The 288,358-nt window shown below is 37.4% G+C and overlaps 2 protein-coding genes, 1 long non-coding RNA gene, 1 other non-coding gene and 1 pseudogene across 23 annotated transcripts in view; 2 read left to right on the top strand and 3 right to left on the bottom strand.

The window, feature by feature from the left end:
• The window catches only part of LOC112640875 (uncharacterized), a 93,148-nt gene extending 72,287 nt beyond the window's left edge, over positions 1–20,861 (bottom strand). For 5 of the 8 annotated variants that reach the window (XR_007411493.1, XR_007411490.1, XR_003124315.3 and 2 more), the window contains exons 1-4: positions 20,712–20,861; positions 19,960–20,014; positions 18,037–18,077; positions 16,006–16,067 (exon numbers count right to left, since the gene is read on the bottom strand). This is a non-coding gene — a long non-coding RNA (uncharacterized LOC112640875). Of the gene's footprint in view, positions 1–8,770; positions 8,873–11,225; positions 11,324–16,005; positions 16,068–16,103; positions 17,161–18,036; positions 18,078–19,959; positions 20,015–20,711 lie in introns of those variants that run through there. The other 3 variants (XR_003124314.3, XR_007411492.1, XR_003124313.3) reach the window with 3 other exon arrangements.
• LOC118355059 (protein CFAP276-like) lies at positions 4,169–4,662 on the top strand (annotated as a pseudogene).
• Positions 20,862–26,174: 5,313 nt separating the features above from the next.
• On the top strand, positions 26,175–26,281 carry LOC112641147 (U6 spliceosomal RNA). Its single transcript, XR_003124533.1, has one exon. It is a non-coding gene; the product is annotated as a U6 spliceosomal RNA (small nuclear RNA).
• A 25,703-nt stretch (positions 26,282–51,984) lies between these two features.
• Positions 51,985–63,375, bottom strand: GFI1 (growth factor independent 1 transcriptional repressor). Of its 3 annotated transcripts, none has more exons than XM_035718035.2 (7): positions 63,215–63,375; positions 60,725–60,913; positions 60,240–60,422; positions 57,946–58,433; positions 57,704–57,841; positions 56,317–56,482; positions 51,985–53,368 (listed from the first exon to the last, which is right to left on the bottom strand). In XM_035718035.2, the coding sequence occupies exons 2-7, from the start codon at positions 60,837–60,839 to the stop codon at positions 53,190–53,192; spliced, it is 1,269 nt and encodes a 422-aa protein (XP_035573928.1). In that variant the 5' UTR covers positions 60,840–60,913; positions 63,215–63,375; the 3' UTR covers positions 51,985–53,189. The 3 variants fall into 3 exon arrangements, with proteins under 3 accessions (XP_035573928.1, XP_035573930.1, XP_035573929.1); XM_035718037.2 differs by lacking the exon at positions 63,215–63,375 and adding an exon at positions 61,732–61,818; XM_035718036.2 differs by lacking the exon at positions 63,215–63,375 and adding an exon at positions 61,065–61,134.
• Positions 63,376–86,129: 22,754 nt separating this feature from the next.
• On the bottom strand, positions 86,130–281,012 carry EVI5 (ecotropic viral integration site 5). Of its 11 annotated transcripts, XM_035718024.2 has the most exons (21): positions 280,280–280,467; positions 259,532–259,605; positions 233,887–234,116; positions 217,454–217,643; positions 216,576–216,800; positions 215,734–215,808; positions 209,804–209,929; positions 207,741–207,884; positions 206,545–206,634; positions 206,340–206,437; positions 198,157–198,217; positions 189,558–189,611; positions 187,694–187,726; positions 186,988–187,134; positions 166,309–166,443; positions 163,307–163,447; positions 162,055–162,213; positions 152,555–152,701; positions 144,644–144,739; positions 115,259–115,354; positions 86,130–90,363 (listed from the first exon to the last, which is right to left on the bottom strand). In XM_035718024.2, the coding sequence occupies exons 3-21, from the start codon at positions 234,033–234,035 to the stop codon at positions 90,052–90,054; spliced, it is 2,478 nt and encodes an 825-aa protein (XP_035573917.1). In that variant the 5' UTR covers positions 234,036–234,116; positions 259,532–259,605; positions 280,280–280,467; the 3' UTR covers positions 86,130–90,051. The 11 variants fall into 11 exon arrangements, with proteins under 11 accessions (XP_035573917.1, XP_035573915.1, XP_035573916.1 ...); XM_035718022.2 differs by lacking the exon at positions 259,532–259,605; XM_035718023.2 differs by lacking the exons at positions 259,532–259,605; positions 280,280–280,467 and adding an exon at positions 236,586–236,925.
• Positions 281,013–288,358: the final 7,346 nt, after the last annotated feature.

The raw sequence follows: 288,358 nt of genomic DNA, 5'->3' as shown, positions 1-288,358 counted from the left end.
ACTTCTCCTGTGGAATTGTCTTGGGCATTAAATGAGATGGTATATTTAAGGAGCCCACACCACAGCTGGCACCCAACAGCACTCTCAAGCAAGAGCACTCCTTTCTTCTCTCAACTGGATAGGGCAACCATTATTGGGCCCACTTGTCAGATGAGCAAACTGAGGTGCCAAGAGATTGAGCCTACAGCTAATAAAGTACAGCCAGGATCAGTGTCCTCACATGCCTCTGTGTTTCAAGACCATTACTCTCCTCTAGTCTAACTTTTTTGGGGCTCATGTTATCTAACTACATCAGCTTCCCTGCATTTGTCTCCCACCCTCCATAAAATGAGGAGGCTCTTTCCACTACTTTTTTTCCCCTCTTTCTTTCTGGCTTCTCAAAAGCAAAACCAGGTCATTCTCCCCCAAATTGGTTATTTTGTCTTGAATATGTAACTATCTGGGCCTTCCTCCTCTTCTCTTTCTTCCCTTCTCTAAAATTCTTAATCTTACCAGTCTCTTTAACACACAAATCAGACTGATCATCATAAAGTAATACAGAGAGTCACAAGCAGAACAAGAGGTAAATATAATTTCATCCACAAGCAAGACAAGCCCTCTCTGTTGGTGCAAAATCATGACTCATTCGAAATCTTTTATGATGGCCAGATGCTGAGCACATATAAATTGCTCCAAATTGCTTCTACAGTGTATGTTAGTGGTGGGGAGGGGAACAACCAACAACTATCTGTCTATTTATATATTTATACATTTACCAGGAAATGTGTTTATATTGTTTTCCAATCAGGATTTACCACAAGCCAGGAGTTCCACACCTAAAGAACAGGCTAAACCCAGCCCACTGTCAACAAAGTCCATCACAAACATAAAAGATTTTAAATCAAAATAGATATTAGAAGAACATGATTTCTCAGGATTGTTGGGCAGCCAGAGCTATCTCTAGCAGCTGGCTGAGTGAATGATGGTTGTTTCTGGGCTCAAACTTTACTCTGTAAGCCTAGAAGCTAGGCAAGGGAGGCTTCCAAGAAAGGAAACGATCTCTTTTTGGCCTGCAACTCCACATTTAGGTTGGAAATTCCTGGTGTGGCCTCTGACCACCCACAGCCCAACCCCCACAGCCAGCAGCCTTGTACCAGTCCACCACGTCATGCTGGAGTCACAACTTGTATCTTCCCCAAGACAACCTGACCCCAGAGATCTGTGTGGACTCACCATACCTAGATGTTACATCTTGTAGACTTAAGTCACTGTTCAAAATGTAAAACTTCAGACAGCCCAGGTGGCTCAGTGGTTTAGCGCTGCCTTCAGCCCAGAGCGTGATCCTGGAGACCTGGGATCGAGTCTCATGTCTGGCTCCCTGCATGGAGCCTGTTTCTCCCTCTGCCTGTGCCTCTGTCTCTCTCATGAATACATAAATAAAATCTTTTTAAAAATTATTGGCTTATTCATTATGTAGTGATACTTTTTCTTTCTTTCTTTTTTTTTTTTTTTTAGAGAGGAAGGGAGAGAAAGAGAGTGTGTGAGCAGGGGCAGTGGGCAGAGGAAAAAGGAAACAGAGAGTCTTAAGCAGGTTCCACACCCAGCACAGAGTTCAACACAAGACTCAATCTCACAACCCTCAGATCATGACCTGAACCAAAAACAAGAGTAGAATGCTTAACTGACAGAGCCACCCAGGTGCCCCACAAATAAGGCATTTTCTGACATAGCCTCCCAACCATCTAGCCTTTCTAAGATCACTAATCCCTTGATCCCTCCTCTTTCTACCGGTCCATGTCCCCCAGACAGCCATCTTTTCTTTCCAACCAAACTTAAACTGTTCTCTTAACCACACCCTCCATGCCTATTCTTCTGCTGTCCCCCAATCCTCTGCGCCATGCTCCATTCAACTTCTGCTTTCTGCAGTAGCAGCTGAGAGCTACAAATGAAAGCACATGCCCCCACGTCCCCACAAATATACCTGCATCAGAGACTGCTGGTTGCCAATCCCAATATCCCAATCCCAATACGTCTGTTATCACCATTTTGGAATCCTGATTTGGAATAAAAATCCTTATAATCTTTAGAATTTTGATTTTGAGGGATGCCTGGGTGGCTCAGCAGTTGAGCATCTGCCTTCTGCTCAGGGTGTGATCCCGGGGTCTGAGATCAAGTCCCACATTGGGCTCCTTGGGGAGAGCCTGCTTCTCCCTCTGCCTGTCTCTGCTTGTCTCTGTCTCTCATGAAAAAATAAATAAAATATTAAAAAATTCTTTTGATCTTGAATAAAAATATTTCCTAGCATCCCTTGGAGCTAGACACGACAGTATAATTCAGTTCTGGTCAACAAGGTGAGTAGAATTACTGTGTGGCAGCATTTGGGAAACTTCCTATGATGTATCTATGATGAGCCCTTTGTCTCTTCCTCCCCTTGCTCCATCCTCCTACTGGAACATGGATGTGATGCCTGGAGTTCATCTTAGACCATAATAATGAGAGCTACAACTAAAGGATAGCAGAATATAGCTAGTAGTCTGGGACTATAGAGCCTGAATTGCCTACAATAGACTTCTTTCTTTATGTAAGAGAGAAATAAACATTATTCCATGTACTCCATTATTTTTTGTTCCTGTTACTCACAGTTGCTCATAGTGGAACAGACTCCTATTGACACAATGCCCTGAACACACAATCAATTCTTCTTCTTGTGCTTGATCTTTTTTTTTTTTTAAAGATTTTATTTAGTCATGAGAGACACACACAGAGGGAGACACAGGCAGAGGAGAACCAGGCTCCCTGAGGGGAACCTGATGTGGCACTTGAACCCAGTACTCCAGGATCACACCCTGAGCCAAAGGCAGATGCTCAACTGCTGAGCCACTCAGGCGCCCCCTTACTTTCCTAATACCCTCAGGCTCCAGGCCAACCCACTCCTGTCCCCACAGACCCCAACACATTCAATTCCCACCCATTACCCAATCTCACCATGTGACCTTACACTCTTTGGTAAGGTGGCTGACTAAAAGATAAATATCTAAAAAAAATTCTGGGTGGTCCCTGGGTGGCTCCGAGGTTTAGCGCCTGCCTTCAGCCTGGGGCATGGTCCTGGAGTCCCCGATCAAGTCCCACATCAGGCTCCAAAACATGGAGCCTGCTTCTCCCTCGCCTGTGTCTCTGCCTTTCTTTCTCTCTGCCTTTCATGAATAAATAAATCTTAAAAAAAATTTTTTTTTAATTTAAAAAATTCTAACTTTATTCTACTGACAAGCATTAGCAAAGGAAATGAGTAAAGTATTATATTTAAGCATCCAAAATCATAACACATTTAGAGATCTATTTGTAAGAAAGACACAGGGGCATCTGGTTGGCTCAGTGGTTGAACATCTGCTTTTGACTCAGGTCATGATCGCAGGGTCCTGGGATCAAGCCCCCACATCGGGCTTCCCACTGGGAGTCTGCTTCTCCCTCTGCCTATGTCTCTGCCTCTCTGTGTGTCTCTCATAAATAATTAAAATCTTTAAAAAAAAATAAGAAAGACACAGGCTTAAATGAAATAAATGTACTGGAATATACCAGATCTTGAGAGTGGAAAGTTATGCTATGTTCTTGGGGGAAAAGACCTACTAATAAGCCTCCTCAAATTAGTATGTACATTGAATTAGTTCCAGTTAGAATCCAAACAATATTTTTAATGAAATTTCATAAAATTATCTTCAAATTCATATGAAAAATAAATGGCTGAAAATAGCAAAGAAAATCATAAAAAGAACAGAGTCTTGCCTTAACATAAGGTCAAACAGAAATGGAAAATTGGTAAAACAAAATAGAAAATCCATACTTATGGATTTTTATGACCAACAGCCATATTTATGAAAAGTTAACACATGCTATATGTGAAAGTTTAATTTGGTGGGAAGAAAATGGACTATTTAATAAATGATGTTGGTACAACTGCTTATCCAGATGGGAAAAAATAAAGTGGACTCTAATCTTATATATTACACACATACAAAAAAATCCAAACAGATAAAAATATGAGAGCAAAACAGTGAAAAAAATATTGCAAGAAAACTTTAGAGACCATTCTATAAACTGATGATACGGGAGAACTTCCTAACAAAGACTGGAAAGTGGAGGCTCTAAACAAGATGAAAGACTCTCACACCAGCATCTCATTCTGCATTTTACCATGCCTTTCACCAGAGACCCTTTCCAGGGCCCTACATTGGATAATGATTCCTACTTGGGGAAAACTCTGGGCTTCCAAGAAACTACCATATAAGAACCCAACTCACTTTTCTCAGCAAAAGGAACCCTGGAGTAGTTCAGCTCAAATCAACTCCATGAGGTGATTTATTTTTTTGATCCTGAGATACCAAAGGATGACCTGGGTTTCTGCTTAGCAGCCTTGAACAACCACCACACAGGGACATTCAAGAACAAAGTGAGGTACTGTTACACCAGGAGACTATCCAGAATGCCCATGGAATCATCAAGACCCAATTCTCTAAAGTATTTTTACCCTTTCCTCTGCTATCTTCCATCAATTCCTGAGCTAACATCAGACACTGGACAAACTCTAAGAAAAAGTCTATCCACAGCATCCAGGGATCCATCGTGCCCCCTCACACCACAGCCACCAATGGAGGCTACTCCTGAAAGAATGATGATGGCTTCTTCTAACTAGTGTTGACAGACCCCTGGACTAATCACTCATAATGGAACATCCTGCCACCCACCTCAATTAAATAGATCTGTGCCAGATGAAAAAAAAAAGATGAAAGATATATTTGACTATAAACCTTACAACTATCTTGGGACTTCTGGGTAGCTCAGTGGTTGAGCATCTGCCTTTGGCATGATCCTGGAGTCCTGGGATCGAGTCCCACATCGAGCTTCCTGCATGGAGCCTGCTTCTCCCTCTGCTTATGTCTCTGCCTCTCTCTGTGTGTGTCTCTCATGAATAAATAAATAAAATCTTAAAAAAAAAAAAAAAACCTTTACAACTTTCCTACCACAAAGGCCCCAGAGAGAATATATGGGAAAATATTTACAATACAAATTTTTTTTTTAAAACGGTTTTTGCAAAGTTGTATGCAGTTACTCAAATTGAAATGTAATCTGGTGACTGAGATTTTAAAATGCCACAACAAATCCAGTTTTATTTATTTATTTATGATAGTCACAGAGAGAGAGAGAGAGAGAGAGAGAGAGAGAGAGAGAGAGAGGCAGAGACACAGGCAGAGGGAGAAGCAGGCTCCATGCACCGGGAGCCCGACGTGGGATTCGATCCCGGGTCTCCAGGATCGCGCCCTGGGCCAAAGGCAGGCGCCAAACCGCTGCGCCACCCAGGGATCCCTACAATACAAATTTTAAAAGTTAATTTTTATTAAAAAGTAGGTAAACATGATCCATAGAGTATATTAAAATGACCCCAAAGATCATGTGTGTATGTGTATGTTTGTGTTTGTGTGTGTGTGTATGCAAAGATTTTCTTGGAGCTCCAAAAGGTCCTCCATGAATAGCCTCCCTCTTTCTTGTCCAAGACCCTGAAAAAAATGTAAAGAGTAAATACGGAAGCCAAAATATTCTATTTTTAATGACTGAGGCTAAGTTCCCCAGCCTGTATTCTCACCAGACTATCACCCCTTTAAGCCTCTCCTCTATTATTTTTTAATAATAAATTTATTTTTTATTGGTGTTCAATTTGCCAACATACAGAATAACACCCAGTGCTCATCCCGTCACGTGCCCCCCTCAGTGCCCATCACCCACTTACCCCCACCGCCCGCCCTCCTCCCCTCCCACCACCGCTAGTTCATTTCCCAGAGTTAGGAGTCTTTATGTTCTGTCTCCCTTTCTGATATTTCCCACACATTTCTTCTCCCTTCCCTTATATTCCCTTTCACTATTATTTATATTCCCCAAATGAATGAGAACATATAATGTTTGTCCTTCTCCGATTGACTTACTTCACTCAGCATAATACCCTCCAGTTCCATCCACGTTGAAGCAAATGGTGGGTACTTGTCATTTCTAATGGCTGAGTAATATTCCATTGTATACATAAACCACATCTTCTTTATCCATTCATCTTTCGATGGACACCAAGGCTCCTTCCACAGTTTGGCTATTGTTGACATTGCCGCTATAAACATCAGGGTGCAGGTGTCCCGGCGTTTCATTGCATCTGTATCTTTGGGGTAAATCCCCAACAGTACAATTACTGGGTCGTAGGGCAGGTCTATTTTTAACTCTTTGAGGAACCTCCACACAGTTTTCCAGAGTGGCTGCACCAGTTCACATTCCCACCAACAGTGTAAGAGGGTTCCCTTTTCTCCGCATCCTCTCCAACACTTGTGGTTTCCTGCCTTGTTAATTTTCCCCATTCTCACTGGTGTGAGGTGGTATCTCATTGTGATTTTGATTTTGATTTCCCTGATGGCAAGTGATGCAGAGCATTTTCTCATGTGCGTGTTGGCCATGTCTAGGTCTTCCTCTGTGAGATTTCTGCTCATGTCTTTTGCCCATTTCATGATTGGATTGTTTGTTTCTTTGGTGTTGAGTTTAAGAAGTTCTTTATAGATCTTGGAAACTAGCCCTTTATCTGATACGTCATTTGCGAATATCTTCTCCCATTCTGTAGGTTGTCTTTTAGTTTTGTTGACTGTATCTTTTGCTGTGCAAAAGTTTCTTATCTTGATGAAGTCCCAATAGTTCATTTTTGCTTTTGTTTCTTTTGCCTTCGTGCATGTATCTTGCAAGAAGTTACTGTGGCCGAGTTCAAAAAGGGTGTTGCCTGTGTTCTCCTCTAGGATTTTGATGGAATCTTGTCTCACATTTAGATCGTTCATCTGCCTCTCCTCTATTAAATTCTAGGTTGCTCACACCCATATCTACATCCTTCTTCATTCCATCTCTAGAAAAGAAGGTGGCTTTTCTGGTAACTCCTGAGGCCTCTAGCTTCTCCTTGGTTCACTGTTTCTGAGTATACTCCCATACCTGAACTGATCATAGTTAATAAGTAGAATGAGAAATGATGACTGGCTTAAACAATCAGACCTTTGCCTGGAGCTAGAGAGAAGGGTGTCCATGATACAAGCTGGGAGGCTAACTATGGGGGAAGAATGAATTTCCCAAATGGGGAGTCTAAGAACTTCCTGCAAGAGAGAAAATGGAAGTGCAGAAGCCATTTGCAAAACCAGCAAATGCTCCCTACCCAGCCTTGGAGAGTCAGACAACAGGCAAGCTGATACCTAAAGAACAAAAAGGAATTAGCAGGGCATAGGAGAGGTGGAAGGCATTCCAGGCAGAGCAAATAGCATGTATAAAGCTCTGAGGATAACAGACACAGGACACAGGTAGAAACTGCTAGTATTTCAGTGTGCCTAAAGCAGAGACTCGCATCCTCACCCTCAAAGACCAAATAATACCTATGTAGTATCAGTAAACATTTATGGACTGAAGGACTAGCATCCCCTGTGAATCAGCCTCATCCCTGGATAAGCTTCTTACTTTAACAGTCCCTTAGCCTACCACTCCTGTTCTGCAGTGCCCTCCCCAACCTCAAGGAACCCACAACTACCAAAAAGCACCCAAAGCTTAGACATAAAGGGCTGGGTCCCAGCCTGCTGGGCCTCCAGAGATGTCTCTGCCCCACTACTAGATCCCAAAATGACACAGCAACTAGAGCAGACGGAGGGCTGGAGAGAAGGTAGAAAACTAAAGGGAGTCACAGCTACCTGAGGGAAATTTGGAGAAAGCTGGCTGAGTGAGACTTTCCAAAGCCTTTGCTAGCCTTCTACAGAAGCCTGGGAGACTAACTCCCTCCAGCATAAACCCTGGAGCCTTAACACCTCTTTCAAGGCAATTGGAGGTGAAAAGACCCACAGTGTCTGAAGATCTAGATGTTGGGTTTCTCACTCACCATCTCCCTAGAGGTTGAAGGCCTGTAGGTGTCCCTGTTCAGAAGCTCCCAGATACAAACCTTTCCAAACTACCCACGAAGGGTCTAGGGAAATGGCCGGTGTTAACCATACCATACCCACCTGATCACCAATGTGCAGAGTGTGTAAGAGCTTGGGCCCTGAACTCACACAGAACTAGGTTTGAACCTTGGATCTGCTACTCACTGTGTGACCTTGGGCAAGGTACTTTACTCCTGATCCTCAATTTTCTTATTTGTAAAATGGGGATGGTAGTGTTGAGAAGATTAGATATAATAACATATATGAGATGTTAAATGTGAATATTCTTCATAAGTATTAGTTCCTTTCCTTCCCTTGATGCCACCAGGCTTCTTTCCCCTATCTTGGATCCTTTCTCTTGTTCTTCAGACCTTATCTTGTCTCCTATTCTTGCTGCAAACAGACTGCTAGGAAGCTTCATAGTCCTGTCTGCTTGGAATAACTGCTTCTCAACTCAAGGAGACTCAGGCAGTAATAACAGTTACAATCACTTAGTTATGTGAATTGAACACTGCCTGGTTTGATGGCAAGTTCGGGGAATATCAAGGAGAATAAGGCACAGACTGTTCCTCAAGGATCTCTACTCCAGTGGGAGAAAACAGCACAGAAGACCTTATAACAATACGGCACAATAACTTAGATGTAAAAGGGGACATGCTCACTGAGTTTGGGGGCATCAGGAGGAGATGACAGATGAGGTAAATCTTTTTTTAATTATTTTTTTTATTGGAGTTCAATTTGCCAACATATAGCACATTACCCAGTGCTCATCCCGGCAAGTGCCCCCCTCAGGGCCCGTCACCCATCACCCCAACCCCCCCTTCCCACCTCTCTTTCCACTACCCCTTGTTCATTTCCCAGAGTTAGGAATCTCTCACGTTCTGTCACCCAGATGAGGTAAGTCTTAAAGGATGAGTCGGTGTCAGCTGGAGGAAGAAAGATGAGGAAAAAGCAGAGGTGAAAGCATGAGCAAATTAAGGAAAGGACTTCGACCCTGAAATGTGCAAAGAAATGGGCAGTTCTGGGCTTGTGGAAAATAAAGTGGCACATAGCCTTTAGGAGATGCCCAATTAGGGATCCCTGGGTGGCGCCGCGGTTTGGCGCCTGCCTTTGGCCCAGGGCGCGATCCTGGAGACCCGGGATCGAATCCCACGTCGGGCTCCCGGTGCATGGAGCCTGCTTCTCCCTCTGCCTGTGTCTCTGCGCCTCTCTCTCTCTCTGTGACTATCATAAATAATATAAAAATTTAAAAAAAAAAAAAAAGGAGATGCCCAATTATGTTTGGATAAGGATTGAAAAGAGTCTGATGGGAAATATACCAAATTGTTTTACCTACCTTGAAGTTGGAAATATGGTAGATGGGACTCTTTCAGGTTTTTTTTTTCTTTCAGGTTTTTATATCTCACTACATCATTTCAAACTGTCACAAGTGTGTGTCAATTTTATAATTTAAAAGTATATTTTTGAACATGTAAAAACAGTTCATTTTGGCTACAATACATAGAACAACTTCAAGTGTGCCAAGTCGGAAGCAGAAAGACCAGTTATAAGGCTACTGCAGGTGATGAAGTTCTAAACCAGAGAAGTGACCATGGGGATGGGGAGAAGTAGTCAAGGGTGTCAAGACTGTAGAATTGTGTAAGTGGTGGTACCTTTACTGAGACAGAGGCCATGAAGGAAAACAGATAGAGATCAAGGAATTGAGGACTCAAAAGTGACCCTGACATGCCCATCAAGATCTCTAGGTTGGGGATCCCTGGGTGGCGCAGTGGTTTGGCGCCTGCCTTTGGCCCAGGGCGCGATCCTGGAGACCCGGGATCGAGTCCCACGTTGGGCTCCCGGCATGGAGCCTGCTTCTCCCTCTGCCTGTGTCTCTGCCTCTCTCTCTCTCTCTCTGTGACTATCATGAATAAAAAGTAAAATAAAATAAAAAGATCTCTAGATTTCCTGGGAAGTGTCACTCTGAATGACCCTAGGTGGGAGAGATAGGCAATGGAGCCTCCATCCTGCTCATGGCTGTATCTGAGCCAAGATTTACCCTTTGCTTTCTAGTTTCAGCGGTGCAAGACCCAAATCTTGTCACTATTCTCTCAGCCTGGTGGGGTAACGTGTTGAGTTCTAGAAAGTCTCCTCAAATGGAAAGGGTTATTATACACCACCAGTATAAGCAAACACCTGGGCATCCTGGGAAAGGATGCATCCTGGTGCAGCCCTAACTCTCTCTCTGACCCTGAGCAACCCACACTTCCTCAGTGGGCCTCAGTTTTCCCATCAGTAACTTAGAGGACCAGAGGGAATAATTTTTAAGGTTCCCTTCCAACTCTCACATTCCATGAGCCAATAAATTACATGAAGAGATAGATGCCTATCTAGCTTTGTCTGAGCAGGAAACATTTAAAAATCTGGTTTTCTGATGTAAAAAGCTTGCTCAAAGATCATAGGCTCTGTGTGAATTAGCCATGGGTAAAAAAAACTTAAGGCATGCCTGCATAACTCCCTCACTCTGCATCCAGGTACAGGACCTACAGTTAACTAGTTTTCAAACACAATGAAGAAAAAAAAATAAAAAAAATAAAAATAAAAAATAAAAAAAAAACACAATGAAGAAAGGATATCACACTGAATAGATATGTGACTTCAGAGAAAGCTCTATTCTTTTTTTTTTTTTTTAAAGATTTTATTTATTTATTCGTGAGAGACACAGAGAGAGAAGCAGAGACACAGGTAGAGGGAGAAGGGGCCCGATGTGAGATTCAACCCTGGGATCACACCCTGAGCCGAAGGCAGAAGCTCAACCACTGAGTCACCCAGGCATCCCAAGAGAAAGCTCTATTCTTAAGCCCTTCTTTGGTGCCACGGTACAAGACCAGCTTCAAATCTTCATTATGAGCTGTGTGACCTCGGGCAAGTTATCTAACTTTTCTGTATATTGGTTTTCTCTGACATTAAATAGGGATAATAATAGTACCTACTTCATAAAATTGATATGATTAAATGAGTTTTTATATATGAAGTACATAGAACAGTACCTGGCACATAAGAATCGTAACACACAGGGCACCTGGGTGCTCAGTCGGTTAGGTGTCTGCTCATGTCATGATCCCCAGGTCCTGGGATTGAGCCCATCTGGCTCCCTGCTCAATAGGAAGTCTACTTCTCTCTCCCTCTGCCACTCGCCCTGCTTATGCACTCGCTTTCTTGCTCTCTCCCTCTCAAATAATTTAAAAAAAAAAAAAGGAAATATAACACACATGAGTATTAAATAATACTAATACATACATATACACATATGCTGATTCACTCTTTGTCTCTGTCCTTCAGAATAGCAGTTCATCTTCCGCATACAGCCCTCAGACATTTCTGGGCACCTCTTCACACTAGCAAAATGGATAAAGAATTCTACCTAAAGTCTTTACACTGTATTATGTAAAGGAAGAGAAACACGTCTCTTCTAGGAGCTGTCAGAGACTAGAAAGTTTTTCTTTTAAAAAAAAAAAAAAAAAAAAGATTTCTTCTCCTTTGCTGTAATTGGGTAATGTGGCCAGTAAAGACCTACCCCTGCAGGTGGGATTAGGTCAGTCCCACCCAAACCCATGGCTCAAGAGGAAGGCAGTGGACAGATCCCCAAAGGAAGATCAGATTTTTTTTTTTAATTTTTTTATTTATTTATGATAGTCACAGAGAGAGAGAGAGAGAGAGAGAGAGAGAGAGAGGCAGAGACATAGGCCGAGGGAGAAGCAGGTTCCATGCACCGGGAGCCTGATGTGGGATTCGATCCCGGGTCTCCAGGATCGCGCCCTGGGCCAAAGGCAGGCGCCAAACCGCTGCGCCACCCAGGGATCCCAGGAAGATCAGATTTGATTTGACAAAGGGATGAAGATATTCACTGTAAGTTTCTACTAGATGACAAGTACCAGGCTACACTCTGGGAATATAATCCTCAAAGTCACAAATCCTGTGCTCCAGGAGTTTACAGCCTAGAAAAAGGCCATTATAACACAGCACAAAGAGAGAAGCATGAACTTGATAGCACAGAGGAGGGTCACTTTACTTGGCCAGGCCAGAGGGCAAAAAGGCATAAGACAGTGAGTGGGAATGGAGGTTGTTATAGAGATTCCCAAAAGACATGAATCTTGAAAGAGAAGTAAAGCTTTATCAGGTGAAGAAAGGGAGAAGGAATTTCCCAGCACCGAGAACCAAATGATCAAAGGCAAAAAAAAATGCAAGTAGTTTAGAATGACTAACGTGTAAAGTACATGTAGGGATGGGGAGAGGAGGAAGAGTCAGGGAAGAGTGGGGAGATGTGAGATGGAAAGGCCAGGAGACCCCAACTCAGGTCAGATTTGTCTGAGATCTACATATCATTGGCATGAACTCAATAGTTGAAAACCTGAAGCAAGTTGAGAATAAGGAAAAGATCACGCAGAACAAAAAGAAACAGGAGAGAGCCTGAAAATGTGTTACCAAAGAGGTAGAAGTCTTTAATAGGAAAATATAGAATGCCAGTTGTTGCAGAGATTAGGCAGGATAGGGTCTGAGAAGACAGTGATTAGTAACTGATGTTGACCTTGACCTCTGACAGAGCAGCTTACAGTGGTGGACAAGCCAGGATTGCTTAGAAATCAGTAACCAGGAGATAAAAGTTGAAGTGATGACAGTTGCCTATTCTATCAAAGTGTTTATATTTTACAATAAAATATGTTTCCAAAAACTTAAAATATACATCCAGGAACTTCCCTGCAGAAATTTGTACTAAAGAAATAATTAGGACTATGTACAAAGATTTATTTACAAAGGTTATACTGTTATGTTAATTATAGCAAATAACTGGAAATAATCTTATGATTATGATTTAAAATGACTAACTAAATGACAGTGCATCCATACAATGGATGTATTTATTTAAAGATGTATTTATTTTATTTTAGAGAGAAAGAGCAGGGAGTAGGGGCAGAGGGAAAGGGAATCTTCAGCAGACTCTGCTCTAAGCGCAGAGCCCCACATGGGGCTCAATCTCACAACCCTGGGATCATGACCTGAGCCAAACCAAGAGTCTGACCCAGGTACTCCCATACAATGGAAATTTTAATGCAATGATTCAAAATCATGCTGGAGAAAAATATTGACACGGGAAAAGCGTCAAGTTACAGAAGAGAACATCCAGAATGCCCTTTAAGTCTAAGTTAATCTCAAAGTCTTAAAATAGATTGGAAGGATATAATACAAAATGTTAACATTCGTGGTTACCTCTAGAAGCAGGATTATGGGGGTCTTGCCTAAAGTGTAATACAGTGTAAAGACCTAAAGTCTTTACACTGTATTATGTAAAGGAAGAGAAACACATCTCTTCTAGGAGCTGTCAGAGACTAGAAAGTCTGAAACGTGTTTGATTATTTGTACTTCCCAATTTTCTACTACTATATTACTTTTGGAATTAAAAAAAAAATTAGAGCTTGCCAGTAATGAAAAAAGAACACAATCAACTTCAAGACAAATATGGTTAAAGAAGACATGAGTTTGTTTATGTGTGAAGGGAAAAGAGGAGCAAAGACTGAAGTTAGGGGAGGGAGTTAATGAAAGAGCCAGGCTCTCAGAGATAAAGGAGATCCTGGGGATGAGGTGAAGATGGCAGAGGACTGAAAAGCAGTGGGAAGGAGACCTGATCATGGATGCATGATCACCTGCCATTCAGCATGTGGAGAACAGGGAGATTAAAGGGATGGAGGAGAGTGGAAAAGGTTTACAACAGCTGCTGTGGGGAATTAGGAAGTCAATTAACAATAAGTGAAGGGATTTTAGAGAGGCTCCAAGGGAGGGCCCAGCTGTCTCTGAGGAGCAGGACTTGATCCCACTGCCAGTTAATATATTAGCGGCAACCAAAAAAAAAAAAGTGCAGCCTGGATCCAAATAATTATTGTCCAAATAATATCCAGAACCTGTGACTCAGAATAACTGCAACACTAAAGACTTTATTAATGTATTAACTCATTTAAGCCCTGCTTTTCTAGTTTGGTCTCAGGCAATCATACATCTTCACTGTAATCATTATTTTAAAAGATAAAAGAGGTGAGAACAGGTAGTAAAATGAAAAAGGATTTAGGGAAATGACTTTATCAGCCAAAATGATGAGTGTTAAAATGTCACTAATATATTGGAGCATAATACATAGCCAGCTGTTTCCAGGTGCTTGCTTCTTCATTCCCTAGATGAGTGTCTACAGAAGTCTTCCTAGCGTCTGATCATAAACAGTCTCTTTGCTTCAGCCTTGCAGGTAGGTAATTATAAAGTATTCCTGTCTCATAAATAAATGGTATCAGACTTTCCTATCTGATCAGTATAATCATTATAAATTACCTTAAAGTGGAAGTATCAGGAAATTCAAGGTTGTTAGAACAAAGCAAAATCGTTTGTGCTTACTGAAATCACTTCCTGGACTGAGGGAAAGCAGCTACCATCTGTTAAAAATCTTCTTTGATAGCCCTTTATTTTCACTATTCTCATTTAATCCTCCTGATAATTCTGCAGGGTAGATATAGTTTTCTTCATTTTACAAACAACAGAAGAAGCTCAGAGATGATAAAACAGTGAAAATGATAGCACTAACCTCCTAAGGGTAATTTGAGTATTAAATGAGATAATACATGTGAAGCATTTAAGAAAGAGCAGCACAGGGTACTCTCCTCATAAACATTAACGACAATAATGTCTATTGGCCATAAATAATATTCCAGGATTTATGCTATTGTTTGATAAAATAAGGTGGTCTTATCCACTATTTCCATTTCACAACAAATTAAACAGGTTTAGCCAAGGTTCCAGCAAGCTCTCTATAGTCAATATTTCAACTATCACTTTCACCAGGCTCTGCTGGCTACCATGCATCCGCACTAGATTCAAGTTCTTATATCTTTCCTATGTTCCCAGTCAAATAACTTTACAATCCCTTGAACACAAACCAGCAAGGGTGACGAGAACCCAGAGAAGCAGCCTAGGTTCCGACAGGAATAAGCATGGAATCTAAAAAGCACTAAAGCATAAAAATATAGAGAAAGGAAAGTCTCTTCAACAAATGGTGCTGGGAAAACTGGCTATGCACATGCAAAAGACTGAAATTGGACTTTTACCTTACACCATATACAAAAATTAACTCAAAATGGATCAAAGACCTAAATGTGAAACTTAAAACTATAAAATCCTTAGAAGAAAGTTTAGGGAAAAGCTTCATGACGTTGGATTTGGCAATGAGTTCTTGGATATGACACCAAAAGCACAAACAACAAAAGAAAAAATAAACCAGACTTTTTCAAAATTAAAACCTTTTGCGCATTAAAGGACACTATCAATAGAAAGGCACATTGCTCTACAAAATGGAAGAAAATATCTGCAAATCAAATATATGATAAGGGATTGATACTGAGAACGTATAAAACCTCTTACAACTCAACAACAAAAATAACCCAGTTGAAAAGCCGGCAAAGGATTTGATTAGCTCTTTCTCCAAAGAACACAAACAATAGCCAATAGGCCCCTGAAAAGGTGCTCAATGTCACTAATCACTGGGGAAATGCAAATCAAAACCACAATGACATGCCACTTCACACCCATTAGAATAAAGATTATATTTTTTAAATGATAAATAACAAGTGCTGGCAAAGATGCAGAGAAATTGGAACTTTTGTGCACTCCTAATAGGAATTTAAAATGGTGTTGCTGCTGTGGAAAACAGTACAGTAGGACTCAAGTAATTAAGCATAGAATTAGCATATGAACCAGCAATGCCACTTCTGGACATATATCCAAAAGAATTGAAATCAGGAACAGATATTTATACACCAGTATTCATGACAGCATTATTCACTATAACCAAAAGGTAGAAATTACCCAAATGTCCATCAATGAATAAATAAAATGTGGTACGAATTTACAATGTACTATTATTCTGCCCTAAAACAATGAAATTCTTATACATACATGCTACAACATGGCTGAACCTTAAAAATATAATACTAAGTAAAATAAGCCAAAAACAAAAGGATTAATATTGTATGATTCCACTTACATGAGGTAATAACTAGAGTAGTGAAATCCAGAGATAGCAAGTAGAATAGTGGTTACCAGGAGCTGGGGGAGAGAATATTGGGGGAATTATTGTTGACTGAAATTGAATTTGGTTTGGGATTAAAAACTTCTGGAGATGGATTAGTCATGATAGGTGCACAATAATGTGAATGTACTTAATGCCACTGAATTGTATATCTTAAAAATGTTTAAAATAACATTTTATATTACATAAGTTTTACCACAATCTACTAAAAAAGTACTGCACATAGAAAAAAGATGGGAGGGGCATGTGGGTGGCTCAGTCAGTTAAGTATCTGCCTTCAGCTGAGGCCATGGTCCCAAAGTCCTGGGATGGACCCCCACTTTCGGCTACCTGCTCAGTGGGGAGTCTGCTTGTCCCTCTCTCTCCCTGTATGCCTCCCCCTGCTCGTGCTCTCCCTCTCTCTCAAATAAATTAATTTTTTAAAATCTTAAAAACAAAAAAAAAAGATGGGAAAGAAATAAATTTAAATGTTCACGGTGGTTATCTTTAGGGTATAAGATTACAGGTTCTGTTTTCTTCTTTACACTTATTATTTTCCATATTTTCTTCAATAACCTTTTGAAATGAGAAAAAAGTTTTTTTTTTTTTTTAATGATTTTATTTATGAGACACACAGAGAGAGAGAGAGAAGCACAGAGACACAGGCAGAGGGAGAAGCAGGCTCCATGCAGGGAGCCCAACATGGGACTTGATCCCGAGACTCCAGGATCAGGCCCTGGGCTGAAGGCGGCACTAAACCACTGAGCCACCAGGGCTGCCCAGAAAAAAGTATTTCTTTAAACTGCTGTACTGCCACTGGGATAATTTTTTAAATTATAACAATTTTTTTCAGAGCAAATAATGGAGTTTATCTTAATACTATACAGAAAGGTATTCTATCAACCTAACAAGGAGGTAAACTGAGGCAAGGTCAAATTATCAGAAATTTGAGTTTATTTGGGCATAGCAGAGGAACTTCAATTTGAGAAACATGCAGTAAACAAGCTATAGGTGAGTCGTTTGAGGGTTTGAGGCAGGCTGTATTTATGAATAAGGACTGCAAAGAGGGAGAAGGCCAATCCGGGAGATTCTTGGTGGATGTTCACTGGTCAGGAGAGAAGTCTCAATCGTCTGTAAATCAGGCATTTACAAATAATCAGTCTCTCCATTAAATTCCATTCTTCTGAGGGAGCATGCATGAGCATCCATTTCATATCCTCCAGTTCAAGTTTAGATTGAAATCTTCTCACAACTTCATTAATTTATTATTTTTTTGGCCATTTCCTTATTGATGCATATCTAAATTGCCTACAATTTTTTTGCAATTACAAAAATGAAATAAAATCCCTTGAATATTTATCCTGGTACATTCCTGTAACTATTTCTGATGGAAAAAATGCTTAAAAGTGAAATTGCTGGATCGTGTCATGTACTTTTAATTTATGCTACTTAATCATACTTTCTAATCCATGTGGGCCAAACTAAATGTTTCTCAGAACAAGGTATAAACACACAGGAGGGGTATTTTACTTTCAATAGATACAAAACTAAAAGAAGGAACTTTGTGTCTTTTCAGGAAGCCCACAAAACTAGAAATGAGTGGGTCAGGAATGTTTGGTGGAGGCAGGACAGACTGAGAGATTTTACCTTATGTTCTTCACTCACCTTTTTACCTCCTTATTTAGACAATAGAAAATCATTTCGGATAACTGTCTATGGCTTGTGCCAACAAAAAGAAGGGAAGACATTCCCATAGAAGGGGTTGCCCAGCAACAGAACTTGGATCTCCTGACATAGCTTCCCACACTGGAACTGTTCAAGCTCAGGTGGAATGGTCCACAAGAGAAGCCACACAGTGTGCTAGTTACAAAAGCACAGTCCCTGGAGTCAGGATGCCTGGATTTGAATCCTGGTTCTGATTCTTAGCAGGGAGATCTTGGGCGAGTTAATTAGCCTTCTGTGCCTCAATTTCTTCATTAGTAAAATAGGAATAATAACAGTACCTACCTTACAGATCGTTATGCATCACTCTTCATGTTTAAAAATATCTTTCAAAAGAAACACAGAGGAAGTTAGCTTTCTAAGATTATATACCTTGTAGCAGTTAAAAAAAAAATTCCCCACAGAAGTTAAATCCAAAAATGATGCTGGGAGAGGGAAGAAGACCTAAGGATAAGACACTGATCAAGATTTTTGGCTTTTAATCTCCAGCACTAGGAGCACCATCATAACAAGGAGACTAATAAAACATAGGAATCAAAGAGAATATTATGAGAGAATTCAAAGTACTTTTAGGAGAGTCTCTGGAGGGAAGTAGAAAGGCATGCATCATATCCCACCAAGGTGAAGTGAAAAGAAAACCGGATGGCAATCAGGTACTGGGGTTTTAGTCCTAAATCTGAGACTGCGACCTTGGCCAACTGACTTCACCTGTTTGAGCCTCATTTTCCTTAAAACAAAATCATCTCTGCACTTTCCTCTCATCAGCTCTCAAGATCTGTGATTCTAGCAATCAGTACTCAAGTTGAAGAGATTGGATGGTCAAAGCCCTCACACTGAGACAAATGAGTCTGTAGAATGCAAAACCCCTCCATCAAGAATGCAAATCAAGAGAACCCTAGAGAGCTGGGATGTAGAATTGGGTGCATATTGAGGACCCTCTTCTGTAGGGAACAATTTGGCTTAGTTGCCTTTTTCAAAGTCATAAAACCACAGACTGCCAGGCCTGGAAAGTACCCAGTCTCATCCTCTCATTCTACAGTTAAGAGCCTCAGAAAAGCTAAGTTACTTGGCCAAGGTCACCCAGCAAGATATAACAGACTAAACATCAACCCTCTTGATAAATCAGAGTTTTTCCCACTATATCTGCTGTCTGGAAATGTGGGAGCTCAGGGCCTAGGACACAGCAAGTGATCACTTACATTTGGTTTTTACTTGAACGCATCCTGGACATAAGCGTGGCTGAGGGCTAGGGTAAGCAAAGGAGACACTAGTGCCAGGCGCAAAATGAAGGAAGAGGGATCAAAAAGTCTCAGTATTCAAAACAGTATTTTTTTTTCAAGATTGTATTTATTTATTCATGAGAGATACCAGGAGCCCCACACAGGACTTGATCCCAGGACCCCAGGATCATGCCCCAAGCCAAAGGCTGACATTTAACCACTGAGCCACCCAGGCATCCTTCAAAACAGTATTTTAATGCACTATTTAAAAATTTTAAAAATATACAAAATATAAAAACTTTAAAGACAGGGCAGCCCGGGTGGCTCAGTGGTTTAGCGCTGCCTTCAACCCAGAGCCTGATCCTGGAGACCCAGGATCGAGTCCCACGTCAGGCTCCCTGCATGGAGCCTGCTTCTCCCTCTGCCTGTGTCTCTGCCTCTCTCTCTCTCTCTCTGTGTTTCTCATGAATAAATAAAATATTAAAAAAAAAAAAACTTTAAAGACAGAATCTGAACTTGCATTGGTACAGCCTTAACTTCTCCATCTTGTTCTAATCCTGGACCCATTTCCAATAATTTTTTTTATAAAAAAAAGGTTGACAAGCCACAAGTTTGAAGATTTGATTGTTCAAAATATTGCATTAAAACATTATTTATCTTGATTTCTGAACTTTTTGATGTCCCCTTAAATTTTGTGCCCAAAACGAGTGCCTCACTTTTTTCACCCTAGTCCTGCCTGACAAGGAATGTCAGGTGCATGCCCTGAGGGCATGCTGTAGCTAAAATTCAAGGTTTCCTAACCTTGGGTCCCTGGCTCCTCCACTGTAGTCTGCAGATGGGTTCTGGAGATTCATGAATCTCCTCAGATTATAGGCAAAATACTGTGTTCACAAATCTTTTCCTGGGAAAACAGTTTTTAATTTTTAGTCTCCAAACGACTCCTAAAAGGTTAAGAACCCTGCCACAGAACGGAGCAAAACCACCTCACCTGCCATTTTCCTGTCTTCATCCCTCTTTATTATTCTTCCTCATAAAATGTGCATCTATAAGAAAAAAATTAATATATTCATTCTCACAGGGGTGCAAAGGACATGATAAGACACAAAGCCCTGGGCACTCTTGTAGCTCAAAAACCTTGAGCCTGGCAGCCCGGGGTGGCTCAGCAGTTTAGGGTGTGATCCTGGAGACCCGGGATCGAGTCCCACATCAGGCTCCCTATATCGAGCCTGTCTCTCCCTCTGCCTGTGTCTCTGCTGCTCTCTCTCTCTCTCTCGGTGTGTGTCTCTCATGAATAAATAAAATCTTAAAAAAACAAAACCAAAAACAAAAAACCTTGGGCCAACGTTGTCTCTTGGGGCACGTGGGTGGCTCAGCCGGTGGAGGGTCTGCCTTCCATTCAGGTCATGATCTTGGGTCCTGGGACGCAGCCAGGAGCCAGGCCCTCCCCATGGGGGCTACTTGCACAACCCAGGTCCGCTTCTCCCTCTTCCTGTGTGCCCCCCCACCCCCCATGAGCTCATGTGTGTGCTCTCTCTCTCTCTCTCTCAAATAAATAAAGTCTCTTAAAGTCTCGCAATTTAAGTCATAGGTACAGGCTTCAGGGGGACATCTCCCACTCCCCACTCCCACCCCCCCAAATCACGTTTCGTAGACCTCCTTACCCTCCCCCTGTGTTTCTCACCCACAACAAGCACCCTTTCGACGAGTCCGTCGTGAAGAGTAAGGAAAAACAGCACTTACTAAAAATGCAAGGATCTCTGCAAAGGCAGCAGCTCACAAACCCCACAACCCGCCTCTACCAGGCTTCGCCGGGACGACGACCGCCTGCACAGGCCTCAGAGACGCGCGGACGCCGAGCGCGCAAGACCGGAAGCGCGGGGGCGGGACCCGCGCAGGGGCTCACGGGTAGGGCGGCGGGCCGGGGTCGGAGGCGGGTCGGTGGCTGCGCGGCCCACGCTACCTCTGTTCCTGCAATCAAAGTGGCAAATATTTACTTTGGAATCTGACTGACTGAAAATATTTGGTTGGAGCCAGATGCGTCGCGTGTCTGTCCCTGGAATATTAGCTAAAGGAGTGATTTAGGAAAATAAAATGGTGGGTGGGGTGCCTGCCTGCCTGCGCTATTTACTTTGCTCCGGCTCCCGCGCAGCGTGTGGAGCCTGTAACAATCCCCGCAGGGAACGGGAACAGCTGGGAAGCAGGCCAGCCTGCGGGAGAGAGAAAGGGTCTGTTTTGCTTTGGGCGGATAGTTTTACATAAATCAGAGATGTGGAAATAGACGTCTTTTCTTAAAGGCTCTTGGTTATGTTCTCCAGTTTACCCAGAAGCAAACTGCGAAGTTTGGTTACGTCTTTAGTTCTAGAGCGCATCTAAAACAAGGGCACTTGTTTAGAGAGCCGACAATTCCTTAGAGAATTGCTGTTGCTTTCTTTTCTTTTTCTTTCTTTTTTTTTTTAGATTTTATTTATTAAAGACGGGGTGCGGGGTGCAGAGAGGCAGAGACACAGCCAGAAGGAGAAGCAGGCTCCATGCAGGGAGCCCGACGTGGGACTCGATCCTGGGTCGCCAGGGTCACGTCCCAGGCTGAAGGCGGCGCTAAGCCGCGGAGCCACCCGGGCTGCCCTGCTGCTTGCTGAGCAGCTCGTCTGTCCTCAGGTGTGGGCCAGACAAGTCCTATAGCTTGAGGTTGAGCAAGATGCTTACGATGCCCCCGGCCCCGAAATCACTATTATCGGCCCGCTGTCTAGCAGTTCTCGCAACAGAGCAACCCCAAGATGAGTTATTAGCCAACTCTATTTTCCAGAGGAGAATCAGCTTCAGAAACGTTGAATGACTTACCCAGGGATTCATGAGTGAAAGAGCTGGGATTGGAACCCAGACAGTGTGACACTCCGCTCTTTGCCTCCCCCTGAGAGTGCCAGTGATGGTGAGGGGGCATCGCTGGTCTGTAATTCTCCCGACGAGAGGGATGAGATTCACACTGCTGATTAGGGAGGTTTTCTGTGTCTGTGCCCAAGGGTGACCTCTTAGGTTGATCCCCTTTGCTATTTTACGAGGTACTGGGATATGCTGCTTCCCAGCAAAGTAGAACTAAAAATAAATGTAACTAAAATAAGCTTCAAGTAAAAAACTTAAGTGCGGCCCGGGTGGCTCAGCGGTTTGGAGCCTGCCTAGAGCCGAGGGCGTGATCCTGGAGACCCGGGGTCGAGTCCCGCGTGGGGCTCCCTGCGTGGAGCTTGTTTCTCCCTCTGCCTGTGTCTCTGCCTCTCTCTGTCTCATAAATAAATAAAATATTTTTAAAAATTAAAAAGGAGTCTATTTTATCTTTTTCAGATGTAAAGAGAATACAAAGTATATGAAAATGTGGACTCAAGTGATTTACTCTTTGTCATCCAAAGGCAGAAACAAAGAATCCAAGGAAGCAAATTGAGCACTTCATACCCATTACAGACTGTGCCCAGTTGCCCAAACTTCCTTAACCTAGTTGTAAACTAGAAGGTGTCTAATAACTTGAGGTTTTAAAAGAGGTTACATTAATCAAAAAGTTACTTTGAGAACTGCTTGTTTTTAATTGAACTAATCATGTTGTTCTAGATCTGATTCTGTGTGTTAACAGAAGCCATTTCTCAAAATATAATTTCCAGCTTCCCAGTCACTTAGCCTAGGATCCTTCAAAATATCTTAGTCCTTGCCTCACCTTTGCTAGTCACATTCTCCTTAATACTTTCAGTAGCTCCTCTCTACATTGAGATGACCACCTACTTCTAGGCATTTTCTGATCTGTCCCAGTGTAACTGGAAGCTCAATTGTGGAGCCAAGAGAGCTTGAGATGTAACTCTATCCCCACTACTGAATAACTGAAGGGATTTCCCTTTTCTGTAGGCCTTAGTACCTTCATCTGTAAAATGAGTGTGTTGGGATAAATGATTCACCGGTACTTACAATGGAGCATTCTTTGCATCTGCCCCTTAAGCCTTCTTTCCTTAGTCTTCCTTTCATGTACCATGTGCTTCAGCCCACACTATACCCAGGACCTAGCACATGCCCTGCATAGTCCTATCTCTGCCTTTCTGCCTTTATCTGGAATGTCCCTCCTCCTTCTCCAGATAACCAAATCCTTTGCTTAAAGGCTCAAATATAATGCCAACTTCTTCACGAAGCTTCCTTGATTTCCTTGTTGGGAAATCACTTATTAAGCCCAAGAATTACCTAACCTGGTGTCTTGACCCTCCTTTTGAGCACAGAACCATGTATGGATTATTTATATATCTTTAGGGCCAGGTTATTTTTGTATCCTCCCCAATGCCAGGCAAAAAGAAGGCATTTAATTAAAGAACTGCAGGGCAACCCAGGTGGCTCAGCAGTTTGGCGCTGTCTTCAGCCCAGGGCGAGATCCTGGAGACCCAGGATCGACATCGGGCTCCCTGCATGGACCCTGCTTCTCCCTCTGCCTGTGTCTCTGCCCCTCTCTCCTTTTCTCTCTCTCATTAATGAATAAATAAATAAAATCTAAAAAAAAATAAATGTGAGCTATTGTTTTTAATACCAATGTTGATAATTATAAATGTTCATTGAATGAATGGAATAAATGAAATAAACTGCAAACCAAAAAATCCTATGAAAAGATGTCACGTTTTGTTAGGCTGGGTCTCAAGACGTAAAGTAAAAGGACATACACTCCTTAGTAACATCCAGGAAACTGAGGCAATATTTGGAGTCAACTTTTCTAGTTGCATGCAAATAGACATGTTTAAAATGTAAAGAGCCACGGGAACCTTAAAGTTTTGAACAAGTAGTCAATATCAGATTTTAATCTCAGCTCTTTGAAATCCTCAGTTCTTTCTGTTGCAATAAATATCCTCACACATAAATAAATTAATTTATTTTTTATTTTTTTAAAGACTTCACTTATTTATTCGTGAGAGACACACAGAGAGAAGCAGAGATGCAGGCAGAGGGAGAAGCAGGCTCCTTACAGGGAGCCCAATGTGGGACTTGATCCCCGACTCCAGGATCATGCCCTGAGCCGAAGGCAGAAGGCAACCACTGAGCCATCCAAGGCATCCTACACTGAGTACTTTAAAAAACATTTAAGGGATGTCTGGGTAGCTCAGCGGTTGAGTATCTACCTTCCGCTCAGGGCGTGATCCTAGGGTCCAGGATGGAGCCCCCCATCGGCCCCCTTGCAAGGAGCCTGCTTCTCCCCTTGCCTATGTCTCTACCCCTCTCTCTCATAAATAAATAAATAAATAAATAAATAAATAAATAAATAAATAAATAAATCTTTTTAAAGAAATTTAAACTCTAAAATAGAAAAAATAACATGACCTCTTTGCTAATTTAACTAAAAATAATAAATAAATAAATAAATTTCAAACTTGGTGGTCAAGTATTATAGTGAGCTACCTTAAGTATTTTAATATGTAAATACCTACAGGTATATGTCCTATTGAGAACAGAGCCATTAGAAATGAATGAAAGCAATAAGCTGCTGTTGCATGTTGTGGAAGAAAATCTACAACTAGGGCAGCCCAGGTGGCTCAGCAGTTTAGCGCTGCCTTCAGCGCAGGGCGTGATCCTGGGAACCCAGGATCGAGTCTCACGTCAGTCTCCCTGAATGGAGCCTGCTTCTGTCTCTGCCCCTCTCTCTCTCATTCTCTGTCTCTCATGAATAAATAAATAAAATCTTGAAAGAAAAAAAAGAAAATCTACAGCTAGGCAAAAAAAATGTCTCTGGAGGAAAAAGCAATTGACCATTGATGCAACTCAGTACCAAAAACCTCACCTTGGCTAATGAGAGCATACAACATCAAGACCAGGGGGCCAGGGAATAGAGAAATGTTTCTCCCCAGATTCCATCCACTTCACCCCATCCCCAAATAATCATTGTTAACATTATGGCACGTGTTCCTCCATTTTTTCCCTGCATATGGTAACATTATCGTTACTATTGATTTTCCTAGAATAGGATCATAGTTTATATGCCACCCGGGGATTTGCTTTGCAACAAGTCAGATTCCTAGCATTATGATATATGAATGTGCCTGTGACTTTGCTGATGGGTTTTTCCACAGTCTTAAACCACGCTCTGGTGAACATCCTTATACACATATCCTTTTGCTGTGACACTACTTTCTGACAGGGCATCTTTAAGAGCTTTGGAGGAGGAACTTTAGTTCAGTAGTTTTTTATTGAACATAAAACAGTCAATCAGCAGGGCAATTTCAAGGTAGATTAGATAAAACCATATTTGGGAACACAAGGACTCACACCACACCCAAATTCAAAAGAACTTCCCAGGAGGCTCTCTGCCCTCCTTCAGCAGCTCTCATGCCTACCAGGCTTGTCTTTGGAAGCTGAGCCAGTTATCTTGCATACCTGAGTTCCCTCTGCAGCAAGTAGGGCTGGTGGCCATTGTATCAGAATGCATGTAAAATGCATAAAGTGTAGGCACTCGCATCTATGAATTAGAATGATGACAGGGAGATTTAAGAAGTTTAATATTCAAGACTTTCAGCTAAAAGGGGTGCATTTGAAAAGTCTTTGTGTAACTGGGGGAAAGAAGAGTGGGTTTGTTTGACAACTACATACTATCTAGCAGCCCAACTCCAGTGCATTGGTGCAGAGCTGTGAGCCTGCCAACTCTTCTGAGAGCCTCTGGAATTCCTTCCACCCTGGCTGGGAAGGGTATCTTTAATAGGTCTCCTTTGAGTGGAGGCTTTGCTTTGACTCTGCTCAGTGGCCTCCAAGTTGGTCAGGCTCTAGTATGAGCAAGAAGAGCCACTGCTTCCTATCTAATAGGGACTGAACTTATTGTGAGTACTTGTGGCAAAATGGCCACTCACCCAAATAAACCATTTCTGAACCTGTTTGTGTTTTGGGCTGAGTCAGGAGATTTCCTCTTTCTTTTGGTTAAAGAGGATTTAAAAGTATAGAACCATCCAATATGAACCTCTCCTCCAATCCTCTCCAACTCCCTCATTGTACAGGTGAGGAAACTAAGGCCAGAATGTCAAGTGACTGGCTTAAGGCTATACACCTTGTGGGTAACAGAATTTTTAACTCTTCCAGGTTACTGCTAGTCTTTTAATTAGCATTATCAACTTGTTAATATCAAGGAACTATCAGTATTAGTAGAACTTGCATGTTAGAGTGCTAGTCTTGAATGCTACAGAGAGATTTATCAGGACAGAAATAACAGTTGTGCTCACTTTGGCAGCACATATACTAAAATTGAAACGATACAGAGAAGATTAGCATATCCCCTATGCAAAAATAACACACAAAATAGAAATAACAGTTATACTAATTACTATATTATATAATAAATATAAAATGATAATATGCCAAATGCTATTCTAAATCTTCTAGATGCTATTACTCTTACTTTTTTTTTTGGTATTTCTTGCTTTGTCTTTTTTTTTTTTTTAATTTTTTATTTATTTATGATAATCACAGAGAGAGAGAGAGAGGCAGAGACACAGGCAGAGGGAGAAGCAGGCTCCATGCACCGGGAGCCTGATGTGGGATTCGATCCTGGGTCTCCAGAATCGCGCCCTGGGCCAAAGGCAGGCGCCAAACCGCTGCGCCACCCAATTCTCTTGAATTGATTTTTTTTTCTTTTTCTAATTCCATTTCTCTTTAACTGATTGGAAAGTATGTGTGCTTGTGTTTATTATTTCAGAAATTAAACTAGCTAGTTTAGCATGCTGATTTAACAAAAAGCCTAAAGCTCATATCTTACCTTACTCCTCAATAATCAAGGATCTTGGATGATTTTGATTCTAGTCTAAGCCCAGTATTTTAATTATATTTTCCCTTCAAAAATTAAGAGTATTTTGTTACATTATGTTGTTCCATAGTCAGTGTTTGCTGAGATATGCTCTCATATTTACCAAAATGTTTTTGTCCAATGTTTTTTTACATCTAAAGCTTTCAATTTTTCATTCTACTAAAGTATATCCTTTATGATTTCATATAGTGATTCTCTTTGGGTGATGCATGCTCTTAAGTTATCAAAGGAAACTTGAGGAGTTGTTTTTACTAGTTGTCTCTGTTTTGTTTGCCTGGAAACACATTGAAGAAATTCTTACATTGTATTCTCTTCCTTAGTTGCTCTTATAAAATGTACTGTCAGTCTAATTGCCCTTTTTTTCTTTTTTTTTTTCTTTTTTTTTTTTCTAATTGCCCTTTTTATAGATGGTTTTCTTTTCTCTTTGGCTGCTTTAAGATCTCTGTTTTTCTCTCTCTGTTTCTCTTTCTGTACAGCTTTTCTCCAGTTCTTCTTGCCACTACCCTTTATCAAGCAACCACTGGTTCACTTTCTATCATTATAGATTAATTTGAATTTTACACATATGAAATAATATAGTTTGGCTCCTTTTTAGGGGGTCTGATTTCCTTCACTCAACAAAATTATTATGAAGTTCATCCATGAACATTATTAGATCTATATATAGTTCATTTATTTTTACTGCTGAGTAGTACTCCATTGTATGGATATACCACAGTTTGCTTATCATGTCACTTGTCATTAGACATTTCCAGTCGTAGCTATTGCAAAGGAAGTTGCCACAAACATTCATGTACATCTTGTTATGAACATGAGCTTTCATTTTTCTCACATAAGTATTTAAGAATGAATACCAGGATTATATGGTAGGTCTATGTTTGAATTTTTAGACACTGCCAAAGAGTTTTCCAAAGTAGTTGCACTATTTTACATCAAAGAGTTTTCCAAAGTAGTTGCACTATTTTACATTCCCATCAGCAGTGAATGAGAGTTCCAATTGTCTACATCCTTGCCTTCATATGGTATTATGAGATTTTTACTTGTAGCCATTCTATTACATATGTAGTTGTATCACACTGTGGTTTTAATTAGCATTTCTCTAGTGCTTAATGATGCTGAACATCTTTTCGTGCTTATTTGCTATCTATACATCTTCTTTAGTAAAATGTCTGTTTGGATGTTTTACCTATTTTTAAATTGGGTTGTCTCCTTATTATTGAATTATAATAATTCTACATATTCTAGATATAAGAATTTTGTCAGATACATATTCTAGATATAAGAATTTTGTCAGATACATATTTTGCAAATATATTTTTCCCAGTCTGTAGTTTGTCTTTTCATTTTTTAAATTGTGTTCTTTGAAGAGCCAAAGCTTTTAATTTTGATGGAATTGAATTTATTGATGTTTTCTATTATAGTCTTGATTTTTGTCATATTTTTAAAATCTTTGACAAAGCCAAGATAAATAAGATTGTCTGGTATATTTTTATGTAGAAATTTTATAGTTTTAATTCTATGTTTTAATCAATGATAAATTATTTTTAAAATTATTTTTTAATATGGTAGGATGCAAGCCAAAGTTGATATTTTTTCATATGGCTACTCAATTTTTCTAACACTATTTGTTGAAAAGATTGTTCTCCTCCATTCCTCCCATTGAATTACATCGATACCTTTGTTGAAAATCAATTAAATTTATATGCCTGGGTCTCTTTCCTGACTCTATTATGCTATGTTCATTTGTTTGTCTAACTTTATGCCAATACCATGCTGTACTAATTGCTATAGTTTTTAAATAAGTTTTGCCATCCAGTGGTGTAAGTACTACAAGTTTATTTTTGTTTTCTGTTTTTGTTTGTCTTATTTTCAAAGTTGTTTTAGTTATTTTAGATCCTTTTCATTTTTATATAAATTTCAGAATCCATTGGTCAATTTATCCAAAAACATAGTCTATTGGGATTTTGAATGGGATTGTATTAAACCTATAAGTCAATTTGGGGAGGATTGGCATTTTAATAATCTCTGGTCTTCTCCATGAACATGATATATTTATCTCTCCATCTTTTTAGGTCTTCTTTAATTTCTTTCATCAATGTTTTACAGTCATCGTTATATAGTTATTGTTCACCTTTTATCAAATGGATTCCTATATCATATTTTTATTCTGTTGTAAATGGTATTGTTTTTGTAGTTTTAATTTCTAATTCTTCACTGCTTACTTAATTGATCCTTAACACAGGTTTGAAATGTATGTCCACTTAGAAATGAATTTTTTACATGTATGTAACTGTATTTTCTCTCCCTTATGATTTTCTTAATAACATTTTTCTTCTGTTTAACTTACTTTATTGTAAGAATCCAGTACATAATATATATAACATAAAAATATGTGTTTATCAACTGTTTACACTATTGGTAATGCTACGGGTTAACAATAGGCTATTAGTAGTTAAGTTTTGGGGGAGTCAAAATTTATACGCAATTTTTTTACTGTGTGAGGCGTTGATAACCCTAACCCCTGTGTTGTTCAAGAGTCAACTGTATATAGAACTAAAACTGGGGATCCCTGGGTGGCGCAGCGGTTTGGCGCCTGCCTTTGGCCCAGGGCGTGATACTGGAGACTCGGGATCGAATCCCACGTCGGGCTCCCGGTGCATGGAGCCTGCTTCTCCCTCTCCCTGTGTCTCTGCCTCTCTCTCTCTCTCTCTCTCTGTGACTATCATAAATAAATAAAAAAATTTAAAAAAAGAAATAAAACTGATTTTTGCACTATGATCACGAACTCTGAAAATGTGCTCAACTCACATATTAGTTCTGGTAAGTTCTTTTTGTATAGTCCTTTGGATTACCCACAAAGATAATCATGATGTCAGTAAATATAGTTTTTTCTTCCTTCTTAATCCATTTACCTTTAATTTATTTTTCTTGACTTATGCACTGGCTAGAAACTCCAATACAGTGTTGAAGAGAAGTGCTGAACCCAAACATGGTTGCTTGTTCCTACTCTCAAGGGAAAGAATTCAGTTTTTCACACTAAGCATGATATTAGCTATAGATTTTTTTTACAGATGTCCTTTATTAGGCTGAGGAAATTCTCTCTCTCTCTCTCTCTCTTTTTTTTTTTTTTAAGATTTTATGAATTTATTCATGACAGAGAGAGAGAGAGATGCAGAGGGAGAAGCAGGCTCCGTGCAGGGAGCCCGACGTGGGACTCTATCCCAGGTCTTCAGGATCACAACCCGGGCTGAAGGCGGCCCTAAACCGCTGGGCCACCAGGGCTGCCCAGGAAATTCTCTTCTATTACTAGTTTGCTTAAAGTTTTTATCAGGAATAGATGTTGAATTTGGTCAAATGCTTTTTCTGTACCTATTGAAATGAGCATATGGTTTTTCTATTTTTTAGCAGGGCAATATGATGAATTATATTAGTTAACCTCAATAATAATCTTTTTTCAAGATATATTTATGTATTTTAGAGAGAGAGAGAGAGAGAGTGCACACGTGTAGGGGGAGGAGCAGAGAGAGAAGAAAATCTTAAGTAGATCCCGTGCTGAACATAGAGCTGGGTGCTAGGCTTGATCTTATGACCCTGAGATCTGACCTGAGGTAAAGCCAAGACAGATGCTTAACCAACTGCACTACCCAGGTGCCCCTATATTAATTAACTTTAAAATGTTAAACCAAGTTTGTATTTTTGGACTAAAACTCTCCTGTTATATTATCCTTTAAAAATATTTTATTTATTTATTTGAGAAAGAGAGAGAGAGCTTGAGTGGGGAGAGGGCAGAGGGAGAGAATCAAGCAGACTTCTAGCTAAGCATGGAGCCCAAGGTGGGGCTGGTCTCACAATGCTGAGATCACGACCTGAACTGAAATCAAGAGTCAGAGCTTAAGTGACTGAGCCACCTATGCACCCCTATTATCCTTTTTATGTATTGTTGGATTTGATTGACTAAAACTTATGAATTTTTACATCTATGTTCATGAGGAATATTGGTCAGTAGTTTTCTTATAATGTCTTTCTTTGATTTGGGTATCAGGATAATGCAGGCTTCATAGAGTGTTAAGAGTATTCTCTCCTCTTCACTTGTCTGGAAGAATTTTTATCAAGTTTGTATTATTTCTTCCCTAAATGTTTGGTAGAATTTACCAGTGATGCCAGTCACAAGTAGTGTTTTCTTTTAGAAAGGCTTAAGTTCAATTTCTTAAGTAGCTATAGAGCTAATTCATCTATCTCTTGAGTGAGCTTTAGCAGTTTGTATCTTTCAAGGAATTTGTCCCCTGCTAAGTTGTTGGATTTAGTGGCATAAATTATTCATAATTTCTTGTTATCCTTTTAATATCTGTAGAATCTGTACTGATACCACCTCTCTCATTCTTGATGTGGTCACTTTTGTCTTCTTTTCATCCCTGATTAGTGGGGCTAGAAGTTTATTTTTCCTGTTTTCCATTTCACTGGTTTCTCTTATCTTTTTTATGGTCTTTATTCTGCTTACTTCAGGTATAGTTTGTACCTTTTCTAGTTTCTTAAGATAGAAGCTGAAGTTATTGATGTAAAATTTTTCTTCTTTTCTAATTAGGTATTCAGTGCTATAAATTTCCTTCTAAGCTCTGCTTTGCTGAATCCCACATATTTTGATATATTGTATTTTCATTATCAGTTAAAAATACTTTTTAACTCTCCTTTTAATTTCTCTGACTTGTGTGATACTTAGAAGTGAATTAGTTTCTAAGTACTTGGATATTTCAAGATATCTTTCTGTTACTGATTTCTAACTGATTTCCACTCTGATCAGAAATAAACTTTATATTATTTGAATTACTATAAATATATTGGTACTTCTATGTCTCAGAATATGGTCTATTTTGACAATTTTTTTTACTTTAAAAAGAATGCATATTCTGTGTGTACTTTATTATTTTTTTTAAGATTTATTTATTTATGATAGACATAGAGAGAGAGAGAGAGAGGCAGAGACACAGGCAGAGGGAGAAGCAGGCTCCATGCAGGGAGCCTGATGTGGGATTCGATCCAGGGTCTCCAGGATCACGCCCTGGGCCAAAGGCAGGCGCTAAACCGCTGCGCCACCCAGGGATCCCTGTGTGTATTTAAAAGCATATGTATTCTGCTGTTGTTGGATGGAATGTTCTATATATATCAATTGGATCAAGGTTTTTGTTAGTGTTGCTTATGTTTATTCTACCAATTATTGAGAGAGTAATGTTGAACTTTCTGCCTATAATTGTGGATTTATCTATTTTTTCCTTGCAGTTTTGTCAGTTTTGCTTCATGTATATCGAAGTTCTATTTTTAGCTGCATAATATTTTTGTGACATTTTCTTGAGAAACTGTCTCCTTTATCTCTATGAAATATCTCTCTTTATCTCTCATATTTTTGCTCTGAAATCTGTTTGGCATTAAAATAGGCATTCCAGCTTTCTTTTACTTAGTGTTATCATGGCATATCTCCTTCCATTCTTTTACTTTTAACCTATTTGGTTCTATATATATAAAATAGATTTTTAAAAATTCAGCATATAATTAGAACTTGCTTTTTCTATACACTCCGGTCATCTCTGACTTTTTTATTTACTTATTTGAGAGAGAGAGAGAGAAACCACAAGCAGGCAGAGGGGCAGAGGGAAAGAGAGAGGTATAAGCAGACTCCCCACTGAGCATGGGGCCCCAGGCAGGGCTCAATCCCAGGACCCTGAGATAATGACCTGAGCTGGTCAGACACTTAAGTAACTGAGCCACCAGGCACCCAGATAATCTCTGATTCCTAATTGGGATCTTTGATTTTGGGTTTTGTTTTGTTTTGTTTTCTTTTTTTAGAAAGAGAGCACAAATAGAGGTTGGGAGAAGGGACGGGGGAGAGGGAGAGAGAGAATCTTAAGCATGTTCCACACCCAGCTAGGAGCCTGACAAAGGGCTCTATGTCACAACCCTGAGATCATGACCTGAGCCAAATCAAGAGTCAGATGCTCAACCAACTGAGCCACCTAGGCTTACCCTAATTGGGATCTTTGGAAATGTGCTGCCCAATACAGTAGCCACCTGCTACATATGCCTATTTAAATTAACTAAAATTAATTATATAAAAATCAGTTCCAAAAAAATTAATTAAATAAATAAATAAATAAAAATCAGTTCTTCAGGCACACTAGCCAAATTTCTTTTTTTTTCTTTTTTTTTTAATTTATTTTTTATTGGTGTTCAATTTACCAACATACAGAGTAACCCCCAGTGCCCGTCACCCATTCACTCCCACCCCCCGCCCTCCTCCCCTTCTACCACCCCTAGTTCATTTCCCAGAGTTAGGAGTCTTTATGTTCTGTCTCCCTTTCTGATATTTCCCACACATTTCTTCTCCCTTCCCTTATATTCCCTTTCACTATTATTTATATTCCCCAAATGAATGAGAACATATAATGTTTGTCCTCCGATTGACTTACTTCACTCAGCATAATACCCTCCAGTTCCATCCACGTTGAAGCAAATGGTGGGTACTTGTCATTTCTAATAGCTGAGTAATATTCCATTGTATACATAAACCACATCTTCTTTATCCATTCATCTTTCGATGGACACCAAGGCTCCTTCCACAGTTTGGCTATTGTGGCCATTGCTGCTATAAACATCTGGGTGCAGGTGTCCCGGCGTTTCATTGCATCTGTATCTTTGGGGTAAATCCCCAACAGTGCAATTGCTGGGTCGTAGGGCAGATCTATTTTTAACTCTTTGAGGAACCTCCACACAGTTTTCCAGAGTGGCTGCACCAGTTCACATTCCCACCAACAGCGTAAGAGGGTTCCCTTTTCTCCGCATCCTCTCCAACATTTGTGGTTTCCTGCCTTGTTAATTTTCCCCATTCTCACTGGTGTGAGGTGGTATCTCATTGTGGTTTTGATTTGTATTTCCCTGATGGCAAGTGATGCAGAGCATTTTCTCATGTGCGTGTTGGCCATGTCTATGTCTTCCTCTGTGAGATTTCTCTTCATGTCTTTTGCCCATTTCATGATTGGATTGTTTGTTTCTTTGCTGTTGAGTTTAAGAAGTTCTTTATAGATCTTGGATACTAGCCCTTTATCTGATATGTCATTTGCAAATATCTTCTCCCATTCTGTAGGTTGTCTTTGAGTTTTGTTGACTGTATCCTTTGCTGTGCAAAAGCTTCTTATCTGGATGAAGTCCCAATAGTTCATTTTTGCTTTTGTTTCTTTTGCCTTTGTGGATGTATCTTGCAAGAAGTTACTGTGGCTGAGTTAAAAAAGGGTGTTGCCTGTGTTCTCCTCTAGGATTTTGATGGAATCTTGTCTCACATTTAGATCTTTCATCCATTTTGAGTTTATCTTTGTGTATGGTGAAAGAGAGTGGTCTAGTTTCATTCTTCTGCATGTGGATGTCCAATTTTCCCAGAACCATTTATTGAAGAGACTGTCTTTCTTCCAGTGGATAGTCTTTCCTCCTTTATCGAATATTAGTTGACCATAAAGTTGAGGGTCCACTTCTGGGTTCTCTATTCTGTTCCATTGATCTATGTGTCTGTTTTTGTGCCAGTACCACACTGTCTTGATGACCACAGCTTTGTAGTACAACCTGAAATCTGGCATTGTGATGCCCCCAGATATGGTTTTCTTTTTTAAAATTCCCCTGGCTATTCGGGGTCTTTTCTGATTCCACACAAATCTTAAAATAATTTGTTCTAACTCTCTGAAGAAAGTCCATGGTATTTTGATAGGGATTGCATTAAACGTGTATATTGCCCTGGGTAACATTGACATTTTCACAATATTAATTCTGCCAATCCATGAGCATGGAATATTTTTCCATCTCTTTGTGTCTTCCTCAATTTCTTTCAGAAGTGTTCTATAGTTTTTAGGGTATAGATCCTTTACCTCTTTGGTTAGGTTTATTCCAAGGTAGCTTATGCTTTTGGGTGCAATTGTAAATGGGATTGACTCCTTAATTTCTCTTTCTTCAGTCTCATTGTTAGTGTATAGAAATGCCACTGATTTCTGGGCATTGATTTTGTATCCTGCCACGCTACCAAATGCTGTATGAGTTCTAGCAATCTTGGGGTGGAGACTTCTGGGTTTTCTATGTAGAGTATCATGTCATCAGCAAAAAGGGAGAGTTTGACTTCTTCTTTGCCAATTTGAATGCCTTTAATGTCTTTTTGGTGTCTGATTGCTGAGGCTAGGACTTCTAGTACTATGTTGAATAGCAGTGGTGAGAGTGGACATCCCTGTCTTGTTCCTGATCTTAGGGGAAAGGCTCCCAGTGCTTCCCCATTGAGAATGATATTTGCTGTGGGCTTTTTGTAGATTAGCCAAATTTCAATAGCCACATGTGACTAGTAGTTACTGTATTGGACAACGCTGGTTTAAATCATTCTTGACCTTTACATATAAAAGAATTATTGATGTGGTTAGGTTTGATTGCTATTTGTTTTCAATTTATCCTATCTGTTCTTTGTTCTATTTCTGGAAATTCTATTTGCTTTAAAATCTGCTTGGTCCTTTTTTTTTTTTTTTTAAGATTTTATTTATTTATTCATGAGACACACAGAGAGAGGCAGAGACAGAAGCAGGCTCCATGCAGGGAGCCCAATGTGGGACTCAATCCTAGGACCATAGGATTACGCCCTGGACCAAAGGCAGATGCTCAACTGCCAAGCCACCCAGGCGTCCCTGCTTGGTCCTTCTTTATTGTCATTATTCTCTGCTCATAATTTCAAATATTCATTCAATTTCTTTAAATGTATTAAGCATAGATATTTCATATGTTTGTCAATTCCAACATCTAAAATTTTTGTGGGTCCCTATTTGCTGAAATTTGTTTCTGATAGTTCTCATTCATGGTGTCTTATTTCCATTATATATTTTGTGATTTTTTTTTTAAAGCTGTCCCCTTTCACTGGAAACCAATTCTTCTGAGATCTGAATTAAATTATTTTGAGGTAGGAATTCTTTTGAGATCTGAACTAAAGTTAAATGCCTCTCGAGAAATTTGCATTTGTTTCTATCAGTTTCCTGAGGTGCTACCAATGTGGGACTATAGTTAGATTAAAATTTCAACATAAATTCCCCATTTAAATTAAAGTGAATCCTAATAGAAAACACATGTGAGGACCTACTTGGTTTATGAATTCTCAAAGGGGAATTTTGTTCCTTCCACCAGCACCAAGGTGAGGATAGGCATTTCTTCATTATCTCCTGTGCAGTGTGATTTCTTAGTTAACCTTGCACTGAAGGTGTGATAAGGTGGCTTTCCTATCAGATTCTCTGCTTGCTCAGCCTACTTGTAACTCCTGGATCCATGCTCTGACTCATACAGGAGGAAAGACTCTCTAGAGTTTGAAAAAAGCCTTAGGGTGACAGCTGGCTTGGCATTTGTTTCCTGACCTGATTTCATACTTTCATTACTGGTTTTGAAATCAACAAATTATTTATTTTGAATGCACTTACGATTATTTTTGAATATTTTACTCAGAACTTTAGTTGCTTCAAACCGGAGGGATATTTAATCCACAAGACTACTACCACAAGAAATGGAAATTTCCAACTCTATTATTTTTCAAATTGGGTGCTAGGTGATGAATTTCAGAGCTATTGGTTAACAATAATAGCATATAACTATTATAGAGGCCTGCTCTGGGTCAGGCATTTTGCAGATACCATCTCTGATCTTCACAATAATCCTACAAATGGATATTATTCTTTCCACTTAACAGATAAAGCAACGAGGATTAAATTACTCAAAGTCACGCAACTAGTTAGCAAAGGAATTCTAACTCCTCTCTTTGCAGTCAAACCTGATCTCCTTTCCATGCTGCAGTCATTTTTCTTTTTTTTTTTCTTTTAAAGATTTTATTTATTTATTCATGAGAGACACATAGAGAGGCAGAGACATAGGCAGAGGGAAAAGCAGGCTCCATGCAGGGAGCCAGATGTGGGACTCGATCCTGGGTCTCTGGGATCACTCCCTGAATAAAGGCAGATGCTCAACCACTGAGCCACCCAGGTGTCCCCTCTTTTTATTCTTAATATTGAAAATACACTGTGGCTGTTATATTTAACAGCAGGTAGTGAAAGCAAGTTGAGCAGAGCAGAGATTTTAAAGGATAAGATTTTCCCAGTATGTAGGCTCCCATCGTTTCACTCCATATCCCTGAAACACTTCATCAGATTTAAAATGCTCTACAGGGGCAGCCCCGGTGGCTCAGCAGTTTAGCGCCGCCTTCAGTCCAGGGCGTGATCCTAGAGACCCAGGATCAAGTCCCATATTGGGCTCTCTGTGTGGAGCCTGCTTCTCCCTCAGCGTGAGTCTCTGTGTCTCTCATAAGTAAATAAGGTCTTTTAAAAAAATGCTCTACAGCAAGATGCCAGCAGAAACTCACTTTATAACATTAGAAGCCAGACCACTCAGATCTCCCTATTCAATACCCTTCTATTTCCAAAGGTCCAGGTGATCTTTATTTGTGTGAGACACAAAACCAATTCTTTCCTCTGAATTTTGTGTTAGACTCTGATATACCTAATAGGACTTTCTCATAACTGCAGCCTATAGATGTCATTTTTCTTCATTTTGGGGGTTGGTGGCTTTTGTCCTTAGCAGCTGTGGCCTTCAACTTTATCTGGGTTTGCAATCAGGAAGCTGTGATACTTCCTGAGACTGTTCAGGGTACAATTTACACAATACAAATTGAGTTCACTTTCTTCACTTTGGAGTTGCTCTGGGGTCCTGAAAGGGTTGACTGTACTTTGTCCAGTTTTCTACAGGTTGCATCCAGCAGTTGGTGAGAACCAACCTCTGTGGTTTACAACTACTTTTATTTCCTGAGCAACATACATAGAGAATTTGGAAAGAAGGCAATGATTAGGATTGGAGTCAAGAAAACCGTTAAGAAGGAGGAAGTTTATCAACTCAGTGGGAGTAAATCTCCAAACCACCTTCAGAATGCTAACACGCACACACTGCTTCTCATTGCCATGACCAATCAGCAGGTTGTTGAAGAAAACCAACCCAATACCAGAGGCAGGCAGAAGTTAGAGAAGAATCATCATTTTTAAATATTCAGATTCCTTGGCCAAAGAGAGTTGTCATGGCATTGAATCATATACAAGCTTTTTCATTTGTGAAATGTTCCCAAAGCTGTGACTGTCATTCAGTATTTAAAAATTGTTTCCCCCCCAAAAAAAAAAAAAAAATTGTTTCCCTACTAGCTACGCTTTGATACTCAGTAGTGAATCAACCTATTTTTATGTTTATTGATATATTTATACCACTTTTAAATGCTGTTAAAATTTTTTATTAATTATTCCAATGACTAAAAAGAAGGGATAATTATGTAACATGATAGAAATACTAATTATCACTACAACGGCAATCATATTACAATATATAAATGGATCAAATTAACATATTGTGCACCTCGAATTTATACAGTGTTGAATGTCAAATATGTTTAAACATCTTTGTAAGCTGATTACTGAGTTTGTGTGCCGGGAGTCTTGTTTCTGGGCTTTCCTCCTTAAGGTCCTATTTTAGTTCATTTTGGTGAGAAGACTGGGGGCGGGGGGGTAGGAGAGGGGCAAAGATACAAGTCAGAGTCTGTGTGAATAGATTTGGTAAAGAGAAATGGGTGAGCATAGGTATGGCCTGAGGTTTGGGATCATGTCTAAATTAGAGGTGTTGAGCTTTGCTGGTCTCCACAAACAAGGATGGTCCAGAACTAAATGTCTACCACTCACTGCCTGACCACCAGAAAATAGCATGGTGTTTTTGACAGCTACAGTGTCTGTCCTCTGAAATCCAAAATGTGCCTCACTGGGCCCCACAAAGTCCCTATAAAGTGAATGAGTAGTATTGGTATTACCATTTCTACAAGAGAAAGGGGTGAGGGCAGTTATCTAGGCAGAAGACTGCTGACTCTCATTAGGCTGAACTGTCTCCTCAGCCATCACATCCGCAGAAGACTAGGCTTCAAATCTTGACTCCAAAACTTAAAACCCGTGTGACCCTCGGCAGCTACCTTTCTGAGTTTTAGTTTTCTCATCTATAATACAGACATAATGAAAACTACCTAATAGGAATTTTGTATTGGGAAAATACTGGCAAAAAACTTGACACATTATCAGCTCTAAAGAAATGTATCTCTTCCCTTCCCCCACCGTTCACAGAGCCTAAGTCGTCATTGCATGTTTTCTATACTTGGAATGGAACAAAAGCATCTGAGTATCCCTGAGACTGGCATATATGCATTCAAACCACACTCTATTGAAGACATACTAAACAAGGTATTTAAGAAAGTGACCACATGGGGGAATAAAAGAGACATTTATAATGGCAACCAAAACAGAAAAAACCCACAAGGACACAATGAAAACTGAAACCACAATAATCTCTAAATAGAGAAGTAATAATTGTAGCCTATATTTAAGTGTACGGGAAGCAAGGGTTTGGGGAAGGGGGGTGCCTGCCATGGAGATAATACATATTTTTTCAAAGTCTGTGGGGAGAACTAGAGCTGATTTTTTTTAAGTCACAAAATGTTTCAGCTCTTTCTGGTCTTACCCCAAAAGCATACAAATAAAAGAAGAAATAAAGCATGATGCTGAAAGGAATGTGCTAGGGTAGGGACTATACAGGTAGAGTCAATGGTATTGATAAAATTCTAGTATTTTGGTTTTTTTTTAATTCTAGTTTTTAAGCTTGGGCTGGGATCATGGTTGCTCCATTTTATTATTATACTCACAACTTACAATTTCATTACATATATTATTTCTGTAACAAATGTTACACAATAAAAAATTTTAAAGTGAATTAGAAATTGCTCAGTGAGTTCCACAGGAATAAAAAAGAGAATAATCAATATCTGCAAGGAGATTCTATCTGCAATCAAAATGATATGTGTAGTCCCACTTCCCAAATGCTGCCAGAGACATATTTACTTTTCTGATTTTAGAATCATTAAGTTAGTGAACAAAGAGAGTATGTATAGCTTTACCTCTGGACATCAGTAAAGCTTTACCTCTGGATCAGGTGTCTCATTCAATTGTACTTATTCAGGTACACAGAGAAGTCTGGTCTCCATCAGATGGATGGAAATAACTCGGGTGATGGCATCAAAGGGCACCAGGCAGTGTAATAGTCTCAGGCTTGGGGAAGATATCTGTATATTGCAGCCCTCAGCAATGAGTGGTTAATTTCTTAAATATCTTTGCGAATTGTTTGAAAGAATAATTATACTTCTGTTAGTTGAATGTTTGTGATTTAGTAAGTAAGGTTATCAGGATTTCCAGAGTAAGAATTTGTCATGATCTAATTTATAAATAAAATGAATCAATCACATGAGCTGGCTGCAGAGAAGGGTACAAATCATCTGAGATCAGCCTTGAGAGCCAGATTGTCTGGTTGTGTCTCTCTAAACGGCCTTGATCAATATAATACCTCATAGGAATATTGTCAGGATTTTTAAAAAATATTTTGTTCATTTATTTGAGAGAGCACAAGCAGAGGGGAGGTGTAGAGGGAGAAGCAGACTCACCACTGCACAGGGAGCTTGATGTGGGATTCAATCCTAGGACCCCTGGATCGTGACCTGAGCCAAAAAGAGACACTTAACCAACTGAGTCACCCAGGTGCCCTATTGTTAGGATTAAATGAGAAATGCAGAGAATTTAGTGTTCTTAGCAGAGAGTAATTCTTTTTTTTCTAGAGAGAGACTGAGCGCGCGCGGGTGTGTGTCTCTGTGTGTGTGTGTGTGTGTGTGTGTGTGTGTATGGGGGGAGGGAAGAGGGAAGGGCAGAGAGAGAGAGAGAGAATCTTAGGCAGGCTCCATACCCAGCACGGGGCTCAATCTCATGACCCTGAGATCATGACCTGAGATGAAACCAAGAGTCGGTTGCTTAAGTGACTGAGTCACCCAGCTGCACCTGAAATTGATTTTTAATAAGTGGCACTTACTAACATTAGAACATAAAATAATGATAAAAAATGTTAATGATAGTAAGGCTATTTATTGAGGCTCTTCTCTGTACTAGGCTCTTGACATATAGATGATATTTTTTTTTCTTTTTGCTATAGATTTACCTTATAAATGTGTTTAATTTGTAAGGTGGGTGGGTGGTGAGTAAAGGAAACCAGATTTTTCAAAGAGATAATAATCACAGTGAAACTGAAAGCATAAGCTAAGGAGAGATCAATCACACCTTTTTCTCAGGGAGAAAAAGATCTTTTGGATACCTACATTGAATGTGATACACAAATTAGGAGTAAAGGTAATTCCTTTACTCCATGGGACTAAAACAAAACAAAACAAAACAAAACCAAAAACAAAAAACCACACTACACTCTCTAGTTAAAAAAAGGCTGCTCATACTCTGAAATTGGCCAGCATCTCATGTAGGTACAGTTTGGCACATACTCTACTATGATAATGTGGAGAAAGTGCAGCTCAACTGAATGCTGACAGCAGATGCTCTGTGGCCTGGAGAAACGGTACTTGTGCTCTCAATGTTAACCTTTTAGGGCCCCTGCACTTAGGTTAAACTAATCTATCATTAGCCTCTTGCTCATTATTCTGAAGTTCTTAGTGTTGATGATAGACTCAGGTAAGATTAAAATGTTACTCAGGTAAATATATGAATGTATTATTAACATACTTCCCCAAGAAATTCTATTGTCCTGAACTTAGACTAAAACTTCACCAATTTTTAAGTAATATTTATTCATTCAAAAAAACATTTACTATATGCTAGGCATTTTTATAGGTCCTGAGGTTGGAGCAGTAAATAAAGCAGACATGATCTCTGGCTTCATAGAGTGTAAAATCCAATGGGGAGTCAGGTAATAAACCAGAAAACAAATTGCAAGTCATCAGAAAATGCAGTAAAGAAGAAAACTTGTGAACATGATTACTCTGACATAGCTCAGCCTTTTGTGAAACCTCTGGGGCTGGGTGTATATAGTTTGGGCCCCTCTGGTACTCTAGAATCTTAGGGAAGAAGTGCAAGTGATTATCACTTTTCGCAGCATGAGAATTGGAAGAAGAGGAGATGAGGGGGAAGTTTCCTGGCCACATTAATATTTGCACACACACCTGGTAAAATGCGGCTGGCACCACGACCTAAGATAAGGCTACACCCTGGGAGAGGTGGTCAATTTGATCTTTGGGAATTTCAGGAAGTGAATAAACTCCTTGGTGAATAAAATCCTTGGGGGGTATCACCATTCTTCCTTCTTGGACTGTCAGAGATCCTTTCCAAGCTGGGTGTTTTCAGGGTCCAGCCAGGGCTTTAACAGGATTACAGAACATAGATGGTCAGAGCTGGAAAGTCCCTTAGAAAGCACTTTGTCCATCTTCCTCGGTTTACAAAGAAGGAAACAGGCTCAGAGAGGGGATAAGCCTAAGTTTAAAAGCTAGTTAGGGCTGTGGCACAGAATGGCTAGATGCTCACCAGTCCCATTTTCTCTTCCTTGGCACAAAGGAAGATTACATTTTCCAGCCTCCTTTGTAGTTAGATTGGGATCATGTGTTGGCATTCTGGCCAACGGAGCACAAACAAAAGTGACCTATCCCATTGTCCAGTCTGTCTTTATAAAGTCCCCATATGATCTTCTAAAAATTCTCTAGCTTCATCAGCCAGCTAAATGCAGATAATCCAACAGAGGACCCCAAGAAATCCTTAGAAGAGGGCAGCAGCATTAGACAACCACAGATAGAAGTGGAGATCTCTCAATCACCTGTGAAGGCAGCAATCTGAACACACTCAAACAAATAAATAAACTTTATTGTGTAAGCCTTTGAATTTTGGGGGGTAGTGGTAGCAACTAGTGCTCTTTACTCTGAGACATACATACACTGGCAGTTTAGAGGTTGTCATGGTTAATTTCATGTGTCAACTTAACTCGGCCACAAGGTGCCCAGACATTTGGTCAGACAGTATTGTGGATTGCCTGTGAGAGTTTTCTGGATGAGATTAACATTTGAATCAACAGACTGAGTGAAGCAGATTTTCGTTCTTAATGTATATAGGTTTCACTCAATCACCTGAAGACCAAACCAATTGAATAGAACTAAAAGACTCAAAGGGAACTTTGCCTGCCTGCCTGGTGAGCTGGGACATTGGTCTTCTGCCTTTGCACAAGAATATATACCATCACCTCTCCTCATTCTCAGGTCTTTGGAATCAGACTGGAGCTACAAGGGCTCTCCTTCCTGGGCCTCTACTTGCTGACTGCCAATCTTAGGATTCTTCAGCCTCTGTATTCCAATGAGATGATTTCTCATAATAAATAAATCTCATAATCTGTCTCTCAAAGAGAGAGAGAAAGAGAAATAGAGATGTATCTTATTAGTTCTATTTCTCTGGAGAACTATGATTTATTCAGAGTCTGTACATCAGACCTCTTGACTCCTGATTCAATGCTGTTTTTCACAACACCATATTGTTTCTCCAAGCTAATAGAAGATTTCCTAGGAAACTTCATATCCACTTCCCATACCTGGAACCTCCTCATCTTGGACCAAGAGTGACCAATGAAAAATAAATCTCCATGTGGATGCTAGGGGATCCTTAGTGAAATACAAAGTATAAGTTCATGGGTCCACTGGGATCAGCTATATCTCTGGCACGAATGTTTGGACTGTGGTGTGTCTTCCAATCTACTGTCCACTATTTCATGTAACTTATAAGAGCATATGTGCCTTGAAGTCTATCAGCTACTCTATTTTTTTTTTTTGAGAGAGAGAGAGAGAAAGAGAGGGAGACCAGGGATGAGGGGCAGAGAGAGAGAGAGAAGGAGAGAGAGAATCTTAAGCAGACTCCATGCCCAGGACAGAGCCCAATGTGGGGCTTGATCTCATGAGTCTGAGATCATGACTTGAGCTGAAATCAAGAGTCCAATGCTTAAACAACTGAGCCACCCAGGTGCCCCAAGAGAACTCTGTCTTGATCAATCTTCTACGAATCAATAATGACCTGAGGCTTGAGTTGGGAATCAAGTAAAAATTCAGTAAAGTTTAGTGTTATATGACTTTGTTATAATCTGATTTTCTTTAATGTAATAACCCATATATGGTTCATAGAATCACAGTCCATTAACACAAGCTTTTAAGCATCTATTGACTAGAATTGCTTATTCCTGTCCTCTCTGAATCACAGATGAAGAAACAGATTACCAGATGGAATAGCTAGTCACAGGATTTCCATCCTTGGTCAGTTGGCAACATGGAATAATCTGGCTCTCTTTTCCATAGCTCCCCAATGTTAACACTCCAAGAAGGGAAAGGACTTAGCTGGACACTCCTGAAATATGTCTCTCTAGTTGTCAGTTTAGATAAACCCTTAGAGAAAAAGGAAGGTCTTAAAACTAGGGAAGCTTTGGATTGGAAAAGTCTTAGAATTCACTTGATTCTATCTTTATTTTTATATTTTTATATGTTCTTTTATATAGTACCTAAACCCATGATACAACCAATGACCACGCAAAGATAAATTAGAAAGAAGGTATGCAAAAATATGATAGTGTCATGGGATTCCCTCAGCTGAGTTAAGAACTTGTTGCTCTTGCTTATTGGAGTCCCATGAACAATTTTAGTACGAGGAAAGAGGAAGTCAAGTTTGTGTGAAATCTCTGGGAATGTATGTCCAAGAGGTGAAATACGGACAAGTCTATCAAGAGATAATGAAAGATTCATTTCTGACTTCCAAAAAGTCAAAGGAGATAACTAGTCAACCTTCCTTACCCTAAAAAAATTAAGGAATTGTAATTGCAGCAAAACCTTACAGAGGCATGTCATTCGGTTCTATTTCTCAGAAAGTGCAACCTAGAAAATTGTCTAATTCATGTTAAAAGACAGAATTGAAACTACGCTTCCTATTTTACCAAAAATTTAAAAAAATTCTCAATGAAGTTCATAAAACTAACATCAAGAAGCAAATCTAACTTCCTGCTTTTGTTTCTTTTCCACAGTTACAACATATTCAGGCTTAAATAACTTTGAAAATTAGGATTTTTCCTCGAATGTCAGAAAATGAACAGGCAGAGTAAAGCTGTATCTTGTTCTTTTGGACAAAATAATTGAGTACTTTTCTCCTCCAAATGTGTGTGTGACCAAAAGGGGACACACACACACACACACAAGTGCACATACAAGTACGCACACACAAAATCAAACAGTATAGAAACCAAAGGTTGTTTTTTTTTTTGAGGTTTTATTTATTTGAAAGAAAGAGAGCACAACACAAGCAGGGGGGAAGGGGAGGGGCACAGAGAGAGGTAGAAGTAGGCTCCCTGCTGAGTAGGGAGCCCGGATGTGGAACTCAATCCCAGGACTCCAGGATCATGACCTGAACCAAAGGCAGATGCTTAACCGACTGAGCCACCCAAGCACCCTCAGAAACCAAAGATTTGATTGGAAATTATATTTTACTCATGTTTGAAAGACTTTTAAAAGGTAAGCAATATTTAGTTGATGTTTTTTACAAAGATACACACCTAAAGCATAAGGACAAAAAAGCTTCAAAATAAAAGGACAAGAAAAATACTATGTAAAAAAAACAACCAAAAGAAAGTTGACATAATTATATTATCATTGGTAATTAGGAAACATGCGTTCTTTTCAAGTACAGGTTATCTAGAAATATTGACCATGGATAAGGCTACAAAGTAAATCTCAACAAATATTAGAGAATTAATATCATGCAGGTCATGTTCTCTGATCAAATGTAATTAAATTGTAATTCACTGGTAAAAAAAATACTGGAAGAAATGATTAGAATTTGTAAATGCACTTTTAAGTACTCCCTCTGTCAAGTAAGAAATCTCATTAGATAAAATGTAAAAATAAATGACGGGAAAATGTGCTGTAAAAATCAATAAAATAGTTTGACAAAACTGGGAAGAAAAAGATAATGGCACAAATAAACAATATTACAATGAAGTACTGAACATAATTTTAGATACAGAGAGATTTTTCTGAAATCAGAGAATACTATGATTTTTATACTATTTCATACTGTTTTCATAGATTTTTAAATATAATAGCAATTAATTTGAAAACTTAAAAGAAACAGAACGTTTCCTGAGATATGTAATCTATTATAGCTGGTTTAAGAAGAAAGCAAAAATCTAAATAGACATGTTTAAAGTCTAAAATATACACTCCCCTTTCTCTTTAAACATACACACACACACACACACACACACACAGGCCCAGATGAGCTTTGTTAAACATTCAAGGAACATATAATCTCAATCTTTCACAAATTGTTCCAGAAAACAGAAAAAGAGGAAATGCTGTCCTACTCATTTTGAAATGAGTTAAACCTTGATATCAAAACCACATATGGGTAATATAAGAAAGAAAGATTAAAAGCCAACTTCAGGGCAGCCCAGGTGGCTCAGCAGTTTAGCGCTGCCTTCAGCCGAGGGCATGATCCTGGAGACCCGGGATCGAGTCCCACGTCGGGCTCCCTGCGTGGAGCCTGCTTTGCTTTCTGCCTCCCTCCCTCCCTCCCTCTCTCTCTCTCTGTGTCCCTCGTGAATAAATAAATAAAATCTTTACTAAATAAATAAAAATAAAAGCCAATTTCACCAATAAGCATAAATGTAAAAATCTTAAAGTTCAGCAAACCAAATCAGTAATGTAGGTTTTCAAAATAACCAAGTTGAGAGTTTTTTCCCCCAGTAATACAAGCATAATTTAACATTAGAAAGTCTATAAATGTCATTCGCTGTATTGACAAAGAATAAAAGCCATCAGATTTAGAAATTAAATAACACACTTAACAGATGCCCCAATATTATACAATAAAATTAAATACCCAGGCACACAATCATAAATTCTTACTAAACAGAAATAGAAATTCTTAACTTGATTTTTAAAAAGTTGTGTACCAAAACCTACCCAAAATATCACACTAACTTATAAAAAATTAAAAGCAGGGGGTCCCTGGGTGGCACACAGTGGTTTGGCACCTGCCTTTGGCCCTGGGCACCGTCCTGGAGTCCCGGGATCGAATCCCATGTCGGGCTCTCGGCATGGGGCCTGCTTCTCCCTCTGCCTGTGTCTCTGCCTCTCTCTCTCTCTCTATCTATCATGAATAAATAAATAAAATATTTTTTAAAAAATTAAAAGCATATTCCTGGAAGTTAGGAACAAGACAAGGATGCCTCTTATTCTGCCTTTGTTCAATACAGCCTTGTCTAGTGCAATGAGTCAAGAAGAGTATGTTAGAAAGGCCAAAGCTACAATTATTTGCATATGTTAGGACTATCTTACATAGAAAATCTGAAATAACCTACAACAAACTAAAAAGAAGGTCCAGAAAAGTTACAGGATACATGATCAATATACAAAAAAATTAGAATTTTGTTCCCATATACCAGCAGCAGATTGTTAGAAAATGTGGTTTTTAAAAAGAACTACGAGAGCAGTGAACAAATAAAAAAGAAAATTATGCCAAAAATTATTAAATGTTATTAAAAGACATAAAAGGAGACCTAAATAAATGAGCAATATAGCTTATTTATGGATAGGAAGAATTAATATCAAAACAATTTCCATTTCCCCCAATTAAATAATAAATGTAGTACAAATAAAAAATCCAACAGTTTTTCACAAGCAGGAGCCAAGATATTCCTGAAAAGAACAAAACAGTTCAGAGAGAAGCCTTCCTTACTAGCTCCTAAGAGTTTATCACAGGTTTAAGACACTGGGGAGAAAAAAGGATGCAATGGCTTTGGCATACAGATGGCCAATGGCCAATGAAACAGATAAGGAAGCCCAGAGGTAGAACCATACAGAAATAGAAACTTGACATATGACAGAAATGATTTACAATTAGAGGGAAAAGGATGTAGTCTGCAATAAATAATGTTGGAGTAATTGGTTACCTATGTGGGAAACATTTTTTTAATTAGATTCTATTTCATATCATACACATATAAGTAGATTAAACAGCTAATCCAGGCATCTGGGTGGCTCAGTTGGTTGAGCTTTCAACCCTTGGTTTTGACTCAGGTCATGGGTCTCTGTTGTAGGATTGAGCCCTGCGTTTTGATACCTGCTTGCAAGTCTCTTCCTCTGCCTCCTCTTCTCACCCCCCCTTCATGCAAGTGCAAGCATACTCTTTCTCATAAATAAATAAATAAATAAATAAATAAATAAATAAATAAATAAATAAATAAAATCTTTAAAAAATAAGAAGCTAATGCTATAAGCAAACATTTTAATATTTTTAGAAGAAAATAGAGGGAATGAGCTTATGACTACCTATCAGGGAAGAGAGTTTCTTAATTAGTATATAAAAAGCATAAACCATAACCTGAAGACTGATATATTTGACTACATTGACACAAAAAACAAACAAATCCTCCCTTCAACCAAAACAAAAAGGCAAGCTACAGACTGGGAGATGTGGGCAATGCATTTAACTAACGGAACAGTGAGTACTTAGAATATATTTTAAAATATTAATTGATATAGGGGTGCCTGGGTGGCTCAGTTGGTTAAGCATCTGACTTCGGCTCAGGTCATGATCCCAGAGTTCTGTGATGAAGACCCACGATGGGCTCCCTGCTCAGTGGGGAATCTGCTTCTCCCTCCTTCTGTCTCTGCTCTCTCCCGTTCTTATGGTCTCTCTCTATATATATATATAAATAAATTAAATATTTTGTAAAATATGAATTGATGTAAAGCAAACAACCCAACTGAAAATGGACAAAGTACATGAACTGGCATCTCACAGGAAAGGAAACTTATGAAAGAACACTCAACCTCATTAGGAATCAGGAAATGCAAATTACAAGAACATTTCACATCCATCTGATTGGCATTTTTGAAGTCTGACAATACTAAATGTTGGTAAGGTGCAGAGAAATAGGGATTTTCCTATACTGTTGGTAAGAATTAAATTGGTACAACCACTTTGGAAAGCAATTTTGTAATATCTGTCATTTCCACTCCCAGAAATATATCCTAAAGAATCTTGCTCACAGGAGATCCATGTGAAAGACTGCTTGCTTCAGAATTGTCTGTAATAGGGAAAATTGGAAATAACCGAAGTCTCCCAACAGAATACAAAAATAATCACCAAGTATCCATATAACAGAATTCTTTATGTAGTGGCTAAAGAAATGAACAAAACTGCACATACTAAATGGACAAATCTCAAAAACAAAGTGTTGAGTGAAATTGAAAAAAGGTTAGGTGGCGGAAGGATACATACACTACGACACCATTTATGCTGAATAGTATATACAGTATATGGTGTGATACGTGTAAGTAAAAGTATAAAAATAGTCAAAACAACAATATATACCAATTTTGGTACAGAGGATGCCTCTGAGGATAGAAGAAAGGGAAAGACCTTGGGAGGAACATATTCCACAAGATATTCAACTATGTCTATAATATTTTTAAAATAAAACTTGAAGTAAATACAGAATTATGTTTATAATATTATTTGTAATTTCTTATATGTTTGAAATGTTTTATTTAAGAAATGAATACCTCTAAAGTAAACCCAGGAAATATAATATCTTAATGATTGACAAAATCCTAATAAATACTAAAATTTCAATAAAATTTAACCATAAAGTCATCAAAATTCTCATTGTAAAATATGAATGTTTCAGTTTCAAGTATGTGTCCATTTAAAAGTAAACATGAGCTATCTAGACATAAATTGTAAATTACCCTGATAATAGGGCTTAAAAATATAGACTATAAATATACACACATGTGGGTAAAGATTGGCAAGCACCACTAAAAATAAAATAAACTTTGAAGGTAGAAAGGTTTGGGTGAAATTTCTTTAATTTTTTTATTTTTAAAATCTGGCTTAATAATAGAAATGTTTCCAAAATAAATATATGAAGTACTTTCTACAGTTTCTGCTGTAGAAATAATATAGCAGCAGAGATTTAAACAAATAGTTCTCTATTAATGCACAGCACAAAGTAGTCAAGTCCTTTCAGGCCTTCCTCTAAATTCTTTTCTTTCTGCTAAATGATCAGGTTAAACAAACAGGCACACAACAAAATGATGTGGGTCAAATCACTATCGCCACCCAAATTTCAAGGGCAATAGCAGTCAAGAATTCACCTGGGAGTGATACTTTGCTATGCCTTTAATTAAGGCGGGGCTTTTAAAACTCAATTGTTCCATTCCTGTCTCAAATCAATCAGATGAAATTCACCTTTTACGTGGCCTGAATCCTGATAGCTCGGCACACTTGATAGGTAATTTAATCATCTCTGGTGTAGATGAATGCAAACTCAAATTAGCTAGTGAAAGAGTTGGTCTTCGCTGAGATAGCTGTGCTTTTCCACTTTTATGCAAGAGCTGAGCTTCACCAACTGGCTAGCTGGAGGTGTTATTAAAAATTTAGTGAAAGAAACAAAGGTGTGCTCTGGTGTCTCTTGTTACCCTTTCTACTGTTACTCAGGCAGACAAAAGGCATAGAGCCTGCCTCATGAATAATGTGACATGGAATATTCACGATCTATTTTTAATGGAGTCAAGTAATAACATTAAGAGAGATATTTGCAATCTTCAAATTTCACACAGTAACAGGCGCAGTAATTTGTTTTGATTCTGAACTGAGGATATCCAGATGTATTTTTCCCTATGAAATCATACTGTTAACATCAAAATTACAACTTCTCATTTATAGCATAAACGAGGATTATGAAAATGGCCCAAAAAGTTCTAAATGTCATAAGAGAAGGATAGGACAGATAACTAGATTTCAATCAGTCTACTTACCTCTTCGATGCAACTTCTTTACTTTTCAAACCAGGTTGGAAATAATCAACCAGTGTGCACAGTGAATTCTGTGGGAAGGATGTTTTGTGCTCTTTATTCATTGGGAACCTTGTTTCCCAGGACACTAAGAAGAGGTTCCTGGATGCTGTAACTGTTCACTCATCAGTTCTGGAAAATTATCTTAAACTGTATTATAAACAAATTTAAATTTTGAATGACAGTAAACTGACATGGAAAGACATGGTGTTGAAAACCAGGTGAGCACAGCCAAGGACTGAGATTTGGAGACACTGGAGAAAAATAGCATCAAAGCCCCCTCACCCACAAACTCAGGAGAGTCCTGTGTGTTCAGTTGGTTTCCTGAAGTCTTACACAATTTCTCTTTTCATTGTGCTCCAGAAAGCAGAAAGTCAGGATGAAGCAGGATTTTATTTTCTTTGCTTATTTACCTATTATCTCAGCAAATACCTATTGATCTCCTATTGTGTGCTAGGCACTGTTCTGGGAGCTGAAGATTCAGCAGTGACCAAATAAAGGACAGGATACTGTGCTCACTGCTGTATCCCCACCACCTAGAACAGTGCCAGGCACATACTAGTTACTCAATCAGTATGTGTGATTTGAATTGAAATGTACAATCCACTGGTGGTCACCAGGGGCCACACTACCTCAGCTGGGAGATGCTAGAATGAGCACACAGGTAGTCAGGATCTAGGCCAGGACCTTATTCTGGTTTCATTCTTGTAAAGGACTGATTCATGCAAGAAACTCCCACAAGTGGGATAGAGCTAGAAATAACCCAAATTCCAATTTTACTGCCCCTGATGCATCTTTAGATTTAGACTTGCCTTAGGTGAGGCACCTAACCAGTATCACATACTTTCTCTCCCTTCCAGTCTCCACAGAATCAAATAGTCAGGGTTTGATTGGGATGACAGAACCATATCCACATTTTATGGTCAAGGAAACTGGAATCAGGAAGGCCAAAGAAGTTGCTAAGTCATACAACATATTGGTCATAGAGCTGTGACTAAGACTCAATTTCTAGACCTAAGGCCTGTGATTTCTTTATTCATCTGAAATCTTCTAACCTATTAAACAACAACAACAACAACAACAACAACAAACCAATCAACCAACAAAAACATCCTTGAAGTCCTCAGAAGTACCTATGTACATGTGGGACCACTAGGGACTCTATAAGGTAGGAGCTCAGTTTGGTATACCTAGTTTTTCTGTTAAGAAAGAAGGATCTTTGAAGTGTAGAAGGAAAAGGCAAATGAAAATCAGAGCAATTGGATTTTTACTTTCTTCTGAATATTGGCTTGACTGCTTAACTTTTAATATCCCACTGTAGTTTCTTTCAATGCCAACTCCCACTACACACTAAAACAAAGATCTTTCCCAAATTCCTTGCCTAAATGAGAAGCAATAGGTAAGAGTCTTAATACTTTATTAATTTAAAACATCATTCTAATAAATATGTATTAACAAACATAATGCACTCCAGATGTTCTAAAAACATTTACAAACCTCATCCAAGTAAAAATACCACTTTTTTTCTTTATAGTACACATGGAGGGTCACTCCACATGCCTGCTAGCTTAGACATCTTAAAAATATCAGCTTAACAATAAAAAACTGAATATACACACAAATCTTGGAAGTACCTGTTCAGCTATTTTTTTAATGTTTGATAAAAACCCAAACGTGTCAGAAAAGAAGGGTCAAGATTTTGTTTTGTCTTCTCTGAATTCCTCAGGAGGGGAAAAAAAAAAGATCTAGCCACTTAGAGGTGCAACTGTTAGCTTCTGAGGGGCAGGGGCATGGGCTATAACTTGAATCTCTGGCTCCCCAATACCTAGCATAGGCCTGAGACCTGGTGGTCAATACACATTTGCTGAGTGAATGGATGGCATCTTGTCCAGAGGTGTTGCTCTGTGCTTCCACCTCCTCTGGTGAAGTCTTCACAAGCTTCACAGCAGGGAGGATTCTCCTCTCACTACCAGGTCCACTTTTCTTTTGCTCCTTCTTGGAGCAGTCTGGACAGTGTATTTTGTAATTTCAAAAGTATGAAACTCCATCCCCAAATCAGTTTCTGAACCAGTCTTCAAGGGGGAGAACTGATTCCTCCAAGATTTATAGGCAGCACCCAATAGAAAGAGGTTAACAGACTCCCCGGAAAGAAAAAAAAAAAGTAACACTCACTTATCATTCTAGATAAAAACATTAGCCTGTGTCCACCTTATAAATGGTGATTACTCCTTGTCCACACAAGTATCTGGAGTAAGTCAAGAGGAGGTAAAAAACCTGAAGGACTTTTCTGTCTGTGGAGCAGGGCTGGGAATGGGAAGAGCTGCAGGGCTCAAGATTTTATCTGATCCCCTCTTGACTTTGAGTCTTCGGGTGGCAGGGAGCCTATTCGGATGTCCAAAGCCATGAGTCCTTTGGTTCCCACTCTGGGCTGAACTTTGCATAGGTAATTTATCCCTTCTTGGAGTTCCAGGAAGTAAGGTGAAGCAGCTCATCCTGCTGGGATCTTTGGACTGGAATGGAGGGCCTGAGAAGTCAGACGTGGATGGTGGCAAGTGGGGAGGTTGCCCTCTGTAGTGTTGTGTAACTGCCGCTCCAGCCAGGGCCCTCATTTGAGCCCATGCTGTGTCTCCCGGTGCCGCCTGAGGTCCACCTTCCTCTGGAAGCCCTTCCCACAGAGGTCACAGCCAAAGGGTTTGAAGCCTGTATGTTTGCGGCTGTGGGTGATGAGGTTGGAGCTCTGGCTGAATGCCTTCCCACACACCTGGCATTTGTGGGGCTTCTCACCTGCAAGGATGGAGGAGGGGGAGGGAAGTATGAGTCTATGATAAAGCTAGAGGCGACTCACTGTGACCCACATGCTCCTGGCAGCAGCTGGCTGCACCAGAGTCTAAGGCGTTCAAGCAACTTGGAGGGTGACGTGTTGCAACGCAAGTCCTGGGAAGTCATGGGTGTACCAGGTGAAAGGGAGACTTTCTGAGTGGGGGTTCCCAGCAAAAGGACTCAAACCGTTTCCTGCTAAACGGAAACAGAGCAAAGGCCACGTGCCCAGACTCACAGCTGAATCCACCCTGGCAAGACAGCCCTGGCTTTAGAAGCAGAGAGCTCCCACAGCAGATGTTCAATGTGGGGGTGGGGGCCTGTCCTTCAAACCATGTGACTCTGCTCTAATTCAGAGGAAGTTTTCAAATCTGAGTTTCCAAGTGGGTGTTGGTTTGTATGGACCAGTGAATCTGTTTTCTTTCTTGCTCTTGAAGGACAATAGAATGTATCTGAAGCATAGATACGTCTCAAAGTCTTATTTTTAAAAATCCACATTTGGGTCGCAAAGTATTCCTTAAATAACGATCCTTTTCTGTCTTGATTTTACTTTCTTTTTATAAAGATTCTTTATATCCTAGCAAGTCTTCACCATAGATTAATAAATAACAAACAGAAAAGGTTTGGCGGTACCTGGGTGGCTTAGTTGGTTGAGCTTCAAACTCTTGGTTTCAGCTCGGGTCATGATCTCAGGGTTGTGAGATCGAGCACCCTGTTGGGCTCTGTGCTCAGCACAGAGTCTGCTTGAGATTCTTTCCCTCTTCCTCCGCCCCTCCCCCTCTGCCCCTCCTGCGCTCTCTCATGTGCATGCTTTCTCTCTCAAGTAAGTAAATAAATAAATAAACATCTCACAAACAAAAGAAAAAGGTTCTGTCTTTTCCCCCAATTCAGGTGATGTTTAACATTTGGATAAATAGCATGAATTTCCAAATAGCCTTAGCATGGCATTATTGTCAGGGATTGGTCTTGGAAAACTGCACAAAATAGATGAGGTTGGTTTTTGAGGAAACTTCTCTCTTGTTCATTCCTTTCTGTCTTCATGCTTCAGATTTCCTTGATAAAGAACCACCCAACAAAACTTAGCTATTCCCTTAGGGTCAAACAAATTTGAGAAACAAATTCTAGCTATGATGTGAATGTGTGATAAAGACTCAATGTTTCATTCAGTCAAGGTCCTAGTTGCACTTTGGCAAGAGTCTTGAAAACCTTTACTCAAAAGGAGTAGGTTACCCGGAAATTTCAGTTAAGGGGTCATGATTAAAGTAAGATATTTTTCTGGGTTTTCTGATGGGGCATCGACACTGCCCCAACATATTTATAAACTCAAAGGTATGTGTTTGGAACACTGAAATCTGTTTTAAATCAGTGTTCATATTCTGGAATGAGAGAATTCTGGGTCTCTTGTACATGTCTTATTTACTATTAAAGAGACTGCTCCTGGCATTAAAACTGCCACCTATATACAATCAAAATGTTAGAGAAAGAGTCCAGAATTGGAATCCAGAGCATTCCATGGCCCCAACATGCACTCTTAGTCTGATCTTTGGTAAATCACCCTGAGTTTCATCAGGCTAAGGCTACATTATGGGGTGGCAGTAAGGATCAAAAGAAGGGATGGGGCACCTGGCTGGCTCAGTCAGTGAAGTGTCTGACTCAGGTCATGATCTCAAGATCCTGGGATCGAGCCTCATGTCCAGCTCACCACGGAGTCTGCTTGTCCCTCTCTCTCTCGCTCCGCTCCCACACACACACACTCATGCCCTCTTTGTCTCTCTCTCAAATAACTAAAATCTTAAAAAAAGCGGGGGGAGGGATGATAATTTTTTTAAGAAGGGATAGATTTGAAAGCAGTTTATAAATTATAAGGTATTATCATAGGTAAAGAATTACCATTATTATGGTATGAACTTGCTGATATTTTGAAAAGGGCAGTAAGTGAATAGAAGCTTTCTACATCTACCACCCCTCATGACTCTGAAAATAGAATACAGTAAATGGTGGTCAAGCTAATAGACAGTTGAGGTCAGGAAGATCTGAATTTAAGTCCTGGCCCTGCCACTTGCTATCAGAGCCTTGGACAGGTTACCCAACCCTTCTGTACCTCACTTTCCTCATCTCTAGAATGGGAATAAGGAATAGTCTCTACCTCCCAGAGTTCTTGTGAGCATAAAATGAGATAATGCATTTAAAAAGTGCTTAGCAGACAGCTTAGTAAAATTTACCATTGTTTTTTCTTCCTCAATCAGAATAAATTCTTAGACTGCAAAAAATGCAGCCATGAGACCACACATAAAACCTCTTGCTCCCCTGAAAGGCTGGGTGGGAGCCCTGGAGAAAGTCCTCTATCTCTGGAGCTTCGTATTTCACCCAGATCATGCAGCAGTTGGAACAGCAGCTAAATTATAAGAAAATAGTCTTTGCAAGGATAGTGAACCTGAGGTTGACCAGCTGAGTGGTACTGCAAATGCAGCCCCACCCCAAAGCCCTTCTGAGGAGAACCTTGTATGTAAACAAATCTAAGAGAATCTGCCTCCTAATTTTCTTTTCTTTTTTAAAAGATTTATTTATTTATTCATAAGAGATATATATAGAAAGAAAGGGAGAGACATAGGGAGAGGGAGAAGCAGGCTCCATGCAGGGAGCCCCATGTGGGACTTGATCCTGGGACCTCAGGATCATGCCCTGAGCCAAAGCCAAACACTCAACCTTTAAGCCACCCAGGCTTCCCATGCCTCCTTATTTTCTTGAACACATTGCAGTGATTAACTCCATCTAGAAGGCCTCATCTACCACTCATCCTGTAGCCAGGATATCACAGCAAAGGTGAATTATATTGGCCTCAGAGGGAAGAATCATGCTCCTCCACGCCAGCCTTCCCCAGGAGTTTCCCTACAAGCCAAGAGCCTTCAGCTTACCAGTGTGGATGAAGGTGTGTTTCTTCATGTCTGACTTCTGGTGGAACCTCTTGCCACAGTACTGACAAGGGTAGGGCCGGGTGTCTGAGTGGATGAGCAAGTGTGTGGACAGCGTAGATGACCTCTTGAAGCTTTTGCCACAGATCTTACAGTCAAAGCTTCGTTCCTGTAGACAGAAAGATGTGGCATTCCTATTGTAGTCACCCTAGGCTGCCATCCTCTTCACCACTAACCTGACCATAAAACCCCCAAAGCCAGGGCTCCCCCTTCCTTCAGGCTCTCCCCTTTGCCTTAGCCTGCTCCATCATCCTCTCTCCCCAGATTTATGTCCAACCTCCACCCTCCCCACCTCTTCCTCATAACAGTTTTTCTGCCCAAACAGTTCGCCCACAACCCTCCACACCCCATGGCAAAAAAGTATCCCCACCCTGCTTTTTTGACACCCATTTACAAACACTTCTCCACCCTCCTCAACAGGAGGCTTAGACCTCAGTCACTTGATGCCACTGCCCCTTCCAGCCAGTGTTGAGAGAGACGCGAGAATTTTAAGAATTGTACTCTTTTTTAGTAAATAAGTCTCTGAGTAAGCATTCGCTTGTCATAGTTGTGTACTTAATTGCTTACCAACCCCTCTGTCATTCCGTTAAACTGAAAAAATCTGTGGGGGTAGAGTAGCCTGGCGGCTCAGCGGTTGAGCATCCTTTGGCTTAGGGTGTAAGCCTGGGGTCTCAGGATCGAGTCCCACACGGGGCTCTGTGCGCGGAGCCAGCTTCTCCCTCTGCCTGTGTCTCTGCCTCTCTCTGTGTGTCTCTCATGAATAAATAAAATCTTAAAAAAAAAATTCTGTGGGGGCATCCGGTCAGGGACCTGGTGTGTTGTTACAGGATTCTGAGCAGCCTAGCACGAGGAAGTTGCACCACAGATAGGAATAAAGGAATGAATGAAAGAACAGGACAATTATGCTCTCCCATGCTCTAAATGAGGTGACATCCCTTCTTTTCAGTTGGGAGGGGTCAATACAAATGAAGTGACAGCCATTTGGTGAAAAGCGAGGCCAAAAAACCCCAGAGCTAATACATTTGATAGATCAGCAGCAAGAGTGCACAAACCCTCCTCAAACCCAAAGCAGTGATCTGGATCATCCTCTGGAGAGGCTCACAACGAGTGACGGGGAGCTCTAGGGCTGCCTGGATGCCCCAGCCGGCCACCTTTCCCTACACACCTACATGTGGGCAAAGGGACGTGCTGGGGGAGCCTGGGGGCAGTCCGGGGAAGTCCAAGGGAAAAGCTGCCAGGCGGAGAGTGGCGGGTGCCGCACTGACAGTCAGACCTTCCCCGAACTCGGGAACCTCACAGGGCCGTGCGCGGCCATGCGCCCCGCGCTTACCTGCGAGTGCACGGCTTTATGCTGCTCCAGGCTCACCGCGTGCCCGAAAGTCTTGCCGCACATCTCGCACGCAAAGGGTCTCGTGCCGCTGTGGGACCTGCGCACGTGCACCTCGAGCCCGTGCGGCGTGGAGAACACCTGCGGCGGGTGGGGCCGGGGAGAAGGCCGCTGAGAGGGGCCCGGGGGCGCGAGCCGGGGGCGCGGGCGCGGGGCCGACAGAGCCGGGCGCGCGGGAGCCTCACCTTGCTGCACTTGATGCACTTGTAGGAGCCGCCGCCCAGCAGCAGGCGGGTGCACAGCAGCTCCGACTCCACCTTGACGCCTGCGCCCTTGTCCGCGTGCAGCCCGTGGCCGCGCTCCGAGTACAGCCCTCCCGCCGCCGCCGTGGGCCGCTCGTACAGCCCTGCCGCCGCGGGCCCGAAGTCGCCGTAGAGCCCCAGGCCCGAGCCGCCGGCAGCGCCACCTCCTGCGCTTCCTCCCCCGGGCGCCCCGGCCCCCGCGCCGCCCGCAGCCCGCTCGGGGCCGTAGAGCGCCGCGGGGTGGCCAGGCTCCGGGGCGCGCTCGCAGAAGAGGCCCAGGCCGGCGCCGCGATCCAGGGCCGCGCACGGCCGGTAGCTGTGCACCAAGTGCCGAAGGTCAGAACCCGCCAGGCCTCTCCAAGAGTACGGCTTGAAGGGCAGGGGGAAGGGCTGAGCTTCGTCCAGCGACGGGCACACCGACTTCTCCGAGGCTGTGGAGGCACAAGGGGGCGTCCAGTTAGGCTGGGCCGCCGGGCGGCGTCTGCAAGTTGCCCAGCCCCGGTGCGGAAAGCCGTGCGCCCGGTGCCGCGACGCCCCCGGGATGAAACGCGGCCCCGGTCTCTGGGGCCTCGAGGATCACTGGAGGCGGCAGGGCAGCAAACGGATAATTAAAATGACAGCGGTCGAGGAGATGGGTAAATTTGGTGCCAGGGCAGCGGAAACGTTAGGACGGCACTTTCTGGCGGGATCGGAGCACCTCGCGATCCCACAGAGAAAAGCGCGCCAAGCTGTCTGTGCTGGAGAAATGTTGAGCTGAGCTAAGCCGACGAGGCGGCCCCCGTTAGGGCCTGGACAGCGCTCGTGCTCCGAAGTCCCAGGGCCAAGCTCTCCCGGCCCCTAGAGGTTCCCACTCCGTCCCTTTTCTTTCCGGGATCGGTAAGGAGCGAGGGAGAGGACCAATAAAATGCAGCCTGGCCTACCGAAAACATCTGTTGTTGTGTTTTTTTTTAAACAAACAAACAAACAAAAAACGGGAAGGTGTTAACATTCCTAACGATTATTAAATACCCAAAGGGGCAGCAGAAAGAGGGTTTGGAGCTTGAACTGCCCGCCAAATACTACCATTCTCATTCCTGTCCTAGCTTGATGGGGAAAAAAACAAATTCAAATTTCTCAGAGAATAATTTACAATTACAAGGTTTTACAATTTTTTTTTACAATAATTTACAATTTACAAGGTTTTAGCTGCCACCTGCCAGGGACATAGCTTTCCCATATTCGTGGCCTTGTGCGCCCCTGCCCAACGGGAATTTTGCTAAAACCAAATGCCCAAGGTATCCTTTCTCTATTTGCATACAGATTTATGAATCTGTTCCCACTGCATACTCCAGACTAGCCGTTTCAGTGACAGGCTGCGCCCCAAGATTCCGACAGAGAAATTCCCGGAGCACTCAGTCTTGCAGGACGTGTCCTGCATAGCCAAGAAAAATTCTCTGGTCTCAAGCTCCCAGACACACTCGCTGGAGTTAGGGCTTTAGCCAGGTCAACGAATTGAGAGTGGGGTGGGGTTCAGGCTATCTTTTAAAACTCGTAAATGCAATCTGGAAATAACAGGCTGTGGGAAGAATCGGGTTGGTTTGCGTTCTTCCCCTGGCCAGGACCCAAGACATGCCCCCACCCAACGTTTGTGCAAACCTCAATTACTGTCTGGAAATTAAGCCAACGGACCGGGCCCCAGGGCTAGGCCAACCTGGAAGAACGAAAACTGAAACAGGCCCCGGATCCGAGCCTGCGAAGACTCAGAGGAGGGCAGAGATTTTCGTCGGACCCGTCCCTCCGGCTTGGCGCCCAGCTCTGCCAGGCCCAATAACTGAGGGAGCCAGGAGGAGTTTTAGACTGCCCAGGTCTCTGTTTTTTTGAGACTCGGAGGTCTGGGTTTGGGGATCCCAGCTCTTTCTAAACGTCAACTGACCAGAAAACGAAAAGTCGAGATTGCTGTTCAGACGACTCATATATTTTCTCTCACCCACTATCTACACCAAACGAATATTAGGAACGAACAACCCGAGTCCCGCTGCCTGGGATCCAAGCAGCAGACATCGCTACCGGCTGAAGCAGTCCCAGAGAAGCCAGATCCCCCCTCCCCCCACGGGCCCCTTACCCCTTGAACAAGCGCTAGCCTTTCGGAAAGACTCTCGGCCATCCATTTAGCAGTTCTGCACCCAAAGCCAAGTCAGTGTATTCCTCACCATGGGGTCCCTGCCGCCCCGGCCTCACAGCTCCCAACGGGCTCCTACCTGGAGACACAGAGGGCGACGGGGGTCTCCAGAAGTCCTCAAACTCTGAGCTCCGGTCGCAGACGCTGCCCTCACAGCTGCCCGGGGATGCGGAGGATCTGTCAGGGGCCTCGGTCAGCTGGGACTCGGGGGACAGACGACCCCGGGGCTCCGTCTGCGCCCCGCCTGCACTCGAGGTGCCGTCTGCGGAGAGGAGGCAGGATCGGAGCTCAGGCTGGGTCTGAGTGGACCCGCTGGTTCTGAAGCGGCGCCCTCCAGGCCGTGGCACCCGGGCGTCCTCCTCTCTACCCAGACCTGGCCGGGAACCCTTCCCGGTCCGAGGGCGGGAGCAAAGAGGCTGTGGCACCCAGGCGACAGCCCCGGAAGGGACCCAGACGGTAGGAAACAGAAACGAGCAAAAGGGGCGTCAGGGTCTCCCTGCAGGGCTCCTGGGGGAGGGTGGTGTGGCGGGGCTCGGAATCTACATCCCTGGGCGCACCCCGTACCTGCTCCGCCCGGTGCCAGCACATTCTCCAGGCGGAGGGAATAGTCGGGTCCCGGGGAGCGCGGCTGGTGGTAACTGTGAGCCTTCTTACTCTTGACAAGGAACGAACGCGGCATGGTGGTCGGGCGCGCTCTCCGCTCCGCTCCCACTGTCACCCCGAGGGCGTGCTCAGCCCCAGCCAGGCGGGGACCTGCGAGAGGAGAAGAAGCGGGTGCAAACGCGGGTCAGCGCGCTCCAGGGCCCGGGACTGGGCAGCCGGGTGGAGAGAGCGAGAGCGCCGGCCGGGAGGAGGGAGGAAGGCCCGCGGGAGGAGGAGCTTGGCCCGGCTGCGCCGCGCTCACCAGGTGGCACTCGGACAGGTGGCGCGAGCCCGCCGCCGCCACAGCTGAGCGGTACAACCCGTCCCGGGGCCCCGGCTCGAGCCTCTTCCTCCTGCCCTGCCCACACCCCTTGGCCCCTCCCCTTCCCTAAAAGGGAAAACTCGCTCTGGCGACCAAGCTCTCCGGAGAGCCGATGTCCCCCAACTGGTCAGTTGCCCCAAGTCGAGCACCCACTGCCTGCCTGGCCTGTTACCGGGCTGGGGCGGAGCGCAGGGACGCGTCCATCCGTTAGGGCCGCGGGATGGGTTGGCGGCGGGGCACCTGGAAGGGGCTGGAAGCCAAGCCCTCCAGGAGCCCGCGGGGGGCGGGAGGGGCGCACGGGGCCGGCTGAGGAGCGGGGTCGGGAGGCCGCGCCAGGGGGACTGAGGGCGGCGGAGGCCGGAGAAAGAGGGCGGGAGAGAAGAGGAAGAGGAAGGTGGCGGGAGGGCGCGTGACCCCGGCCCCCGGGGGAGCTCGCACCCCGGTGGTCTCCCTCGCCCTCCCTCGCGCCGCTCGCCAGCAAGAAGGTTGGTCTGGAGACGCGAGGGCGGCGGCAGCAGCAGCAAAGTCCGGGGCAGGACGCCCCAGACTGTGGACACCTAACCTCGGAAACCAAGTCCTGGGAAAAAGCCCTTTTCGCTCTGCTCACCGAAAACCTTGTCTAGGGGAAGTGGAGCCGGATTGGCGCGCGCCGGCTGGAGTCCGCGAGGAACCGGCGGCTTAGCGGCCGCGGAGAGCCAGGGCGGCCCGCGGGGGCCGGGGCGCAGGGGTGCGGGGGGGGGGGCGCGGCGCCGCTCTCCTGAACCCCCAATCAGTTCACCTAATCCCGGGGTCGAAACCTGAGCCCGGCGGCGAGGCGGGGCAGCGCCTCCGGCTCCGCGCGGGGCTGCTCGGGGGCGGGCCCGGACCCGGACCGCGGCTAGGTCTGGGGCAAACGAATTCGCCGTCCTCTAGCTGGCGGCCGGGTTCACGCGGGGGCCGCAGGCACAGCGGCTCCCTCCGCGGTCTGGCCTCGTTCAGAAACGAGGGTGCTAGGGGACCCGGGGCCGGGACGAGGCCCCTGGCCCTGGGCCGTCGCGAGGCTTAGGCCGGCGGCGGAGAAGCTGCGCGGCTCCCGGGCAGGACGGAGGACACTGGCCCAGGCTGCCGGATGCGCCCCGAGCCCAGAACGAGTCATCGGGGTCTGGTTTGCCCTGGAGGGCTTTGCACGTCCCACTGCGTCCCCCTCCCCGGGGTGGCGCGGGGACAGGCTTGAGAGCAAGGGCGGCTGGGGACCTGAAGCAGAATCCCAGAGAGCTTTCCGGAGTCCTAGGAGCCAGGAGGCCCCTGGGAGTGGGGAGGCCACCTGCCGCCGTCGGAGTCCGCCCCTCTGGTGGGAGGCTTGGAGGCGCTCGGGCTCCCCGGGGCGCAGCTTGGCCAGCACATCTTTCCCTGGGCCTCTCTGCGTGAGCCGCCACTTCGGCCGTATAATTAGACACAACAAACGCAAAAACGAATTCTTTAGACAGCTATGAAACTCAGAGGGAACGGGAAACGGGGTGCACCGGCCTCGAGGCCCCGGCTGAGGCCTGGGTCTGCGTCGGCGCGCAGGGGGGCGGAGGGGCCGGGGGAGCCGAGCGCGCGGGCGCGGGGCCGGCGCCGGCCGGGAGCGCGCGGGAGCCCGCGGGCCGCGAGGTGCCCTCCGCTCAGGCCGGCGGCCGGTCCAGGGCGAGGGGAGCGGGCGCAGGGCGGGCGCAGGGCGGGCGCAGGGCGGGCGGGCCCAGCGCCGGGCGCGTGGGAAGGAGACCTCGCGCAGCAGCTGGCAGCGGGAGGGCGGGGCGGCCCCTGAGCGCACGCGGGCCGGGGCCTCTCTCCGCGGCCGCCCGGGAGGCGGGAGCCGAGGCGCCCGGGGGCAGCCCGCTGAGCCCAGCTGCCCCCGCCTCCCCACCAGATGTTTCCTTCCCGGACGAATCCTGCTCCCCTGCGCCACAATCCCCTGCGGATGGGTCCCGGGGCTCCCTCGCAGTGGCCAGCAGCGGGTGCGGGGGACCCCGGCAGCGCCCTCTGGTCGCCCCCGCAGTGGCGGCGCCCCGTTGGTCCCCGCGGCCGCCCCCGCCAGGGGGGCAGGCGCAGAGCAGGCGGCGCGGACCTACCTGCGGGGTCAGGGCGCGGGCACTGCGCTCCGAGAGTTTTCAAACTGAGTTGCTTTCGGGAGAGGCTGCGCTTGTCTCTCTCTCTCTTTCTCTCTCTCTCTCTCTTTTTTAATCTCCTTCCGAGCTCAGCCCCCAAAACCACAAGCTTCACTTCCTGAGCGTTGAGGAGTAGCTCTCCTAGCCCTCTCAGACCTGCCCCCCAGCCCCCAGTCGGGGCGCGCTCCCCTTGCGCAAGGGGCGAGGCCGTGGACGGGCCCCCCCGCCCCCCCGGCCCTGCCCGCCGCCCTCCCAGGACGTCCTCCGCGGGCTTGCTCCGTGGGGCTGCGGGGCTTGGAGAGCCCCGGAGGGCCCGACACCCAGACACTAGAAGTGACTCAAAAGAAAATGAACCCTTCTTGGCTCTGGGAGACTTCCGCAGCGGGAAGTCACAGATTCAGGACACAGATTGACTGGAGCGCCGCGGAGCCGGAGCGCCAGCTCGCAGGAGGCCTCCCTCCCCGCCCCTCGGGCTCGGGACACCCTCCCGGCACCCTCCCGGCACCCTCCCGGCACCCTCCCGGCCCCGCCGCCTGCCGGGGCTGTGCCGCCCCCGGGTCGCGGCCGTGAATCACCGCCGGCCTGGAGCCCGGCGAGCGGCCGCGGCGTCCGCGGAGCGAAACCTGCCCCGCGGCCCCGAAATAGCTTGTTGTGGAAACACTTCGGGATAAATACGCCCAACGAGGCTGAAAATACCTTGACACCCAATCCGAGAGGTTTGCTCATTTCCCTTCGGATTTAGGTAATGGTTAAATTTGGAAGAGGTGGGCGAGCGCCGAGCCCCCGGCGGAGAGGGCGCTGGCGGCGCGTCCCGCGGGCGCCCGGCCAGGCTGGCGCCCCCCGCCCCCCGCCCCGCCGGGTCCCCGCCGCCCGCCGCTAATTTCCGGTGGTCGGAGCTGCGAAATTAAAGACTGCGCGGGAGGGGGAGCGCGGGGCGGGGGCGGGGGCGGCGGCGGCGGCGGCGGCGGCGGCTCGGCGGACCCCACCCTGCGCGGCCAGCCCGGGAGAGCCGGGCACCTCGGGCACCTCGGGCACCTGGTCCTGACTCGAGCAGTAATACAGCGGCCGCAAAAGCACCTCCCCGATGGCTATTGAAGAGTAAATCTTCGCTGGGATGGTGTGTTCCTCGAGGGGAGGCGCGCATCTTCACTATTGTGTCCCTGGTAGGCTCTTATGAAACGTCTGTGGACTGAGTCCATGAATGAATGCAGTTAATTAATTCTATTAAGAGAACTGGGGGAAAAAAAAAAAAGAACTGGGGGGGAAAATGTAAACCTCATCCATAAATAAATGCAGCAACCTCCAACGCTGAGTGTCTGCCAGGATCCATAGAGTGTGGCCTGTTGTGTCTGCGTAAACCTAAACCCTTTCCTGACGGGGGTGGGGGTGGGGGTGGGGGTTGAGGGGGTGGACATCGCTGTTTTTAGGTTACTTTCCTAAGTGAATGGAGTTAGATTTTGATCACTACTTCGTGCGCAGTAAGTCTCCAGCGTCAGATACCGGGAAAAGGGAGTGTTGCTCCTCAGTTCTTGCAAAATAAAGTGCCATATTTTAGGTTAAACCAAAGTTGTCATGGAAAAACAGGGTCCTTGTAGCCGTTTCTCTAGAGAGAAATGTTTTTTGAAATGATTTTTAATTTGCCTTGTAAGCCCGAAGATTTGCAGAAAAATATTTGGTTACCATGGCAGTAGTTCAAGCATGCTTTAATAGATCAGATATTTTATATAGCAATGGTCCTACACCTACTGTGTGCCAAGTGCTGGGCTAGACGCACATCTTAGTGGTCTGCTTAGCTATTCTTCTTTCACTACTGTCCATTTGTTCAGCACCCCAGAGGTAAACAATTTTTTTTTTAAGATTTTATTTATTTACTGATGAGAGAGAGAGGGGCAGAGACACAGGCAGAGGGAGAAGCCGGCTCCATGCAGGGAGCCAGATGCAGGACTCGATCCCCCGACTCCAGGATCACGCCCTGAGCAGACGCTCAACCGCAGAACCACCCAGGCATCCCGAGGTAAATAATCTTAACCAGCATTACAAATATTGAATAAACTGAAGGGAAATCAAAGCACGTTACATATAAACTTTTAATTCTTATATGCTCTGTTCTGGCCTAAAGTATAAAAAATCTCAAAGCAGTCCAAAACAAATCTTTCCCTTAGTTCTCCTATCTTATGCAACAGTAGAAAAAGACAAAATGTTAAAAGAAAATTATAAATGGAACAAAAGAAAATTTATTATCAACCAAGTTCTAGAGAAATGGTTGAACCATTTCCTTTGCACAAGAGCAAGTTCAAAGTAAAAATTTCTTGAAAAGGCACTGTGACTAGTAGTTTAGTTGAGTGTTGATGTTTGAAGTCTCAGAAAAAATGAGGGAGGCTATGCAGGGGACTATACAAGCATTACTTTAGAATAAATCCCTTTCATTCAGATTAAATCTAGTCATCTTTCTTAGTTGGCCATGCAAATTCTCATCCTCTGAACTTGCAAAATAAAACTGAGGGCTGTGACAGGGACATTCAGAGAAAAGCAGGAGGGAATGAGATGGCATGGAATTTCTCTTTATAATCTTAAAAGTTTTAACCATATGGATGTATTATTGATTCAAATAAATACATATAAAATATTTGACTAGAGATATTAGGTCATTTCCCAGCTGTCTAATGTTGACTCCCACACTTGGGGGGAACAGAGGAGAAAAGTAAGAAGAGGGCACCGAGAGAGGTTAAGAAACTTGCCAAGGAGCAGCTAAGAGCCAGCCCTGGAAATGATTGATACAATGAACTTAACTTCCCGCTACTTCAAACTACCTCTCATTTACCACTAAACGGAAAATGAAGAGAATAAGACACCCCTGCCCCCAAAGTGCACATTTTCACAAGCTAGAAAGAATCCTTCCCTCAGTGGGCCCCTTTGGAACTGAAATAGATCTAATGGTAAGCGGAATTAGGCTTGGAGCATAATTTTCTATACATACTGGTTTTCAAAAAAAGGATGTAAAATTTGCTATTTTTTGTCAGTAATTTACTAATTATTATTAAATAATAATAGCGTATCTGTAGATGCCAAATAACAAATGATGCTCTTCATTATCACAAACATTTCCAAGCCCTGGCCAGTGGCCCATTTATTTCAAGTAGTATCTCATAGATCAGAATTCCTCTACAATAAAAGATTTGAGACTTTCGAAAAAAGAACATTGTAACAGGCTAATCCCAGTTTCTCGTTTATATTTTCACAAAGCTTTACAGCTACCAAATCTGTTCTATTTGGGGTAGGCATAAGAAGAGGGGGGATCTTGAAACCACAGAAACGGGCAATGCCCCCATTTCCAGCATACCTTTCTGTAATATTTGCCTCATTTGATGCTCATAGCAGTGCAACCAGGAGGGAAAAGAGTCCAGGCTTTTTGCAGACAGTCATTTGTAGAAATGAGTTTCTCTTCTGTCACTTACTAGCCCTGTGATAGGGCTCAACCCTCTCAGCCTGTTTCTCACCTGTGAAGTCAAAATAACTACTTACCTTGTAAGACCACGGAGCAACTTTTTGATTTCTGCCCTTCACAGGTTCCTCTGGACACCAAGAATGGACAACTCTCTCAGGGAGGCTGTCCTAGATTTAACCTTCTTGTTCCAAGTCCTGCTTCAATTTACTCAACTTTGCATAAGTTAACTTCATTATAGTAATGTGTAAGGGACTTGTATTTTTTTTTTTTATCAAAGGTTGGAGAAAAATGAATCAAGGAACAATTTTTTCATTTCTGGATTTCTATAGATTTATTTAGGGGAAGTTAAGTGAGTAACCGTGTCAAGACTTAGTTTGCCCATCTTTAAAACAGGAGATGCCGGGATCCCTGGGTGGCGCAGCGGTTTGGCGCCTGCCTTTGGCCCAGGGCGCGATCCTGGAGACCCGGGATCGAATCCCACATCGGGCTCCCGGTGCATGGAGCCTGCTTCTCCCTCTGCCTGTGTCTCTGCCTCTCTCTCTCTCTGTGACTATCATAAATAAATAAAAAATTAAAAAAAAAAAAAGAAATAATTTGAAAAAAAAAAAAAATAAAAAAATAAAACAGGAGATGCCTTCCATGTGTCAGAGACCATGAGCTATTGGCTGAGAATAGCTATGGAAGACATGCTGAAAGTAAAATCAGTGTTTAATAAACACAGTAAAAAAATAATCACAGGATGGGACTGAACATAAGCCAGACAAGAGATTTTGTGTATGAGAACGTAGTGGTTTGTTTTTTTAAAATAATTTTTCATGAGGTGCCTGGATGGCTCAGTTGGTTTAGCATCTGCTTTCCGCTTAGGTTGTGATGCTGGGGTCCTGGGATTAAGCCCTGCTCTCGGAGAGCCTACTTCTCCCTTTCCTCCCCACTCACGCTCTTCTCGCTATTTTCTCTGTCTCTCAAATAGGTGAATAGAATCTTTAAAAAAAAATTAAAAACTTTTTTCACTATAAATTACTATATATTTAATTTGATAAAGAAAAAACAAAAGGGGATCCCTGGGTGGCTCAGCAGTTTAGCACCGCCTTCAGCCCAAGGTGTGATCCTGGAGATCTGGGATCGAGTCCCACATCGGGCTCCCTGCATGGAGCCTGCTTCTCTCTCTGCCTGTGTCTCTGCCTCTCTCTCTCTCTCTCTCATTCTCTCTCTCTCTCTGTGTGTCTCTCATGAATAAATAAAATCTTTTTTAAAAAATCCACATAATTATAACCATATCATAGCCACAAAAGTGTATCTTTTTTTAGTGAATGTTATAATCATACTTCTTTGTACTCTCTTTATTTTTCATATTTTCTTTGATAGTAAAAATAAACTCATTTAAGTAAAAATCATAACAGTCATTTTCCTTGCTTTAATATTATCTTTTGTCATCCTCAGTTGCTAAAGTAGGGTTCTATCATCTAGTTTACTGTAATTCATGCAATCACTCCCATCTTGGGATTTAGCTTGTTTTCAGTTTTTACTATTTTAAATAATGCAATGGAAAGTTTTCCAGATATAGCTTTGCCCACATTTTAAATTGTTTCTTTAGGATATATTTTTAGAGATGGAATTTCTGGATTTAACAATGAATATTTTTAAGGCCCTTGATACATAGCAGAAAAATTGTTTTGGATAACATGTTTATGTAATGCATAAGCCAAAGAATTCATATCAATTAACAAACAGTTAACAGGTTATAAAAATCAACTATGGAAGAGTCAGACTTTGGTTAAAGACTAGACATAGAACAGGTCTTTATTTTGTAAACAAGAAGCATTTGTTAGACAGTGGTTACACCCTGTCGTATTGCCATGGTTTTTTCCTCTTGGTATTAAAAAACTATTTAATTTTTGTCTCTGGATTAGCTATTTTGGTGAGTGTAGTCAGAAACACAAGTTTTATGTATTTTCTAAATTGTATGAGTTCAAAGAAAATAAATGCAGAGTGATAATTATGTGATACCTTATTGCAAATGTTAGATATTATAATTGTCTCCCTTCTACTCTTGCGGGTGGCAGGTTATCAAAATAAAACACAAATGACACTATAAGTCAGAATAAGATAGATGGTATCATCATTTATGGAAAGTGGGTAATGCTTTTTTACCAACATACGCAAAAATTGGGAAATGGGGTAAAGGAGAAATTAGGAGATAAACAACTGAATACAAGACTTATGCTATGAGTAAGACCCAATCTCATATTATTATTTGGAACCTTTTCTAATATAAAGAAAACACTGTTTTCTTTTAATAAACATTTTGTGATTGATATATTTAAATGTGGTCACATTATAAAAATACTCCATTACTATGAAAAATTAAAATTAAACTTTTACATTAAGGATTTCAAACGGCTTAAGACATAGAGGCTCTCAGACATAGAGGTGTTCAGAGTTCAAATAAGAACGTTGTTAACCTCACCACATATATATTTTTACATTGTTCCTAAGAACAGATTGACTGAATAAAGTGTCATCTTATGTGTGGGCTGTATGAGATGACTCTTCATAGAAACATACTCGGCGTGAACTTTTATGGAAAAAAACAAAGGAGTAGATTTTACTTGGTGAATGGAAAATAAAATGAGAGAGAAAGGTAGAATTATTTTTCTTTTGAGTTTTTCATCATTTCCTCCAGGATGTTTGGTTATCATTTTACCCTACCCCAGATGAAACACTTCACTTTAAAACAGTAAAGCCTCTATTTTGTAACTTTGAAAAATCATTCACAAAACACAATTCCCCTGGGGGAATGTTTGACCCCATACCTAAAGGTAAGGTAGGAGCTGGGGATCCTGGAAACCTTAGGCCAGCTGTGAGGCTCACATGAATACCCCAGGCTCAAGTTGAGAGGCAAATCCCTGGGCAGATGGCATGAACCCGTAGTAGGCAGGTGCAGCCCACTGGGTACTCACAGCTTTGCTGTGCTGGCCTCATGGAGGAGAAGCGAAGGCTGAGAGTTCTCTGAGGCAGACGTTAAAGTCACTTGTTTCCTGCATAAGGACACCAGTGTTTAAGAAGCCCAGGTTCTGATAACTATCAGCTTTTTGAAACCCAACCAAATCTGTTGATTCCAAATCTTGTCTCTTTCTACCAAACCACGTTGAATCAGTAGATTGAGTAAAGAAGATTGCCCTCACCATTGGCTGGCTCATCCGATCTCCTGAGGGCCCTCATAGAACAGAAAGGTGGAAGGGAAGGGTGACTCCTCTCTCTCTCTCTATCTTTCTTATCTTGAGTTGGGACGTTCATCTTCTCTTGCCCTCCTGGTTCTGGGCCTCTGGGGTCCAGGTACACCAGTAGTCCTCCAGTCCTCACGTGTAACTGGAGTTACACCATCAGCTACCCTGATTTTCAGGCGTTTGGACAGAGAATAAATTATACCATTAGTCCCTTGGTTCTATAGATTGCAGATGGTGGCACTTCTTGGCTTCCATTACAGTGTGAGCCAATTCCTGTAAGAAAATTCTTCTTATATATATACTGATATACCCCATTTTTTCAAGTTTGCTTTATGCCACTTGCTTTTACAAAAGACCTAGTTAGTACCTGTTTTTGCTAACAGAATGGAATCTGAAGAGGATCTCAACTTGGGTGTATGTCTATGTAAAAATTAACCAAGCCAGAATCTTAAGATTTATGCCCTTTTACAGTAAAAGTTTATTAAGTACTTTTAATCTTTATCTACAGTAAATATTACATACAGTAGATGTTTATTAAAAAGAATAAAGCACTGAAGACTTTATTTTTAGAGCTGTTTAAGAGGATATGAAAAAAAGGCAAAAAAGTGAAAATAGTATTCAGCATATGTTTTGCATCAAGCACTTACAGAGGGAGCACATACTCTGAGCATTGAGAGTGATCCCACTAAGTTCCTTCCTCAGACACTACACTCGGCATCTCAGCATCAAGTTGCCATAGTTTAGTTTGTTTTTCTTTTAAGATTTATTTATTTATTTTAGAGAGAGAGGGCATGAGTGGGAGGGGCAGAGCAAGAGGGAGAGAGAATCTTAAGCAGACTCCCCCACTTAGCCCAGAGACCAAGCTGGGGCTCCATCTGATGACCCTGAGATCAAAACCTGAGCCAAAACCTAGAGTCGGAAGCTTAACCGACTAAACCACCCAGGTGCCCCAAGTTGCCATCGCTTTGAACTGTGTCTGTGAGCATCTGTGCTTTATCTGGACTTATTTTGTTTATCAATTAGCAAAATGTGTCCTAAGGTGTTAGAAAAGTCTAAGAGGGGTTATTTTTGAGTCTGGCAACACTCAAAAAATTTTCCATATAATTGAAGAGTAACTCCTTTTTCCTTTACACCAGTTCAGCTTACAAAAGGTTTCATATGAATGCTCTACCTTAGGAGAGTGGGGAAAACCTGTAAGTCTATACATATATATTCTATTGATCCTGCTTCTCTGAAGAACCCTGACTAATATAACCAGTTGATACCTGGCAGTTTGTGCTACAAATCTGAGACTCAAGTGATATGAAGCAGGGGTTAGGACTTGGGAGCATCAAAATATTCTACTAGTTGTAGAAGAATGTGATCTATTTTATGCACAAAGACATGTTTGCTTCTGCTCTGGGAAGCATTTTGCAGTTTAGATTGTAGAAAGGAATGGATTTTGGCATATACCATGCTACTTTTCGTACCAAAACTTAATGTTTTTGCTAGGATTCTTTGAAGAAGGAGCCAGAGAGAGGAGGTAGAAATTTCTTTTTCTTTCTTTCTTTCTTCTTTCTTCTTTCTTTCTTTCTTTCTTTCTTTCTTTCTTTCTTTCTTTCTTTCTTCTTTCTTTCTTCTTTTCTTTTTTTCTTTTCTTTCTTTTCTTTCTTCTTTTTCTTTCTTTTTCTTTCTCTTCTTTTCTCCTTTCTTTCCTTCTTCCTTTCTTTCATTGCCAAGTTGAGGTTAAGTAATACTACTATTTTTTGTGCCAAGATCAGATATGTTTTCCTCTGGGGTCCTAAAAATGATTATTGTGACAGAAATAAATAATGTTTTCAGATATCCTTAAAATAGATGCAACAAGGGATGCCTGGGTGGCTCAGCAGTTGAGTGGTTGCTTTTGATGCAGGGTGCAAGGCGTGATCCTGGGGTCTGGGATTGAGTCCCGCATCATGCTCCCTGCATGGAGCCTGCTTCTCCCTCTGCCTGTGTTTCTGTCTCTCTTTCTCTCTGTCTCTCATGAATAAGTAAATAAAATCTTTTAAAAAAATAGATGCGACAAAAGTTGCTGTGTCTCATAATACTTAATATACATTGTTGACATCATACAAAAGTACAATTTGGTAAAAATTATACTTTGGGAAACTATGGCACTGTCTAGCAAGGTACCAGCTGTCTATTGATCTGGTTTAATCCATGGATAAGTTTTAGCCTAGACCGTCTGAAAAAAATGCATAGGTTGATGTATACTTGAAATAATCTTCCCTGAAAATTGCTTCTCCCTACTGAGTTTTTAATAAATCTTCAATGACAAAATGAGATTATACTCCCATCTAAATCCTGGAATGTAGCTGTCTGAGTTGTCAAAATTCGGACACATATACCTTAATAAACAATTCATAGTAGAGTGTGCCCTATTATGAAAGCTGAGGTACTAAGGACAGCTGGCTGTTTAAAAGGCTTTTCTCACCTGCAAGGGAAAACCAAGGCAGGTGTAAGGTTTTTCAAGGAAATTGTTTTGAGTCTGCATAGCACAAAATTGAGACCCTAAAACATTACTTCCATAGAATATGGACAAAATAATATTCTTCCAATTTTATATTTTTATATAGACAAGTTTAAATGATAGTATAATGAACATCCAAATAATTTCAGCTACACTCAGCATTGATATAACCTTAATATAAAAACATCTTTTAAAAATATTAACACTGGGATGCCTGGGTGGCTCAGCGGTTGAGCATCTGCCTTTGGCTCAGGGCTTAACTCCGGGGTCCTGGGATCGAGTCTCGCATGGGGCTCCCTGCATGAGAGACACAGAGAAAGGGGCAGAGACATAGGCAGAGGAAGATGCAGGCTCTATGTTGTCTGGTCCTTATGTGCACAACGTTAGCCTGATGAACCCAGGCTTGATAGTTGTCAACCGAGCTAATAACTAATTTGTTTTGGTTGTTGACAATGAGACTGTACCTGTTCTCTCACCATATTATCTCACTGAATACAACAACCCTTGAGGTAGGCACAATTATCATTATTATTCCTATTTTATGGGTAAGGAAATTTTGCCCAAAGTCACAGTTATTTATTTATTTTTTAATTCATGAGAGACAGAAAGAGAGAGAGTCAGAGACATAGGCAGAGGGAGAAGCAGGCTTCCTGAGGGGAGCCCGATGCAGGACTCAATTCTAGGACCCTGGGATCACAACCTGAGCTGAAGGCAGACGCTTCAACCACTGAGCCACCCAGGTGCCCCCACATGATTATTTAATGGCTTTCAAACTTATGTGATTTTGACATTAAAGCCCAGACTTTTTTTTTTTTAAGATTTATTTATTCATGAGAGACACAGAGAGAGAGAGAGAGAGAGAGAGAGAGAGAGAGAAACAGGCAGAGATACAGGGCAGAGACACAGGCAGAGGGGGAGGCAGGCTCCATGCAGGGAGCCCAATGCGGGACTGGATCCTGGGTCTCCAGGATCATACCCTGGGCTGAAGGCAGTGCTAAACTGCTGAGCCACCCGGGCTGCCCAACTCTGCCCAACTTTAACTCTGGTTATGCTGTCCCCTATAGTAAGCAAACATTAAATTGTCTTTTATTCAGGCTGGCTTTATAAAAGATGAGATAAATGATGCTATGGGTATGATCATGCCTGTAGAGGCAACAAGTCAGCAATACCACTTGTTTATGAGGATCGGAGCTTATAATTCACAGCAATTCTTAAACAGCTCTAGAAATTGTGTTGGGTGCTTTATTCTCTTTTATAAACTTTTATTTTTTATTTTAAATATAATATTTTATTTATTTATTCATGAGAGACACAGAAAGAGGCAGAGACAAAGGCAGAAGGATAAGCAGGCTCCATGCAGGGAGCCCGATGTGGGACTCGATCTCGGGACTTCAGGATCACGCCCTGAGCCGAAGGCAGATGCTCAACCACTGAGCCACCCAGGTGTCCCTATAAACCTTTATTGATGTATAATTTACATACAGTAAATGTGCATAAATCTTGAGTATAGCTTGGTTAATTTTTACATAGTAATACATCCAAGTCAAGGTCTAGATGATTTCCAGCACATCAGGTGTTTTATTGAATTCATATTTTTAAAAAAGATTTATTTATTTATTTGAGAGAGAAGGATAGTGTGAGCAGGAGGAGAGACAGAGTGGAGAGAATCCCCAGCAGACTCCCCACTGAGCTTATATCCCAATGTAGGGATCCAGCCTAGGCCCTTGAGATCATGACCTGAGCTGCAATAAAGAGTCAGTTGCTTAACTGAGTGAGCCACCCAGGCACTACTGAATTCATATCTTTTAATCAATTGCTTCTAGTGGAAGACCATTACTGAGTTCCAGTTACAAACTGGCTTGTGAGCTACAAAAATCCAGGCCATTGACCATGGTTTATAGAGTTAGGTACAATGAGTTACCTCCCATGAGCCAACTCACATCTAGGATATGACTCCATCATTTTGCCTCAGAGACTGTGTTTACATTGCCAAATCTAATGGCAATTTAAATGAAATATAATGGCCTACATAATCATAGAAAAGGAGGTTTTATTGTTTTTGTATCATTTTGGTTTTTGTGGGAAATAACAAATATATACAGAGAGAGTAGTAAAATATCCCCTGTGTACTCACCATGCAGCTTCAACAGTAAATCTATGGCCATACTTGTCTTATTTATCTCCCCATCCACTGCTTCCCTTCTTCCCCTGACTATTCTGAAGTAAATCCCAAATGTCATACCATTTCTTCTGTAAATATTTCAAGATGCCTCTATAAAGAATAAGGACATTTCTTAGAAATAGCTTTTGAGGCAAGGAAAAATTACAGTAGATATCTTTACTTTTATAACATTAGGTGGTTATTCTCTTTTTGTTTTTCTTTTTTATCACTAAGCCTACTAAAATTTTCTTGTCTATCTTCTAGTCCTTGACAAATCACATCTAGGAAGGTGGTAACTTCATTTTTGGTAAAAACCGATTGTACGTTTTCTACATCCAAAGCAGTTTATTTAAATTCAGCTAATAATAATCAATGGAACAGAATAAAGAGCCCAGAAATAAACCCACAATTATATGGTCAGTTAATCTTCAACAAAGGAAGCAAGAATATGTAATGGTAAAAGGATAGTTTCTTCAACAAATGGTGCTGGAAAAACTGGACAGTTACATGCAAAAGAATGAAACTGGACCACTTTCTTATACCATACACTAAAATAAACTCAAAATTTAAGGACCTAAATGTGAGGCTTGAAACCATACAAATCCTAAAAGTAAGACCATAGGCAGTAATTTCTCTGATTTTGGCCATAGCTGCATTTTTCTAGATATATCTCCTGAGGCAAGAGAAACAAAAACAAAAATTAACTATCGGGGCTACATTGAGATAAAAAAAAAAAAACACTTCTGCACAACACAGTAAACAATCACTAAAAGACAACCTACTGAATAGGAAAATATATTTGCAAAGGACGTCTCTGATAAAGGGTTAGTCTTCAAAATATATAAAGAATTTACACAACTCAATACCACCAAAAACAGATAATCCAAAAAATGGACAGAAAACATAAACAGACACTGCCAAAGAAGACATCCAGATGGCCAACAGACACATGCAAAGATGCTCAACAGCACTCATCATCAGTGACGCACAAATCAAAACCACGAGAACCACCTCATATCTGTCAAAATGGCTAAAATAAAAAACACAAGAAACAAGAGTTGGCGAGAATGTGGAGAAAAAGAAAACTTGTGCACTCTTAGTGGGAATGCAAACTAGTGCAGCCTCTGTGGAAAACAGTATGTTGTTTCCTCAAAAAATTAAAATTAGAACTACCGTATGATCTAGTAATTTCACTACTGAGTATTTACCCAAAGAATATAAAACCACTAATTGGAAAAGATATATGCACTGCTATGTTTATTGCAGCATTATTTACAATAGTCAGATTATGTGAGCAGCCCATGTCCATGGATAGATGAATGGATAAGAATGTGGTATGCATATATACAATGGGATATTTACTCAGCCATAAAAAGAATGGAATTGGGGCACTTGGGTGGCTCAGTTGGTTAAATGTCTGACTCTGGTTCAGGTCATGATCCGAGTCCTGGGATTGAGTCCTCAGTTGGGCTCCCTGCTCAGTCGGGAGCCTGCTTCTCCCTCTACTCCTCCCCCTCTGCTTGTGATGCCTCTCTCTCTCTCTCATGCTTATGCTCTCTCTCTCTCTCAAATAAATAAAATCCTTAAAAAATTAAATCTTACTATTTGCAACAACATGGATGAGTATAATGCTATGTGAAATAAGTCAGAAAAAGACAAATACCATATGATCTCACTGATACGTAGAATTTAAGAAATAAATAAACAAAGGAAAAAAGAGACAAAAGAAAAAAGACTTTTTTTTTCAAAGTAGGCTCCATGCCCAACATGGGGCTTGAACTCACAACCCTGAGATCAAGAGTCACATGCTCTACGTACCGAGCCAGCCAGGTGCCCCACAAAAAGCAAACTATTAACTTCAGAGAACAAATTGATGGCTATCAGAGGGGAGGTAGATGGCGTGATGGGTGAAACAGATGAAAGAGATTAAGAGTATACTTATGGTGATGAGCACTGAGTAATCTGTAGAAGTGTTGAATCTCTATATTGTACATCTGAAACTAATTTAACATTGTATGTTCACTATACTAGAACTAAAATTTATTTTTTTTAAGATTTTATTTATTTATTCATAGAGACAGAGAAAGAGAGAGAGAGAGAGGCAGAGACACAGGCAGAGGGAGAAGCAGGCTCCATGCAGAGAGCTGACGTGGGACTCGATCCAGGGTCTCTAGGATCATGCCCTGGGCTGCAGGCGGCACTAAACCACTGCGCCACCGGGGCTGCCCTAGAACTAAAATTTAAAAATAAACAATAAAATTCAGCTAATGGTAAGTCACCAGGTGCTTGAAAGCTCTTGGTCACCTTACTCTTTGCAGTGCCTTTCACCTTAATCTAATGCCTTAGTATCACAGCTCTAGGACAAGGATGCTTTTAAATAAGCCAGAGGAAAGATAACTATGTGTAATCCAGAGCATTTGTTCTAAGGATGGTTAGAAGCATAATAGTGTTAATATATGTTATAACTATAGTCTATGAAGCTATTGCTCAGATTAGAGAGGAAAATTTCCGCAAAATATATTCAATCCCTACAAGTTTCCATTTATAACGAATATATCTTCAGTTTTAAATTAGCTTATCTGTTTCCAAAAGTATGTTCTATAAGGAAAATAAATATGCTTTTATATTGATAATGGAAACGTTAATTCGTGAAGGGTAACTGACATAATGTACACAAAAAAGTTTTTTTTTAAGATTTTATTTATTTATTCATGAGAGACACAGAGAGAGAGAGAGAGAGAGAGAGAGAGAGAGAGAGAGAGGCAGAGACACAGGCAGAGGGAGAAGCAGGCTCCGTGCAGGGAGCCCGATGTGGGACTCGATCCCAGGACACCAGGATCATGTCCTGGACTGAAGGCGGCGCTAAACCGCTGAGCCACCCTGCCCCACAAAAAAGTATTTAAAATATCTAGGAATTAAGTTTTTAATAATATAAGGAAATAAAGATGTGCATTATAACTTATTTTAAAAAGTTTCATGGCAATAATAGGGAACACATACTCAACAATAGAACATTAGTTAAATAAATTTAAGATTGTTTATATGATGTACAGCCATTAAAATATGTAAAAAAAAAAAAAAAGAAAGTTAAGTTAAAAAATCAATGTGAGGGATCCGTGAGTGGCTCAGCAGTTCAGCGCCTGCCTTTGGCCCAGGGTGTGATCCTGGAGTCCCGGGATGGAGTCCCATGTCAGGCTCCCTGCATGGAGCCTGCTTCTCTCTCTGCCTGTGTCTCTGCCTCTCTCTCTCTCTCTCTCTCTCCCTCTCTCTCTCTCTATCATAAATAAATAAATAAAATCTTAAAAAAATAAATCAATGTGATAATATTCCCAATTTTGGAAAATGACTAATTCAATAAGGAAAACAAGAGAGAAAAAGACAGAAAAATCAGAGGATCAATCCAGGAGCTCCAACATCTCACTAATAGAATGAAAAAGGAAATTATCACAGAAATAAACACAGTGTTTCCAAATCTGAAGGACATAAGTCTCTCTATGGAAAGGATCCAGTAAGAGCCCAACGCAATGAATGAAAAAAGCCCCCATACCCAGAGACAGCATTGTGAAAGAATCCAAAGATGCTGGGGGGACATGGGGCAGTCTCTGCCATACTGCCTAAACTGTCAATCACATAGAATAAAAACATTTTCAAGCTGGCAACATCGCAATATTTAACTCCAGGTAGCTTCCTTGGGCAGCAACTGAAGGATGTAGTATATAATTTATCTATAGTTAGGGATTGATGACAAAGATGAGAACAATTCTATCACTTCTTTTTTATTTTATTTTATTTTAAGATTTTATTTATTCATTCATGAATTTTATTTTTTTATTTTCCATTCCATCACTTCTTAGCTATATAACCTTGGGCAAGTGACTTGGGCTCTTTGTGCATTAATTTCCTCATCTGCAAAATGAATTACACTATTGTGAGAATTAAGTGACTTAACATATAAAAAGTACTTAGCTAAAAAAAAAGTACTTAGCTAAATGCAAGGTGGCATCCTGAATTGGATTCTGGAATAGAAAAAAAAGAACATTTGTAGAAAAACTGGCAGGATCTAAAAGCCTATATTTTTTTTAAGATTTTATTTAGCTTTTTTTTTTTTTTTTTTTTTTTTTTTTTTTTTTTTTTATTTACAATAGTCACAGAGAGAGAGAGAGAGAGAGGCAGAGACACAGGCAGAGGGAGAAGCAGGCTCCATGCACCGGGAGCCTGATATGGGATTCGATCCCGGGTCTCCAGGATCGTGCCCTGGGCCAAAGGCAGGCGCCAAACCGCTGCGCCACCCAGGGATCCCTAGCTTTTTTTTAAATAGAGATTTTATTTATTTATTCATGAGAGACACAGAGAAAGAGGGGCAGAGACATAGGCAGAGAGAAGCAGGCTCCATGCAGGGAGCCTGATGTGGGACTCCATCCCAAGTCTCCAGGATCATGCCCTGGGCCAAAGGCAGGTGATCAACTGCTGAGCCACCCAGGGATCCCTAAGAGCCTATAGTTTAGTTAGAACTATCATACCATTCAAAAATAAAATAAATAAAATAAAATAAAATAAAATAAAATAAAATAAAATAAAATAAAATAAAATAAAATAACTTTTATGCCATTAATAATTTCTTATTTTGACAGATATATAATATTTACTTTAGGCATTAGGTGAAGCTGGATAAAGGCTATAGGGGAACTCTGTACTATCTTTGCAACTTTTGCAAATCTGAAATTATTCCAATATAAAGGTTTATATAAAGAAACTACTTCATCCCTACCTTACACCATATACAAAATGGATCATCAAACTAAATCTAAGGGCTAACCTCTCAAACTCCTAGAAGAAAATAGAGGGACCTCAAATTAGGCAACTGTTTCTTAGATATGACATCCAAAGTACAAGCAACCAAAGGAAAGATAGACAAAATGGATTTCATCAATATTAAACACTTTTGTGCTTCAAAGGATACCATTTGGAACGTAAAAAGACAGCTTATAGTATATGGAGACAATATTTGCAAATCAAACATGATAAGGGACCTCTAGGCAGAATAAAGAATCTTACAACTCAATAACAACAACAAAAAACCCCAATCCAATTAAAAAATGCATAAAAGCTTTATTTTTTTAATTCTTATTTTATTTTATTTATTTATGATAGGCACACAGTGAGAGAGAGAGAGGCAGAGACATAGGCAGAGGGAGAAGCAGGCTCCATGCACCGGGAGCCCGACGTAGGATTCGATCCCGGGTCTCCAGGATCGCGCCCTGGGCCAAAGGCAGGCACTAAACCGCTGCGCCACCCAGGGATCCCCTGCATAAAAGCTTTAAAAAGACATTTCCAAGAAAGATATACAAAGGGTCTTTAAACACATGAAAAGACAATATCATAAGTCATCAGGGAAATGCAAATCAAAACCACAAAGAGCTACCACTTCATACCTACTAGGATGCTTATAATAAAAAGAATAGACAATTATAAGTGTTGATAAAGGTATAGAGAAATTGGAATCCTCATACATTGTTGATGGAATTGTAAAAATACTGCAGACACTTGAAACAATTTGGTAGTTCCTCAAAATGTTACCAAAAAACAGAGTTCCCATATGACCCAGAAATTCCACTTTTAAGTATGTACCCAAGAGAATTGAAAATATCTATGTCCAACAGAGATGTATACACAAATGTGCATAGCATCATTCACAATAGCAAACAATTAGTAACGACCCAAATGTGTATCAATGATGAATGGATAAACAAAATGTGGTGTACCCATACACAGGAATATGATGGGCGGCGGGAATGAGATACTGATATATGCTACAACATGAATGAGTCCTAAAAACATTATGCTAAGTGAATTCCACAGAAAAGGTCATCTATTATATCCTTCCATTTATGTAAAATATCTCAAATAGACAAATCTATAGAAACAAATTAGACTAGTAATTGCCTAGTAGTAGTAGAGACTAGGGGAAGGAGAGAATAAAGAGTGACCACTGATGGGTATTCTCATTTCTTTTTTGGAGTAATGAAAATATTCCAAAATTGATGTGAATATCCTGAAACCAGTGGGAGCCATTGTCTTTAGTGATGCTGATTGAGTAATTCTGCAAGTACTAAAAATTATGTAATTGTATACTTTCAAGGGCCAAATTATTTGGTGTATGATTTATACTAAAGTTGTTTTTTAAGAAATGTATTTAGCATAGTTAACAAAGTAGGTACCATTTTTCCAAATATTCATCACTTCTGTCTGGGGGTGTGTGAATCATGGGACTTATGTTAGCCAGTGAAATATAGCTGGAAGTGATGTATATCACTTCCTGGCAAAAGTGTTGGGGGCTAGCATGTCATCACCATATCGCTTTCCCCTCTGCCATAACAATCAGCATTATTCAAAGTAGAAGTGGCTTTCCCAGCCTTGGTCCTAGGGTGAAAACAATGGAGAGCAGAGCAGTGGGCAACTTTTGATGGATATGTAGTGTGAGTGAGAAAAGATACTGTAAGCCACTGAAATTTTAGGATACACGAACAAAAAGAACCACAGGAACAAGTGGTATTATTACCACCACTGGCAGAAATAGGAAATAGGAAAACTGTCAGGCCAACATGTCAAACAACACATTTAGGTGGAAATACCATGTAGACAGTGGTAAAACAGAACTGAAGTACAATGAGAAGTCAAGGCAGGAGGAGGTACATTCAAATCAAAACTATTTTCTGAGAGGCCCGTATTGATCGGTTCTGGGGATCCAGAGATGCAATACACAATCTCTTTTAGCTAACATTGATTGAGCACTCACTCACTCACTATGTGCCTAGCCGTTTTGGGTTTTGGCACACGTGTGGTCTCCAGTCTCACCAAAGAGCAGTTTGGTGATGAACAAGAAGCTTCTCCAATTTTGACCCACAAATAGACAATTCTATTTTAGAGAAATTAGTGAAGCAAATGAAAGGCTGTGGGATACATTTAAAATAGCTACAGATTGTTAAGGGCCATGAGCCAGAGCAAACAGCACACCTTCCCACACGCCCCACTTGGCCTGTGATTACTCAAATCCCAGCATTGGCCGGGGCTGCTGCCCGTCGGGAACATCCCTGCAAAGAGCACCACTGGAAGGTAGTTTGCCAGGAAAGGGAAGAGCTAGACTGTATCTGGGCATGACATTTTCCCTTGTATTTATAAATTTGTGCTTAACATCACGACTCCCCACTGTTTGGTTTTCCATCTCCTCCGCTGGCAGTTTGCTTGTGTAGCACCGGCAGGAGCTCGGCCAGGCTGAGGAAGGGCTGGGAGAGGGACGTGGCTCAGGGGCTGCTTCAGGCTGAGCAGCCCAAGCGGGACCAGAAGCTCATCTGGTAGTAAGGAGGCTGTAGGGATGTACATTTATTCATGCACCAAAGGTTTTAAACAACTTGTAAATGGAGTGTGGTTGGTCCAATCCTGAGCTCTGGTGAAGGGCACAGGGGGGCAGAAGCTGGATCTCGAGACGTAAAAACATAAGTGACAATGTGGGACAGTGGGGAATAGATGCTATCTCTTTTACTCACAGGAAGAGTCGGCCTGGTGGAGGTTAGGCCCCCCACAATTGTGTCTTGAAGGGAGATGTACAGCAAACACCAAGGCACCTAGTCCTGGGGTGGGAGGGACAGAGGGGACACCAGAGACTGGAAAAGCCTCTGCCTGAAAAGGAAGAAGAGCCCTTGGCCAGGTGGGAGACATCGGGTTCGAGGCCCAGTGACTTCACTGGTTGCCCTGCTCCGGTCTGCTGTGGAGGGCTGTGTGCTGCGGCTGCCTGTCCCACCCCCTGAGGCCGAGCCAGGGAACAGTTGGGGGCTCCCAGGTGCATCTCAACTGCCACAGCATCTTTCAGCCTTGGAGTCTCTCATGTGTACAGTATGCATTTCCTTTAAAAAAAAAAATCAGAGAAACAGCATCTTTAAAGCCAACTAGTTTTTTTCCACCTCACTCTGATCAGAGAAGATCCCTCGCAGTTCTGAAAAAGTGGCCAGGCTGGGTGACAAGGAGGTGGGGATCTTACATGGACACAGCAGCAGCTACCTTGTGAGAATCGATTCAGGAGGATTTAGAATGGTTCTCTGGGCCTGAAATCCCACATTGTGACTGGTTGAAGAGGCTTCATTTCTAGACAGGCAGGAAGGATGTGGCCATGCACTCAAATCAGGAGATATTAGCACCTCTGTATGAGCAGGCCATTAGACTAGGAGATAGTGGGGCACACCAGGCAGTCGTGACAGGGATCATTGGCCCTGCCAAAGTGCAAGATGGGGCTTCTGAATGGGCAGGGAGCCGGGGAAGGAATCAAAGAGACCATTCCTCTATTCTGGACATAACCTTTGAGTTCCCACGACATTGTGTCAGTACAATTGCATCTCATTCCACGTGTGAGGACAGGAGTTGGTCTGGTTCCCCTGTGGCCTCCTCACTGGTGCCTGCTGGATGTCTTGTGCCAAAGCAATATTCAGTATGTAGAGGTCCTGGGAGCTAGGTTGGCTGTATTGGGATTCTGGGTTTTCCACTGACATATTTCCAAAGAGGTTTATCCCAATTTATTCATTCATTCATTCATTCATTCATTCATTCATGAGAGACACAGAGAGAGAGAGACGCAGAGACATAGGCAGAGGGAGAAGCAGACTCCACGCAGGGAGCCCGATGTGGGACTCGATCCCGAGACCCCAGGATCATGCCCTGGGCTGAAGGCGGCACTAAACCGCTGAGCCACCCGGGCTGCCCTATCCCATTTTAATAGTAAACAAACTGAAGTATCATGATTTATTCAACCATTCATTCAACAAATATTTATTGTGAGCTAAAGCAGTATTTTGAGTAACCAGGGATAGAGATAAACGTCATAAAGCTTTCGGTCTAGAGTGGGTAGACGAAAACAAATGAAGGCATAAAATGTGTAGAATGTGAGACAGTCGTCAATGCTATGGAGAAAAATAAGCCTGGAAAGAGACTTAAAAAGGAATTGTCACAAAAGGCCTCCTCTGTGGGTGACACCTGAGCAGAAACCAGGAGGAGGGGGGGAGCTAGCCTTGTGGGCATGTGGCCAAACCCATTCCAGGAAGGGCAAGGGTCTGGATGGGAGTGTGGTGTTCAAGGAGCAAGAAGGAGGCCATTGAGTTCTGTGATCTGTCCAGGTTTCGTCAACACAATGCTTGAGTTCCGGTCTAGTGTTAGAAATCTACATCTAAAAAATTCTTTTTAATGGGTACTGTAAATCTTATAACTACTCAGATTTTAGTTTTTTTCTCCTATAATTTATATTTGAACATATTTAATTATAAGCTGACTTTAAGTTAACATGCTTTTTTTTTTTTACCATTTTAACAACTTTCAGCAGCATTAAATACATTTGATGCTGTGCAACCATCACTACTAACCATTTTCAGAACTTTTTCATCATCCCAAACATAAGCTCTGTATCCATTAAATAACTCCCCTTCCCCCCCACCTCTATTCCCTTGTAACAGCTACTCTATTTGTCTCTTTTGAATTTGCTATTCTAGTTACTTCACATCAGTGGAGCTATATTATGTGTAGAACTTATTTTATTTAGCATGTTTTCAAGGTTTATTCACATTGTAGTATGTATTAGAATTTCATTCTTTTTTTGGTTGAGTAATAGTCTCTTTTATGTATGCCTCATTTTATTTTCTCATCCGTTAATAATGGGCATGTTGTTGGGCAGCCCCGGTGGTGCAGCGGTTTAGCGCCGCCTGCAGCCTGGGGCGTGATCTGGAGACCCTGGATTGAGTCCCGCGTCAGGTTCTCTGCGTGGAGCCTGCTTCTCCCTCTGCCTGTGTCTCTGCCTCTCTCTCTCTCTCTCTCTCTCTCTCTGCATCTCTACGAATAAATAAATAAAATCTTTAAAAAAAATAATGGGCATGTTGTTTCTATCTTTTGGCTATTGTGGATAATACTATTATGAACACTGGTGTACAATTATCTCTTTGAATCTCTTTTGAGTACATATCTAGAAGTGGAAGTGCTGGATCATATGGTAATTCTATGTTTAACTTTGAGGAACTGCCAAAATTTTTCACAATGGCTGCACCATTTTACATTCCCAACAATGCAGAGGTCCAATTTTTCCATATCCCTGCCAATACCTTTTTTTTTTTTAAGATTTTATTCATTTATTTATTTATTCATGAGAGACACACACAGAAAGAGGCAGAGACATAGGCAGAGAGAGAGAAGCAGGCTCCATGCAGGGAGCCCAACGCGGGACCGGATCCTGGGACTCCAGAATAAAGCCCTGGGCCTCAGGCAGGCGCTAAACTGCTGAGCCACCCAAGGATCCCCATCAATACGTTTTCTTTTTTAAAAAATATTTTATTTATTCACGAGAACACACACAGAGAGAGAGGCAGAGACACAGGCAGAGGGAGAAGCAGGCTCCATGCAGGAAGCCCGACGTGGGACTCGATCCCGGGTCTCCAGAATCACGCCCTGGGCTGAAGGCGGCGCTAAACCGCTGAGCCACCCGGGCTGCCCAATGTTTTTAATTGCCATCCTAGTAAGTGTGAATTGGCACCTCACTGTGGCTCAGGTTTTACTTTTCTTACTACTAAAAAGTCAAATTTGCAAACTTTCTTCAATAAGTATATATATTTTTAGTTTGGGTCCTAGTGGCTTAGAGTTTTTTGACCCACTTCTAAATTATACTACAGATTCTCAACCAGGGGTGATTTCCATTCCCAATCCTCCTGACTGGGGACACTGGCAACAAGTGGAGGTCCTTTGGGTTGTAACAACTGAAGGATGGCTGGTACTGGCATCTAGTGGGTAGAAGCCATGGATGTTGCTGCATATCCCTACCATGTACACGACAGCCTCCTGCCACAATTTGGCCTCAAACATCAGTAGTGCCAAGGTGCACAGACCCTGGATTACAACTATCTTGTCATATTTCGTGTACCTTTATAAAGAAGTATCTTAAATCCTTCAGGAACAAAGCAGAATATATAGTGAACTGCTTCTGAAATAAACGATGTTAACATTGTGAAAAAGATGCAGAAAGCCTAACTTTTCACAATAGCATATTCAAGTTATATATTTGAATATACTTATTGACTTAGGTGCTAATCAATTCAATCGCCTAAAATACAATGTTAGATGAAAATATTTTATTAATATTTTCAAAGAGTTAACATGTTCCTGATTATATCTTGCCTTTCATTAAATTGAAAAATGTTATGTACCCGGCTCTCTGTTTGGCACTAATTATACATGGGTGGACCACGTGGATATGGTCCTTGTACTCATGGAGCATAAACCTCACTAATGAATATGTGATGTTAGGCCAAGCATAATTTTTTTAAAAATATTTTATTTATTTTTTCATGAGAGAAACAGAGAGAGGCAGAGACACAGGAAAAGGGAGAAGCAGGCTCCATTCAGGAAGCCTACTCTGGGACTCGATCCCGGGACTCAGGGATTACGCCCTGGGCCGAAGGCAGACGCTTAACTGCTGAGCCACCCAGGTGTCCTGCCTCTCCCCTTTTAAGTTGAATAGTTTAAGGAAACAGAAATTCTTATAAAATGAAAAACTTTAATAATTGTTTAAAGTAAAGGCACAAGTAAACATTTCAGGTTATCATACAATGTTACAATAAGAAACTCCAACAGTAAAATGAAAAACATTATAATTTTGCATCTGTATAGTATATCTAATGTATTATTCTATCATCTTTTCTTTGGAGTGAAAAGAAAGGATAGGTCGATCAATGGATAGGATGTAAAAAGTTGGATTATAAAGAGCATCCACTCTACTTTTAACCAGGAACTTTAATTCCAGGACAATTAATTAAATTAAAATTCATTAGTTTTAAAAACTGTTTTGTTAATGATAGAGCAGCAATAACTTTCAGGCTAAAGCACACCGTTTTAATAAAGTAAATCACTGATTTAATAAAATGTACCTTACACATGGTACTACACAATGATTAAGTTGGCCGTGAAAGGGCTTTACTGAAACACAATTCATATACTTATTTTACTTTAAATCTGAAAATGATAGTGTGTTATGTAAAAGGTAAAGCAGAAGATGGAACCAATTCATTTCTTATGATGTTAAAAATAAAATACTTAAAAAGGTCTAGACCTTGTTTTCAAAGGCACTATCTGGAGAGTAACAAGCTGTATCATGCTCAGAGCTAAGAGAAAGTTTTTTTTTTCTTCCAAACTAGCGTGCCAGGTGAGACTTGATGTCCCAATAGTCATCGAACATTGAATACTTAATATCTATCAATAGAAAGGGTAAAAATTGTGTAATGTTAGATCTTTGACTGCTTTTTACAGGAAGAAAATATTTACCACTGATTTTTAAAAGGCTGCTGAAATATTTGCTTGATCTAAAAGTTCTGTTTCATCACCCCATGCAATTTCCATTTCATTCAGATCCTACTTTTAGTGTTTCAACCTAGATGGCAACAACACCAGGAAGGTAAGTACCCTGTGAGAATACTTTGTGTGCTATTTATTTTATTCACTTTTCCTCCCTGAATATTCTTCAGCTCTAAGTGTTTAACTGAGTAACATTTAAATGACACAGAGTACCAGGGATTAAATAAAATCTATCAAGAGAACATTTTCTGATACCTCAAAAGTCTTAATATCAAATCAGGGCATAGTATCCTGTTGCATCCTAAAAACCAGGAAGATTCTAAACGCTTCTAAGGAGTATTTGAATCAAAGCTCTTAAATGAGATGATTGTTGTTTCTAGTTTTTCATTGTCCAAATTACAAGATCAATGGATTTACTTACTACGATTCTTGTTAACACCTAATTCCTAACCGGAAAACAGTACGTAGGAAATTCTCTAAGAATATCTTTCAAATTTAGAATTCAAACATGATTCTAGAAAGATGTTATTTTAAAGTCAAATTATAACACTGGCTCATTGAAGCATACACTAAAGGTCAATATGCCTGCTTGCAAGAACAGTGCTGGGATTCTGGAATTCTTCCCTTTCTCCATTTCCAAAGGTACAGATGTCCTTCCAAATTTGTCTTTGGCATCAAAGACTTCATGATATAAAACAGCTGGAACATTTTCCATTTTGAATAGTTATGAGTTTAAGATCCACTAGGAAATTTTAGGCTTCCAAACCATTAGTTCTACAGCAGAAACAGGTAGTTTGAGCTTCTACTGAGACAAACTTAAGATGTAAACCTACATTTTGGACTGTTTGTACCATACAGTACCTGTTGTAACTACTCAACTTTGCCATGGTAGCAGAGAAGCAGCCACAGATGTCAATGGACAAGCATGGGTAAGCTCCAATAAAATTTTGTCAATACTGAATTTCATATGATTTTCATGTGACATAAAATATTGTTCTTTTGATTTTTTTTCTCCCAAGTATTTAAAAATTAAAAAGCTCTAAGCTTGTGAGTCATGTAAAAACAGGAAGCTGGTTGGAATAGCCTCATGTCCTGTATTTGCTGACCCTTGGTCTAGATCATTTAGATTTCTTATTGTGGGGGTCAAAGCAATCATGTGGCCATGACTCACCTCATTTTACCTGGGCATCAACAGCCCCTAGGCTGACAGTAATGAACTCCAAAAGAGAATCCCAAATAGCACCAGTCAGGCAATTCTAGTAGATAATTCTAGTAGACCTCTGCAGAGTTTATGAGTGTTGATACATCTATACATATAGATCTATATATATTCAGGAAACCAATGAAATCACATTAATTGCCAGAAAAGCAGAGAATTGAGAAATTCATTAGCTGAACCTTTTCAGCTTGGTGTCAGAGAGATCTTGATGAAACTTTTGGCTCTGCTACTTACTAACTTGTAACCACAGGTAAATTACTTAACCACTAGAATTTAACCTGGTGATATGGACACAACAGGTGTTATTTTCAATCTGGTTTCCCAAGCAAATAGCTACAAAGTGCTTGCTGGAAAAGCCTAATCCATAAATATACCATAAAGCTTAACTCCTGGCTTTAGACACAAAAATGATTCTTTCTCTTCTACTCCATCCTGTCATACAAATTTTTTTTTTTTCTGCATGCAACATACTGTGCAAAGTTGTATCTCCATATATACTGAATTCTACTTTCCTCTTATCCTTGAAGGCTATTTTTTTTTCCATAGGCTGCTGATGAAAATGGAAGTGGAAAGCATCCAGTCAACACATTATTGTTATCTTTAAGTAATCTAAGTGTAATTTGGTGTTTCTACCAATTTACCATTGACAGTCACTCAAATTTCCATGAAAAAAAGTCTAGATAAAAAGGAAGAATTGGTAGAAAAAAATTCTTATGGCTTTATCTATGGATTAGTAACTAGAGAATCTGAAGATAATGTTCATAGATTATTTGCAGATATAATTTTTGTGTATCTTGGACCTCAGTCCATTGTTTAAATTATATTAAGTAGATATTAGCACTAAGTAATACGTGCTATCACCTCTTTAATCATGAAAAATTTATTAGTTATATACACATGAAGTAAAATGTCACCAATAGTGTTTCTGAACAAGCATTAGTTCACTTATGAATCTGCTAGTGTTGAATGCTAAGCAAAATACTAAAGCTATTAAAATATTAGTGTTTGGTTTTATTTTCAATTTTCTTTTAACCTATTATTTACAGAAGTCCTGTTGGAATGCTGAAGGCAGTCATTTTGCAACATGTACATTCTTCATATAAAATGATGTTCAATGTGGGTGATGTAGACTTATAAATATGTACAAAAACCCAATTTATTTTTAGTTAACCTTCTATTCTGACCAGTAGGCAACACACGGAAGCATATGTACATAAAAATTAGAAATTAAAACAAAACTTAAAACTCTCAAGACAAATGACCATTAATTTGTGTTTGCAAAATTATATGGAAAAAAGAAAAGGCTTTGTGTTTGGGAGCTTTCAGTGGCTCATTACCAAAGCAGTAATTTTAACTGAAAACAACAAAACAACAAACAAACAAAAAAACCAACCCAAAAAACTCCCCCAACACAAAAACACAAGATTAATTCAATGTTTATATTGGTCAAATGTTTGTAGACAGCTGCCCTGAAAACAAATTGATAAATATAAATATGTAATTTGTTGAATGACCATGACATATTGCACTAGAGCAGTTTTATCTGAAGAAAATTCAATTTTCCATAGTTCTGAACTTCAAAATACTTCTCACATATAGATAAATTGCATTTTCTAAACAAGAAACATTAATATTCAGTAATACTGTTAGAACCTTATTTTTCCCATTAACCATATTCCAGTCTACTTTATGGCAATGGTAAGTCAGTGGTGAAGATTTGGCAAAGATAAAAAGGCAGATAAGACTGTAAAATATATATATATGTGTATATATATATATATATAGGTATATAAGTATGTACATATGAAACAGATATGTTCCCCAAACCCTTAATCATATGATAATAACTGATCCCTTAAAAAACCCCACAGTCTAGGTCACAGTGATGGTCAGACAGTGGTTGAGTACGATTCTCTTCTTGGGGGCTGCTCCTTTCGGGTCACTTGGTTGCTGTCTCTGGTCTCCAACACACTGTCTTCTGTTTCGCTTTCAATACCATCTGCCACAGCGGGGTCCAAAGACATTGGGCCAGATTTTCTGTGCAAAGGAAAACCAATGCCACCTTCCCGTAAGGAATTATCCATAAAATCTTCATCAGAGGAATGGAATGATTCATCATCTCCTATTAAATGGTTGACAATGTGGATTCCATCAAAAGAAGGCTGACCTGAGAAGACCCTCTGGCCTTTTAGGCACCTGAGCTGTCAAAACAAAATCCAAGTTAATATACTCAACTGGGGGAAACACACACTAAGAAAGCAAATGTTTCATGTTTAAGAAGGAAGATACATTTTTTCCATTTGTAGATAAAATAGTAGCTACTAATTTTTGTGTGTCTCCTATGTGTTATGTAATGGGCACATAACTTGTTATTTTAATTGAATTATCACGACAGTCCTATGTGGTAGATTCTATCATTCTCATTTTAGAGATTAGGAGACAGAAACTGAGATAGAGTAACTTGCTGAGGACACATATCTAATAGCATAATTTAGATTCAAACAGAACCTTCATTATATTATCGATAATATAATGAACTCCATGTACCCATCACCTAATTTCAATAACAAAACAACATTCTTGTTACATTTGTACCTCTCCTGTCCCTGGATTACTCTGAGGTAAATCCCAGACGTTCTATCAGTTTACTTGTAAATATTTCAGCATGCATCTCTAAAAGATGAGGATTTTAAGACCATACTCTGATCACTCACACTGTCTTAAGAGCACATCTCCCTAATTCTGTGAATGATGAAAATCATTTACAAAAGACGAAATGTTGCTGTGAGTCCCCGTTCTATTATAATATCCCAAAGACCACCAAACCACTCAAGGCAGGGATGCATCTTGCAACCAATGAGATTTCTCTCTGCATGGGAAGAGTGTCAGCAGCATATAATTTTTTTTTAAAGATTTATTTATTTATTTATGATAGACAGAGGTGGGGGGCGGCACAGAGACACAGGAAGAGGGAGAAGCAGGCTCCATGCCGGGAGCCCGATGTGGGACTCGATCCCGGGACTCCAGGATCGTGCCCTGGGCGAAAGGTAGGTGCCAAACCACTGAGCCACCCAGGGATCCCCCGTAGCATATAATCTTATCTTCTTTCCCCCACTCCTCCCCAGGGAGAAGGAGCAACTTCTCTCATGAGGGAATAGGGGAGAGGAATGGCATACACTGCTCAGCTATTTTTCTTTCCACCTTTCAGAACCAGGTCTGGCTATCCCAGGAGTTTCACATGGCCAGAAGTTCATGTTGACACCATATGTTACCTGTTACGGGTGGGCAAGCCTGACTAATTCTAGAGATCAGCGATGAAAAATCCATTGTCACAAATCCAAACCACATTCTCCAAAACCAGCTTCTTCAGGAATAAAGGTGATTTCTTTCTATCATCTCCCACTTTTTTGCCTAAGTTATCTTAAATTCCCAAACCTACTGGCATGCATACTATGACTTCTACTAGCATATAATTGAGACATCACCTCCATCATCAAGAGCTTAGGTTTTAAATATGAAATTTAATTTGATATTGTCACTTGTTCAATTTCCCCCACACACCATGAATTTTCTCTTAAAATAGAGAAGAGCTAAAAACAAAACAACCCAAACAGTAATAGAAAAAAACTAATTACCAAAATCTACCTTGACTTGCAAGAATTTAGCTGAAACAGATCCCATGCCTCCTACCCTTATTGCTGTTAACCTTCAACTTTGTTTCTCAGGGGCAAATTCCTGGTCACTCATTATCTCTCAAATCTTAAGATAAAGCCTGTGTGAAATATTCAGGAACTATTACGTATACTTTCAAAACTAACGGTTCTGAAAGAAAAGACATTACTGCCTTGCTATCCACCTGCCAGCTTTCCTGACAGACTTCCAGGAAGAAGTGAAGAAACATCAACTCTTCCTGGCTGATGTGTGAACAACGGGAAACAAGAAGGACGCTGAGACTCAGTGCAGCCATGTCAGCCTCAGGCAAACCTTCAACCTTAAAGAAATTCTTATGCCCTGGGCCAAAAGAACAAAATTACAGTGAGGTACAATGTAATTTAAGTAACACCATCTCCCTTGGCAGAGAAGAAAGGACTTAAACTTGTAGTTGAATTTTTACCAAAAGTGCACAGAGCACCAAAAAACCTCCGCAGAGCTGTGATACCCACTGCATTACTACAACTGCCACGTTCTGATGCAACATCCTATCACCACATTGCAACACACAATTTATAGCTCCAAGTGTTAAATTAAGTCAGTTAATCTCTTTCTTTCTTTTCTTCCCAGATCCTTTTGAAGAAATAATATGGAACACATGTTTTCCTTTTCCCTGGCTGTTACCAAAGGAGAATGGCAGGGAAACCACAACTTCCCAATTGTTTGGAAAGCTGCAGCTCTAACAAATTTTATTGCAATTAAAAATCTGCAGCCTCCTATCAGATGTAATAATGACCTCAAATATTATATAAAACTCACTTTAGGTTGAGAGGTCATTTCCTCACTGTCAAAGGGGATGCAACTAAAGCTTTTTTGAGAACTGCTAATAAAGAATAGTATTAGCATAAAGGAGCTCTGGAGAGAAGGACAAATTGAAAACTGAAGCTATCCCTTAGTTAGCTCTTAGACCCAGGAGTGTGCTCATTGGTTCTGAGAGGAAGGCCTGTACAGGCCCTGAAAGGGGACATTTGGGCAAGGAATTTCAGGGTACTGAGAACCCATATTGTGGTCTAGAAGGGGCTGAACTTCAGGTGAGGATATCCTGGGGGACTCCTCATTCTGTGAAGAGAGGTTTGGCTAGAGAAGGCCACAGCTGGGCCCTCTAAAGTGCAAAGCTTTGGGTGACTGGATCTAAGAGCTGTACTGCTAATCCTATTACTAGACTTTTAGGAGCTAATTATATTTAAACAACAAAATCCAGACAATTTTCTCAACCTTATACCCCTCAAAACTTCCACAGATATTATTGTTATTCTTGGTAGCACACTTAGATTAGTATAGCTCAAAATATGGTCCACTGCTCATCTCCATCAGGATAACCAAGGATAATTATTAAAAATGCAGAATCCATTCTCAGATCTAAGGAATCAAAATCTGGAGTGTGGAACTTTTTAAAATTTGTTTATTATTTTTTTAAAGATTTTATTTGTGTATCTGCAGGAGACACAGACAGAGAGGCAGAGACATGGGCAGAGGGAGAAGCAGGCTCCCCACAAGGAGCCCCATTGGAGACTCGATCCCGTACCACGGGATCTTGCCCTGAGCGAAGGCAGATACTCAACCACTGAGTCACCCAGGAGTCCCAATTTATTATTTTTTTTAGATAATCTCTACACTCGCTGTGGGGCTCAAACTCACAACTCTTAGGTCAAGAGTTGTAGGCTCCATTAACTGAGCCAGCCAGGTGCCCTGAGAGTGAAACATTTTTTTTTACAAGCATCTCAGGAAATCTTGATATCTCAGTTTGAGAATCACTGTGGTAGATTGTTCAAACCAAATGAGGCTGAGTCAGAAAGCAGTTGATTTACCTGAAATGGAAGTCTTATTCACAATTTAAATGCTTCTGAACAATGAACAACTGCCTGTGTGTATCTGACATACAGAAATGGATACAACCAAGTAGTACAACCAAGCTGTTCTGAGAAAAATCCACTACCTGATGGTTGAAACAAGGACCAGTCTGTTTAAATGCCTTTTCTTGAAACTTTCTCTTGGTATAGGGTAGGATCTAGGAATGTGTATGTTCAAAAGACCAAGGTAATTTTGATGCACATCCCAGAGTAAGGGCCACTACTTTAGGCAATGTTTTGTTTGGTTTGCTTTGTTTGGTATCTCCTTTGAATCAATTCCTGTCAGGATCAGGAATTTGACAAAAGCTACTGACTGTCTTTCTTGAAAAGTGCATATATATACTTTAATATACTTTTCTGTAGCCCCTTGTCTTTTTAATTTTTGGTTAAAGAGCATTTTTATAAAACAACAACAAAACAGCAAAACTTTGTGAAATGCCAGTAACACACTCATATCATAAAAAAGATTTTAAAAGTATTATTTTTCTAGGTGAAACCAGACATAGGCTTTAAAGTCACTGAATGTGAATACAAGTACTTTTGAGACTCACCAAGGAAACAGAGGAACCAGGACTCTTTGGAATTTTAGGCAGAGGGACTCTATTCTGGTGAATTTTGGGATTTTCCCAAAGAAGGGTCTCAGCTAGATCATAGTCAACAGAACCCTATCCAGGCATTCAGAATTTTCTCCCAGCTTTTTAAAGTTCTCTAAACCTAAAGTTTGAGCAGAGAGTCAATTATTTTTTACAAAACCACCTAAGAGACACTTGGGGGAAAAAGGCAACTAGGAGGAAACAGACTATTGGTGAAAAAGAAAACTCTTTAAAAATCATTTATTTCCTCTGAAGAAACTGTATCTGTGTTTAAAAAAAAATCCAGGTTACTCTAAAAAAGAGGTTTCAGACATAAATTTCTCTAACCTGACAGACATGAGCTTTGAGATTGAAAAAGCTTATCAAGTATCCATCACAATGGATAAAAGTAGACTTACACAATGGTACCTCACAATGAAATTTCAGGATACTGGGAACAAGAAAAGATAAAGCATCTAGCCAAAAAACAAGAAGATGTTTTATATAAAAGATTAAGAATCACAAAGATAGGGGATCCCTGGGTGGCTTAGTGGTTTGGCGCCTGCCTTTGGCCCAGGGCGTGATCCTGGAGTCCCAGGATAGGATCGAGTCCCGTGTCGGGCTCCCTGCATGGAGCCTGCTTCTCCCTCCTCCTGTGTGTCTCTGCCTCTCTCTCTCTCTCTCTCTCTATCATAAATAAATAAATACATCTTAAAAAAAAAAAGAATCACAAAGATATTAGGCTTCTCAACTGTAAAGAGAGTATAGCAAGGCCTTCAAAATTCTGAGAAAAAATTTCCAACATATATGTAAAGTATTTTAATTATCTTAAAAAAATGTTTTAAATACAGGGAATAATTTAGTGGGTTCCTGTGTTGTCATCACCTAGCTATTTGGAAGCAAATGAAAAAGGATTTTTATTTTCATGTTTTTTTCTCCTGATCAATATGATCACATTTATCTTCAATAGCTTTTATTCTGCCACCAGGAGTATTTGAGCATGCCTATTATATCTGGCCCTGGCCAGCATGACCGTTACATATTTTTCTCTATTATAATTCCCACTATTATGGTCACTTTGTTTCTTTGATTACTGCTGGGATGATTGAGAAATGCCTTCTAGTTCTGTAACATTTAAAAATACTTACTTTAGGTATTAAGCAGATTTGCCATTTTTCAAACATAAGCTAAAAGAGCCACAAACTACCAGAGATGATCTCAGGGACTATTCAACTCAGTAGGTCATTCTGGAGTCCTTACTTTTGGGAGAATGTTGGTGATGTTAATAGCACCCTCTGATTTCCTAATTCTCTAGAACAATAATTAATAGTGTTATGTATAAAACCTGAAATTCTTATTTTAAAATATGTAGATTCTTGGGCCCCTCCTCTTAGACACCTGGATTCAGCAAGTGGGACTCAGGAATCTGTATTTTAAACAAGTACTCCAGGTAATTCTGAATAGGATGATCTATAGATCCCATTCTGAGAGACGCTGGTCTAAATGGATCATATTTAGGGATTTACTATATTAGGATTATGATTTTTATAAGATTATTTATTTATGATAGAGAGAGAGACAGAGAGAGAAGCAGAGACATAGGCAGAAGGAGAAGCAGGCTCCATGCCGGGAGCCCGACGTGGCACTTGATCCCGGGACTCCAGGATCGCGCCCTGGGCCAAAGGCAAGCACCAAACCGCTGAGCCACCCAGGGATCCCCTATTAGGATTATGTTAAGAAAATTTGGTAAGGATAAATAAATTTGAACTTAAGATGTTCTTTTTTTTTTTAAAGATTTTATTTATTTATTCACGAGACACACACACACACAGAGAGAGAGAGAGAGAGAGAGAGAGAGAGAGAGAGAGAGAGGCAGAGACACAGGCAGAGGGAGAAGCAGGCTCCATTCAGGAAGCCTGACATGGGACTCGATCCCGGGTCTCCAGGATCAGGCTGAAGGCAGTGCTAAACTGCTGAGCCAACCGGGCTGCCCCTAAGATGTTCTTTTTAATTTATCACTGCCATCATAACATTGGCCACTGTCATATTTTAAAAATACAATGGCCTAATGTACACAACCAACTGGGGGGGGGGGAGCAAATAAAAATGCAAAGAGCTATGAAGCTAATAAAAATTTTAATATATGATACCTTCACCATCTAGTTTCAAATCTAGTTCCCTTGGGATTCATTACTGAGGGATTCATTACTGAGGAACATCATCCAGTTTTAGACATCTCAACATCTCAGTTTATATCCAAGTGAGTGAACACGTGTTCAGAGTCAGAGCCTTCTCTTCTCCTATCAAATGTCAGTCAGCTTTCAAGTTCAAACTTTATTCTGAGAATCAGCTTCATTCATACCCAGGCGACAGATTATGCATTTTAAAGCATAACATGTTATAACATACCTTAGGAGTATATACATACCTTAGGAGTATAGTTCTAGCTTTACAGCTCTTGATTGAAAAACTATTTCTTTTTTTTTTTTTTTAAGACTTATTTATTTTATGGAGGGGAAGGGCAGAAGGAGAGGGAGAGAGAAACTCAGACTCTGCACTGAACCCAATGTGGGGTCAATCTCAAAACCCTGAGATTAGGACCCAACCAGAACCAAGAGCCAGTTCTTTAGCCAACTGCACCACCCAGGTGCCCATAAGTAGCCTGATACTAAAAAGTATATTCTATATGGTTCCATTGCAATAGTTTAAAAAAAAAAAAAGTTCAAAAACAAGCAAAAAAAAAAAAAAAGAGAAAAAGAAAAATTTTAAGTTTAGTGATAGAAACACAAAGTTCATTAGATTTATTCTCCCTGCATTTGTAAATGTTTGAAAATTTCCATAATAAAAAACATGCACATTAAAAAATAAGGTTATCAATGAAACCTCTCAAAAATGCTTCCAAATTCATTTGTATCTGATCATTTTGATAAGCAGTTACACTCACAAAAGTCTCAATGAATCCAATGACAAAACAAAACAGAAAAAAACTGCTTCCTTTACATTTAAAAGTATTTTTTTGTTTTCTGGTATTATTTTGGTATTAGTTTAAAATATTAGCACTTTAATCATATTAAAACATATTTAATACATTAACAGGCATAAATATTTTCATAAACTTTAATACTGTATTGATTGACACATATTTGAATGTACTATTTACAGATAAGGTTTCTTCCAAGTTATAATGAATATTTAAAATCAGCACTGGATGGTTGTTGTACATATATTCTAGCTCCTCTGTTGGCCTCTGATGACGGAAACTGTTTCTAAATCATTTTTGTATCCTAGAACTCAGCATTCTGACTTGACAAGAGTGGACACAAAAGAAATATTGATGAACTACATTGAAAAGATAACAAGATTCTTGAGAAAACCCCCAGGTACTAATTATTCATCCCATCTTTTTTGAATGAGAATATTAAGAAGAAGACAAAGGGGAGTGCTAATATACAAGACCCCAATAATGTACTGTTTCTTACCTGATATGGACTGCTTCATCATGTTATGCATAAAGAGAGTAAAAAAATAAAAACATGTAGAATTTGTTTAAATAATACTTCAGATATTCTGACATATTCATTACAACTTTAAAGGCTAACAAAATCTTAACCTCTCACTAGCTTCAAGGAGATGGATTTTAAGATTTCCCTGCATGCATTCAACAATACAACCCAAAGAGAGTATTTAGTAAGTAAAAAAAGAAAGTGTTAAGATATTATACAAACTTCTAAAAAATATAGCACAAGAGGCAGTATAGCTAATAAGAAAACAGGAAACTGTCATGTTCATAGTCTGATGAACGTAGGTTTTGACAGGAAACAGCAGAGTTTCTACTGCATGATAGTAAAAATTCAAACACTTAAAAATGAATATTAAAAACTATTATAGTTATTTCACATAAAGATTATCAGTAAAAATTGAAAGCAGGGACACAAACCAGCAGGAATGAATATTCTGAAGGCCCAAAGGACTCACAATCATTAAAGATACACAAGTATTTTAAAAATTTCTTATTAGTCTACTTCATTAACTAAATCTCTACATGTTAAGATAGAAGTTTCTTTTGTAAAACAGAGAAATGTCATAGCTTTAGATACTTGTAGACTTTAAATATAACTTCCTAATAAATAATAGAGAAATCTGTGCTGAGAAATTTGATCACCTGGGCTATGCCCAGGTGGATAGAGTACACATGTTCTCTCTGTGTTTGCTTTCTTTCAGTAATTACAGAACACTGGTAACTTGAAAAGTTTTGGGCTGATTTTTAGAGTTGATTTTAAAGAGACATAACAGGTTATCCTTCCTCAATTTTAATGTGTAGGGGTAATAGAATTAATAATAAACCCTTATATTTATATGAGGTTTTACAGTTAAAGGTGCTCCCATGCATATTATTTCAAGTTAAAAAAAATTTCCCCTGTGTGTGACTGGAGGCTGAATTGTACAGACAGCTACCACTTTCTGAGATTCAAAAGAATTAAGAAGGGCTGCACTGAATATTCTGAAAGACAATCAGTCCACAACAAAGTGGAAAAAAGTCATCCACACACCAAAAAAACCCCTAACCAAATGAACTTTGATCACTACTAGACAGGGTTTAAACCATTTAAGTGAGTCATGTGATAACCAAGTGAACTGCAAAACAGATGCAGTAAGTTTCCAAGACTGAGTCATATCAGATTATAAAAGCTCCTATTTGTACATTTGGGTTTATATAATCAATTTTTGTAATACACTGAACTATCACTGTTAAAGCTAAATGTAACATTTCTGTAAGTAATGTAGAAGTTATAAAATTTTAAATAACTATACGTTATACTTTATATGAGAAGATGGACATAAAGTTCAACAATCACAAAGATTTGTATTTCTAAGTTCTAGAGGCTTTGCTCTTTTCCGTCAAAGAGTAATTAGTGATTTTGTTGAAATCCTTAATACTTTTAATAGTTTTTCTCAGTTTTCAAAATGTAAAAGGGAAATGGTGTGCTAAATTAATTCTCAATTATCAGCTTCTTCCAAAAATGAATTGTACGCATGACAAAGATTAAAACTAGCCATAAGCACACAAACCAAAAGATTTCCAGTGAATCAGAACAGGAAACCAATAAAAGCAATCAATTGGAGGTCATGACTTCTTGATCAGTGTATTACATAGACAAGAGTAAAAATTCAGACCTACAGTCCTTAAAAGCAGATTAACTTGAAAAATGCAAGAATTTTTTTGAAACAATACAAAACAATGTTGAAAATGGTTTTGGCTTTAAGCTAAGTAAATTATTTTTAAAAACAAAATAAAACACTTAAAATTTAAAAAGCATACAGATTCTGTGTTAAATGTATAAAATGCAATAGTTAAAAACCCATGCTTTTAGAAGCAAAGAAAAAATCTGTATACACAACAATAAGTGAAAAAGGTGGAAAGGAAAGAAAGTCTGGCACTGAAGAAATTTGTTACTAGAGGAGAGAGACAGAGAAGAACGAAGTCATTTACAAAGAACTTAGTCTTTCTCTAGTGTATGCTTAGATTTACCCAGTATACTACGGCAAACAAAATGAAACTGCATTGTACTCTTCCTGGCAGCTGACACATCTTGATAAAATTGAAACCATTAACATTATTTAGAAGGTACTCTAATGTCAATGGTGATGAGGTTAGGAATATATGAGCTTCTATGTAAATTTATGACCAATTACAGGAAATAAATCACTTCACACTTGTTTCACTCTGAACTTTTAAAGCTACATCAAAGTACATTTCATTTGATTTAACCTTTAGCTGAAGTACTGAAAAAATTCAAATGTTTGGCAAAACATCCTCATTGAAACGAAGTACTTCTTTTCTATCTGGATTGAACAGTCAATCTCTAAAGCTAAATCATAGGTTTTATCAGTCTAATTACTTACCCTCCAAATTTTTTTTTAAGATTTTATTTATTTATTCATGAGAGAGAGAGAGAGGCAGAGACACAGGCAGAGGGAGAAGCAGGCTCCATGCAGGGAGCCCAATGTGGAACTCAATCCCAGGACTCCAGGATCATGCCCTGGGTCAACGGCAGGTGTTAAGCCGCTGAGCCACCCAGGGATCCCCATACTTACCCAAAATTTAAACCATTTATCTGATAAAGGGTTTATATCTAAAATACATAAAGAACTCTTACAACTCAATTATAAAAAGACAACCCAATTATGAAATGGGCAAAGGATCTGACTAAATAGTTCTCTAAAGAAGATATAATAAGCCTATCACAAGATGCCCAATATCATCAGCCACCAGGAAAACACAAATCAAAACCAAAATGAGATGACATTCATAGTTACTAGGATGACTGTAACAAAAAAGAGAGATAATATCAAGTACTGGCAAGCATGTGGAGAAATTGGAACCCTCATACACAGCTGGTGGAAATGTGAAATGGTACAGCTGCTTTGGGAAACAACTGCAGTCTTCAAATGGTTAAACATAGAGTGACAACATGACCCGGCAATTCCACTAGTAAGTAACATTCAACACAAATGAAAACACATGGTCACAATGAAATATGTACACTCACATCAGCATTATTTATAACAACCAAAAGGTGAAAACAACCCAAATGTTCATCAATCAATAAATGGATAAATAGGATGTGGTATATACCCTTTTGATGGAATATTATCAGGCAATAAAAAGGAATGAAGTACTGATACACGCTACAACATGAATGAACCTTGAAAACACTATGCTAATGAAAACCCAAAGATGACCACACATTGTATAATCCCATTTACATGAACCAGAATAGGGAAATCTACAAAGGCAAAAAGAAGAGTAGTAGTTGCCTAGAGCTGGGGGAAGGGAGCTTGGGGGAAATGAGGAATGACTGCTGATGGAAACGGTATTAATTTTTGGAGTGATAAAAACATTCTAAAATTGTGGTAATACTGCACAACTCTATGAAGATACTAAAAATGACTAAAATGTACACTTAAAATGGGTGAACTGTACTATGTGAATTATACCTCAAATAAACCTGTTTTAAATATATATGTTTGTATTAAAATATATATTAAAAAATCAGATCACCATATTGTGTGTTTCCTTTTTTTCTTTTTAAATTTTATTTATTTATTCATGAGAGACACAGATAGAGAGAGAGGCAGAGACACAGACAGAGGAGAAGCAGGCTCCATGCAGGGAGCCTGATGTGGGACTCGATCCCAGGTCTCCAGGTCTCCAGAATCACGCCCTGGGCCAAAGGCAGGTGCCAAACCACTGAGCCACCCGGGGGATCCCCTTTGTGTATGTTTCCAATAGAGATACTGCCACACTGAAAATGAGTAATTTTCTCTTTAGGAAATATAGAAAATTTAATTGATTAAAAAATTCATCAACAGTTTTAGTCTTCAACGTCCAATTTTTTCCTCAACAGAAAGAGGTGCTGGCTATTTCCTACAGCTTTATCTTAATAGGCAGAAAATATGTGCAGTAAAAAGTTTAATACTTTAGACAGAAGTATTAAGTAAAAGGAGATGAATGCATTTGTAGCTTTTGCTTTTTTCCAGAAACTAAAATTAACTCCTGATGGAAAAATTATTTTAAAAATACATAATATACACATATAGCTACAGACCTACAGTATTTTGTCACTGGACACGAAATGAATTTTCACACAGAAAAGGTTAGTAGCCCTCTCTTCCTCATTCTGAGGTGCTCATAAGCTGCTAAGTTAAGATTGGGCACTTGTAAACCACATGACCTCATGAATGCTATCTTATCATATCACAGGTTCCTCAGACTGACCACAACAACTTAAATCAGACAGGCAGCAAAATAGTGCTCAGTCTTTGACACATATTATTGGTATGACATTTTTAGCTGTCCAGTTCGTGGGGGAGTGAAAATCTGATTATCTCAAGTCCAACTGCATCTGTGAGATAGGGTCCATGGAAAGCACATGATTTACTGCACTAAAGACTTCCAACCACATTTAAATTTTTAGTTTTTCTAAATCTGAGGGAGCTAGCTCATCTTTTATCAATTCTCCTTTAGTTGACATTTAGTAAGTTTGCAGAACACCACATTTACAAATGTGCCTAGTTTGAAAAACTGTCAATACTATGTTACTGTTTCTTTTGAAAACTAGCATTTTAAAACTGAAATACTTGATGCAAAAGAAAATAAGGTTTTAAAAAAGACTGGTTATATTTCAAAATCTTGGTATAGCTAAAGAAACTAGACTTTTAGATTTAAGAATATATAGCAATAATAACAAGTGTGAAGCTTGGATAGCTTGGATAATAGGAAGAGAACATCGAAATTAAACTGAAAAGATTCAAACTCTCAAATGCACTGTGTGGACCAAGGGCTTAAAGAGAATATAATTCAAAACATAATCAAGGAAGAACATTCTAATTTATGAATTTCCTTCTTGTCTGATTAAGTAAGCTTTACTCTCAGCCCTCATATCAATCTCTCTAAATGCTATTTTCAGGACCACACACTAAAAACAAACTGATCGGGCTAAGTCTCCAGTTTCAGAAATGCTCCTCTCTACTTATTTCCCTGCTACTTTTTTTTTTTTTTTTTAAGATCTTATTTATTCATGAAAGACAGAGAGAGAGAGAGGCAGAGACACAGGCAGAGGGAGAAGCAGGTTCCACGCAGGGAGCCTGATATGGGACTTGATCCCGGAACTCCAGGATTATGCCCTGGGCTGAAGGCAGACGCTCAACTGCTGAGCCACCCAGGTGTCCCTCCTTGCTACTTTTATAACTGTTCTGTCTCCTTTCTGAGCTCTTTATTTGCCTCCAAATCTTTGCATATGATGGCCTCTCTGCCTAAATACTCTTCTACTCTCTTTTTCTTGGCTATTTTCTCCTCCTCCTCCAACACAGTGTAGGTAGCCCCACACCCAGAGATTTTTGGATACATTTCTAGGCCATGTTACCACATGGTTCTAGCACAGCATTGCCCATACATACTGTTCTCCCTACCAGTCCGAATTCCTTCACAATTCGGACAATGACTTTTATATACCAAGCACAGGACTGGGATGGAAAGCACTTTAGCTTATTTAGCATGACTGCTTTAGGATGCAGTAAATGAAGCAAGGCCTGAGGCATGCTTGGGAGCTAAATGATGTCTGAATGCTCATTGACCAACTGAATTTATGAAGTAAATTGGCATCCTAAGGTTACACAGTTAACCAGTGGTAGAACTACGCCTGCAATCCAGGTCTCCTGACTCTATGTCCACTGTTCCACAAATGATACTTTTCTCAACCACGTGTAGTAAATTCTTTTTGGAGAACAAAGACACAAAATTCAGCAACAAAACTAAACTTAATCAATTTAAAAACAAAAAATCCAGAACTGTCATTAAGAACTTGATAAATTGCACATGTACCTATAAATTTTCCCCTCTTCTCGCTTTTATGGATGTGTTTAGAAATATTGGTATGATAATGAAAGGAGAAAGTAAGAGTCAGATGAAGAGTAGGGATAATTAGTTTTGTTTTTTTGAAGTAGTCTCCCTGCCCGGTGTGGAGCCCAACACAGGGCCTGAACTCACGAGCTGGAAATCAAGACCTAAGCTCAGATCAAGAGTCAGATGCTTAAAAGGAAAGAGTCAGATGCTTAACTGACAGAGCTACCCCAGAAGCCCCAGGATAATTAGCTTTTGAATAAATGAAAATTTTTATTTTTTTGTATTTTTTTTTTGAGTTTGATTTGCCAACATACAGTATAACTAAAGGAAAAATTTTAAAAATGAATCTCAAGTCTTGAAACCTGAGTATATGAGTAAGTTCACTAGACTTTAAAACTGTAGCTCGGGATCCCTGGGTGGCGCAGCGGTTTAGTGCCTGCCTTTGGCCCAGGGCGCGATCCTGGAGACCCGGGATCGAATCCCACGTCGGGCTCCCGGTGCATGGAGCCTGCTTCTCCCTCTGCCTGTGTCTCTGCCTCTCTCTCTCTCTCTCTCTGTGTGACTATCATAAATAAATAAAAATTAAAAAAAAAATTAAAAAAAAAACCAAAAAAAACTGTAGCTCATTTGGTTACCCAAATCAGGCTGAATGAAATCATTAAGCATGAGGTGCCTGGGTAGATCAGTGGTTAAGCATCTGCTTTTGGCTCTGGTTGTCATCCCGGGGTCCTGAGATCGAGTCCCGCACTGGGCTCCCTGTAGGGAGCCTGCTTCTCCCTCTTCCTCTGTCTCTGCCTCTCTCTGTCTCTCTCAGGAATAAATAAATCTTAAAAAAAAAAAATTTGGGGATCCCTGGGTGGCACAGCGGTTTAGCGCCTGCCTTTGGCCCAGGGCGCGATCCTGGAGACCCGGGATCGAGTCCCACGTCGGGCTCCCGGTGCATGGAGCCTGCTTCTCTCTCTGCCTATGTCTCTGCCTCTCTCTCTCACTGTGTGACTATCATAAAATAAAATAAAAAATTAAAAAAAATCTTCAAGGATATCCTATTAGTTTCACTTAAATGTTAACAATACATCTAATACTGTAATCATGTTATAATCTTTATACATTATTGAAATAGTTTAAAAGAAATTATATGGTTTATTTGTGTGCGGTGTAAGTCAACTGTTAACCATGTAATTTATTGCAAAGGAGAGAGAGAATCTTAAGTAGGATCCACACCCAATGTGGAGCCCAATGGGGCTAGATCTCATGACCCGAGCTGAAATCAAGAGCTGGAGGCTTAACTGACTGAGCCACCCAGGTGCCCTTGAAATAGTTTGGATTTATATCTTATTTTTCCCATGTCTAAGATTTAAGAATATGCTATTAGATGATGTTTTCATGGGAATGCTCCTATCCTTACTGAATGAAATCTATTTAAGAACACTTATTTTCGGGGATCCCTGGGTGACTCAGTGGTTTAGCGCCTGCCTTTGGCCCAGGGGGACCTGGATCAAGTCCCACATCGGGCTCCCTGCTTGGAGCCAGCTTCTCCCTCTGCCTGTGTCTCTGCCTCTCTCTCTCTCTCTCTCTCTCTGTGTCTCTCATGAATAAATAAATAAAATCTTAAAAAAAAAAAAGAACACACATTTTCATTAGCAAATTTAAACATCTTTTTTTTTTTTCTTTTTTTTTACCTATAGTAGGAATAGAATACATAGAGGCATATAATTGGGTTGAACACTGCCCCCTTTTCTGAATATAGCATAAAACTGGAAAGTGGTTAAAAGTCTTGAATAAAAAGTCAGATTTCCTGTGTGGGATTATTATAGTTTTCCTCTGTGTTATATATTCTTTTTGGAGACAAAGAATGAATGGGAAGATATATAGGCTTGGAGATTTAAAAAAATTAATCTAGAAACAATTGTTGGAAGTTTGGTCACAAGTTAAACAACAAACTCTTGCAACAGAATGTATTGAAGAGCTGAGCTAATTTATGTCCTTGAGTAAGCTTGTATTTCTTAAATAATAGGTATATATGAAATTGGGTTAGCTATTTTTATCTAGTTCTATGTTTCTGGGAACGTCAAATTTGGCTAGAAAATCCAAGTTGCCTCTATTTTTCAGAAAAATCATCTAATATATAAAAGTTAAGATTTTAGTAGCATCTACTGGAAACTGAAACAAAATCTGAAGGGTCAAGTCATACCAATTCTCCAGTTTCAGATGGAAGAGAAATCCAGAATCTGATGCTGGAAGAATAAAGAATACTAGGTGATAGTAGAGTTCTATTAACTAGACATTAGGTTTCCATCTGAGAGAAGTAATTTATTTTAATTTAATTAAACACTTATGGGACTCCTACTACATCTAACTAACATGTGACAATTACATGGGTCGGCAGGATTGTGGTAGGGCAGTGGGATGTAGTAGATCAGAAGTCAGAATGCCTGGGCAGTAGTTCCGTCTTTGCCACCAACTAGCTGTGTAACTTTGGGTAAGTCCCTTAACTCTTATGCCCTCAGCTTCCTCATTTATCAAGTGAAAAACTAGATAAACTTTGGGAACATGCCGGCTTAAAAAAATATGAATCTGAAATCTCAGCTTTAAGTCTTCTACATAGTGATATTACTGCAGGCATAAAATACTGTACACTATTCAGTATTTTTTTATCTTATGACTTCAAATAAAATAAACCAATTATCCAAGATTAAAAGTAACATATAAGAGGAATAGGAATAATAACACTAAAGGTCATTAAGAATGAATTTTTATTCTATAAATGGAGGTTGTAAGATTTAAAAACAGTGCTAAAGGTTTAATTCAAAGAGCCTTAATGCAATTTTCATAGAAGTACAAATATGATCTTTCATTATCTATATGAGACTTTTTGGCAGCAGAGAAAATTTTCCTGTAGTGAGACTTGTGTGAACTTCTGCATGATACTTTACACTGATTTAACTAGAGAAAAAGCAAATTTAAAGGAATTTGTTCTTTTATTAAGAAGTTGCAACACTGGGAAACTGGGTACTTTTTATTGTAACAACAGGCACGAATACTTATAACTCCCTGTATTGAAATTAAAAAAAAAAAAATAATTCTAGGGCAGCCTGGGTGGCTCAGCAGTTTAGTGCTGCCTTCGGCCCAGGGTGTGATCCTGGAGATCCAGGATCGAGTCCCACTTTGGGCTCCCTGCATTGAGCCTGCTTCTCCCTCTGCCTGTGTCTCTGCCTCTCTCTCTCTCTCTCTCTCTCTCTCTCTGTGTCTCTCATGAATAAATAAATAAAATTTTAAAGGTAATAATTCTAAAATTAAGATTCAATTATCAGCAGACACCAATACAAAAGAAAACACTACTTTTGTTTTTTATTTCTGCCTCCACCCACTAATACCCTATTATGAATGCAGTTTGTAAAAGTGTCAATTGTATTTTAGGTTATCTTCTGTAAACTAGGTAATATAATACTTGGGGTTTTACAAGATTTTCAAGGAAATAAAGACTAGTACAGACAATCAATATAGAATAAGCATACAGTTAAAAAAACAAAAAAATATTATTTATTGTTTGAAATAGAGAGAAAAAATAGCTGCCAATAACCAGAGCCAAATCACTAAGTTCTTTTCTACTTTTAATATTCTAGTTTTGATGCCTAGATGAAGATCAATATCAAATGATTCTTTAAGCTTCTTTTTAAAAATTCAAGTTCGGACAGCCCCGGTGGCTTAGCGGTTTAGCGCCGCCTTCGGCCCAGGGCGTGATCCTGGGGATCCAGGATCAAGTCCCACATCAGGCTCCTGGGACGGAGCCCGCTTCTCCCTCTGCCTGTGTCTCTGCAACCCCCCCCCCCCCGTGTCTCTAATACATAAAAAAAATCTTAAAAAAAAATTCAAGTTCAACTGATTTTATTAACTATGTTTAAACTGGAAAATACAGAGCAAAGAAGAAAAGATTCACAGTTTTATAAAGGGCAGTCTGTCATGTGATTCCCAAAGTTCCTCATTTCAAAAATTCTAGTTTAATAACAAATGAGTATACATATTAAACATATTAATAATGGTTAGGAATATTCAAAATGACTTTTTGGTAGATATTTAACTAAATCTATAGCTCAAGCATAAACAGTTATCAGAATTTTAAAAAGAATACTCATGTATAAACATTTTCTAAGTCAAACTTCAAAATGGGTTTTTTTAGATTTTGTTTTATTTACTCAAAATTTTAATTTTGTACTTGGCTTGTAGAAATAACAGAAGATTCTTATAACACAGGATAACTTAAAAAACTGTCTCCTCAAGAGAGAAGACAGGATGACAGAAGACCCTTGGGTACTGGGAACCAGCACAAAGGCTCTCCTTAAAATGAAAGTTGGCTTTACTTACCTGGGTTGTATATTATTTATAGCATCCTATAATAGTGTTTTATATTGTTTTGGGTTTTGGCCAGCTTTGTCCTGAAATAGCTGACATTTCTGTTAGTTTTTCAGGAAGGGGGTCTCAGTGCTTGTTCAATGAAAGACAATTCCTCCTGTCAAGTTCTTTTATAAATTATCTATCATTCTCTGATAAATGGTAAAAAAAAAAAAAAAAAAAAAAAGTGCTGAAGATAACTTAATACATTCTTCCCTGAAGACGACCAGGGAGGTTTAGAATCAAATTAAAATAACTATGTTGAAATGCTCCCTTCTTGATAGTCTCCTTTCTGGGGCTCCTTATCCAGAGCTGCCAGTTTCCCTCCACAAGTAGTTTTGATCTCCTTTATTGGCTCTTGATCTTATAGGTCGAGAGTGCCATACACTTGCTCCTAGAACCTCTTCCCTTTATCTATGAATAACATTTATATGCCAATAGCTACTATACCTATTTTTAGCCCCAACATCTTTTTTAGAACCTCATACACCTTATATTTTCATTTTAATGTTTAATAGGAATCTCAATCTTAATATAAGCAAAACAGAGCTCTTGATATTCTACTCCTTCCCAACCTCAGTAAATGGCACCAACCAATCACTCAGATGTCAAGCCAAAAATCTCTGGAGTCACTATTTTATCTTATGTCCCTCATATAATCCATCAGCAAGTTCTCAATCTCTAAAACGTATCTTTAATATATTCGTGTGGCTAACATTTTCACTTTTCTCATCCTTCTAAGTCACCTTTGCTCTTACCTAGACTATTTTAATAGCCTTCATTTCCCCATTTCTATTCTTGCTCTCCTACAATCAATTCACCATATAGAAGGTAGGGCAAATCAGATCACATCACTCTTTGCTTAAAACCATCCAAAGGCTTTCCAATGAACCATGAATAAAACACAATCTATTTATTCTGGCTTATAAAGCACTATATAGGATTGACCTCATCTATCTCTTTAACCCTATCTCACATTATTTTTTCCTCACCCTTCACTATACTCTAGTCACATTAGTATGATTTCTCACAAAGTCCATTATGTTTTCTCCTAACTTCTTTGTGCTAGTTGTTTCTTCTGCCTGGAATGTTCTTTCTTTTCTTTTCTTTCTTTTCTTTTCTTTTCTTTTCTTTTCTTTCTTTTCTTTCTTTTCTTTCCTTTTTTCTTTTCTTTCTCTCTCTCTCTTTCTTTAAGATTTTATTTATTAATTCATGAGAGAGACACACACAGAAAGAGAGGGGTGGGCAGAGACATAGGCAGAGAGAGAAGAAAGCTCCATGCAGGGAGTCTGATGTGGGACTCATCCTGGACCTCCGTATCACACCCTGAGCCAAAGGCATATGCTCAAACACTGAGCCACCCAGGCATCCCTGGAATGTTCTTTCCACTGATTTTTGCACATTAGGAAGCTTCTTAGCATTCCTATTAAAGCTTTTATGTTACCTTGTCAGCAAAGCTTTTTGAAATCATTTATTCATTAATTTTTTTTTCATGGAATATCTACTACATGGCAACATTGTTCTAGGTGCCAGGGGAAAAAAGTTACTCAAGTACACATTAAAACCATAATGAGAAACCTCTTCAAAGCCAGAGAATGATAGAAATTAGATAAAGACAATCAATTCTACATGTTGATGAGGATGTAGAACAATAAGAACTGTCTTCATGACTCATAGAGTGTAAAACGGCATAACCATTTGCAGTAGTGTCCTTAACAGATCAAACCCGAAATAATTCAAATGTTCACCAACAAAAAGATAAATAAATTGTAGTATACTTATACAAAGGAAAATTACACAGTGATGAGAATGAATAATCTATAGCTACATTTTAAAATAACATAGTTAAATTTCACAATTTTAAGCAAAAGAAGACACAAAAGAATATATATTATAAGCAGCCATTTATATAAAATTCAAAACTTAAACTATTGTATTAATGTTGAGATCATGGTTATCTTTGAAGGAGAGGGTGAGAATAGTGGTTTCAAGAGTGTATGAATGGGACTTTGAGTTTATTTCTTGGACATGGGTGGTAGTTACATGGGTGTGATCACTTTGTGATAATTTATTGAGCTGTAAACCTATCACCTGGGCACTTTCCTCCATGTTATAATTCTATCAAAAATCTTTCAAGGCTTTAAACTGTTCAATTTTTATGATTGTGAACCCATTTTATTATAGAATGTTAAGGGTAATAGCTGGTCTATAATAGTTGGTCATACTAGAAGGTTTTGTTCATGAATAAGCAATGAAGAAACTGCTGTTTGGATTTACCATCAGGAACAGTTGCAGCTCTCCTAACCAACTGGTCTGTTTTCATTACACATTCACTCTGAAATGTTCAAAGTGACCAGGTTTCCCCTTTTTTTGTGTTGATTGCTGGAAACCCTAGAGCCAAGTTTGAGGCCCACTTTTAAGAAATATCTAGATACTCCTGTGGTATGCATTTTTGTATGGGTCTTATTCATGGCTCCATGTTATATTCCTACAGTTTTCTTTCCTTTTGTCTCACAAAAATAGAGTTTGCTATTCTGCATCTTTTACAAACTTGCTTCATTATGTCTAGAACAAGGCAAGGTATGTATTAATGAAAAAAATGCTCTAAAGGTTTTTTCTCTTTCTTTTTAAAAATATATAGTTTGTTTTGGTTTTACTTCATTTTAAAATTAATGCATTACAGTCAACTGAAAGTCCTACTTGATTTAAGTTTCTGCTACTTACTGATTATATGACTGAAGACATGTTATTTAGCCTCTCTGAGGCTATAAAATAATTTTCACAGGATAATTGTGAAAATTAAAATAATCACCCAAAATATCTACACCCAGTGTAACAACTACCACTAGAAAAAAGCTTAATGAAAAAAGGGAAAACTTGCTCCATATTGAAAACTTACTAAACAAATATAACTAGAATTACTTTTGTGAGATTTTAAGGACATAGAGCATATTAGAACTATTATGACATTATAAAAATTCAGCAAAGATGTTTAATAAAAATATTTAATTTTTAGCATACATAAACTATCTTTGGACTGGAATAAATTTACGTATTCCTGCAACATCCACCAGAACATATCATCATCAAGAACAAGTGAAAACATAATCTACATCCAAAAACGTTTTCAAATCAGCTATGTAGTATGCATTTTCCTATAAAATAATACTGTAAATAGCAGCAAGGCTTCAAAGGACCCAGAAAAGACTAGTCAGCTGGTAATTTGGCTAACCCACAGGATTATACCTACATAAGTCCTGAGTGTATTTCTTTTGGCTTCTAAGTGGGAGTATCTTTCTACCTTCTTCTAGCTCCCTTTCCTGGCATTTAGAAAATATTCTTTGTCTTTAGTGGTCAGTAGCTGTAAGTAGACAGACCTACGTTGCAAAAGTACATGGCTTATTCATTCCTAGAACTTACAATTTTGTTTTTTGTACTGACTTATATGCTTGTGATGCCCAATCTTCGTGACAAATTTTTTCTCAATTTTCAAAGTCCAACCCAAGTGCTGTTACCATTTTATTCCATATGTTTCAAAAAATGCTATAATATATGGCGTTAAGTACATGAATGGGCTTGGAGTCATATAACCTGAATTACCTCTATCACTAACTAGCATATGACCATGGGGAGTTATTTAGTACCCCAGAACCTCAGTTTTATTAAGTGTAAAACATGAATAATAATGATGCTACCTACTTCATAGGAATGTCATGAAGATTAAAAGAAACAATGTAAGTATAACATTTAGGACAGTGTCTGGCACAGAGCAACTATTAAATGAATGCTAACTACTATAATGCTATATTTTTCATTATATATTACAATCTATTTGTAAACCTATTTCTGTTGTTAGGCTGTGAACCTGTTGAGGGATATGAGTTATATTTCAATCTTTAACTTCAGTTCTAAACTAAAGTGCCTAGTAGGGGCTGTCATGATAGATGGACAGGAGTTGTAAGAGGTGGGGAAGATGGAATAAGAAAAGCACTTGAACTAGGATGCATGTTCTTTTTTTTTGTATGCCATGAGGATAGGATGTAAAGATAGGGGAGGATTTAACCTAGGTTCTTGTCAGATCTGGGGCAGCAAGGGTTTCCACAGTGGCTTCTATGAGGGTCCTGGCAGGGTTTGAGAGGCTCCAAGAAGTAGGTAAGATTAAGAGCATAATTAGTTAGGTGATGATGATAGGAACTGCAGGAGTTGGGAGTCAGAGAAGGCACACGGACAGATCACAGTAAACTGCAGGAAGTGAAGATAAATCTCCATATGCAAAGCTAACAGGGAGAGAGAGACTCCCGTGGCTAGGTCAACTGCAGAATTCACTCACTGAATGTATACAAAGTAATGTTTCTGGGAGGAACAACACAGTTAAAATACTGTCATTAGTTTCCACTCTAGATTTTTAAATACTGATGACATGTTTTCTAATATCATGTCTGTAACAGCACAGAAAAAATAAACCAAACTTGATTCAATCCTGGTTCAACCATTTACTACTTGTATAACCCCAGCAAGTTACTTAATTATTGTGAGTCTTTTTATTCAACTGAGAATACTGCCATCATGTGGGATTATTATGAGGGTTAGTAACAACAAATATAAAGTGTCTGATACAATACTTGACCAATAGAGGGGTACTCAATAAACAGTAACTGCTACTGTTATTTTATAGATCTGCAAAGTTTCTCTGAACATTTCCTTCAACATTTTGAGAAGTATAAAAATCAGCTAACAAAGTAACTGTTAACAGTCACATGTTCAAATATAATATGAATATTTTAAAGTTAATTTTTATGTTGAAAGGTAAAGATTCTGGCAGTCTGGGTGGCTCAGCGGTTTAGTGCCGCCTTCAGCCCAGGGTGTGATCCTGGAGACCGAGGATCGAGTTCTGTGTCAGGCTCCCTACATGGAGCCTGCTTCTCCCTCTGCCTGTGTCTCTGCCTCTCTCTGTCTCTCATGAATAAATAAATAAAATCTTAAAAAAAAAAAAAAAGGTAAAGATTCTGGCAAATTATAGCACACAAGGCAAAAGTTAAGTTGTAGAGATCAGACTGACTTCGGTTATGGTTTCCCCCCCATTGTGAAGTGCTGTAGCACAAGAATGAAAATCACTAGAACAAAAAAGTGATACCTTTTTAACCCTCTTAAGAAACTGGCCCAGCCAAAGGAAATGTGTATAGTAGGTGTACTTATAACCTATTACATTGGTTTGAAATTTCACTTGTTTTCATTTATCTTTTCTTTAGTTGGAAAATTTTGAAACAGGTGAATGTATTAAAATCTGTTCAGAAAACATAATGAAAAGGAACCTCTAACTGAAGACCTATAATGGTTTCATCTTATTTAGTAAATTTAATCTCTCCTGGCTTTGAAGATTCACCATAAGCTGGTTCTATGCAATCTACCCTTATTTACCACAACTTAATTTCATTAATTCTTAATCGAGTCTAGCCTCTAAATCCTACACCCATGCTGGCTCACTCTCACCTCTGCACTCTTGTGTGGTCCCCAGCTGCACTGTACTCACCCTCTATAGGTTTTCTCACTGGGGCCTGCTTATGCCCAGGACCTGTGCCCTATGAATAGCACAATTAGCATCTCATCACAAACTGTTCTAGTTTTTAATTTACACAATCCAGCTCTTTAACAGTAGAAAATTCTACTCTATTAATTAATTTCCTTTCCATGTTTGTTCAAAACAAAAGACTACCTTGCAGGCCACACATTAAAAAATGACATTGAAGTGAGACCTCTCATGAACCATCTTCTGCCAGTCCTGACGAGGAGATTATAATTTTTTTTTAGTGAAGTTACATGACAGGCAAAGTTAGTATTTGTTGGCTGATTTTTAGACAAGTCTTGGAAATAAAGTCAATCCTGTACAATTTTCTTAATTCAGCAACGTTAAAGCTTTCTAATCACTCTAAATCAAAATTATAAAAAATTAAAAAGGGAGAGACTGCTTTAGTCAAAATTTCCTTTGAGAAAAGCTTTTGAACAAAAAGAATAATTCCTAGGATTTTCAAAACGAGAAGAATTTCTACATCTTATTTGTAACTTGTTCTTTCACACATGGCTATTAGATCAGAATAGATTATAAAAACACACAAATAAGTAAAAATTAAATATAATCCTGAATTCCTTAAATGTTATTATTGGTTGAAAATCACAGGAATGACTCCCAAAATTTAGGACAAGTTAAATTAAACCACATTTAAGATTTATCATTTTTGTTACTGTTTTGTTTCTTCATTCAGAATTTACTTAGATTGACTACCTCCAGGAGTTATTACCCAAAACACTCAGACTTTAACTGAAGGGTGTAATATCAGGAAAGAGTAATGTCCAAACTTTTCCTTTGAGGTTTCAATTAATTTAGTGGTCAAAATGAGTTTCTTTCTCAACAAATGAAGTTATGTTACCTGCTCAAATCTTATCAACTATAAACCTTATTGTACAAATAATTTAAGATAAGAATATGCTTTTGTATTCATGTTTAGATAAGTACTTATCATTAAAAAATAATAAGGGATGAGGAAATTGACCTAGAGCCCCATTAACAAAAAGTATCTCTCTAATCAAAACACATGAATTTAAATTACTTAGGAGAGTACTTAATAATACTATTTGAAAATTTCATGAGTCAAATCTCATAGATTCAAGGTAGTGCCAGTTTAAAAAGTACTTAGATACTAAGAAATCTGTTAACTGATATTAGGCAAGTATCCTTTTTTGCAATCTCAGTAATACCACCATGAAGGGAATAAGAAGACAAGAGTAAAAAGACTTCCCTCTATCCACAACGGTAAATAACACAAATCTAGGTATAAAGAAAGGTATAAAGGAAGCTTTAGTTTAACAAAAGTAACTTATGACACCTAGACAAACTATCAAAGGTTTACAGATCACAATTTAAAAAAACTGCCATGCCAGTATTAATAATTTTAGATCATGATAAAAAGGCTTAAGGAAAATTATTCTCAATATTGTAAAAGAATAATTCTTATTAAAAAGACAATTTTCTAAAATATTATTATTTAATCATAATCAAGGATTCACAGAAAATATTTATCATGAAAGAGTCAGCCACAGCCAGTAATACAGTGTTGTTACAATACAGAGGAAGGAAGAAAGAAATATGTGAAGATCAAAATTTATCACTTACCTCATGATTCAGCTCTGCTATCTGATCTTTCAGTTCCCTAATATACTGGTTAGAATCAGACTTGTTAAGCTGTCCTTGAAGCTTTCCTTCTTCTTTCTGTTTTGTGACAACAGAACAAACCAAAAACAAGAGACAGCGTTCACAACATGTACTCAAATATTTGAAGATATAGGACAGCATAAAGGCATATCCTTTTACCGGCTAAATTCTGAACTAATCTGGAAGGTATTCTCAAACTATGTCTGGAATGTAATTTATAGTAAACTATACTGAATATTTCTAAATAATGCTTAGTGGAAGTTGTTTACAACAAATACAACTTGTAAAATGTACCTTTTGAGAGATTCTTAGAAATCAACAATTGAATGGGTCTACCAGTGAAAAAATTACCCTAGAATTTCAAAGGCATTCTCCTAGTTACATTGGGCACTAATGATTTTCTATCTCTACTATAAGAGACTCAACTCTTAGTTGATAAGGTAGTGGGCCTCCCACAGCTACCCTGGGAATTAGCTTTTGTTTGGCGAACAGAGGAAAGAACAAAGAAAAGGTTCTGCAACCATTCTTAAAAGGAAAAGGATAGCTCTGAATCTCTTCTGTTTAATTAATTTAGGAAACTATGTTGGGAGTCCTAGATATAGCTGATAAAAAGGTACTCCAATAATAACAAATAGATCTAGAACCACACTGTGACCATTTTCCAGGGATACAGATCGGGGAGGAGAGAAGCTGCCTTTTTCTTTATCATCGGAAAACAAATGTGACTTTTAAGATATAGGGCTTATGAGAGGATGAAACTGAATTGTTTATGACATCTCCAGATTATTTTAAGTTGATGCTTAAAATGTGAAGAAGCTGTGATCCAGAAACATCTACTGAAATTACTAACTCCTGATAGCAGAAAAGTACTGGTTTACTTTTAATAGTCACAACCACTCAATTTCCTTCCAATGGAGACAACCACCATTGACATTTTTTTAGTGTAATCTTTTCATGATATTTTGTACATACGTAATCAAACACAATTATATACACACACATATTTTTACCTATACTACAGACACTCTATACACTGTTCTACACTTGCTATTATTCTTAAAAATCCAACTTGCCCCAGGTCAGGCTCCCTGCTCAGCAGGGAGTCTGTCTCCTTCTCTCTCTGCCCCTCCTCCTACTCCACACAGGGTCTCTTGGTTAAGAAAAAAAAAAAAAAATCTAAAAAAAAAACGAAACAAACCAACCTGAAGATCATTTAGTATCACTACATACATATAGGTAAAAAAGAGCTACATTTTGATTGAAAGAGTTTTAAGTCTCTGTAAAAGTTATCTTAGTGCTATCTGAATATAAGTTTTTTAAAAGTAAATTTTAAAATGTACTGTAGGTCCATAAAATTACCTGGAAAGTAAAGGGTTGTACTGCAGAGCACTTTCCAATGTGGAGATCTCTACTGCAGTCTTTCCATTCACAGTAAGAAGGGACCCTAGACATCACCTGGTTTGGTCCTCTGACTGTAGCTAAGTACATGCTCTACTTTCCTTCTTACATACCTTCTCCTAATATCCTTGGTAGAAAGAAGAACTAACTAGAATTGCTCCAGTAACAGAATGGGTGACTCCCCTATAAAATCAGGGTACCATTCCAAAAGAATTGCTCTTCTTCATTAACTGTCCTTCTCACCTTGATTGCATTCTTGTGTACCCTTAGTCTACTCTTCAAATCCTATCCAATTATTCTTACAGGCCAACTCCTTTTTCTTCTCCTTCTGTTTATGGCAATCTGCCTTAAAAATCTTTCACTAGAATATGGCCTGCTGAAGCAGTTTAGCTAATATTTGTATAGATATAAAGGAAAAACTATAGTTTCTATAGGCTTTAAGAGTCTCATGCTCTACCAAATGAGCTAGCCGGTGCTTCTACAGGCTTTAAAACTTTTCTTATATATTTGAACACATGAAAATCACATATTATCATCTAGGCAAAGAACTGTCTAATTTAGGGGTACCTGGCTGGCTCAGTCACTGGAGCATGTGGCTCTTGATCTTGGAGTTATGAGTTTGAGCCACAAGCTGGGTGTGGATATTTCTTAAAAATAAAATCTTATTTACAAAAAGGAACTAATTTAACAATTATATTCCAAATGCACTAGGCTTCTTAAACATATTAAACAGACACCTTATGATTTTTAGCCATAAGCCCATATTTAAGAAAAAAATATTTTTTGAAAATTTAGTTAGAAACATTGGTTTAAGCCAAAGCAATCCTGATAAAGAAGAACAAACATCTTAAAAAAAACAAGATTGATTGATTGGTTGATTGATGAGAGAGAGAGAGAGAGAGAGAGAGAGAGAGAGAGAGGGGCAGATACACAGGCAGAGGGAGAAGCAGGCTCCATGCAGGGAGCCCAACGTGGGACTCGATCCCGAGTCTCCAGGATCACACCCCGGGCCAAAGGCAGGCGCCAAACCGCTGAGCCACCCAGGGACCCCAAGAACAAACATCTTATAATACCAGATTTCAAAATATACTACAAAGCTGCAGTAATCAAAACAGTATGGTACTGGCAAAAAATATATATAGACACATAGATCAATGGAGCCCCAGAAATAAACCCATGATTATATAGTCAATCTATGACAAAGGAAGCAAGTATATATGTGTGTGTGTATATATATTTAAATTTTTATTTATTTATGATAGTCACACACACACACAGAGAGAGAGGGAGAGACAGAGGCAGAGACACAGGCAGAGGGAGAAGCAGGCTCCATGCACCAGGAGCCCGACGTGGGATTCGATCCTGGGTCTCCAGGATCGCGCCCTGGGCCAAAGGCAGGCGCTAAACCGCTGTGCCACCCAGGGATCCCCAGCAAGTATATATATAATGAGGAAAAGACAGTCTCTTCAATAAATGGTGCTGGGAAAACTATATAGGTACAAAAAAAAAAAAAAACAAAAAAAAGAAACTGAACCATTTTTCTTACACCATATACACACACACAAAAACCCTCAAAATGAATTAAAGACCTACATGGGACACATGAAACCATAAAAATCCTACAAGAGAGTGCAGACAATAATTTCTCTGCCATTAGCTATAGCAACATTTTTTTCCTACATGTTTCCTAAGACAAGGGAAACAAAAGCAAAAATAAACTACTGGACTACACCAAAATAGAAAGCTTTCTGCACAGCAAAGGAAATCATCAAGAAAAAGGCAATAAAACAAAAAGGCAATCTACTGAATGGGAGAAGATATATGCAAATGATACATCCAATAAGGAGTTCCTATCCCCAAATCCAAACAATCCAATTTAAAATGGGAAAAGGAGGGCAGCCCCGATGGCCCAGTGGTTTAGCGGAAAATGTAAATCAAAACCACATGAGTTATCACCTCACACCTGTCACAACAAATGGCTAGAATTAAAAAGAGAAGAAATAGGGCCAAGCAGTTTGGCGCCGCCTTCAGCCCGGGGATGATCCTGGAGATCCGGGATCGAGTTCCACATCAGGCTCTCTGCATGGAGCCTGCTTCTCTCTCTGCCTGTGTCTCTGCCTCTCTCTCTCTTTCTCTCTCTCTCTCTCTCTCTCTCTCTCGCTTGCTGTGTCTGTCATGAATAAATAAATAAAATTTAAAAAAAATAAAAGATGTGAGAGCCCAAAATAAACACTTATATTTTTTTAAAAAAGAAGAAGAAATAACAAGTGCTGACAAGGATGTGGAGTATAAGGAATCCTCATGACCTACTGACAGAAATGTAAATTGATGCAACCACTCTGGAAAACAGTATGGAATTTCCTCAAAAAATAAAAAATAGAATAACTGGATCATAAAATATGATCCAATGTTTCCACTATTGGGTATTAACCCAGAGAAAACAAAAACACAAATTTAAAAAGATATATGCACCCTTATGTTTATTGCAGCATATCTGCAATAGCCAGGAAGGAAGCAACCTAAGTATCCATCAATAGACAAATAGATAAGGAATTTGTGGTATGTATATTCAATAGAATATTGCATATCCATAAAAAGGATAAGACCATGCCATTTGAAACAATGTTATTGGACCTAGAGGGTATAATGTTAAGTGAAATAAGTCAGATTGAGAAAGACAACTACCATATGATTTCACTTATAAGTGGAATCTTAAAAGAAAAAAATTAATAAACACATAAAAAGCAGAATCAGAGCTATAAATAGAACAAACTAATGGTTGCTAGAGGGGAAGGGGATGTGGGTTTGGGCAAAATGAGTGAAGGGGAGTGGGAGATACAGGCTTCCAGTTATGGGAATAAAGGCACAGCATAAGGAATACAGTCGATGATATTGTAATAGCAATGTAATGGGACAGATGGTAGCTATATTGGTGGTGAACATAATGTATAAACTTGTCAAATCACTAAACTGTACACCTGAAACTAATATAACATTGTATGTCAATTATACTCAATTAAAAAAACCAAAACCAAAACAGCAGAGATATCAACTCAGAGCCCCAATTAAATCATATATGAAGCTGTGTTTTTTTTTTTTCATTCATATGTTCCACAATTTCCCTTGGTTCTAGACTTATTCCATCTCAGTTCTGTATATCCTCAAAGTAGGAGAAGATTATGTCAAGTAGAGGGGAAAAGTAGTGAGTGAATCAAGGGGGGAGAAAAGGAAGAATGTGGAAAAAAGAAAAAAATATATGGAGAAAGAATATTCACTGAAAATTAAATTAATTTTATAGAATGTATTTTCCAAATTCCATATATGGCATGAGAAATGGCAACTTCCAAAGGGGACTAATTTGATAAGAATCACTCCTTTGGTTATTATGTGTTTAGCTGTCCTCTTTGATGGCTTCTAATTTTAGCCTAATTTTAGCATTGTGCCATATTAACTGTCTTGAAATAGTTGATTAAATGGAAAGTATAATTGCCTACTAGGAAGAAATCCTCATGGAAGAGATGGAAAGGCTAGATATCTGTGGTTTGGGATTAGATTTAGAAAAGTTTTCTTTAAATCCGGTCTCCAGTGAAAGCAAAGGTCTTGACAATTTTGAATATCCCAAAGTAAGAGTATCATGCAGGACAAAATAAAATCCTCAGGATGAATAAAATGACAATGTCCAAAGTAAGTACTAATGTTGTAAGAGAGAAGTTCAAGAATGCAGAACACATTAGGTCTGAAAAGCTGTCAAATGACCAATAATCATAATTAATACTAATTCTTTCCTATAGGGAAACCTGCATGAAAGAAAAGTTTGGCATGTAAGATGAAATTTGGGATGCCTGGGTGGCTCAGTGGTTGAGCAGCTGCCTTTGGCTCAGGGTGTGATCCTAGAGTCCTGGGATCTAGTCTCAGGATGGAGTCCCACATCGGGCTTCCTGCATGGAGCCTGCTTCTCCCTCTGCCTCTCTCTCTCACGTTCTGTGTGTCTCTCATGAATAAATAAAATCTTAAAAAAAAAAAAATGATTAAATTTGTTTTACAAAAAGTGACTGACTCCAAAGATATGTTACCCCAAAGGTAGGTCTTAGTAAGATTTAGCCAAAAATTTTGCACCTTGATTTCTTTAGAGGAAAGCCAGTATTTAATAAAAAGCAGGGCAATTAAGAAATTTTACAATAAAGAAATGGAATGTTTTTTACTTAAGGAAAAAAAAAAAGACTCCTGAATGATATTTGTGAAAAGTCAAAGAAGCCCTCTTATGGCCTTTATGACTAAAAAAATCAAGTGTTCCTTGAATTTCAATTCAATGTAGAAAAAAGGCAGAATTTCAAAGGGAAAAATTTTATATATTTGATTAAATATAATTGTATATAATTGTTCTTTTAGATTTAAACATAACTATTTAAGCTTAATATTATGTTTCTCTGGAAAACTTTTAACATACATTCAAAAGTTTAGCAAAAAAATCTGATGCCGGGCAGCCCAGGTGGCTCAGTGGTTTAGTGCCGCCTTCGGCCCAGGGCGTGATCCTGGAGGCTTGGGATTTAGTCCCATGTCGGGCTCCCTGCATGGAGCCTGCTTCTCCCTCTGCCTATGTCTCTGATGAACAAATAAATAAAATCTTAAAAAAAAAAAATCTGATACCCATCAAACCATTATTTCTGTAGGTACACACAAATACACACACACCCAAATAATAACTTGTAAGGCACACTGACTAAACTGAGGGCAAAGGAAGGGTAATTAAGCAGCTCTACACTCTAGCACTGACCCCATCCCTGCACAGTTACCACATTTTAATAGCAAGCATGCCAGTATGACAGGCATACTGGTTGAAATGCTCTGCATAAGGTTCTGATTTAACAGTCTGCTGCAAGGGAATATGGCTGGTACTTCAAGAAGTGGAGTAAAGTGAGAGATGTCCTACATGCTAATTAATAAATTTAAAAATATAAGTAACATTTTCTCTAAAAGTCTGATTTTTATGCTCTGCAAATGGGCTGTCATTTAAATATGTTAATCAAAGCTCTTTAGGGTCTTCCTTAAAGGTAACTAAATACACATTTACAATGCCAAAAAAAAAAAAAAATCCAGTTAACTATTATAAAAAGTGGGTAACAATTTAATTTCACCTCTGAGAGAGTTTATTCAATTATCTAATGTTTAAAGGTTTTTTGCAAAAATTTTTAGTTTTCTCTTTTCAATCATGTCCACATGGTTCTTTTCTGATAAGGAGGTGGGAAAATGTCAGCTATACTAATAAATTTACCACTAACCTGGATTTTCTTGACATTTTCTTTTGGCTCAGCTGATAGTAACAACAGATTGCCAGTTAAGTGGTTTCCTAAGCAAAACTAATTAGGCAAGTAACACACTTAAAGTAAGAGCTCCAATACATCAACAAGTTTGGTAATTCTATAATTTCACTGAACTGACCTTAAGTATATTAGCTTTGTCATGCAATAAAAGAAACTTTAGATTAAGAGAACATAAAGTGATATTTATAAAAGGCTTCAATTCACTTTCACTCTTGGATCTTTCAATAATTATTTTAGCAATTATCATCATGATGTCCATAATAATCTAATTCATATTAAAGCTTTAAGCTATAGTTACATGTAGAAGTTTCTTAGTCAAAAGTTCATCAAAAATCTAAAGATAGGCATGTTTAAGTGATTAGGGAGAGAGTATAACAACTTTAACTTACTCTGAAATGCATAAAAAAAATAAAAGATAGCTTGAATGGTGGATAGGTAAGTATCTAATAAAGCAACAGATAAAACAAATATATAAAAATATTAATTCCATATGGAGGTGGTGAATGTTCCCTGTCCAACTCTTTCAACTTTTGTATGTTTGAAAATCTTCATAATAAAATACTGGAAGAAATCATCAATACAAAAAGAATACATGCCTCCCATCCCTCTAGAAAACAAGCACTTAAGCCATACTGTAGTTCATTTCCATATGTGGGAGGTATTTATCTCCCCAAGGTTACTTACTGGTTCTTTGTTTATAATCTACCTGTTGCTCTAAAATTAGAACTTTCTCCATATTTTACTAGAAACTTAAGAAACTGAAAATATTAAATCATAAATTAGTACTTCATTAAAACAATGTAATTTTAGAGACTAAGCTGAGTTACAGTTTATCTCTATAGTATTTTAGAGTAGATTTTACAATCGTTATATCAGGATCTATTTTCTCTCCTTCATTATGTAGTGGTCATAGGATAGGAATTATCCCCATCCTTAACCTCACAGGTAGGCCCTGATTGGTAGGGTTTAAACCAAACAGGATAGTCACATCTGTTTGTACTGTGTGTCTGGTTCAGGTCTTACTCAAATAGTGACTCTCAAAACTTTTACTGGAAATTATGGGTTATACCTTCTTATTCTGGATATTATGATAAGTAGGTATAAGGCTTATTTGTTAGCCATTTTAACACAATGAGAAAAGCCTTCTAAGGATAAAAAATGACAAGCAGAAGGGGGCTTGGCTAGCTCAGTCCAATAAGTGACTGACTCTTGATTCCGACTCAGGTCATGATCTTGGGGTCCTGAGACTGAGCCCTGCATCCAGCTCTGTGCTCAGCAGGGCATCTGGTTGAGGATTCTCTCTCCCTTCTCTGCCCCTCCTCCCACTCGCACAATCTCTCCTAAAATGAATAAATTAAAAAAAAAAAAGATAAGCAGAGCCTTTAGAATCACGTCTAATGAAACATGTTGGAACCCAAATCAAACTTTTCCTGAAATACATCCTATTTCTGGACTTTTCAAATACATAAGCCAATAAATTTCCTTCATTATTTAAGCCATAAATACATCCAGAATAGAGTCTCCTATTATCTGCAACAAAAACATCCTAAGAGATATATTTTTTAAAGATTTTATTTATTCATGAGAAACACACAGAGACACAGGTAGGGGGAGAAGCAGGCTCCATGCAGGGAACCTGACGTGGGACTCGATGCCGGGTCTCCAGATTCACACCCTGGGCTGAAGGCAGCGCTAAACCGCTGAGCCACCCGGGCTGCCCTAAGAGATATTTTTTAAAATGTGGCTAACTAAATGAATACAAATAAAATTTATAACATAAACAACAAGGTATACAAATATACTACAAACAACAGAACCTAGGAAATGCTTAAAACAGTGATTCCCAAAGATGATAATGGTTAGGCGTTTTGTAAACACACAGATTAAGAGAATCTATTTCTGACCTAATGAATTCTAAACATCCGTGAATGGGGTTTGAAATTCTGCACACTTTGATAGTTATATAAGTGGTAGTTCTGATATAGCTATTGTGTAGATCTATACTTCAAACACACTGGCTGGGCAGCCCCGGTGGCTCAGTGGTTTGGCATCGCCTTCAGCCCAGGGTATGATCCTGGAGACCCGGGATGGAGTCCCACATTGGGCTCCCTGTATGGAGCCTGCTTCTCCCTCTGCCTGTGTCCCTGTGTCTCTGTCTCTCTCTCTCTCTGTCTCTCTCATGAATAAATAAGTAAAATCTTAAAAAAAAAAAAAAAAAGATTATTAAAAAAGAAAAGAAAGAAACACACTGGCTTGTACCATCTTTGAAAATTTTGAATACAAATTCAAAATTTTATTTATATGCCAGTTTTGAAACACTTTCACCTTTTAAGATTCTCAAATATTTTACAAGTGTATGCTTATTATAGAATTTACTTACTCTACCTTTGTATATAAAAAAGCGGTAACTTGACGGGATGAGCACTGGGTGTTATTCTGTATGTTGGCAAATTGAACACCAATAAAAAATAAATTTATTATTTTAAAAAAATTTTAAAAAGCACACAAAACAATCCCCCCCATATAAATACATAAATAAATAAATACATAAATAAATAAATACATAAATAAAAAGAGGTAAATATTTCTTTTAACTACCAGCACAAAGTTTGGTAAATGACCAAGACTAATAAACTTATTTACACATAATCTCTACATTCCAAGAGTGAATGTATTTTAAAACAAAGGAAAACTGGTTTCTTAAATTAATTTCTTCTAATTCTGCTATCAGTTTCACTTCATATTATTTCTATATTAGTTTCAGCTGGTCAGTTCCCTGTCTATAGAGGTTGGTTCAATTTTGAACTCAAATCCCTTTCTTAGTTAACTTAGCTCTCAAAGAGAAAATATTATTATTTTAAAGTTTAGTAATGTATGATGAGGAACTAAATAATGTTTAAGATCAGAAAAACAGGGATCCCTGGGTGGCTCAGCAGTTTGGCGCCTGCCTTTGGCCCAGGGTGTGGTCCTGGAGTTTCCGGGATCGAGTCCCATGTTAGGCTCCCTTCATGGAGCCTACTTCTCCCTCTGCCTGTGTCTCTGCCTCTCTCTTTCTGTCTCTCATGAATAAATATTTTTAAAAAAAGATCAGAAAAACAACCCACATATATGAACACTGACTGAACACTAAAATACTTGTTCATAAGAATGAAGGAAAACCAAAGATCTGAGGACTAGCAGAATAATTCTTTAAAAACTTTAAAGTAGGGATCCCTGGGTGGCGCAGCGGTTTGGCGCCTGCCTTTGGCCTGGGGCACGATCCTGGATACCGGGGATCGAATCCCACATCAGGCTCCCAGTGCATGGAGCCTGCTTCTCCCTCTGCCTATGTCTCTGCCTCCCTCTCTCTCTCTCTCTCTGTGACTATCATAAATAAATAAAAATTAAAAAAAAAAAAAAAACTTTAAAGTATTGAGGCACCTGGGTGGCTCAGTGGTTGAGGCTCAGGTCGTGATCCTGGGGTCCCAGTGATGGAGTCCCACATTGGACTCCCTGTGGGGAGCCTGTTTTTCCCTCTGCCTATCTCTGTGTGTCTCTTGTGAATAAATAAAATCAAGAAAAAAAACTTAAAAATATCAATATCTTTGAGGGGATATGCCAATAAATAAGGGATCCAATCAGCTAAACTTTTTATCAGGTAACAGGTTGATACAGTCGAAAACTATGTTCTTTAATATAACCATAAGTGTGTGTAAAGGAGCATTTTCCTAAGAGCATTGATTCTGGTGTTTCACTACTTGGACTGTTTTAATGACTTTAGGTATATACATTCATCTGTTTTATCCCTAAAACCACTGGGAGCTGCAATCCAGGAAAAGATGAGGTAGAGATGGAATGTGCCCAAGATGTATCACATATTCATTACGATTGGAAAATCAGTAAATGCAATAGTTGACAGGAAAAAAATGACTATGTATTTGTGCAATGTGTATACAGTTATAGTAGAAAGTGGACTTTAAAAAAAAAGATTTTTATTTACTCATGAGAGACAGAGAGAGAGAAAGGCTGAGACAGAGGCAGAGGCAGAGGGAGAAGCAGGCTCCCCACAGGGAGCCCTATGTGGGACTGGATCCCCAGACTCGGGATCACGCCTAAGTCAAAGGAAGACGCTTAAGTGCTGAGCCACTCAGGTGTCCCAGAAACTGTACATCCTAATCAGAGATTTCATCACCTACATCTACTGTATTCCAACATGCTCTTTAAAAAGTTGAACAATTAAAACATGCTAGGGCACTGAGCTAGAAATGCGAAATGTTTTCTTTATAGCTCTAATAAGCAGTATATTTTTTGTGTGTTACACTGTAGCAAAACTGAGGTGAATACAATGTTAACTTGCTTTGATTAAGTGTTTGGAAGAAAAAATGGGGTTTTAATAATACTAAAAAATATTGTGGAGGTGAGAGAAGAGGAGGCAGGGTCTCAGGTTTGTATAAACTCACAAAGCCTCAATTTTTAAGTGAAATTGTAATAGCATGTCTAAGAGTCCATTCGTGCTTGTTTCTTTATCTATGTTTTTAATGCTGGTTATAACTTACCCTATCTTGCCACAGGAAGGACACTTCCTTAGAGACAGGAAGATAGCAGATTTTAAAAGCTGTGTTTCAAGCCATAGGCTTTTTAATACTCTGTGCAACCAGATAGTTTGCTTAGAAGTTTTTGGGTTTTCTTAGAGAATTTAACCAGTTAATACCCAGTTAATGTACTAGATGCATAGATGAGGTAGTAGAAAACAACACGTAAAAGCACCTAGTCTATTATTTATATCTTGTGTATTTTTCTTCTAGCTTTTCAGTTTTCAAAATTTTCTAAACTACAAGAGGAGCTGAAATAGTACAATACCCATATACTCTTTAGCTATATTTACCAATTACTATTTTGCCACATTGGCTTTCATTCTTTTTTTCTAAATGTAGAGATATCTTCTGAACCATTTGAATATAAATTGGAGATACGACATCCCACTACTATATATTTTAGCATGCATTTTCTAAGAATAAGGAACTGTCCCACATAACTAAATGCCATTATCACAGTTAAAGTAACAGTTTAATTCCACAGTATCACTGAATATGTAGCTCCTATTCAAATTCCCTTAAAAGGGCCCCAAATGGATTATTACTGTCCAGAATTTAACCAAGGTTTATGGTTAAATTTGGTTATTATATCTCTTTACCCTCTTTAAATCTATAATAGTTCCTCTGCTTTGTCATGACTTTGTCAATATTTTTAAGAGTCCAAGTCTAGAAACTGTATTATGCAAGCTGAAAGTTTCCCATTCCAACAAAACTCCAAGTATAGTACTGTTTTTAATCCTTTTTTCAACCAAATAGGCAGCAGGATAAAACTAATATAGTGTATATTTAATTGTTGGTTAAGGGAGGAAGCATAGAAGACAGGAGCACAAAAACTTAAATATGTGAAGCCAAAGACTAAGAAAATAAATAGAAACAGCAGAAGAAGACAGCATTTTATATATTATACTGGTAAATATTTACTTATTATTTATATATATTTGATAAAAATGAGAAATATAATAAATATCGGTTATTATTTATTTATTTATTTATTTATTTATTTATTTATTTATTTATTTATTTATTTCCTTAAGAGACTAACCTACATGTTTAACTCTTCAATCCCTTAGGAGATCCAAAGAACTCTCTCCATATGTCACATCCCTTTAAACCCACACAAAAGCCTTTAGCCTTTCTCTCTCTGCAAAATTATTCTGTCATCAGTAGATGACTTTAAATTCTGGGAAAAGCACAGGGCTGGTCACAAAGAAATCACTAAAGAAGAAAGGATTTGTCATAAAAGGAAAGCATCAAACAGCCACTTATTAAGCTTCACTTTATTCAGTGTAACAGTGCTCACAGCTGGAAAACTCTGTAGCTGAAAAAAATGTGATTTATCTTCTGGATGGCTGGAACAGTCATATTTTAATATCCTCATATTCCATTCACAAAGGTTTATCACTCAGTGAAAGATTCATCTCTGCTTTTGTTTCTTGGCTTTGTATTTTGTTTTTGCTTTTAATACTACAAAGTTAAACACCAAATAGGTGCTCTTGTGAAGTATAAAGCAGCTTTTGTCTTGCTCTTTCACCTATGAGGAAAGGATATACGATATCTTGTTTACTAATGACAAACACTGTCATGCTAGGCTGAGTGAAGACCTGACAAGTCCTTTGGGAGTGCTGTCTTGGGATACTGAGACTTTTGAAGAATTAGTTCCCAAAAGCCTTTCTAAAACTAAGCAAGCATCACTTCATCTTGTCATTCTACTACTCAGCACTGTTATTTTTTGAGATCCTCTTCCGTCAGCTTGAAGACTATTATACTCTAGACCTATTATTTTCATATTCTAGACTCATATTACCATGTCTTTCTCTTAGCAGGATTTTTTCCAGACTGATAAATTAATAAGCCGCCCTCTCTTTTGGCATGGCCCCCATACCTGTGCATATCTTCATAGGTGGCTTGACCTAAGCATGGCCTAGATCCAACAGCACTAGAGGACTAAAGAGACTCGGTGGCTAACTGATTTACCAAGGATCACATGGCTAGCTAGGAAAAAGCCAGGGGCAGAAATCAGGTTTCACTCCTTCCATGTTTGTGAGACAAACCACAGCAGGATATGTGTTAGAATTGTTTCTAAAAATGGTATCGATAATTTTCTGTTTGATTCATTTATCTTTTCCTGGACATCCCATAAAGAGTGATAGTAAGCCAAAGCTGGGGAGTACAATTCTTAGCTGTCAAAGTCTGTCATATGTCTTCCTTAGCATCACATTATCAGACAGCTTCCTATATATTCATCTGATAAAACATGCTCTTCTCTCATTTTCTCCCTAAATTTTTATTTAAATTTCAGTTAATTAACATATAGTGCAATATTGGCTTCAGGAGTAGAATTTAGTGCTTTATCACTTACATATAATAACCTGTGCTCATCATAACAAGTGCTCTCCCTAATACCCATCACTCATTTAGCCCATCTCCCATCCACCTCCTTCCATCAACCGTCAGTTTGTTCTCTATCATTAAGAGTCTCGGGGTTTGCTTCCCCCTTTTTTCCTTCTCATATGTTCATTTATTTTAAATTCTACAGTTGAGTGAAATCATATGGTATTATGTCTTTTTCTGACTTATTTCACTTAGCATAATACACTTTAGCTTCATTCATGTTGTTGCAAATGGCAAGATTTCATTCTTCTTGATGGCTGAGTAATATTTCCTTGTATTTAGAATAATTATTAATAGATACAAATTTAGTGCCGCTATAAAGCTGGTGTATCTGGTGATGTTCTCTGTTCCTTTCTAGTCTTTATTGCTTTTGGTCTCCCTCACCCTCCTCAAAAGTCCTTTTTAATATTTCTTGCAGGGCTAGTTTAGTGGTCATGAACTCCTTTAGTTTTTGTCTGGGAAACTCTCTTTCTCTGAATGACAGTCTTGTTGAATAAAGTATTCTTGGCTGCATATTTCTTTTCTCATTTGTTTGAAGGATACATAAAGAACCGATTTTGCCAACAAGAAGTTTTATCAACTTATTAGATTATTAAGGTATTGGAATTTGATAGGGACCCAGCCATTTTTATCAAGTAGAGGAGAAGGCCAGTATGAAAAACCAAATTAGAATTACTTATCAATTCAGTAATTCCTTCTCATATGAAGTCAAGGGAGAATAAGGTATAAAATTAAAGATAGCCTACATAAAGATATTACCAATAATATTTTATACATTTGAGGTTAATAACTCATACCATAAATTGTTCCCTCTCAACAATTTCAATGAGATGGTTTGGCTTGGCTGTGAATAATACAGTTATTGAGCCATTTTTTTCTCCCTGCATATGTTCCTCCATCAAACATTCATCACCTTTAGCTTATGATTTGGAGTTCATGTGTTATATAGAGGAATTTAAAGGCCTGAGGGAAAAAAATAGTAGAAAAAAACAATTTTATGATCAATGTTACCATCCTGGAAAATGTACAGCCAGGTTTTTTAAAAAAGAGAAATAATTGTTTCTGTAAAATTATACACAGTTATCTTAAATAATTCAAAGGAAAAAATATGAAGATGAAAATTAAATCTTAAAGTTGAAATTGACAGAAACACATTTATGTGGGGCTTGAATTTACAGCCCCAAGAACAAGAGTTGCACACTCTTCTGACTGAGCCAGCCAGGTGTCCCTACTTCTGAAATTCTACATATGAGAGAAATCATATGATATTTATACCCAACAGAATATTAGTCATAAAAAACAATGATATCTTGCCGTTTACAATGACACAATGGATCTAAAGAATGTAATGCTAAGTGAAATAAGTCAGTCAGGCAAAGACAAGTACCACAATTTTACTCACATGTGGAATTCTTCATATTTTTGAATATATCTTCTTTCCATTTGTTGTGGGACACCAGTTATCCTTAGTGTTAGATAATCTACCTTTCACCATACTTGCTAATACTTGTTTTACATTCTTAATCTCTGCATTCACTATGATTACCTTAAGCCAATATTCTACTTTTCAGCATTGCTATGGAATAGACTACTCTTCTGTTGTTTCTGCAACGATGTATTTATTGGGTTTTGTTTCCTTAGCAGTACAATCTCACTTATCTCAGTTTTATTTTTTTTTTAAACATTTTATTTATTATTCCTGAGAGACACACAGAGAGAGGTAGAGACACAGGCACAGAGAGAAGCAGGCTCCCTGCAGGCAGCCCAATGTGGGGTTCGATCCCAGGACTCCAGGATCATGGCCTGGGCCAAAGGCAGGCACTCAACTGCTGAGCCACCAAGGTGTCCTCCTTACCTCAGTTTTAAAAAGTCATTTCATATTTTGATTTATGTTATTGAATTTGGTTTTCTTTTTAAAGATTTTATTTATTTATTTATTCACAAGAGACACACAGAGAGAGGCAGAGATATAGGCAGAGGGAGGAGAAGCAGGCTCCATGCAGAGGCCGATGTGGGACTTGATCCTGGGACTCCAGGATCATGCCCTGAGCTGAAGGCAAATGCTTAACTGCTGAGCCCCCAGGTATCCCTATATTCATGTTTATTTTATAGTGGGAAGCAACTGTAATTCCTCTCTTATCCTTGAATTACCTTTCTTCTCGGTTGGGATCCTTTTGAATGGTATTTGTTTCTCTTTCTCCGCTATAACAATATAAACCAAGCTGTCATGTCATTTCTTGCATCATGGCTAGGTGACTGTCCAGATATTCCTAATGCTTTAAGAATACGTGTTACTTATTAACTCTTTCACCATATATAAAATCTATTTTCTTTGCTCTCCAAGCTCAAGTTTGACTTTTCTATAGCCTGAGGGGATAGCATAGGGAAGGAAAGAACCTGGCTAAACAAGGGCTCTGCTTATTCTTCTGAGATTTTGCTAAATATCTGTATTCCCTAACTGGAGGGATAGAAGTCAAAACCTGGGTTTAGGGTTCAAATAGTTCTCCAAGGGATGCCTGTGTGGCTCAGCAATTGAGCATCTGCTTTTGGCTCAGAATATGACCCCAGAGTCCTGGGATCGAGTCTCACATCGGGCTCCCTACATGGAGCCTGCTTCTCCCTCTACTTGTGTCTCTGCCTCTCTCTCCCACTGTGTTTCTCATGAATAAATAAATATTTAAAAAACAAAACAAAAAACCCAAGTAGTTTTCCAAATTCAGTGTGTTATCCCTAAGATCTTCACTTTAGTTAAAATTCATATGTTTACTTTTTAATCTCTTTGACTGGGTTGTCCCTTATAGAAATTTTTGTAATTCCTCAGTCAGAAAATTATATATTCATTTTCTTTCTCTCCACATTTGGCATATGAATGAATGCTCTGGGGACTTGCTGACTTACCTATATAGCTCAGTGAGTAGAACAGGAGAGGGAGACAGTTGAGGTTAGAAGCCAAGCCCTGGTAGACCTCTTTGCTCTAGACTAGTCTATTTCTTTCTTAGCTGTCATGTTTAAAGTTTATTATACTATCCTATGCTCCTTTTCCTCTCAGGCTGCTTTTAGTAGAAAAGTATTTGCCTTAAAAAAAAACGAAAACAAAAACAAAACAAAATGAAAAAAACAACAACCCTATTATTTACTGTTTTGTTAGATGGCTGGATAGGAAAATATAGGATCAATTTCAATCTATTTCTGAGGCACCATTTTAAGTAAACAAATCTTTACATATACAGGCCTTAGAATGCTACTACCTCTTATGGTATAGAATATCAAACTCCTTTATACATGGCTGTTTTCTGCCCCCTAAAATTCATCCTGCAATTATTTTTGAGTACCTGTTATATGCTAGCCATATGTTTATCTTATTCAAACAAGGTTCTAATATATTATACGTTGGAGTAAATTAATTCTTAAGGTGAAGATAATTAAAGACTCTGATAGTAGTCATAAATAACATAAAAAATGATGATGAAATAGAGAGTAACAGTGTGAGGGGCCAATTTTACAAAAGTGGTCAGGGAAAATCTCTATGAATGGGTGGCTTCTAAGTTGAGATAAAAATGATGCAAAGGAACTACCAGGGGAAGCTCAGGTGTTCCAAATGTAGGGTAGAGCAAGAGCGAAAGCCTTTTAGGAATGAATAACCTTGGTCCAAGAAAGGAAAAGAAGGATGGTGTTGCTAGAGCATAACATGTGAAGGGAGTGTAATTTATGATGTAGTCAGAGAAATAGGCAAGAACCAGAAAACTCAGGGACCTCAAAGCCACAGAATGAGTGTGGCACTTTTGCCAGGTGGACCAAATTTTCTTTGTTGCTATTTTCCTTTGATTATTTGGAAGTTCTAATTCTTATTTCCATTCTAGCAATGATTACCTTAAAAGTTATTTAAATGTATATTCATTTAAAAAAAACAATATAATAATATAAGTTCATAAAGTCTAAAAGGTGAATTCCTGCCCCTTACTCTTTGCACCAAGCCCTCTACTCTCCCCAGAGGGAACACTGTCAACAGTTTTGATAAATCTCACAGGAGACACTCTAATGCATTTAAATATGTGTAAAACAAGTAATACACACACATACACTTGTAAAAACACACACATGGAATGATCTACATTCTGTCTATAATTTGTTTTTCTCATTTAATATGTCTTGCAAATCTTTCTTCTTAAAGACAGAGACTATTCCAACTATGGATTTATTGCGGTTTAAAAATTCTATTGATGAGTAGTTACCAGTGTTTTTAAATAATAAAAATGATGTTGGATTTAGGCATCCATCTTAAGAAGTTACATAAAGAACACAAAATAAGCCTATAATGGAAGGAAATAATACAAACAAGAACAATAAAACAAAAACAGAGGCTTATCATTAAATTTGCATTTGCTTACTAGTATTCTCCTGGCCAATGGTATCAGAAGTATTGGCTACTGGAAGTACTATTGCTTTCTCCTTTCTTGAATGTTCTGCATATGTCTAATATACCACCCAATTCTCAACTGAAACTTATAATTAGTTATTACATTTTTATAACTTTAGAATAGGAAATCAGTATTTAAATATACTTCAACATTTTAAGCCTCACATATTAAAACATGGTTTACAAATAGACATCACACCCTTAAAGGAAATAACAGAAACAATTAGTAATCTCTCTATGCTCTCTTCATAGAGATTTCAAAATAAATCTAAGGTTATACATAGGATGTGGGTTTTTCACTGGGAGTAGTATTACAGAAAGTTTGTGGTATTAGAAGGGTCATGACACAATGCAGGTTGCTTAGTCTCAAATGCAAGTGTAAAGCTTACATTTTAAAAATATTTTAAATTACACTCACATATGAAAAATGTAACACAAATGGAGGCTATGCTAAAGATATATCCAAGTTCTCTCTCTCCTTTGTAAAAGCTAAACTATTTTAGACTCCATGAAGAAGGCAATATCTTGACTGTTTTTAAGGTTAAATAATACTTTTTTTTAAGGCTATATTATGAAACTATGCTCAACGGTCACAGAGGCAACCATATTAACTTGCAGCAGGGGGACAATTTTTAAGTCCTAATTTGATATTTTCAATGCATATATTAAAGCAAAATGTATTAAGCAAATTATAACTGCATATGAAGTTACCATAGTAGAAGAAAACCCAATGATTTGAGTAAATCCCTGACAGTTGATAAGTAATCACTGTGATTAATCAATATAACCTTACTGAAACATCAATAGCAACCACTAAGCTTTAGTAAGTTATTACTGATTTGTACTTTGCCTCAAGAAAAATTAATCATAATAGTAAATGTGGTAAATGGTAGCCTTTCTGTGACTTCAAGGTGACTCATTTGAAACATCTAAAAACAAATCATACTCATATCATGTACCATCCTAAGTTTCTGAAACAGTTTCCTGTAATCTAAAGTCACAGACAAAAAGGTTTGAATATTTTTTATGGTTTAGTAACTAGAAAAAAAAGTACATATAAATATTTAAAGAAAATAATATGGTAATTTGAAAAGTATGGAAGGGAGAAAATAAATCTAAAAATGTTTTAATGCTAAACTGATTTAATTCCATTTGAGAAAAGAAACATGTACACTAATAAACATTTTAGAGTAATCTTTCTTATAGGACCAACCACATGCCCACATGAATAATCAGGATTTGCACAAAGTCCAAAAGCTAGAGAATATTTCTTAAAAATAGTAGTTTAATTAGAAACAAATCAATTTTGTGACAAAAACTTAAAATTTATATAATTCTTAGGTTCCTAAAAATCATGAAATTATATAAACTAATTTTATAATAGACTTCTTAAAGAACAGTTTTGGATTTACAGAAAAAAATGAGAAGACAGAGAGTTCCCATATACCTCCTGCACTTAATTTCCCCTATTATTAACATCTTCTATTAGTATGGTAAATTTGTTACAATTAATAAACCAATATTGATACCTTATTACTAACCAAAACCTATAGTTTATTCAAATTTTCTTAGTTTTTTTTTTTGTTTGTTTTTAAGCTAATGTCTTTTTTCTGTCCTAGGATTCTATGCAGGATACCATATTACATTACATTTTGCTATCATGTCTCCTTAGGCTCCTCTTGGCTGTGATAGTTTCTTGGACTTGTTTTTTATGAACTCTGAGGAGAGCTGGTCAAGTATTTTGTAGGATGCCCCACTATCAAAATTTGTCAGATATTTCTTCTCATGTTAAGATTGGGGTTTAAGGGTTACTGGAAGACTATAGAAGTACCATTTTAATCACACTATATCAAGGGTACATACTATCAATATGATTGATCACTACTGACGTTGACCTTGATTATCTGTTTGAGGTGGGATTTTTCAAGTTTCTCCATGATAGGGGATCCCTGGGTGGCTCAGTGGTTTGGTGCCTGCCTTCGGCCCAGGGCGTGATCCTGGAGTCCCGGGATCGAGTCCCACATTGGGCTCCCTCCACGAAGCCAGCCTCTCCCTCTGCCTGTGTCTCTGCCTCTCTCTCTCCCTCTCTGTTTCTCATAAGTAAATAAAATCTTAACAACAAAAAATTTCTCCACTATAAGGTTATTCACTTTCTTCTGTTCTTTCCATACTGTCCCCTTTGGAGAGAAGTCATTGTGCACAGTCTACACTTAAGGAAAAGGACTTCTTCCTCTCCTTAAGAACAGAATATCTACAACAGTTATTTGGAATTGCTCTGCATAGAGATTTATCTTGTCTTTCCCATTTATTAATTTATTTAATCATTATATCAGTATGGACTCATGGGTATTTTATACTGTTAGTTAAAATCTACTACTACTTTTAAATATTTTTTCCTACTTTGGCCATTAGGAGCACTTTCTGTTGGCTCTTCTGTCCTTTTAAGACACTCCTATTAATGTAGTGATTTGCTTTGTCTTGTTTGAAGCCCTTCCTTTCGCTAGTATCACAAAGTGTCTAGGCTCATCTTTGTCCTTGCTATGTTTCCTGCCCCAGTCCTGGAATCAGCTATTTGTCTGAGGAGCCTTGGTTTCTTTCATTAGAATATGGTATGAGAAACAAAGATGTGTTTGCTAGGCATACATAAACTAACTTTTAATAAGACCAAGATGATCGCTGATATTATGGTACTTAAGAGTCTAATTCTCCTTCACTAATTTTTCAAATGCTACTATGAGCTCGTTTTCGGTACTTGAATGATATTTTTCATTTCTAGATACAACAATACCTTAAAAACCTCTAGGTACTTAATTTCTTTATATTTAACTGCATACTAAAGTTGCATACCAAAGAATCTAAGCACAAAATTTTGAGAAAATCATTTAAGAAAAATACCTTAATATTTAAGTAAGTTGCTCAAAACGGAAATCATTATACTTTAAGGGGAAAAAAACAATCTTCCAAAAAGAAGTTAGCCAAGAGCTGGCATATAAACTACCACTTGTGAAATTACTAACAAATTAGCTCAGGAAATATTGAAAAGCACAAACTGATCACAAAGTTTTATGATAAACTCCATCATTTAGTAATGCCACTGTAATTTAACATTATTAATACACATATTTTAAAGTTCAGCGATAAAGATTTTATCACTTCCTCTCCATCTCTGCCAAGACTACATACTGATCTGGGCACACTGATTTAAACCTAACTCACTCATTTTATGTCAGAACAGAATTTTGAGTGGGTGTTTCTTAAGTCAAGAGTGGTTGGGGTATTGCCCATCTGAGGCATCCCTAGAGGTTATCTGCTGGGCAAAGTAACGAAAGTGGGTAAATGTTACTGGGTACCAGGAAAGAACAAAAAGTTGGATTTGAGTTGAACTACACTGTTTTAAGTTTAAAATTTTCCATTACTTATAACAAAGCAGCATTCATTTTACAGATATGCTTGATCCACAGAAGGTTTTAATATGGTTATGACAATTAATATGCTTATCTTTATAATAACCAAAATACAAACTTAATTCTGGGTTAAATACCAGAAAGCTTTTAATTCCCACCTATTTTCTTCAACTACCTGAGCAAAAATCAACTTTTCAGTGTTTTGTTCTACCATCTGCAAAGTAGAGTGAGTTTTATTTAGTGTGAATATAAAGTCCTGGACAAATAAATAACATTTGGATCAATAAAGGTGGAAAATTCCACTATGAGAGGAGGAAACACTTATTAACCACTATTTCCTCCCTCCTAAGTACTATGAATTACTCTTACAAGCATTTTTTTTTCTGAATCAAGTTCAATTAAAATTTGTTAATAGGTTAAATGTCTTCTAGTTGATCATTCTTATGCTCAAATGACTTTCCAACTTACTCACAGAAAGCCAGAGTTCTTAGGCCTACATAATCTGCCCTATTTACCTCTTAGACTTTTCTACTTCCCCTCTTACTTCACCCAGGGATTTTACTCATGCTACTGGTCTTAGGCTCTTTGGGCTTACTAGCACCTTAGCAGGGAATTCTTTCCCCAAATCTGCATGACCTACAAATGTTTTCTCATTTAATACCAACAACTGTAAAGCAGATAACTTTCAGATACTCAGTTCTGAATCAGTAAATTAAAAAATAGGTTAAACAACTTGTCAAACATAAGATACTTATTAGTTTGACTTCAAAATCTATTCTTAACAAATGAAATATCTCTAGCATTAATAAGAAAATAGAAAGATAAAAAGTTGTGACCACAGAATCACGTAGGATTTAAAATCCTCTTGCTCTTAATAATAATTAAATTTCTTAAAGTTTTTTATTCTGGTAAGGTTCTATATTTATTTTTGCAGGCTGCTTAAAGAAACAAAGATACATTCAACCAGAAAATCAGTTTGTAAAGTATATGTGCAGATAGGAACAAAAAAACAAATTTCTTCCTTAAAAGGTAACTCGCATCACCTCAGATGTAACTGAAGCCATTGACACCAACAATAAATGTACACGAATTTTCAGAGGTTTAAATTCTATTCAACAACCTTTCAAAGAAGGGACCCATGCTCAGTCACTCATTTATCATCCTACTAAGTATCATATGTTGTTCTTGGGGGTGTCAGATGATAAATGTATTTATAAATGAATTCATTTTTTCATCCTCATCAGTGACCTAATGCTAAAAAATATATGCAAAATGATGCAAGTGTGAATACGGTAATGATCTCTGAATTTTAAAAATTTGAATACTCTACATACAGTAAAAATCACTTGTAGAAACAGCAGATGAGTTAATTATTGTATTAATTTAACATCGAATACAAGTAGTTTAGATCACTTAACTACTTAAGGTTATGCACCAGCCATTATATACCAAGCCACTGAGGAATATACAGCAACTGAGTAAGACAGGCCAAAAATTCCTCTCACTGCACTTCCACTCTGGTGGGGAATGTGAACAACAACAATAACAAGAAATGTATATTTTTATGGAAAGAAATAATTGTTTTGAAGAAACATGAAATGACAGACGAGCACAGTGATTAGAATAGTAGTATTATTTTGGATGGAAATTTGGCCAAAGGAACTTTATCTAATAAAATCATAGAGATCTGAATGAAATGAAAGGATTACATAGTATTAAAATTTCAAAATGGTAACTTTGAATGATCAAAAGATTAAAATGATATACATGGTATAATTTTTATATTTAATGAAAACTTAGAGTTTAACCTCTTAATTTCGTAGGTGTATATCTGTTCCAAACAAGCATTATAATAGAATGATGACTAAAATCCATCTGTAAAGTGGCATTCTGCTTGAGAAGGAGGAAACCCAGCTAACAACTTTCTCAAACAGTTCTAAGAAAACAGCTAAAATCTGCAAACTGCTACACTTAAAAAAAAGATTAACTTCACTGTAAGACACTAATATAAAACAGCTCCTCCAAAGACGGGGGGAAAGATTATAAAAATCTTAAGTACATTACAGATGTAGATATCTCAATCACATACGGAAGGATTATAAACTTTAAATCAGATCTAACATTTCATGATGACTGAAGAATCTTTGAAATCAAACTTAAAACTTCAGCCTCATAAGTGTATCTACCACTGAAAGCTGGTGTTTATAAAAATGACTATTTGTTCATCTAATGTACTTCCTCATCTAAATACAATACTTATAAAAGTATAATTTTCATAAATACTTTAAAAAGCAGGTCTTATATTAATAACAGATTATATAATATGATAATTTATTAAATGAAGAGTTTGAGAGAAATTGGTTTATGGAAAAAATTTTTATTCATGAGAGTAACATTAATTGGAAGAGTTGATCCGAAGAGATATGAAGTACATAATATTTGACAGAGTTCTCCCCCTAGTGGAACTTGAAAATGATCTAAAACATTTCCATGACGAAGAATAGCCTAAAATGTATTATTCTTATAATTGAAAAAGGAGTTTCAGATTTTAGCAAGAGATCTATTATGGATCTGCCTGTAATAAGCAAATAAATGAATGATAGTTGGATCATCAAGAGGTTTACTGAAAACACATTTACTAAACATATTAATAGCAAAAGAACTCAGAAGAAACACCTTAAAAGCAGAAGAATGGGGGTATAGAGAAACAGCAATTTAGGAAGACAGAGTAGCTCACAGAATGATACAGAATTATTAAAGAATGTAAAAATTTTGTGTGTGTGTGTGCATGTGTGTGTGTAAGGGGTAGGGAGTGAGGATGGGGAGATAATGCTGAGAGATGAGACAGGACATGCAGGTCTGGGCAACAATGAAAAGGTAAGCATTTTATGCTCAGGAATTTTGATATCATTTGCTAGGTAAAAGGCAGTCAATAAAAGTTTTTATTTTTCAGAAATAAATTCTGATAGCTCTGTGGAATTGCTGAGGCTAAAGAAGAGAGAACTGACTAGGAAGTTACTATAATAGTTTAGGTAAGGCTGAAGAATTCAGGGAATGGCTAGGGGAATAGAAAGGCTAAGAGAGATTAACAGAAAAGTTTATGAAATCAAAATTATCTTTGGTTTAGTTTTAGATTTACTCAGGACTTTTCTCTTTTGGAGGAACTGAAGAGTTGGGCAAGTCTGTATGAATTATTAACAATTATCTGAAAGCAAAACTACAAAAATAGGTGAGCAGGTAAAATGTTGGTAATGTTCACTAGCACAAGCACTTTGTAAAATAATTTGATATTATCCACTAAAGTTAAAAGTTTACATATTCTCTCTATATAGCTTTGATACACAGCGTTAAGAAAGGCATAAGTGAAGCTCCTACTAGGCTGAACAATTCGGTAAGAGATGCCATCACTAATCAAGACTAAAGATATAAAAAGAAAAAAATTTTGGATAAAATAGGAACATATATAATTTTAAAGTCTGTTTCTTTTTTTGACAGAGAGAGAGAGAAGAGTGCACACACACGCACAAGCAGGAGGAGAAGCACACAGAGGAAGATAGAGAAGCAGACTCCCTGCTAAGCAGAGAGCCTGACATGGGGCTCGAACCCAGAACCCTGAGATTATGACCTGAGCTGAAGACAGATGTTTAACCAACTGAACCATCCTGGCACCCTGGAACACATATACTTTTAGACATGTTGAATTTGACGTGCCTGTGCAACTTCTAGGTGGAGTGGTCTATTGTCCATTAAAACTACTGGTATACTCATCAAAAGACACAATATGTTAAAAAACAATAAAAGACAAGAGTAGAAATAGATATATGCAAAATATAACATCAATAAAGAACTATATATCCAAAGATAAAGACAGAAACTTAAGAGAAAATATATATACAAAAAGACTTCAGCAGGCCTTTACAAAAGAAGAAATTGAAATGGCCAGCCTCATTAGTAATCAGGTAAATGGAAATTAAAACCACAATGAAATATCACTGCATACCCACCAGAAAGGCAAAAGTTAAAACATCTGACACCACCAAGTGTTGAGGAGAATATGGAACAAGCAAGAACTTTCATATGCTGTTCTTGGGAGTTTAAACTGGTACAAGCACTTTAGAAAATAAAGTTGAAGATTTGCATGCTCTGTGATACAACCATTCCACACTACAGAAATATACACATGTGGTCAGTATAGTGCATAAGATTGCTCATAAATACAGCACTGTTCAAAACAGTCCTAAAGTGGAAAATCCCAAATGATTGATAATATTAGAGTGGATAGATACGTTGTGATGTATTCATAAAATGGACCATATACAACAATAAAAATGCTTACTCTTACTAAAATAATGTTGAAAAAGGAGAGCCAAAAAATATTTAAGAATACTCCATTCAAAATCAGAAACAGGGGACGCCTGGGTGGCTCAGCGGTTGAGCGCCTGCCTTCAGCTCAGGGTGTCATCCTGGAGTCCCGGGATCGAGTCCCACATTGGGCTCCCTGCATGGAGCCTGCTTCTCCCTCTGCCTGTGTCTCCGCTCCTCTCTCCCTCTCTCTCTCTCTCTCTCTCTGTGTCTCTCATGAATAAATAAATAAAATCTTTAAAAAAACTATCAGAAACAGGGAAAACTAAACTGTACAGATCAGAGAGGCATACAAAGATAACACAATTCTAAGGAAAAGTAAAGGAATGATTATCACAAAACTTAGGATAAAGGAGTGAGGTGTGATTGGGTAGACTTCTGGGGCACAGGAAATATTCTGTATCTTGACCTGAGCAGTGATTATATGGGTAATATGTTTACCCATATTATAATGTAGCCTTTTATTATGAACTTCTTGGTATATTGTGCTAATAATTTTTAAAATAATTTAAAAAGATTTTAAAACTATTGTTTGGGGGAAACATGGTAGGGTTGTAGTTACATAAGGATTTGTTGTTGTACAGATGGCTCCTAAGCCATGTAACTGAGACCCTTCATTTAAATTTAGCTTTTAAAAAGCCAAGAACTTGGATTCTCAGGGGAATACAATCAGAAATGATAAGACTGAAAACAATAAGGAAGAAGAGAGGCAAAAGTGAGTGGTGAACGGAAAGCCATGGGAGGAGAGAACATAAAGAGCATGACTACTCAGCAATGACAAATGAGATAAACTCAAGCAGGATAAATACCAAAAAAACTCCAATGAATTTAGCAATAAGGATTCCAGTGATTATTCAATCAAGAGCCATTTGATGCTAACATATTCCTGACAGTAAAAATTCCATGCATTTTCTATTTTCAGAAATGATGGAACATGTTATATTTCGTTTTAAACAAAACATGCAGCGTATCAGGCTCTTCTCTTTAATAACTATTTCAGAATAAATAAAACAGTGATATAAATCTTACTGTTTGTGACTAAGATGTACAGAATTTTAAGAATATCTTATAATTTTTTAAAAAGATTTATTTGAGAGAGAGCATGCGCACAGAGGGAGAGGGACAGACTTCTTGTTGAGCAAGGAGCCTGATGGGGGACTCAATTTCAGTACCCTGGGATCATGACCTGAGCAGAAGGCAGATGCTTAAGAGACTGAGCCACCCAGGCACCCCTATAGTTTTCTTGATATCAGAAAACTACAGGCTTAAACTAGAATTGCATATGATAGCATGATATAATTGCTGATTACAAATATATCATGTAGCAATACCTACCTATCTGACGTTTTTCTGAATATGTGCTACTTTACAGGGAATATTACAAAAAGAACATAAAGGCTATATTTTTTATAAACTTACACAAATCACAGTGTGTTATGATTACTTTTGACCCAGATCAAAAGATGAGGCTATAATATATATCAGTCTTAGAAATGAACCAAATTTTAAATTGAAACTTAATTCAAAGGATATTTCAAGTGGGAAGAAAATTCTAGATGTTGCAACAAAAACTGTATTATGGCTTGGAATAGAATATGAGACATTTTGAAAGAAATAAGATTTCAAACATAATGTTTTTCCCAGATTAGAAATTTACTACTTTATTAATGATTTTATTTATTTATTTATTCATGAGAGAGAGAGAGAGAGAGAGAGAGAGGGAGAGGCAGAGACACAGGCAGAGGGAAAAGCAGGCTCCATGCAGGGACTGACATGCAGGGACTGACATTGGACTCAGTCGTGGGTCTCCAAGATCACACCCTGGGCTGAAGGCGGTGCTAAACTGCTGAGCCACTCGGGATGCCCCCAAATTTACTACTTTGTGTTGTACAATAAGAAATAGGACATATAACAACAAAATGGTTAATTTTGAATTTTTTGAAAATTGCTTTGGCAATGTACAAATATGGTAAACTATCACTCAAAAATGGACTTAGAGTAGAGGCAACAAAAGGAAAAGAGGTAAGTTGGACTTCAACAAAAATAAAAACTTTCATGCATCAATGAGAGCACTTGATTGGATGAGCACTGGGTGTTTTACTATATGCTGACAAATTGAATTTAAATAAAATAATATAAACAAAATAAACCTTTCATGCATCAAAAAACAAAACAAAAACAAAAAGGCAACCCGCCAAAAGGAAAAAAACTATTTGCCAACTATCTATCTGATAAGGGACTGACACCAAGAATATATAAGGAGATTCTACAACTCAACAACAACCTGATTAAAAACTAAGCAAAGAAGTCACATAGACTTTTCTTTAAAGAAGACATACAAACAGCAAGTAAGCAAATGAAAAGATGGTCAACATCACTAACCATTAGTGAAATGCTAATCAAAACCCAAATGAGCTACCACTTCAGACTGACTATGATGACTACTATAGAAAAACAATCAACAATCAAAAACCCCAGGAAATTAACAATTGTTGGTGAGGATGTGGAGAAATAAAAGCTCTTGTGTATTGGCTAGCAAGAATGTAAAATGGTGTAGCTGCTGTGAAAAATAGTACAGCAATTCCTCAAATAATTAAACACAGAATTACCACATGATCTATCAATCCCACTTCTGGGTAAATCCCAAAGAAATGAAAGCAGGGATTCAAAGAGATTTGCACAACTATGTTCAGAGCAGCATTATTCACAATAGCCAAAATGCGGAAGCAGCCGAAGTATTTACCTATGGATAAATTAACCAAAAGTGGTGTATATATATAATATGGAATATTATTCAGTCAAAAAGGAAGGAAATTTTTTCGCATATTACAACATGGGTAAACCTTGATGACATTACGCTAAGTGAAAAGAGCCAGTCATAAAAAGACAAATACTAGGGCACCTGGGTGGCTCAATCAGGGGGCCAACTCTTGATCCTGGCTCAGGTCATGATCTCAGGGTCCTGGGACTGAGTCCCGTGGTTGGTTGGTGGGTCAGGGGAGTCAGCTTCCCCTCTCTCTCTCTCCCTCTGCCCCTCCCCACTCCTTGTGCACTCTCTTTCTTTAAAATGAATAAATAAATCTTAAAAAAAAAAAAAAAGACAAATACCATATCATTTTACTTATATGAGGTAACTAGAAGTAGTCTAATTCAGAGATAAAAAGTGGAATGGTGGTTTCCAGTGGTTCGGGAAGATGGGCATGAGGTGATACTCAAGAAGCAGACTTTCATTTTTGCAAGATGAAAGGAGTTCTGGAGACTTTTACATCAATTTGAATGTCACAGAACTGTAAACTTTAAAATGGTCAATTTTATGCTGTATGTATTTTACCACAATAAAAAAAAGGACTTGGAAATGAGTATGTGTTGAAAATAGAATCACAGTCATTAGGAGGAAGATATAAATCACTTTTCAGGTGCAGAAGTAAGAGAAACTACTGCATTATTTTTATGTGTACTTTATTATTTTCATATGGTACCTGGATTTCCAGCTCAGCAATGTGCTGCTGTAATTCAGCCACAGCAGCAATGCTATCTGCTTCCCGGAGTCTCACAGCCATCACTTCTTCTTTGTTCTAGGGCAGCAAACAAAATAAACCAAAAATAAACCATGCAATAAGTCAAAATAAAACCTGCTTCAAATTTAAAAAATAACAAATAGATCTATGATTAAATGAGAGGAAAAAGTGCCATTATTTCCTGAACTTGATATAAAATGAAGACTGAATATATAGGATTCCATCTTTAAGCATTAATAAACAGCATTCATATAAATAAATATTGCATAAAAAGCTAAAATTAAAAATGAACTTATTTAAAACAATTCAAATCACTGGTGACAATGAAAGCTGCTCACTTTTTATGCAAGAACAAATATCGAGACCTTTCAAACACTGAAATAGCTAGGACAACAGATTAACAGAGACTATGGATACTGAGAGAGTATATTAGCTAGATAATATTTTAAAATTATATTCTTTCTGAAGCAATAAATGTTAATGAGTATTTACAATATACAAAAGAAAATAAAAATTATATTATAATTCTAAACTTCCTAGGAAAAGCATAGCACTTAACTCTACCACCTCAAAATTTCACTAAGAAAAACCCCCAAACTATTCAACAATATTTATGACAAATAATACTGATCCAGAAATAACAAAATGTGAAGAAAATGTCAAAGTAGGCATGCAAAAATATTTTTCTCCTCCATTAACTTCAGTTGAAAGTTAGCAATTATTCATATAAAAAATGTATAGCATGGTGATCTTAGGAGAAATTTAGCACCTGACAGTACTATAATACCAAAATTTCTAATACCAAATTTAGAAGTGTAATAAACTTTCAAATAAAAATTCATATTTATTTTTGTATCTCAGATACGATATTGCTGCTTGACGTTAAGCAAATACTTCTTTAAATATTTTGCCAATTTGCATATGGCCACATGTATACCCACTGCTGTGCTAGTAAATGTCTAACAATCAGCTTTCTCCTGGAGGGGGTGTATGTGTATACACATACGTGTTCAAGCATAAGCTTATTATATTTTTAAATATAAACTGATACATAGGATATACAGAACATTCAGATAATAAGATAAAAAATACTCATTGCCAATTCTGTGTAGTCACAATATTCTCACAGAATGCCTTCACTGATTTTTTTCTAAACTACTGTATCCATAAGCCATCGATGGTTGAAAAAGTAGTAAGTGAAGTTTTGATATAAACGTTAAGTATTTTTGTTAGAAGATGAAAAGTGAAACAAAGAAGACTTATGTTAGAATTTCACACATTTGTTAATGTGAGAGAGTTTTTTTTGTTGATTCTGGCAATAGTAATCAAACACTGAAAGAAAATTTCCTTAAAAATTCTGTGTTATTCATAATGTGTAGGTCGAAGAAACAACCCTTTTTAAACTTTAACCTGCATTTAAAAATCTAGCACAGGAGTCAAAAGCTTTTCCTTAAAGGGCCAGGTAGTAAATATGTTAGATTTGTGGGCCATACCATGTATCACAACTATTCTACCTAGCATCAATGCAGTGTGAAGGTGGACAATATATAAATACATAGGCAAGGCTGTATTCCAATAAAACTTCATTTCCAAAAACATGCAACCAAACAGATTTGGGCTATGAGCTACAGTCTCCCAACATTTGGTCTAGATAATTTACAAAATAATAAATCCAGCCCTGATTTATAGTTTGACAACTAATATGATGTAAATCCTCCTTTACAATGTAAATGGCTCCTTTCAAGGTACCAACATACGTTACTGAACACTGAGTTGGGAAAAAATGTGCAGTAGAAAACTATTATATCGTTATTTCCACCATACAAGAGATATAAATAACTTCGAAAGCACAGATAGTGGTAAAATGTAAAAACTAAGTAGGAAATGATGAAGTTTGAGTATTTATTATTTTTGTTCTACCATAATTTAATTATGCTATATAACTTAATTGTTAATATGGCTGTTTTAATAAGTGAGTCACAGAATTCCTGAAAATTTAACAACTGGTTCTTATAAGCCTTTCCTGGCTGGCACCAGCACACCACTGTGTCTATATTTCATAAAATTCAAATCTCATTTTGTCACTCCCTTATTTTAAACACTTTATGGCACTCCACAGATCTTGAGATAATGACTCAGGTCCTTATATACTGATAAACTAGATTCTATATGATTTTACTCCTTATTCACTTCTCTAGCCTTGTATCTTACCAATATTCCTTATGACACTTACCTCTAGCTACAATGAACTTTTTAGTTCAAGCAACCTCTTGTTCCTTCTCATTTTACTCTTCACACATGCTATTCCCTTTCTTCAGTGAGCTCTATTGTTATTCCTTAACTCCTACATAGTCTTAATGCTTTAATCACTCCTCAGTTAGCCATTCTTGAACCATTACCCTAACACTAAACTCCCATTATAATGCCCTGTATACCTCCTCAATCATAGCACTACTCATATTGCATTGTGCTTGTGTGCGTACTTGTCTAAATCTTTTACTAAGAGAAATCCCCTTGAGGGCAGTAATGTCTCCAACAGTCCCAGCACCAACTTTCAGCCTGTGAGCCACCTAAAACACCTTATCCTTTAGCTCCAGTTAAGCCACTGGAAGACTGCAGCCTCCTTAGAGATTCTAAGTCAGAACCATTTGGATAAGCTGCTCCTCAATTTCTGACCCATGGAAACTCTAGAATATTGGTGCTTATTGTTATTTTAAGCCACTAAGTTTTAGAGGTAATTTTAAAAATAGTAGATAACTAATACATTTATACTCTACTAATTTTATACAATTAACAGTGTGTAAAAATTATATCAAGTAAAACTGTATTATTTATATAAATATATATAAACTGAATTATATAAATTCATAATACTTACAAATGTATATATTATAAATCATACAAAATTATGTTAATCAAGTTAAAAAAAAAAACTTCCCCTAATCTTCTCCTTCTCCAATCTAATCACCAAGTCTTGTTGGTTCTCTACAAAAACAGACTGTGCATTTATCTACTTCTTTATTTAAATGCTAATATCTAAGCCCAAGCTAGCACCTCTGTCTTGTACGATTTCCTGATGATCTCATATCAAATCTCTCTCCAACCCCACCTCAAACCTATCTCCAGTGGTATATGTGTTCTTTTAAAAAATAATTACATTAATTGCTATAAGCAATATCCCTTAATAAATGCTAAAAGTAATTGCTGAAACTTTACAGATATTTGCACGGCCTCAAAATAGTTCCCCCCAAATATTTATTAATTACTGTGGTGGTTTTAATATGCATCCATAAATTCTTTGATATTCTTTACTTGAGGAGGTATAACTTAACAGCCCTGCCTGCTGTTGGACTATGGGCTGGACTTAATAACTTGCTTGTAAAGAAGAGTAGCAGAGGAAAAAAGCTCTGTAGTGTTCGAGAAAGCAGACATCAACTTAAATGATGAAGGTTAACAGCACTAACCATACGATATATTAATATATGTCTTCTAACATGATATGTTGTGAAGGACACTTCAACTCTGTACTCTTTCATAAAATACATTATCTCAGTCCAGTCATGAGAAAACGGACAATCCTAAACTGAAGGATATTCTACAAAATACTTGACCAGTATTCTTTAATAATCAAGGTAAGGAAAGATAAGAAAACATTAAGAAACTGTCACAGATTGGAGGAGACAGAGACATAATGGGGAAATCTAAATAAAGTCTATAGTTTAGTAATAATATTGTATCATTATTCATTTCTTAGTACTGAAAAATATATCATGGTTATGTAAGATGTTAACTTTAGGGGAAGCTGATTAAAAGGTATATGGTAACTCTCTGTACTGTTTTTGGTACTTTTCTGTAAACATAAAAATATTTCAAAAGTAAAAAAAAAAAAAAACTGAAGCAAATACAACAAAACAGAAAAAAAAAAAATCATAGTTTTCCTGCCTAAAACCTTTCAGTGGCCTCTCATTGAGTAAACCCAAATTAATTAGTATGGACTCTAAAATTTTACATGGCAAGAAATGGAGTTCCAACCTACTTCCATGGTTTTATTTTATTAGCTTTTCTTTATTTTTTAAAAGATTATCTATCTATCTATCTATCTATCTATCTATCTATCTATCTATCTATCTATCTATCTATTTATGAGAGACAGTGAGCAATAGAGAGCATGAGCAGGGGAGAGAGGCAGAGGGAGAGGGAGAAGCAAGCTCCCTGCTGAATAGGGAGCCTGACATGGGGCTTTATCCCAGGACTCGGGGATCATGACTTGAGCCAAAGGCAGACGTTTAACCCACTGAGCCACTCAGGCACCCCTAGCTTCTCACCTTATAGAAGACTCAACAACCAACTTCTTTCCCGCTTTTGGATCTTAAATTCTGTGACCCTTTTCTTGCAAGGATCTTCCCCTGGCTCTTCATATGTCTGCTTCTTTCCTATTCTTCAGCTTTCACAATCACCACCTGGCATTCCATCTTAACCACCACTTCCCCTTACCTCCCACTTTATAGTACATCGTTAGGAATGATGTTATGTATTTTTTACTTCCTGTCTCACTAAACGTTGTGCTCATCTTCTTCACTACTGAATCCCTAGAACCTCTAAGACTGAGAAATAAGGGCTGCCTAAGTATTTGACGAATATGTAAATAGATGCCATTATTCTTTGAAGTCTCATAATCTCATCTCCTACCATCCCTACTTGAGAATCACTGTCCTAAAATATGCAAGTTATATCTATTTAAAATGAAAAGGTTTGGCTCTATGCTTTGTAAGTAACATAATGGAGAAACAGGTACTACTATCATGTCCGCTTGGTCAGAGTACAAAACGGTACAATCCTAAGGAGTGTAATCTAACAAAATTTCATGAAAGTACAAATGTATTTACCCACTAACCAAAAAATCTACAGGAATGTGTAGATATACCTCCATAGGAATGTGGATATAACTCAATGTGTCTGAAATTATACATGTACAAGGTCAGTCACTACACTGCTTATGGCAGCAAAACACTGGGAAAATCTATATTCCCATCAACAACGACCCAGTTACTAAGTATATTAAAGTACATCCATGCAATGGAAAACAATGTACCTTAGAAACTAATGAGAAGACTCTTGAAACACTGATATTGAAAGTTCTACAAAACATGGTGACATAAAAACATAGTGACAAAAAAAGCAAAGAGAAGAACATACAGTATGTTAACTTTCATGTAAGAAAATGAAAAGAAAAATTATGTACTTTTACTCTATAGTATTTGCCTAAAAGAAACTCTGAAAAGATGTATCAGAAAATAATAAAAGCAGTTACCTAGCAAAAAATAAAAGAAGGGGTATGTGGTAGAGTCAGGAAGAGAATGAGATAAAAGGGGAAAGAGCGTGAGCAATGCTTTCATTTACACTCAAAAAATCAAAGCATTATGAAAAAATGTGTATGTATTAAGGTATTTAAGTTTATATTACATATAAGCACCAGATTTCTTTTCTTCAAGCTCCCTTCCTGTCATTATTCCATATATGCACAGTATTATAATCAAAGTATAATATTTTTATTTTCTTCACTTAAAATCACTTATCATACAATTTTACAAATTTATATATGAATTAATATATCTTTTCTCATGGATATATAGAGATCTATGTTGGTATATCCATATATATATAGAACCAGAGAATATAAAATCTTTCTATAATCTTCAAACTTAGATTTATATAGAAAATTCCACAATCTCATTACTAAAATCTTGGGGGCTAGGTATGTCATGGAATTTCAGAATTTTTAGATTTTAGAAAAATAATAAGGTACATAAACCATACATTAATATGATCCAGTGGCAGCATCCATAATGAAATACTATGTTCAATGCTAAACACAAAGAAACCATAAAGTATAAATATCTATACAAAGTGGGATAAAATAAAAACTATAAATGGCCATTCAAATGAATTTGTGTGAAATTTATGAAAAACGCTTGGGCTTCAGTGTTTTGAATTTTCATATTGGAGATGACAGACTTACACTATTTTCACCTTTAAGTGGAAACATTCAAATTCAGTAATAGAGGGGGAAATAACATTAATATTAAAAACAATATCCTGATAATGAAAAATAAATGAACTAAAAATAAAATGAAATTTAATAATTACTTATCAACAAATTATACTATAATAATATAAAACTCAATGAGGGGCTCTTGGTGGCTCAGTTAAATACCTGCCTTTGGCTCAGGTCAGGATCCCAGGGTCCTGGGATAAAGCCCTGAGTTGGCCTCTCTGCTTAGTAGAGTCTGCTTCTCCCTCTCCCTCTGCCCCTTCTCCCAACTCGTGCTCTCTCAAATAAATAAAATCTTTAAAAATATCTGAATGAAAACGAATCAGAGTTTCTATAATTGAAGGACTAACTTCCTTGAAAAAGTTAGGGTTTGTTCCTGAACTGTTCAAGTGTAACAAGGTAAAATACTTAATTACAATGTACTAGGTGCTACGGTAACAATGAACACACTGGTCATTCTCAAAATCTGCAAAAGGTATTATAAAATATTGAATAAATCAATACAAAGGGTAAATATGGGGAGATATCAAAGTCAGCATCTATAACATATTTCACAGAATTATTAATGAACTTCTAAAAATTAAATAAAAGTTCATAATGGTTCTTAAAATTTTCTAAAATTCGGAATCTGAGTCCATTAGTTAAATTCAAAAGAATATATATTTTTTATCAGCAAATCCCATAGATTATTTCCAAAGAACACTTTGCTTAAAAGGTGCTAAAGCATTTGAGAAGGAATATTAAATCCAGTAACAGTGTGAACAACCTATGTTTAAGGAAAACTTACACCAATAATGAAAAAAGACTAAGTTTAGCTCTTTGTTAAAAATAAATCAGCACAGACAATATGACATCATGAAAATTCAGTCACATATTAGAAGGGCAAATCAAACTGATATAACCTCATGTCACATAATTTTATTTTTAAATTAGTCATATCCTTCTAAAGGGACTAATTTTAAGTTAGTACAAATTTCAGTACTGCCTACAGATTTCTGTCAGTGTAAACTGCAACATCCATGCATATTTATTAGGATGTAATTTCATCTCTGGATTTCAGTGACACTGATAAACCACTCAAGCTTCATTCTTGGTTTTTAATGACACCAGAACAAGTTGATGGAATTACAGCTTCATATGTACCATTGAAAGTCTTATTTCTTATCATAGAATAATAAGGCTGGAATCTTTAAAGAGCATCATTCCTGCTGTCCTATCATGAAAAGATGGATATCTAGTTTATTTTTAAAATCCCGTAACTACTCCTCAGTAATCTACTCTAATGCTCAGACCATAGTCATCTCTTCAGTTATTTCTTTCTCTAACACTCTCCTTCCACCTCCCTCCTCATCCCACCCCACTCCTTATCCCCCTTACTCTCTCACCACTGTTGTACTGTAAATTGATTTTTAAAAAAATTTACTTGCATTCAAATACTTTTCGATGCTTTATAAATCCAAACACTTCACACACCTCTCTAAATCACCTATATTTTTGGTTGCAATTTTAAAAGCTTTTCTTTTAAAGGGTTATAAGTCAAAAGAAAAATTGCAGAAAGATAGCAATTTTCAACTACTTGTTTAACTTAATTTCCTACACTGGCATTTAACCAAGTGGGTGAAAATGAGGTTTCCTGCCTGAAATCCACCTCACAGCAAGATGAGCTAACCCTGTCTGAAAGCAACCACTAAACCCAGTTCAGGAAAAGTGGGGGGAAAAAAACTAGCTCTTTTTGGTTTTATTTGGTTTTAAATAATGAAGAGACAAAACAAAAAGGCATTATTACATTGACAAAAACAATAGGTAGCTGATATATTTACCTTGCATTCAATCTCTGCTTGTTTGCGTTTTGCTTCACTTAATTGAGTAAGCAGTCCTTTGTTCTGTGCTGAAAGATATTGCACCTTCTCGTGTAGACTGATCACCTCTTGTTCTGCTCTTCGAAGATGGTTACTATTGATCTGATTCTAATAATTAAAAATGTAAATACTCAGACACTAAAGACTCCAAAAAACCTACAAATTTCTATCTCCCTATTTTATAAAATGATATTAGTTACAGTTGAATTTTTTATATTTACTATTTTTTATTTAATTGTTCAATACTAAAAAAAAAGTTATAAAACAGGCTTAAAAATCAAGTCATCCAAAAGAATACTTAAGGTCTATATTACAAACTCTTCCTAATTTTCTGTTTATACAATACGTATCTACAAACTTTAAGAATGTTTACACAGAATGTTTCCAGTTTCCAAAAGAAAGCACAGACGAATTGAAAAGTACCATCACCATATACTGAACTGTAAAATCCTTGGTGTCATGAAATTTGTCATAGGCAGTTCTATATTCCTCTAACATACAGAACAGTCTTTTTATGGAGCATGAATTGGTTTTGAATTCTGACGTTTTATCTGATGATTAGGCAAACCAGTTATAATATTTGAGTCTATTTCCTCATTTGAAAAATGTATATAAAAATACTTCCTATTTCGCATTTGATTGTCTTCAGTATTAAATGAGAGATCACATGGAACAGAGCTTAATATATAGAAAGAACTCAATGAATGCTAGCTATTTAATGTGTTACAATTATAGAACATACTAAAAAAATATATATAGGCCTTAAATTGGCTGACATGAGGTAGTTTCCCCATGTAGGTTTCACGTAGCCTGTTTCTCTTAACCCCAAAATATTCTATTAGGGGTCTGAAAGAAACAGTAGGGATTTTATAACCAAAGATGAAAATCTGGCTCCTCATTTTACAGTTTTTCAACCTTGCTAAACTTATCTAATCCCAACAAATTTCAGTACACTGGTATAAGCACAGAAACTACTACTTGACTTTAAAGGCTGTGTTTTAAGAATCATATGAGAAAAGTTTATGAAAGGAGTCTCATATAATGTCTGAAATTAAACAGATACTTAATAAATTCTGGGTTGTTACCTTTATTATAACTATTCTACCTCATTCAATAAAAAGAACCCTGCCTTGATTTTTAAAAATCTGCATCATAGAATAGACTTAAGGTCCAAAACTTTCTACCACTTCTGAGTTTCTTCATCTTTAGTTTTATTCATCTTCCTGTCTACAAAATAATGAACTTCTTAGTACTCAAGTACTTAGTGCTTAGATTCAAAATGTTCCACAACTTCTTTTTACTGTCTTCTTTCCTACCACTAAATACTTCAGAAGGACATACCTTCAACATAAGCTTCAAAGAATTCTCAGAGAGAACTCTTCCTCCCACCCCTCAATACAAGTCTATGACCCAAAATTATAAAACTCCACACATAAGCAAAACTGAAAATTGACAATGAGTGAGAAATTGTAGACAACAGGACAAAAGAATAGATTTTTTAAAAACTCTAGTTGGAAAATAATCATGTAAGGATTTATATGAAACAGTTTATTTAAAATTATTAGGCATAAAAAGAGAGAGCAAAAACCTAAGCAAAGAACAACTAATTATCAAAAAACATTTAGCAAATTTGGGGGCGCCTGGGTAGCTCATTGGTTAAGCTTCCAATTCTTGATTTCGTTTCACTTCATAAACTCAGGGTTGTGGGATGGAGCCCTGCACCAGGGGCCTCAGTCAGTTGTCCCTCTCCTTCTGCTCCTCCCCAACTCATGCATGCATGCTCTCTCTCTCTCTCTCTTTCTCTCAAATGAATAAATATCTTTTAAAAACCCCACATTTAGAAAATCTGAAAAATAATCAAATACAATTTCTAGAAGTTAATGTGGCCAATAATGTTTAAAAATTAAAGGGTTAAGTAGGTGATTAGCTACACTGAAAAAAAAAAGTGTTCCAGAAGAGGTCAGAAAACATAGAAGAGAGTAAGGAGTTACAAAATACACCCAATGGGGGGGTTTCACGATAAAATTGAAAACAAAGAAAAAGGTAAGATATGATTGTCTAAGAGTTGACTATAGTTGACAGTTTTTACAACTGATAAAGATATATATAAGAATCTACATTTTGGGAAGCACAACTAGTCCCAAACAGGATAAATACAAATAAACCCTCACTAAGACACACTTTAACAAAACAATGCTAACGAAGATGCAAATCAAGGGCAAAACTGAGGATCTGTGAAAAGGGAAGGTGAAATATGCAATAGACATTGCAACAGGAAAAATCTGTAGTGCTTTAAAAACTAAATTTCATCCTACTTTAGTGTATTCAAATAAACTATCATATAAAAGTGAGAAAAAAAAGTATATTTACTGTTAAGAAAGTGAGACTTTACAACTCATGATTGAAATCGGAAAGAAAACTGTTAAAGAGCAAAAACTCAGCAAACAGGCAGACAAATCCAAATAAGCACTGACTCCACAAAGCAATAATGTCTCGTAATTTGGAGATATAAAAAAGATGTACAATAATAGTAAGATATAAGATTGGAAAATGAAAGAAGAGCACATGAAGATCTTCCAAGGCCCTTACATAACTTCGAAGGAAGATGGGGATAATTATCAACATCAAACTTTGTTCAGTCAGGTGAGCATTTTTTATTTTTTATTACATAGGTAACAAACGCTAACAGAAAAGGAATTATAAAAGTCAAACCAGTAGCAGAAAAAGAAACATCATCTAAATTAATCCAATAAAAAGGGAGGGAAAAATAGAAAAAAGGGAATAAAAAAAGAAAACAATTTAAAATACATTATAATAAAGAGTTTGGATTCCTGATGTGGTTGTAGAATAGAAAGAACATTATTCTCACTCTTTCAATTAAAAAAAAAAAAAAAAAAAAAAGGCAAGCCAAAATCTAAATTCATGACTTCTCTTGAAATCAGAGAGGTGAGGTCACAAGGCAATTAACTATCCCTAAAATATAAGGACAGACAAGACAGATGAAGCCAAAGCTGTTAAGAATAATTCAGCCAGAATATAATCAAATTGGTAGAGACCAAGTGTTGACTGGCTAGAGAGTGTGGAGCCTAAGGGAGCAGGAAAGTTCACAAGCTCTTACACACTTTTTCTTCATGGACCACACAAAAAAGACAGATGAGAGTCTTGAAAAAGAGATCTCCATTGCGCAGGCTTGAGGGAGGAGAATAACAGCCAATGCGAAAGGAGCATTAAACCTTGCTTGTCTCCTCTAGGGAACATAAGCTTGAAATGGGGCAAAAAACACTATTGACCTTAGAGCACTGGAGAAACCACTACATGTGAGGAAGGGACAGGACGATATTGTGGACCTAGGACTATAGCTGGTGGTAGGGCAGGAGCACCAAGAAAGTCAAACACTCTAGATCCAGGGACACTATGCAACCTAAGACTAAGGCTTTATTAGAAAAATGGGCAACACTTCTGCCCCTCCAACTTCCTGTAAAAAGTAATAGTGGAACACTTCTGAATACTGAATCTCTGAAGTGCTGTGCAAATGGAAGACCTAAAGACACTAAGAAAACCCTCTGGCAAACCAGCCCCCATTCTAAAAATAAGATCATGCTAGAGGAATTTGAAGCCTGTGGTGCAATGAGGGTAACCACAGAAACAACAAACCTCAAACCCAGCCCAACTCCTGACTGTATTAACTCAAATCCCCCACATTAAAGGCCTAGCAGAGGAAAAGGTATGCCCATTTCCAGGCATAAAAACTACTTACCTAAGTCTATTGTCCTACACAAGATATTCAGTTTTCAACAAAAAATTACAAAGCATAGGAAAAGATAAGAAAAAACAAAACACTACCAAGAGACAAAGTAATCAACAGAATTAGCCTCACATATGACACAGATATTAAAATTGCCTGACAGGGAACTTATAATAACTGTGATTAATATGCTAAAGGCTCTAAGAAAAAAGTGAAAAGCATGCAAGATCACATAATTACTATCAGCAGAGAAATAAAAACTAAAAGAATCAAATGGAAATGCTAGAAATGAAAAAACACAGTAGTAGATGTGAAGAATGCCTTCAATGGCTCATTAGACTACTCACAGAGTGGAAGAATCAGTGAACTTAATGATAAGTCAATATAAATATTTAAGTCAATAGATACTGAAATGCAAAAAGAACAAATAATGAGGGGGAAAAAAAGAACAGATCATCCAAGAGTTACCATTAATATAAAATAATCTAACATATGTGTAATGGGAATCCCAGAAGGAGAAAAGAGTATGGATAGGGCAGAAGAAATATTTGAAGAAAGAATAACCAAGAATTTTTCAAGTTTCATGACAGGCACAAATACATAGGGCCAAGAAACTCAGGATAAAAACAAAGCAAAAAAAAAAAAAAAAACAGAAAACAACAAAACAAAAAACAAGTCATTTCATCTTTAAGCTCCTAAAAACAAGAGATAACCTTAAGGGTAACCAGAGGGTCAAACACATTACATGCAGATGAAAAAACCAGAATTCTGGCTTGCATGGTTTCTGACAAGAAGAATAACTTACACCATTGAAGAAAAACAAGAAACAACTCCAAATACAATATCCAGCAAATATGCATTTTAAAATCGAAGAAATACTTTCCCAAAGAAATAAAAGTACTGCCAGCTAACCAGCAGTACAAAAATGTTAAAGGAAGTTCTTTAAGCAATAGGAATATGCCACCAGACAGAAACGCAAATCTATACAAAAAAATAAAATGCCAAAATGCAATAATTGAAGGGAAAATGTTAAAATTTTTAAAAATTTCTCTGAAAGGTAATGATTAAAGCAAAATTAGTAGCACATGACATGGTTGACTATATGTAAAATATATGAGAACAATAGCACAAAGAAAGGGGGAAGAACTGGGAATATACTGTTGAAAGGTCCTTATTACATGTGAAAGGTACAATATTATTTGAAGACAAGCTCTGGTTAGATGTATATTGAAAAACCTAAAGAAACTAGTAAAAAAGAAAAAAATGTACGGAGTATAAATAAAGACAATTGTGGAGATAAAACGTAATTATAATAAATGCCCAAAACCCAAGAGAAAGTAGAAAAAAGAAGAAAAAAAATACAGATAATGGAACAAAGAGAGGATAGGCAGCAAGCTGATAAATATTAATCCAAACTGAATCATCAAACATGTACTACACATGACAGCTAAAAGAGACCGAGACTGCATTTTTATAGCTTTATTGGGATGTCCACATCATAAAATTCACCTAAAGTGTACCTATACTTCAGTGGTTTTGTATATTCACAGAGTTGTATGATCATTTGTCAGACTGGATTTTTAAAAATACATACCTATATGAAGTTCATCAGAATATAATAAATAGGTTGGAATTTAAAGGATGGAAAAGATATATTAAGGCAAATGCTAAACAACAAACAGCTTAAATAACTATGTTAAGATGAACAGACTAAATCAAAATGCATCATGAAGGATAAAGAGGATTAGTATATAGTGAGATTCATTTTACCACAAAAGAAATAACAATTATATATTTGTATGTCCTTCTAAAAGAGGCTCAGAATATTTTAAGCCAAAAAAAATTATTATTCTGAGGAGAAATAAACAAATCCATAATCACAACAGAAAATATCTACTAGTTAGTATTTCAAAGATAAGGTGACACACACAAAAACTAGGAAGGATATAGAAAATACAAACAATACATTAAATATATTTAAGATACATTAAATAATTAAGAAGTTTGATCTAATATAAGACTCTACAGACCACATTCTGTGACCACAAAGCAAGTTAGTTAACATAATGACATAAACTACTAATCTATACTTCTGGAAATAAAAGAAAACATAATAGGAGTACAAACAAAGGGGAAAAAGATGAAACCCAAGCAACATATAATAAAAGAATATAAGGAATAGAACTAAATTATACAGAAAACAATGGTATTAACATGGAGGACCAAAAAAACTAAAAACCCAGTCTTTCGAAATATATATTTTTTTAAGATTTTATTTATTTATTCATGAGAGAGACACAGAGAGAGAGAGGCAGAGACACAGGCAGAGGGAGAAGCAGGCTCCATGCAGGGAGCCCGACATGGGACTCGATCCTGGGACTCCAGGATCATGCCCTGGGCCGAAGGCAGGCTCTAAACAGCTGAGCCACCCGGGCTGCCCCCAGCCTTTTTTTTTTTTTTTTTGCCCCCAGTCTTTAGAAATATTAAAAATGGCAAGTTTCTAAAAAATATGGTCAACTTCTGTGTCTTTCCAAGAAAATACACAGGCACAAATAAACACTATTAGAAATGAAAAAAGAGACAAATATTGATCCAGTAGAAAGAAAGGATATTTCTTTAAAAACTACTCTGAACAACTCTAAGTGATAAATTTGAAAATTTAGATGAAATGGAAGGGAAACATTAACTTACCAAACCAGACTCAAGACAAAAAAACAGAAAACCTGAAAAGACTTGTAACTTTTCAGTAAGTAGGATTGATAGTTACTATTCACACAAAACAAAACAAAAAGATAACACTGTTTAAAGGAATGGATTCCAGTAAATACTGAAGTGACAAGTAATTCAAATCTTAGATAGTATTTTATAAACTATAACAAAAAAAGATAAAATACAATCCAATTAATTCCATGAGCTTTTTATAACCTTTCTATTGAAACTAGTAAAAGCCTCCCCCAAAAGAAAAATTGTACATTTTAACTTAGGTACAAAAAAATCCAAAATATTAAAAACCTGAATCCAGCCATGTGAATGCGTTGTGTACATCTCTGTACCTGTATATTGACAACTGTACCTCAATATAACTAGTTTGCTTTGCAGTCCTATGTATTTTACTTTATGCATTAAAAAACCATTATTTTTGAGAAAGAGTCCAGAGGCTCCAGACTGCCAAAGAGGTTTATGGTATTAAAAAAAAAAAAAACAAAACTCTGTCCTGAAGAAACTCTTAGAGCTATCCACTAGGAAATATGTGCAAGAATGTTCAGAACAGCACTATCTGTAATAGCAAAAACTGGCACACAGAAAGAAGAGTGTGGTTCAATAAACTAAGATGTACTTCCTCGGCATTTTCTAAAAGGCACTAAAATTTTCTAAAATTAAGGAATTGAAACTACATGTATCAACAAGGACAAATCTCTTAATCTGGATGCTCTGTATGGACCATCACTAGTTCGAGCACTGGCATTTAGGAAAAAGTGCCTTATGCCATTCCTCTTCCAGCAAAATCCATTCAAAATCACTCTTAGGTACAATTCAAAGTACAAATTGTTCAAGCTTTTCCCTAAACTTTCTAGTTGGAATTTATTTTCCCCTCCTATTTTCCATAGCAATTTCTATTGAACTCTTTATTTTTTTTTTAATTTTTTTAATTTTTATTTATTTATGATAGTCACAGAGAGAGAGAGAGAGAGAGGCAGAGGGAGAAGCAGGCTCCATGCACCGGGAGCCCGACGTGGGATTCGATCCCGGGTCTCCAGGATCGCGCCCTGGGCCAAAGGCAGGCGCCAAACCGCTGCGCCACCCAGGGATCCCTCTATTGAACTCTTTAATTACCAAATTTCAAAATTACACATTTTCCAATTTTATTGAGATATAATTGATATATATAGTGCTGTGTAAGTCTAAGGTATACAGAATAATGACTTGATTTACATATAGTGTGAAATGATTATTTAACAACCATCATGTAATATAGTGAATTATAATAAATGTATTTTGTGCATGCCTGATTCCCATGTGCTAAGTTTTCTAATGGCTGGACGGTGGTTTGTATTCAAAAGTTCTCAAAACGATGTTTGTGAATTTGATTCGTTCACCACTTTGAAATAAAACCTAGGGGTGCCTGGGTGGCTCCGTCATTTAAGCGTTTGCCTTCTGCTCAGGTCATGACCCCCGGGTCCTGGGATTGAGCCTGCCTTGGGCTCCCTGCTTGGTGGGAGGCCTGCTTCTCCCCTTTCCCTCTCCCCCTGCTTGTGTGCTCTCATGATCTCTCTCTCAAATTAGATAAAGTCTTTAAAAAAAAAAAAGAACGATAAAAACCCTGAATATAGGCTTATAGGCTGTATTGCATCTTTAATGTGTGTACAAGGAGATAAAAATCTTTTATGAAATAAAACTTCCCAATACAAAAGCTAGATTTCTTTATTTTTTTTTTTCAGATTTTATTCATTTATTCATGAGAGACACAGAGAGGCAGAGACCCAGGCAGAGGGAGAAGCAGGCGCCATGCAGGAAGCCCAATGTGGGAATCAACCCCAGGACCCCAGGATCATGCCATAAGCCAAAGGCACACAGATGCTCAACCACTGAGCCATCCAGGTGTCCCAGAAGCTAGATTTCTACTTTTCAAAATTTTACTGTTATTTTTAATTATAATAAAAATACAAGAAAATAACTTTGAACAGTGTAAAACAAGGTATATTGTTTAACCTAAAGGATTTACAGATTCGTGTGACCATATTCAAGTTCAGACAATTTTACCTATAGGTATACAGAATGATACGTGAGTTAACTATGCCCCCTACTGACTAAGTACTTAGAAAACCAACTAACATTACAGAGAATACAGAAAGAATATGGTCCACACAAATGTACCACATAAAAATTAAATATACTTTATAACGCAAGTGAGTTCCATTAAAAGAATTTTGCAGATCTTAAATCAAGTATATTTAAGATAGAATTTATTACAGAAAGGGGAGACTTGAGAAAAAAGAAGTATAAATTTGGAATTAACTGCTCAGAGTCACCACATTACACATACGGAAGCATCATTCACATTATATTCTACGCCAATTATTCTCAACCAGGAGCAATTATGTCCCCTAAGGACATTTGGCAATGTGTGGAGATGCTTTTGGTCATCACAACCTGGGGTGGGGAGTACAGTGAAATTGGATCTAGTGGGTAGAGGACAGCGATACTGGTAAACACCCTACAATGCATAGGCCAGTCCCCCAAATAAAGAATTACCTGGTTCAAAATCTTAAGAATCAAGGTTGAGAAATTTTGCTCTACATGAATATTTCCTCTCAACTTGTGCAATAAGGCAACAAGTTAAATACAGTTTTATGACGTGCTTAAACTTTGCCGATTGGGTCAAAGAAAACATTAAAATCTCTGATATCAAAGACTACAATTTTTAGCGGTTTTCATTTGGGCTAGGAAATTATAGTCTAGACAGTTTCATATATCCATCTTTTATATCTATTCTACACCTATTCTAGAGATGATATAACCTGTGCATAGATTTTGACCTGCTCATGATGTTTTTTTTTAAGGGGGGGGGGGGGAGAATCTTAAGAAGGCTCCACACCTGTACTCCTAAGGTCATAACCTGAGCCAAAATCAAGAGTCCAAAGTTTAACCAATGGAGCTACTCAGGTGTCCCATGCTAATGGCCATTTTTTAAAGGTACTGGGCTTTCCCATCATACCTGTGTTTCCATTTCCATCATCCTTTGTTTAATTTCTCTTATTTCTGCCTGAGTTTCAGCTTCTCTAAGTCGAATGGTCATCAGTTCATCCTGTAACTCATTTACAGCATTTTTCTTAGGTGGGTCTTTCCATCTCCCAGTAGTACGAGCTAAGTGGCGCTAAAAGACAGAAAAAATTATATTGCAACAAATATTCCCAGTATCAAAATAAGAGCTAACTTTCCTGGAACTTATTTCATGTCCAGTACTATATTTAGCACTATATATACATTATTTTATTTAATCCCCAGAAAACTTTAATAGTTATGTACTATTATCTTCATTATACAGGTCAGAAAATGGAAATGATGATTAAGTAACTTCAGAAAGGTCAATATAGCCAGTAAGTGGCAGACCTGAAATACAAGCTCAGATATAGTTCAAATCTGTTTATACTGTGGATCATTGTATAGAACACAATTTTCACCCTAAATTTATTATGACAGATTTCCAAATTTTTAATGAAATCCCAAGAAAAGAAAAAACGGGGCCATTCATGAATTAAGGAATATTAGAAATGTTCTCAAAGTATCCATGGTGAAGCATCGGTTTTGTTTTTAATTTACAGTTTATTGCTGCCTGATACTTCTGGGAAAAAAGAAAAATGTTGTGGCAATATCAAGGACTAATTTCAATCTTTGCTAGAGGTAACCCTACCCCAAAATTCAAACCAAAGTCACTAATCTGAAATGATATATAGTGTTTTTTATTTTCCTCTCCTGCTTCTAGATTCTGTTTTTTGGTTCCTTATCAGCACTTTTCCTCATATGTGAAAAAATCTGTGGGCATATAAATGCCTGATTTTGTGAAACAACCAATTTTCAAAAACAGTTTACAAATGTATAGACAAATTTATATTGGTGTCATCCTGCTGTTTCATACTGACCAATGGATTTAATATCAACAGAAAAATGTCCTATATAAAGGAAAATTTTCTTTTCTCTTCATTAGAAGAAGTTACATAAATCACAATGGTACAATAACAACAACTTGAGTTGATCTCTATTTTATCTTTTTAATTATATGAATTAAAAAGGAAGAAACAGCTTAAAGGTTCTTTCAATTTATAAATGCCTTCATATTTTTGCATTTAAAGAGTCTCACTTTAAACTCAAATCCTAATGATGATCATCAGCACTTCAAACTCATACAAATTAAACATTTAGGCTTCACCTGCTTTTTAAAAGCGCGCAAAGTATACTGACTGATATACCTGCCAGTGTTCCTCTAAATCCTTGACCTGTTGTCTCAGTTCTTTCAATCCCATAATAGCTTCTGCTTCTCTCAGTTTCACAGCAATGAGCTCCTCCTGAAGCCTTGCAATGTTATTTTCATCAGGAAAAGAGTTGTTTCTCTAAAGCAAGAGAAAATTTGGGATTTTTAAATTTAAAGAATGAAATAAAACATATGCTGTAAGAACTATTTTGTCCCATACACAATTATATTTAATTTTATACAGTTTTACTAAAATATAAATCACAAACAATAAAACTTACCCTTTTAACGTACACTAGTCAGTGGATTTAAGAGTATTCACAGAATTGTACAACCATCATCATGATCTAATTTCAGGACATTTTAATCACCCCACAATGAAACCCTATACCCATTAGCAGTCCCTCCACATTTCCCCTCCCTCAGCCCCTGACATCCACTAGACTACTTTCTGTCTCTGTGGATTTGTCTATTCTGAACATTTCATAACAATGGAATCACATGATATCTGACCTTTTATGATTAGCTTCTTTCACTTATCATGTTTCAAGGTTCATCCCTTTCTTTGACAAATAATATTCCATTGTGTGTGTATGCTACATTTTATTTATCCATTCATTAGTTGACAGAAATCTGGATTGTTTCCATTTTTTGGCTATTATGGAAATGCTGCTATGAACATCTATGTAAAAGTGTTTGTGTGGACTTATGTTTTTAATTCTCTTGAGTTTATACTAAGGAGCAGAATTGCTGGACCGGATGCTAATTCTACACTTAACTTTTAAGAAACTGTCAAACTTTTCCAAAGCAGATGTACTGTTTTACATTCCCACTGGGAATGTATGAGGGCAATTGTACTTAATTTTGAGGACACAAAAAGTCTAACTGCTTTGTTTAAGAAAACAGTAATCAGAGTTTTGAAGCAACATAATTAAAATGTTTTTAACATGGCAATAAGCTTACTAACCTCCGATTAGGACTCCAAACAAAGCATGAACATCACTTATATTTTAAAGACTTATAGAAAAGAATAGTCCAAAATCTATTTGTAAAATAGATTGTGTACAATACAAAATACAAAACGTATTTTCTCAGCATGTCACTTTGGAAAGGAGTATAAAATCGTTGAACATTAGTTATTATTTATATCAAGATTAAGAAATTAATACTAAGGTGATCTACATATTTGCTTAAAGAGTACAAGATCTAGACTAATCTCTTACTCCACTGAAAGACCCAGTCTAGATACAGGGTAGCCCCTATTACACTGCTCTGGGCTATGACCAACAGATCCTAAATTAGGCCACAGTAAAAGCTCCTTGGGTAAAGTGGGGTACTACTAAGATTTCAAGCACTGAGTCTATGAAATTTTATAACTCTAAAATATTTCACAGTAGGACATGAAGATTTTAGCTCCTAGAGATAATGAATAAAGTTATTCTTGCCAATTAAACATTTTTACTGTGGACTATAAATACTTTCTCGATTGAATACCAGAAATTTACTGTATATGCATAAAAAGAGAATCCTGCAAGAAGAAATTAACCATAGGAAGCATGAAGACTTCTAATTTCCTCTCTATAATATGAATACCAACAGACCTATTTAAGAACTCCATTTCTAAGTTGGATCCAACGACATTTCTTTCTACCACATACTCAAAACTAACAAATTGAGATTCTTATCTACATTATGGTACGCGGAGTACTCCTAACTTAGAAACCAAATATTCTCTTATGCATTTTTTATAACTCTCTTGCTGCCTTTTTCTCAACAAATAGGAAAATAAATTCTCTAAAAATAATATAAAAATCTCAAGCAGATCTCTAGCAAAATTATTCCACTACTTTTTTTTTTAAGATTTTATTTATGAGAGACACAGAGAGAGAGGCAGAGACACAGGCAGAGGGAGAAGCAGGCTCCTTGTGGGGAGCCTGATGTGGGACTCAACCCCAGGATCCAGGATCACAACCTGAGCCGAAGGCAGACACTGAACCATTGAACCATCCAGGCGCCCCAATTATTCCACTACTGATGGTTGTTACACCCTGATTTCATTAAGAAACAGGAACAACTTGAGGCTGTCATGTTCATTATTTATAAGTCTTTGATTTGATAGCTAGATACTACCTGGTAAAAAGAACAAAGAGCCTAAGCCACCAATGATTTTATAGAGGACAAAAAAGAGATTCAGGGTTTGTGATCTAGAACACAGACTCTCAAGTCTGAAAACTATGAGAAACCTAAAAACATTTCTATTTCTAATACTTATCTAATCCTTAAAGTTCTTTAGTAACCTTGAAAAGAAGTAAATTAGCTTCTGTAAGTACACTTTAGGCTAAGATCTTCCCATATGTCCTGAAGTGGCTTATAGCAGCTTGGAAATTTTTAACAGTAACACTCGGATGAAATTTTTTTTGAAATGTTTATTTATTACTCATATCCTATCTCTTACAGATAAAGATACACTATTTGAAGACAACCATTAATATATATCCCCTAAGTTTCATTTAAATATTAAATCATCTCAAAATAACCGTGGCTGCTTTCCTCTAAAAGCGTTCCAATTTTTTTTTTTAAACCCTTAAAAAAGGGGCTTTGAGTAGTATGGCAACAACAAAGAGTAAGTGAGAAGCTTATTTTCTTTCTCCTTTTCTCTTATGGTAACTAATGTGTAAGGTTTCCAATGTAGAAAAACACCAAGTCCAATTTAACTGTTCAATAAGTACATCTATCACTTCTCCTCTAATTTGGGAATGACAGGGATCCCTGGGTGGCACAGCGGTTTGGCGCCTGCCTCTGGCCCAGGGCGTGATCCTGGAGACCCGGGATCAAATCCCACGTCGAGCTCCCGGTGCATGGAGCCTGCTTCTCCCTCTGCCTATGTCTCTGCCTCTCTCTTTCTCTGTGTGACTATCATACATAAATAAAAATTAAAAAAAAAAAAATTAAAAAAAAATAATAATAATTTGGGAATGACAGTACTTATATTGTTCTCACCTTCTCTATATCCAGGACTTTATCCTGCATCTCCTTTAGTGCACACTGAGACTCAGCTTCACTCAGACGGGCTTGGACCAATTCCTTCTCTAGTTGCAGCACAAAATCTTCATTGTAGTTGGAATTGCATTTATGCTACAAATTATAGGCATATAATGAAATTTCATAAAGTATGAACATGTACATACAATAAAAATAAGTGCAATTACACAATACAGTTACTAAGAGCAATCAAATGTAAAAGTCCAATCTCCCCATTACTTCTAGTTTATCTACTCCAAATAACTTTCCAATGAATAAAAAAGTCCAGTCATGGTATCTATGGATAAAACACATTACTCTTTGCTGGTAAACAGTTATTATACTAATCAAATCCAATTCATGAAAGATAAATATCTCCTTTTATCTGTCCATCCATCCAGATACTAAGAACTTGTTCTGACTCTATAGACATGCCCTGTATGAGAGTGTAGCCATTAGCCACATATGGCTACCCAGCACTTGAAATGTTGCAAGTCCAAATAAGAAAGGATGTAAGTGTAAATACAAACTGAATTTTGAAGATGTATTATGAAATAAAAGCAAAAAATACCTCATTAATAATTTTTATATTGATGACAGGATGAAATATTTTATACACAGAGTTTAAGAATATTAATTTCATCTATAATTATGACTCCTTTTAATAAGGCACTTTAAAATGCATATGTGGCTCACATTCTATTGCTATGGGACAATACTCTTATACACTACACAGTACACATTTACTGAAAATTCTATTTTAAAGTAATTCTTTTTTTAAATAAAAATAAGGCATTCACAAATGACGTGAACCATCCTAAATCCCAACAGAATAAAAATGTATTTGCTCTTAGAAATGTAGAGCTCTTTAAGGATATGCATGAAAATCACTGCTGGAAACCGAGAAAAAGAAGATGCTGCACAAAGAAATTAACCACAGAAGCACAAAACCTTTCCATCTCCTTTCCTGCTCTTTAATGTGAATACCAATGCAGCCACTTAAGAAATCCCTTTTTAAACCAGTTTCTATAAAAAGCTGTCCTAAGAAAGCAAAAAGATATCTAATTCACCATTATATAAGACTTCTTAAAAGAAACTATCATTTCACATTTAAATCACATAGTAAAGAAACAACTCAAAATTCCAAAATAGTCACAGAGAATCATCTCCTGATGAATTAGCTTGAATAAAGAATAGTTCCTTCTTCAATTAATAGTTTACTCTTTAATACATTAGGAATAAAACCGATGTCAAATTAAAACTTTATTTAAAAACTATTAAATGTTTAATTAAGACATAATACTCCCTTACCTCAGTTACTCAAAAAGATGGTTTTTTAAATGAATAGTTGACTTATTAAACAAAGGAGGACTTTTTAATTCAATGTATTAACATTATTTTTCCTAGTAATCTGGTACGATTAAAACAGTATTCTATTTTTTTTTTAAACAGTATTTCTATACAAGGAGTCTATGTGCAACAGGTATATCTCTTTAGTAAATACTTACCTTACTAAATAGGGAAAAAGGACTCTTGGAATAACCACATCCAAAATGCAGGTGCCACAAATTTTGTTTAATGGGACTGTGGTTATTCCATGAGTAATACTAGAATTTCTTGCCCTAATCTAAAGCCCTGACAACTGTAGTTCAGGTGTGTTTGCCAAGATTCTATATTAGGAGATCCCCAGGAAAACATCAAGCCCTGATGGCCCAAAAGAGAATGGAGTCACTGATCTGGTGTAAACCAACTGATATACCCAAGCACAAAAAGACCCTTGTACTAATATTGGGAACACATTTTTATCAATAAAATTTAAAAAACTTCTAATTGACTTCTATTGTTCAAGGGACAAATTATACATTCCATAGTTTATATGTTACTTCTTCCTTCATACTTCGCATTGAGTTGAGGGTTGTTCCTCAATCCACTGTAAACTAGCTTTAGTTCTTATCCCGTATTGAAACTGATCTCATCACCAACAACATCATATACAGTAACGATATAAAAAGTCAATGGTAAGCCCTTTTATTCAGCTTTTACTTTCACTAGACAGTATATGGAATTTAATACAACTGATCACTCTTAAAACTTTTTACTTAGATTTTGAGGTGCTACTCCTCCATAGTTCTACTATCCTATCTTCTCTGCTGCCTCTGCCAACTCTATTACTTCATATAGGTATATATGACTATATGTACATGTTTATGTGTCTATCAGTCCCCAGGGGTTCAATATTGTTTTCTGTCAATCTGTTTTTTTTTTAATTTTGTAGATTCATCCTATGTGAATATCTACAAACTATCTAATATAGTCTGTGTACAGGCAGTATCAACTGCTATATATATGTAGTCTGTATAGGCAGTGGATGAACTCACCAAGGAAAATTCTGTATAACAGTTAAAAAGGGAAAGTAGAGGGGAAAGAGGGACAGTAAGAGGGAGAACATACAATGATGAAATTCCAGGGACAGTATACACATAATACATAGAGAGCATAACACTCAAATCTGTATTATCAGCCCAGATCTTTCTACTAAGCTACAGATCCATATTCATAAGTTGTTACTAGTCTCTGCTATCTGGCTCAAAGCATCTCAAATTCACCTCACATTCAACATGTCAAAACTGAACTCCTCATCTTTTCGTCCTCAAGTATTTACTCTTCTGCTAGGGATCCAACCATGTAACAAATGACCAAGTCAAAACTTTCCCTCTTCTATTTAACCCATACTAATCACAAAACCTTAATATTTCTTCCAGGTATCTTTTGAATTTGTCTGCTCCTCTAATCTCTACTGTCCTTGTTTTTATTCATGCCCTCACCTCTTTCTCTGAACTGCTGCTATAGTCTTACACAAATCCCCTCCTATTATAGCACTTACAGTGGGTATTAGTATTCTGTTACATCTCATTGTAAATTATAATAAAAACAAGGCATTCTTACAATTCTACCACCTGGACTAGGTATGTGTTTTGCGATCCTACTGTTTTGAGTCTGAGGAAGTTTCGATTCTGTTTATTAATATAATTATGTTACTGAAAATTATATAAACATCAACATGGAATGAATCTAACTCTACGAAGTCAGTTTCACCCAATTATCAGTTTTCTAAATGGCAATTAGCCTTGTCCAATTATATTCATATGCATTTTTACTGAACAAAAAGTACTTCCATTGGAATCAGTTAATATTCATATAGGTTCAGTAAACAGAGATTCTACATTTAGACTTAGGGAGTTAGAAAAGGTTCTAGCGGGCAGCCCGGTGGCTCAGCGGTTTAGCATTGTCTTCGGCCCAGGGCATGATCCTGGAGACCCGGGATCGAGTCCCACATTGGGCTCCCTGCATGGAGCCTGCTTCTCCCTCTGCCTGTGTCTCTGCCTCTCTCTTTCTCTCTGTGTGTCTCTCATTAATAAATAAATTTAAAAAAATAAGAAAAAAGAAAAGGTTCTAGCATTTGTTTGGTTGTCTGAAACATGAACAAAATGTGGCCCACAGTGAGTGTACTGGAAATGCCAGATATGCCTTGGTTTAATGTAAAAGGGAAAAGTGATGACAAAGAAATTCAGGGAAGATGTAGACAAATCTCTTTGAATGGGCTAAAAAACATGAAGACATTTCTTTGTGTCCCATGGGAATGTTCACCAAAGGGTGACCTCAGCAAAGGATTTTAAAAATCAACTGGATAGGATGACCCACTTTGTGGATATCAGTCAGCTTTTTTCCTCAGTCACCGATCACTGTCCAATAGACTTATGAATGAAGCAGCCATGGTGGGAGGGATGGAGGTTATGCATGGACTCAGCAACCTAGACTTCCATTCACCAAGGTTTTGGCCACTGCTGAGAGCCCAATGTGCCAGCAGCAAAGGCATCTTCAACCCTGGGCCCCTGATATGACACCATTCCCTGGGATGACTAGCCAGCTATTTGGTGGCAGGTTGCTTACACTGGACTGCTTTTATCATGGAAGGGCAGCACTTTGTTCTTACTGGAACAGATACTTAGTCTAGATACAGATTTGTCCTCCCTGCACATAAATGGTTTTGTCAAAACTACTATCTATGGACTTACAGAATGCCTTATCCATTATCATGGTATTCCACAAAGCATTGCTTCTGATCAAGAAGTTCACCTAATATCAAAGAAGTGCATCAGTGGGCCCATGCTCATGGAATTCACTAGTTTTGCCATGTTTCCTAACATTCTGAAGCAGCTGGCTTGATACAATGGTGGAATGACCTTTTGAAGACCAAATTACAGTGCTAGCAAAATGGCAATATCTTGGGCTGGGGCAAGATTCTCCAGAATGATGAATGTGCTCTGAATCAGTGTTCAATATATGGTGCCTTTTCTCCCACAATCAAAATTCACAAACTCAGGAATTAAGAGGTGGAAATGAAGAATATGTGTGGAACACAGAAGATCCTTTAGAGTGTCTCTTACCATTATCATGCCCTGTGATAAAGGTCAATGAAACATTAAGAAGGATTAATAATGGCCCAGGAATGAAGGTCTGGATTACCTCCCCAAAGAATCATGATCAGCTGATGTGCTTGTTGAAAGCAAAAGGAATAGAGTGGATAGTGGAAGATGGTAGTTATAGAAGCTATGAGTATATGACAGAAATGAAATAGAGTGGATAGTGGAAGATAGTAGTTATAGAAGCTATGAGTGTATGACAGAAACGAGGACTGTAATTGTCATGAGTATTTCCTTCTAATTTTGCTACGAATATGTGTATTTTCTTTCATTTCTTTATCATATAAAATGTCTTGACTTTATATCCAAGTATTTATTGTTAGTTTTACATCATAGTATTTAAGTTATAGGATATCAAGAAAACATCACTGAAAGACTAACTTCTCTTCTGGGGAAGGCATTAGTGCATTTTCAGTTGTGCACAGGCTAATCCTATCATGCTAGTCCAAATTATGACTTTGTTGTTGTCTTTATGTGGAGACTAAGTAGGTTTATATGGAGATGCACATGGTTGCCAAGTTGACAAGAGTTGGACTTAATGATGGTTAATTTTGTGTGTCAACTTAAATTTGGGCCCCCAGCGGGCCAAGACTAAACATTATTTCTGGGTGTGTCTGAGGGTGTTTCCAGATGATTCAATAGATTGCCCTCTCAATGTGGGTGGGCATCATCCAATCTATAGAAGGTCTGAATAGAACAATAAGTGGAGGAAGGGAGGATTCATGCCCTGCCTGCTTGCCAGCTTGATCTGGGATATGGGTCTTCCCCTACCCTTGGACTGGAATTTATACTATCAGCTTCCCTGGTTCTTCGGCCTTTGAACTTTTACTCTCAAAACTGTGTGTGTGTGTGTGTGTGTGTGTGTGTGTGTGTGTCTCCCCTACTGACTGCGTCTCTGAAGAACTCTGACTAATGTATGATAAATTTTACAAATAAGAATTAAACTCACTGATTGGAATTTGATCCATTTCAAATTTGACCCATTAGAGCTTCTGCAATTGAATACTTTTTTGGTCATAATTTCCACCATTTCCAATTTCTTTCATTCAAATTATTTTTTCTTGGTTCAAATTTTTGCCGCTCTAAATACAGTCAGGAAAGTGATACTTCTGTCAATATTCAGCCTATTAAAAATTCTGCCTTGTCAGTTTTAGCCCTAAGTTTTGGTTTTTATTACTAGCAGCCTATGACATTCACCAAGCAAGTTGGTAAATAATGGAATAATGTTAATACTAATCCTAATAATAAGTACACCATTTATTTAACACTCACTATGCGCCAGGCATTACCCTAGAGAACCAACTCCCTTAAGTCTCAACAACCTTCAACTATACACAGGACAAACTATACCACAAAGAATTTAAGTAACTTGTCTTAAGTACACACAACCAGCAAGTGGAATTGGCATCAATGTGGCAATGTTAAAATACGCTGCTGTGGAATGTAAACTACCTGTTTCAAGGGGTTTGTTTTTGTTTTTAATTTTACACAGGAAAAAAGAAAGTCTTATTTACAAAACAGGGTGGTTTTTTTGGTTTGTTTTTGTGAAGCCTTTTAACTCACTCACAGTAGAAATAGAGATGTCAGGAAAGGTGACTGGTACCACAAAGCCTGAAAAAAAAAATTCAGCACATGTGGGCAACTGCCGGTTCCTTACCAGGAGGAAGTGCTATAAGGGGCAGAGGCTGTGAAACAGGTGAACACTGAGGAACAAAAATCCCTAGTTCCATGTCTATTTAGGAGAACTTAGCATGGCTCATCCACCTCTTTTTCGAGTTTTTCCAGACCAAACAGACAAAAAACCAAAATCCTGAAACCAACAACATTATAGCAAAACCTTAAATACAAACCAAAACAAAAACTAGGCTTCTATGAGGTCGACTGGAGTTCAGAATGCTAAACTTTTGAGAGGAAGAAAGAAAACCATCAAAGCCAAGGAAAGCTCAGAGATTTAAAAGCAGCTATCTAGCCATGTCCAAACTTTGACCATTCTTGATGCTGCTGTTTCATTTTAAGATGTTCTGTTCCACTTACTATAAAACAAGTTTTTTTTTAATATGAAAAGTGTACTTCATATTCACATGAGTAACCTGGACAAATATATGATTTATCAAATGAAAACTGCTACAATTACGATGGCTAAGTCAGCAAGGGACAATTTATTCAAAAGTCTATAAATAATGACTTCTTTACACTTAACATCAAATTCACTTTTGTCAGTGAGTCTCTTAAAGCTTCTGTGATACCAGCAATTCCACTCTAATGAAACAAATTGTCTTTAGTAGGTGAAGTCTTTGCTTTTCAATTCCATATGCTTTTTTGGTGTTACAAAAGTTACAAAGGTAGGATGAGTTACAGTAAAACCCTTAGTAATCTTTTTCTCTTGTGTCTTGGTAAAACAAAAAATATAGATTTTCACATTTAATGTCTGAAGGATACATGAGTGATATAATGAAAAGCAAAAATTTGTATTTGGAGAGGTTCTTGTATTATGAAGTAAAAAAAATTCCAACTGGAAAAAAGTTTGTCTACACAAATGTATCATATATTCCCTGAATTTAATTATGTATCAAGCAACTAAGTTCAAAACCTGATAATTAAGTGTCCCATTCAGGAACCCACATTTCATGGAACTCTATATTCTTTTTTATAGTATTTATCACAACTCTAACTAAATAATTAAGTGTACAATTAATTTTTAAAATATCTACCTCTATATATACAAGCAGTGCCAGGAAGTTTGGCTGATTTGCTACTGTACTGTCAGAACTAAACTGTGCTTTTCATAGTAAGTGAGCAAACAATATTTAGTGAGTAAATTAGCGAGTCAACTCTTGGTTCAAAAAACAACAATATGGGGGCCTGGGTGGCTCAGTCAGTTAAGCATTTGACTCTTGATTTTGACTCGGGTCATGATCTCAGCATCATGAGACTGAGCCCCATGCTGGGCATGCACCCTGCTTAAGATCCTCTCTCTCCCTCTTTCCTTCTATCTCTCCCCCCACCCAAAAAAGAAAAGAAAAAACCAACAATATAAAAAGTACAGTACAGGGAATACAGTCAATAATAACTTTGGTGACAGTGAGAATTTCATAATGCATAGAATTTTTGAATCATTATGTTGTATACCTGAAACTAATATGTCAACTATACTTTGATTAAATAACATCAACATTCCCTCTATTATATATTGTATGTTAAACATAGGTAGTGGTAACTGAATGTTGCAAAAATAACTTATAAAATCTATTTGTTTCAAAAATAAAATTTATAATAATATGGAAATACGGTACATTTCTACTGTCACATCTAAAGCACTTGAAAAAACTATTATTACACAAGGCTAGTAGTCCAGACTAGGATTTTTTTATCACAAAACAAAATCATAACAGAAAAAAATTAAGTAAAAAATTTTATCTTACAACAATAAAGAGAGAAAGAGACTCATAAATGTGAGTGGCTGCCAAAGGGGGAGGAAGAGGAGGGATGGGTGAAATAGGTAAAGGGAATTAAGCAGTACAAACTCCCAGTTTTAAAATAAACAAGTCATGGGATGAAAAGCACAGCATAAGGAATATAGTCGATAATACTGTGATATACTTTTATTGTGATGAGCATTTTGTAATGTATAGAATTACTGAATCACTATGTTGCACACCTGAAGCTAAACTTCATATATTAACTGTACTTCAATTTTTAAAAAATGTTATATGGGGCAGCCCGGGTGGCTCAGCAGTTTAGTGCCACCTTCAGCACTGGGCCTGATCCTGGAGACCCGGGATCAAGTCCCACGTCAGGCTCCCTGCATGGAGTCTGCTTCTCCCTCTGCCTGTGTCTCTGCCTCTCTCTCTCTCTGTCATGAATAATTTTTTTTTTAAAAAAATGTTATGTCCTTCTCTCTCTCTCTCTCTCTCTCTCTCTGGTCTCTCATGAATAAATAAAATATTTTTTAAAAAATGTTATGTCTTGCTCTCAGCCTCAGCATATGACCCCAAGAAGATTTCTATCATCCTCCCTACAAGCTCCAAATAGCTATTTAAAAAAAAAAAAAAAAAAAATCCAAAGCGTGTGGGTGGCTCAGTCAGTTAAGCATCTGCCTTCAGCATTGGTCATGATCCCAGGGTCCTAGGCTGGAGCCCCACTCTGGCTCCCTGCTCAGTGGGGAACCTGCTTCTCCCTCTCCCCCTGTGCTTGTGCTCTCTCGCTTTCTCTCAAATAAATAAAATCTTTAAAAATTATAAAAATTCAAGCAATATGAATGTACTATTTAAAGATCTAATACACTGAATTTTTTTTTGAAAAATTGGTATATCCTTTTAAAATGATTTGTTCCCAATATCTGAAAAATTATATACATCCTTTAAGGTCGAAGTTTGTCTCTGCAAATATATATATATATATATATATATATATATATATATATATATATACACACACACACACTCAAACTGCAAGGGTTTTTTTTTTAATGCTGAAGAAAATGTTTAAAAAAAACAATTACTTCCATTAAAGTGAATGTTCATTTATCACTTAAGCTGATAAAAAAAGATGACCACATATGAATGTAAAACATTTAATTTTAGACTAATGTCAAAATTAGTTTTGGAAGAAAACTTCTTAAAAAAAAGGGGGGGGGGGAACTCCTGTCCACATGTATAGGCATACTGATGAGCAGTGTTAAGAGTCTGCTAAATTTGTAAAATCATTACTCTATTTGAAAAAAAGACTTATGTAAACTTACTAATAATTACAAATTAAATGCCTTTTTCTTGAAATGTCCCTGAAGTAGAGCTAGAGTGTTTAGAATGCAGGAAGAGATGTTAAACGTTAACTTCCATATTCCTTTTTTTTTTTTTAATTTATTTTTTATTGGTGTTCAATTTACTAACATACAGAATAACCCCCAGTGCCCGTCACCCATTCACTCCCACCCCCCGCCCTAACTTCCATATTCCTAAAGAAAAGTAATCCACTAGGTAAGTCAGATGTGAGGCAATTCCTAATGCCGCTAAACACTTTTTCTAAAATAAATCATCTAGAAGATTTCATAACTTCTACTGAAAAACCAGTTGGTTTTAGTTTATTAACCTTTATTTGTGTGTTCATTTTAGGTAAGATGAGTTTTTATTCCTCATATCAAATCCTTGGTTCTTTTTTTTCTTTTTAGGATTTTATTTATTTATTTGAAAGAGAGAGCACAAGCAGGAGGGAGGGGCAGAGGCGGAGAATCCTGCTGAGTAGGGTAAGTAGCTCAAGAGAGGCTCCATCCCAGGCCCCGAGATCAGACCTGAACCAAAGGCAGAAGTTTAACTGACTGAGCCACCCAGGTGCCCCAAATCCTTGGTTCTTAAAAGTATTACATAATTCTTTCATGTTTTATTCTGGAATTATAGGAAAAGGAAGGACTGTCTGAAGAAATCTTTTCTAGCCTCCCCTTAAGTACTCCCAAGTACAAAGGTCCTGAGAACTTCAAAAGGCAGTCATTTCAGCACTCAGCAGTTTTAACTGTTAACAATTCTTGTTGATGCTTGATCCTAGTCAACAAACTGCTGGACAAAACTGCTTCTTCAGAATAACCTGAACGATAAGCTCTCAGGTATAGGTTAAAAAACTTAAATAGATCAAGCAAGACTCAAAGACCATTGGTTACCAGGAAATATTGTCTAAAAATACATTTATGCCCCACCACACTCAAAAGGGTCAGAGTCAAACATGCAGCTATATGAAATACCACTGGATCGGGCAGCCCCAGTGGCTCAGCGGTTTAGCGCCGCCTTCAGCCCAGGGCCTGATCCTGGAGACCCGGGACTGAGTCCCATGTCAGGCTTCCTGCATGGAGCCTGCTTCTCCTTCTGCCTGTGTCTCTGCCTCTCTTTGTGTCTCTCGTGAATGAATAAATAAATAATCTAAAAAAAAAAAAAGGGGGGATCCCTGGGTGGCGCAGCGGTTTAGCGCCTGCCTTTGGCCCAGGGCGTGATCCTGGAGACCCGGGATCGAATCCCAGGTCGGGCTCCCGGTGCATGGAGCCTGCTTCTCCCTCTGCCTGTGTCTCTGCCTCTCTCTCTCTCTCTCTCTCTCTGTGACTATCATAAATAAAAAAAAATTAAAAAAAAAATAAAAAAAATTAAAAAAAAGCAATACCACTGGATCATTTCTATTTCTAGGGGGTTCATGGAACATGTAAAACAAATACTTAAAGGAACAGTTTAATCTTAATGTTTGGTTTTATCTTATGGCTGGTTTAATATTTCATGTAATACTACTAAATACTAAGTATTAAATTTTATTTAATGTCCTAACTAGTAAATTTGCTAATAAATTCACTTGATCATTTTTGAAAACAACAATATCAGGTTTAAGCTATTAAAAGCCAGCACAAAATGAAATCAATGATTTGTCAAAGGCAATCATTCAATATTTGTGACTGCAGAAATGCTTTACAGGGGCACCTGGGTGGCTCAGTCGGTTGAGCATCCAACTCTTGGTTTTGGTTCAGGTCATGATCTCGGGGTTGTGATATCAAGCCCCACGCTGACTTTTACCTCAATGCAGAGTCTGCTTGAGATTCTTTTCCCTTCTTCTCCCTGCCTCTCTGTTCCTTGCCCAACTCGGGCACATGTGCTCTCTCTAAAACAAATAATCTTTAAAGAAAATAAAGAAATGCTTTTCAAATAACATCAAGGATCAAAACTAAGTAAAAATAAAATTTACCTTTTAAAAACTGCCGCTCAAAAGTTAAATTTATTACTGTGAAATAAGTATGGCATATCATTATAACAACAATATTAAAAATCATTAAAAAGTACATAAAACATTAAACAAACTAAAGTCCATGAATCTGGAGTGATATGAATAGATAAGTGAGTATAAAAGATTAAGGAGGAGGGCAGCCCCGGTGGTGCAGTGGTTTGGTGCCACTTGCAGCCCGGGGTGTGATCCTGGGGATCCGGGATCGAGTCCCACGTCTGGCTCCCTGCATGGAGCCTGCTTCTCCCTCTCCCGCTGTCTCTGCCTCTCTCTCTCTCTCTCTCTCTCTCTCTCTGTCTTTATGAATAAATAAATAAAATCTTTCAAAAAAAAAAAAGAAAGATTAAGGAGGAAAAAAAAGACTTTATAAAGGAACATTAGCTAATATGTGTAGAAAAAAATGAGAAAAATACGAAAATCACCATTTTGGTAACCTAGTTAGTGGATACTAAAACCATCAGGTAAAAGGTGAATAGAGGACAAGATATTTATGTGGCACAGAAGTATTTCCCAATAGATTACTTAATAGTCACAAAGAAGAAATCTTATTTTTACAAGGCAGAGAGTCTGTGGTAAACTCAACACGATAATCAAACTCAGTATCATTACAGTGAGAACAACTTATGTTATGTGCTTCCTGATTTAAAGCAAAATAAAATTCACATTATTGATCTTTTAGGTGTTAATATTTTTTAACTGACTCTAATTTACAGTAAATATAATACCATGAAGAACAACTCCAGAATATGAAACTTGACTCCATCTATCAGAAGTCAAAGTCATCTCTGACATTGGTTACTGCTTCTTCTTAATTAGTCAGTCTAGACAGAAGTTTATCAACTTATTAATGATTTCTAAGAATCAGTACTTGGTTTCATGGATATTCTCCATTTTTGTTTTGTATTGTTTTCAGTATCACTGATTTCTACTTTTTTTTTTAAAAAAAAGATTTATTTATTCATGAGAGACACAGAGACACAGGCAGAGGGAGAAGCAGGCTCCACGCAGAAAGCCCGATCCAGACTCTGGGATCACACTCTGAGCTGAAGGCAGACACCCAACCATTGAGCCACCCAGGCATCCCTACTCTTTTTATTTCTTATTCCTTCTACCTGCTTTCGTTTGAATTTCCTCTCATATGTCTAGTTTCTTAACCTTAGAATATCAGTTTGAGACTTATTTCCTTTCCTAATAGAAGCATTTAATGCTATAAATTTTCCACTACATACTGCTTTAGGTGAATCCTACAAATTTTGGTAATGCTGTGTCTTCAATTAATTCAATACATTCTAATTTCCTTTGAAATTTTTCTCTTTGACACATGGATAAAAATGCATCAATTTCTAAATATTTGGGGGATTTTCCAGATATCTATTACTAATTTCTAACTGAATGCTGTTAAAGACAATACTTTGTATGATTTCAATTATTTTAAATTTGTTAACATTTATTTTATAGCCCAGAATATGATCTACCTTTGTAAATGTTCTATGTGCACTTGAAAACAGTATGTATTCTGCTGTTATGTTATGCCAAACAGGTCAAGTTGGCATAGTTCCAAGTTGTTGCACAGGTCTTCTACATCCATATTGATTTTCCAACCACTTGTTTCATCCATTACTGAGACAGCGATATACTGAAGATGACAACCATAACCGCTAACTGTGGATTTGTCCATTTCACCTTCCAGATCTACCAGTTCAGCTTCACATACCTCTATTGCTAGGAGCACACATTAGGATACATATATTCCTAAATACATACAATCCTAAATAAGATTATGTCTTCTTTGTGAATTGACTCATGAAATGTCTCTCTTTATCAAGGAACTATTCCTTGTTCTGAAGTCTACGAGGGCACCTGGGTGGCTCAGTAGTTGAATATCTGCCTTTGGTTCAGGTCGTGATCCTGGGGTCCTGGGATCAAGTCCTGCATCAGGCTCCCTGTAGGGAGCCTGCTTCTCCCTCTGCTTGTGTCTCTGCCTCTCAAAAGAAAGAAAAGAAAAAAAAGAGAAAAAGGAAAAGAAAGAAATCAGTCTACTTTATGTGATATTAATACAGACACTCCAGCCTTCTGCTTAGTGTTTGCTAGTATATCTTTTTTCATCTTTTTACATTTTTTCCTAATCATAACTAGTAGTTGTAGCCAACAGTTATAGGTAGACCTCCTTGATCCTTCACTCCTGTAAATTCACTGTGAGGGAGTCACTCGCATTAGCTACTATGCTATCTAAATTTCCAATATTCATCTCAATGCGACCATAACTCTTGATTGAGACATGCCCAACCCCAGCCCTGAGGAAGCTCCCGTTCTTCTCAGGCTCCCCATACAAGCAAGCTAGTTCACTTGCTTCTGGTCCTACTCTGACCTTAACCAATGGGTTCCAGCACTGCAATGTAATATATTTTCCCTTATTCCCACCTTCTACTGCAATCACAAACTAAATGTGTCATTTCCTTGAGACACATTTCTTGACTTCTGCAGTCTCTTTTTCTTTAAACATTTAGGTAAAATTCAAATAACCATTTTCAAGTGAACAGTTAGGTGGCATTTAGGCCATTCAAAATGTTGTGCAGCTACCAATTCTACCTAGTTCTAAGAACATTTCCATCACTTCAAGTAAAACCTCTTACAGAGAAAGCAGCTTCTCATTCCTTTCCCACCTCAACCTTTTGGCAAACACAAATCTGCTGTCTCCATGGATTTATCTATTCTGGATGTTTCATATAATAGAGTCATGCGTTTTTGTGTCTGGCTTCTTTCACTTAAGATTTTGGAGGTTCATCCATAGTAAAGTACTTCAACCCTGTTTGTGGCTGAATAGTATTTCACTGTATGCATATACCACAATTTGTTTATCCATTCTTCCACTGATAGACTTTTGGGCTATGTCTACTTTTTTTGTAGATAATGTTGCTACAAATGTGTGTACACATACTTGTTTGAGTATCAGTTTTCCATTATTTTGGGTATATACACAGAAGTTGAATTTTAAGTCATATGGTAAGTCTGTTTAACTTTTTGAGGAACCGCTAATTTCCACCAGCAGTGTACAAGGATTCCAAGTTCTCTATCTCCTCGCCAACAATTGATTTTTTAAAATTATTATTATAGCTGTCCTAGTGTGAATTGGTACCTTGTTGCAATCTGCATTTCCCTAATGACTAATGCGTTGAGTTCTTTTCATATTCTTGTTTTCCACTTGTATATTCTCTTTGGAGAAAGGTGTAATCAAGTCCTTTCTTCATTTAAAAATTTTTTTGAGGCACAACTGACATATATTAGTTTTGGGTGTAAAATGTAAAGATTCAGTATTTGTATATATTGTGATGATCACCACATCAAGTGCTGGATGCTGTTAACATTTGTCACCATAAGGTCACAAATTTTTTGTAATGAGAACTTTTAAGATCTATTATCTTTTCAACATGCAACACAGTAACTATAGTCACCATGCTGTACATTAAATCCTCATGACTTATTTGTAACTAGGAATTTGTAACTTTTGACCCCTCTTCATCTGATTTCACCTCCCCCTCCCCATCTCTGGCAACCACCAAACTGTTCTCTATGAGCTTTTTTTTTTTTTTTTTTTTAAAGATTTCACATATAAATGAGATCACATGTTGTTTCTTTCTCTGATTTATTTCACTTAACACCCTCAAGGTCCATCCATGGTTGTTGCAAATGGCAAGATTTCATTCTTTTGTGGCTGAGTAGTATTTCTGTGTGTGTGTGTGTGTGTGGCATGTACACATGTGCATATGTACATGTGTGTACACAATCTTTATCCATTCATAAGACGCTTAGGTTGTTTCCAAGTCTTGATTACCATAAATAATACAGCAATCTTTTGCTCATTTTAAAATTGTGTTGTCTTTTTTTTAGTTTTAAAAGTTCTTTATATATTCTGGATGCTAAATTTCTATCAAATAGGTGATACAAGTATTTGCTACCATTCTGTAAGATGCCTTTTCATCTTCTGGATAATGTCCTTTGATGCCCAAAAGGTTTTAATTTTAATGAAGTCCAATTTACCTGTTTTCCTTTGTTGTTTATACTTTTGGTATGAAAAAACTCATATTCAAGAATCCATTGCCAAATTCAAGGTTATGATGATTTATTCATATGCATTCTAAGAATATTATATGGCTTTAAAACCATAAAAGTTATTTTAAAATGATAAAATCTCTTTTTAAATCCATTTTAAATTAAATTTTTATATGTTATGTGGTAGGGGTCCCAGTTCATTCTTTTTCATGAAGATATACAGTTTTCCCAGCACCATTTGTCAAAGAGATTATTCTTTCCTCATCAAATGGTCTTGGCACCCATGTTAAAAAATCAACTGGCCACAGATAACATGGGTTTATTTCTGGACTCTCAAAATTCCTAACCCATTGATCTATATGTCTATATTCATGACAGTATCATATTATTTTGAATACTCTAGCATTGTAGTAAGTTTTCAAATTGGGACATGTGAACCCTTCAATTCTGTTCTTCTAATATTGTTTTTAATATTTAGGGCTCCTTGCAATTCCATGTGAATTTCAGGATCAGCTTTCCCATTTTTGCAAAAGACAATTAGAGTTTTGTGGATAATACTGGATAGTGTTGATATCTTAACAATATTAAGTCTTCCAATTCTTAAGCATCAGACATCCTTCCATTTATTTGTCTTCTTTAATTTCTTTCATCAACAGATGAATAAACAATGATTCACAGTTTTCAGTACAAGTCTTTCATCTTCTTGGTTAGATTCATTTCTAGGTACCACAATGAAATATCACCACCAATTAAGGGATGGCTATACTATAAAACAAAAAACAAAACCCAAAAACACAGAAAATAACAAGAATTGATGAGGAAGTAAAAAAATTTATTAGAACTCCTGTACATTGCTGGTGAGAATTAAAATGGTACAACCATTGTGGAAAACAGTTTAGTGGTTCCTCAAAAAGTTAAACAGAATTACCGTATGATCCAGTAACTCCACTTCTAGGTATATATGCCAAAGAATTAAAACAGGGATTCAAACAGATACTTGCATGTTAATGACCACAGTCGCATTATTCATAATAGCCAAAAGGCAAAAAACCAAAATGACCAAAGACGAACAAATGGATAATCAAAATATGGTATAACCATAAAGTATTATTCAACCACCATAAAAACTAAATTATTATACCCTGAAGATACCATGCTAAGTGAAATAAGCAAGACACAAAAGGACAAATATTCTAAGATTCCACTTATATGACTTATCTACAAGAGGCAAATTCATACAAGACAGAAAGGAGAGCAGAGATTATCAGGGGAAGGAGAAAGGGAAGACTATTTTTTAATAGATACAAAGCTTCTCTTTGGGATCATGAGAAAGTTCAAGAAATAAATGGTGGTTATTGTTCACAGCACTGTAAAATATATTTAGTGCCCCCGAACTGTGCACCTAAAAGGTTTTTCTCATTTTATCACAATAAAGAAAAAATTGCCAAAAAAGAAAAAAGTGAGTGTATATGCTAACTGAAAGAAGTCAGACACAAAATCCTCATACCTTATGATTCCATTTATATGAAATCCTAAAAAAAGGCAAAACTACAATGACAGAAAGCAGAACGGCTGCTAGAAGTGGAGAAATGAACTGCGAAGGGACATGACAGAAATTTGGGGGGTGAGAGACATACTCTATTTTGGTTGAGGTGATGTTATACAACTAGATGTATGTGTTAAAACACATCAAACTATACATTTAAATTGGATGAATTTTATTGCATGTGAATGTACTCAATTAAGTTCATTTAAATAGTCAAAGAGACTTCAGATGGTCTAGCCCTATGCAATCATTTATTTTTTAAAAGATTTTATTTATTTATTCATGAGAGACGCACACAGAGAGAGAGAGGACAGACATAGGCAGAGGGAGAAGCAGGCTCCATGCAGGGAGCATGACGTGGGACTCAATCCCGGGTCCCCAGGATCAGGCCTTGGGCTGAAGGCGGCGCTAAACCGCTGAGCCACCTGGGCTGCCCTATGTAATCATTTTAGAGGGAAAAAAAAAACCTAAGTCCTTGAATATCAAAATCACACAATTTAGCAAAAACAATCTGACTAGAATTCAGTCCCATAAATGAAATCCAAAGCTCTTTATATCATATAAAATAATACTATTAGCAATAGAGGGGGATGGTGGTGGAAGAGTTACATTGGTAATTCAATACCTCCTCCTGGAATAGAGATTTGAAACCTTTTATTCTGAGTTCTGAAGAATTCATGAAGTTATACTGGAAGGCTGTAATCAAAACATGTAGCAACTGATGTCCACTACTTTCAAGCAACTACTCCATTTATCAAAATCCCAATGCATAAGATTTTGTATCCGTCTACCTTAAATACATTCTGGCCTCTGAAGCAATATCAAAAAAAGCTAATCATTCTTCTATAAGATCACCTCTCAAATACTTTTAAATGACTATATCTATGATGTTCTCATAAAGTCTTCTTTAGTGTAGTCTAAAAATATCCAGAGCTGCTACAGTCTTTCCTACATCTGGCCATAATACAGCATGAAAACAGTTCACATGAGTTTTGGTATTCAAACTAGAAACAACACTACAAATTTTCTGCAAGCTACTTAAAATTAAATTGGATCACTATACTTCTAGAAAGACTAATTCAGATTGGTGGGAGGAGAGGGTAAACCCATATTACATTATTGGCTAATTCCTGATTTCTTGTTAATTAAAAAAATTTCTAGGTCTTTGTTACATAAAGTATCACTAAGACATCTCTCTGAATATGAATCTTAAGGGCAAGGTTGAAGATTTATTTTGGTAAAATAACCTTTTATTTTAGTTTCTCATTTTAAATATACTTTAAATATATTTTAGAATCTTGATTCATTGTGTAACATATTAACTAAATTTCTGAAGTATTTTTTTTTAAGATTTTATTTATTTATTCATGAGAAACACAGGGAGAGAAAGAGGCAGAGACACAGCAGAGGGAGAAGCAGGCTCCATGCAGGGAGCCTAATGTAGGACTCGATTCCAGGTCTCCAGGATCACAACCCGGGCTGCAGGTGGTGCTAAACCGCTGCACGATCGGGGCTGTCCTGAAGTATTTCATATATAAAATTCTTTTTTTTTTTAAAGGTTTTATTTACGTGAGACACAGAGAGAGAGAAAGAGAGAGAGAGAAAGAGAGAGGCAGAGGGAGAAGCAGGCTCCCCGCAGAGAGCCCGACGTGGGACTCGATCCCCCGTCTTCAGGATCAGGCCCTGGGATGCAGGCGGCACTAAACCGCTGAGCCACCCAAGCTGCCCCTCATATATAAAATTCTTAAACATACCTTGCATATAAGGGTTTAATAACATTAAAATACTTGGAAGCATAGGTTTAAGAGACAAAACATATCTGACATCTCTTTGCTTCAAAATAGACAACCTCTTGATATGGTTAATTACCTATAAAACCACTTAAGTTTACTACTTTCATCTATATTTCTCTACCTTGACTAGAAAGATACCATGAGAGTACCTAACAACTTTTAAAGCTGCAATTATGGCACAGTTTTTGTTTATTGCAGAAACAAAGTCAGTTTGTTCTGACTTATACATAGTAAATTCCTTTTTAAGGAGTAAAAGTTATTTTTCTAACTGTTCACAAACCAGATGTTCTAGGAATTTTTAATGAAGCATCATCAAAGTCACTGATTCTCTTTTCAGATATCTAACCACTATTACTTAAAGAGCTATGTTTGACTCACCTCAAAGCCTTTAGTATCTCTTATTTTCTAAAATCCCTTAAAAATAATATTCCTGTATTCTGCAAATTAGTTTATTATCTAGAGATATGCACTTTGCTTTGAAGTTGGAAATTTAACCAAGGCTCTGTTACTTTCACCTGTTTTGTACATCACTGCTTTCTATGTTTGTTTTACATTTTATTCCAGTTTAGAAGAAAGTCTGCCAAGTGAGAAAAAAATATAAACAAAATCAAAGTAGAGATCTGCATTCTACTTGTTACATTTTAGCCCCATAATGTGAGACTATCTTGTCCTGGAAACAGCATAAAGATTCTTTTGTTATATTTTATTTTCAAAAGCTTCAGTTCATTCTGGCCAATTTTGCTTGCCCATTTTACTTTTTTCATTATAAACCAACATTTTTATTTTTATGTCCAAAGGTCTCAATACTTGAAAAACTATGCAAAAAACCCAGTAATTGATAATTCTAATGTATTAGCACTGTAGCTTATACTAAATGCAAAAATAATACTATCTTTCCCTATAACAAAATCACATTACACTGATAACTCAGCTCAACTTAATCCCCAATAGGATGTCCCCAATTCTTTTTTTCTATTCTTTATGCTCTGATATTGACATTTCATACAAAGGCAGAACAAAATATTTGCGTTCCCAATGTTTTAGTATTCTTTTACTCCTTTGTATTAATTTTTCTTAATACCTTCACTAAATAGAAAAAAATTGCTTGTCAATTTCTTCTTTTTGCTTTCAATTTTCTGATATTCATAGCCAGCTGATAGTTTCTTAATTTTACTGAATAAAAGTTTAAGTCCAACTTTGAAGTCATTCTATTTGCCTTCCAGACTTGTACAGAATTCTACATTTAGCATAACTCTTTCTGCCTATTCCTGTTACAATCCAACTCTTACCTGAGAGCAGAAAATGGAAACAAGAAGTAATATCTTTATAGAAATACATAGTTGGCCTTTTTAGCCCTCATATCCTTGCTCAATATCACACTAGTCTCAATTTGCCAATGGAAAATGATGTCTCAGTTGCAAAAGATAAAATCAGTAGCTATTTAGTAACCTAAATTACTTAACATAATTTTTTAAAAGTTCATTTTTTTCATTTTGAGACTTCTCTCTTCTTGAAAAAATGTAAGCATATATCTTAATCCATTATTTGATGTCTTGATGTAGGAAGTTAAGGCTGTAGTTTTTCACAAGACATAAATCCCCAAATTATCAAAACTTTGATGAGGTAATTACATATATTCTCCATGTTGGATAATATTTCATCTGCACAATTAACAAGAATTAGCTGGAGTTAAGACTCAAAAATTACCCATAGCAAAATACCAACATGAAACAGATTTCTAAAACGTAAAAAGCAGGTCTGACAAACATCATTTATTTTCTGTGACTTAAAATATAATGTAAGAAAAGATAACCTATTTCTAACAAAACTGTGTGGACAGAGAAAGAATGTTAGAATGAAGAGTCTTTAGACCACAGTAAGATCCCTCAGTATTATAGAACATAAAATTAAGAATTCAATTAAAGTAGAAAACAAAATTACTTAGAACAAGAGCACAGAAGTTGTGCTTTCCAAAAAAAAAAAAGTTTAAAGGAAAAGGGATGAGAAAGGTAAGAAAAAGCACTACCAGACTCCTTACCCATTGTTGTTGGTGCTGGAGCTTCCTGATGGTATTTTCAGCTTGCTCCAGTTTAGCACTGGCCTCATCACTCTGCTGTTTGATGGTGGCCAACTCCCGTTTTATGAGGTAGTTTTCCTCAGCCTCCTGGGCTCTTGTCACTTGTCCCTTAGGACATAATTTGTGTGTGTGTAAAGCAATTTAGGATAGATTCAAGAAAGACTACCTTTGTGAGGTTTAGTTATTTACTGTGACATGTTAAAAAAAAAAAATCACCTCAGAGAACAGAACAGCCTGAGTAATTATTAACCAGCAGCTCATTATTGCTCCAGCAAATTTGGGGGAACTAAATTTAAAAATTCATCTGATAATCTTAAGAACAATTCTCTCAGTCAATAAAAATTCAATTCATGCAATATTACTGAGTACATGCAGGACTAAAATTTTCAATGAATAGTAGTTAATTTTGCAGAATCCACTGATTGATATTTTGGAATAAGTATTTTTAAATAAAGTTAGCTTTAAAACGTGCATAAGGTGTTTAATAAACCAGGACAACACTGTTATCAAAAATTAAGTTTACACGCATATATACCAGCCCAAAAAATTATTTCTAGGAAAATGCATGTAAAATTGCATGCGTTAAAATGTGAATCTCTAGGTTTAGGACTTCCCTTAGAAGTAAAGTTAGAGAAAATGCTAAAAAACAAAAACAAAAAAACTATACCTGTATCAATCTATCTGCCAAGGAAGCACTTTCCTATAAAAGGAAAAATTCAGATAGAAATTTAAGAGAAAGAAATAAAATAAAGGTGCATAAAATTAGGAATAAGAAGAAACAAAGCATACCCAAATTCCATCTACTTTTCATTGTAATTAAATCCATGTTTAGGTTTGATTTTTAAAGCTTTTTTTTTTTAATTTTAATTTTTTACTTTTTACTGTGTCTGTTATTCTTAACCCTTAAGAAAAATATATCAAAATAAGCATAGACTACCAAAAATCATATGCTTCTAGAAGACCAAACACAAGAGGTTTTTTCATCGTTTGGGACAAGCAAATAGCTTCTTTTTAAAGCATACTTTTAACTCTTCATGTTTGGGAGTCAGCCATATTGTCAAACCACTTATAGGAAAAGGAGAAGGAATTTGAGTAAGCAATTCCACTTATAAAGTGTGACAGCAATTTGTATAACAGCAACTTCCAAAGAAGCAAAGCAAGGAAAATACGACAAATGAAATTAATGAGCTCACCGTAATAAACTAGCAATAACTCAGTAAGTAAACATTTTAGTTACAGAATTTAATGGATACCTAAGCATTTGTAGAATTCTAAGTGCTAAAGGACAGACCTAGGCCATGTAAGCCAGCAGAAAGGTACTTAATTTTCTAGAGGTAAAATCAAACTTAACACTTTCCTACAGCACCTTTATCTTTCTGACAGTTCAATGAAATGAAAACACTTTCTCTGTGAAAATATCTCATTCCAAAGATAAAAGACCACCTAAGAAGACAGATATTTGTAAACTGAGTATTTAATGGAAAAAACAGTATGCAATTAGAACTTAAAAACTAAATTAAGCTCATCCTTTTTTGCAGAGTCACCAGAAAAGTAGAATTATCCTCAAAGCAACTCTAACAAGATGAAGGAAATACAGGCAAACTATTTTTTATCTAATATAATGTACCTGAAATTTCTATACAACAAAAAGACATGTAATAAACATCCTATCCTTGTGTGTAGTGCAATGCTTTCAAATAAAACACAAATATCCAAACTATCCATTTCTTCATGTCTTCTTTCTTACCAATCTGTAGATTTTTAGGGAAGATTTTAAGATACTTGGCAATATCATTTATAAACCTACTTACTCTCATCTTTGGTTTAAAAAAAAAGCCCCACCAACACCAAAAGACTTTGTGAATTCAGGTTTTTCTTTTAATAAACCAAAACTCTTAGACTATACTTTTATTACTCAATATATTCTTAAAGCATCAGAGCAAGACTACAAAAATAATGCAAAACTTTCCACATCTGCCCAGTTATTTTATATGATACAAAAAGGAAGAAAGAGGTAATAAGTAGTATCAAAATAAGTCTGAGAATCAAATGTTTAAGCATAATTCCCCTGTATTGAAAACCAACAACATGGTGAATTTTTATGAGAAATCAGTCATTCTGACTTAACTCAAAGGAATCCTAGGCTTTAAAGGAATCACTGGCACATTTAATATGTGGCTAGAAAGTCAGGGCAACATTTTAAAGTCATTTTCAAAATACTATACAGAATGAATTCTTAATTAGGTTACGCCTAAAGAGCATACTTTTTAAGAAATTATACATAAGGAAAGCAAATGATATCAATGTTACTCTAATAATAACCTTAATTAAAACTTTAACCTTAAAGTTCAAGGACTTATAGTGATCAATATTTATTAATGACAAGTTATTTAGTTAAGTAGTAAGCTAGGCAAGCTAAGCAGTTAATGCCACAACTTTGGAGATTTGTGATAGAGTTTTTGAGCCTTTATTAAAATAGAAAATAATGCTGTGCATTCAACAGAAACTTGCATAAGTAGTTATTTACTTACTTTTTCTAATGTTTCAATGCGCTGTTTTAAAAGTCTATTTTCTGTGCGTAACCTCTGCAAAAAAAAAAAAAAAGAAAAGAAAAGAAAAAGAAAAAAAAGAAACAAACAAAACAAGAGGTTTGTTTGCAAGCATTCCTGAGAGGAAAAGATTCCTAAATCATAGCCCTTAAAATGTACCACCTTTAATAAATAGCAAAGGTCTAAGGAATGATAACATTATTATCTGTCAAACTCTTACAGGTTCAGAGTAGGAAATACATAGTAAAGAAAATGACCACATTTAATCAATCCAGCTGTGACTGCATTTTAAATATAAGCTGCATTACATACAGAAATAATCCCTTTCTTTTAAAGTACCTACCATGACTCATAATCAGTATTTTCTCATCTATCTTAACATCCCCATCATATAGAAAAGATTCCAATTCATTTACTTCTTACAAAGACTATCTATACAAATAGAATTCAAATGTTTATCAAATAAATAAGAAATCTGAAAAATGCAGCTCATAGAAAAAATACCAAATAGTCAGTTCAGAACTAGACCAGCCTTCATTTATGCCTTGTATATGAAAGCTGCAAAACTCCTCCCATTCTGAAAATATAAAGATTGAGTTACTGGCATCAAATTAATTATGAGTTGTTCTGAACATAAAAAAATGGCTCAGTCAGCAGAGAGTATGTGACTCTTGATCTCAGGGTCATGAGTTCGAGCTCCATGTTGGGCATGGAACCTACTCAAATAAAAGATTAAAAAACAACACACCACCAAACTTGAAAAAAAAAAAAAAAAAAAAAAAACTTCTGATTACTAGCATTTTAAAATAGTTCCAAAAAGCAAAACCAGATTTGGAACACCTGGGTAGCACAGCTGGTTAAGAGACTGACTCTTGATTTCAGCTCAGGGCCTGATCTCAGGGTCAAGTCCGAAGTTGGGCTCTGCGCTCAGCAGAGTCGGCTTAAGACTCTCCTTGCCCCTCCGCCCTCTTGTGCTCCCTTTCTCTCTCAAATAAATCATCTTAAAAAAAAAAAAAAAAGTAAAACCAGATTTAAAAAATCTTCACCTAACCGCTCAATACTCAACTCCCTAAACTATCAAATTACTGCTATTAAGTATTAAAACTAAAACACTCTACATAAAAAACTGCCTTTTTGCATATTCCATCAACATATTTTTGTAAGAATCCTGATGTTATTCTTTCATTTTAGAATCTTTTAAGTTACCCCTTCATTTTGCCATCATTATAATTTCAAATTCCCCTTACCTTTTGTACAAATTTACTCCAGAACTCAATCCAGCCTTCTTCCAACCCTATCATCCTCTATATTTCTGCTTTTAAAAATGTCTTCCTCAGAAATTTCTATTAATTCAATCTACCATTTTTCCAGTAAAGACTAAAATATAGTTAATATAACATATAAAGTCTCAGACCAAGGAAATAGAGATTCTATGAATTACTGTATCTTGTTAAGTGAACCACAAATTGGAAGAAATAAATCTTAAGAGTTATTATAAAGATCTGCAAATTAGATTTTCTTATTCTTGGAAGACACATATTTACAACATATTTAGGTGGTCTGAAATCATTATTATTTTATGTGTGATTTCAGACTACAAAATAGCTTAAGAAGAAAAGGTTTCTCATTTCTTGGCTATACATATTATGTGTAGCACAATGGTCTAGGCAAATAAGCAATTATTAAATGCCTTTAAAAATCTGCAAGTCCAGAGAAACAAATGTGATTCTCAAAATGTTCTCAACATACTTAATTAGAAAAAAAAAATTTTTGTTTATCCCAAAATACTTAGAAAGCTAAGTTCAACCAGACAATTGAGTGAATAAAGTTAATGTTACAACAGAAATAATGCTAAAATATAAAATTTAGAACTAAAAACATTCATCTGGGTTTCCCTCTCCATCTCCTTTAAATCTTCTGAATGTCTGCTACAGATTAAAGTCTAAATTGATTTCTCCCACACACATACACCCAAATGTCTGAATACCACTTTTTAAATAAACCAATTCCCCATTTATGTGACATCTACTTCATCATAAATTGATAAACTTTATCAGTTATTAAAGACTATTTCAGGATTACCTATTAAATTACAAGTGTTTCTTTTTCTGGACTAGTACCACAGTATTCTGGTAATTATAGCTTTGCGATCTCCTTTTGGTCTGGTGGAGCTAATTTCTCCCATTCTTATATTATTTTGTTTATCCTTCCCAAATCCTAAGTGCTAATATACTAAATTAGTTGAGAGAATGGGTTTTGTAGTTAGATGGGTGTAGGTTCAAATCCTCACTCTAAAATTAATACCTGTGCTCGTTAATATTGTAGACTCTCCATTTTCTCATCTAGAAAATTAGAGTAACGCCTGCAATGATATGGGAAGAATTACTGCACATAATACCAAGAGCTTAATTAATGATAAACAATGCTCATAACATTCTTTTAAGTCAGGCACGAGTAGTATTTTATCATTTTTCTCTATTTTTTACAACTATCTTTAGATTTTTTTAATGTTCTGCAAAATCATGGGGAATTAAATGACTGGATGTGTTAATATGTATTTGATGGGGAAATAACTTTATTTAACACAGAATTCTTTTTGTTTCTTCCCTTTAGTCATCCTTTTTAAATGCCTTTATGCAAAGTTTTTCAGTGATAATTTGTTAGGCTCTATCGTATTTTTCATTTAGGTGATCCCTAAATATGCTTTTATTCTTATTTTAAGTGGAATTTCTTTTTCTAAGATATTCTGGAAATGTTTATTGCTGAAATATAGGAAAGTATCTAATATCTATCACTTGACTGAATTCTCATTAATTTTTAAGTATTTGTCTTTTTAATTACATTTGCCAGAGTGAATTAAGAATGTTTTCTAAACTTTAAAGTGAAAACTATAAAGAGAAAGACTAACAGATGCATATACTTAAAAGAGAGAGGGAGAGACTTTTTTGACCTACCAAATCAGAAAAGAAAAAATGAGGTAAGTGTGACAGCAAAAATGAAATAACCAATGTAGGCAAGATGTTAGTGGAATGGAAAATTGCTGCCCAAAAAAACATACCCTGGAAATACTCTTTAGGAAATTTACTTAGTACATATCAAAAGTCTGAAAAATACTAATATCCTATAATACAATAATTCTACTCTTTAAAGCTGGCTAAAAAAATATAAGGTGCCAGAAAACTTTATACATAAACATGCTAACTATATGTGCTATTTTTAATAATAAAAAATGATTTAAAAAAAAACACAAAATATCTCCAAATGGGGAAATTTCAGTTTCTAATAACTCACTTTATTCTTGCCATTTTATTCTTACTCATTTTATGAAATAACTCAAACACAATAATCTTCCTTATGGGGACAATTCATTGATCCTATCAACTTTTCATTGTCCCACATCTGATGTGCTCCCTTCCTTCTTTACAAAGTTTAATTTCCAATCATTAGAGATAGATATTCCCTTGCTTTTATCCTCCTCTCTGCCATCTCTCCCTTAGAAGTTAGCATACTTGCCTGGTAAAACCACTACTCTGGGTCAGCGTACTGATAACTCTGTGTCTGCACCTATGCTGGTACATATAACTGAAGAAAAATAAAACACTGAAGTTTGTTTAAATTAACAATCACTAAATTCAGTTGGACTACTAATGCACTGTAGCAGTAATAATGTATTTCCATAGGCCATTCCTTCTCTCACCCTCTCAGGTCATATTTCGTACTTACTCTTCTTTCTTTAACCAAGGAACCCTTCATCTCACTATCACTCCTAAATGATAATCTATTTCAAATTTCACTGAAATAATAAAACAGTAAGAACAGAACTTAGCAAACTCCCACAACAACATCCTACATCTTACCTACATTTTTCCCCATATATTTTAGATCCTTTCTTGTTCTTGTGGATTAACTATCCATGATAATAGACCAATTCTCCTACCATGGTCTAAATCCTAAACCATGCTGACCCTAGTAATTACTCCCTGCCATTCACACATCATCAACCTTTCCTACTTGGTTATCACCATAAAAAACATGGTTATTTCTCCCGTCTTAACAAAAAAGTAAAGAATAACCAAAATCCCCTCAACATCATGACCCTCTCTCTAAGCTACTGCCTGTCCCATTTCTCTCTTTATAACCTATATCCAATTTTTTCCAGTTTTTAAAATTTTTTTCCAGTTTCATTCAAGTTTTAGTTCCCACCTCTTCTCTGCTTTTTTCTAGCTTATCGCCATGCTGACAAATTCAATTACTATTTCTCCATCCTCCTCTCACAGGAACACTCTTTAGCACTGACATAGTAAAATAAAATCCTTCTCTTACTGAAACTCTCTCTTCTCTTGGCTTCTAGGACACTATACTTCCCTAGTGTTCTGCTTTGCTCTCATCTTTCTAACTTAAATGTTGGCTTATGATCAGACTCAATTCTTGAACTCTCTTCTCTATTTCATCTATACTCAATCCCCAGATAATCTCAACCACTCTAAAGGTTTTTACTATCCTCATTCTGGCAATAACTGCAAAATTTATATTTTGAGCCTGTCCTCTCTTACACTCAACACTGAATATTCAAGGGGCTCCTTGAACATCTCCTAGGCATCTGATACTGAAAATACTTCAAACTGGGCTCCTGATATTCCTCCCAAAACCAGATCCTCCCATAAACTTCCCATCTCAGGCACTGGGAACTCTATTTTTCTACACACTAAAGCCAAAATGCTGAATTCCTATCCTCTCACACCGCCACAATCAACTTGTCAGCTTTATCTTTAAAATTTATTCAGAATCCAATCACTTCTTACCACCTCAATCCAAGCCACCATCATCTCTGGCCTGTAGTACTTCATCAGCCTCTACTTAGTCTTCCTGTCCCCTGTAATCTACCCTCAACCTACCTTCTCCTCCTTCACTGAAAACCCAAATGGCTTTCCGGATTCAAAGTTATTGACTTCACATGTTCAATGACACCCTACTCCTCTCACTTTCCTCATCATGTATGCTGTCCCATCCACAATGGTTTCCTTACTGGGCATACTCCTGACTGGATTCTGCTCTCCTTCCAGATATTTATATACCTAGGTCTTAAACTTCCTTCAAGTACTTATTCAAAAGTATTCTAGTCAACTTTTCTAAATTTTTAATCCAAACACTAACATTTTACCCTCCCTTCCCAGACATATTCTTTTCTCTGTTTAACACTTATCCTCAACAAAGTATTATATATTTTACTTGTTTATTGTCTGACTCCTATACTAAAATATAAGTTCCATGAGGGCAGAAATTGGTCTATTTCATCAATACATTTCAAGGGCCTAGAACAGTGCTTGGACATGTAGTAGGCTCTACAAATATCTGTTAAATCGATGACTTCTTGAATAAATTATACTATTGTACCCCCCATGGATATTATTATATAGCCATCAGATATTTAATGAAAGTTTGTGATGCCACAGAAAAACGGGCATCCAAAACCTTACATCACAATGCATTAAGTCTTTTTTGGAAAGCAGCACAGTGTATACACTGAAGAATATATGGTCTTAGAAAAACATAAATCAGATTTCAAATGCTTGACTTTCACCATTTTCTAGCAATATGACAACTAGCATATTTTTGAGCTTCCTGGAGCTCAAGAAGATGAGGATAAGAACCCTCTCATAAGGTTATTAGAAGAATAAAAGTAGATGATGCATGTAAATGACCCTTCACATATTAAGTGTTAAATAAATGTGTCAATATAACACTTCACACCATTAAATATAACTCCTGGATGACTCAGATAACATTAGTCATATTTTCCTTTTTTATGCCAGGCAGTGAATACACAAGTGTTTTTATATTATTCTGTTTGTCAACATATCCAGAATACTTCATAATTTTTAAATTTAAAAAAAAATCGACCTTCTGGCTAAAAATCCGTCAGAATCTCTAATTCCTCCCATTTGCAGCACTTATATGTCCCACAGCACAAAATTTAAATATGAATATTAGATTATCAGTTCATATGTCAGTCTTAAATAGAGTGGGGGAATAAAAGTTTTTCATTTTTAAAGATTTGTGAGGTACCCTAATAAAAGCTAGAATTTTAATATTTCTTACCTCCTCCCCCTCAGGTGGAACATCAATAGATTGGAAGATACTGAGAAAGCTGTTTCTATTAACAAAAAATTTCACACAATAAAATGTAAGATTCTCCATGTGAAACCATTATTATCAAAATCTTTCTGTTACACTTTCAGAAAAGGGTTGGAAAATAATTAAAAGTTATTATCTTCATCAGGGAGCCTCCAGATATAACTGTTAGACTAAAAGGTCCACAACCCAAAGGTCTTAGAATTTTAAGTTAAAAAAAGGGAAATGTTAACAAATCAATGGCTGATTTTTTACTTCCATATCAAAACATCAAATAATTTGATGATCATACCATTTACTTGTGTGAAAAACAGCGTAAGATTATCTCGCTGAAGGCTTCTGAGGAGGACCAAGACAAGAAAGTATGAATTTAAGAGAACTCACTTCCTTGTAAAAAGAGACCTCGGGGAGAAGGGAAGAGAGTGTGACTAAGGAAGTGGCGTGTCCTATTATAGAGAAAGGTCCAATAATACATGGCTAACCATCTGTAAATGCGGTGGTCATCTGATTGTGACTGAGATGAGTTGCCAAGTCAAATATCAGACATACCCAAGCTTATATAAAGGAAAAAAAGAGGGGGGACAGTCCTACAAAAATTATCATGGCTTTGTCCTTTTTGGTGACCAGAGGAGTGAAGAGAGAGAGATGCAAATGGTATGAGAGTAATAAAACACTATGTGGAAACAAAATTTTATAAAAGGAACAAACTATCTTTGAGATCAGATTTTATTTACCCAATGTGTTTCTAACTTTTTGAACTTTCATTTCTCCCCTCCCCCCACCATTTCTTCTCTATAAACACTTGTGCCATCTGTTTTTCCTTAAGACACATGGAGCTGGCATCCAAAAGTACTCTGTGAGGTATATGAACTATAACTTTCCCCCAAAACTGAAGTTTGAAAAAAAACTGCAAATACAAGCTAAATTTTGCTAAAGATCTTTCTGAAAAGCCCTCTTGGTATTCCTACTATTCATGTGATTTAATTTTAGAAGAAACTTCTTTAAGAGCAAAAATTGTTCATAGAACTGTGTTTTGTTTTGCAATAACATAGCATGGTGAAATGAACAGGATGGCTTCCCATCCTCAGATTCTTGATTTGCAGTTCCGAATATTCGTGGTATGCGATAACCCATACTCTTTCCCCACTCATCAGGATGACGTACTTTTCCACTTTTAGTAGGTTGAAGTGGAGGGTATGATTTAATGTTACTCTTACTCATGGTACCTAAAAGAAAAGCAAATGGTAGAGCAGCAGTTGGGTGACAGAATTTTTAAAAAGGAGGGAAAAACATCCACAAAGGTTTTTTCTTTCTCTCTCTGAAAAATGTAGAAGTATCTATTTCCTATTGATAGGGAATACGGATAGAAATTAAAATAAAACATCTAGAAAAGGGAGACAGATGAGAGAGAGGTCACACATAAAAAAGGGAGAGGTTGTCTCCAAGAAGGCTTTTGAGAAGGACCATGGCAAGAAAGTATATCAATTTCATAAAACCTATTCCCTTCTTGTAAAAAGGGCCTGTGGATGTGAGTAATGAAGAGGTACTTTATAGCAATGGTGAATTAAGACATGGCTAAAGAATCATAAATAAGGTGATCATCTAACGTCTTGCCAGGTTCAAGTCAAAACTCTCAGACACATCCAAATGCAGAGTTTAAAAAAAAAAAAAAAAAAGTGTAGTCACTCAAAACTTGCTTTATTTTGTTTTTTTTTTTTTTTGTGGGTTTTTCTTTTTGGAAGGGGGAGAATATAAGACAGATAAAATCCAATGATCAGCAAGTCAGTTTCTTCACTAACTCCTGCTTTTACTCATTATCCTCATCCTGAAATATCAGCATAAAGCCTATAGAACTTTCCTTAACTCTCAGCTCAAACAATGCCAAAGATCCTCATCTTAAGAATTTCTAGCCTACAGGGGGCACAAATAAGAATTTTGAGATATACATAGGAATTTACATATCCCTTAAAACTGGCAATCTACCTGTTTCCATGGACAGTTCAAAAGTATAACCTTTGCTTAGAGATGAGAAAATTGACTAAGAGAATTAGCCAAAATTTCCTTCAGCTTTAAGGCATCCGTAATTGGTTTTGGTGCAAATATTTGTTCTATTAATCTACACATGTTATAGATGAACTTCTCTGCATTTTTAAAAATATGTTTAAATTAAGTGGTAATTATCTTCCCCATAGAAGTATTTTCTCTTCATGACCCAACAACAAATCCAGAAATACTGCTGCTCTCACGCTACAATAAGAATCACTTGTTATATATTTCTGGTTTTTGAAAGGTTTATTTTAAACTATAACCTAGTGAGATGGTAAATATCAGTAAGTAGTAATAAACATCACTGTTAAATTTGCTACAGGAAATAAATATATCAACATAACCAAACAACCGACTTTAATAAGTTTATGTTTGGCACTTCTAAAAGTCCTGAGATGCTTACTTTAATTTCAACTTGTTCTTCCATTTCTTTAGTTTTTATTGTAGTGTATTCCTTTTCAAGCCTAAGAGGAGGAAGAAAAAAAAAATCAAAGATATGTTTTTACTCCAAAGTAGTTACTAAATTATAAAATTTGAAACTACATATTAACACAAAATATAATTTCAGTAGGTTCCAACTTTTAACTTGAGATACTTGATATTAGAAAAATCATCTGAATAGTTACATGGAATTTTATCAAAAAATTACTTCACAAGTAAAAATGAGAACCACACAAAAAACTTTCAAAAGTGAAATATACAAGGCACCAGAGAAGTGAGTTTACAGATTCTATTCAGTCCTAAACTTATGAAAAGAACCATCTTTCTTCCTCAAATTAAAATATATTGATATAGTTCAACTGGATTTCAACCAAAAAAAAAAAAAAAAAAACAAGTACTAAAAACTGAGTGTAAAATTTATAATGGGGGAAACGGAACAAGTCTTCCTAACAAAAGGATTCCTAAACATAGAAAGAATGAGGCAAATATTAAAATCACCATTAAAAATAATGACAATAAAACATTAAAAACACCATTAAAATTCCACAATACTCCCCACAGGCAAGAAAAACCAAAGGATGTTAAAATTAATGGGTAAAAACTTAAGCACAGTCTCAAAATATTTCTCTCAAAATAGTAAATTTGTAGTATATTGGTATCCTGATAGCACCTGAGCCAACTGATCAAGATTAACACCACCAATAATACATACGGACATCATGCATCCCCTGTTTAGATGTACTGAGAAGGGTACTTCGCTTCCATGATATGCACACCCTCAATTTAATCAAGAGAAGTCATCAAACAAACTCAAACTAGCAAACCCATTGACCAGCTCACTTCAGAAGTATCAAGGTCAAAAGGTAAAGACTGAAGAACTGTCACTAATTGTAGGAGAGTAAGAAATGACAAACAAATGCAATGTACTATTTTTGCAACTCTAAGTGTAAAATCATCTTTACAAAAATTTATAGGCCATACAAAAATTACTCCCACCAAGTTACTTTTAGATCTTACTCTGGACCAAAAATGTTAGTAACTTTAACTTCTCCTAATACTAACAAGCCAAGGCCCCCCAAAAACTTAGACTTGCCATCAAAAATCAAATTCTCCCTTAAAGGAGAAAAACCCATTACTTACTATTTATATATAAAATTTCATTTAACTCACAATAACTTTTTTTATTGTGATAAAATACACCTAGCAAAATTTACCATCTTAACCATTTTTAGGTATACTGTTATTAAGTATATTTATAATGTGCAGCCATCACCACCAGCATGTCCACTGTTCTGTTCATCTTATGAAACTGAAACTTTTTGTTTCTCAAATTCAGCAATTTCTAATAGTCTGCCTTCAACTTCACTTATTTTTCTGCCTGCTCAAATCTACTTTTTAATCATTCTAGTGAATCATTCATTTCAGTTACCAGACATTTCAGATCCAGAATATTTTTTTTTGTTCCCTTTTACGTATTCTATCTCTTTACGGATATTTCCATTTTATTCATCTATCTTTTTCTCGATTTTCCCCACATCTTCCTTTAGTTCTTTGAGCTTCTTTTAAAGTCTCTACTTATCTACTTTATCTGCCATCGAGTCGCTTTCAGATATAGTTTCTATTTACACCTGACCGTTGAACAACATGAGAATCAGAAGTGCTGACATCCCTGCGCAGTTGAAAGTCTGTGTGTAACTTTTGATTCTCCAAACATGTCACCACTGTCGACTGGAACTCTTACAAATAGCGTAGTCAACATATTTTGTAAGTATCATATTTTGTAATCTTAAGATGAAGGAAGCTACAGAAAAGAAAGAGTTATAGGGAAAATTATAAGAGAAAATACATTTGCAGTCCTGTGCTGCATTTCTCAAAAACAATCTGCATATAAGTGGATGAGCACAGTTCAAATCCATGTTGTTGAAGAGTCAACTATATTCTTTTCCTTTGGGCCATACTTTCCTTTTTTTTTAAATATGCCTTGTGATTTTTGTTATAAGCTAGGTATTTGCTTTTGTTTAAAATATTTTATTTATTTATTCATGAAAGACACACAGAGAGAGGCAGAGACATAAGCAGAGGGAGAAGCAGGGTCCCTGCGGGGACCCCAGGATCATGACCTGAGCTGAAGACAAACCCTCAACCACAGAGCCACCCAGGTGCCTGTTACAAACTAGACAAAGGGGGAAAAGGAAAAATAAAGGGAAGAGAAGAATGATGGCCCTTCAAATCTCTTGGCAATTATTTCAGCTGGAGGATAAGGGGACTTGCAACAATGGAAAGTGGTGCAACACTAATGGCACCTTCCTTGCACCTGTGATCAGAAATGGCACAGCAATCAGATCAGAGCACATAGATTCCAGGTACCTGTTAGACAAGGTCACTTGTGCCCACCCTGGTTCCAAGTTGCATGAAAGTTGCTCCAGAAATACAAGCAAGCACAGCTGCATACCATGGGCTGAATGAAGGGTGAAGAAGGATGGTGCTAAGGGGTACTAATGTGCTAAGAACTGAAATTGACTAAACTAGCCACAATTCAGTTCAAGCCTTCCCCTAGAAGTTACAAATCTTCAGTAAGCCCCAGAATTCCAAAACAATTACATCAGATTCTGCCACCGCAATTGTTTTCTAGGTGGGAGACCGATCAATGGCGATTTCTACTCCATTTTCTTACAATCCTCTGTCCACAATGACTTTTTAATGCTGGTTGTTATGCCCATTTGTATAGGCTTAGAAAGACTGAGAAACTTGCCTAAGGTCACACCTTTGACTGTTACACTACCATGTCTATTACTTTGGTGTATCTAAAAGAGTAATATATTCAAAAGAATTTACAAGACTCTCAAGAGGTGCAGAATGTTTGAACAATGGCTGCACTGCTGAAGTAAGCTTATAGTCCTCACAAATGCCTCCTTTGTTATGTATTAGGTGATAAATGTTATTATTACTCACTCATGTACCTAAAACACTTGAAATCATCATTTAATCTTAGTTCCCAATTCAGTCACCAAACACGTTCAATTCAACCTTCTTAACAATGCTCGCAAATACATTATTTCTTCTTCAACTGCACTGATGGTTTTTAAATAAACTTTATTTTTGAGAAGTGATTTTGATTACAAAATAATTGAGAAGAGTGCAGAGTTTGCATACCCCCGCCCCCAGTTCTATGTTTAACATCTTACATTAGTATAGTACCTTTGTAACAATTAATGAACTAATATTAATACACTGTTAACCAAAGTCCATACTAAATTCAGATGTCTTAATTTTTGTCTCATGTCCATTTCCTATTCTAGGATACCATCCAGGGAATCATATTACATTAAGTTGCCATGTCTTTTTAGACTCCTCTTGTCTATGACAATTTGTCAGATTTTCCGTATGTCTGATGACCCTGATAATTTGAGGAGTACTGGTGAGGTATTTTGAAGAATATTCCTCAATTGGGATTTAGCTTATTTTTGCTATGATTGTACTCGGGTTATGGGTTTGGAGGAAGAAGACTACAGAAATCAGTTCCATTTTTATCACATCATATCAAGGGTACAAATTCTCACCAGATATCACTGTTGATGTTGACCCTGATCATCAGTTGGCCTAGGTATGCTTATAAGGTTTCTACAAAGCAACTTCAAAGTAACTACAGAGCTATATCATTCTTGTATTGGCAACATTTTTAGGCCTTCATTATAGCTTAACTAAATTACTAGAGGAATCTGACAACTGTCCTCTCTACTGCCAGTTTCATAATTCAATCTTTTCTGCACACTATTACCAGGATAATGTTTTTATAAATGTCGATTTGGATCATGCCACTCCCGGAGTTCAACTGTTTCAGTGTTTATCCATTACCTTCAGGCTACATTTCAAAGGCTTATTACTAAAAATAATCAAGGCCTTTTGGAGAATGATTTGCTCCTGTGCAGGAACAGGAAAGGCACAAGATGAGTCTGGAGATTTCTGTTGCCTTACAATAAGGAAATTCTCAAAGAGCCATGGGGACATGTCAAAAGGACACCACAGTCAGTTTGAAAGGGCTCCTACTAGACAAAGCAGGGTAACTGGAGAGTAATGAATTATAATTCACCAAATAAAAAAAAGAACCCACAAGTTGACACTTATATAAATAAATGAGTAAATATATCAGAAGGAAAAGCTCTTCCTTACAGTAGAATGTCAATTAATAAAGAAGGAATGAGGGAGTGAGAAAATCGTAAGTGGATATAAATCTGGTGAGGGAAGGCATGGTAAAGAACAGGATATTATATTATCTCAAAGCATCTGGATATAAATACTTAATAATAAAATACAAAATAATAACTTTGTGGTAAACTTTGCAGACATCACCTTAACCCAGTAATTAGAAATACCATCATCAATTCTGAGCAAACCAGTATCATATACCCACTGCATGGTTAACTGAGAAGACCCATCATTGGTATGCCTACCAAAAATCCACAATCTGAATCTATCCAAGAGGAAATATCAGAAAAACCCAAATTGTGGGATTTTCCACAAAGTAACTAGCTTGTACTCTTCAAATCTATCAAGGTCAAGAACACAAGAATAATAGAGGGAGTGTTTCAGATTAAAGGAGATTGATCTGACACAATTAACGCAATACATGATCCTGGAGTGCTTAAAGTGGATCCAAAACCTAGGAGATGAAAGGTAGGGACTGGATAGGAGAGAGAATTAGGTGGGGATTTGAAAGGGGAGATAGTTACAAAGAGTATTATTGAGACAAGTGATAAAACTTGAACATGCTTTGGGAATTAGGTAATAGTACTGTATCTATATAATTTCCTGATTTCAATTAACTATTAGATTCTGCTAAAAAAAAACAAAACAAAACAAAAAAAAAAAGTCCTTGTTCTTAGGAAGTACACATTCATTCAAGTATTTAAGAAAAAAGGGCACAGCATCTTAACTTACTCTCAAATGGATCCCCTAAAAATGAGTATGGATTTTACTTACATGCACACATATTATTTATAACTCTTAAAAGGTTTAAAAATATACCAAAATGAAATTACAACAAAAAAACAAAGCCTAAGAATGATTGCTTGCAAATTTCTTGTCTTAAAGGAACCTCTGAGCCTTTGTACATATTACTTTTCTGCCTAAAATGCCCACCTTCTCTTCACCTTGTCAACCTCCACCTACTCTTCTAGACAACAAAAAGAGTGAAATTTTAAAATAAGGTGATGTCACTTTTGTCAAAATTCTCTAATGCCTTCCCTCAGACTTATATAAGTCTGGTCCCTGAGGAGATCAGTATGTCCAAAAGAACTTTACAATAGTGAAAATGTTCTAGATCTGTGAGTCTAATATGGTAGCCACTAGCCAAATATAAGTGACAATGGGCATTTGAAAAGTGGCTAATATAACAGATGAATTAAATCCTCAGTTTTAAAAATTTTAGTAGATACATGTAGGTAGTAACTACCTTATAAAAAAATCCCAGCTTTAAAAAAAAAAAAAAAAAAAAATTCCCAGCTTTAAATATCCTTTGCTCTCTACTATGTTTTAGATTTCATTAGCCAACATACTCCTATTTGCCTACACTACAGTCACGTTGGCTTTTTGCTGTCCTTTAAACATATCAATCATATTCTAGCTTCAGTCATCATTACATTTACTTTACTATCAACATGGAATACAATCACATGGTTCACTCTCAATTTTCTCAAGTATCTGCTCGAATGGAACCTTATCAATTTATGTTCTATCCTTGAGTGCTATACCTAAAATAGCACTCCATCACTCTATGTCCTTCATCCTGCTTTTCTCTACTGAATATTGGAGTGAAATGTCATAAGATCCGTAATTTACTTTCAAATAAAATAGAATTTTATCTAATAATGTAGATGAAGTAAATGACAAAGTATTAATGTTGCACTATATTGTATGCCTGAAACTAATATAACACTGTGTTAATTACACTAGAATTAATTTTTTAAAAGATTTTATTTATTTATTCATGAGAGACACACAAAGAGAGAGAGAGAAAGAGTGAGAGGCAGGGACACAGGCAAAGGGAGAAGCAGGCTCCATGCAGGGAGTCCGACATGGGACTCGATCCCGGATCTCCAGGATCAGGCTCTGGGCTGAAGGCGGCGCTAAACCGCTGAGCCACCTGAGCTGCCCTAGAATTAAAATTTTTAAGAAGATAAATATTAACTGTTTAATCTAGATGATAAGCATATGGGTATTTACTATTCCATTATGTCTCTGTGTATTTGAAAAATGTCCCAAATGGAAAAAAAATAGCAGATGAAATATGATCTGAAGCTAATAAATAAATTATTCTTTCCTTCACAATTAAATTTCATAAAAAGAGAATGAAATGCTATGTTGAGGTCAGTTTTGTTTTGACGCTTATAAGTCAGAAATCAAAAATACCTTTGTACATTGAAGAAAATGAAACAGAAAGAAGGGATGAAGATAAAAGTAGAAACAACTAGTTCAGCAAAGACCTGGAAGAGATGGAAATAACATACTGAATTAGCATTGTATAGGAATAGAAATACTATATTCTGAAAAGGGAAGAAAAGAAATATGGCTAATTCTGCAAGCTGCAAATTATAGGAGAAAAAGTTCAGAGAGCTTGAAAAATGATGGCTGATGAATTAATTAACAAGCAAAATAACCTGCCAAAGAGTTAGGGCAAAAATGGGGACACAATCTAGGGAAATGGCAAAGTTTGAAATAATCACCATGGGGAATGGGAGAATTAATCAAGGTCAATAAAAATACACATGAAATGGCAAAGAGATACAATTTACTGCCAGTAACCTGTTTATGCAATTTTCTCCAGCACTTGACTACATGAATACAGGGTACAAAACATAGAGGTATACTTATTTGGATCAGAAGAAGGCTATCTAACATCAGAGTAGAGATCTTAAAGTTGAACAGAGACATCATATGAGTACGAATGAAAGAACTAGGGTGTCAGAAGTTTGATAAGTATAGAGAATAAAATTTCAGAAATGGGATTATACTGGTGATAAAATCTAAAAGGAAAATCAATTATGTTGTTTTCTGTAATTAAAATACAATAAATTCTATTCTTGGCTAGTGTGATTTAAATCTGGTTTTACCAAGAGCTGAAAGTTGATATGGCTCCTAAAGGTTTTATCAATTATAGAAGGGAATAGCTTTTTGGTCAATAATGTCTCAACATTATGATGTAATGTGATTTAGAAATTTCACAAGTTAAATAAATAAGTTAAATATTAGTGAAAGCTCATAAATTTGCTTGTTTTTGCAAATTAGAGCTAATTTTAATAACTTCACAAGTTATTTATTAATACTAGTGAAAGCTCATAAATTTGCTTGTTTTTGCAAATTAGAGCTAATTTTAATAACATAATTCTCACTTATATACTTTCTGGGGTAGGAACATCCATGGGAGTATGTAAGAGATATGAATGTAATTTTGTTACAACAGTGAAGATACTGAGAACTGTTAAAATATAGTATTGCTATCATTTTAAAGTATCTTGTACCATAGAAACTAGTGTCAGGAGTGGTAACTATGATCTCTGGCTAAGATTTATCTAAATATCGGAGGCTGGAAGACCAACAGCTATCATTCTTAATTATCTTTATCACATTTCAAAAAATTAATCCTTGGGATTTCCTTGAACTTCCATTAAAAACATATCAAGAAAAGCTTTATTCAAAAATAATTCACAATAAACAAAAACTTAAATTCTCAATCTATACCTCATGCCTATCTTGTTGGTTAGACTAATCCTGAACTTAAGTGACACTCTGGAGTTGAGCATAAAAGAATGTCAGTGAAGTGGATCACACTACAGAAGTAGTTTTCAAAGTAAGAGCACACTCACGTATATACATTTACCAGGTTCCTAATTCCAGTCAATGTGGAATGGGAAAGGGCAGTTTTATAGGTAATACATAATGGTCCCAAGCACCAATACTAAGAGAAGTATGAAATTACAACATTAAATTTATGTTACCACAAACCAACACCATGAACTAAAATGCTACAGTTCTATGAACTGAGGAAGAAAACTGCACTTATCACTGGACTGTTTTGACACTTCTATTTAATCTCCTATATGCTTCAACAAACACTCATGACTAAAAATCAAAATATAAAATACTTACTTTTTCATTTTTTTTGAGTTATATTTGACTTGGTAAGCTGCCTGGATTAATTTGTCTGGTCCACCATCAAACTGATGTGGAATGACCTTCTGAAAGTGCTAATAAAACACAAAAAAGGAAAGCATAAGAACTACTTAGTGTTGCTTATTATTAACTAATTGGCAGTAATATCTAAACACACTCAAGAAATCATGAACTGACCTACCTGTAACATCCCTTCCATGTCAAGTTGCATCAGTTCTGCCTGATTCATTTGAAGAAGTGCTAATCCTACTCGAAACACTATTTCTAAACCCTGTGGAAACACATTTTAAAGCCAAATTTGTCTTACTCTGCCATTGACAAAAAATAATCATTCAAAAGTACAGCACGGTAAACATTTAGTGATCTTACTAGAAATTGGCAAATTTTGTAAAAAGTCAGATAGCAAATATTTTAGGCTTTGTGGGCTATTTGGTTACTATCACAAATACTCAACTCTGCCACTAAGCCCAAAAGCAGACAGAGATAACACAACAAATGGGCATGGCTATGTTCCAAGAAAACTTTATGTACAAAAATAAGTGGTAGGACAGATTTGGTACCTGAAAACAGGGTGGTCAGTACATGAATCACAGTTTGCTGGCTCCAAACTAATTTAACTAGGTAATAGAATAAACTAATCTTCCCCAGATCTAATTAATAACAATGAACACTGGGTTTGATTAAGAATTTGTTTGTGTGTTTTTTTGTTTATTCATTTATAAGTTCTATGCCCAACATGGCTTGAACTCACAACCCTGAGATCAAGAGTCACATGCTCTCTCAAGCTGAGCCAGGCAGCCACCCCCTGATTAAGATGTTATTAACAATAATAATACTTCCAGGTGCTACCATTCATTGCCTAACCTTGCCTTCCTACCTTATCATCCAAAACACAGAATAAAAGACAAAGGATAACTACAACATGACAATGACAATTAAAAGGACTACCTGCAATATATTCATGGAATAGAAGAAACTTAATTATACATTCATTACTTCTTCCTCTTTGGGTAACAGATGCAGTGCAATAATATTAACTATAAGGCAAATTTCACTTCTCACTAATTCTCACTGAATCATTCAGGAAGTGATACAGAGGTTTGCTTGAGTGTGAGCTCCAGATTTTGACAGCCTGTATTTGAACAACAGTTACTACACTACTACTACATGCTATGTGTCCACAGACAAACTATTTAACATTCCTTGAAGTCTCAGCTTCCTTATCTAACATCCATTAAACATACTGACAGGTTTAAAGGAGAATATCCGTATGAGTAGTTTAGTATGGAACACATGGATCTCCTTTATTTTCTCCTCAATGTCCTGCTCTAACGATTAACCCAATGATTACTCTGCTCAGCTTGCCCATTAGCTTACCTCAGACATAAAGATATCAAATATTCTTGTTGCAATTGGTAATGGAAAAGTAGTAAGAAAGATAGTCAGAAACCAAGATGATGCATACATTGAGGTATGAAAACTCTGAGACTGAAAATGTACAAAGAGCTCTGGAAGATGCTCCTAAAGAGAAGAAAATAATTAATTAAAACATAATAAAATTGAACATTTTAAACCAGATTACTGTGTATATATTAGAAAAGACTTTATCAAACACAAAGATCAGGCATCAATTATGATGTTGAAATTGATATTCAGGATGATGGTTACTATCAGGGAAGGGAAGAAGGGGAAAAGGATGTAGAGTTGGAAATTAGGCTGTATCTGTAACATTAATTAATAAAAATAACATTTAAAACAAGTAAATAAACTTTAATATTTGCTTAATCATGTTGGTGGAAACACCAGTGTCTAGTATTTTTAATACTTTTCTATAAACTATAATAATTACAAAATTTTTTTTATTTTATTTTTTAAGATTTTATTTATTTATTAGAGACACACACAGAGACAGAGAGAGACAGAGAGATACACAGAGAAAGAGAGAGAGAGAGAGAGGACAGGCAAAAGGAGAAGCAGGCTCCATGCAGGGAGCCCGAAACAGGACTCTATCCCAGGTCTCCAGGATCATGCCCTGGGCTGAAGGTGGCGCTAAGCTGCCGAACTGGCTGCCCTCCAAAAAAATTGTAAAGGAAAGAAATGCTATGCTGAAACACTTTCAGGTGCTATCTATCCTACCTTTTCGTCCAAAATACACATGCTCCCTCAATTCTAGTAATTCAAAACATAAATGACACATTGAACTGAAAATAAACCAAGAAAGATTAAGGTTGGTTAAAACAAGCCTACAGGGGTGCCTGAGTGACAAGTCTCAGTCAGTTAAGCATCTGCCTTTAGCTCAGGTTATGATCTCGGGGTCCTGGGATTGAGCCCCACATAGGGCTCCCTACCTACTTGGCAGGAAGTCTACTTCTCTCTCTTTACCTCTGCTCCTCCTCTCCTCATGTCCTCTCTCTCTCTCAAATAAATAAAATCTTTAAAAAAAAAGCCTACTATTTCAGAAAGAAAAATTTAAGAATCATCTCAAGACTTTATCTTCTCTTTTTTTTTTAAAAATATGTGCAAACACACAAAAAAAAAATGTGCAAACACTTTGCATATCCCTTTTTTCCCACTACACATACAAAAGATAAAGGATTTTAAAATTCTTGCAGGTAAGGCTGCCAGGAAAAGGAGACTTGTAAAATTGGCTCTTATGTCAGCTGAATCATTAACCTATATTCTTAAGTTCTGCTTATCTAATTGAAATTTAAGTATATGAAAATACACTATTATATTAAAGGACAATATAGTAAACTATATATATGTGTGTGTGTGTGTGTCTACTATATATATACTATGTATATGTATTATTATATATGAATTAGTTAATACAATATGTATTAGTTTACTACATATAAATATATAAATTAACTCCAGAAAGGTAAAATATTACAAAGAATATTTTTCATTTGATTTTGATTCCTCTGCTCTTCTCTACACCCTCACACTAGACTCTCAGTCTTAAACTAGGAACATAAAAGCCTTATTTTAAGAACAGATTACAGGCTAGCAAAAAAGTGAGATAAAAAAAGAAAGGCAGGAGAGAGGACTGAAAGAACCAGAACAGACAAGTCTCAAAGGAAATGAACTGATGTCAGTGTCATAATGTCAGGAGCTCCTATAAGAGCACAGTCTATATAACAATAGAATACAATAGGGCATAAAGGGGAAACTCATGCATTCAGGCAATGTGGTTGTGACAGATTAGGCACAAATGCATAAAGTTTGAATATGAGAACGGCAGTCGAGTTCCAGACTGTGATCTACTTGTAAACAGTAACTGGGAAGTAGGTCTAAATTGTGTTAACCAATGAATGATCATGTGATTAAAACACTGATTTTTCAATTGCTATAACACTTTAAACATTAAGTTTACTTAGTCATCACTCAAACCAAGATGACAAAAATTCACAATATGCCTGTGAATACTACAATTTTACCTGTATCATGCATTCAAACTGGTACATACAAAGGCCCAATTCTGCCATACTTGGTTTAAAAAGTTCACGAAGTCTATAATCTTGCATTAATTTAACAAATACACAGAAAGCTTCTTCTTCTGGCATCTACATTAGAAGGGGGGGGGGAAGCAATATAGGTTAATGTTCTGTGATATACAAATAAGCTAAATTCTATTTAAACTAAGTACCCTTCCAACGAGAAATACAGTTTTGAGAGGCCATGTGATACAACGTTAAGCACACTGAACCTGGAATCAAAAGGTTCTGATCTCCTATTCTCAGAATGAAAAGTTAAACAACTCTTATAACCTCTGAGACTAACTGTCTCACTTGCCTGATTCATGAATTCAATAAATCAATATTCAGTTAGAGCCAGATACTTCTGTTTTTCTGGGTATATACCACTGAACAAAATAAACACTCTACTCTCATGAAACCTGAACATCCTACTGAGGGGAGATAGACAATACATGTAATAAACCAATTCATATGTATGCCTAATGGTTTTGAGTACTATGGAAATAAAATAGAGTAGGGTAACAGGAAATGCTGGGGAGATACATTATTTATGTAGGTAGGTTAGGGCAAGTCCCTTGATAAGGGAGCATTTCAACAGAGTACTAAAGAAAATAAGTGAGCAATTGAGGAAAGAGTAGTCCTGGGAGAAGGAATAATATAAGGCCTTTAAGTAGAATCACAATTGGCATGCTCAAGCAACAGCAAACAAGAGACTACTAATTAGGAGGAATTCTACAAGGGGTGGTTAGGTTATGAAGGAGAAATACAGGGAACCAGAATACATAGGGTTTTAGAAGTCACTGTAAGGATTTGGGCTTTTACCTTACATGAAATGGGAAAACTTTCAACAGTTCTGAGCAAAAATGATATGATACAGCGTAAGTATTTTTAAACACACACACATAAAATAAGTTTTCAAAGAATCTGTAAGCAAGGTTTAAAAGTACCAATTTCAAATTTTATGTATAACTCACAAAAAAAAAACTATATCAAATAAGATAATGAATGTAAGAGCTCTTAAAAGAGCTCACAGATATTCAGAACATTTGCTAATTTTCCAATGCTCATTTACTCACATTATATCAAGGTGTTTTAAAAGAGGAAACCTAAGTCTCTCTAGGTAGTTTTCTTACTAAAGACTGCTAATTACATTTCTCCTGGTCTTGCCACAGCCATGGATAGAAGTGTTACTGTTGGTAAAACCTGTACTTCCTTCTTCCCAAAACATATAGCCACAATTCTGCCTTGGAGACCATTCTTATCAATCCCATCATTCCCATTAATTTATTTCACTGCAAGAAGCCCAAGAACCCAGAACTCTCATTTCATGTGGTTCTACTGCTCTTTAATCTAACCCCATATCCAGCCTTCCCTATACCTTTTCCATAGCACTTTCTGGAACTCATAACCTGGCATCAACAAAATATCCTAACTAGATCCTCAATCTCTTTACCAAATGTTCTTTCATCTTTTTCCTCTAACTGAATCTTGTCTCCCCTAAGATGGCTGTTTCCTTTCCCATCTCATTGGAAGAAACCAGGAAATAGGTATATGCCCTTCCTTGGACCTTGCTGACTCATCGTCATTGCAATGACTCCCTCTTCTCTCTGAAACAGGTACTTGTGGGTATTACTTACTACTTCTCTTTTTTGTAGTAACTTTTAGGTCACGTACCCAAACCCCACTCATTTTCATGAGGACTAATGCCCTGGCCTAGCAGATCTTTGCCTTCCTTTCTTCCAGTGATCCCTGCTCAGGCTCTAGAGCCACACCACTTAAGATTCAAAGTCCACTTAATAGCTATGTGACCTTCAGCAAATTAACCTCTCTATTGCTCAGTTTCAACATACATCAAATGGGTAAAATAACAGCACTTAATTTCACAGTGTTATGATGAAGATTAATACACAAGGAGTATATATGACTTGCAAGTCTATCACTCATTTATACCACATTACCTTTTTTCTGTTCCCAGCTCTTTTGTGTGGTCTTTGCTATATTTATTCACTCATTTAAATCCACAATTGCACGTCTTTCTCTCTCAGTAATAATAATTCCAACTGAAAAACTCCACCCTTGAATAAATCCAACTCTACAACTACATTTAGGCAGGAGAAAGTGGCTGGATAAAAACAAAACATTTAACCATGCTGGCTGGTCTCACTTTGAATTCTGTGGGCCTTTAATGCTTCTGGTATATTTTATTTCCCTACTTCAATCACTCTCATTCTCCTAGGCCACCATTTCAAACTTTCTTCTCTGTCTTCAAGCTTCCATTACCTCCTTCCCACCAACTCTAAGTTAATGATCTTATTGGTATTTCAGTTTTTTAAAAATTAGAAGCAATTACAACAGAATTTTCCCATTCTCACCTCACCACAATACCATTCTACCTGCATCTGCAACCATTTTATAGCCCCCAGTCTCTCTCTTCTATTGGCCTGAACTTTTAGTTCTGGTCTCATATTTCCAACTACCCTACTTATACTTCCATTGGGATGTCCAAAAGACATCTCAAACCACTCCTAGTTTCCTACCTGCCATTCTTTGCCCAAACTTCCACTCAAAACCTTTATGCATCATCACTGTCTCCTTTCTCTTTTACTACACATCCAATCTATCAGTAACTCCTGTTGGCTCTAAATTCAAATTATTTCAAGAATCAACCACTTCTGACCAGAGATACCTAGTCCAAACCACCATCAAAAGAGCAGTCCATTGTCTGGACAATTCCAAGAACCTCTTCACGGATGTGGGAAGCAAAAGTGGAAGAAAAGTCTTTCCATTCCATCCCACTGACAAGTCCTTGAAACAGGCAAAGTGACATTCCTCCAGGAACTCAGCTGTCTCAATGTTAATAATTCGCTAAGGGCAAAGGCAATCTTAGCCTGACCCCAGAATTCTGTAAGTCTACTTTGACAAATAAAAAGTCCTTTGGAAACTTCCTTTATCTCTACCTTCCCAGATACATGTTGGCAATCATCCCCCAAGCATATGACCGACCCACCAATACATATCTAAAGGGTCTCATGACTAAGGTTTCATTAGGCAGTAATAAATGACCTTTTCCCAACCATAACTAGCTCCATCAAAGTCCTGGAAACCCTGTTTTCAAAATTCCTTGGAGACCTACACTATCCCTAACCCCCTCCCAACTTGAAAGTACAGAATAGGCCACTCCTCATGAACCCAGTACAGCTCTTTCTGCACATGGTCCTGTCCCCATGCTTTAATAAAACCACCTTTTTGCCCCAGACATCTCAAGAATTCTTTCTTGGTCATCAGCTTTGAATCCAGTATCTTTCCTACATCATTTATGGGTCTCTCTACCACCTTCCTATGTTTCCTTCCCAACTGTCTGTTCCCCATCAGCATGGAGCTGCAAAGTGATCCTTTCAAAGCATGAATTAGACAATTTCACTCTACTGCTCAAAACACTCTAGTAGCCTGTCATATCGTCAGTAAAAGCCAAAATCCTTACAAGGCCCTACATTATATGACACCTTACTATTTCTCTAACCTCTTCTACCACTACCTTTCCCTTTCCATTCCATCCCTACCACCCCTCATTCTAGTCACAGTGAGGATGAATAAATTTTTTGTCTTATAAGAATTTCTTCTCTTCTGAACATTATCAAAAAAGTTCATTCCCTCCCTCCTCTGCAATAGCACTGATATGGGAACTGACAATATTTTTTAAAAAGTTGAAGTAACTGAATAAAAGAAAAAAAAATCATTGGGTCCTTCTCAAGAAGACTGAAACAATGGTCACAAAACAAAAAGTGTGATACCAAGGAAAATATAAATATGAAGAACAATCACCCAGTTGTTTTATAGCCACTCCTTTCTATTAAAAATCTGGGCACCGAATCTTAGAGCTGCTACATATTTTCTCTATGACACTGACTTAATGAGAATCCATGCCTTTTGCAAAGGTCTAAAGGAGACAAAACCCACCTAATTTTATAGGAGTATTAAGATATACACCAAACATATATCCAGCACTTGTAGCTATTTTTAAAAACATGTATTAAAAAAATGTATTAATTAAGCTAACTTTGCAAAATTTTTTCTCAGACTCTGAGTTATTTTGCCAAGCTAACATGTGGGAGGCAATATAACACACAGCATTAAAGAATATACTTTAAAAACAAAGAGAGGGAGCTTTTGAATCTGGCTGCACCAAATTTTCTAGTTTATGGCCCTGGGCTAGAAAATTATTATATGGTAATATATTAGCTGCCATTGATAATTCTAGCTAAGGAAATTAATCATTAAATAAAAATACTGCTACCAGCATTGCCTACACTATCCTGAAGAAAAATGTAATGGCCCCTTAGGATTCATACAGGCCTAGCTCTGCAGTTATGAGATTCCTAACTCAAGTAACGAAAATCTGTTCTTTAAATGCTTAACAGAAATAAATACTGAAAGGGTATTTTGAAGCTAATTTAGAAAGTAAGAAGAATAGAATTATGAAAAAAAAAATCACTGGATTGATAATAGGAATGCTTGAGAGTTCAGTAGTAAAAACCCTACTGAATACAAATTAGGAAAAATCACAACTGTGCAAAGCTGTTATACCTCAACAAATATAGTTTTGTTTTTATTATTACAATCCAATGTCACCTAGAAATGGAAAGTTATCTTACAACAATCGGTAGTAGTTATGTTATAAAACAAAATAAAAATCTGTCACTCTTATTAATCTTATTAATCTGTCACCAGTGTCTCTGACATCAGGTTTTTGCTACTCAGAAAAGTAGTTTGATAGTTACAGAGGTTTAAAACTCAGGCAGAACTGCTGGGAAATTGAAGCAAAGCAAGGGGAAACAGTTTCAGGTTCCTACTCTGCTTTTATCTACCAAGAAGAGTGATCTTGGGCAAGTCACTGAACTTTGACTGCATGTCTACTATGTGGCAAACACCATGCTAGATTTTTACATTTATTATTTCATATGACCTCACAATGCATTGGAAAGTAGACAGTATTATCTAATTAAGGCTCAAAGAGAGATTAAATAATCTAGCCCACATTCACAAAACTCAGTGTAGTACTGAGGTACTGAGATACAAAAAACCAACATACATACATACATATATATACATGAGTATCATATATATATATATATATATATGATACTGGGTTCAAAGCTGATGACTATGTGTGTGTGTGTGTGTGTGTGTATGAATGACTCAAATCAAGCTATCTCCAAGGTTTCTCTTCAGACTATATTTTAGTCTGAGAATCATATAGAATACAATAGACTTTAAAAAAAATTTCAACAAAGGTGAAGAGAAAACACTATTAGTCAATTCCCTTAATTCAATTTATAAACTGAGGATCTGTTCATGACTTCTAAAAACATCCCTCCCAAACCCACTCCAAATTAGTTGCTGCTAATAGAAATATAGGTTATATCTTCAGGACAATAAAAATAATTGAGTACCTATATTTTAGAGCCTATATAACAAGATAGGCGTAACAAGCCCTCAAATCTATGACAACCAATCTTTCTGTGTAAATTTCAAATATGGATGCTATAAACAAGATTTTCATACCAACACTTCAATCATGTCCTCCTTGGATGAGAAAAGATTAGTCTTTATTAAATATTAACATATAATTTAAGATTTAAAAGTAGATACAGGCTTTAGTGGGATATTATGGCCACAATGAAACTGACATTTCATTTAGTGGCAGGATATTATTGCATATGTTATTTTCAACACTTTTAATATTTTCAAGTGCAAACTAAATATCCCTATTTAAATTATGCCTAGGGAAAAATTTCTAGTATCAAACAATAAAAACAAGTTTGATTTTTAAATTCACCAACCCAACTTCAATAAAGAACTTAATCAGACACTTAATACTTATACTAACTTACCTGCATAAGCAACAATCCAACTATAAAAGCACTTCCTTGACAGTAACCAACCTCACGATCCACTAAAGAATATGCCTAAAAAGTAAAAAATGTTCAGAAGACTTTAACATGCTATATTAATATCTTCCTTCTCTAAACACCTAAAAATATAGAGTGGAGTAAAGACCATTTATTTTTTAGAAAAGCTTTTGCTTGCTGGTTGTAGAGGTTATCCTATAAGTGTTTAAAAAGTAGGTGATTTATTACATAAATTTTTTTTTTTACAATTTCCCAATTAGAAACTGAGAGCTCCTAAGGACAAGAAAATAAATCAGTGAAGTAACAAATCTTATAAAATGTTTACCTGAGGTAAAACCAGAGTAAGGTTAAGGTAAAGCATTGGAAAAACTGAAATGGTTTAAGAAGAAATTAACATTTCACAGAAGTAGTTGAAAGGGAAAGGAATTATGAGAAGAAAAAAGGCAATATTGAAAGAAAAAATGACAATGGCACACACTTTTAAGAGCTAAGAGCTTTTAGCAGTATTTGGCCACAGTAAGCAGAAAACTTTGTTCCTAGATTATGGAACTCACATAAGATAAATGATCCATTTTCATAAAGGATCTTTCTATGGTGTATATTGATTTATAGGCTATTTGATTTTAACCAACTAATACCAAGCAAAGGGATGAATTTTGTAAGTTCTCCAAAATGAACAGTAATGTAGCACTAAAATTAAAGCAGAAATTATTCTAATGACAAATTTCTGAAAAAGAAACTTGTGGTGAAGGTTCATGCTTCACTATATGTATAATTTCAGCCTCCTGAGAATTCACTTCAAAAAATGAATAAATAAAACTTACCTTCATTACATTAAATAAAACCTCCTGTCCAAGGCTATCTTTTTCCTTAAAAAAATTGTGTTCAGGATAAGTTCTAGCAATGTCCCTTCGGATCAATTTTTCACACGGTGAGGTCATTTTCAAGAGTTCTGAATACTGATCCTTAATTGGCATACTTTGTGCGCTACATAAAAGTTGCCAAACTATTGCTCTAAAGTGGTGGGGTATCCCTTTACGAACAAGCTCCTAAAAATAAAAAGATAAAATTTTTAAAATGAACCATTTAAGTCTCCTACCTTAAAAGCCATCAAAGACATATTGGGGGTTGGAATGGAATGGAACACTTTATCAAATTTATAATTTACAAAGCTACCCTTAATACTAGGGAACCTTTTAACCAAGGCTAAGACTTGGCCCTTGAGTGTGTCCTATTCTGGTCAGGAGGCTACAATACCATGGATAAATTCTTGGCATTTCTCCCAAAGTATGGCCTCTAAAGCTATTAAGGAAGGAATTGATAATCTGCAGAGCTGTGAATGAAAGCACAATAACCACTAACTATCAAAGAGGTGTTTCAGGCCAAAAAAAAAAAAAAAGTAAAATACTAATAATTCAAAGATGCTGGGTATTATAACTTCATTCCTGAATATAAAAAAATGCAAAAATTTAATTTCTAAAATAATTTTCAGCTATATATTTCTGCCATTAGGAGACACTTATAAAAACTGGTATCTACAAATCAAAACTTTTATAGGCACAAATAAATGAAAACATATAAAGCAGAGCTCTTTATTATAGCACTTGGAAAGTATTAGAATCTGATTTTTAAAAATCTATTAACTCATGCCTTGATGCCCCTTTGGGATAAGAGGAAGAACTTCAAGAAAGAATATGAATACCTTAACTTGCTTTTCCTTTTTTTTGCGTACATCTTCCCATTCATTTACAATTCTTCCCCAAAGAATCCAAGAATCTTCTTCAAGGTGGCTGAGGTTGCTAGAGGCTGATGAACTTGATACAAGGGAGGAGCCGCTGTTTCTTCTTGACCCATTTACAGATCTTAAAGACTTACTATCCGTCTCTAACAATCTAAAACATAATTAAAAATTGCTCAAGATCTAATTTCACAGTGATACCAGATGAAGTAATGATGATACTTAGAGCTGCACTATAGCCATGGTTTTAGAATATATACAATTTCAATAATCTTCTTGGCATCTATAAAATTACTGCTATATTTTTTTCATCTAAGAATGGCAATTTCAAAAACTTTTTAAAGACTTTGAGAGATAGGGAGAGGGGCAAAGAGAGAGGGAAGGAAAAAGAACCTCAAACAGACTTCTGCACTGAGTGCAGACTCTGTCTGACACAAGGCTCAATCTCACATCCCTGAGGTCATGACCTGACCCAAAACCAAGAGTTAGATGCCTGACTGAGCCATCAGGTGCCCCAAATTTCAAAACTTGATAGTAAATTATGTGAAATATTTTAGTGCTATTAGTCCCAACATAATTTCCCTTCATCTCACTAAAAAATACAAATTAGAAGAAATTCGGTGAGAAAAGTAGTTGGGAGGGCTTCAGAAATAAAGAAACTACAGTTGGAACAGGTATAACAAATTTTATGAAAGAACTAATCCTAACATGTTTAGAATGTGTCGTAGGCTAAAAAAAAGCAAGGCAGGGCCATACAAATCACCCAAAAAGACCACTTCTTTTTTCACTTTTCTCTACCCACGTATAAATCTGCCCCCCAAAGTGTTTTTGTTTGGCCATACAGTGTTTGTATAAACTGAACAATTATTAATATTAAATTGGAATATTTTACTTGTTTATATACACATATATTCATATTTATTTACAACTCTGGGGATTCTGTTGAAAAATAAAAAGATAGGACAAAACCAGGCCCATATTCCTGCACAGGAACAACAAGGTATAGCAGAGTAGGTGCTTCACTCTTTAGATGGAGTACTTTAACCCATTCAGTCTCCATAGTCTCTACTATTTTTTTTTAAGATTTTATTTTATTTATTCATGAGAGACAGAGAGAGAGAGTGAGAGGCAGAGACATAGCAGGCTTTAAGGAGCCTGATGTAGGACTCAATCCCGGGAGTCTGGGATCATGCTCTGAGTCAAAGGCAGACACGCTCAACTACTGAGCCACCCAGGGATCACGATAATCCCTACTATCTCCCAAAAACTCAGGCAACTAACAGCTGTTATTTATCATTGGGTTTGCACTCTCAAAGTGAGACCTCTTCACTCTTAAGGCTCTATCACCTTTATATTTCCTTATCTGTTGAAAGATGAATTAAGATAATTTCAGAGATCAAGTCCATGACTCATCACATCAAATCCATGATTTCTTTCATAAAGAAACAGACTATCAAGAAAGGTTGGGAAATGTGGCTTCATCACTATAAAGATGTAAATTACATGTCATTCAAATAAGAACCCTCAAAGATCTATTTGTGTTTTTAACATGGCTACTATATACTTCCAGTAATTTCTTGAGAAAGTCATCTGCTTAGGATACAAGAAATGCTCCCAATAGTAATTTAAGATAAATAAAAACTAATAAAGAAACATATATGTCAAATTCTACTGAATAGACTATAGAAATACCCTTTGTGTGGGAGATTTTTTTTTAAGTATTTTTTAAATTTTGATTTATTTATGATAGTCACAGAGAGAGAGAGAGAGAGAGAGAGAGAGGCAGAGACATAGGCAGAGGGAGAAGCAGGCTCCATGCACCGGGAGCCCGACGTGGGATTCAATCACGGGTCTCCAGGATCGCGCCCTGGGCCAAAGGCAGGCGCCAAACTGCTGCGCCACCCAGGGATCTCCTTGTGTGGGAGATTTATAACTTAATCATCCTTTTGTTCCTGACAGGATTTAGCTCAGTGCAAAGTACATTAAATACTGAGTTAAAATAAAATCAAAATCTCCATATTAAAAAAAACTTCAAATCCCAAATCTGTCATATTCAATAATAAAACACAATAACATAAACTGAACAAATTCTATTCTTATTTATGGGATAATTTATTTCCATTGCAACAATAATTTATATAAAATATCTCAAATGTTGCTAGAAACAGAAAAATTAAGGGTCAAACTATTTGCTATAAATATTCTTTATTAGAAAAAATAATTAATGATGGTGTTTACTTAACTACTGTTTTTTCCATAGATATTACTTCAGTAAGTCCACAATATATCTTAGGGAAAAAATTAGTCTACCTATGTAAGTACTTTTATGTATGAGTCTAATCCCTCTGAATTCTAAATAGTATAGAAAAACAAACTTTACTTAAATAACTTGAGCCAAAGTTCTTTATTTCAGTTAATTATTCATTAAGTGCTTGTTATATGCCAAGTAATTTAATTACTGCACTACCATCAATAGAGACATGTAGTTAAAAAGGAAATACTGGTATTTCCTAAGCTAAACATAAGTTTGAGATACAAAGGAAGTATAGATGAAAAAGTCCCTAAACAGAAGGCTTTTAGAGAGTTAGAAAGGTCTCAGATATTGCCAAGTTATAACTTTTGGTGTAAGCAGGAATGCCAGGTGCAATCATGGGTGTGAGTCAGAAAAGAGGATAAAATAGTTTATCTTCAGAGGACACTGAAATAGGTCCTAAAGGAGAAGAACATGCAGCCAAGAATACTTTATCCAGCAAGGCTCTCATTCAGAATAGAAGGAAAGATAAAGAACTTCCAAGATAGGCAGAAACTGAAAGAATATGTGACCACCAAGCCAGCTTTGCAAGAAATACTAAGGGGGATTCTATAATAGAAAGAGGAAGTGCAAGGGAACAATCCACTAAAACAGGGACTGAATAGGTATCATGATGACACTAAATTCATCTTTCAATAGTAACTCTGAACGTGAATGGGCTTAATGACCCCATCAAAAGGTGCAGGATTTCAGACTGGATAAAAAAGCAAGACCCATTTATTTGCTGTCTACAAGAGACTCATTTTAGACATAAGGACACCTACAGTCTGAAAATAAAAGGTTGGAGAACCATTTACCATTCAAATGGCCCTCAAAAGAAAGCAGGGGTAGCCATCCTTATATCAGATAAACTAAAGTTTATCCCAAAGACTGTAGTAAGAGATGAAGAGGGGACACTATATCATACTTAAAGGATCTATCCAACAAAAGGACCTAACAATCGTCAATATTTATGCCCTGAATGTGGGAGCTGCCAAGTATATCAATCAATTAATAACCAAAGTTAAGACATACTTAGATAATAATAATACACTTATACTTGGTGGCTTGAATGTAGCGTTTTCTATAATCGACAGATCTTCTAAGCACAACATCTGGAAAGAAACAAGAGCTTTAAATGATACACTCTGGACCAGATGGATTTCACAGATATTTACAGAACTTTACATCCAAACGCAAACTGAATACACATTCTTCTCAAGTGCACATGGAACTTTCTCCAGAATAGACCACATAATGGGTCACAAATCAGGTCTTAACCGATACCAAAAGATTGGGATCATCCCCTGCATATTTTCAGACCATAATCTTTGAAATTAGAACCAAATCACAAGAAGAAGTTTGGAAGAATTTCAAACACGTGGAGGTTAAGGACCATCCTGCTAAAAGATGAAAGGGTCAACCAGGAAATTAGAGAAGAATTAAAAAGATTCATGGAAACTAATGAGAATGAAGATATAACCTTTCAAAATCTTTGGGATACAGCAAAAGCAGTCTTGAGAGGGAAACACATCACAATACAAGCATCCATCCAAAAACTGGAAAGAACTCAAATACAAAAGCTAACTTTGCACCTAAAGGAGCTGGAGGAAAAACAGCAAATAGATCCTACACCCAGCAGAAGAAGAGAGTTAATAAAGATTCGAGCAGAACCCAATGAAATAGAGACCTGAAGAACTGTGAAACAGATTAACAAAACCAGGAGTTGGTTCTTTGAAAGAATTAATAAAATAGACAAACCATTAGCCAGCCTTATTTAAAAGAACAGAGAAAAGACTCAAATTAATAAAATCATGAATGAGAAAGGAGAGATCACCACCAATACCAAGGAAATACAAATAATCTTAAAAACTTATTATGAGCAGCTTTATGCCAATAAATTAGACAATCTAGAAGAAATGGGCGCATTTCTGGAAAACCACAAACTACTAAAACTGGAACAGGAAGAAATAGAAAACCTGAACAGAGGACAGTGAAATAACATACACAAATATACAGAAGTATAAGAAAAAACGTATAAATGAAGTATTCCAAATAAAGATACATTATTTAAAATACTGTCCCTGACATACAGAAATGACTCAAATGGACAACAGCTATGAATATAAAAGTTAAAATTATTAAAACTCCTTGAAGAAACAGGAAAAATCCTTTACAACCTTGGAGGAAACAAATGTGTTCATGGGACACAAGAAAACACTAACCATAAAAAAAAATTGATGAAAAAATAAAGTAGACTTAATCAAACTTAAAAACTTTGCTCTTCAAAAGAGAAAATGAAAAGGTAATTGATAGATTAAGAAAAAAGTGTTCTCAACATATGTATCTAACAAAAGATCAGTATCCAGAATATACAAAAAATCTTAAAATCAAAAGTTAATACAGTTTTTTAATGAGTAAGACCTAAAATTGACATTTTACAAAAGAAGATCAAGTGGCCAATAAGAAATCAAAAAACATTGAACAACTTTAGTCATCAGAGAAATGTAAGCTAAAATCACACTATGTATGTATTAGAATGGCTAAATTTTAAAGATTGACCATAACAACTGTTGCCCAGGATGGCAGCAATTTTAACTGTCATATATTGATGGTCATACTTCAACCACTTTGAAGGACTAAATACATTTTCATATGACCCAGCAAGAGAAACGAATTCCTATGTCCTCAGAAAGACTTGAAGAAAGTTCATAGAAGCTTTATTCATAATAGTTAAAACCCAAAACAACCCAAATATCCAGAAAAAATAAATGATCAAATTGTGATACATTTCATTCACTGCAATACTACTCAGCAATAAAAAGAAAAAAAAACTAAAAAAATGAAGAAAAAAGAAAGTAACAAACTGCTGATACACATAATAACATAGATGAATCTTACAAATGTTAGGTTGAGTGAAAGAAGCCAGATGCAAAAAAGCATATACTACATGATTCCACTTATATGAAGTTCAAGAACAAGATAGTATAGAAGAAAATATAAGAGTAAATCCTCATGACTCTAGATTAGGTAAAGCCTTCTTAATATGACACCAAAAGTATTGAATAAGTAATACACAAACACACACAAATTGAACTCATCAAAACTAAAAATGTTTCATACCTTACTAGATCCATCAAGAAAGTGAAAAGAAAACCCACAGAATAGGAAAAAAAATTGCAACTCAGAAGACTTTTATCTAGAATATATAAGAAATTCTTATGACTCACTGAAAAGACAAACAAGCCAATTAAAAAATGGTCAAATAATCAGAATAAACATTTTTCAAAATGTTTACATTTTACAAATGGCCAATAAGCATATGAAAAGTTGTTCAACATCACTAATCATTTGGGAAATGCAAACCAAAACCTTAATAGGCACCAGTTCACAACCACTAGGATGGCTATAATCAAAAAGACCTAATAACAAGTGTTGGTGAAGAAATGTAGACATAGGAACTCTTAGGCACCAGTTTTAGGAATGTAAAATGGTAAAAACCATTTTGGAAAACAGTATGGTAATTCTTCAAATGATTAAACAAAGAATTATCATGTGAACACCAATTCTACTCCTAAGTATACAATCAAGAGAAATGAAAATCTATGCCCAAGAAGGGAGGGGAAGTGACTGCTAATGGACACGCAATTTCCTGTGGTGACAGTGCACAAAAGTTACATAACACATGTTAGCGGCAGCATTATTCACATTAGCCAAAAAGTGGAAACAATGCAAATGTCCATTAATTGTTAAATAGATTTTTAAAAAAAACCACACTGGTATAGCCATACAATGAAGTATTACTCATTCATGAAAAGGGATGGAAGTATTGGTACATGCTACAAGGACAAACCCTGAGAACATTATGTAACGTGAAAGAAGTCACAAAAGGAAACACTGTATGACTCTACAGATATAAAATATCTAGAACTCAGAAAGTAGATTAGTTTTTGCTGAGAAATGGAGCAGAAGTGAGAGGAGCAAGAAGGAATGGAATATTAACTGCTTATGGACATGTGCTTTCTTGTGGTGATGGTTATACAGCTCTGGATATGTGAAAAAAAACAGAGTTGTATGTATACTTTAGATTGGTGAATTGCATGTATGTGAATAATATCTCAAAAAGTGTTATATAAAAAAAGAACAGGTAAAATATATCAATGGCAATAAAAATCAAAATAAGTTTCAGAGGAGTGAGGATGCTAGAAAGGGAATGAGGGAATTTTCTGGGATGACAGAAATTTTCTAACATGAGAGAAATCATCTATGTGTTAATGGACGGTTTACACACAAATGTGTCAAAACTCAAACTAAAGAACTGAGCATTTCTCTGATTGCAAATTATACACCAACTTTATAAAAATTTACAGAAAATACTATCTATGGGGGCAACCCGGTGGCTCAGCGGTTTAGCGCTGTCTTCAGCGTGATCCTGGAGACCTGGGATCAAGTCCCACATCAGGCTCCCTGCAAGGAGACTGCTTCTCCCTCTGCCTGTGTCTCTGCCTCTCTCTCTCTCCTCTCTGTGTTTCTCATGAATAATAAAATCTTTAAAAAAAAAAAAAAAAGAAAGAAAGGAAAAAATACTATCTATGGTTAATGACTCTGGGAGTAGTGACAATTAGGGGAGAATCTACTGCTTTTCTATTCCTGAAAGCCCTTTCAGGAAGGCTAGTTTGTTTCTTTTTATTGCTGAGTAGTTTAAGCCCTTTAAAACTTTTTTTTAAATGACTATTACTTTGTAAAGGACTGTTTTTTATATATTAAATATATGTATTTTGTTTTGCTGTTGTTGTTTTTTAAAGATTATATTTATTTTAGAGACAGAGAGAGAGAGAGCACAAATAGGAGGGGCATAGGGGTAGGAAGAGAGAAAATCCCAAGAAGACTCCATGCTTAGCATAGAGCTCAATGCAGGGTTCAATCCCAGGACCCCGAGTTTAGGGCCTGGGCTGAAACTAAGAACCGGACTCTTAACCAAATGCACCACCCAAGTGCCCTTAAATGTATCTATTTTGTAAAGAAAGGAAAATATGAACATTATTCCATTTTTTCCTTTTCAAATTCATTGGTCACTCTAGCAAATTTCAGACTTTTCTAAAGGTGAACTTCAGAATTTTTTTTCAATGCTATAGGTATAATGAAGAAGTCTTTTGTTAGAGAGTTGGAACATTTTCCAGAAAGTAATACTTGAACTGATACTGTCAAGACTCTCCCCATTGAGCTACTAAATCATGGTACACAGAAAAAGAATTTACACATTCATAAAGAAAATGTAGACTTGGGGAGCCTGGGTGGCTCAGTTGGTTAGGTGTCTGCCTTTGGCACAGGTCATGATCTTAGGGTCCTGGGATCAAGCCCAGTATCCGGCTCCCTGCTGAGCAGGGAGTCTACTTCTCCCCCTCTCTCTGCCTCCTCCCCCTCCTGCTCATTCATTCTCTCTCTCTCTCTCTCTCTCTCTCTCAAATAAACACATACAATCTTTGGGGAAAAAGGAAAGAAAGAAAGAAAGAAAATGTACTTTACAGAATATGTAGTTAGAATCATGTATTCTTATTCCTCTTTGCTAAATACAGTAATGAAACAACTCAGGAAGACTCCTAAAAGGTTGCCACCTAGTTGTAATATAATTAAAATATTCTGACATGGTAGTAGAAAGTACATACTATCTGAAAATGTCAACAATTTCCAAAGACTTGAGGCTAGTTGGGATGCCAGAACTAGTTGAGCTTTAGCCCAAGTTGTGATCCCGGGTCCAGGGATCAAGTCCCACATCAGGCTCCCTGTGAGGAGCCTGCTTCTTCCTCTGCCTGTGTCTCTGCCTCTCTCTGTGTGTCTCTCATGAATAAATAAATAAAATCTTAAAAAAAAAAAAAAGTCTTGAGACTAGCAACTGGAAAAATGGTAATACAGCATTACTCACAGATCTGTGTACTGCTGAGAAGTCTATTCAAAACGTACTTATTTCCTTTTTTGCAATGCATGTGGGTTCACTGCCTTGCACAGATTTATTGCAGAAAAAGAAAGTACCTTTCTATCCCATCACAATTTCCTTATGACTAATATAAGAAGAAATTTAACAGATTCAAGGAAAAGAATACTGACCCAGCAGGAATATTGTATATGCTACAATCAAAGGCATTCTCCACAGGTTTGTGTGGCCTCCTGGCCATTTTTTATCTTCCACTATTATACAGTAATTCATAAGCCCAAATTTATTCATCCTCCCAGAATGCTGCCAGACTAAAACATCAAAGGTTGGATGTTTATTTATTGGAGAATACATAATCCTCAGCCTAAGTAAGCAACTCCAAGTTTTTGCTCTAAGGGCAGCATTTACAATTCTATAACCCCACATTAACTGAGATGGGAGTGCGAGAAAGCTAATTTTCAGTTGGACTACACTTTAAGTGAATCTTCATTTGGCTGCTCCAGAAGCTTAGAAGACTCAGGAGAGAAAAAGAACTTCCATTTCCCTGATGGACAGAACTAGTGACTAAACTGAGAACAAGCGAATACGCCAACAGAAAGTAGTTTCAATTTTATCTTATTAGGAAGATTACCTTCACCATAATTTTGCTACCATAATTATTCTCACCAAAGGGTCACCTATTTAAGGAAAACAGTAGAGGGTGTACTTCATGATGGGCATATGAGAAAAAAAGAGTAGCTTGATAAACATCAAAGAAAAAGCCTCTCACAATAATACCATCATTGAAAAATATAATGGAGGAGAAGGAAAACAATGGGTTCTCTTTTGGGTATCTAGAGTATGAAGTACTTGGGGGACATCAATGTAGGTAAGACGCACGGCAATGTAAAAGAACCTTAGAAAAGAAGTGAAGCCTACAAATAGAAACCTGGCAATTATCATAGTCCCCCCTCCCCCCGCCCCCTTATCCACAGCTTCACTTTCTGCAGTTTCAGTCACCCACAATCAAATGTGGTCCATTAACAGGTGATTCTCCTTCTGACTTATAAACAGAAGATCAACAGTGGCCTAATGCTATGTCACAATGCCTACGTCACTTACCTCACTTCATCTCATCAAGGTAGACATCTCACATCACCACAAGAGAAGAGTACGTTAAGGTATTTTGAAAGAGACCTCATTCACACAACTTTTATTACACTGTATTGTTGTAATTGTTCTATTATAGTATTAGTTGTTGTTACTAATCTCTTACTGTGCCCAATTTATAAATTAAACTTTATCATAGCTATGTATGTATAGAAAAAACAGTACATATACAGAGTTTGGTACTATCCACAAATTCAACCAAGCACTGGCATTCTTGGAATGTATGCTCCACAGACAATGGGGAACTACTCTATTTATGATATCCTATTTTACTCAGCATAATGCTTTCCTATGGATATCAGAACTAAAAGATCAGGATACACAGCAACAGGTCATCATGCCGTTTAGAAATGTGTAAACTGTTAAGATAATTTACAAAGAGATAAGGAAAGATCCAAGAAAAGCTAATGTAAAAAATTACTACATAAACTAAATTCACTGGCACTTGGTTCAGGGGGATCAACTTTCCAAACACTGTTTAAGTATCTCTCGTAATGTTACATCAAAGAAACAGGATATGAATGTACTAGAGAAAGAATAGCAAGTAGCAAGTTAAAAGAAAGGCAAATCAGTAGCAACAAAATATCTGGCTGATTCACAGAGGAAGCACACCTTTTCTCATCAACACCATCAAGCACAAATTCAAGTCTCAAAGCAACAGAAACAAAAAGGGGAGAATTAAGAGAAAACCCAACAAATTAGCACAGGAAACAATTCAGAGACAACTTACAGTGGGATACCTACACATGACAGGGATGGCTCCAGTTCTGAAAGCATGAGGGTTTTCTTTTGCTTCTGTTTAAGATGGGGTCTCAAAGAAGGCAAACACAGGAGACTCCCACCTCCCTCCCAAATATCCTGATCATAAACTGATGGTTTGGGGATTACTTTTATACAGACATTCCAGACAGACAAGCAAAGCAGACTTCTTACATTTCTTAATTTTAAAACAATAGGAACATAAGTTTAATAAATTCTTTAAATTATATTATCAAATTCCTCAGAAATCAGTTGATAAAATTCAACATAATCCTCAATAAAAAGAAAAAAAATAAAGAGTTTATGTGAAGATCTTAAAGGCCTCTTATACAATTGAAATTACATGAATTTTTAACAGAGATATTTGAAAAGATCTGTTTTTACTTCCTTAATAGTCATGGTTGTGTTATAGAGAGTATCCTCAGGAAAACAAGGTAATGCTTTAGTAGTAAAATTATAAAGATAAGATGAAAGTTAGATCATCTAGATTAGCACTGTACAACAGAAATATACTGCAAGCCCTTTATATCAGTTTAAGTGTTTAGAAGCCACATATAAAGTAAAAAAAAAAATTAATGTAATTAATTTTAATAATTTTTACCAAATATAGTCAAAATATCATTTTACCATGTAATAAAAAATTTAATTGAGATATTCTTTTTTCAAATCAACTCTTCAAAAATCTGGTATACATTTTACTCTTACAGCATATAAAAATTCAGACCAGCCACATTTTAGGCATTCAATTTGCCACGTCTGGCTTGTGGCTAACATACTGGACAGGGTGAATTCAGATGTTGGTAAGATAAAGATATGTAAGTTAAGGTTTCAAGGATTCTTGTTTACTACATTTAAAAATACATAAAATACATTTACTTTAGTTTAAAAGAACCCTTATTCATTTCCTTATTCTCATATCTCATCTCCAAAAATCTGTTAAAAAGTAAATGTTTATTCCAAATAGTCGAATATAAAAGGAAACAAATATGGTTGCATTGCCGAACTTTTGAACCACACAAATAATGGCTGACCCATTAAAAATTTAAATCAGCAACATTCCCTCCTTAATTAAAATGCACTGCTATCACACTTGAACCTTACCTTCCTAAATTCATCTCTGCCAAAGCCTTTGTATTTTTAAAATGAAAAACACATTTAACACATTAGAAAAAAATAGCTGTCCCATTTCAACTTTAAGGCTATCAATTATTAACTTTCATCAAACAGATCTTTGATATTTCTTCACATTTCTTCACATCTTTCTGGGATTGCCACATGCACTGATTTTTTTAAAAGTCATAATTGCAGTAAAACTATAAGTAGGAAAAACTATATAAAAATTTGGTACTTTCGGACGCCTGGGTGGCTCAGCGGTTGAGCGTCTGCTTTCAGCTCAGGGCATTTCCGGGATTAAGACCCACATGGGGCTTTCTGCATGGAGCCTGCTTCTCCCTCTGCCTATGTGCCTGCTTCTCCCTCTGCCTATGTCTCTGCCTCTCTCTCTCTCTCTCTCTCTCATGAATTAAAAAAAAAAAAAAAAAAAAAGTTGGTATTTTCATGTTTCTTAAATCATTTTCTAATATATAGCCATTTTTATACTTTCTGAATTAAAGAGAGTTAAGTAACATAACCAGAGACTCATCTATATTTGGAGAAGAGAACAAAAAATCCTAAATAAAAGCATATCCATAAATCCCTTATTTTAAGTAGTAGTTACATCTCATAATTTTTACTTTAGTTATGTAACTTGCATATCTACATTATATACCCCAGAAGTGGTCAAAGAAAATTTAAGTTATTATTCTTATAATTTTTCCATGGGTTTAATAGGTTAGCAGGATAGTAGGGCAGAACAGGGAGAGGAGAGCTAGACCTACTGTTTGCCATTTTACTTGTTAGAGTCAGAGATGTGTTTTTCCAGCAAGACTATTATGTAGATCACTCCCTAATAGACATTTTAAGGTATTCCCACTCTATTTCTTTTCCATTTGCTGCAAGTCTGATTTATCCTGAATAGGGGTTGATTACTGGTCCTAAAATGAAGAAGTGTGGAACAAAGATGTACTTAACCTGCAGCATGAGATGAAAATGAAATGAGAAACAAATAAAACTTTGTTGTTACAATTTTTTAAAAAGTAAATGGTGTAAATACGCCAATTAAAAGGCAAGGATCATTAGTCTGTATTTTAAAAAGCAAGACCCAACTATATGCTGCCTGGCTGACAAAGATTAAAAAAAAAAAAAAAGGATGGAAAAATATATAAAATTTTAACACTATTCAAAAGAAAGCTACAATAACTATACGAGATAAAGTAGATTTCTTTTTTAAGATTTATTTTAATTTTTAGAGAGAGACTGTGTGTACACATGAGTGTGGGTGGAGAGAGAGACAGACTTAAGCAGACTTCCTGCTGAGCCAGGGCAGGGCTCAATCTCACTACCCGAAGATCACAACCTGAGCCAAAACCAAGACTCAGATGCTCAACTGACGGCAACACCCAGGTGCCCCCAGGATAAAGTCGATTTCTAAGCAAACAATATTACTAGGACTAGAGAAGACATTTCACAAGAGGGCATAACAAACTCAAATGATTATATACTCAAAAACACAACTTTAAACTACATGAAACAAAGCCTACAAAGAATTTAAACAGAAATAATCAAATCCACAATTATGGTTGGAGGTTTCAATAGTCTTCTGTCACTATCCAATATCACAAGTAAACAGGAAACCAGCAAAGATACAGTAGACTTAATATTATCAAATAAATTTAATTGATTAATGTTTACAGAATACTCGAAACAACAGCTGAATATACCTTCTTCTCAAATTCACATAAAATATTTACCAAAATAAGATCACATTCAGGATCATAAAACAAGTCTCAACAAGTTTAAATGGCTATTGCTAAAGGAGGGCTTAAAAAGAAATATACAGCACCAAACATTTATATTAGAAAAGACAATAAAAGGACACAAACATTACATACAAATGTCAAAAGAAAAAAAAAAACAAACCACAAGACAACTATAGATCAATATCCACTCTGAACATAAATGCAAAAATCCCAAATACAATTTTAGCAGATCTAATCCAACAATATTTTATAAAGACAATATATCATGACCAAGTGAGTTTATCCCAGAATGCAGAGTTGATTTAACATTCAGAAATCAATGTAATTCACCATATTAAACAATAAGAGGAACACCACATGATCATCTCAATAAATGCAGAAAAAGCATTTGACAAAATCCAAAATCTATTTCTTTTAAACTCTAAGCAAACAAGGAAGAGAAAGGAACTTCCTCAATCTGATAAAAGCCATCTACAAAAACCTCGTTAACATATCTGATGCTTTATCCCAAGATGAGGAAAACAAGAATGTACGTCCACCACTTATATTCAAATTTGCTAGAGGTGCTGGCCAGTTGTGATAAAGCAAGAAAAAGAAAATAAAGGCACCCATATTGAAAAGAAAGAAATTCAAAGTGCTTTATTCAAGATGACATGCTCATCTACATAAAAAATCTCATGGAATCTAAAAACAACAAATATATAAACCTACCAGAACAAGTTTAGCAAGGCTAAAGGATACATAAGGCAATACAATTCCAATCAAAATCTCAGCAAGTATTTTTGTGGAAATTAACAACTTGAGGTAAAATTCATATGGTAATGCTAAGTTCCAAAAACAGTCAAAATGGGTGAACTAAGTTGGAGGATTAACATGATCTGATTTCAAGACATAGTATAAAGTCACAGTAATCAAGATAGAACTGTACTGGCATTAAGATAGAAAACAGATCAATGGAACATAGTTAAGTCTAGAAATAAGCCTATACATACAATAACAACTAATTTTTTACCAAAGTGCAAAAGTACTTAAGAAAGAATAGCCTTTTCAACAAATGGTACAGGAACTATTAAACATGCATATTCAAAGTATAGATACTTTGAATCCATATACTTTGCTCCATAAACAAAACTAACTCAAAATAGATCAGATCTAAACATAAAGCTATTAGAACTTCTGTAAGAAAATACAGGAGTCAAGCCGTGTGACCTTGAGTCATCAAAAGCACAATCTGGGGGCAGGCCCAGTGACACAGCGGTTTGGCGCCGCCTGCAGCCTGGGGTGTGATCCTGGAGACCCAGAATCAAGTCCGACATCGGGCTCCCTGCATGGAGCCTGCTTCTCCCTCTCCCTGTGTCTCTGCCTCTGTGTGTGTGTGTGTGTGTGTGTGTGTGTATGAATAAATAAAATCTTTAAAAAAAAAAAAAGCACAATCTATAAAAGAACCATTTTAAAATGGACTTCATCAAAATTTAAAACATATGTTCTTCAAAAGATACTATTAAGAGAATGATAAGCCACAGACTGGTAAAAAATATTTTAAAACCATATAGCTGATAAAGAACTCATATTCCAAATATACAAAGAACTCCTAAAATACAATGATAAGAAAGCAAATAACCTAATTTTTAAGGGGCAAAAAATTTCAAATTTCTTTTATCGAAGATACTTCAATGGCAAATCAGTACATAAAAAGATTCTCAACACCATTAGGAAATGCAAAGTAAAACAATACTGTTAGAATGGCTAAAACTAAAGACTAACCAAGTATTAGCAAGGATGCAGATGAACTGAAAATTTCATAGTGATGGTGGGAATGTGAAAAAGTATAGGCCCTTTTGAAACAGTCTGACAGCTAAATATGCATCTATCATATAAACCAGCCATTCCAATCCTTGGTATCCGCCCAGGAGAAATGTAGCATACATCTATGTATACTAAGGCTTGTACACACAAATAAATAATATTCACAGCATTTCATAACAAAAAGTGAATAAATTATGATATATCCATAATAGAATACTACTAAGCAATTAAAAATGAACTATTCATACACACTACAACATGGATGAATCTCAAAATAATTATGCTGAGTAAAATACTCCATGTAAAGAAAAGTACTTATTATATTATTCCAGATTTCTATAAAATTCTAGAAAATGCAAACTAATCTACAGTAACTGAAAGCAGATCAATAGCTGCCTAGGGATGGGAAGGGGGATAATATGTTCATTTTCTGGACTTTCGTGATTATTTCAGAAATATATATACGTATGTCAAAACCTATCAAACTGCACACCTTAATTATATGTACTCTATTATGTCAATTATATACAAAAAAAAGTTACTAAAAGTTATCTCTCTTGTTACCCTTAAAGCCAGTGGTAGTATATATCTTGACTGAACATAAAAAGGAAGTCTTCCAATAATTCTTTTGTAGCTAATGCCCAAAAAGAGCTTCTGATAATAATAATGTGAAAGGGTTTATAGGGTCCAGAGTATACATTCCTAACAACTATTCTATTTCATTCCCATTAAGAGAAAAGGGCATTTTGCCTTCCATGAATAAACTGAATGAAGAGATTTCCCACTCTAAACCATAAATCAGATATCTAAATTAAATTACTTTATAAATTAACCAAAGGGGACTAGAGTTTAAATTAAAAATGGCAGTTTTAGGGGCACCTGGGTGGCTCAATTGGTTAAGCATCTGCCTTCAGCTCAGATCATGATCCCAGAGACCTAGGATTGAGCCCTGCTTTCGCATCAGGCTCCCTGCTCAGTGAGGGGTCTGCTTCTTCCTCTCTGTCCTTCCCCACCCTCCCACTGCTCATGCTCACTCTCTTTCTCTCTCTCTCAAATAAATAAATAAAATTTAAAAAAAAAGAAAAGAAAAAATGGTAGTTTCTTTGCCTTAAAAAAAAGAATCCTAAAATTCAGGAACTTAGGGAATTTGCTATATTAAGAAAACAAATCTCTAAAGCAGGGATCCCTGGGTGGCACAGAGGTTTGGCGCCTGCCTTTGGCCCAGGGCGCGATCCTGGAGACCCGGGATCGAATCCCACATCAGGCTCCCGGTGCATGGAGCCTGCTTCTCCCTCTGCCTGTGTCTCTGCCTCTCTCTCTCTCTCTCTCTGTGTGACTCATAAATAAATAAAAAGAAAAAAAATTTTTTTTTAAATCTAAAGCAATCTGAGCCAGGAGAAAATTTTAGTACAACTTTAGTTTTAAGACCAACTCTTCCAAAAAGGACTTGAATACTCTTGTTAAATAATTTTGATAAACAAGGAGCCAAACACTAGAAAATAAATATTCATAGTATGGGTAAACTTATATATACATATATACATAAATGAATGATTGAGCTCGTATAACTGCAAAGAAAGAAAAGCCAAGCAACCTCACTCACCTGTTTTGTTCCTCCAGTTTAGCCAGGAGTTCTAAGTCGTCTGGACTCAACTGTGAAGGGGAAGATGGAGAAAGGGCTGGCGTGGATAGTGTGGTAGATGAGGATGTAGTGTGTAATGAAGCAGATGGACTTGCCACCTGACTGGCCATCTGACTGACTGTATGTGATACTGTGTTCTTCACCCATGAGAGAGTAGAACTCAGCTTTTCTGCAACCTTGTCTGTCGCCACCTACAAATAAAAATGAAAGTTGAATATATTTTAGTTTTATTGCATTTATTACCAAGAAGGTAAGAAGTTTTACCTAATAAGTTAAGTTATACCTAATAACCACCATCACAATATTTTCTTTGAGGTTATAAAGGTAAAACCTACTTTAGCAACAATTGTCCTAACATCCAGCTTTTGGAAAATATTTCAGTTCTGCAACATGAACAAACTAGAACAGTGTTTTCCAAACTACATGCTAAAGTTCTTCAGAGAGTAATAAAATCAATATGACAGGTAATGCCAGCACCTTTTAAAAATGAAAAAGAAAATATCAATGTAAATATATACTGTTCTTCTTATGAAATTGTCTATATGAACATATATTCTTATGAAATTGTTGGTTTAGTTACATATATGTATTACAACTACGTACTACACGTACATACATTTTTTAGCATACTGAGTTGGAATATAAATGTATTCTGTAATGAAAAACATTTGAAAGCCAAGTAATTAAAACATGTCCAATGGGTGATGAAGACCCAGAAATGCTGTAACATAACTAATAATTCAACAAAAACTAGGGTTGCTTAGCATAAATTAAAATGTAATAAGACCCATGATACCTGTCTTCAAATGGCTAAAGAGTATTTTTATAGAAGAGGGACTTTTTCTAGAAGAACAAAATTATGACAAATGATTAAGTGAGTAGAGTGGGAGAGATGCAAGGCACAATTTTCACATAGTTTGAACAATTCAGAAATAAAATGGGATGCTTAGAAAGAATAGACATCCCCATCAATGGCTATAACAAAGCAGTTATTTTAACAGCCAAATGTCAGAAGTTGAAGATAACTTTCTGTTTGACGTAGGTAACCAAAATTTAAAAAGCCCTTAAGATCCCTCCGGTTGCTAAGATTCTGATATCCATATATTCAGCATAAATCATGCCCATCTCCTAAGCAGATATGTATACAAATTCAGCTGAAAAACAAAATATATATAAATAATATTCAAACATGGCATTATCACTTCACTAATGAAAAACAATATACATAATAGCCATATTTGAATATCTATATAAAACTAAACATTCTTAATGATATGTTTATAAAATAAGGTATTAATAGGCTTTTTAAGGGCCTACATTTTCTAAAAACTATCATAAAAAGAGCTTCTTTTTTTTTTAAGGTTTTTATTTATTTATTCATGAGAGACAGGGAGAGGCAGAGACACAGTCAGAGGGAGAAGCAGGCTCCATGCAGGGAGCCCGACATGGGACTCGATGATCCCGAGACCCCAGCATCACACCCTGGGTGTGAAGACAGGCATTAAAACCGCTGAGCCACACAGGGATCCCCATAAAAAGAGCTTCTTGATTGTGAAGTACTATATAAAAGCTAATAACTATGAAGCACTTTTATGTGCTTTGAGAAGATCTTAAATTCTGTATCATAGGTAAATGGCTAAAACACTGTGAATTATTTTCGGAATCAGCAAAGTCTCAGCTAATCTTAGTTATATATAGCAATTCATGCACACAGAAATTACAACACCAAGACATACAATCCCACTGAAACTATTTTAGCAAACACTATTCTCATGGTTTGCCCAAAGCCTTTTTTGTCACCTCAAAACATAGATGACTCTCTCTCTATCCCCCTGCCCTATTTCTTCCATCTCAACCCAGCAGAATATTTTGATGTAAGGAAAGGATAAAATGGAAAAGGGATTCTAAGGTCATATTTGAGCAACTCAATATGAGACTGGAACTTCTAAGACAAAAATGTGATTACAAGTGTTGAAAGGGACAGAAGTTTTTTTAACCTTAGAACACCTTAGAACACCTCTTATCTTTAGTAACTCATTTTAGAACTTACTTCTCTTAGAAACAGTATTATAGGTGGTATAAGGGGACCCACACTGTTGAGGGAAGAATCTCCAAGAAAGACAAGTCGGATACAGTGTGGAACCCAAGGAAAAGAAGTATGGGGCAGATCACTTAGGCTTCCAGGCAAAAGAAGGCCTCGCCAATGCACAGAGCAGCAGCATACCTCCTCAGGGCAAAAAGCCTGACTGACAGGAACCAAAGGATAATTTAGCCAGAACTTCCTTTAAATAGTAGGAGTCATGGTATACCACAAAATAGCCTATTGTGATTTGTTATCCTATTGATCTTCTCTACATAATTACAACTACAAATTCATTTGTGAAGATGGCACTAATTTGCATCACAGTAAACAGAAAGCCTAATGTAAATCACAGTAAACACAGTAATCACAGTAAATAGAAAACCTAATGTAAAATTTACAGAAAACTGTTACCCTTATTAATACTAACCATTAATTTCAAATATACTTACAAACTTTCAAAAATTAAGACTTCACATTTCCATTACATAAAAGTTCTCTACTAGAGTTAACTGTAGGAAAAGCAAAAGATTCCTATTTGCTTATTTTTCATTTATTAAAACAAATAAACTTTTCATACCCCTTCTGCACACTGTAGCAACAGGCTTCCATTTAAAGAGTTTGAAATAACCAAGAGCACAATCCTGACATCCTTAATCTTTGCTGAAATTCAACTGATACGAGATTCAATCTAGATCTAATGAAGGCTCATTATCTCATCTTTAAATGTTAAATACTTAAATATAACTGGAGTATTTAATTGCAGTTGCATTTTAATAAAGTTTAATACTCTTGGTTCTAAAAATCCCATAGGACTGATTCATTTTTCAATATCATCATGTTCTATTTTTCCTTTAACTCTACAGTACTTTTCCAAATCTCCACCCTGTCACCTCTAAATCTCCTTCCCTCATCCTATGGTAAACTGAGGTCATGAAGACATAGTAAATCTGACAATGCCATTACATCACAAAGTTCCTGTCTACCTCATAGAGAGGTTATGCATTTATTTTTAAATATTGAACATACTTTGAAAAGGTTAAAACCATCATTAAAAATGCTTAGTAATCAGGCACAAATGACACATATTGTAGGACTTCATTTTTATAAAATGTCCATAACAGGCAAATCTAGAGATTGAAAGTAGATCAGTGACTTCAAGGGGATAAGGGATGACTGCCAATGTGCATGGGATTTCTTTCTGGAGTGACAAAAATGTTCTGGGATTGGATTGTGCTGATGGCTACACAACCTTGTGAATGTACTAAATGCCACTGAACTTTAAGTGAGTGGATTTATGGTATGTGAATTATTATCTCAATTTTAAAAGGGCTTAGTTAATCTCAGAAAACTACATAATCTATGATTACAGAATCTATGATTCCAACCATACAAAAAAGGCAAAACAATGGAAACAGTAAAAAGATCCATAGTTGCTAGGGGCTGGAGTAAGGGAGAGATGGACAGGCAGAGCACATAGATTCTTAGGGCAGTAAAAACACTGTATGATACCACCTGATGGACACAGATTCTTACACATTTGACCAAATCCATCCAATACACAACACTAAGAGCGAACTCTAATGTAAACTAGTGGATTTGGGGTAATTATGATGTGTCAATGTAGGTACGTCAATTGTAACACATGTACCATGCAGATGGGGAATACTGAAAAAGGGGGAAGCGAAGTATGTTGGAGGACAAGGGAGTATATGGGAAATCTCTGTACTCTCCACTCAATCTTGCTGTGAGTCTAAAACTGTTCTAAAAAAGTAAAATCTTAATAATAGAGTTTAGTAGGATTCTCAGATATTACTACAAGATTTTAATAGGATCTCCCATGAAAAACGATCATGGTTCTTCTACTGTTCTGTATTTTACTATAAGGATGCTCTTTACTCCCAAAAATGACTATTTTATTCTTTTAAAATTTATTTTTATTTTAATTCCAGTGTAACTAACATACAGAGTTATATTAGTTTCAGGTGCACAATATAGAGATTTAGTAATTGGGCATATTAGTGCTTATCAAAATAATTGTACTTTTAATCCCCTTTGTCTATTTCACCCACCCTCCAGCCACTTCCCCTCTGGTAACTATCAGTTCCCTATAGTTAAGAGTCTGTTTTTGGGGGCGCCTGGCTGGTTCATTTGGTACAGCACACAATGCTCAATCTCAGGGTCATAATTTCAAGCCCCACATTGGGCATGGAGCACTATTTAAAAAACAAACAAACAAAACAAGGTCTGTTTTTTGGTTTTTCTCTACTTTATCCATTCATTTATCAATAGACACTTGGGCTGTTTCCATAATTTGGCTATTGTAAATAATGCTGCAATCAACATAAGAGTGCAAATATCCTTTTCAGTTAGTTTTTCATATTCTTTGAGTAATATGCACTAATACCCATTATGATATGGGAATTCGATTTTTAATTTTTTTTAGGAACCTCCATACTGTTTCCATAGTGGCTTGCATTCCCATCCATGTTGCAAGAGGGTTCCTTTTTCTCTACATCCTTGCCAACACTTGTTTCTTGTGTTTTTGATGTTAGCCATTCTCATAGGTATGGAGTGAAATCTCATTGTGGTTTTGATTTGCATTTCCCTGATGAGGAGTGATATTGAGCATCTTTCACTTTGTTGGCCATCTGTATGTCTTCCTTGGAGAAATGTTATTCATGTCTTCTGCTCATTTTTAATTGTATTGTTATTTAGGTGCTAAGTTGTGTAAGTTCTTTATACATTTTAGATACTAACCCTTTATTGGATGTCATTTGCAAATACCTTCTCCCAGTCAGTTGTCTTTTAGTTTCGTTGACTGGTTCCTTTGCAGTATACAAGTTTATGCTTTTCTTTCTTTTTTTTTTTTTTAAAGATTTTATTTATTTATTCATGATAGTCACACAGAGAGAGACAGAGAGGCAGAGACACAGGCAGAGGGAGAAGCAGGCTCCATGCAGGGAGCCCGATGTGGGATTCGATCCCAGGTCTCCAGGATCGCGCCCCGGGCCAAAGGCAGGCGCCAAACCGCTGCGCCACCCAGGGATCCCAAGTTTATGCTTTTAAATAGTCCCAATAGTTTATTTTTGCCTTTGGGAGGGCTTTATATTTTGCTTTAGTTTCTCTTGCCTCAGGAGACATATCTAAAAAAATACTGCTATGGCCAATGTCAGAGAAATTACTGCCTGAGCTCTCTTCTAGGATTTTTATGGTTTCAGGTCTCACATTTAGATCCTTAATTCTATTTTTGTCTACAGTATAAGAAAGTGGTCCAGTTTGATTCTTTTACATATAGCTGTCCAGTTTTCCCAACACTATGTGCTAAAGAGATGTCTTTTTCTCATAACATATTCTTGTCTCCTTTGTCAAGAACTGATTGACCACAAAATCATAGGTTTATTTCTGGGCTCTCATGTGTCTCAAACTTTGTGCCAATACCAAACTGTTTTGATTACTGTACCTATGTAGTATATCTGGAAATCTAGGGCTGTGACACCTCCAGCTTTTTCTTTTCCAAGATTGTTGTGGCTATTTGGGGTCTTCTATGGTTCCAAATTTTAAGATTATTTATTCTAGTTCTGTGAAAAGTGCTATTGGTATCTTGATAGAAATTGCACTATATCTGTAGATTCTTTGGGTAACACGGGCATGTATCAGTATCTTCCAATTCAGGACTATGGAATGTCTTTCCATTTGTTTATGTCATCTTCAATTTTTTTCATTGACGTTTTATAGTTCTCAGAGTATAGATCTTTCATCTCCTTGGTTAAATTTATTCCTAATATTTACTATTATTGGTACCATTGTAAATGGGATTGTTTTCTTAATTTCTCTTTCAAGCTTTGCTATTCATGTATAGTAATGCAAAGGATTTCTGAATATTGATCGTGTATCCTGCAACCTTACTGAATTCATTTAATAGTTCTAGTAGCTTTTTTTGGTGGAGTCTTTAGGGTTTTATATATATAGTATCATGTCATTTGCAAAGAGTGACAGTTTGACTTCTTCCTTACAGATTTGAATGTCTTTTATTCCTTTTTTCTTGTCTGATGCTGCAGCTAGGGTTTCCAGTACTATGCTGACTAAAAGTGATGAGAGTGGGGGTGCCTGACTGCCTCAGTTGGGAAAGCAGGCAACTCTGTCTCAGGGTTGTGAGTTCCAGCCCCACATTGGGTCTGTTCATTTTCTATTTCTTCCTGATTCAGTTTTGGGAGGCTGTATGTTTCTAGAAATGTATCCATTTTTTCTAGGTTGTCCAATATGTTGGCATATAATTTTTCATAATATTCTGTTATAATTCTGTTTCTGTGGTATTAGTTATTTCTCCTCTTTCATTTCTGATGCCTTTTTTTCTTTTTTGATGAGTCTACCTAAAGGTTTATTAATTTTGTTGATCTTTTCAAAGAACAAGCTCCTGGTTTCACTGATCTGTTCTACTAGTCCTGGTTGGTTTTTGTTTTGTTTTGTTTTATGCATTCCATTACCCTGTGTCTTTTGACATTAAGTCCATTTACATTCAGAGTACTTACTGATAGGTATGTACTTATTGCCATTTTGTTACTTGCTTTTCATGTTTTTAGTAGTTCTTTGTTCCTTTCTTCCTTTGCTCTATACTCTCATAATTTGTTGGCTTTCTTTAGTGATATACTTGAGTTCCTTTCTTTTCTTTTTTTATACCTATTACTGGTTTTTAATTTGTGGTTACCATTCAGTTTGTATATAAGGATTTCTGCATATAGCAGTCTATATCTTCTCTCCATCCCTGAATCCCCATCCATGTTCTAGATACATGGTGTCATACTTTACATCCTTTTGTGAATCCCTTGATTGATTTTTACAGATATACTTATTTTTACTTCTTTTGTGCTTCCTACTTTTCTTACTCTTATTTATGGTCTTTCCTTTCCACTCAAAGAATGTTCCCCTTTAACATTTTTTGTAGAGCTAGGTTGGTGGTCAGGAACTCCCTTAGCTCTTGTTCCTATCTGGCTAGGAACTCTTGATCTCTCCTATTCTGAATGATAGCCTTGCTGAATAGAATATATTCTTGGCAGCAGATTTTCTCCTTTCAGCACTTTGAATACATCATGCCACTTCTATCTGAGCTGCAAAGTTTTTCCTGAAAACTCTGCGGATAGTATTATGGCCTTTCCCTTGTATGTAAATGTTTTATTTCTTTTTGCTACTTTTAAAACTCTCTTAATCACTATTTTTTGCCATTTTAATTACTATGTATCTTGGTATGACCTCCTTGGGTTAACTTTTGACTGCCTCAACCAATAATATATAACAAAAATGGCTACCGAGACTCACTTTTGGAACCCAGCCACCATGTTGTTGAAAAACCTAAACTAGCCCACATAAGGACCACACAGAAAGGTCAAATATAGACATTCTGGCTAACAGCCCAGCTGAGGTCCCAGCATCAACCGCTGGACAGGAATGAAGAATCAACTCCAGCCTCTAAGTCTTCCCAGCTTCTCTGCTGCACAGGCATTTTGAAGGAGAGACAAGCCTTTCTCCTAATGCTCTGTCCAAATTCCTGACCCAGAGAATCCACGGACACAGTGAAGCAATTATCTTAAGCCACAGAGTTTTATGGTGGTTTGTTATACAGCTATCGTAACTGGAACAGTATATTATCTCACATAATTATTTAACAATACTTAAAATTAACTGAAACCAGGAAACTAAAGTATAAATTATTAGTAAAGACAGCATTCTGAAATTGTTTTCGAGGGGATCGAGGGCTCACATAGTGGAGAAAGACCATCTTTTTATATACTTGTAGTGTGATATAAGTAGATACAAGGACAGTACACTAAAATAAAATCAGTAGACATTAGAACCAGAAAATTACATTAATGCTTCAGAGGCCTGAGAGAATAGAATTTAAGTCAGTTAGGAAAATTTATCCTTGATTTGTGGCTCAGAGTCAAATGTATTTAAACCACATCATTACTTTTCCACTGCTATTAAAATGGCATTTTGATTAGCATGCTAAAGTAATGCCAAGAAATAAGAATTTCAAGGAAGTCCTTTCCTTTAACAAGTAGGCTATTTTCTTAAAGTTAAGAATTTGGGGTTTATTTTTTAAAGATTTTATTTATTTATACATAAGAGACCGAGAGAGACAGACAGGCAGGCAGGCAGGCAGAGGGAGAAGCAGACTCCTTGCAGGGAGCCCAATATGGACTTGATCCCCGGACCTATGATCTGGAATCACTCCCTGAGCTGAAGGCAGACACTCAGCCACTGAGCCCCCCAGGTGCCCCAAGAATCTTGTTTTTTTGAGTGATACAGGATATAAGTAATTTGAAGACTTTATTATAAATAGTTATATTTTCATTGAGACTAAATTAGAAACATTTCAGTACAGATATACAAGAGCTTAGTTCAATGGCAAAGCAGTTTGTAATTAAATTTACACTTTACAAACTATGTCACAACTATAAAAAGAAATGAAGCACTGACATATTCCATAACATGGATAATATTGAAAACATTATGCTAAGTCAAAGAGTCACGAAATACTACATATGATTCCACTTGTAAGAAATGTCCAGAATAGGCATTATCTATAGACAGAAAACTGATTAGTGATTGCTTAGGACTTCAGGGAGAGGAGGGTCAGGGAGCTAAAGGGTTCAAGGTTTCTTTTTAAGGTAATGAAAATGTTCTAAGATTGACTCTGATGATGGTTGCACATATCTGGACAAATTAAAAACCACTGATTTGTACACTTTAGATGGGTAAATTGTATAGTACATGAATTATATATGTAGGAAGCTGTTTTTAAAATTCTAGGTTTGGGGCAGCCCGGGTGGCTCAGCGGTTTAGCACAGCCTTCTGCCCAGGATATGATCCTGGAGACCCAGGATCGAGTCCCACGTCATGCTCCCTGCATGGAGCCTGCTTCTCCCTCTGCCTGTGTCTCTGCCTCTCTCTTTCTCTCTCTCTGTGTCTCTCATGAATAAATACATAAAATCTTTAAAAAAAAAATAGGTATGAATGAATTTCTTCGTAAAATAACAGAGGATATTATGATGCAGGGAATGCTTGACAGCCCTCCTCATCTCTAATCAAGTTTTTATTTTTGAACATTCCCACTTTAAAACACTCTGACCTGCTCCATTCTGAACTGGCTGCTATTTATACCTGGTGCTCAACTACCACCTGGGGATCTCCCTTCACTAGGATCCAGGTTTTTCCTTCACCTCTCTTTGGGTTGGATAATGTTTCCTAAATCCCATGTCTATCTTCCTTTTTCTTGATACGTTCTCTCATTTTGGCGGGTTACCTCTTTTCATAGCTACCTAAAAGGTAAATATAAGACACTGCCTATGTGAAAATACCTTTATTCCACTGTAACACTTGAAAGTTCAGCTGCATTATAAACCACATTAGAAATAATTTGGCCTCAGATTTTTGAAGACCATTGCCCTCAGTTGTCTTTTATCTTCCATTACTTTTCTTGAAAAGTCTGAAGCCACTCTAATTATGTTAATTATCCTATTTCCTTTCACCTCTGGGAACTTCATCTTCTCTTTGATCCTTAATTGCTAAAATTTGCGATGAAATGCCTTGATGCCAGTATTTTATTTAGCACTTTGATGGGCTCTTTTAACTTAGAAAACTCATGTCCTTCAGTTCTGAGAAGTTTTCCTGATTTATTTCTTTGATGATATACTCCCTAAATTTCCTCTTTCTTAAATTCTTATTATTCAACTATTGTATGCCTTGAACTGGCTTTCTGATTTTACCTTTCTTCCCAATTTAACTGCTACTTTCCACAAGTTCTCATCTCACACAGCCTCACTTGATATTGTTACAAAGCATGACTCAGTGGTTGAACACTGGGCTATGACATTAGAGACCTGGGTTCAACCCCAGGTCCTCTGCTTACTGCTGATATTAAGCTTCAGCTTCTTATTTGTAAAACAGATAATACTCAGCACTCAATAAATGCAGCTATTTTCCTACTATCATTTTTTCTTCTCTCTCTTCCCAAGGCTTTTATGACAACCTGTTCTTAGGGCTTTCCTTCTACTTCTCAGGAATTTTCTTTGTTGGATCCTTTCTATGCTTTATCAAATGTTGTCCCCCATAAATCTATCTTTGGTCACTTATTTTTATTCTAGGCTGGATCAAATACAAACTCCATACCCAGGTTCTAATCATCTTTACCACTTAACTAGCTGTGTGACTTTAAGCAATTTACTTAACCAATTGACACCTCAATCCCTCATCTGAAAAGAAGTGGATTAATAAGTATATCAATGCCTGGGTGGCTCAGTTAGTTAACCGTCTGCCTTCTGCTCAGGTCATGATCCCAGGGTCCTGGAATCAAGCACGGGATCTGGCTCCCCGCTCCGCTCAGAGGAGAGTGGGCTTCTCCCTCTCTCTCTGCTCCTCTCCCTGACTTGTGCTCTCTCATGTTCCTGCACTCATTCACTCGCTTTCTCTCTTTTTCATGAACAAATAAAATATTTGTTTAAATAAATAAGCATATCAATCCCCTATGCTTTGCATGAAAATTAAATGTTTTGTGACACTCAGAACACTTCTTGGCATAGTAAGCACTCAAATGTTTGTCATTATTACTACATTACTCTCTCTACTGCTTCTACTACTACTACTACTATGATTACTATTAAAAAGGCCCACCCAGGTGCTCCCAACAGATCTCCTAAGCTTTTTCAGAGATGTAAACTAATCACACATTTCAAAACTATATTTGGAATCTTGCTTGTTTTTTGTCCTCATCTTTAACAGTTTACAAAGAATTATCTTCCTCCACCTCCTCCAGACTTCTGCTGTTATTGATGGTCTCATAATCAGTAAAGTTACAAACTATGTTAGTCACCCGTGTTTTCTTTTGGGGGGACAGGGGAGGGCAGCAAAGCAAGGTTTTTTGAACGATAGTAAAGTGATAATACAAAACTCCTGAAGAGGAAAGGGACTCGAGAGGGTTGCTCTCACCCTTTATTTTCTTATATACAAATACAGCTGTATAACTACCAAAGGAAAAAAAAAATCAAATTAAACTAAACTTTGTGACAAGTATCCTTCCTACAGAGGTAATTTCTTAAAGACTTTCACTCATAACTTAAGCATGAAAGATGCCTGAATACTTACTAGCATAATGAGCTGTATTCTGGGATTGCCAAGAAAAATATACTGCCAAAACTGAAAGGAACAGGTGTTCATTTGCAAGTATTTTAGCACCTGCTATTTCTGAGGTCTGATACTATTTAAAACACCTAACTATCCCTACAAAGAAAATTAAAGGTATAGAAAAAAAAAAAAACTTCTAAAGGAAAGGAATAGAAGTAATGGTTTTTAAGGAATGTTTACAAAACATAACTCTCAAAAGCTCTAGGTGATATAATACATGAATAATGTGTCAAACTATTAGATGAAAAAATTGAAGAACACACTGAAATGCAAGCTAAAGTCACAGATTTTGCTTCATCCAATTAAATCTTAATTTCCAGAGGTATACAACCAATTTATTCAGCTTTTCTACATATAAATTAGTACAGCCCTTTATAGTTTATAAAATAGTTCCACACAGTTGATCCTTAAAGCAGATTCGAGAAGATAGTCCTGTGTTACTCATTTGACACGTATTTATTAAGAACCTACTCTAAAAGAGTACTTTATTGGGTATTGAATACATATGAATATATAGTCATAAAATAGACATGTTCTTTCCCCTCATGGAGCTAGTTAAGAAGTAAAAGACTGAACAAATGTGGAGAAAGATATATGACTTAAAGGCAACAAACAATAACTTAATTTGATAGACTGGTTAAAGACTGTCTTTCCCAAGAGGCAATGTTCAACTTAAGATTTAGAAGATGGGCAAGAAGCAGCCAGCTGCGCAAAGATCTAGGCAAAAAAACAGAGTTAGGGAGACGACATGTATAAAGGCCCTGAGGAATTTAAAAGCTTAGTGGGTTAGAGAAGGTCTGTCTATCCCATACAAATATGAGGTAGACCACAAATGCAAATATTAGTTATTTTAAATTTTCTAGGAGCTATACTTTAAGAACAAAAGAAAGTGAAATTGTATCTTTTAACCCAAATATATCCAAAACATTATTTTTGACAGATTTTAATGAAATATTTTACATTCTTTATTTAATACTAAGGGTGCAATTCAGTGTATATTTTACACTTATAGCACATCTCAATTCAGACTACTCACAGTTCAAGTGCTCAATACGTGGTTTGTGGCCTCCATATTGAACAGCACAGGTTAGAAGAACTAAGATAAGAGGAGACCATTAGGGGGGATCCCTGGGTGGCTCAACGGTTTGGCGCCTGCCAGCCCTGGGCGCGATCCTGGAGTCCCGGGATCCAGTCCCACGTCAGGCTCCCAGCATGGGGCCTGCTTCTCCCTCCTCCTGTGTCTCTGCCTCTTTCTCTCTCTGTGTCATAAATAAAAATAAATAAATAAATCTTAAAAAAAAAATAGGAGACCATTATAGCTAATACATAGTAATTTAAAGGGAAGTGTAGGGACATCTGGGTGGCTCAGCAGTTGAGCATCCGCCTTGAGCTCAAGGTGTGATCTGGGGGTCCAGGGATTGAGTCCCACATCAGGCTCCCTGTGGGAAGCCTACTTCTCCCTCTATGTCTCTGCCTCTCTGTGTCTTGAATGAATGAATGAATAAATAAATAACTAAATGTGTAGAAAGATGAGAAGTCAATGGGTACCCAATCATTAATAGCCTTACAGGAAAGGAATTTGGAATCTATTTGGAGTACAACTGGAAATCACAAGAGTTTAAATATGCAAAGTAAAATCTGATATTTTCTGTTTTATAAAAAGAGTACTCTCCTTTTAAACTACAAATTACACAGAATAAAAGCTGAAGTAGAGAGACTAGGAAGAAAGAGAAATCTAGGTGAGAAATCATTAAGGTTTAGGCTATTATGGGGGCAGCAGAGATAAAGGAAACAGATGCATGCAAGATATTGTAGAAAATGAAACAAAGTAACTATGATTAAATGAAAGTGAAAAAGAATGAAGGAGAAAGAAAAAACATGAGTGTAATCTACTCTGACTTGAGCAATCAGTGGTGCCATTTACTGTGACAGGAGAAACTAGCATTCTGTGGTTATTTGGCAAGGGGTGCTGAAATTGGTGGAACTGAATCGAGAATTTTTCCAAATACAAAACAAGCTTGGAGAGGCTTAGACTTACTAATAAAAACTAAAAGACTCAAACCCAGATATTCTAAAATTGGATATAATACCCTCTTGCTGGTAATATATTATCTTTCCATAATTCAAAAACAAAAAAAAAAAATCTATTAGAATGTAAGTAGTAATGCCTCCTGTACATACACCAGCAAAGTCCTCAATTAAAAGGCCTATAGGTCTTTATAATTCTTTCATATTTTGAAAAAAAGAAAGGAAATATTTAGCTTCAGTTAATATGCCTAGGAGTCTGAAATTAAATCTACAGAAAACATTCTCTAATCCAAGCTCCAGAGAACAATAGCAAAGTAGAAGTCAAATATCAGAGCACCTGGGTAGCTCAGTTAAATGACAGACTCTTGATTTCAGCTCAAGTTATCATCTTAGGATTGTGATATTGAGCCCTGCATGAAGCCTGGTTAAAATTCTCTCCTTCTCCTTCTGCCCCTCCTCCACCCTCTCTCTCCTCCTCTTAAAAAAACAAAAACAAAAACAAAAAAAACAGGCAAAGAGCCAAATATCATGAACTTCAAAATCAGTGCCAAACTCCTACAGCCAAATCAGCAGTAGTAGTTCAGAAGTTGACCAATGCCTACTTTTTAGAAGAAATAGGGCGGTCTTAACATGCTATCTGACAATGACTCAAAAATCTGGCTACCTACGCTTCAGGGATTTAATATTCCTTCTAAGGTCTTTACATCCACTACAAAAATACTTAGGGTAAGTACAGGGCCAGGCACTGAGTGGGATGATGAGTAAGACACATAGTTCTTGTCTTGTCCTATCCCCAAGTAGCTCACCCTAATAGAGTGTGAGGAGACAAACATGGGAACAATTACAATATGGCAAACGCCACAGAAAAGTATATACAGTTCACCCTTGAGCAACACAGCAGTTAGGGTGCCAACCCTCCCACTACTTGTGCAGTCAAAAACCCATTTACAGTTGACCCTTGAACAACACAGGTTTAAACTGTGTGGGTACACTTATACAGACCTTTTACAATACAGTACTATAAATGTATTTTCTCTTATGACTTTCTTAATAACATCTTTTCTCCAGCTTACTTTATATAGCATATAATACATATAACATACAAAATATGTTAATCAACTGTTTATGTTATCAGTAAGGCTTCCAGTCAACAGTAGGCTATCAATAGTTAAGTTTTCAGGGAGTCAAAAGTAATACATGGATTTAACAGTGCAGAGGTTCTGCATCCCCTAAGCCCCATGTTCTTCAAAGGTCAACTGTGCTGTCATTCTTTCTGACCACCCAACATCTGCATCCCCATTAGTATTCTGGAATTTCCCCCATCTAATTCTAAAAAGTACCAGATAATCATTCTCCTAGTCTCTCTTGAAAATAATTCAAAGCATGGACCAAGGTTCCCATATCTACCTATTTATCTCTCTCTTTCCTTCTTCCATTACCCCCAAATCTAGAAGCTTAATATACCAAATATTAGTTATCTCACAGTTTCTGTGTGGCAGGATTTAAGTCATAGTTTAACTGGGTGATTCTGGCTCAGGACCTATCATAAAATAGCAGGCAAGCTCTTGGCCAGTGCTATCATCTTTGAAGGTTTGACTGGGCCTAGAAAATCTGCTTCAAGATGCTTCAAGATGTCTCCTGCACATGGTTATTAGCAGAGGGTTGCAGCTCCTCACATGAGAACCTCTCTAGAAAACTGGTGAGTATCCTCACAGTGTGGCAGCTGACTTCCCCCAGAATAAATAAGTAAAACAGAAGATGTAATACTTTATATGACCTTGCATCTTAAGTCACATTCTTTCATTTCTGCAATAACCTATTTATTCCACAAGTCATTTTTAGTGTAGAAGGAAACTATACAGAATGTAAGTATCAGGAAGAGGGTTATCAAGAACCATGCTAACTACCCTATGAAATATATTATGGCTATATGTTGTATTGTTTATAAATATATACATATTCATGAGCATAAAAATATGTTTGGAAGGAGGGGGACACAATGGTTAGAAGTGCTTTGTAATGCTTTATTTGTTAAGGTTGGTGATGGGAATATAGGCATTTATTACACTTTTTTTAATATCTTCTGAGTTTGGAATATTTCATTATAAAAATCCAATGCTTTGAATAAAGTAAATGAATATTTTCAAACACATTACTGTCAGCACATACATTAGTAAATGAAGTTGTTTTGAAAGACTATATGGAAGTATATATAACAAAATTTACATGTGCATAAGCTGACTCAGGAACGTGTCTAAGGATGTATGTACTAAAATTAATCACAGAACTATTTCTTTTTTTTAAGATTATTATTTATTTATTTATTCAAAGGGGGGCGGGGCAGAGACACAGGCAGAGGGAGAAGCAGGCTCCATGCAGGGAGCGTGACGTGGGACTCAATCCCGGGTCTCCAGGATCACACCCCAGGCTGCAGGCAGCGCTAAATCGCTGCACCACAGGGGCTGCCCTCACAGAACTATTTCTAATATGAAACCATTGGTGATAATCTCAATGCCCATTAAAGAATGAGCAGATAAATGACAACAGTATACAACAGAATGGAGCCATTAAAAAAAAAATGAAATTCCCAATATGATGGAACCAATCAGTTATTGGTGAAGAATAGGATGTGCAGTATAATTCTATTTTTTGATAGGTTATTTTTCAAGCTATTAACAGCTACCTCAAGAGAGTGAAAATTTAGCAAGGGAAATAAAAGCAGACAGAGAAAACTTTCCTTTTGTACTTTAAAGACTTCCATTCTCAAAAATTTTTCTCTGTCCTCTATAGGCATACTTCAGAGATATTGTGGGTTCAGTTCCAGACCACTGCAATAAAGAGAGTTAAATGAATTTTTTGGTGTCCCAGTATATATAAAAGTTGTTTACACTATATTGTAGTCTATCAAGTGTGTAAAAAGCATGTCTAAGAAAACAATGCATATACCTAATTTAGAACTATTTTAATGCTAAAAAATGCTATCATCTGAGCTTTTAGCAAGTTGTAATCACTGATCACAGATCACCATGACAGATAATGAAAAGGTTTGAAATATTGTGACAATCACCAAAATGTGACAGAAAAATGAAGTAATAAGGAAATGCTATTGGAAAAATGGTGCCAATAGACTTGCTTAGCCAGAGTTACCACAAACCTTCAATTTGTAAAAAATAGCACCTGCAAGCACAATAAAGCAAAGCACAAAACAACGAGGTATTTTGTAATTTCTGTGGTTGTTTTGGTTTTGTGTTAAATAGACTTTATTCTTTAGAACAGTTTTAGGTTCACAGCAAAACTGAGCAGAAGGTACAGATTTCCCAAATATCCCTTGCCCTCATGCATACATAGCCTCCCAACACCAACATGCCCCACCACATAGAATATCTGCTACAACTGATAAAAGTAATGGGACACTATTATCATTCAAAGCCCATTGTTTACATTAGGGTACACTCTTGGTGTCGTACATTCTATAGTTTTGGACAAATGTATAATGACAAGTATTCATCATCATAGTACCATACAGAGTAGCTATACTGCCCTAAAAATTATCCTATGCTCTCCTTCCAATCCCCTCAACTCTTGGCAACCACTGAGCATTACATTATCTCTATAGTTTTGCCTTCTACAGAATGTCATGTTAATGGAATTACATTGTGTATAGCCTTTCCAGACTGGCTTCCTTCACTTATAAATAGGCATTTAAGGGGTGCCTGAGTGGCTCAGTCAGTTAAACATCTGACTCCTGACCTCAGGGTCATGAACTCAAGCCCTGCACTGGGCTCCACCCTGGGTATGGAGGGCAGGAGGGAGAAAGAACATTCTCCATGTATGTCATGGCTTGATGGCTCCTTCTTTCTTAGCACTGAATATGATTCCATTGTCTTGATGTACCAATTTATTTATCTATTCAACTATTGAAAGATATCTCGGTTGAGTTCAAGTTTTATCAACTAGAAATAAAGCAGCTTTTTCTGTGGGCATAGTTTTTCAAATCCTTTAGGTAAATACCCAGAAGCATGACTTCTGAATTGCATTCATATAAACTTCTGAATTTAGTTTTATAAGAAACTGCCAAACTGTATTTCGAATTGAGTGTACCATTTTGCATTCCCACTAATAATGAATGAGAGTTCCTGTGGCTCTACATTCTTACTAGCATTTGGTGTTTTCAGTGTTCTAGATTTTGGCCATTCCACTAGGAGTATAGTGGTATCTCATCATTGTTTTAATCTGCATTTTCGTGATGACACATTATGTGGAGCATCTTTTCATATGCTTATTTGCCATCTGTAGATTTTCTCTGGTGAAGTATGTTAAGATCGTTGGTCTATTTTTAAATTAGGTTGTGTTCTCAATGTTGAGTTTTAAAAGTTCTCTGAATATTTTAGGTAACAGTACATGATCAAATATGTCTTCTGAAAATATTTTCTCCCAGTCTGTGGCTTGGGAGAAATTTTTAATTTTAATGAAGTCCAGGGATCAAGCCTTTGATGTTACATCTAATAAATCATTACCAATCTAAGGCCACCTAAAATTTCTACTGTTATCTCCTAAGAGTTTTTATAGCTTTGCATTTTACATTTTCGTGTTGGATCTATTTTGAATTAATTTTTGTGAAGGATGTAAAATCTATACTTAAATTCATTTTTGTGCATGTGGAAGCCTAATTGCTCCAGCACTATTTATTGAAAAAAAATTATCTTTTATTTTTATCCATTTTATTGCCTCTGCTCCTTTGTTGAAAATTAGTTGACTATATTTTATGGGTCTATTTCTGGGCTTTCCACTCTGTTCCATTGATCCATTTGTCTATTCTTTCACCAATATCTTATTGCCTTGATTACTGTAGCTTAAGTATGTATCTTGAAGTCAAGTAGCAGCAGTCTTCCACCTTTCTTCTCCTTCAAAACTGTGCTATTCTGAGTCTTTGGCTTCTCCATATAAACTTTACAATCAGTTTGTCAATATCCACAAAATAATTTTCTGGGATTTTGATTTGGATTGCATTGTATCTACATAGTTGGGAAAAACTGACTTTTTTACAATATTGGGTAGTCCTATCAATAAACATGTACTATTTCTCCATTTATTCAGTAGTTCTTTGATTTCATTCACCAGAGTTTTAGTTTTCCTCACATACACTTTGTACGTATTTCATTAGTTATGTCAGACCTTGAACATATTTCATTAGATTTAAATATGCTTCATTTTTGAGATAGTAAATAGTGTTGTTTTCAATTTCAAATTCCACTTGTTCATTCCTATATACATAGAAAAATCAACTGACTTTGTGTACTAACATTTTTTCCTGTTACTGTACTATGAAAACAGTCCATGATTTAACTTACAATTTTTCAACTTTATGATGGCGTGAAAGCGCTACACACTCAGTAGAAACTATATTTTGAATTTTAAATTTTGATCTTTTCTCCCAAGCTAGCAACATGTGGTACAAATGCTCTTGTGAAGCTGGGCAATGGCAGTGGAGCCACAGCTGCCCATCAGCTGCACAGTCATGACAGTAAGTTATGACAACTGATAAAACCATTCGGTATCCATACAACTATCCTGTTTTTCACTTTCATTGCAGTATTCAATAAATTACATGAAATATTCCACACTTTATTATAAAATAGGTTTGTGTCATGATTTTGCCCAATTGTAGGCCACTCTAAGTGTTCTGAGCATGTTTAAGGTCCACTAGCTGAAGCTATGATGTTAAATTAGGTTAGGGATGTTAAGTGCACATCCCTAAGTGCATTAGTTTCAGAGGAGGTTTTCCTCCTACGTATCTCAGATTTTCTACACAGACAATTACAGCATATGTGAACAAAGAGAGGTTTTTTTAGTTCTTTCCCAAACCCTGTACACCTTGTCTTTTCCTACCTTATTGCATTAACTAGGACTTTTAGTATGATGTTGAAAGCAGTGGTAATAGGGAATATCCTTGTCTTGTTCCTGATCTTGGTAGGAAAGCTTCAAATTTCTCATTGGTAATTAAGTATGATGTTGTACTTAATGTTGTAAAATACTGTACACATTTTTATACGTATCTTTATCAAGTTTTTTAATATATCTTTATCAAGATATATCCTTATCAAGTTCTCCTCTAGTTTATTATGAGTTTTTATCATGACTGGGGATTAGATTTTGTCAAATGCTTTTCTACATCTATTGATATGCTCATGTGATTTTTCTTCTTTAGTCTGTTGAAGTGATGTATTATATTAATTGATTTTCAAAAGTTAGATCAGCCTTTCATATTTTAGATAAATCCCACCTGGCCATGGTATGTGATTCTTTTTACATATTATTGGATTCCATTTGCTAATATTTGAGAATTTTTGTACTAAAAAAATATATAAAAACTATATTCATGAGATATGAGTCTGTTTCTTTTCTTATAGTATCTTCATCCAGTTATGGTATTAGGGTAATGCTGGCCTCATAGAATGAGTTATTAAGCATTCTCTCTGCTTCTATCTTCTGAAAAAGATTGTAGAGAACTGGTACTTCTTCCTTACATATTTGGTAGAATTCAGCAGTGACCCTATCTGGCCCTGGTATTATCTGTTCCGGAAGGTTATTAATTATTGATTCAATTTCCTTAACACATATGACCTATTCAGATTGTTTATTTCTTCTTACATGAGTTTTGGCAGGTTGTGTCCTTCAAGGAATTGGTTTTACGTTCCAAGATGCAGTTATCCTGATGAGTGTTCATGTGAGCTTGAGAAGAATGTGCATTCTGCAGATGTTGGATGAAGTAGTCTATAGACATCCATTATAATCAATTGATTACTAATGTCGTTTAGCTCAATTATGTCCCTACTTGTCTGCTAGATCTGTCCATTTCTGATAGAAGGGTAATCAAATCTCCAATTTTGGTAGTAGATTCATCTACTTCTTGGAATTCTATCAGTTTTTGCCTCATTTAGTTTGATATTCTGTTTTTAGGTGCATATTAAGGATTCCACCTATTAAGGATATTAAGGATTGTTACGCCTTCTTGGAGAAGTGACTCCTTTATCATTATGTAATTCCCCTCTATCTCTGAAAGCTTTCCTTCATCTGAACTCTCCTCTATCTGAAATTAATATAGTTACTCCTGCAGGGTGCCTGAATGGCTCAATTGGTTAAGCCTCGGATTCTTGATTTCAGCTCAGGTTATGATTTCTGGATCTCAAGATTAATCCATGCATCTGGCTCCACACTGGGCATGGAATTGCTCGAGATTCTCTCTCCCTCTCCTTTTCCCTCTGCCCTGCTTCCACTCATGCATGCTGTCTCTTAAATAAATAAATAAATAATTTAAAAATATATACATATAGTTACTCCTTTCTTTTAATTAGTGTTAGCCTGGTTTATCTTTTATATCTTTTTCCAACCACTTTTTAATCTATATGCATCTTTACATTTAAAGTGGATATCTGGGCAGCCCAGGTGGCTCAGCAGTTTAGCTCCACCGTCAGCCTGGGGTGTGATCCTGGAGACCCGGGTTCGAGTCCCATGTCAGGCTCCCTGCATGGAGCCTGCTTCTCCCTCTGCCCGTGTCTCTGTCTCTCTCTCTCTCCCTCCCATGTCTCTCATGAATAGATAAGATGAAAGATAGATAGAAAGATAAGAAAGATAAGAAAGATAAGAAAGATAAGAAAGAAAGAAAGAAAGAAAGAAAGAAAGAAAGAAAGAAAGAAAGAAAGAAAGAAAGAAAGATAGATTGATTTCTGAGGCACCTGGGTGGTTCAGTTGAGCATGACTTGATTTCAGCTGAAGTCATGATCTCAGGGTTGTGAAAGTGAGGCCCTCATGGGCTTGAGTCTGCTTGAGATTCTCTCTCCCTCCCCCTTTACTCCTTCCCCTGCTCACACTTACTCTGTCTCTAAAATAAAATAAACATCTTTTAAAAAATAAATAAAGAGGATTTCTAGTAGACAACAGAATTGGATTTTGTTTTTTGATCCACACTAATAACCACTATCTTTTCATTTGTGTCTTTAGACCACGGTTATTCAAAGTGAATACCCATATAACTGAATTAACATCTACCATATGCATTTACTGTTTTCTATTTGTTTCCCTTGTTCTTTGTTTCTATTTTTGTCTTTTCCTGTTTTTCTGCCCTTTGTATTTTTTTTTTTTTAACTGATTCATTTATTTGGGAGAGAGTGAGTGTGCACAAGAGGAAAGCGCAGAGGGAGAATCTTAAGCAGACTCCATGCTGAGCAGGGAACTCAGGTCAGTGCTCGATCCCATGATGCCAAAATCACAACTTGAGCCAAAACCAAGGGTCCAAGGCCCAACCAACTGCACCACATAGGCATTCCTGCCCTTTGTGATTCTGAGAGAGCATTTTATACAATTGCATTTTCTGTCTTTTTTGGTATATCCCTTATACATTTTCTTTTCCTTTTCCTTTTTTTTTTTTTAAGATTTTATTTATTTATTCATGAGAGACACACAGAGAGGCAGAGACACAGAGAGAGAGAGAGAGAGGCATAGGCAGAGGGAGAAGCAGGCCCCATGCAGGGAGCCTGATGTGAGACTCAATCCTGGGACTCCAGGATCACACCCTGAGGTGAAAGGCAGACGCTTAACCCCTGAGCCACCCAAGTGTCCCCTCTTTTACTTTTCCTCATGGTTGGCCTAGGGTTTGCAATATACATGTATAGCTAATCAAATTCCACTTTTAAATAACACTATACCATTTCCGGGATAGTGTAAGCACCCTATAATAATAAAATAATTGTAACTGTCCCCATCCCTTGTATCATTGCTGTCATTCATTTCACTTATGACTAAGCATATATATAAACATAAGCATTTATAATCATATACACAGTTCCTATTATTTTGAAGAAACATCTGTTAGAACAATTAAGAATAAAAATAAAAGGTATTTTGCCTTCACCTATACCTTTTCCCATGCTCTTCCTTACATTATGTAGATTCCAGTTTCTGATATGTATTATTTTTCTTCTCTCTAAAAAAGTTAACATTTCTTGCAAGGCAGGTCTACTAACAATAAATACTCTTCATTTTTGTTTGAGAAAGTATTTCTCCTTCACTTTTGAAGGATAGTTTTGCAAGATACAAAATTGTAGGTTGAGTTTGTTTTGTTTTTTTCTCTAAGCACTTTAAATGCTTTACTCCATTTTCTTCTTGCTTACATGGTTGCTGAGAAATTGGCTGTAATTCTCATCATTACTTCTCCATTGATAAGGTTTGTTTTTCCTCTGGCTTCTTTCAGAATTTTTTCTTTATCTTTGATTTTCTGTAGTTTGAAACTGATATGCCTGAGTGTAGTTTTTCACAGTTATACTGCTTGGTATTCTGTGATTCACTAACTGATGTTATTTTGGGGCAATTCTCAGTCATTACTGTTTCAAATATTTCTTCTGTTCCTTTCCTTTTCTCATTATGGAATTCTCATTACGCATATGTTAAACCTTTTGTAGCTGTCCCACAGTTCCTGAATATTTTGTTGTTGTTTTTTTCATCTTTTTTCTCTTTCCTTTCAGAGAGATTCAGAGATTCTTTCCTCAGCCAGTAGTAGTCCAATCTACTAAGCCCATCAAATGGTTACAGTGTTTCTCTGTTACACTGCTACAATGTCTTTTATCTCTAGCATTTCTTTTTTGGTTCTTTCTTAGAATTTCTATCTCTCATCTAACATTGTCCATCTATTCTTACATGCGGTCTACCTTATCCATTACAGTCCTTAGCATTTTCATCAGTTATTTTAAATTCTTTCTTGTTCTGATAATTTCAATACCCCTACCATACCTAAAGCTAGATCTGATGCTTGTTCTAGCTCTTCAAACTGTCTTTTTTGTCTTTTAGTATATCTTGTAATTTTTCTTGATAGTTGGAAATGATGTACTAGGTTTAAAAAGCTGTTGTAAATAGGTTTTCATTACTGTGGTGTTAAGATGGGAAGGGGGGGGCAGCCCAGGTGGCTCAGCGGTTTGGTGCCTGCCTTCAGCCCAGGGCATAATCCTGGAGTCCGGGATTGAATCCCACATCGGGCTCCCTGCATGGAGCCTGCTTCTCCCTCTGCCTGTGTCTCTGCCTCTCTCTCTCTCTCTCTCTGTGTATCTCTCATGAATAAGTAAATAAAATCTTAAAAAAATAAAAAATAAAATAAAATCAAAAAAGATGGGAAGGGGGGAAATACACAAGATTAAAACCAAGGTTATGTTAGAATTTGAATATTAGTTAGAATTTCATTCTTTTCCCAATTATTTCCAATTTGGTTATATAAAACTTGTATAATTAAAGAATATATATATCAAAAATAGTGAGAGATGATCAGGAAGAGATAAAGGATAAGAGAAAGAAAAGCATACTATTTATAAGGTATACTAAAGATAAAAAAAGAATTTTTCTGATTTCATTTTGTTTTCAAAATGTTTCTTATTTATAGATTTTTTCACTGAGTGATGTACATTTATAGCAAAAAAAAATTTTCTTAATTATCCATAAAATACCACTCAAATAATCAGTGCCAGCCTGTTTCAAAAAAAAAATATGGAGCAGGAACTAGGGGAGCATGATGGAACATGAATGAGAGAGATCACCTCACGCAGAAGTAAAACTGTGAACTAGCCACATGCCCTTAAGAGTTCTAAATAGATTTTTTTTTCCTAATTATGGTAAAATATATTTAACATAAAATTTACCACTGTAACCATTTTTAGGTATACAATTCACTGGAATTAATTATTTTCACAATGTCGTACAACCATTACCACTGTCTATTTCCAAAACTTTTTCATCACCCCAAAGAGGAACTCTGTATCCATTCTTCCTTCCCTCCAGCCTCAGGTAATCTCTCATCTATTTTCTGACTGTATAAATTTATCTATTCTAGATTCATTGGTAGAATCATATTTGTCCTTTTGCATCTGGCTTATGTCATTCAACAATGTTTTCAAGATTTATCCACACCACAGGATGTATCAGAGTTTCATTCCATTTTGTGACTGAATAATATTTCATTATATATATGCTTCTCTCATTCTACAAGGTGTTAGAAACTCTGGACTATGAAAAACTTGATATATTTAAGGTTGAAAGATAGGTATAGATAAGTAGGTAGATAGATAAATAGATCTCCACTCATCTGTTGTTTATCCATTCATCTGTTGATGGACATTTGGCTTGTTTCCTCCTTTGGCTATTGTGAATAATGCTGCTATAAACATTGGCATACAAGTGCCAAACATACTTTTAATAGTCTGCTCTGGCTGGAACACCAACAGAGGGACTATAAAGGCAAATAGCAACAGAAACTGCCAACAGGAATTACCACAACAAAATTAAATAGACTATCAGGCTACATTCTATTAGATATAAAATATATATATACATATATAGAATATACAAAGTATAATATATATAATTATATATTCTATAATATTCTATTAGATGTAAAATATATATACGTATATAGAATATACAGAGTATAATATATATAAAATTATATATTCTATAATATATAAATGTTAACTTTATGGTTTCATGCTAAAACCCATATTTATATTTCTTATTTTTTACAAATTTTCTTGAAAATATGTATTATTTGCATAAATGAAGGAAAATCCTTTTCGTAAAATCCTTTGTCATGACAGGATATATATGTTCTAACCTGAAAAATAATATATAATAAGGAAATAAATGGGAGAAAGCAACAAAATGCTGAAGATACTAAGAGATCAATACTGAGGTCAGGATTGCAGATTAGGTATACCACTGAGAAGGGAGAAGAGTTGGAACCTGACAGCATCTTTTTTTTCGTTCTGACCAAAAAGAAGGTGCTACTTTGCCCTTCAGCATGCCTATCACATACCTGCTATACACTAGACACTCAACAACAAAAGCCGGCCTTAAGAATAAATAGATGGACAAATCTATAGATATTCAAGGTCTTCCACCTACATCTTACTTTTTAAATCATTTATACAGTTAGTCTGAAATTGATTATTACAAGCATATCAAGTTTTACCATAAGCTTCACAGGAATCCATAAATTCACAGGGAATCTGGGAGGTAGGTGAATGACAGGATGTTGTATTTCTGGGATTATTACTTAAGCTACAACTCTGCTTATACAGGATTACAAGTCCAGAGCTCACCAACTTCTAGCAACATGTTTTTTTAGTAGGTTTTTGCATGTTTTTAATGGCAAATGGATGCAGAAAGGTCTTTTATGCTTCCAAAATAAACAATGTACCAAACTTAGAAGTACATTCTAAAACATTTGCTCAAATTTCAAAATGGTCTATATCAATGTAAACATAAAAAATTAACTTATACCTGTATACATTGTTATTTCTCTTCATTCTTCAAAGTTCTGGAAATTCTGAGCCAATGAAAAACTTGATATTCAACTGAATAAATGTGTGAAAAGAAAAAAAATTATTTACACTTAACCTTGTTTCGGTAGGACTTAAGGCTGGTACAAATGTAATATACATCTTCAATCTTTTTAGCAGGATATAAGAAAGTACTGTTCCAGAAGCACCAGTATGGCTTAGTCGGTTAAGTGTCTGGCTCTTGATTTCAGCTCAGGTCATGATCTCAGGGTCCTGGGATCAAGCCCCGCATTGGGCTCAATGCTCAGTGCAGAGTTTGCTTGGGATTCCCTCTCCCCATCCCTCTACCCTTTCCTCTGCTTGCTCGCTCGCTCTTTCTCTCTCTCTCTCTCTCCATAATAAATAAAATATTTAAAAAAATAAACAGTGAAAATCAGATCGTGTCATTTAAAAAAAAAAGTACTGTTCCAATTCTGTAAACATGGGCATAAATATAAATAGCAATGTCTTGTACGTTTTAAGTTATTATCAATAAATATAGGATACAGATTTATTTTTTTTAATGTTTTTTGTTTGTTTGTTTAAAGATTTTTTATTTATTCATAGAGACACAGAGAGAGAGAGAGGCAGAGACACAGGCAGAGGGAGAAGCAGGCACCATGCAGAGAGCCTGACGTGGGACTCGATCCAGGGTCTCCAGGATCACGCCCTAGACTGCAAGCAGCGCTAAACCGCTGCGCCACCTGGGCTGCCCAGATTTTTTTTTTTTTTTAAAGATTTTATTTATTTATTCATGAGAGACACAGAGAGAGAGAATTGAGAGGCAGAGACACAGGCAGTGAGAGAAGCAGGCTCCATGCAGGGAGCCTGATGTGGGACTCGATCCCAGGTCTCCAGGATCACACCCTGGGCTGAAGGCAGGCGCTAAACTGCTGAGCCACCCAGGGATCCCAGGATACAGATTTCAAAACATAGCCTGTAAATATCCACGAAGAATTTCAAATTATGTCTTTCATTTATGTAAGTTAACAGCTGTTAAACAGAGATGGAGGAAGGGAAGATACAGAGCACTGCCTTCAACAGGAATCAAAAAACAGAACAGATATTACAGTGAAAGGGAAAAAAACAGGAAATAAGAGCAACACTGCTGACTAGTTTCCTTTAAGTGTCATGACAAATTTCTAAGTTAATTTATTTTCTGTAGGCATACAGTGCATTTCCATCTCTATGATCCCTCCTACGTCTAGAGCTGAATTTCAAAAAAGTGAAATTTGTATACAAATTTGTACTTACTACTGCAACCACCACCACCATCTATAATATACTTTATTATGTACCAGACACTGTGACATGATTTACATCCACTATCTTTTTTTTTTTTTAATATTTTATTTATTTATTCATGAGAGACAAAGAGAGAGAGGCAGAGACACAGGCAGAGGGAGAAGCAGACTCCATGCAGGGAACCTGACGTGGGACTTGATCTCCGGTCTCCAGGATCACATCCTGGGCCAAAGGCAGCGCTAAACCGCTGAGCCACCCAGGCTGCCCAACATCCACTATCTTATTCAATCCTCACCATAACCCTAATATAGGTTTTACTGATGTTTGTGTAGATTAAACAACTTGTCTAAGATCCATTAGCTAATAAATGATGAAGCCAGAATACTGACCATTTGGCCCCACCCAAAACAAAAACATCCTGACAAGTATAAATCACTGATAGGAAGGTGAGCTAAAACTAACTGTAGAACATCAAAGTAAAAAAATAGCACTTTTGAACATGTCATAACCCTGGGGATTTTGACAGAACAGGGCCTGCCCAAAACCAATCTGATTACCAACTTAAGAAGTTAACTAAAATATTGAGATGGAAATTCTATTTAAAAATGAAATTGTCGGGATCCCTGGGTGGTGCAGCGGTTTGGCACCTGCCTTTGGCCCAGGGCGCGATCCTGGAGACCCGGGATCGAGTCCCACGTCGGGCTCCCGGTGCATGGTGCCTGCTTCTCCCTCTGCCTGTGTCTCTGCCCCTCTCTCTCTCTCTTTCTGTGTGACTATCATAAATAAATTAAAATTTAAAAAAAATAAAAATAAAAAAAATAAAAATGAAATTGTCAACGTATCACATGAAGATCTGTATGTCCTTTGTAAATAGTCTATTATAGACTGCAATAGTTTTTAAGCCATGTAATAATACTAATACAAAAAGTCTTAAGAATATAAACAAAAACCTCTTTTATAATTTTTTATATTAACAGAGCAGATCTGTACAACATATCTAGAGAAACATTGGTCATTTTCCTGACTTTAACATTATGCACAAAAGGAAACCTTCCCACTTTACAAACTACAACAATAGTTTCTAAAGAAAAAGGAAGAAAAGAAAATGAACAGAGAATAGAAACCAATGGCCACGACAATTCCATGCCTATGTTGGAGGAAAACAGAATTTTACCATGGCTACCAACTCCAACTAACCTGTTTATGGGACTTGAGTTTTTTCAAAAGATCTTCTAAATATAAAATATCAGTTTGTTGCTAATATTTTATATTTAATGTTCCAATAATAAGTTTACAGTTTAATAGTTGCAAATCTGTATTTATAGTTAAAGAACTTTTCTAAAGGGTGCCATGTGCAATGCTCTCCAGCTAACTAAATTCCCTTAATTCTTTTTTTTTTTTTAAGATTTTATTTATTTATTCATGAAAGACACACACAGAGAGGGAAGCAGAGACACAGACAGAGAGAGAAGCAGGCTCCATGCAGGGAGCCCAATGTGGGACTCGATCCCAGGTCTCCAGGATCACGCCCTGGGCCAAAGGCAGGCGCTCAACCACTGAGCCACCCAGGCGTCCCTAAATTCCCTTAATTCTACTGGACTTTGCTCAGAAATACTGTAAGCTACATATAAAGTTACCCCCTCCCCCCCCACACACACACTCTTCCAACCCATTCAAAACATCTGAGTATTGCTGATATTTATAGGCTACATGATTGAAACATTTCAAGTGAATGAAGTACTACTCAGTTTTAATATTTTAAATGTTTAAAGTATCTGAAACTGTACTAGAAATAGCATGCAATTATCCTGAAGAATTAGCATTCGCTTAGCATTTAAAATCTAAGAGTTAGGGCAGCCCAGGTGGCTCAGCGGTTTAGCGCTGCCTTCAGCCCAGGGACTGATCCTAGAGACACAGGATCCAGTCCCACATCAGGTTCCCTGCATGGGGCCTGCTTCTCCCTCTGCCTGTGTCTCTGCCTCTCTCTCTCTCTGTCTCTCATGAATAAATAAATAAATAAAATATTTAAAAAAAACAAAAACAAAAAACAAAAAAAAAAAACCTAAGAGTTAAAAAAAATAAAAATAAATAAAAATAAAAAACCTAAGAGTTATACAAGTTCAATCATATTCAAAAATTTAATGAAATATTTTAACTGGCCATTTCAAGTACTACCCAGTATTAAGATATTTTTCATGTTTATGAATTCATATATTAATTACTAGGTAACACATATTTCTTAAGAAGAAATAGTGCTCCTTTAAGCCATCTTGATTAAATGACCAAAATTACAATGAGCTATGGATCTGAATTAAGTTTTGTTCATGCTAAAAAAAGTCTTACTTAATGCTATACACTTCAGTAAAGAATCCATAAAAGATATTACACAAACCTAGAATCTCTCCTGCTACTATGCCAACTAAAACCATCCAAAGAATAAGATATTTTTAAGCACACACAATAATTAGGTATATTATTATTTATCACCTTAACATATGAGAAAATGATCTTACAGTTAGTTTTGGTAAAGCTATTTTGGTAATTCAAAACTGAATACAAACTTGAAACTAATCTTGCTGTCAGATTGATCTTCCTTATATACTACCTTCCATATAAATTTCATTTGTCCTTTCTGCATTTTTTAGTCTTCCTTTAATAACATCATAATCATAAAATAACAGCTGCTATTTATATTGGACATCAAAACACATAACAGCTACTACTCCAGGAACTTTACATCTATTACTTGCACTCCTCATGTCCATCTTTGCACAGTAAACATGAAAACATACTTTCTGGTTTAAAAAAAAAAAAAAAACAGACCCAGAGGGATGCCTGGGTGGCTCAGCAGTTGAGCATCTGTCTTCAGCTCAGGGCGTGATCCTTGAATCTGGGATCGAGTCCCAAATCCTGCTCCCTGTGAGGAGCCTGCTTCTCCCTCTGCCTGTGTCTCTGCCTCTCTCTCTCTCTCTCTGTGTCTCTCTTGAATAGATGAATCTTAAAAAAAAAATAAAAAAAAAAAACAGACCCAGAGAGGTTAAACAATGAAAATGACAAAGCAAAATGCTTGTTCCACTACATCATGCCACATTTTTTCCAGCCATCAATTCTTATAATGAAATTATTTATAATACAGAATTTTACTAGATTTAACAAAAAGATTGTTTTTCCTTTACAGAACGGGAAATTATTATTCTGTAAAATATTTTATTGTATTACCATATTACTGATGTAATTTCCCCCAAAATATTTTTGTATTATAACTGAGAGGAGAAAATGCTATCTAAAGAACACTGAATAAGAGTGCTATCTAACTAAAATTTGATCCTTTGAGCTGCACCTAAAATTGCTATAGCTGAGGTGCTGAAGTTCATGGGTAAGGAACTAAGTCTGTTCCCTGACCTCAACCTTCCACTGTTACAAACACAAAACTCTTTATTAAAATTTAAAAAAAAAAAGGACATATCCACATACACAGTTTTTTCCTGGCAGCAATAAGAGTATGTACTAAAATACTGGTTTACCTATGTCTCAATCTTGTCTGGAAAAAAAGCACAAATTCAGAACAAGTATCTCCTAAAATCTATCATATATTACACAAATTTTTTATTCAGTATACACACTATATCAAGCATTGTGTCAAAAAGTATGTTAAGGGGTGCCTGGGTTGCTCAGTTGGCAAGTGTCTAACCCTTCATTTCAGCTCAGGTCATTGTCTCACAGTTGTGAGGTTGAGCTCCGTGTGGGCTCTGAGCTAGGTGCCACGCCTGCTTAAGTTTCTGTCTCTCCCTCTGCCCTTCCCCCCACTTGCTCATGTGCTCTTTAAAAAAATAAATGTGTTGGGATCCCTGGGTGGCACAGCGGTTTGGCGCCCGCCTTTGGCCCAGGGCGCGATCCTGGAGACCCGGGATCGAGTCCCACGTCAGGCTCCCTGCATGGAGCGTGCTTCTCCCTCTGCCTGTGTCTCTGCCTCTCTCTCTCTCTCTCTCTCTCTCTCTCTCTGTGACTATCATAAATAATAAAATAAAAATTAAAAAAATAAGTAAATAAATAAATAAAATAAAAATAAAAAAATAAATGTGTTAAGCACTGTCACTCAATGTGAAATAAGAAGGAATTACCACTGTAAAAATCTTAAAATGGCAATAATAATCTTCAACATAGGGACGCCTGGGTGGCTCGGCAGTTGAGCATCTGCCTTCAACTCAGGGCGTGATCCCGGCATCGAGTCCCACATTGGGCTCCTTTTGAGGGGCCTGCTTCTCCTTCTGCCTGTGTCTCTGCCTCTCTGTCTCTCATAAATAAATAAGTAAAACCTTAAAAAAAAAATCTTCAACATAATTCTCCAAATGGATAAATAGTGCACAGATCACAGCAAAGTCCTAAAACTTCTACCTTAATGCTAGTCATGTTAATTAATTACACGGATACTAAAAAAGGAAGAGTGATCAAATCATGAGGGGGAAATATATGTTAATCAAAACTAGATAGATGAATACATATGAAAAATCAGGAAATCCTAGCACAATTGAAAATTATCAATGAAACAATAATTTTTAAAAAGGTCCTCAGCAGGGGGATCTCTGGGTGGCTCAGGGGTTTAGCGTCTGCCTTTGGCCTAGGGCGCGATCCTAGAGTCCCAGGATCAAGTCCTGCGTTGGGCTCCCAGCATGGAGCCTGCTTCTCCCTCTGCCTGTGTCTCTTCCTCTCTATATATATCTATCATGAATAAATAAATAAATAAATCTTTAAAAAAACAAAAAAAAAAAAAAAAAGATCCTCAGCATCTCAACAAGGTAAAAGCACCAGAGTGGCTCAGCGGTTTAGTGCCGCCTTCAGCCAGGGCGTGATACTGGAGACCTGGGATTGAGTCCCAGGTGGGGCTCCCTGCATGGAGCCTGCTTCTCCCTCTGCCGGTGTCTCTGCCTCTCTCTCTCTCTCTCTCTCTCTCTCTCTCTGTGTATGTGTATGTGTGTCTCATGAATAAATAAAATCTTAAAAAAAAAAAAAAAGTACCAGGTTCTATTTACAAGACACATGTGGCCTCCTCAAGTCACTTAAGCTACTCAAAAGTTATTTAAGCTCTTTTTGTTAGGAACTTGAAAATAGTTGGAAGTGAATGTTATTTCCCATGCTTTCCTCTTGTAACATTCTAGAATCAAGAGAAAACTGATTCAAACTTATATAAGCAGATCTTTATTTTTAAGATATTATTTATTCACGAGACACACAGAGAGAGGCAGAGACACAGGCAGAGGGAGAAGCCAGCTCCGCATGGGGAGCCCGAGGCAGCACTCCATCCCCAGACTCCAGGATCACACCCTGAGCCAAAGGCAGCCGCTCAATGGCTAAGCCACAAAGATGTCCCTAAGCAGATCTTTTATTTTATTTTTTTAAGATTTTATTTATTTATTCATGAGAGACACAGAGAGAGAGAGGCAGAGACACAGGCAGAGGGAGAAGCAGGCTCCATGCAGGGAGCCCGACGTGGAACTCGATCCCGGGTCTCCAGGATTGCGCCCTGGGCCGAAGGCAGGTGTTAAACGGCTGAGCCACCCAGGGATCCCTAAGCAGATCTTTTAATGCAAAAATTAGTTTCAGTAACAGTAAAAAAAAATCCCAAAATGTTGCACCTAGAAAACTATGGTCTAATCTCTGAAACTCATATGCTAGACTACTGAAACAATCAGAAGTTTTGAGGACAGACCAAAACAGTTAGAGTGCATTAAAAAGACTAAATTTACATAAACAATAACCTCAGACTTTCAGAAGATGCCAAAGCAGCAAGCAGGATTGCAAGAGATTTTTTTTTAAATCTGATAATACTGAATAAAACTACAACATAAATTTAACTACTATGCATAGCCAGCCACACTCCTCTAGGTCTTAGCTGCTACAAGCAAGTGGGTCTTCTGCTTAACCAAGTCAGAAGACCTCAGCCTCATGCTCTTTGAATTATCCTGGAACTCAATTTCTCTCTATTCCTCCCAGTTTCTGCCCTCAACTTTCAAACCTGCTGCTCTGCCATATTGAAAAATCTCACTGGATCTTATTTATCCCTCTAAGTATCCCAGTCTCACAGCATCCTGCCACCCCTCATAGCTAAGCAACTGGAACAATATTTAGCTGTTCATTCTTCCCTTCGTCACCTCCCACTTTTTCACTGCAATCTGGCTTCTATGCTACCCTTTTACTGAAACCACTTGCTAAGGTCACTCACCAAGAGCCTCTATCTCTCTACAACATGTAACCCAGTATAATACTCTATCCTTTATTTTGTGCCATTTCTCTGTTTAGAAAATGTTAGTTAAGAATTGAAATATCTTGATGAAGTCCCAATAGTTCATTTTTGCTTTTGTTTCTCTTGCCTTCATGGATGTATCTTGCAAGAAATTACTGTGGCCAAGTTCCAAAAGGGTGTTACCTGTGTTCTCCTCTAGGATTTTGATGGAATCTTGTCTCACATTTAGATCTTTCATCCATTTTGAGTTTATCTTTATGTATGGTGCAAGAGAGTGGTCTAGTTTCATTCTTCTGCATGTGGATGTCCAATTTTCCCAGCACCATTTATTGAAGAGACTGTCTTTTTTTCCAGTGGACAGTCTTTCCTCCTTTGTCAAATATTAGTTGACCATAAAGTTGAGGGTCCACTTCTGGATTCTCTATTCTGTTGAGACTTCATCAAGATAAGAAGCTTTTGCACAGCAAAAGAAACAGTCAACAAAACTAAAAGACAACCTACAGAATGGGAGAAGATATTTGCAAATGACATATCAGATAAAGGGCTAGTATCCAAGATCTAGAAAGAACTTATTAAACTCAACAGCAAAGAAACAAACAATCCAATCATGAAATGGGCAAAAGACATGAAGAGAAATCTCACAGAGGAAGACATAGACATGGCCAACACGCACATGAGAAAATGCTCTGCATCACTTGCCATCAGGGAAATGCAAATCAAAACCACAATGAGATCCCACCTCACACCAGTGAGAATGGGGAAAATTAACAACGCAGGAAACAACCAATGTTGGAGAGGATGTGGAGAAAGGGGAACCCTCCTGCACTGTTGGTGGGAATGTGAACTGGTGCAGCCACTCTGGAAAACTGTGTGGAGGTTCCTCAAAGAGTTAAAAATAGATCTGCCCTATGACCCAGCAATTGCACTGCTGGGGATTTACCCCAAAGATACAGATGCAGTGAAACACCAGACACCTGCACCCCGATGTTTATAGCAGCAATGTCCACAATAGCCAAACTGTGGAAGGAGCCTCGGTGTCCATCGAAAGATAAATGGATAAAGAAGATGTGGTCTATGTATACAATGGAATATTACTCAGCCATTAGAAACGACAAATACCCACCATTTGCTTTGACATGGATGGAACTGGAGGGTATTATGCTGAGTGAAATAAGTCAATCGGAGAAGGACAAACATTATAGGTCTCATTCATTTGGGGAATAATAAAAAATAGTGAAAGGGAATAAAGGGGAAAGGATAAAAAATGAGTGGGAAATTTCAGAAAGGGAGACAGAACATGAGAGACTCCTAACTCTGGTAAATGAACTAGGGGTGGTAGAAAAGGAGGTGGGCGGGGGGTGGGGATGACTGGGTGACAGGCACTGAGGGGGACACCTGATGGGATGAGCACTGGGTGTTATTCTATATGTTGGCAAATTGAACACCAATAAAAAATAAACTTATAAAAAAAAAGAATTGAAATATCACAGAAAAAAATTATTTTTAAAAGATTTTATTTATTTATTCCTGAGAGACACACAGAGAGAGAGAGCGAGAGCGAGAGAGAGAGAGAGAGAGAGGCAGAGACATAGGCAGAGGGAGAAGCAGGCTCCATGCTGACGTGGGAATCGATCCCGGGTCTCCAGGATCACACCCTAGGCCCAAGGCAGCGCTAAACCGCTGAGCCACCGGGGCTGCCCAATCACAGAAAAAAATTAAAAGTTTAAATACTCTGTAATCCTACTCTCAAAGATCACCCATTAGCAGCACAGTCTATCTCCATCAAGATTTATTCTTAAAAAAAATTATTTTCTATACATATACTGAGTATATATGTATTTTTAACTTAAAAATTAGATCATACTATACATATATTTGAGAATTTTTAAAATGCATCTCAATCTTCTGTCCTTGTTAGTATTATGTAGTAGCCTAATTAATAGTCTCCTAGAGAGCTCCTCATCATAATACCCAGAACATATGAATGTTATCTTAAATGGCAAAAGAGGCTTGGTGGATTAACAAGGATTTTGTGATGAGTAGGTTATCCGGATTATCTGGATTGGGCCCATCTGAAGATACTAAACTCTTGGCTTAGAAGAGAAGAAGAGGCCACAGAAGACAATGCAAGTAATACAAAGAATGCAATTCAAACAGCTGGAAAAGGCAAAAGAACAGATTCTGCCCTTGAAAACAGCCCTGCCAATATCTTGACTTTAGCCTAGTGAAACATTTCAGACTTCTGGCCTCCATAACTATAAGAGACTAAGTCTTTGTTTTAACCTAAGTCTGCTAATTTATTACAGCAGCAATAGGAAATGTAGCAATAAATATACAGCATATTACATTAGCTGTATAACATTCTATCATAAGAATGTACCGTATTTTATTTAGCAACCCTTTTTTTTTTTTTAAGATTTTATTTATTTGACACAGAGAGAGTGAGTGCACAAGTAGGGGGAGCAAAAGAGGCAGAAGCAGGCTCCCCACTGAGCAAAGAGCCTGATGTGGGGTTCGATCCCAGGACCCTAGGATCATGACCTGAGCTGAAGGCAAATGCTTAATCGACTGAATCACTCAGATGCCAAATTTAGCAATCCTTTATTGACAGCTACTTGAGTTGTTTTCAATTTTTTTATTATTATATACTAGGTGCCATGAATACCTCTAAACATACCTTTCCATATTTCTGTGGTTCTCTAGGAGTTATTCCATAAAATAAGAGATCAAGAAATGTGAAATTTCAGTGTGCCTGCCTGGCTCATTTGGTAGAATGTGCAGCTCTTGATCTCGAGGTAGTGAGTTCAAGCCCCACACTGGGTATAAAGATTACTTTAAAAATAAAAGAAGGAAAAAAGAAATGTGGTGCACCTGGGTGGCTCAGTCGGTTGAGCATCTGACTCTTGATTTCAGCTCAGGCCATGATCTCAGATCATGAGAACAAGCCCTTTATTGGACTCATGCTGGGTGTGGAGCCTGCTTAGGATTCCTTCTCTCCCTCACTCTCCCCTCTGCCCTTCACCACCCACCTTGCCCTCCCTGCCCATATGCATTCACATGCACTTACTCTCTCAAAAAAAAAAAAAAAAAAAGTGATATTTAAACTTTTTGCAGATATACATAGAAAAAAATTAACCTCCAAAATGGCTGTACTTATTTTTTTACTCACAGGCACTACATTCAAGCTCTTCTCTCCTTCTTCAAAGTTCTCAACTTCTGTTAAATCAGTTTCCTGGTTTTCCTTCTTTAGTGGCTACTCTTTCTGTTCTTTAGCAGACTCCTCTTCATCAGGTCATTTCTGAAACGTCAATGGCCCCCAAAGATCCCATTCTAACCTGGGCTTTTTCCTCACTACATGCACTTCCAGAGCTATCTCATCTACTTCCTTTTACCCCCAATTACTACTTATAAACAAAACAGAATTATTACCTTCCTTTCCCTCCAAAATCTACTCTTCAACGGTTCCATTAATGCTGCCACACCAATATTTACCAGCCTAGAACAGATACATGGAGGTCATTCTGACTTCTCCCTTATCCTCACTCCACATACCATAGCTCTAGAATCCCCTAAGATTCTCTCTCCCTATCAATTACTTGAAACAGGAATACATCAATTTTCAACTATATTACTTTACTGTGTGTTTTCCCTATCTTAAGTCCTGTGCCCCACTGTACCAGAACAATCTTTCGGAAACTCACTTCCGATTTGTCACTTAACTAGACCTTTCACAGACTGCCCGTTAGACTGTAGAATAATAGAACCAATCAGGAAAAATATATGGTATGGCAACGTCTTCTAAAGTTAAACACATATCTGCCCCATGACCCAGTAATTTCACTCCTAGTTATTTATCCAAGAGAAATAAGAAAAAGTATGTCTATAAAGAGACCAATAATCAAGTGTTCATGACAGCTTTATTCACAAAAGCCAAATGGCAGAATGGATAAACTATATCATAGTTATACAATGGATAACACACCAACTAAAAAGAACAAACTATTGATATGTGCAAAAACAGTTAAATCGGTTAAATCAAAACAAAACATGGTTGAATTTCAGAAACATGTTGAACAAAAGAAGCCAGACAAAAAAGAATACACACTTATTCTATTTTTATGTAAAGTTCAAGAACAAGAAAAACTACTCTGTGGTTAAAAAAAAAAAAAAAAAAGAGCAGGAACTGACTAAAAGAACCATGAAGGAGAGGGTGAGAGATGCACAAAGGCATATGCATTGATCAAAACTCACTGCATTGTATAGTTAAGTTCTATGCTATATATAAATTTACTCCAAAAACTTTTAAAGCAAATATTAAGATTTAAAATTTATTTCACTCAGTATTTTCCCTTACTAGTTATAAAAAGCCTCAAGATTGAGGGGCACCTGAGTGGCTCAGTGGTTAGGTGTCTGTCTTTGGCTCAGGTCATGATCCTGGGGTCCTGCAATTGAGTATCACATCAGGCTCCTCACAGGGAGCCTGCTTCTCCCTCTGCCTATGTCTCTGCCTCGCCTCTCTCTGTGTCTCTCATGAATAAATAAAATATTAAAAAAAAAAAAAGCCTCAAGATTTAAGAAAACTATTCACTTACTTTTCTTTTTTACAAAACCATCATCTCACTTAGAAACAATGTATCAACTGTGCCTTCCCCTAGTTTGTAAATTTTGTGAAAGGATTTTATCTAGTGATCCCTGGGTGGCGCAGCAGTTTGGCACCTGCCTTTGGCCCAGGGCGCGATCCTGGAGACCCGGGATCGAATCCCACGTCGGGCTCCCAGTACATAGAGCCTGCTTCTCCCTCTGCCTATGTCTCTGCCTCTCTCTCTGTGTGTGTGACTATCATAAATAAATAAAAATTTTAAAAAAGAAAGGATTTTATCTATGTAGAATAGATCATCATTATCTTCCCAATACTTATCATTATGTTAGACATTGGAGATGCTCAATATGTGTTATCTTGGTGGTTCTTAATGACTTATTGACAATTTTATAGCTTCTTTGTATTTCTAGATCACTTACTGATTCATTTTTCTGATCTTGTATGTTAACACGTAAATGTACCATCATATTTGACAACCTTTATAAACTTTGCTCATTGACGGTAGAAAAGAAGCTTCTCCACATTTTCAAAAAGGCAGTCAAGTCTTTAACTTTGTGCTCATCCCTTACATGTATTTCAGATAAATATTCAAAGGCATTAGACTTTCCATGGGCTTATTCCCTAAAACTCATTTTCAATTTACTTTAAGGGGAATTTCTGGGTGGCTCAGTGGTTTGGCACCTGCCTTTGGCCCAGGGCACGATCCTGGAGTCCCGGGATTGAGTCCCACATCGGACTCCCGGCATGGAGCCTGCTTCTCCCTCTGCCTGTGTCTCTGCCTCTCTCTCTAGGTCTATCATGAATAAATAAATAAATCTTAAAAATATATATATATTCAATTTACTTTAAGCTCTATCTTCTCACCATCGTGTCTTCTTAACTATCTTAATTTCTAGTATACCTGGTAGCATTAAACTTTTCTCTCATGCAGCTCATTTAAACATATTATATAATTGTTCATTAAAACTACACTTTTATCCAGTATCTATTAACATTGATCTAACAAACTTACTAAGCATAATTCATGAGAATGTTGGATTCATTTTTAACATAGCAAAAGATCTGTACTAGGCCAAAAAAGAAGACAGCTATTAATCTTTTGAACACCAACTGAAAATAAGACAAAATTCCCATCTTCACTTCTGTATCAGTGCTTGCACTTTGCTATGAAAAACAAAAAAGAGGAATGATCAATAATAAAACCAGTTCTGTTCCTATCTCTCATCTTCACTTCTGTATCAGTGCTTGCACTTTGCTATGAAAAACAAAAAAGAGGAATGATCAATAATAAAACCAGTTCTGTTCCTATCTCTCATCAAGGTCTCTTCCAAGAACACAGGAATTAGCAGGTCCTCAAGGAGAGAGCCCTAATCATGAACCCACAAGACGATGAATAGCGAAACCAACAATGAAGACCAGATAATGGCCAGTTTGACCAGCTTTAGGGAACACGTTTCAGAGTACAACTGTCAGGGCTAGATTAGTACAAAGAACAATTAACAAGCACTAAATCCACATTATCTTTGGCCACTTAAAGGATAAACTGCAAATAGCACAGGCGGGGGGAAAGCTCTCTTGAACTACAGATACAATTTTAAACAGACCTAGAAATGGCAACAAATAAACACACCAGGAAATTTGAAATAATGAGAATGGGATGATCCTTTCTGAGCAAACATATGGGGCCACAGCGAACAAGTTCTATCTACAAAACACTAATTAACCTACATGCTTCCAAGAAAGAATTAGCATATGACCAAGATAGACAGTGATAACTGCCAGTGTTATCTTTTATTTATATTTGAATTTTATATGCAAACAGAAGGAAAATAATTGGTGGAGGAGCAAAAAAGGCCACTGAGAATTGTGGGCAGTGATAAGCAAACTTTTACATTTTACAAAACTTGTCAGAAATTAATTTGAAGAGCAAAATGGGGCTGGCAGCCTTTGGTGTCAAATAAGGACATTAAGTAATAAAGACAGTAAGAAATCAATAAAATACCACCACAAATTTCTTATGAAAAAAGATATTTTAGCACATAAAAGGGCGGACACAATTTAAAGGTAAATACTTTAATTTGTATAAATTTAGCCTAAGAGAAAATAAATTATATTGAGAACAGTATTTTCATTTCATTGTAAACTTTATGGTAAAAAACTGTCTCAAAGACCTTTTGGAAACCTAGAGACTTAATAAGTATTTTAAAGAAAATAAAGAGTACAAAGAACAAAGCTATTAGCGAAACTTAACATAAAGCTTTTAACGGGTGGTTTTAATTTATCAGTTTATGTTAACTACAAACTAAAATCGCTACAACTTTATCTTTAGCAATAGTTTCCAATATTTTCTAGTATATAATCTTTCTTCAAAATATTCTTCCTTCATGACCATAGTTGAAGTATTATTGACTGAAAAGACAAAACCACCATTATTTTTAGTAACTTTTATATGTTACAAATATGCAAGATTACTTATTCTTTCAATATTAAATGTTTGATGTCTATATGGATTTTTCACACCCCTTGCAGAGATCCACTATCCTGTTTCTCCAATCATGAATCCCCTCTTCACCAGGAGATTCCCACTTTATACAAAGTATCAGTTCACTAGACTGGCTTACCTTTGAAATCATTTCCAATCCTAAGAATGTACAATTCTGGGACAAGAACTTCTTGAAAGAATTTGGGGACTTCTAGAAAAATGACAGTTTGATCCAATATTTAGGTACTCTCCCTCCTGACACTCTACTTAGATAACAGTAAAGAGATTTAAAAGATATAGCCCTACAAGTAGAAGACAAGAGTGAACAGCAGATGGCAACACATTTTTGTATAAAGGAAAGCAGATGATGGACTTCCAGGTTAAGTTTGCAGATTGAACACACACATCTAATTTTCCTCTCTCCCCAAAACTCTACTAAAACAAGGATAAAGAAAATGATGTTGTTGTGTTCTGTTTTTAGCTCATAAACCATAAGGACAGAAGAACAGAAGAGATGACAGCAATAAAATTTTGGAAGCTGGAAAGAAGATGGAGGATTGGTAACTGACTTTGTTAAAGACAGCCAAATTACAAACTAGCAGTGCTGGCAACTCAGAACAAACCTAATTTATACTATACACTCCTCAAAAGGCTCCAGGACTGCCAAAACAAAGAGGGGTATGGGAGACTAAAGAAAGGATCAGGTGAAAGCTATGAACATTTAGAAACCTAGACCCCATTCCTCCTCAAGCTGCTGGGTGGCCCATCCTCAATGCAGCAGCTGATTGGAGATTTAATCTCTCAAAAGGGTAAACCACACATGGTGGAAGACACAGGTATCCCAACAAAAAAAAAGCAAATTATGTGATCTTATATACTAAATGTTCTTTTTTTTAAAAAAAAAAAAAAGGTTTTATTTATTTATTTATGAGAGAGAGAGAGAGAGGCAGAGACACAGGCAGAGGGAGAAGCAGGCTCCATGCAGGGAGCCTGACATGGGACTCAATCCCAGGTCTCCAGGATCACGCCCTGGGCTGAAGGTGGCGCTATACCGCTGAGCCACCCAGGCCCGCCCCATACTAAATGTTCTATGGTTCATTACCTACTCCCTTTTCTAGAGTTCTCAGATCACTGGCAACCAAACTGCTACCCTCCAAGAACAAAACTGAAAGATACTCTCTGGGAAATCTGGCCAGACCAAAGGAAAGACGCTAGAGTAACTCCAACAGTCCACCTGAACCAATGGTTTCAATCTTGGCCACAAAGGGGAATCACCTGGACAACTTTAAAAAATACTGATGTTAATCTATGGGGATAGAAATCAGAATATCGGTTGCCTCTGGGCAGGGAGTAAGGAAGACAAAGAGATATAAAGGAATTCTTTCTAAGGTTCTCTGTATCCTGTGTTGATGATATGGGTGTATACATGACAAAATCAAACTACACTTAAAATTTGTGTATCTTTCTGTATGCAATCATACCTAAATGTTTAAAAAATATTGCTACTTGGGTCCTAATCTGAGTGATTCAGTTGTATTTAGTTTAGCTGTGTGTTTGTGTATTTTTAAAGTTCCCCATATGATCCCTGGGTGGCTCAGTGGTTTGGCGCCTGCCTTTGGTCCAGGGCGCCATCCTGGAGTCCCGGGATCGAGTCCCGCGTCGGGCTCCTGGTGTGGAGCCTGCTTCTCCGTCCTCCTGTGTCTCTGCCTCTCTCTCTCTCTCTCTATCATAAATAATAAATAAATAAATAAATATTTTAAAAAATAAAGTGCCCCATATGATTCTAATGTGCAACCAAAACTGAGAACCACTGTTCTATGGAGTTCATAGAGTAAAACTGGAAGTAAGCCCCATCTACAAGCTCAGGGCTTCCAATCGGCTTTTAGTTGTCCACTCTCACTCATGAACAAAAACCAAGGATTATCAAAACTCTGAGGAGGATCTCTAGTGCTGAGGCTATGCCAAACAGAAAAAAAGTAACTTGGAGGAAACAAACTATGCAAGGAAAAAGAAAGCTTAAAGAAACTATCTTTAACATTCTCAGATAGATAAAAGAAGATAAGGCATTCGTGAAACAAGAAAGACATAGAAAAATACACAACTAAGTAGAAAAGAAGCCAAACCTACAGGCCTGCATAAGGGAATACGGTCAAAAGCTGATATGCTTCACTCATAGAACCCCAGGCAGGGTCAGGACTTGGGAGTTTCCAGACAGTATGTGGTCAGTCAGTGGGGACGAGGTATGGGGCTGAAGAGCAGGTTAGCAATTTAAAGTCTGCATCAGGGATCCCTGGGTGGCGCAGCGGTTTGGCGCCTGCCTTTGGCCCAGGGCGCGATCCTGGAGACCTGGGATCGAATCCCACATCGGGCTCCCGGTGCATGGAGCCTGCTTCTCCCTCTGCCTGTGTCTCTGCCTCTCTCTCTCTCTGTGATTACCATAAATAAATAAAAATTGAAAAAAAAATTTAAAAATAAAATATATATATATCTTTTTTAAAAAAAATAAAATAAAGTCTGCATCAAGGGCAGCCCCGGTGGCTCGGCGGTTTAGCGCCACCTTCAGTCCACAGCGTGACCCCGGGGACCCGAGATCGAGTCCCATGTCAGGCTCCCTGCATTGAGCCTGCTTCTCCTTCTGCCTGTGTCTCTGCCTCTCTTTCTCTGTGTCTCTCATGAATAAATAAATAAAATTTTTAAAAATTTTAGTCTGCATCAAATTTATAAAATATAGACCCTCTAGTTCCCTTCATTTATGTCAACTCATAAATTTATTCTCTAGAAACAGTGACTTGGAGAGACTCCAGACTCCCAAAGACTGGAGTGAGGCTAGGGTTGAAAGCCAAGGGATTAAGCAGAAGCTTGTATAGTAAATAGCAGCCCCTATCCACCCACAGCCCACTTCCTTTGCTCAGCTCTCAGAACAGTGCGAGCCAGTCATATTACCTCCCCCACTTTCTCCCCTGTCCAGTTTGATTTAAATGTCTTTTTTGCATGCTGCCAAACCAATTTTGATAATAGCACTTTTAGTGGAGGATAAAGGTCTCTTCTTGAGTTTCTACTTAACCCTCCTAGACTCTAAACCCCTTAAGGGCAGGGGCAGCATCTTAATCAGCTTTGTATCTACAAAGGCCTAACACAGTGATTTTCAATATACTCAATACTATATACTCCTTAATTGGTACTAGACTAGACACTAGACACCACACACACACACATACAGAACTTGGAAAACTAGAACATACAAAGTATAATTTGGATTCAGTCCTGAGTGAAGATTAAAGTCTTAAATAGCTGTACTTCTATATAGTAGCCACAAATGACATTTTAAAATATCATTTAAAGGGGATCCCTGGGTGGCTCAGTGGTTTGGCGCCTGCCTTTGGCCCAGGGCGCGATCCTGGAGTCCCGGGATCGAGTTCCGCAGAGGGCTCCTGGTGTGGAGCCTGCTTCTCTGTCCTCCTGTGTCTCTGCCTCTCTCTTTCTCTCTCTACATGTGTCATGAATAAATAAATAAATAAATAAATCTTTAAAATATATATATATCATTTAAAGTAACATCAAAAATTTCAAATAGCTAAGAATAAAAGATATGCAAGACTTCTACACAGAAAACTACAAAACATTACTGAAATTTTAAAAAGACTTAAATAAATACAAGTATATGCCACGCTCATATACTAGAAAACTCAATGTTAAGATACTCTCCAAACTGATATATATAGATTCAATTCCAATTTCCAAAATCTATTGAAATTGACAAGCAGCATCTGAAATTTATACGGAAATGCTAAGAGGAAAGAACTGACCAATATTTAAAAAAAACAAAGTTAGAGGCCTTATACTATCACATATCAAGGCTTATTATACAGTTACATTAATTAATAGTGATACTGGTGCAAGGATAACAAATAGACCAGTAAAACAAAATACAGTACCCACAAACAGATCCACACTTAAACAATCACCTGATTTATGAGAAAGTGTCACACAGTGCAGAGGGACAAGTATGGTACTTTATTTTCAAAAATGGTGCTAGGTCAAAAAGATATTCACCTGGCTAAAAGTGAATCTTGATCCCCTACAATCCACCTGAAATTTACTCGAAATTGCACAAATTAAATGTGAAAAGTAAAACAAAATAAAACTTCTGTAAGGAAAAAAACTTCTGTAAGGTAACATAGGAAAATATCTTCATATTCTTAGGCTAGGCACGATTTCTTAAATAGGGCACAGAAAGCAGTACTCAAAGAAAAACAGTAAATACATTTCATTGAAATTAACAATGTCCATCAAAAAAAAAAGAAAAAACACTATTAAAAGATGGAAAGACAAAATGGAATAAGATAAACTATGTATAGGTTACAGATATGGATATGTGTGTGTGTGTGTACCTCCCAGAAAGGGCTCTTATCGAAAAAATCCTAAAAAAATAAGACTCAGACATCTCACAAAAGACATACAAATGACCAATAAAAGATAAAGCCACAACCATTAGGAAAACACAAAATAAAACCACACTAATATATTATTGCACCTCTACCAGAATAGCAAAAATGTTTTGAACTGACAAGCATCAGCAAGAATGTGGGGTAATTGGATTACCATTCCCTGCTAATTAGCACAACCACTTTGGGAAAATGTTCAACAGTACCTAATGCTAGAGTTTTATCATTCACATACCTCACAAACCAATTCCACTCCCAGGTCTAAACCCCAACCTAGGGATCCCTGGGTGGCGCAGCGGTTTGGCGCCTGCCTTTGGCCCAGGGCGCGATCCTGGAGACTCGGGATCGAATCCCACATCGGGCTCCCTGCATGGAGCCTGCTTCTCTCTCTGCCTATGTCTCTGCCTCTCTCTCTCTGTGTGTGTGTGTGACTATCATGAATAAATAAATAAAATCTAAAAGAAAAAAAATTTTTTTAAAGAAAAAAAATTTTTTTAATAAAAAAAAATAAAAATAAACCCCAACCTAGAAATACTGTTTCCTGAACTGCGATGGCACACTTAGTAAAAAAAAAAAAAAAAAAAAAAAATCCTTTACCTGCACTCCGGATTGTGCACTTTTTCTGTTTATTATTCTTCAATAAGTTTTCTAAGTTTTCTTGACACAAAGTTCTCAGAGACCGTAAGGCTAGTAGCGTTTTAGAACAGAAAAGGAGCTTCAGGTGAACTCAACAAAGTTTACGAATGAAATTAAAAACCAAAAAAAAAAAAAAAAAAAACTGCTAACACATATCAGTCCAGAACAAAAGTAAAAACCACCAACAGATAGCTTTTCTTGATTTTCAAGGAGCACTGGGTTTCTCTCATTTCAGCGAAGAAAGGAGTTTATTATTCTACAGTGTAACCCAAAGAAAAGATATCTGTGCGAGAAAATGCTGCTTTTTCAAAGTCACCTCTAACGGCAAAGGATACAGGGAAAAGCAAAGGAACCACTCCAAAGTTTTTGTTAACTCTTCGTTGAAAGGATGACAACTGACTTAAGACGCCCCCCTCCCCTCAAAAAAAAAAAAAAAAAAAAAGGCACAAAGAAATCACGGCAATTCTAAAGCAAACACCAACACCACAATCCAATGTACCGGAAATTCTGCGGTCAATCTGAGGCTTGCCCCGCTAGTCATGAGGTGATCCGGGCACGGGTGCGATCGCTGCCCGAGCGCATCCCTGGGGCTCACGCAGCACACCTGGCGAGCCCGTCACCCACCCGCCTGGAGAAACGCCTTGCGCAGAATCCCGGGGCCCACGTAAAGACGCCAACTTTGCAAGTCAGGGGCGCCGGCGGTCTCAGTCCGCGAAGACGCCCGGCGAGCACGGACTCCTGGCCTCGAGGGCGGGGCCGAAAGGTCAGCGTCCCCCGGGAGCCGCGGGCGAGCGCCCCCGAAGCCGCCCGGTCCCTCCGCCTCGCGGCGAGTCCAGTGCAGGCGCCGCCGGCGAGCTTCCTAGCCGGCGCCCACGGCGGGAGGGTCCCGGGCCGCCGCGGCCTCAGCGAACTTAGGCCCCGGCGGCGCCGAGCGCGCCCGCCCCGCTCGTGCGGCAAGTTCGGCGGCGGCCCCCGCTCGCCGCGCCGCGGCCCCGCCGTCCGCCGCGCGCCCAGCGGAACCCGGGCTCGCGGCCCGCCCGGCCTGGCGCGGCGCCCCTCACCTTGGAAACGTTGGGTGGACTCCGCCGTAAACATTAACTTCCCATCCAGCCGGCAGCCTCGCCGCCGCGTCTCAGCGCCTCGGCCCCGCTCCGGCTCCGCGGGCCGCCTTCCTCGCCCCCCGGAGCGCCGCGCCCGCCCGGCAGCTCAGGGCCGCCTCCGAGCCTCGCGCAGCCTGCGGGCGCCGCCGCGGCGCTGCTCCCCGACCCCCGACCCCCGGCCCCCTGCCCTGCCCGCCCGCAGGCTCCTCCGGGGTCCGGCCCGCCGCGTCAGGAAAGCCCAGGGCGCAGGCGCGGCGGGGCCTTAAAGAGACCGGCCGCCTCTACCGCATAATGGGTTCGAGCAGGTTAGGGGCCGGGCGGCCGGAGGAGAAAAGGAGAAGCCGAAGGGATTGGGCCGTGGGGGAACGGGGGCGGGGAAATCCCGCTCCCTCCCCCGCCTCTCTTTGAAAGCGCTCAGCCCTCGGCCTTACAAGCTGCAGACTTCCCGGTCTCTTGAACCGCCCCCTTGCGCGTACGAGCTGCCCCGGACACCACCCCCCCCAGCGGGCCCCGCACGACCCCGAGCTCGCAGCTGCGGGCCTCCCGCTACCGCCTCGCCCACGCGCCTCCCAGGCCGCCGGCCCCCGGCGCCTAGCGCAGGCTTCCGAAAGGCCCCCCGAGCTCCCCGAGAGTGACCTCGGTCACTCTCCAAAACAATGATCACTGTGCAAATACCATTTGTGATGGCAAATGCCTCTACCTTCAGTCTTCTGGCCACGCTGGGTTTATGCAGAGTCCGACAGGGGGCGGAACATGGGCACAAACACGTGAAGTCCAGCCGGGCAACCATCCAGTATCAACGAAGAAATAAATTCTTAGAAGTAGTTAGTTTGGGACCGAAACTATCTACCAATTCCAGTCCAACTCCAAGAAAGGCGGACAAGAAAAAATGATAAGAGCAATATAAATTACTTTCATTACACATTTGTAAGTTACAAAATGACAACTGCCAGCACAAAAGGACTCCAAAATTGTTTGCCTAAATATTAGATAGCCCCCGGTTATTTTCTGATATAAATTTACAATCTCCAGAAGGGATTCCACTGTGGTAAGCATTTTAGAGAAAAGAACTCTCCTTTAAAAAAAAAAAAACAGGCTTAGGAAATACTAAAATATAGGAAGTAGAAACATGCCCTCCACCCAGCTAGCAACTTTGAAACCTTGAAATTTTAAGGGGCAAACTTTTTCATGACTTTTAGGTCATGCCATTATTTAAAGTCAATTTTGGTCAACAATTTTATGGAAACTGAATCCATTTTGTATAAGAAAGTTAAGAGATAGGGCAGGCCGGGTGGCTCAGCGGTTTAGCGTCTGCTTTCAGCTGCTTTCAGCGGGATCCTGGAGACCTGGAATCACGTCCCACGTAGGGCTCCTTGCATGGAGCCTGCTTCTCCCTCTGCCTGTGTCTCTGCTCTCTCTCTCTCTCTCGCTCTCTCTCGAATAAATAAATAAAATCTTAAAAAAAGAAAAAGTTAAGAGATATTTTGAAAATCTACTTCTCCTTCCTGTATTATATCTATCAGCCAATCCTCTGAAATTTTCCTTGAATCTGTTCTATCTCCTTCATCACCACCCTAGTCTAAGCCACCTGGGTGAAGGGGGCGTGCCTAACCTACTCTTCTAAATGGCTTACCCACATTCGCCCTAGTTCCTCTCTCATCTCTTCTCCACACAAAAGACTACATGTGACCCTGTCACTTCCCAGGTAAACCACTTACATAGCTTCCCATTCTCTTAGACAAAATCCCTTACTAACCAAGCCCTGCATATTCAGGTGCCTTGTCAATCAATCTCTTCTCTCCACCTTATCTTACTGTTCAAACTACTTCTGTCTCTTCCAACCTGCTCTCTGTTCCATCCACACTGGCCTCCTCCAATCCCTCAAATCTTCCTCTTTCCACAGAGCTTGTGCAAATGCTTTGTTCAGTGCAAGTAGCATTTCCAACCTTCATCCTTCTGACTTCAGTCAGCTCTTGTCTGTACCTCTGAGAAGCACCTTCAGACCTCACCTTGGTCTCTTCTTATCACAGTGTGCTAAAATGGTAGTTGTATAATTTTGTTGAATTTTTATTCCCCACCACTGGACTATACATTCATAAGTCCAGGAGCTTGGTTTTCTTTGGATCATGTTTATATTTCCATATTTGTTCAATATGTTTTTGTTTAATTGATGAATGAAAATCATAGAATGTTAGAATTTGAACAAGATGTGGCTTAAAGATTACCTAAGTCATAGAAAGGTAAAATGTCACAGTTTGACATTTGGAATCAGAAACTAAAAAAAAACTCGTTATTTTTAAAACCGATTTTATATTGTTTTAGCTGGGCTATCACAATATTCTTTGGGTAACCTATAAAATGGAGTTCTCAAAGCTCCTGGTATAAACCCCTATATTAATGGTAGCTACAGGACAGGCCCACATGGAACTAATAACATTGGTTGCTTCAAGAGAGGAAAACTGGGTGCCTGGGAGACAGGACTGCCCTTTTGTACCTTTTCAGTTTCCACCCATGTGAACATATTACCTTTTAAAAAATAAATAAATGACACAATAGAGTGCTTACTGTATGGTTTTATTTATTTGAAGTTCCAGAAAAGGCAAAACCAAATCAGTGGTGAAGAAAGTATAACTGGTTGCCTCTGGTAGGTAATTTACTTTGAAGGTACATGAGAGAAATTTCTGGGTAATAAAAATGGTTTAAATCTTGATAGAGGTATGAGTTACAAAAGTGTGTTCATTATGTCAAAAACCGTACAGTTAACATTTCAATTAATGTGAATTTTACCTTGAAGAACTATATAAAAATAAACAAGACTTACTATTTTAAAAATAAACTAACACACGGTTGAGTACTTTCTGTGTATGAGTATTGGCAAGGGCTGTACAAATGTTATTTTAGGGATCCCTGGGTGGCGCAGCGGTTTGGCGCCTGCCTTTGGCCCAGGGCGCGATCCTGGAGTCCCGGGATCGAATCCCACGTCGGGCTCCCGGTGCATGGAGGCTGCTTCTCCCTCTGCCTGTGTCTCTGCCTCTCTCTCTCTCTCTCTGTGACTATCCTAAATAAATAAAAATTAAAAAAAAAAAAACAAATGTTATTTTAATCTTTGTAGTATGGTCATGAAGCAGATATTATTATAACTACCTTGCATATGAGAAAAATGAGACAGTAAATACCAAGTAACTTGCCCCTATATAGACTGGAAAATGGTGAGGCAAGGCTTTGAACCCAGTCAGTCTAATGCCAAAAGTAGTTTATATATATTGTCCACTAGATCAAGAGCTTTTAATGATTGAAATCATACTGTCTTACTTCTCAGTAGCCCCAGTACTTGAACAGTAGCTGTTCAATGTTTTTTGAATGAATGAAAAAGAACAGCTTAGTGTGATTTTATTGATACAAATTACATTTTTTTTGTTTTTTTGTTTATTTCAAATTATATATTTTTTAAGATTTTATTTCATTTACTTGAAAGAGAGGGAGGGAGAACACGAGTGGGGGAGGGGCAAGGGGAGAAGTAGGTTCCCCTCTGAGCAAGGAGGCCTGTGCAGGGCTCCATCCTAGGACCCTGAGATCGTGACCCGAGCTGAAGGCAGACACTTAACTGACTGAGCCTTACAGGTGTCCCCAAATTATATTTTTTTAATTGGCACTATATAAATATTAATATATATGAATATAAAATACATATACGTATTCCAAATAATCTAAATAATCGGCATCGCTGTGTTAAATGCCTGAGATATTTTATCTTAAATGGCTGGAGGAGAGAAGCTCCATTAGCTCTGACGCTCTAGCAATCTCCCTGCTTTACCCCTTTCCTGCATTCACTCAATTTATTTGATGAAAGAGCTTACACTTTAACTTTTCACTGAAATAGCTCAATCCAACCAGAGAAATAGCTAATTCTGATTTCTCACGAGTGCTTGAGCACTTGCGTAAGTGAAATTCTACCGTGCGAATTCCACACCAACACCACCTCTGCTCCAGCTCGCAACCTCTCTGCTGTTCGCACTCTGGGACTTCAAAATAGAGGAAGCATGGGTGCAGTGGGCAGTGGCACCCTCATTGAAGACTGTTAAATTTGAGGTAAATTCAAAAGTTTTCTATGTTCTAATGTCATACACCTTGGCATTGATTTGTGTCACCACACAGGAGAGGGTCTGAGCTCTATTCCCTCTAAACCCGGCAAGGGTTAAATCTCAAAACACCAAGCATTCAACTGCCAAAGGTGTTTTATAAGTCAGCCTCGTGAGTCATTGCTCACAGAAAGGAAAAGCAAAGGAGGCATTCCCCTGAGAGGCAAAAAACTACCCAGTATACGGAAGAGGAACTCACCAGTGTAGTGGAACCACACCCCACCCTCACCCTGGGCATCTGGCATTTGGGGCTTCCTTAGAGAACCAGGGCATCTCAGTTACATTCTAGGATTGCACTGTCCCATACAGCAACCACTAGCCACATGTGCTTGTTTACATTGAAACTTAAATTAAAATTTGTTTCCCACTCACACTCACACATTTCAAGTGTTCAGTAATAGCCGTATGTGGCTATTGGCTACTATCTTGAACAGCACAGATATAGAACATTTCCATCTATCAGAAAGTTCTCCTGGCAGCACTCTTCTAGAAAAAGAAAAAAAACAACACTCCATTGAGACTTCAGCTTATGTTCAAAATATCTTGCTTTGAAAAATGAAAGCTCATGATGAAATAGGGAAAGCCTATTTCACTTGGCTCACTGATTTCCACAACTTGAATCCAAATTCACTTGAGAACCAAAGTTGTGGCCTTTCAATGTATCAAAGTTTTAAGAATGGCTTTAACCTCACTTATTTCTACCATAGTCCATTGTTTGCAAGATACATTATCTTAGAAAAGAACATTGTTAAGAGGCACACAGTTCTATTGTCATCTCTTGGCACTTTGTGCACAGGTAGAGACTAGATCTGCCACAACTGTGGTAAAGAACTAGCTCTCTGGCTCGAGAATTGGGACATTTGTATATGTGATATTAGACATTCACACTATCAATCCAACAACTTTTAAAATTGAGCCACCAAAATGGGACATCAATAGAGGGCTGGTTTCCATCCCAGCAAATCTGTTCTTCTCTTTACTTTCTGAGATAACTGTTTTAAAGCAAGATAAAATTTGATGCAACTAAAATAGTAATTTCACTTAAACTATCCAATTATCTGAGAATTAGTAACCTCTTCTAGACTGTGACCTAAAATTTCAAATGTAAAAAATAAATAATAAATAAAATAAAATAAAATTTCAAGTGCTTGCCAAAAGTGTGCTTTAACCTCTTTGAGATCCAATCTTCTCATCCATAAACTATGAAATAATAATCATATGGACATAAGCACTGAAGTGACAATTAAATGAAATAATATATGCAAGGCACACAAGCAATTCAACAAATGGTAGCAATTGTAATTGCTATTAAACAAAGCAATAAAGCACCAAGGTGCGAAAATAGAAAGATTAAAGATTTTTTAAGACTCTGAACTAGAAAAATCCTGACTTTACCCCCTGATAATTGGCCTTTAACTCCTGTAGCTTTCAGTTACTTCATCAAGCAAATAAGTATAATAGTTGCCAAAGATTGAGATACTGAGATGTGTTATTTCATGTGAAAATGGTCTAACAGTAAACTACAAACTTTAGCCAATGTTAATTAACACTCGCCCTCACCTCCACAAAAAAGGATGAGGAAACTACATTAGGAAGGTACTGCTTTATGATAAAATTAATTTAGCTTTTATTATAAACTGCACTCCCAAACAACAGGGAAGCCACCACTGCTGAAGTCATCACTGAAAGACCACACAACCTTCAACACTGCCACCAAATGGAATTTGTGAATGAATACTATGGTAACCCAGGCATTTTTCTAGCTATTCTTTCTCCACACATGAAAAATTTGAAGCCCTTATGTACTCATCAGTTCTACTCTGAGAATGCACATTCAAGAAAGATAATCAGTAGCTTCTTACAGCAAGGAAAAGAAACAGTATTGAATTACAAAAAGTCAGTTACTAAAATACCTCTCCTACGGGTGTAAAATTAAACCTAATGCTCATAAATTCTTATTAATCCCTTGAATGGTTATAATACAATAATATCCTTAAAACTGAAGAAGTGGTAACAAGCTGTTCCTGTGTTTTGAAGACTAAGTTGAGTATATAAACCCCAACTCAGTAATAAAATATCTCATGTTGCAGTGCTTACATTTTTAGAAGTTTTGATAAAATCAAACATTGTAGACATTTAACTGTTTCCCACTAGCATTTCTAAAGGCAGCAGTCATTTTGGTGGTAACCATGATAAGCAAAGACAGGGAGACTGGGGATTTGAATTGAATTTATAGCTGACTCACAGGGAGTGTTTACAGTGACTGCCACTGGGATCCACCCATTTAACACCCTTTCAGTTCCACCTTATACGTTTGTTTGGTAGAACCTTTAGAGGAAGTTGGGAATGTGGAGGACTAGAAATGCAGTAATCAATGCTTTTTTGGTCTTTTGAGAAACTAATTGATTTTGTTTTTCTTCCACCTTTCCTTCCTTTCTCCTTCCCTCCCTTCCTTGCCTCCTTTCTTCCTTTCTCTTTCCTTCCTTAAATGGCTTGACTTGTCTCAGGATGACAACTGTCTATGAACTGCTGTATTCTGAGGCATGGGCTAGAAACTGATGCTGATGCTGATTCTGAGGCATGGGCTAGAAACTTCTAAATATTAGGTGGTCTTAGATACTAGACAAAATTATTAATCTGGTAGAACTTACATTTTGGGGTTTTTTTTTTTTTTTTAATACCTCAACTCTTAGAACACTGTAGGCTACTGTGTTCTATTAATGGATATAGCATTTGTACGACTCAGGGCTAGTAGTTGAGAGTTTTCTGTGAAATACAGAAGCAAATGATATGCTTTTTGAGAGATATCTAAAGAGACATATTCTCTTTTCCATTATTCTCCCACTGTCTCGGAAGAGACCCAAAATGTTAATTTCAGAAAACCACTTCTCTAATAATGATAGCTTTTTTTTTCATAAGTCTTACCATGAGTTGTGCTTTGGAAGCACTTTTCATCTATCATCTCACTTAATCTTCACCATAACAATATTATAATCATCATTTGCAAGTGAACCCCAAGCAAGTCACTAAGAATGTTTCATTTATTTACTCATTCATTCACTCACAAATATATTAAGTATATACAATTGTGTCAGGCACCTTCCTAAGGAGGAAAAAAACTAACACTCTCATTTCCTACAATATGTCAACAAAAACATTCTGTGCTTCCTGTGAGATAGCCATTATCAGGCCCATTCACAAGATGAGGAGATTAAGGCTGGTCCAAAGTCACAGTGATAGTAAAAGGAAAAGTAAAACTGCAAGCATAAGTCTCTCTTCGCTACAAAGCCTATGTTGTTTGTAGTTACAAAAATGTAGTACAGGTGTTCAGGCTCTAGTTTTTTGTTTTTGTTTTTTAAGATTTTTGTATGTCCATTCATGAAAGACACAGAGAAGCAGAGACAAAGGCAGAGGGAGAAGCAGGCTCCCTGTGGGGAGCCCAACGTGGGACTCAATCCGGGGACTCTGGGATCATGCCCTGAGTCAAAAGCAGAAGCTCAATTGCTGTCCCTGTTCAGGCTCTAGTTTTAGAACATATAGTCTGGTGTAGAAGACAGACGTTTGAAGAAATAAATGGACAATAATGAATATTCTATTATATATGGTGATATGTTATGGTGGAAATATACAAAATGGGGAGTACCTAACATGCCTGAAGGAATTGTACTATTTTTATCTGCTCACACCCCCTTCCATCTTCTATTAACAGATGTAGGTGCCTCACACAAGCTAAACTATTCATGTTACCCCATGACTACACTGACTGGTTTAAGGGGTAGGCCTGGGAAAGTTGTGCCATGGGATTTTTCAAACCAGACTTGGACAAGTAAAGGCCCTTTTTCTTCTCATTATGAAGCTCTAAAGATATGAACCCGGGACGCCTGGGTGGCTCAGTGATTGA

Source organism: Canis lupus, chromosome 6 (assembly GCF_003254725.2).
Source record: "Canis lupus dingo isolate Sandy chromosome 6, ASM325472v2, whole genome shotgun sequence".
In the NCBI taxonomy this organism is placed as follows: Eukaryota; Metazoa; Chordata; class Mammalia; order Carnivora; family Canidae; genus Canis; species Canis lupus.
This window is presented reverse-complemented; position numbering and strand designations above follow the sequence as displayed.

Coding starts and splice junctions, on each gene's coding strand:
- GFI1 (XM_035718035.2), bottom strand. CDS start 60,839: ATGCCGCGTTCGTTCCTTGTCAAGAGTAAGAAGGCTCACAGTTACCAC. Junction 60,423..60,724: donor GCTGGCACCGGGCGGAGCAG/GTACGGGGTGCG, acceptor TCCTCTCCGCAG/ACGGCACCTCGAGTGCAGGC. Junction 57,842..57,945: donor AGTGCATCAAGTGCAGCAAG/GTGAGGCTCCCG, acceptor CACCCGCCGCAG/GTGTTCTCCACGCCGCACGG.
- EVI5 (XM_035718024.2), bottom strand. CDS start 234,035: ATGGCCAGTCAGGTGGCAAGTCCATCTGCTTCATTACACACTACATCC. Junction 152,702..162,054: donor TGATGGAAATGGAAACACAG/GTATGATGGGAA, acceptor TTTAATTATTAG/AATCAGATCAATAGTAACCA. Junction 144,740..152,554: donor AAGCAGAGATTGAATGCAAG/GTAAATATATCA, acceptor TTGCTGCCCTAG/AACAAAGAAGAAGTGATGGC.